This window comes from Parasteatoda tepidariorum, chromosome 6 (assembly GCF_982258835.1).
Source record: "Parasteatoda tepidariorum strain Cologne lab strain chromosome 6, Ptep-v5.0, whole genome shotgun sequence".
Classification (NCBI taxonomy): Eukaryota; Metazoa; Arthropoda; class Arachnida; order Araneae; family Theridiidae; genus Parasteatoda; species Parasteatoda tepidariorum.
In genome coordinates this window covers 104797313-105055924 of record NC_141760.1, presented here as the reverse complement: position 1 = coordinate 105055924, position 258612 = coordinate 104797313, and the positions used below count along the sequence as shown (strand labels likewise).

Here is a 258612-nt window from a genome sequence, read left to right as displayed (position 1 = left end):
CTCACAAAATACAAAAAAAAAACGAAATAAAATGAACAACATACACGATAATATTTGTATTTGAATAAATATTTTCTTGGATGCAAAACCTGAAAAATACATTTTCTTGCACCGTTGGTATGTTAAATTTCACAGAAACGAAGAAATTGGGTTTTTTTTAACGAGAAAAGTAATTTAAACACATAGATTTTTTACAAAAATTGTCCGCAAAAAATGATAGATTTAGTTCGTGGGCCTCAAAGAAAGGCTTCGCGGGCCGCTTCCGGCCCGTGGGCAGCCAGTTGGTAACCACTGCTCTATATTATAAGTTACTAGCTGTTTTAATTACAGCTGTTAAGTCAGCTGTTTACTAATTCACAACAGAATTTTTTGTTTTCCATATTTAAAAAAAATAGTCCAATTCTCAGAACACTTCTGTTTCTATATTATAAATTACTAACTGTTTTAAATACAGCTGTTAAGCCAGCTGATTTAAAATAATTTTGTGTTTTCTATATTTTAGAAGAAAAACCAGCTGCAATCCACAGAACATTTCTGTTTCTATATTATAAATTACTAGCTATTTTAAATACAACTTTTAAGTCAGCTGATTGAAAATGTATAAAATATTTTTTTTGCTTCCTATATTTTAGCAGAAAAACTAGCTACAATCCACAGAACATTTCTGTTTCTATATTATAAATTACTAGCTGTTTTAATTACAGCTCTTAAGTCAGCTGATTGAAATTGTATAAAACAATTTTCCGTTTCCTATATTTTGGAAGAAAAACTAGCAACCATCCACAGAACATTTCTGTTTCTATATTATAAATTACTAAGTCAGCGGAATGAAAATGTGCAAAATAATTTTGCCTTTCCTATCTTATATAAGAAAAACTATAAGAAAAGCTACAATCCTCAGAATATTAATCCTCAGAACATCAGAACTTTTTAAAGAGATGTCAACATCTGTATTGTCTGTTCTTTTTTTATATTTAAATTATTTGATTGATGTTCTGACATTTTAGAACTGTTAAAGTTTTCTGTTAGGGGTTACAGATGACATGTACAAAGGTGTTGTATGCCCGAGAGAAGCTCCTTGATTAAATGAACCTAAAAAGAAAATTTGCATCAGTGGAGAGAAAAAAAACAAATTTATTTCAATGGAAACAAAATGAGGAAAAAACATTAAAAAATTGTGATCTACCCATTGGCAAAATGGTTGTCGTCTAATTTTATTTTTACCCTCTTTATTTGCGATATTCACCTGAATTGGTACTCAAAACAATCCAGTTTGAACTGGATCGTTTCCATTAGAATTTCTGATTGTTAATTCAAGCAATAAAACAAAAATATCGTTCAAATGATGAAATTCTCTTTTATTCATAACTCAAGAAGTATTTATGGGATCGCTCTAGTCTCATATCTAAAAAATAAACTCACAAACTTAATGCATAAAAAAATTAAAAGTGAAAAAAAAAAGAATTCTAAAAAAATTCTTAAACTGCAGCTGTTGCTATAGCAACGCATGCAAAGACGACGCATGCGCCAAATATTTATCTAAATTAATTTTCGTATAAAAATGAGCAGAAATTACTCTGGAGTAAAAATTCATTAATAAAGTAAAAGAACATTAAAATTTTATTTGAATTTTATTATTAGATTTGTTCGAAAATCACACATTACTCTTCAAAATCTAAGGTATTAATGTTAGAAAATTTAATTTCCTAATAAAAATTAAAGTAATAGATCAACAAATGGATTTAGGGGCCTATTTCCCTGTACGTCACGAACTTAGATACGCTTTACAACTGCTTTGCATTTTGAAATTCGTCATACGCTTTGCATTTTGAAATTCGAAGTTCGGGTAAAGATTTGAATGCACAAAATATCAGAACAAATTACGCGGGATTTCTTTGTAATCCTGCAATTTGTTTGTATTTTGATATATTTTTTCAGAATTTGAAACTTTATGGTTTACTTTGAGGTTAACCTAAACACACTTTTTGGATAATTTAAAGTCTGAATTATTTATGAGGGAGGAAAGAGAATTTGACATGTCTTCTGAGGTATAACGCCCTCATAAGAAACATGGACTTAATAAATAAAACCACTTTTTAAATTCGATTATATTAAAATAATGTTTTTTAATAAAAGTCTGATGTTGTTTTTGTAGTTTTTCCGATTATCTTGATACTTTTAATATGCTTTTTAATCGTTTAAAAAGCACGAAAAGTTTTTTTTACTGTCATTTCAAATAATTTTATCTTATTTTACTTATTTTTTCTTTTTGTGCCATAGACCATTGTGCATCGACGTATTTACTTAGCGTGCTTATTTTGTGAATAAATAAATAAATGAAAAGCGAGATATATTGTCATATATGCCAAAGGAAGAGCCGGGATGGCTCAGGGGAGAGAGCGTTCGCCTTCCAGTGAGGTATACCGGGTTCGATCCCAGCGATGACTGGTCAATATGAATTCCGCATCTGGCTTGCACCGACCACAGTGCTGACGTGAAAGATCCTCAGTGGTAGACGGATCGTGGGTATAAATATATATATATATATATATATATATATATATATATATATATATATATATATATATATATATATATATATTCGATCAAATATATATATTTTTTTAATTCTATTTTATTCGATTCAAGCTATAAGCACAACTTCCAATATTTTACATCTTCGCGATTTTTGTTAACTGTTTTATTATTGTACTTTTAAACCTAAACCGCGCTTTAATTCCAGCCGGTAAGTTCGATTTCTTTTTACATTTTTCTTTTATTTCATGATTTTTTACAACATAAGGTTTTTTGCGATATCGACACATATAAAGAATAATTTTTATCTTAGGATAATTATTCTTTATTCAGAAATATCGCATTTATAGCAATTAGATGTGTCTTGATAACGACTATTTGCTTTTACCATTCTTGTTTCTCTACCATTTAGTTTTTTATTTTATTCATGCTTTTCATGTTAACTTGTGTTTATATATATATATATATATATATATATATATATATATATATATATATATATATATATATATATATATATATATATATATATATATATATATATACAGTATCCTATATAATATATAGAATAATATAAGAAATCCGAATCCATCGAAATAAAGGATTGTTTATTAAGTGACAGTACGTTTTTATGTCTGATTTAGTATCTTAAAATATCATCCGCGCTAATTAATTAGCATATTTGATGTCTCCCCCTCAAACCAATAATATTGAATCCTTGAACGTGAAGATCCGATTATAAGATTAAAAGTTATTAAGAGTCGCTCTTATTTGGCGCAGTGACCATTTCGCAAAATAAAAAACGAACCACCCTGAATAACTTTTGATCTAATTATCGGATCTTTACGTTCTAGGACTTATTCTTAATGGTTCGCTAGGGTAAGTTCAAATATGTTAATTAATTAGCGCAGACGATATTTTTAGTTAGGAAATCAGACACAAAATCGTACTTTCTCAGGACAAAACCCAACGAAAAGTTTTTATTCACAATTATAAAATTCGTCTATCCAAGGATAACTCTCTGCAAAAAAGAACTTTTAATAAATATTTATTATTTATAATTATTTTATTTAATGTTAGCCGAAACAATTATGAATTCTTAAGCATACGATTTTTGTACATCATTTCAAAAAATATAATTTTACGTGGCAAAATTCAAAATTTTGAAAAAACTTTGAGAATATATTTAATGAACTCTTATCGCTTCAGAAATATTCCAGATGGCAATATATTTCTTTTTCAGTTTTTAACGGATATCTTCTCAAAATTTTGATTCCTTGATCTTTGAAAAGTTGATAAATAATTTCAACTTTATCATTCACTTATCAACTACGTTTAAATGGATCATCTTTTAATTGAAGGTCACTCTAAACTTAAGTTCGTTCAACAGCTGGAACAGTTGTTAAACAAGCATTAAATTAATTTAACGAAATACTAAATTTATTGCAAATGATGAATAAGTGTTAGATTTTAGAATTCTACAAAAAGTTTGGAATAAAAAATGAAAAGGGTAAAAGGCCCTATAATTTTCGTGAGTTGTTATTAAAATTCTATGAGATCAGTTTGCTCTGGTTAAACTGGTTAAACAACTGTGGTTTTTCTGAGTTGGAAATATTTTTTAATATATATTGCCAAAATACTAAATTTTTGAAGGAGCAATTCAATTTTAGGAGAAAATTGTTTTGTTGTGATGTAAGCGAATTGTTGTTTGAAGGAATTATGAAATAAAATAAATTAATAAACTAAATAAATAAATAAAATAAATTAACTAAATAAATAAAATAAATAAAAAAAAAAGTGAAATGAAATAAAATTCTGACTGCTAAACCATGGCTTAGCATATATACATTCAGTAGAGCGCCGATTACCCGGACCAGATGAGACTGAAAGCACTCTTTTTAATGAAAAATCCGAAATTGTTGGGCAACTTTAGTAATATTTTTTAGATAAATTATGTCTCTTCATATCCTTTTCAAATCTGGGACTGGCAATGATGGTAGTCCTTATTTTCCTATATTTCACTTCATTTTACCCTATTTTCCATTTTCACATTTTTTCAAAAATTTTAATATTCCCAAATTTGCTCACTGATAGCATAGTTTTTTTTTCTCTTTCCATATATATTTTAAAAAACCTCCAATACCTACAGCGTGCGTGTGTACTCAAAAACAACGATTAACATTCTCAATTTTTTAGGTTCACTGATAACATAAGTTTTTTTAAGCATTCCGTACATATTTTAAGAATCCTCCAATACCTACAACGTGCGTGTGTACTCAAAAACAACGGTTAACATTCTCAATTTTTTAGGTTCATTCATAACATAAGTTTTTTTAAGCATTCCGTACATATTTTAAAAATTCTCCAATGATACCACGTGCGTGTGTACTCGAAAACAACGATTAACATTCTCAATCTCTTAGGTTCACTGATAACATAAGTTTTTTTTTAAGCATTCCGTACATATTTTAAAAATCCTCCAATACCTACAACGTGCGTGTGTACTCGAAAACAACGATTAACATTCTCAATCTCTTAGGTTCACTGATAACATAAGTTTTTTTTTAAGCATTCCGTACATATTTTAAGAATCCTCCAATACCTACAACGTGCGTGTGTACTCGAAAACAACGATTAACATTCTCAATCTCTTAGGTTCACTGATAACATAAGTTTTTTTTTAAGCATTCCGTACATATTTTAAAAATCCTCCAATACCTACAACGTGCGTGTGTACTCAAAAACAACGGTTAACATTCTCAATTTCTTATGTACACTAATAACATAAGTTTTTTACGCTTTTCATACATATTTTAAAAATCCATGTGTGTATACTTTGGAACAACGGTTCCAAATTAGTTTCGGTTATAGAACCCTAAAGACTTGGCTTCCCTATTTTGGCGAAACCCATACTTCTAATTATCAAATAATTCAGACAAAAAAAATTCGCAAGTCATCGTCATACAATATAGTTTAACATAGTTTAACACAGCAAAATTATGCAATATGATTTAATGTAATATAATTTAACATAATTCTAAAAATTCGTTGTTCCATGAAGAAACGACTTTCTTCTCTAAATTGACAAGAAACTATTTCTGACATACGTAGTTTAGTTAGATTTTGTGAGTGATTTGTCCAGATTGATCATCAATGCGACTGATTGATGTTTTTCTTGCGTTTTCATCGTGAGTTTTTGCATATGTGTGCATTCCACATTGCATATCGCGAACAAGTCCTTGCACTCTAGTCCCCCGTGTCCCTTCCACGCACACTTAGGACTCCGCAGAACACATTGCGAAAGCATTGCGCTAGGACAGTGGCTTCTAACTTTTTTTTTTCTTTCACTGTAAGTTTTTTTTTTTTTTGACAGAACTCTAACTTAAACGAAGTTCATTAAAAATTGTGAATGTATGTAAAAAAAGATTATTATTTTGAACTATTATTCAATTATTTTGAAATAATTTGATGGGGAGAACGAAATTCTCCACTCTATTTATCGATAATTGTCTTAAAATTCGGTTTTATGATTAACAGTTTCGAAGGGCTATCTAGTCTAATTCTGAACCCTTTTTTTTTTAGTCTATGATTAGCAGAAAAAGAATAATATAGGCTGAAAGTTTCGCTGAAATGGAAAAAAAATAGAGAAAACATGGAAATAAAAACTGGTGAAAGGAGATAAAAAATCATGAAAATAAATTTTTTTAAAAAATATTTAAGAAATTTGCTTTTTAAAAAAATTATTGAAAAGCAGGAAAACAAAATAATGAAAAGATATACTAATCTCGTCATGAGCCCACACGATTATATCCGCAAAAAGGAGAGCGGATATGTTCGTGTGAGCTGATGATTAGATTATATCTTTTCATTATTTTGTTTTCCTGCTTTTCAATAAAAGTTTTCCTGAATATTTTTTACAAATATTTTATTTTAATAATTTTTCTCCTTTTTTCATTAATATATTATTTTACATGTTTTCTCCATATTTTTAACTATGTGTTCTATATGCTAGCAGCGTATGTGCAGTAAATAAAACATTTCAATTTTCCTAAAAGTTTGGAATAAAAAATGAAAAGAGTAAAAGGCCCTATAATTTTCGTGAGTTGTTATTAAAATTCTATGAGATCAGTTTGCTCTGGTTAAACTAGTTAAACAACTGTGGTTTTTCTGAGTTGGAAATATTTTTTAATATATATTGCCAAAATACTAAATTTTTGAAGGAGCAATTCAATTTTAGGAGAAAATTGTTTTGTTGTGATGTAAGCGAATTGTTGTTTGAAGGAATTATGAAATAAAATAAATTAATAAACTAAATAAATAAATAAAATAAATGAACTAAATAAATAAAATAAATAAATAAATAAGCGAAATGAAATAAAATTCTGACTGCTAAACCATGGCTTAGCATATATACATTCAGTAGAGCGCCGATTACCCGGACCAGATGAGACTGAAAGCACTCTTTTTAATGAAAAATCCGAAATTGTTGGGCAACTTTAGTAATATTTTTTAGATAAATTATGTCTCATCATATCCTTTTCAAATCTGGGACTGGCAATGATGGTAGTCCTTATTTTCCTATATTTCACTTCATTTTACCCTATTTTCCATTTTCACATTTTTTCAAAAATTTTAATATTTCCAAATTTGCTCACTGATAGCATAGTTTTTTTTTTCTCTTTCCATATATATTTTAAAAACCCTCCAATACCTACAGCGTGCGTGTGTACTCAAAAACAACGATTAACATTCTCAATTTTTTAGGTTCACTGATAACATAAGTTTTTTTAAGCATTCCGTACATATTTTAAGAATCCTCCAATACCTACAACGTGCGTGTGTACTCAAAAACAACGGTTAACATTCTCAATTTTTTAGGTTCATTCATAACATAAGTTTTTTTAAGCATTCCGTACATATTTTAAAAATTCTCCAATACCTACCACGTGCATGTGTACTCAAGAACAACGGATAACATTCTCAATTTTTTATGTACACTAATAGCATAAGTTTTTTACGCTTTTCATACATATTTTAAAAATCCATGTGTGTATACTTTGGAACAACGGTTCCTAATTAGTTTCGGTTATAGAACCCTAAAGACTTGGCTTCCCTATTTTGGCGAAACCCATACTTCTAATTATCAAATAATTCAGACAAAAAAAATTCGCAAGTCATCGTCATACAATATAGTTTAACATAGTTAAACACAGCAAAATTATGCAATATGATTTAATGTAATATAATTTAACATAATTCTAAAAATTCGTTGTTCCATGAAGAAACGACTTTCTTCTCTAAATTGACAAGAAACTATTTCTGACATACGTAGTTTAGTTAGATTTTGTGAGTGATTTGTCCAGATTGATCATCAATGCGACTGAATGATGTTTTTCTTGCGTTTTCATCGTGAGTTTTTGCATATGTGTGCATTCCACATTACATATCGCGAACAAGTCCTTGCACTCTTTTCCCCCGTGTCCCTTCCACGCACACTTAGGACTCCGTAGAACGCATTGCGAAAGCGTTGCGCTAGGACAGTGGCTTCTAACTTTTTTTTTTCTTTCACTGTAAGTTTTTTTTTTTTTTTTTTTGACAGAACTCCAACTTAAACGAAGTTCATTAAAAATTGTGAATGTATGTAAAAAAAGATTATTATTTTGAACTATTATTCAATTTTTTTGAAATAATTTGATGGGGAGAACGAAATTCTCCACTCTATTTATCAATAATTGTCTTAAAATTCGGTTTTATGATTAGCAGTTTCGAAGGGCTATCTAGTCTAATTCTGAACCCTTTTTTTTTAGTCTATGATTAGCAGAAAAAGAATAATATAGGCTGAAAGTTTCGCTGAAATGGAGAAAAAAAATGGAGAAAACATGGAAATAAAAACTGGTGAAAGGAGATGAAAAATCATGAAAATAATTTTTTTTAAAAACTATTTAAGAAATTTGTTTCTTAAAAAAATTATTGAAAAGCAGGAAAACAAAATAATGAAAAGATATACTAATCTCGTCATGAGCCCACACGATTATATCTGCAAAATGGAGAGCGGATATGTTCGTGTGAGCTGATGATTAGATTATATCTTTTCATTATTTTGTTTTCCTGCTTTTCAATAAAAGTTTTCCTGAATATTTTTTACAAATATTTTATTTTAATAATTTTTCTCCTTTTTTCATTAATATATTATTTTACATGTTTTCTCCATATTTTTAACTATGTGTTCTATATGCTAGCAGCGTATGTGCAGTAAATAAAACATTTCAATTTTCCTAAAAGTTTGGAATAAAAAATGAAAAGAGTAAAAGGCCCTATAATTTTCGTGAGTTGTTATTAAAATTCTATGAGATCAGTTTGCTCTGGTTAAACTAGTTAAACAACTGTGGTTTTTCTGAGTTGGAAATATTTTTTAATATATATTGCCAAAATACTAAATTTTTGAAGGAGCAATTCAATTTTAGGAGAAAATTGTTTTGTTGTGATGTAAGCGAATTGTTGTTTGAAGGAATTATGAAATAAAATAAATTAATAAACTAAATAAATAAATAAAATAAATGAACTAAATAAATAAAATAAATAAATAAATAAGCGAAATGAAATAAAATTCTGACTGCTAAACCATGGCTTAGCATATATACATTCAGTAGAGCGCCGATTACCCGGACCAGATGAGACTGAAAGCACTCTTTTTAATGAAAAATCCGAAATTGTTGGGCAACTTTAGTAATATTTTTTAGATAAATTATGTCTCATCATATCCTTTTCAAATCTGGGACTGGCAATGATGGTAGTCCTTATTTTCCTATATTTCACTTCATTTTACCCTATTTTCCATTTTCACATTTTTTCAAAAATTTTAATATTTCCAAATTTGCTCACTGATAGCATAGTTTTTTTTTTCTCTTTCCATATATATTTTAAAAACCCTCCAATACCTACAGCGTGCGTGTGTACTCAAAAACAACGATTAACATTCTCAATTTTTTAGGTTCACTGATAACATAAGTTTTTTTAAGCATTCCGTACATATTTTAAGAATCCTCCAATACCTACAACGTGCGTGTGTACTCAAAAACAACGGTTAACATTCTCAATTTTTTAGGTTCATTCATAACATAAGTTTTTTTAAGCATTCCGTACATATTTTAAAAATTCTCCAATACCTACCACGTGCATGTGTACTCAAGAACAACGGATAACATTCTCAATTTTTTATGTACACTAATAGCATAAGTTTTTTACGCTTTTCATACATATTTTAAAAATCCATGTGTGTATACTTTGGAACAACGGTTCCTAATTAGTTTCGGTTATAGAACCCTAAAGACTTGGCTTCCCTATTTTGGCGAAACCCATACTTCTAATTATCAAATAATTCAGACAAAAAAAATTCGCAAGTCATCGTCATACAATATAGTTTAACATAGTTAAACACAGCAAAATTATGCAATATGATTTAATGTAATATAATTTAACATAATTCTAAAAATTCGTTGTTCCATGAAGAAACGACTTTCTTCTCTAAATTGACAAGAAACTATTTCTGACATACGTAGTTTAGTTAGATTTTGTGAGTGATTTGTCCAGATTGATCATCAATGCGACTGAATGATGTTTTTCTTGCGTTTTCATCGTGAGTTTTTGCATATGTGTGCATTCCACATTACATATCGCGAACAAGTCCTTGCACTCTTTTCCCCCGTGTCCCTTCCACGCACACTTAGGACTCCGTAGAACGCATTGCGAAAGCGTTGCGCTAGGACAGTGGCTTCTAACTTTTTTTTTTCTTTCACTGTAAGTTTTTTTTTTTTTTTTTTTGACAGAACTCCAACTTAAACGAAGTTCATTAAAAATTGTGAATGTATGTAAAAAAAGATTATTATTTTGAACTATTATTCAATTTTTTTGAAATAATTTGATGGGGAGAACGAAATTCTCCACTCTATTTATCAATAATTGTCTTAAAATTCGGTTTTATGATTAGCAGTTTCGAAGGGCTATCTAGTCTAATTCTGAACCCTTTTTTTTTAGTCTATGATTAGCAGAAAAAGAATAATATAGGCTGAAAGTTTCGCTGAAATGGAGAAAAAAAATGGAGAAAACATGGAAATAAAAACTGGTGAAAGGAGATGAAAAATCATGAAAATAATTTTTTTTAAAAACTATTTAAGAAATTTGTTTCTTAAAAAAATTATTGAAAAGCAGGAAAACAAAATAATGAAAAGATATACTAATCTCGTCATGAGCCCACACGATTATATCTGCAAAATGGAGAGCGGATATGTTCGTGTGAGCTGATGATTAGATTATATCTTTTCATTATTTTGTTTTCCTGCTTTTCAATAAAAGTTTTCCTGAATATTTTTTACAAATATTTTATTTTAATAATTTTTCTCCTTTTTTCATTAATATATTATTTTACATGTTTTCTCCATATTTTTAACTATGTGTTCTATATGCTAGCAGCGTATGTGCAGTAAATAAAACATTTCAATTTTCCTAAAAGTTTGGAATAAAAAATGAAAAGAGTAAAAGGCCCTATAATTTTCGTGAGTTGTTATTAAAATTCTATGAGATCAGTTTGCTCTGGTTAAACTAGTTAAACAACTGTGGTTTTTCTGAGTTGGAAATATTTTTTAATATATATTGCCAAAATACTAAATTTTTGAAGGAGCAATTCAATTTTAGGAGAAAATTGTTTTGTTGTGATGTAAGCGAATTGTTGTTTGAAGGAATTATGAAATAAAATAAATTAATAAACTAAATAAATAAATAAAATAAATGAACTAAATAAATAAAATAAATAAATAAATAAGCGAAATGAAATAAAATTCTGACTGCTAAACCATGGCTTAGCATATATACATTCAGTAGAGCGCCGATTACCCGGACCAGATGAGACTGAAAGCACTCTTTTTAATGAAAAATCCGAAATTGTTGGGCAACTTTAGTAATATTTTTTAGATAAATTATGTCTCATCATATCCTTTTCAAATCTGGGACTGGCAATGATGGTAGTCCTTATTTTCCTATATTTCACTTCATTTTACCCTATTTTCCATTTTCACATTTTTTCAAAAATTTTAATATTCCCAAATTTGCTCACTGATAGCATAGTTTTTTTTTTCTCTTTCCATATATATTTTAAAAACCCTCCAATACCTACAGCGTGCGTGTGTACTCAAAAACAACGATTAACATTCTCAATTTTTTAGGTTCACTGATAACATAAGTTTTTTTAAGCATTCCGTACATATTTTAAGAATCCTCCAATACCTACAACGTGCGTGTGTACTCAAAAACAACGGTTAACATTCTCAATTTTTTAGGTTCATTCATAACATAAGTTTTTTTAAGCATTCCGTACATATTTTAAAAATTCTCCAATACCTACCACGTGCATGTGTACTCAAGAACAACGGATAACATTCTCAATTTTTTATGTACACTAATAGCATAAGTTTTTTACGCTTTTCATACATATTTTAAAAATCCATGTGTGTATACTTTGGAACAACGGTTCCTAATTAGTTTCGGTTATAGAACCCTAAAGACTTGGCTTCCCTATTTTGGCGAAACCCATACTTCTAATTATCAAATAATTCAGACAAAAAAAATTCGCAAGTCATCGTCATACAATATAGTTTAACATAGTTAAACACAGCAAAATTATGCAATATGATTTAATGTAATATAATTTAACATAATTCTAAAAATTCGTTGTTCCATGAAGAAACGACTTTCTTCTCTAAATTGACAAGAAACTATTTCTGACATACGTAGTTTAGTTAGATTTTGTGAGTGATTTGTCCAGATTGATCATCAATGCGACTGAATGATGTTTTTCTTGCGTTTTCATCGTGAGTTTTTGCATATGTGTGCATTCCACATTACATATCGCGAACAAGTCCTTGCACTCTTTTCCCCCGTGTCCCTTCCACGCACACTTAGGACTCCGTAGAACGCATTGCGAAAGCGTTGCGCTAGGACAGTGGCTTCTAACTTTTTTTTTTCTTTCACTGTAAGTTTTTTTTTTTTTTTTTTGACAGAACTCCAACTTAAACGAAGTTCATTAAAAATTGTGAATGTATGTAAAAAAAGATTATTATTTTGAACTATTATTCAATTTTTTTGAAATAATTTGATGGGGAGAACGAAATTCTCCACTCTATTTATCAATAATTGTCTTAAAATTCGGTTTTATGATTAGCAGTTTCGAAGGGCTATCTAGTCTAATTCTGAACCCTTTTTTTTTAGTCTATGATTAGCAGAAAAAGAATAATATAGGCTGAAAGTTTCGCTGAAATGGAGAAAAAAAATGGAGAAAACATGGAAATAAAAACTGGTGAAAGGAGATGAAAAATCATGAAAATAATTTTTTTTAAAAACTATTTAAGAAATTTGTTTCTTAAAAAAATTATTGAAAAGCAGGAAAACAAAATAATGAAAAGATATACTAATCTCGTCATGAGCCCACACGATTATATCTGCAAAATGGAGAGCGGATATGTTCGTGTGAGCTGATGATTAGATTATATCTTTTCATTATTTTGTTTTCCAGCTTTTTAATAAAAATTTTCTTGAATATTTTTTACAAATATTTTATTTTAATAATTTTTCTCCTTTTTTCATTAATATTTATTATATTATTTTACATGTTTTCTCCATATTTTTAACTATGCGTTCTGTATGCTAGCAGCGTATGTGCAGTAAATAAAACATTTCAATTTTCCTAATTTTCTTCCCTTTTCTTTTTATCTTTTTCGTCTTTATTGTGCTCTCACTCTCTCTCTCTCTCTCTCTCTCTCTCTCTCTCTATATATATATATATATATATATATATATATATATATATATGTAGTGCCAGTTCCTATCTGTAGTGCCAGTTCCAATCTATAGTACCAGTTCCTGTGCTGTAAGCTGATCTAGCTAGAGATCTAACCAGATTATGACAGATTATGTAAGCTGCAAGTTAGACCCCGTGCGAATTTCCCAAAGACACGAGAGACACGGGAGCGCGTAATGGAACTAACAAAAAAAGGAGACGCTGATGAATTCCAAAAGAGGATGAGCGATCATGATTTTCTTTTAACTTCACGATGACGAACTCATTTATTTTGTGTTGTTCCTGTGTTTGTTTATCGTCCATCTTTATGTAAATTTAGCGTTTAATATATGTTTTGTTAAAGTACAGTGCCTCTTATTTTCAAAGACGACCACTCATGCCGTCCCCACATATATATATATATATATATATATATATATATATATATATATATATATATATATATATATATATATATATATATATATATATATATATATATATATATATATATATATATATATATATATACAATGCATATGTCACGGCGAAAGACCGAAATCGGTGGTTGTTGACTTTCACCGGTGAATGTCGACAAACACAGATTTGGTGAATGTCTGAAATATTTATTACATTCGATTTGATATATATTTATTCGTGGATATAATTACATTTATTCGATATTTTAATCCTACACTGATGTTTTTTTAAGGTTAAGTGCCACTGCCCGGTATACATTTGCCCGCTATACCCTACACTGATGTATTTTTAAGGTTAAGTGCCACTGCCCGGTATACCCTACACTGATGTTTCTTCTAATCTATCGTCAGTAAGTATTAAAATATAGAATAAATATAAATATATCAAATAAATATAATAATATTAATGAATAAATTAATATAAAATTTGATATAACAAATATTTCGGACATTCACCAAAGCGACTATGTGATTGTTGACATTCACCGGTGAGAGTCAGAAATAAGGGTATTTAGCAAATATTTCAGATATACACCAAGCGACTACGTGAATGTCGACATTCTCCAGATTTCGGTGTTTCACCGTAATATATATATATTAAAATTCAACGCAAAAAAAATTATGTTTATTCAGAGAAGCTACGTTTTTGTTAATGATTTGATAACTGTGGCCCTGTCTAGATCTTGAAGGTTTAATTAAAGAGAATCTTAGTGCCAAATACTTTTAGTAATAACAAATAGCAACGTGTCGAAAGATGTTCATCGTTTGTAAATGTACAGTGCGAAAAAAAAAACTCTGAATAACTTTTGATCTACGGCTTTCACGAGCTACTATTCAATCTTAATTAGGGTGACCAGACGTCCCCGATTTCCGGGGATTGTCCCCGGCGAGGACCTCGTGTCCCCGGTCGGTTTGCGTCCCCGGTTTTGTCCCCGGTTATAAAATTAAGAAATTTTGTGTAAAATATTTGATAAAAATATATTATATGCAATTTTTATTTTCTCAAAAATTTTCATACAAATTAATGTAAGCATTGAAAATTAAATGTAAACTAGTTTTTGAGAACGCACTATAACTTATACTACAGAAATTTTGGAACACATAACTTTAATATCTAGTTATGTTTACATTTTTACTAGGCTGTAAGCCAGACAAGTTTATATAAGAAAAGAAGTTTAAAACAAGACGTAACATGAATATTAGTTGCTGCTTTTAAAACAATTAATATCTTGGGTTATTTAAACTGCCAATATTAGCTAATTTCCACTAAAAACAACAACAATTACTACATTTCCGCTTTATTTTAGAAAAATAACTAAAACATTTTAAAATCAGGTAAACATTTTATAAATATCTAACCAATAAAGTATAAAACCATTTTTTTATGAAATTGTTATTATTATCACTTACGACTAATTAAATTTCATAAATTCTAATTATTCTACATTTTGAAAACCTCATAATTTGTTATCGTAATAGATATTTAGAAAAATATTTTTATTTCTTTAAAATAGATGTCAATATGGCAACATAAACAAAAAAAAGAAACTGTCATTATTTGGATGATTGGAAAAACGAGTTTCCATTTATTGAACCGAATCCTAATAATTCTTCCAAAGTAAAATGTACAATGTGTAGAGCAACGTTTTCAGTTGGAAGTGGAGGACGAAAAGCTATAGCAGATCACATTCTTACAATTAAACACAAAGAAGCTTTGGCAGCAAAAACAAAAACGAAATCCGTCAAACAGTTTTTTCGTAAGCTGGAACCATCCAAAGAAGAGTTTGACTTAGCAACATATGAAGGAACGCTTGCATTTCACACCATTCGTCACAACCAATCGTTTCGCAGCATGGACTGTACTTCAAATTTACAAAAGAAATTTGTAGACAAGAAATTTTCTTGTGCCCGAACAAAATGCGAAGCTATCGCTGTCAATGTTTTTTCTCCGTGGGCATTTCTTGAATTGAAGAAAGATTTACGATACTTCCAATCACAATCATGTAAAATTACTTCCTATTTTAGTGCGGTATTTTCAGTGGGACAGTGCTAAAGATCCAATTAATAATAAACTTGTATCACTAAACGAAATTAAAGGAGAAACTGTAAAGATTTTATCTTCAGAAATATTAAACGCACTATTCGAGTTCCAATTGAAGGATAAAATGGCTGGTTTGTCTGCGGATAATACTAACACTAATTTTGGAGGATTGTTAAGAAGGGGAACAGAAAATGTTCATGCTAAACTTCAAACTGAGTTAGGAAGAGATATTTTTGGTTTTGGGTGTAATGCGTATATTATACATAATGGCGCTAAAACTGCTTTTGATTGTTTGCCTGTAGATATTGAAGTTATGGTATCTAAACTTTTTAGTTATTTTAAAATTTACACAGTCCGAATTGAAAGACTGAAAGAATTTTGTGAGTATGCTGACCAAGAATATCATAAAATTTTAGGACACATTCATGTTAGGTGGTTGACATTACTTCCTGCTGCAGAAAGAATTCTTAAAATTTATTTATCTCTTAAAGAATTTATGTTGTCTGAAAAAAAGTGCCCAAAAATCTTGAAGAATTATTTTGAGAGTGAAACAACCGAGTTATGGTTGTTTTTTGTGCATTCGCATGCTGCAATTTTTAATCAAAGCATCTTGAAAATTGAAAGCGATGACAAATGTGTTATTGAATCTGGAGCGGTTGTCAAGGATTTGATATTTAAATTGAAAGCACGAAAGAATGCCAAATTTGTTCCACTTGTTATAAAACCTGAATTGACTAAATTGATTGCTGAGAATATCATTACTGAAGATTCTTATTCAGAAACGTCGAAAGAATTCTATGAAGCTGCGATTTCATATTTAGAAGCTTGGAACGATAACAACGATGATATGTCTGATTTGAAGTGCCTTCTTTTAGATTGTAACCCTTCACGGTCTGAATTCGACGAGGCAGTTCTGTCTCTCTCTTCAAAATGTGCAATTTTGAATGTTAATTCCGACGATTTATTTGACGAGTTTACTTATCTTGAAGGTTATTTGGATTCAAAAGACGATAAATGGTACCAATCCGTACACATAACAGACAAATGGCGCGAAATAAACAATTATTTTCAAAAAAACAATATACCATTTACAAATATCAAAAGAATTGTTGAGCTTGCAATGTGCTGGCCAAGCATCAATGCGCCTGTAGAACGGGTATTTTCGCGCATAAATAACTATTGAACTAATGAAAAATCGCGAATGGATGTGAATACAGTGAAAACAGTTTTATCTGTACTGATTAATTTTGATTTTTCATATGACATATTTTCTCAATTACTCGAAAAAAATCCTGAAATTTTAAAGAAGATTCATGCTTCAGAAAAATACGGTGTTTAGAAATAGTATAATTTTAAAAGCAATACAATTGTTTTGTTAACAGATTTTAAACTTGTGTAAAAATGTTATGATCACGATTTTAACGATATAATTTATATACTAAATTATAAAAAAATTGTAAACGGAAAAAAAAAAAAAATTTTTTTAAGATAAATGATCAAATTTTTTTTTAAATTTTTTTCTGTCGTTTAAATTGGGGGGGGGGTAGAGATGAGTGTCCCCGGAATTGCCCGAAAAAATCTGGTCACCCTAATCTTAATGGTCCGAGGAGATGACGTCAAATATGCTGATTAATTAGTACAGACGATATTTGAAGTTTAGAGTTAGACACACAAACGTTCTTTTTCGGAATAAATATTATTTTTCCCTACGGATCCAGATTTCTGTCCTCCGAAAATGTCGTAGCCGCAGTCTGAGAAACAGGGATCCAAACTATGAACTCCTTAATATTAATTTCACTTTTTGCGTATTTTCTCGGGAAATTTTTAAGCGAATTGAAAAAAATTTTCTACTTAAATGTAACCGTCGTTTATCCAGAAATAATTCCATGCAAAAAAAATAATTTTAATAATTTTTGATTATTTATTATAATTTTATGTATTTATGGTTGAATTTATTTTGAATAATAATGTATATTTTTACATCACTGTAAAAAAATGTAATTTTATATGGCAAAACATAAAATTTGAACAAAATCCATTGAATAGTTTTAGAAGGTGAGAAATCTAATCCAATCTTAATCCTAATCTAATCTTAACCAATCGAAATCTAATTTATTTCACTTTTTTTTAAATTCTAATTCTCAGGTATTATTCGACCGATTTCTTGTAAAGTTTGGTCTTTTTCCGTTTAAAATTACATTCTTCAAAATGATGCAAAAATTTATATAACTTATAATTTAAAGTTTATTCTTCAAAATTCATTATTATTTATATCATTATTTAATTTATTCTTCAAACCTTATTATTATTTTTATTACTTTAAATTAAATTAAGTAATTTTTAATAATTAGGTAATTAAAAGCAAAATGCTTTCCTTCTACGAGTATTATCTCTCATATTTTCGAAAGACTTAATGAACTATCAGTAATTGGAAGGCAAAGTCTTGAAGATTACGGGACAAGAATTGTTTTTATTTATTAATAAGAGACGTATGAACCAAATTAAATTGTAGAAACTTCGAGGTTTCGAAAAAAAGAACATTTATTTTGGTTTTTTGTGTCTTTGCCATGGTTCGTCACACCAGTACATTTTGTTGATTCGTTTGACGTCACTTGCACTTAGTCCTGGCTTGTCGTAAGTTTCGTACAGTCTTACTCCAGTCTTGGCCACCATTGTGTTCGACTTGTTGTCCTTGGAGAAGGCCGTATTCCCGTACAACATCACGGAATTGTAGTCAAAAGTATCATAAAGTGTATTCTGGGTAAACTTCAGTTTCGTAAACTGATCTTCCAATCCTGAAAATGATTAATAATAAAAAAATTAAAAAAATGATTTAAAAAAATTTCATTTTTCATTAATAAAATGTACAGAAAAAAAGTCACCAATGTGGGAATAGTAATTATCGACAATGTCAACTATGAAAAGGTACTATGAAAGGTACTTCATCTATGAAAAGGTACCTCAACATAGAATCGAGTTAACATGTCTTATAAACTAGTGAATTGGAATTGTATTTTTGTGTAGTGGTAGATATACACTACAGTATACTACTATAGTTAAGTAGTGACTTACCTGTTTTGATGTTGTCCCAGTAAATGATAAGATAGTCATCTCTGTCCGATCTATTCTGTTCATGGTAGAATCCCAGAGCATGTCCCAACTCATGAACAATCGTCCCTTTGAAGATGCACCCAGGAATGGAGAGAGAAACAGGTTGAGCACCACCCACCATACCAACATGCGAATAACACCTACAGGGCGAATTTGTAATGTAGAGATTTAATATTTCAACAGCTAGAAGGCTTTGCTGACCAATCGTTATGGTAGCCGCTCAATCTCCAAGACAAAATTTCTGATGGTTTTTCCGTGATGGACCAACATGAGTAAGATGATAACCATCATGAGCATCAAAAACCATCTTACTTTTATGATGGTACCATCAAGACTAACCATCATCTCATATTAGGAATTGGAACAAATTTATGTTGGACCAACGTGAACAAAATCACCATGATTTGATGGTATTTTTCGATGGTCCAACAAAAAAAATCCATCAAGAACCAACATGGTTTCATGGTATATTTTGATGGTCCAACAAAAAATTAATCAGGAACCAACATATTTTGTTGGTTTCCAACTTATATTCCATCAAAAACCATCTTTATTCCTGATGGTACCATAAAGTCTGGCCATCAACTCATGTTAGGAATTGGAACAAATTTATATTGGGCCAACATAAACAAAACCAACATAGTTAGATGACATTTTTTAAAAAAAACAATAGTGATCGCCATTGCTTTTTTTCCCCTAAAAGTTGATATTTAAACAAAACAAAATGAACGATTAAATTGGTTTGGAAATAATTAATCGTAGTAAAAAAATATTAACTTAAACTTAAACTTAAGAATAAAGAATAAGTGAGACTATAGAGCAAAATAAATGAGAAGTAATTTTACTCGGTAGCAATGTGGAACGATAACTTTATTTCGTTTAATTGTTCAAATTGGAGAAAGTTTTTTGATCTTTCTTGAGCCTTTTATATTTTCTTTAAAAAAAGACTCTTGATGTATAAGTTAATTTATAACCGATATCATCTTATTTCTCTCACTTTTTTTTGTTTTATTTATTAATGTTTTGTCACTTGATGTCAAATCAAGTGAGTAAAAGCTTATAAAATGAAGATTTTGGATGAAATAATTTAATTTTTCTACAGCGATGGACAAATAGTCATCATTTAAAAGGAAGAAAATCACGAAAAAGCAATTAAAATTGCTATAACTTTAAAAAACATTTGAACTTCATAAAAAAAAATTTTTTGCTAAGTTTTTAAACGAAAAAATCTTTTTCAGCATGTCAAATTTCAACCCCATAGTTGCATTACACTGTTTCGCGTGCAGCGATCCGCATGGAATTTTTCTTTACAATTTTAACAACAGTTTCGATAATAGTTCTGGGATTAATTATCGATTTACTTAATCGTAATCCCTGAGCCGCGATGGTGCAGGGGATAGACCGTTCAAATTCCAATTAGATGAACCAATTTCGGATCCCAGTCAATACGAATTTCGCATCCCACTTGCACCGACAGTGATGACGTGAAATATCCTCAGTGGTAAACAGATCATGGGTTAGAGTCCCCTAGCAGTCAGGCTAACTGTGGGAGGTTCCCGTGGTCTTCCTCTCCATGTAACGCAAATGCGGGTTAGTTCCATCAAAAATTCCTCCACGAAGGCAAATTTCTCCCAATACTTGATCCTGGAGTTCCCTAATTCTTAAGTCCCCTTACGAGGCTACGTAGTTTAACATTAAAAGTCGTGGAACCAAAAATTGGGTCGGCTGTTCAACGACGGTTATAAAGTCGTAATCACTGCATATTTTTCCAAACATTCTTCAAAGTATTACCCAGGTCTAATAGTTTTTGCACAGCGAAACAGAATATAACTTAAATTTGAAAGTCCAAAACTTGCGAAGCTTGTGGTTTTTTAATGTAGAGAATTGTTTCGATTATTATTTCATGTATTATTCAAGTAACTGCTGAATTTTATGACATCTTTCGATGGGCAAGCGTTGTAGACTGCATTTTGATTTGCATGATATCCTGCACAAAATAGTTTTTCGCAGTGTTAGTAAATGCTGTGTTGGGGAAAAATACATTTGTAATTTTTTTCAATGGGAAAATTTTCGAGTGACCCTAACATTCTTTCTATTAAGTTGAAAATATCAAAATTTTCTCTTTGATTATAAAATTCCTTATAAAAAAGGACCTTATAGGCATACAAAAAAAGCCTTATAAAAAGGGTCTTATAATAAAGGAGCAAGTGTCTCTATCGATCATTCCCTTTTAAAAGGACACCATACCACGGGGAAAAATTTTTCTTCTCAGATTCTCTTTCACATCAATAAGCAATTTAAAGTACAGAAAAAGTGAGCTAAGACAAACCTAAATTCCCTTAGTAAAATAATTCTTTACATATACTGTAAAGAGTTTTTCAAAATATCAAAATGAAAACAAGTTATGAGAAGATAACTTAGAATAACGCAAATGAGAAGTTCTTTTCCAATAATTTGTTTGCATTTTGGCATTTTAGGGAAAAAAAATTTTAAGCAATTAAAACTTTACGGTTCACTCTAGGGTTTGTCTGAACTCTCTATACTTATTGAGGTGAAAGAGAATTTGCAAAGAAAACTTTTTCCCGTGGTATGGCGTCCTTTTAACAGAGTATTATTTGATAAATAGTAAATAACGTCATCATTTTGTTTTATTGAAATACAAGCAAAAGAACATAAATAAAGTATGATAACGATGCAATTGGGTTGAAATTTATCTTGATGTGTATTGATTACGAAGCTCCAACAGATGGTGGAATGTCATGGTTATAATTCTCGATTCAATTATAGGCAGATGTCTACTATCTATATCTCATCTTATAGGCGTCACAGGAGACTAGTTTTTGTTGGGAAAGATATTAAATGACGCATTCACAATCGTTCCTAAATTTCATGCACAGGAAAAAAATGTTCTTAAATACGTTAAAAGTCGTCAAAAAAGAGTAATAATTTTGTTCACTTTCTTATTTTAATTTTAATTTCTTTTTCTTGTTCTTATTTTCAATTTTTTCTCTACATTAGTCTGAAATATTGCAGGGGATTTTTAAAATTTTCGAATTATTGATGTTGTTGTTGTTAATTTACGTCGCACTAGAGCTGCACAATGGGCTATTGGCGACGGTCTGGGAGACATCGCGGAGGATGATCCGAAGACATGCCATTACAATTTTGATCCTCTGCGGAGGGGATGGCACCCCCGCTTCGGTAGCCCGACGACCTGCGCGCGAAGTCGAGCACTTTACGGTAGCACAGTTCAACGAGGACCAATACCGCACACCCTCGGTCCCTACGCAGACTGATCCAAGTGGTCACCCACCCGCACACTGACCGTAGCCAGTGATGCTTGACTTCGGTGATCTGCTGGGAACCGTGTCTTAACGATCAGTCCACTGTGGGACTCAAATTATTGAAGGTGACGTATATCCGTAATCCCCCCCCCCTGCAACTGCGCTCATACCTGGTGGTAACTACTTATTTGCATTTTAAAAATATGATGCGCATAAAAAATGGCTGCTCTGAAACTAGTTACTTATATTCTTTATACACATATTATGTGAAAACTTTTTTCACCAATGAATAACAATGGAATGAAAATGCAGTATCTTTTATTAACTTATGCCTATAAGAAAAACGTTCTTAATCTAGCGGACCAAGTGGAAACAAGTAGTATATATTTTTTAAAGACACCATGGTGTTCTTCTCTAAATTATTATATCAAAATGAAAGCCTTACCCTTGTCCTGTAAACAAGCGGATGTAATTTCTTTCCAAAGTTCTTTTTATGAATCTGACACATGATTTGGTTTCATAATCTTTCATGGCTTCCAAGATTAAAGCTGTGTGCTTCTCTATTCAAATGAAAAAATATAGACCAGCATTTAAGTAAAGAAACTAGTTTAAATAAAAATAAAACAAAAAAGAAATTTTTAATGATTAATTTTTATTAATTGATTTAATACTGTTTGAGTTTTTTAGAGATCTTGAGTTTTTTTGAGTTTTTTAGAGAGTTTGAGTTTATTAGATCAAACTTTATGCAAGGTTGCTCCTTAATAATATGTACTAACATTTATCATAATAATGTACATCATAAATATGCACTAAAATTTATCTTTTATATGGAAAAACATTCTTTTACATGGACCTTTGGAAAAACGAATTTTATAATTGTGTGCAAAAATCTCTCAACTCATTTAAAAACATCTCGAGCTATGGCAAAATACGCAAAAAGTAAAATTAACGTTCTACGGATCAAACTATGGGGACCATATTTCCTAGATTGTGACTATTTCCTATATTTCAGGGATCCAAATTCAGTATCTTTCGGTAAAAAAGAGTGTGATTTCGTTACTTAAAATATCGTCTGCACTAACGAATTAGCATAATTGAGGTCACCCCCTCGAACTTTATGATTAGTTCGAACCCTTAAGATTAAGTGCTAGAACGTGAAGATCCGATCATTAGATCAAAAGTTATTCAGGATGGTTCGTTTTTGGCGCACTCTACATTTTAACTTTCTACTGAAAAGTATTGCCTGGGAGAAATGAATTTGCTGTAAATATAGTAGCGGAGAGGGGAAAAGTGTGGGAAATGTGTAACCGTGTGACGCCTATTTTAGTTACAAATAGTATAAGTGTCACATGGTTACGCGTAGCATTGCCCATCAACTGTTACAGCATCTTCATAGAAATTCACTAAATTTTTTCGTGGATTTTTTAAAAAAAATTCTTTTTTTTAGCACAAACACGTTTAGTACCTGTCAACTATTGCTTAAGTAACTAAAAATGCTTTAAATTTTCTAGCAAGATAGCAGTAACCTCACTTTTTCTACTTTAGTTAAGCCAAAACAAATCGCGATATTGCCCAGTTTATACAATTCAATGCATCTTGTATGTGTACAGTTTTAGTCAAATGAGAACCTTGAAAATTAATCAAGCTGTATAATTTTAATTTATTTTATAATAGTTGATGAACAGCCGACCCAATTTAGGGTTTACAACTACTAATGTTCAAATCAGTAGCCTTGTAATTTACCTAACCTAATGCCCAACCTAATTACCTTGAACCTAATCCAGAAGATGTGGGAACTCCTGGATCAAGTATTGGGAGAAATTTTGCCCTCGTGGAGCACTTTTTGATGGAACTAATCCGCATTTGCGTTACATGAAGAGGAAAACAACGAAAACCTCCCACGGCTAGCCTGACGCAAGGGGACTCTAATCCATGATCCGGCAACCACTGAGGATATTTTACGTCATCACTGTGGTCGCTGCAAGCCGGATGCAGAATTCGTATCAACCAGCCATCGCTGGGATGAGAACCCGGTTCACCTCATTGGAAAGCTAACGCTCCACCCTCTGAGCCATTGTGGCTCAAATTACATAATTAAATACAGACTAGATACTATACTCTGTTGCAAGTTAAGAAAAAACCATTATCCCAATTTAGAGAGCCAGCTTGCATTTAAGTGCACGCCAAATGGATGCTAAGCTCCCAGCGCCAACATATATCAACATCGCCAATTCTCGAAGCGACGTTGAGCAGCCTTCTTTTCGCTTGCTTTCTTAAATCGTGCGAAATGAGGAAAACAAAATTTATTAAACTAAAAAAACTTTTTACTTTATTTACATGAATTAATGAAAATTATATCTTAAAATCGTAACGAATATATGTCTTTCTCTTCACATTTAAAGAAACTGATGAAGGAATAATAAATATTGTTTCTTGCAGACAATTTTCTTCTACGACGAAATAAAATAAAATAAAAAATTCCCATATTAGATTGGTTAGGGTCATGTCAGTAAAAGACGCGCCATTTTTAGTGGTCCAATCAAATCCAATGGTCCTGTAACGTCATACAGTTGTTTATTTTTCAAGAGCGAACGTTCTCGAAATATGTCACCCAGTCCAGGATTCCAGTGAAACTATAATCCTTTTGCAATAATTCTATAATATATCTAGTAAAAGATATCGCGAATTAAAATTCTGTCTAAAGAGTTTAACTTTTAAAAGCTTTTGTATTGTTTTTGAAAGCGTATTTGTATAATTTGATAACTAAATAAAACGGAACGATACGTAGTCGCCGATGATTACTTAAATCCTATACCGCAAATGGTCTATTCTTATCTTGCAACAGAATATAGTAGTCTTTTCAAAAACTGAAGGGAAAAAAAATCACCTAGTGCAGGATCAATTACATAAGCAACGTCTCCTGCAGGCCATCTCAATTGAAATCCTGGAATCGCATTTTTATCCTGTAAAATAAAATAATCCCGATATCACTCTATTGTTTTCAAGAATTGATTATGCAAAAGTCTATACACGATGTTCTGTAATCACCACCCTTAAGACGACGCTATATCTCATGAGAACGTAAATTCTCTTTCACCTCCATAACTTATTTAAAGAATGGAGAAAGTGAGTTTATACATACTTAGAGTAAGTCATGGAGTTTCAAATACTGAAAAAAACAGCAAAATGAAAATAAATTATGAGTAGATAACTTATGATTGCGCAATGGAGAAGCTCTCTTTTAATAATTTGTTTGCATTTTGATATTTAAATTTTTTATTTCAACAATTGAAACAACATGGCTTACTCTAGGTTTGCCCGAATTCACTTTTTCTTTCTTTTAAATTTTAAATTATTTATGGAATTAAAAGAGAATTTGCGAAGAAAAGTTTCTCCCGTGGGATACAATATTTTCTAAGTTAAAATTTTTGATGGTAATCATTGATGGACCATCAATAATTCCATCATGAACCATTATATTTTTGATGGCAATCAACATAAACAATCATCACCCCATTGGAGGAATTCGGACTGATTTATGATGGTCCGACATAAGAATAACAAATTGTTTTGATGGTTTGTCCATGTTGAACCATCAGAAATTTCCATCATAGTTTCTTAGAAATCAAATGTTAGAACGATTATGAACCCCCATCATTCTAATGTAGGAATCTGGACTGATTTATGACGGTCCAACTTAAAATTTGTTTTGTTTAATTGTTTTAATGGTATATTCCTGCGAATCAACAAGAATTCCAATTAAACCATCACAGAAATGTACAGTTGGAACCATCATGGACCGTCACGGATCTTCAAGGATTATTGGTAAATGAGAATCAAACTTCTCTTGATGGTTAACCATCATTATTTTAAAGTAGCACTTTCCATCATGGAATGATGGAAGCATGAAATGTGATGGAATCAGTTCGAATAACTACATTGGGATAATGGTTGTTCATAATCGTTCCATTAGATTTCTACGATACTATGAGAACTCCATTAGATTTCTAAGATACTATGATGGAAATTCATAATGGTACAACAATGCATTTTCATGATTTTTAATAAAAATTGTTGGTTCAGCAGGAATATACGAACAAAACAATTCTTTTTATGTTGGTCCATCAAAAGTCAGTCCGAATTCCTACATTGAGGGGATGGTAAATGATCATTCCAACATTTTACTTCCAAAAAACTATGATGGAAATTTCTGATGGTTCAACATGGACAAACCATCAAAACAAGTTGCTATTCTTATGTTGGACCATCATGAATCAGTCTGAATTCTTACACTGGCTCTCATGTTGGTTATCAATAAAAATATAATGGCTTGCGATAGAATTATTGATGGTTCCATCAAGATTTTGCTGGTCCATCAATGGAAAACCATAAAAAATTTGACTTTGTTATGCATTGAGGGTGGTCACTGTGTAACACCCCATTATATAAAACTTACATTCGGATCGACCCCCACCATATCTCCTCCAAACAAATCTGGATTTTCCATGGGATCTGTAAATAAAATAAGAATACATTATTTGGAGCATACAAAATCGCTCTCATTCGTTTTCTATTGAAAAAGGCTCATTTGGCGACATTAAAAATTAAAATAGTATTACTGAAATAAATCAAATAAGGAGTAAATAAAACCATCATGTTTAGAACACTTTAAAATTTTACTCTTAATTAATTCATTAAAATTAGATGTGTGAAATATTTTAATACTTAACTGAGAAAAAAAGTATAGGTAAAACCATCGGTGCTTCTGGCTCTATGGGACAGTCGAAAAACTCAGCAATTTTAACCGATGAGCTTTGGTAATGAGTTAGGTAAAATTCGAAATAAAATATGGACTTACAATCTGCGATTAAATTTAGTAAACGTGGTAAAATTTGGTTATTTAATTATGATACATTAGAGCATTGCATAAAAACCATATATTCGGTAAAATTTACTTTTCAGATTTGTATTTTTTTCTAAATACAGTTTTGAAAATAAAATTATAATAATTTTTAACTGTATTTTTACAACAAATTTTAAAACCAGAATTGCCGCTAAACTGTAATCCTATCAACGGAAAAATTACCAAATAAACTCGTTAAACGCTTGCATTTTGGCTGTAATAAGCTAAAATATTTTGGTTAGTAACCAGAATTACATTCATAATTCTGGTTAATTACCAGAATTATAATTTTTTTACCTGAAATGTCATGAGTTATTACCGTACAGTACGATAATTTTATCAGAATGTTTTTCTCATTCTGTAACTAAATCAATATAATATTAGCTAATAATGTTGCTAAATATTAAGTTGAAATAAAATTTATGTATAAATTTTTTTTAAGATAAAAATTTAAATATAATATAAAACTGTCTTACATTTTCTCCAACCTTGCCTCCATTTTTACTTGATTTATGCATTAAAAAGTCCAAAGCATGTTTCAAATAATTACTTGGATCATTATTATGCCAGCATTATATTTGAAAATTATTTTTCCTTAAATTTTAGAGCCACTTCATCTGAGTAAATATTTAAGAAATAAAATATGTAATCTTTCTCCATTGATTAAATAAAGAAATAAATAAAAAATAATTTTAATTGCACGAAACAAATTTTTAAGTTATTCTTAAATTAATTGAATTTATTTAAAATACTCTCCACACACTATTAAAAAATAGCTCTTGAAATAGACGTAGGACAACAACAACAAAAATTCCTTAAACATTTTGTCTAAATTTATCTGATTTATTGAGAAAAATTAAAAAAATACATAAATTCATGAGTTTTATAATTACAGCTAATATTGCTATTTAAACGGCATTATTTTGAAATGTTATTTAAAACAAAAATAATATTTTAAGGAAAAACTACATTATTTTCATAGTTTACTATATTTACAACTATTTTTACAAATGTAGTTAACCACCACTACTTTTTTTTAATGAAGTGACTACGAACTACTTTGGAATTGTAATGACTACTTCGCTATTTTAAGGAATCGAACTTTGCTTTAGAAATTAATTCACACCTGCATAATTTACACTGTTGGGGAAATTAATTTACACAGCAGGGGAAACAAATTTACACCTGTATACTTTATACTGCTGGAGAAATTAATTTGCACCTATATAATTTATACTGCTGAGAAAATTAATTTACATCTGTATAATTTACACTGCTGGAAATTAATTCACACCTGTATAATATACACTGTTGGAGAAATTAATTTTTACCTGCATAATTTACACTGCAGGGGAAATAAATTAATTTACGCAGCAGGGGAAACAAATTTACACCTGTATACTTTATACTGCTGGAGAAATTAATTTGCACCTATATAATTTATACTGCTGAGAAAATTAATTTACATCTGTATAATTTACACTGCTGGAAATTAATTCACACCTGTATAATTTACACTGTTGGAGAAATTAATTTTTACTTGCATAATTTACACTGCAGGGGAAATAAATTAATTTACGCAGCAGGGGAAAGAAATTTACACCTGTATACTTTATACTGCTGGAGAAATAAATTTGCACCTATATAATTTATACTGCTCAGGAAATTAATTTACATCTGTATAATTTACACAGCTGGAAATTAATTCACACCTGTATAATTTACACTGTGGGAGAAATTAATTTTCATCCGCATAATTTACACTGCAGAGGAAATAAATTAATTTACGCAGCAGGGGAAACAAATTTACACCTGTATACTTTATACTGCTGGAGAAATTAATTTGCACCTATATAATTTATACTGCTGAGAAAATTAATTTACATCTGTATAATTTACACAGCTGGAAATTAATTCACACCTGTATAATTTACACTGTTGGAGAAATTAATTTTTACCTGCATAATTTACACTGCAGAGGAAATAAATTTACACTGCTGAAGAAATTAATTCACACCTATATAAATTATAGTGCTCAGAAAATTGATTTACATCCGTATAATTTACACTGCTGAAGAAATTAATTTACGCCTGCATAATTTACACAACCCATAATCCGTCTACCACTGAGGATATTTCACGTCAGCACTGTGATCGATGCAAGCCGGATGCGGAATTTGGTATCGACCAGCCATCGCTGGGATTCGATTCCGGGGTCACCTCATTGGAAGGGACATTTGGAATTACTTTTAACACATTCCTTTTTTTAATAATAGCACACTACACTACAAACTGCGAGAAAAAGTAACGACTACAGTTGTTTCATTACTTCTGACCACTGTATTTAAGTGTATATATCGGAAAATGTTACTTTTTATATATATATATATATATATATATATATATATATATATATATATATATATATATATATATATATATATATATATATATATATATATATATATATATATATATATATATATATATATATATATATATATATAAAGTAACATTTTCCGATCTAAATATAAAATAATTTAAAATTACCATGACTGAGTAGAGGCACCGCAGTGGCCGTTCCCACAAGCAGCAGAAGGAGCAGCATGTTTTTCTCTCTCTCTTACTTATCAAAGAAAAGCCCCAGTTTAATAAAATTTATTGATTTCTTATTAGAATTTGAAAATAAAAGAAACTGATTAGCTACTAAATCACTCTGGGAACAAAACCACATGATGCAAATTCTGGAAAAACAAATAGATATAAGTTACATGCCAGTGTTTCAGATTGGAAAATCATACTTTTATACCGAATGGTGAAAACGAATAATTAGATTACAAAATTATTTTCAAATTTTTCTCATTTATTCCTAACTGAGAGAGAATTCAAAAATTTCGCGAAGATATTAGAAACAAAAAATTTCCAAAACAGCATTTTTTTTCTTGTTTTTCATTTAGAAATGTATTTTCCGAAAAACATTTTCTCTTTAGTATTTTTAAAGATTTCAACGAAATTAAACGAATAATTACAGTACAAAATATTTTCAAATTTTTCTTATTTCTAAAACTGAGAGAGATTTTAAAACTTTCTGAAAAATATTAAAAAAATAAAAATAAAAAATTTTTCTTCCAATTTTTACAATTCGAAATGTATTTCCCGAAATATATTTTCTCTTTAGTATTTAAAGATTACGACAAAAGAAAACGAATAATTAGATTACTGAGCATTTTCAATAAAATAAATTTGAAAAAAAAGTTATTTTTATTTTTATTTTTACAAAAGTATTTCTTAAAATATATTTTCCCTTTAGTATTTTAAAGATTTGGACGAAAGGAAAAGCATAATTAGATTACAAAGTATTTTCAAACTTTTCTATTTTTTTTCTATAAATGAGAGGGAATTTAAAAATTTCTGTAAATAAATTCGAAAAATAAATATAAAAGAAACGTTTTTTTTTTTAAATTTTTGCTTTCAGAAATGTATTTCCCAAAATAAATTTTCTCTTTAGTATTTGTATATTTTCAATTTAGTATTTTAGTATATGACGAAGAACAGAAATTCGCTTAAATACAATGTTATAGCTATTTCTAAAAAGTTTAAAAACCTAAAAGTTTCTTAAAAGTTTTAATTAAGTTCATATTTTATAACTAAAATTATTTTTTAAATCTCAAAAAAAATTTTTTTTATTAAACTTGATATAAATTGATTGTTATACTCATATTCTGGCCAAGACGCATGTAACGAATTAAACAAATTTACTAGTATAAACAAATTTCGTAATAAAAATACATACATTTTGGTAGAGTTTTATTAACAGGTTTTTAGGTCACAAATTTTTTTAAAAATTTCGCGGTTTTTTAGTGTTTAAAAAATGATGTTATTAATTGTTTTTCAAATGGTGAAAAAGCTATGATTTTTTTTTATAAATTTAATTGCGATTCGATTAATTTTTTTCCTAACTTTATATTTTTTTTTTTGTCTACTTAAAAACTATGCATCTCACTGATGCATCGTTGTAACTTTGTTGACGAGTCTGAGATTTGAATTGAGCCACGCACCGCTGATTTATAGCGTCAATTCTATACTTGCATTTAGAATTATGGAAATGAAATAAAATAAATATTTAAATGTCAAAAATTTACTTGAAACTTGTTTATAATGCATAATATTACATTTTACAAATGTCACATTATAAAGTATATTTAGCAAATAATTAGTTACAATAATTAACTTATTAATTATTTATAAAAATTAACACCCTACTGTTTACCCCTCGTAATTTTTATCTTTAATTTTTCATTAGTAACGGTTTTATTTCGTGTTTCTTATTTATTTACAGGCTTTCATTTCATCATTCTTGTTTCCGGACAAAGAGCACCATAATTTAAGAGCTCGAAACATGTCGACTTTGCTCTTTGAATAAGCCATTGTATTAACTAAATATTCATGTAGATAGTTATTATTATTTATGTTACATGTCGACCTGAACATGCCGAACAAAACATGTCGACCTTACTTCCATTACAAAGCAAGAGAATATTTTCATTTTTAGGTAAAGGAAAGTACAACAGTTAAAAGAGTTTTTTTTGAATAAGCCATTGAATTAACTCAATATTCAGATAGATAGTTATGATTATTTATGCTGTTATAGTTTATAAAATTAGTTGTTCATCAAATACTTATAGTTAAGGATTTTGATCATGTAATAGGTCGAATTGTTTAATGCTTCTAGATGAAATAGTGTTAGACAAATATATTTTTCATAATGCTTAAATATTTAATTTATGTAATAAAATTTGCACTCGTAAAATAGATTTTTAATTATCAATTTAAGAATTACTGAGAGTACAGGGTAAAAACTGTAGCTTACGAATTTGTGCGACAGAGCACTTTTTTTTTCAAATTTGCCACCAAATTGAGCTATCGTATACAGTTTACAGAGTGTATAAGACTCTGAAACATTTATGAGGGAAATTATTTACACCACGTCACACGCATTCACACCATACGTTAAGTATTTTCACTTTCAATAACAACTACGTTGGCGCACTTTTTATATCATTTTATTTTATTTTATAGCCGTCGTTGAACAGCCGACAAAATTGTTTGGGTCTGCGACTATTAATGATCATCTCCATAGCCTTGCAATTTCGAACCCAATCCAGAAGACAAGGTAACTCCTGGATCAAATGTTCGGTGAAATATGCGTTCGTGGAAAACTTTTTGATGGAACTAACCCGCATTTGCGTTACATGGAGAGGAAAATCACAAAAACCTCCCACGGTAAGCCTGATAGCAGGGGGACTCCAACCCAAGATCTGAATAAAACTGAGAATATTTTTCTTCATCACTGGGGTCTGTGCTAGCCGGGTACGGTATTCATAGCGACCAGTCATAACTGGAATTCGAAAACCAACTCACTATATTGTAGGGCAAATGCTCTGTTCCCTGATCCCCTACGGCTCTTTCTATATCGCTTGTGGAATGTTTACCAGCGATCACGAGTTAGCATAAAATAATCGATTGTTTTTCAGGCTGCTATAACATCAATGGAAACAAAAATTTACCCTATTAAAGTGTTTTTGGCTATGTCCTATGAATTAGTATATTTTTATCTAAGTCAACTAGATTTAATATTTTTATAATGTACCTATAATTTCTATCCGCTGCTAAGCCTAGTTCGAATTCGTTTTGCTTAGCCTAGTTCAAGTTTTTTCTCTATGCTATCTTCACAAACTGATTTTATTTTAAGAATTAGCGTATATACTCGTAAGAATCCTATGTTAACTTACTTGTTATTGTTTCGGAAAAATATCTTTATAGACCATTATGTGTATTTTATCTATGAATATTGTGTTACTCTCGGTTGCAGAACGGCAGCCAACAATGCAGGTATCTCATAACAGCAAATGCAGATTATTTATTCATCAAAGTTTTATTTTCATTTTTAAAAAGCAAACAAACAAATGGGCAAAAAAATTTTTGAGACTTATTTTTAATCATATCTGGACTTAATAAGAATTAATTGGTTATTTGCACTTCAAGAAGAAGAAGACCTCTCATACCCACACATCTGCCCTATGACGTCAGTGCCAGTTATTCTTTATCAACACAATGACGTTTTAAAGTTGAGCTAAGTTTCTCTTCTTAAGTGTTAACTAACGTAACTCTTGACTAAAGGTTGCCGTAAGGTTATATGCTTTCTGGGCATATCACATATTGCAATACATACTTTATTTTTTTTAAAAATTAGTGGTCAAATTAAGTTTATAAATGCAAGGAATATATAGAAAGCATACATTTTACAGTCACTTTAAATAAAAAAATTTAAGCAAAATTCGTAAAAGTTGACAGATATGGTTTTACATAAAATTTACAATAAAAGTACATTTACTGCAAAATAATTATTGTGAAATGGAGACTAAATCTATTGTTTTTTAATCATATAATCTGTCTTTCTCCACCCACCTCCTCTCAGTTTTTCATGATTGTAAGCTCCTTTTGTAATGTAGCTAAGTATAATTAATACATTTTAAAAAACAAAATGAGTTAAATATGAACAGTATAACCTTTTCACTCTGAATTTTTATTAAACTTATTTTTCACACTTTTTTCATTATTTTGTGTTAATTTAGGTAAAATAAGTTTAAGATATAATATTTAGCATTTTATTAATTTGTGGTTATGAAATACAGCATAAACACCTGTATCTTTTTCAGCGCTAAAGGTAAAATTTTCAAAGCACGGCTCACTTAAAAGCGATCATTTTTCTCAAATTTGTACTTATTTGCAGTTATTTAGACTATTAATTACAGAAACAATTATTTATAAATGAAGCTTCTTTTATTCACAAAATCAATCATTGATAAACGTTTGAACAAGAAAGAAAAAACCTTTTTTGGATTTTATTCTTTAGTATATATATATAATTCCGATAATCCTACAAGTTTTTTTAGTAACTAGTTGACTTCTTTTTGTAATTAAAAAATACCGGAGTACATTTTTACTTGTAATTAGAAAGTCTAAATAAAATATCTATATATTTATAAAAGGAACGCCAATGTTCCATTTTCACCAATTTGCAATTTGAAAGTTAAAAAATCATGGAAGATAATTCAAATGTGTATTAAATGTCTCTATAATCAAAATAAAATAGAATAAAAAATACAGCTAAGTATGATGTAAGGAAAGAAATTTACAGGTAAATAAAATTTTTAAAAATTCGATAATTTGATTGCACTTCAAGAAGAAGATCTCCCACACCCACACACGTGACCTATGACGTCGGAGCTATCTTATCTTTATCAGCAAAGTGACGTATTAAAGTTGAACTAAGTTTTTCTACATAAGTTAGAATGTTAATTAACTATAAGTTAGTTAAATACAGAGCCGTATCGCACATCGAATTAGTTGAAATATAATTCTTTCTTGTCTACTTCTTTTTACTCAACAAAGATTTATTATTTGTTTATGTATTTTATTGTAGCTGTCATATATTTTTGTTTTGTGTATCTGTCAACTTCGATGCATAATTAAGATGTTTATGTTCCATATGGTTTCCTGACTGTCTTGCAAATACATAGTGAAAGAATTGAATTCTTTTAGAAAGAATCTTTGGGAAATAATATAGAATGAGTCACCTAAGAGAATTGTTACTTAGCCGGCTTGGCTTACTCGAAATAGAATGGAAAGAGCAGATGCTAAAGTAAATAAATGGCATGTTTCAACAACCAATTAGGATCAAGATACCCAAACTACGTCATTTGCGGGTATCTCATTAAGAAAGCACTGCGAAGAATGATAATTAAAAAAAAAATTCTATTAGTTGATTGCAGGCTTAACTGTATAGGGATTTATTCCATTTTTAGTATTATTGTATAAAATTCAATTAAATTTAAACAACATGAAGTTTTAAAGAATAATTTTAAAGGAACTTATTTTTTAAATAGTGCAAATTTTGCTATATGTATATGCATTTGCTATTGCAAAGCGCAATAATTTCTGTCTGAGATAGCAGACTAATTTGATTTTAATAAAGATAATGTTGCAAATTGACCCCTTTGTTGCCGGGATGATGGCAAACTATAGTGGCTGTTGTTGCTTTAGTTCATTTACGTCGCACTAGACTTGCACAATGCACAGTGGGCCAGCATCCAAGGTTTCTTGGCCATAATTAGTATTTCGATAAAATTTGCTTCAAAATTTGTATTTAGGGATTTTTATGTGCAGGTAAATTGAATTCATGGTTGAAATTTTGAAATACACTAAAAATATTCACACAAAAGATGACGGCTGAAATATGGCGAGCAAAACTAAAAATATAATATAGTGCATTTAAATAATTAAATATAGCATGGAGAACATAATAATTTTCGTAATTTTATATTAAAAATGAAAAACAAATTATATTTCCGAAGTAATATCTATAATAACAATCGTTTAAAACGTTTTATATTAATTTTTTATTAATATATAAAAATATGACTTAAAATTAGTAAAACAATGTTCGGTCATAAAAATTAAACAACATAATCAATAAATTATTTTTTCGTTGATTATATAATATAAAAAATGAAATATTTCACTGTTTTTGTTATCAAAAATAAAAAAGTTTTGAGATTATAGTTTGATGTTTAAGTTATCGACATTCAATCTTCGTCTTGTTCGTCTTCAGAAGCTGTTGACTCTATATTATCTGAATATTCCGTTGAGAGAGTTGATTCCACCCAATTTTCTACTCCATCAGATGGTAAGATGCAATTTTCACGACAAATAAACTTCATTTAGAACAATAATAATAGATTATATGAATATCTGTACAAAATAACATGAAAACATGAACAAAAACATAATTTTTGTTTTTCGGTATACTTAGTCCACCTTTGCAATACGGGCAAAATGGGGCAGGTTTTTTCGAAAGAAGAAACATCAAGGAAGACAACAAAAAAGAGTTTTGCTAAATACCTCTTGGAACTTTTAGGAACTAATTTTTGAGAGTCATTCAAACATTGTAAAATGTCAAATGATAAGATATAAACTATAAGTTTGTCAAGAGTATCAACTGATCCAACAAATCGAAAAATTTTATTATTATTTAACGCTAATTACTCTGATAAAAATGTAACAGTAAGGTGAAATTCCTACATATATATATATATATATATATATATATATATATATATATATATATATATATATATATATATATATATATATATATATATATATATATATATATATATATATATATATATATATATATATATATATATATATATATATATATATATATATATATATATATATATATATATATATATATCTGAAATAAAAATTTAAAAGTTACGTTTAAAACAATTTCTTAACATATTTTTCATTAAATTGTACTCTCGTCTGTCCAAAAAGTAAATTATAATGTTTGGAATGATTATGAATACTTAATTTGGGATATTAAAACTGTCTACACACATTTTAGTTGAAAAATTAATTTTTTACTTTTGGCCAAAGATCATAGACTTCTGGCCCACAGCGCAATGGGCTATTGTCGACGATCTGGGAACCATCACTGAGGACATACCATCACAATTTTGATCCTCTGTGGAGGAGATTGCACCCGCGCTTTGGTAGCCCGACGTTCAACACACGAAATCGAGCTCTTTATGGTAGAACGGTTTAACGAGGATCAGTAGGGGAGAGTGGGGTCAATTGTAACAGGGTACGATTGTAACAGAGCAAAAATTTCGAGTGTCGGGTTCTAGATTTGGTTCCTAGGCGGCGCACAAGGTGTATTTAATAAATCTACATGTACACCCCTGATGGCAACCATTTTTATGTACTTTTGAAAGAGTTACATCACAAAATATATTTTCACGCCACGCAAGTACTTTTTTTGGTATGAGAATATTATATTGTAACAAAGTAATTTTGTTTAAACAAATAAAAATTAGTAACCGAATATGTAAGTGAACACTTTAATTAACATTTCAATAAAAAAAAAGATTAGTTTTGCTAATTAACTAGCATTGTTTTTAACAAATGAAGCTCAAATGGCGTCTTGGGGACAATTGTAACAATAAGTAAAGGGACGATTGTAACAGCTGAAAATAAATAATTTTATGCTTACAAACCATTACTTAACTCTTTAAGAACCACCAATAGTTTCCTATATCATTTATATTATGTTGCATGTGCATTATTTTATTTGTCACCTTTCACAGCATAAATTAAAATTTTTAACCCCTTAAAGTTAAAAGTTTAACCCTTTAGGTTTCTGCTCATTATTATTTTTACTCCTGAAATATCACTACTATTTTGATCAATAAAAAAATATATCACAACTATGATAATATGTATAATTAACTATGTTTTAGTTGAATTTATGAACTGTTACAATTGACCCCGTATGTGGGGACAATTGTAACAACTGTACGACTGTCAAAAATTGTTAATAACTAATATAACAATATTTAAAATCAGGTATTTATTTTTTTTCTAGTAGAGGATAGTCTACTTTACTCGTCTGTCAATTAATACTAATAATATATTGGATTTTTTGTTAGTTAAAAATAGTTAAGTAAAAAATTTTACAATTGACCCCACTTTCCCCTACCGCACACCCTCGGTCCCTACGTAGACTTACGACCGCAGCCAGTGATACTTGACTTCAGTGATCTCCTGAGAACCGTGTCTTAACGATCAGTCCACTGCGGGACCAAAATATAGTGGCAGCGCAAGGTATAGAAACATTAATGGTGTCTCCTAACACCATTTTTCATCTAAACCAATTTTAGCGTTAAGATACACGAATGTTACAGTGAATCAAGAGAATTTCGACTTTCACCGGTTGACAATCACATTGTCGCTTTGGTGAATGTCCGAAATATTTGTTATATCCGATTTGATATTAATTTATTCGTTGATATTATTATATTTATACGATATTTTAATATCTGCTGAAGATAGATTGGGAGAAACATCAGTGTTCGGAGTACCTGTTAAATGCATACTGGGCAGTGGCACTTGACTTTTAAAAAATCATTGATATAGGGAATACCGGGCAAATGTATACCGGGCAGTAGCACTTAACTAGACTTAAAGTATATTTCGGACAATTACCAAGGTGACTATAAGAATATCTACTTTCTCCAGTAGAAGTCAACAACCACCGATTTCGGTAATTCACAGTAACATAGATATCAATGAAAGATGCATAATAACCTTCAAAAATAGGTTTTTTCATAAAACTCACTCATTTCACTAATTAAATGATCAAAATTAACCTCATAGGTAGATTATAGATAAATAAAAATTGCTATTTTAGTAACAATAAAAATAATATTTTGATTGTTTATTTATTTTATATGTTTACTTATTTTAAATTTTTTTTTCATCTAGGAAAATTTTTGTTTCAGAATAAAAGTTCCTGCTGATAAATGTTTATCTGCCTTTACAAATGATTATATTCGATTACTTTGCATAAGTAAACACTTTAAAATTTAGCACCTGTTGCTTTCATAATTATCAATGTTCTGGTATCGTATAAAATATCGAATTAAGATTTTTCAATCAACGCTGTGAAATAACAAAATGGCAATCGTTAAAATATTGGAGGTTTTTACTCTTATTTCCATGAGAGTCAGTCTGTAATAGACCTTTTGGTAAGTGAATAAATATTTTACACTGGCTCTAAAGATGCGTGATGATTCAGAGGACCTTCCAATGAGATAACCCGGGAACGATTTCCAGCGATGGCTGGTTGATACGAATTCGGCACCCAGCTCGCACCGACCATAGTGCTGACCTAAAATATTCTCAGTGCTGATCATGGCTTAGAATCCCCTTGCTGTAGAGCTAACCAGGGATGCGTTTGAGCCCTGTAGGGCAAATGCGGGTTAGTTCCATCAAAATGCCCTCCACAAAGACAAATTTCTCCCAATGCTTAATACAGGAAATCCCTTGTCTTGTAATTACCGTTCAAAATTACAAGGATACGAGGTTGAACATTAGCAAACGTAAATCCAGAAATTGGGTAGACTGTTCAATTTCAGTTATGAAAAAATAAAATGAATTAAACTGAGTTAGTGTACAAATTATTCTTAGAGACAATGTCGAAAAATGATTTCGAAACTTCTAAAATCATGAAAAATCACTAATGGAAGTATAATTAATTTTGAAATAGCCCTAATATGACAAAGAGTTCTTTTATCTAGGCAAGTGAAACATTGTTTCATGAGCATTTTTCCAGCTGAATCGAAAGAGACAAGATAAGCGTCAATAGAACAAACAATTCAAAAGTTGCAACAGTTGCATAAATATTTCAACTAAAATTTGTGGAGTGTTTTATTTCCTGTAATAAAAACTATGTTAAAGTTTGGGCAAAATTATGAGCATTTAACGTAATAATTTTAAACTGTACTTCTACGGAAAAATCAGAAACGAAATCTTTTCACTTCCTAATTTGGTAAAAAATAATTGTTTATATTACCGCAGTTCTTAGTATTAAATAAATTATTTTTCATATTTTCTCAAGAAGTCTGGTGTAACGATGTAGCTTTCCTTGAAAATTATCATTTGCCATTTTAAAACGCTCATAAATGCACTAAATATGGGTAAAAAAATCTTATCTAGATTTCCACCATTTGTATAATCTTAAACATGCTTCGACTATGTACCCTTTGCCTTAAAAATAATTTTTTATGCATGTTTATCTGTTTTAAGTTAGAATTCTATTCCTACTTTTTTTGAATAAATAAGACAATTGGAAATGTAACACATGTTACTTTATTGTTATCAATGCTTTATCCTGGTATAAAATACTAGATTTAAGGTTCTCAATCACTGCTAAACTCACCAGCAAAATGGCAGCTTTTCAATTATTGGGAATTTTTTTCTTGTGCCTTGGCATCGGCCTCAGTCATCCATTAGGTAAGAGAACAAAAATTATTTAAGTATACTATTGATGTTTTTAAAGACGATACTAAAGAAATTAAACAAAATAATATTACTTCCATACAGTTTAATTCAATTGCTAGACAGTGCTTTAAGGTTTACATCATTTAAAGAATTATTAGTCTGGAATATGTTTAACGGTGGAAAAAAATTTGCGAACGCATTTTTAAATTTTACGACATTTCCATTTAAAGAATTCCTACAACTGCTAATTGTTATAATACAACAGCTGAAATTTGCAATATTTAACATCCATAACATTCAACGATTAAAATTTATAATATTTAACACATAGTTTACAATATTTAAAGACTAATTAGTCTCGAATATGCTTGGCAATAAAAAAATTTATGAGCTTGTTTTTAAACTTGACAATTTGCTTTATATTTTACAACCGTCGTTGAACCCCCGACCCATTTTTGAGGTTTACGACAACTAATTGTTCAACTCCGTAGCCTTGTAATTTTGAACCAATCCAGAAGGTAAGGACACTCCTAGATCAGTACCCGCAGAGGTATGATTTGTTATGGGAACATGGAGGACTCGACAGATTTAACGTGCATCAGTCACCATTTACTACACGGGGAGTCTTCGGCCGGAGAGGATCGTATTCACAACCTCTTGAACATGGGCCCAGTGCCCTACCAATCAGGCTATCCCGCAAGGCTATTTGCAAGAAATAAAAATTTGACTTATATGACATAGAGGCAAGTGTTTCATCTTGGGAAAATTTCTAGGAACATAATAATCATAGTAAAACTTTGCATTTGAAGCATCGATTGAATATCTGGATTAGAAAAAGAAAATTTGACCACTTAAAAGTTAATTTTTTTCATTTTCTGAAAATAAAATTGTAAAAGTATTTAACTCAATTTTATTTGTTGATAGAAGGGGAAGATTTTTAAACATACTAGTTGCTTAAAGATGACAATTTACCAAGAGTAACAACAACTTTGATTTTATTCAAAACTTGTAGCAAACGGTTAAACAAGTTGCTCATTAGGAACGTGTCACAAATTACAACAGGCTTATTTTTCAATAATTTCGTTATCTATTAATAATAGAGATGTGTTTTAATTTGTCTAATTTGTAGTAATCTTTTAAGCATTATAATAAATATTAAAATATTATACTTTCTAAGTAAATTTTTTTACTTTATTATAATATTCTAATTATGCATTTTCAATACATGATATGAATTTAGAATGATGAACTTGGTATATGGCATGCACCTTCTATGTATGCATTCTATGTATGTTTACCCTTTTGTCTTTACTTTCAGATGACCTAGACAACATTGGCGATGACGAATACATTCCGATGGAAAATCCAGATCTTCTTGGAGGGGATATGTCCGGGTTTGAAAACACGGTATTCGAATTCAAATTTCTTTTCTGAAATTAACGAATAATTTTTTTATTTAAAAAAAAAGGTTATGAAGCTGATCTAAACTTAAAATTTAAAAATATGAATATTCTTCGAAATTATTTTTTTATTTGCATGAAATTTAAGTTCAAAATCTGAAAATTCTTATTAACGTTTTGGTTGCTATAAAATCGTGTTGGTCGTTTTTCGCCAAAAATTGAATTTAACAATAACGCAAAAAATTTATTTGCAGTTTTAAGTTCTTGATTTTGGAATAATTAATTTCAATTAAGTATGTTGACAAGACACAGTTTCACATACCTGCCAACTTTTCGAAGATGATTTTTCCGAGTGGTAGTAAAATGGAAATTGAATTACGATTTCAGGCAGAAACATACATGTTGTTCTGAAAAAGCTTAAAGAGACTACCATCCCAGATCCAGTCTGCAAAAAACTTTTAATGCAAACCTAAAAAGGTTTGTTTTGCTGTTTATGTGTAAACCTTTTAATCTCAAAACGAGATTTGTGACAATCTGCTCTATTCTACGCGCATTACCCTAATCCAAAACCTTGGAAAACAACCTTCTTTATAAGAAACAATCGAGGTTAACTTAGGGTATAATAATACATTGAAAAAAATATATGGCCTTCTCGGTCACCCGATCTATCATGTCTTACATTGTAGCCGGTGGCAGAAACTTCGAACACTTGCTTTGGCCCATGTACCATATAATTTTTTCAATGTATTATTATAGCGATTTTTCACTTACGGTCTCTTTTCTTTATGGTGCTTCTGTGTACGTCACCGCTTCAGGAAAGCATTTCCGATCCCACATTGCTATATGATTTCGAGTCGTCAGGATGCCCCCTACCCCTCTTAGAAGTTCTGAAACGCTTAACTGAGACACCCTGTATAGAAAGCATACATTTTACAACCACTTTAAATATAAAATTTTACGCAAAATTCGTAAAAGTTGACGGGTATGGTTTTGCATAAAATTTACAATAAAAGTAAATTTAGCTAATTTACTGCAAAATAATTATTGTGAAATGGAGACTAAATCTATTGTTTTTTAATCATATAATATATTTTTCTCCACCCACCTCCTCTCAGTTTTTCATGATTGTAACTTCATTTTGTAATGTAACTAAGTATAACTAATATGTTTCAAAAAACACAATGAGTTAAAATTTAATATAACCTTTTGACGATGAATTTTTATTTAACATATTTTTCATACTTTTTTCATTTATTTGTGCTAATTTCGGTAAAATAAGTTTAAAATATTATAATTAGCATTTAAATAAATTATAGTTATGAAATACAGCATAAGCACCTGTGTCTTTTTTAGCGGTAAAGGTAAAAATTTTAAAACACTGCTCACTTAAGAGCTATCATTTTTTTCAAATTTGTACTCATTTGTAGTTACTTAGACTGTTAATTGCAGAAGCATCATTGAAGCTTCTTTTATTCATAAAATAAATTATTGATAAATGGTTGAATATGAATGGAAAAAAACAATTTTTCAATCTACGTTTTTTTGGATTTTATTCTTTAGTATATATATATAATTCCGATAATCCAACAGGTTTTTTTTAGCAACTAGTTGACTTCTTTTTGTAATTAAAGAATACCGGAGTACATTTTTACTTGTAGTTAGAATGTCAAAATAAAATATCTATATACTTATAAAAGGAACGCCAATGTTCCATTTTCACCAATTTGCAATTTGAAAGTTAAAAAATCATGAAAGATAATTCAAATGTGTATTAAATGTCTCCATAATCAGAATACAATAGAATAAAAATACAGCTATGCATGATGTAAGGAACGAAATTTACAGGTAAATACAATTTTTAAAAATTCGATTATTCGATTGCACTTCAAGAAGAAGACCTCCCATACCCACACATGTGACCTATGATGTCGGAGCTATCTTATCTTTATCAGCAAAGTGACGTATTAAAGTTGAACTAAGTTTTTCTACGTAAGTTAGAATGTTAATTAACTATAAGTTAATTAAATACAAAGCAGTATCGCACATCGAATGAGTTGAAATATAATTCTTTCCTGTCTACTCTTCTTACTTAACTAAGATTCATTATTTGTTTATGTATTTTATTGTAACTATGGTATATTTTTGTTTTGTGTAGCTGGCATCTTCGATGCATAATTAGTCTCTGTGTAAATATATAATGAAATAATTAAAATGTTTGAGAAAGAATCTTTGTGAAAGAATTTTGAAAGTTTCACTTAAGAGAATTCATACTTGACTGCCTTGGCTTACTCAAAATAGAATGGAAGGAACAGTTGCTAACGTAAGGATATGCCGTGTTTCAACTACCAATCAGGATCGAGTTACACACTTTACTGAACTTCGTATCATTTTTCTGGCTAATAAGAATGCACCGAAAAAAGTGGTTTTAAACAAGTATCTCTTCATGTCAACCCTATCTTGTTATATTATCTTGTTGTATCATTATCTTGTTGTATCATTATCCTGTTATATCATTATCCTGTTACATCATTATCCTGTTACATCATTATCCTGTTATATTTTATGTTGTATAGAAAAATGATAAAATAAATAAAAAGTTTTTAAGAGCCACGTTTTTTAAAGGAACTAAGAAGGAAAAAAAATTATATATTTTTTATTTTTAAACGAAAAGCATGGAGGTCATTTTAGTGAACATAAAGGTTTATTTTGCTAGTGATTCGCCTGATATATATATATATATATATATATATATATATATATATATATATATATATATATATATATATATATATATTGTAGTTGTGATAAAAAATATGTGTTCTAAATATTAAATATTCACTGAGTCCTACTTTCAGGCATTTCATATTTTGTTTAAAATTTTAATCTTAGAATTTTAATTAAATTAATTTTAGGACCGAAATGCTGTTCCAACCGACTCAATGTTGTGGTCGGGTGGTGTTATACCTTACGTTACAGATCCTGGACTGAATGCCACTGTTAGTAAGTAACGTTATTTAGATGTTTCGATCTACTAATCGACTTAAAAAAGTTTTAAACCATTTAAAATAACATGAAAAACATTTAAAAATTAGACAGTCAATATTTCTATTAAAACATTTGAATTCATGTAGATAGTTTTCATGTTTATAAGTTTCATGAAGAAAAAAAAGAATTTGGTGATTCTTTTAAGATATTTTAAATAAAATTGTTTAATGCTTTTAGTAAATTCGAATTATCGGCATCGGATGAATATAAATAGGTTAAACTTACAATATATTTATAGCTTTTATAAATTTAATAAATATTGTATTAGCTTATAATTTTATATTTAATAATCGTCGTTGAACAGCCGACCCAATTTTTAGTTTACGGCTCCTACTGTTCAACGCCGCAGCCTTTTTAATTTTGACCCAAACCAGAAGACAAGGAAACTCCTGGATCAAGTATTGGGAGAAATTTGGCGACGTGGAGGATTTTTTGATGGAACCAACTCCTCATTTGAGTTACATGGAGAGGAAAACCTCGTAAACCTCCGAGCCGAAACCTCTTAAGCCGAATGGCAACATCATTCAACATAAATATCATAAAAGTGGGCTATCTTAAAAATTCATGAGATTTCCCTAAACACTTAAATTCTCCAACTCAGTTAGGAAGCAGAGCAGTGAAAGAACTTAAGAATGTCATTTAAAAAAGCCCGAATAATTAACTTTTTCTACAGTATTTCTGACCGATCTCCGCTCTCTTCTTCTGCAGATTCCTTAAAAAGTTTCAGTGAAATATTAAATATTATAAAAACTAACTAAAAATAACTAAAAAAAGTTTACGTAGCCCTAACAATAATCAAAACAAAATTAGAGCACACTTTAGTTGATTATGTGAACAGCTCTTCGCTGCCAACGTGTGAAGAGAAATTTCATAAGTTTTGGGACCACGATGGGAGTTGTTCTTGTTTTCGCTTAACAACTTCACGAGATATAGAAAAATACGCAAAAAAAAATGAATTAAGCATTAAGGGGTCCAAGTTTTCAATCGCTCTCGTGCCTAAACTATTAGAATCTCATTTTTCAAATTGCAGTTCCCCATATGTTTTCCGGGTCAAGAATTCAAATTCTTGAAGAATTCTGTTTATTCAGATAAAATTCAGATGAAAAGGATTATGTTTATTCAGATAAAATACATTTCTGTGTCTGATTTCCTAACTTAAAATATAGTCTGTTGTAAATAATTTGCATATTTAAGAAGAGGCTTTCTAGCCATTAAATCCTAATACGCAATATTCCATCATTAGATCAAAAATTATCTAGGGTGTACACTTTTTCCAAGCACTACTTCATTTAAATTAAGGAATTATAATCGATTAATAATTACCATTTTATTAATACATTTATAAATACAATTATAATACTTTGATTCTTATAATTATTATAACTAAAAATATTTATTACTATTAATAGTAATTTTAAAAAAATTCGTATAATTATTATATAATATAATATTTAATATAATTATTTATTTATTATCTCTTTTTAGTTCCTTGGGTCTTACAAAAGGCTTTCGATGCTTACACAAAGAATACCTGCATTCGATTTGTGCCGAGAACCAATGAGAAAGATTATATTCGAATATTCCCAGGTCAAGGGTGAGTTGGTTGATCAGCAAATACAGTATAAATTTAATCGACCGGCAGTGGTCGAATGCCAGGCAGATGTCCTAGTGGCTGCTTTCAGGCTGTGTCTGACTGTGGTTCACGGGTTCGAATCCGCTAAGGGCTCTCTCTATATTTGTATTGCGCTATGTGAATGTGGCTCCTTTTTATGATCGGGTATGTGTGGCGTTTCTAATGCTGATTTCGTGACTCATATTAGCAGAAGCATACCGGATAACGTTAAATGAGTAACTCTGAGCCGTAATGGCTCAGGGGATAGAGCGTTCACCTTCCAATGAGGTGAACCAGGTTCGTATCCCAGCGATGGCTGGTAGATACGAACTCCGCATCCGGCTCGCACCGACCACTGTCTTGACGTAAAATATCCTCAGTGGTAGACGGATCATGGGTTAGAGTCTCCTTGCCATTAAGGTAACCGTGGGAAGTTTTCGTGGTTTTCCTCGCCATGTAACACGAATGCGAGTTTCATCAAAAAGTCAGGAGTTCCCTAGTCTTCTGGGCTGGGTTCAAAATTACAAGGCTAGGGAGTTCAACATTGGTAGTCGTAAACCCAAATAATTGGGTCAGCTGTTCAACGACGGTTATAAAATTAAAATAAAATTAATAACACTTCCGGTATCTTTCGTGGCGAAGTGCCGCTGGTAAGATTAAAAAAAAGGTTGGAGTACACACATTTGAAGAAATTATTTTAATTTGCAAGAGTTTTTTAGTCATTCGTAATTAAAGTAAGCTGATTTTTCTAACAACTGAAAGAGAAAAAATTCGGACGAAACTAAATACCGAAAAATATTAATAAATCTGCTAAATCAATGATTCGTGTAGATGTATATGATTCTCGGTTTATTTTACCCCACGGTGCTGAAATATTCATTAAAAGTTTGTGAACTTCATATTTCTTTTTTTTCAGTATTTCAGAAATCTCATAAAGTAATGATAAGAAATAGGTTTGCAAATATTCTCCTTACATAAATAATGTAAATTAATTGCTTAATTTTGTTTCCTTAATTTGATGGCTTGTTTTTTTTTCTTCTTTTTTTTCTAATTTATTCTATTTAAATTTATTTTTAAGCAAGATTTCATTCTCAATTAAGCGAAAATGCAAATTTTATCTTGCGTTACTACCTTAAATTTATAAATTTTTACTTCCAATCTGAATTTGCAAAGCTATGAAAGTTAAATATTTTTCACTTTACACAAAGAAAAAGTGAAATTTATAACACTCGAAGTTTTATCTAGTTTCTTACATAGTTACAAGTTACGTAATTTTTTCAAGCGATATTTTAATAAATTGTTTTTTAATTATTCAGTATTAGATTGATTTTTATTATTGCAAGCAATTAAAAATATTTGCTTGCATGAAAAGTAAAGGCGGAAGATACGCGATGTGCTTACCTTAATGTCACCATCTTGCCGGTGATCCCAAAATTATGGAACCTTAGCCTGCATGATCTTTTGAACCTATGTTTAAGTAATTCACTTTAAATAAAAAACATGGAGTTCAAAATATTGAACTAAAAGAAACTTAAAAATCTTATTTTATCTAAAATAGCCACTTCCATCTAATTTAGTGAATATTTATTAACTATTTTTTCCAGATTTTTGTTTCCTTTCAGTTCTTTAAAGAGCAATTATCAGTAATTATTTTTTATTCCATTCAATGGGTACTATTTTGGACTGCGGTTTAAGAATTGCAAATTGAATGTATTTAATTACTAGAGAGATTAGACATCTTAACATACCCTCCAAAGTTTGAAAAGCCCTCTTACAGTGAATTCTTCATAATTTGCTCGCTCTCCTAATTTAACAACGTACGTGCGCAAACATGTGGTATGCTAAATCTCTCAAATTAACTGATTTAACACTTTCACGCAGCACCCAATATGTTTACTTACGTATGTTGCAGCGAAGTTACTACAGTACAATCTTGGACCTCTTAACATAAATTGATAAATTTCATCTCTCAAATTACTCCGACACAATTTTTATGTTTTTTGACATAAATTTAACAGAAATAATTTTAAAGTATGCATATATCTTTTTTTAAATTTTACGAATATCAGTATGCACTTGCAAACAGCAGCAAATAATAAAATCTTTTTCGTTTATCTGGTCGGGCACAGTAATATATTTGTCCAAAAGAAAAAAATTATTTTGTTTAAATATTCAATCATCAATTAACATGGATTCATTAGATGTATTAATGAAATACTAGGAGGCAGGCTTCGCCCCCTTCTCGCTGGCGCTCGCCAACCCCCGGAACTGCTTTCGCAGTTTTGTTTCGGATTGCTTCGCAATCCGATGCTCGCTTTGCTCGCTCATTGGATACGTTCTTAACGTCTAGCTTTTGTATACTTTTTTGAACACTGAAGTTTCGAAAACTTTTCACTTTAGAAAATTCTAAACCTGTACATTTCAATATTAATTCGAAATTGCAAACAGTTCACATATATTTCTTAATCACACTATTCTAAATTTCAGTTGTTGAGAAATGTGTGTATATGTGTATGAGAAATGAAATAATTTTGTGAGAACTTTTTTGATAATTCGGTGAGAATTCACCCGATTAGACATATGATGCTCACTACGTGCTCTTGCGCACCGAAGCCTATCAATTAAAACGTATTAGCATTTTATATAATATAGATTAGCCATATGATGCTCACTTGCTCTTGCGCGCCGAAGACTATCAATTAAAAATGAAAACTGTTGCCAACGCGATAAAAGAAATATCATCGGTTTTATTGATACATACGTATTAGCGTTTTATATAATATAGATAACTGTTACCGTGAATGATCGAAATCAAGAGACTGTCGACTTTCACCGGTGAATGTCAACAATCGAATAGTCGCTTTGGTGAATGTCCGAAATATTTGTTATATCCGATTTGATATCAATTTATTCGTTGATATTATTATATTTATTCGATATTTTAATATCTGATGAGAATAGATTGGGAGAAACATCAGTGCCGAGTGCCGGTTAAATGGATACTAGGCAGTGGCACCTGACCTTAAAAAAACATTGATATAGGGTTTACCGGGCAGTGACACTAAACTAGACCGGGTACACTAATCTAGACCTAGTATATATTTCGAACATTTACCAAAGCGACTATGTGAATGTCAACATTCACCGGTGGATGACAGCATCCACCCATTTTGGTCAATCACCGCAACATATCTAATAGGTAACAAAATGTAGAATGGTTTACTCATTGAAAATTCATTATTTTGTCTTAAAGATGCTACTCAAATGTTGGAAAAACAGGCGGTGCTCAACCTCTATCCTTAGGACTCTTCTGTGGATGGGAAGGAGTAATTGTCCACGAGCTCGGACATGCCGTAGGATTCTACCACGAACAGAACAGATCTGACAGAGATAAATACATCAGGATCCTGTGGGATAATATTAAACCAGGTAATTTATTTCAATCGCTGAATCAAAAGTAATGGTAATTTTTATTTCAAATTACTCGTACAAAGAAACAGTACGTAAGTACCTGAAAAGGTTTATTGCAAAGGATTCAGCAATATTTCAGACACTACTCAAAATAAAAAAAATGTCTAAAATTGCAATACTTATCGTACCTTAGGACAAGTATCTGTTGTCCAGTATCGTAGTCAAAAGGAGTGAAAGAAGCGTTACACTTGGTAATTAGAACCAGCAAGTCCAAGCTGACTGCAAGTCTTTGTCTGTAAGATGCCAGAACAGGTGAAAGTCACCGTAGCAAAATCGGTATTGTAAGGTGGGAGTTCGAAAGGGATGGTAGATCATGTAAATCTAAACACAGGTGGCGCTAGGTGTTAATATTCGTCTTGAGACTTCGAAGTTAATAATTTCAATTTATTTTTACGCCAAAGTTTGAAAAAGTGCACCAGCCAATATTGATACATTTGTAGTATATACAATATAATACGTTCTTTTATTATAGCTTAATCCGTTTCATTTTAGCATAAAACAAATGTGAAAAAATCTTTAAGCATGGTGTGATGCTACTAGAAAAATAACAGATAGCGATATTTTACACAAACAGAGCTAAATAAGGTATAACGCACAAAACATGGCAAACTTTACGTTTTATTTATGTACTGATATTAATTTTTCTAATTTTATTTAAGATTTATGACCTTTTAGAACTAATAAATCGCAGAAAGCTTCTTGTAAACAGAAAAATTTTACGCGTAAACTTAAACACAAATCGAAATACTGACTTCCTGGAATTTTAAGCCTGTTCAAAGATAGCCTCGTGAGCGTGTCATAAAAAGAGGGATACACCGCAAGTTTTCTAATTTTTTTCGGGTTCTAGGAAACTTGTTATTGTTTACGTTCCGTCACCTATCCACACTGCAGCAGATTGTTTGCACAATTTGCAGTAAGTGAACTTTGCAGAGAAACAGACCTGCTCTTCATTCAGAAGTTGCACCTTCCATTTCTGTTTTTGCTCCAGAAAAATTCTTGTCCGAATAATATATTCTCACAGACGAAGCATCTCTAACTCCTTTTGACTATAATAATGAACACCAAACACCTATCCCATTCTATTACAATTATAACTAATGAGTTGAGAAATAGCTGCTATATTACTGTATTATTGGCAAATAAAATCATCGCCAAGCCAACATAAAAAAAATGCAACCCTACAGCAGAACGACCCGAAGAGCAGAACATCTTTTATAATAGTGTAGCGGTGAACATGTAAAGAAAAGGTAATTAAGTTTTGTTTTCAAGTTGAGAAATAGCTGATATATTACCGTATCATTGGCGAATAATATCATTGCCAAGCCGACATAAAACAAAACAGCAGAACATCTTTTACAGCGTGCAGGCGTGCAACTAAAGTAAAGGTTTTGTTTTCAAGCAAGAATGTGATGATTTCTTTTAAGTGCAAAATGCTCATTTGATTAAATCTCTGGACGATCTGATGTGGATAATCAAATAATTATTTCATGTAACTTTTGCGGTTGATCTTTCCTATGCATTCAAAAGTTTTCTGTATTGATTTTATATTCCCAAAACCACATTACGGATGAAAAGTATTATTTTTGGGAGTGTAAACGTGCAATAAGTTGATTTCACAATTTTAGCTTTAACCCTTTGATGTAGATGGGACACCGGTGCCCCCATTATGTATTTATTTCTGACACTCTAGTAACATGCAAAAGTATATTTTAGTATTTTTTAATTAAAGAAACAGTCTAAAAGTTACTTCAAAAAATTTTCTATAATTGATTTTGATAATTAAAGAACTTTTCACGATGTTTAACTATTTCTGATAGATTTAAATAACAGAAAATAAGTGCAAATTTGAAAAATTACTGTTTGGAAATGAGCCGTGTTTACAAGATTTTACCTTTAACACAAAAAAATGGTGTTTTATGATGCGTTTCATATCACAATAAATTATTTAAATGCTAAATATAATATTTTCACTTATTTAGTCTAAATTAATACAAAATAATACAAAAATATTGTGTGGAGTCCCTCCGCGCTGAAGAAGTTCAATCAGCAGTCGTAGAAGGATCACTAGTTCTATTCAACGACTCTTTTTCCTGCTCCGCTCGCTTCCGTGCTCTGTAATCATGGTAATATTGAGCATTTTTCCCTCGTGGACCTCTTGAACCAGTGGAAGTGCTTGCAGTTGCCTCATCGTCTCGCCCTGGAGAATGTATTTGTATTAATAATGTATGTGAATGCGTCATAATGTAATTTTAAAAGAGAAAACCTAACAATCAATTCGCGATCGCAACGAACTATAGGGGGCGTTGTTGTATGAGACTAATACCTGCGATTTCTATATGAACAGTCATTCAGTTACTCTAGAGACGTTGTTAATGTAGCACGTAGCATTGCAACATTCCTTCTTTATTGTGGCTAATTAAATTTAAAAAAGAAAAATGCTTGATATTCTTTCTTATGCAAACGAAAACAAAATGGTATCTCTTTTTATTAAAGAAGGAATATCCAAAACACATCGGAAAAATATTTGTACATTAACAGAAAAAAATGTGTATATTCTTATAAGATATAAAGCCTAATGCCCGAGAAATAGTTTTACTAAATTTAATGATATAACATGAAAGGCCCATTTAAACTTCACATTCTATAGTTTTAAGAATCATATTACTTCAAAAATTAAAATGAACAAAAAGTATACATAAGCCTCATAATTTTATGAAATTTAATTTTGTAAACAAAGTTTTTTGACAACAATTTTTATCAAAAAATTTCAAGTTTCAATAAAAATCATTATTTAGAAACTAAGAAACGTAAAATAAAGAATGCTGACGAAACAAAAACAAAAAAAAAACAATTCTTTTTTGTCGCCATTTTTAGTGCTACAAAAATTCGTCTTTGGGATTTGCCAAAAACAAAACAAGATGCAATTTTATTTTTTCAGGAGGGAAATATTTTACCGAAAAAACGAAAATGTACCAATTCCCACAACATAAAACTTTATCTTGGTAAACGTACGTTTTGGAAATGTTATTTCATTTGGAATCTTATTTATCAGAGTTCATATAGCGATATGATTGTGTTGAATCTATGCTAAACTCTATATCGGCTCATTTTCCACCGAAATCCTATTGACTATTTTGATTTTAAATAAAGTGTTTTATTTTATGAATTGTCGCAAAAATTTTAAGTGTAGATTAGCGGCACTTAAAAACCGCCAAATCTGTAGCGGTTGTGGGCATTAATACGTAAGTACCGAATTTTTATTCCATACTTTTCTGAATCATATTACTTCAAACATTGAATATACAAGAAGTATACATAAACACATAATGTTATACCATTTAATTTTTCAAAAAAAATATTTTGAGAACAATTTTTATCAAAAAATTATAAACTAAAAAACGTAAAATAAAGAATTCTTAGGATAAAAAAACGATTTTAAGAATTCTTTACATTGAAATAAAAACTTTCATATTGTTTCTTTTTTTAATATTCTTATAGTTCTTAATCAGACGTAAAATACCATTCTGTAGAGAACCATCATCAAATGAAAAAAAAATATTTACAAGCAAATTTTTTATTGTAAAAATCATTGCACTTACCTGATTTATAATTCCCGGAGAATTCCAAAATGATAAGTTCCTTGTTTGAAAACTTTATTCTCAAATAATAGATACATAGTTTATCCCTTCATTACTTTTAGATAACATACTACACAGCAGAATTTTATAATTGATATGAATTTGAATATGTAGCTAAAAACAGAATAGCTAAATTCTAGTTGAACTTATTCTTTCAAAACTAAAAAATACTTACCAAGAAAACGATTAAAATTAATTAAGAATCAGCACAAATGGCACTATTTCAAACTTGGATAATTTTTTATTGTTGTTTTCCGAATTATATGGATACAGAAATATATACTATTCTATAACGAAGAAGAATATGCTATAACTATTACAATTCTGTATGTTCTGAATTCATATTTATTCACTGGAATGACGAAAGCAATGTTGACTTCACTTTAATTCGTAATGAAATGAAGACAGAAGAAATGCATTTTACCTTAATACACACATCTGTAACAGTATCCGAAATCGGAAGTCATCAGTTGCAAGTTTGTTGATAATAGAAATTAAAAATTATTGAGGAATTTTTCTTCAAATGTTTGGCGTGTTCTGTTCCTGAAAGATTTACTAATATTCTGGAGATTTTTTTCAAGTTCTTCGACCTTTTCCTTAGGGAAATTTTGTTTCTTATTTTCAGCTAAAAAATGGCGTCTGATTCTGTCAATGATTTCGATGGAACTAAATGAAAACGTGATAAATTAATGTCTGATATTTACAGGCTCCCGCTAGACGGCGTACTCGAGCGTTGCGATCGCGAATTGATATTCACAAGAGACGCCACGTGATTTCCCGGCCAATAAAAATGTAGCGTTAAACGTTTAACGCAACCTTGTTGAAAGTCGCATAAGAAGTATAACTTCAAAAATACTATCCTATTAAATTATATGTGTATCAAATCAAACTAAAAAAATATTTATAGAAAAACAATACATTTCTGACTTTTATTATTTTTATGCTTGTGAGAACTAAAACAATATGGAAATGAATGAGGGAAAACTGGATCCTACCACGTGATTTCCCGGCCAATAAAAATGTAGCGTTAAACGTTTACGCAACCTTGTTGGAAGTCGCATAAGAAGTATAACTTCTATAAATAAATCTAAAGTAATTTCCGCTTATTTGCAATTATTTAGATCTAAAAGAAACAATTAATTATTGAAATTTCCTTAATTTTCAAAATTAATTTTTTAAAAAACATTTCGGCGATCACAGGTTACCTATTGGCAAAATGGTTGTTGTCTTCTTACCCTCTTTATTCGTAATATTCACCTGAATTAGTACTAAAAACGATCCAGTTTGAACTGTAGGCTAGAATTTCTGATTCTTAATTAAAACAATCGAAACAAAAATATCCTTCAAATGATGAAACTCTCTTTTATTCACAACTCAAGAAGCATTTATGAGATGTCTCCAGTCCCATATCTCAAAATTAAACTCACCAACTTAATGTATAACAAAATTAAAAGTGAAAAAAAGAATTCCAAAAAAATTATTACACAACAGCGGTCGCCATAGCAACGCAAGCAATGACGAAGCATGCGCACTGTTTGCCATTACTCTGGAACACAGTTGAAAAATGTGATGACGTCCAAATAAGGTGAGCACGCCATCAAACCCAAAACAACACCCACTTTGCCAATGGATATATAAAAAAAAACTAAATAATTTCATCTATGCCAAACGATGTATATTTTCAGGCGCAGAGGACCAATTTTTCTTGCTGAAACCTCACCAGAATAGATTGGTGACTTCCTTTGACTATGATTCCATCATGCTCTACGGATCTTTGACTTTCTCCAAAGACAGGAAAGCTGGTCTGCGGTCCATGGAAGCCTTAGATGGATCCTATTTGAAAGATCCAGCTGTAAAGCGTCACCTGAGCCAAAGTGACATCACCACGATTAAGAAATTGTACAACTGCCCATAATTTATTTTCTAAACTAAAATAAAAATAAATAATTCTAGTACTCATTTTTGTTTCTATTCTACTTTATAAATAAAAAATATAATAAAAAAATTTTTATACATAAAAAATATTATAAAATTCTTTTACTTATAAAAATGTTAAAGCGTTAGTTCTTATAAAGAATACTTAAATATGAAGAAAACATAAATTGCTTTCCTTTCTTTTGAGGTAGGCATTTTATTTACGTCGTACTAGAGCTGTACAATGGGCTATTGGCGGTCTGGAAAACATCCCGGAGGATGATTCGAAGACATGCCATCACAATTTTGATTCTCCTGCAGAGGGGTGTCTCCTCCGCTTTGGTACCTCGGCGACCTAAGCCTGAAGTCAAGCACTTTACTGTAGAACAGTTCAACGAGAACCGATACCACACACCCTCGGTCCCTTCGTAAGCTGATCAAGTGGTCCCCCACCCGCTTACTGACCGCAGCCAGTGATGCTTGACGTCGGTGTTATACTGGGAACCGTGTCTTTATGATCAGTCCACTGCGGGACTCTTTTCTTTTGAATGCAGGAGATTAAGAAACTGTCCATAAATGATAACATACTTTTTCATTATTTGTAACCTTCATCCCTCTCTTTGTCACAAAATGTCATATTTCACCATGTCCCTCACCTGTCCTTGAGCTCCCTCCCAGTCCCATATGCCACGCTATCCAATTCTATATGTCACGCTATATTACATAAACAATATAATTGCAAGAAATATATCATATATCAATATACTTGCCAGAAATAAAACGTTTTTAAACAATTTTTGTTATTGATGACTAAAATTGCTCTTTGTGGTCGTTGTCCAAGTTTTTGGACCCTATCCACAAATGGATCTGGGTCTCAAGTTCTAAGAGATTCAGCATAGCGTTCCGACACAGCGGACAAACAAAAATGCTAAATAAGCACAAATAAAAGTTGAAAGTCTGTTTTCATACCAAGATAATTCTATGCAAAAATATTTTTTAATGAATATTTATTATTTTATATAACAATAGTAAAAAATTTTTAATTGTACGGTGTACAAATTTTTACGTTATTTTAGAGAATGTAATTTCAAATGACTAAGTGCGAAATATGAATGAAATCTAGAGAATAGTTCCTGAGAATTTTAGACATTTGAAATTTTTTAAATGAGGATGAAAATAAACAGATAAAATATATTCAGTTTAAATGTATTTTTCTATTACGATGAAGATTTTATATGCCTTTCAGAATAAATTACGTCCAGACACCAAGTACTTTCTCTAAATAAATATTTAATTTATATCATTTCACAAAGAAAAAATTTCAACTTCTTTGAAAGAGAAAAATGCATTGTTTAAACTATTACTTGTGGAAGGAATTTTCACAAAACTAGTATTCTATTTAACACTAGATAGACTGAAACTATATGATATACCTATATTGCTCAAAGGCAGTCAAAATGACTGCATTGTGAAAAAATAACTTATGTGTAAAGACATTTGTTTAATTAATTTTTTTATATTTTTTATATTATTTACAGTTATATAACAAGTTATTAGCAACAATAAAAAATTTACTTTACTTGGAAAGAAAATATTAATTTATGCATTATTATTTGTACATTTTTTGCACATGAAAAAGCAGTTAAAGAGCAGCCAAAATTACTTCCTTTAGGCAACCTAATGTTAATTATATGTTTAGTGTATCTACCACTACAAAAATACATTTCCAATTCACTGGTATATAGGACGTGTTAACTCGATTCTATTTTCATACATGAAGGTTGACATTGACGATAACCACTATCATTATATTGGTGACCTTCGGACGTAATGTGAACACGCCTACCTTGACAGAAACTCCCACTTCAATTTGAGCACGCCTACTTGCGACTTTATTCAACTCGTCGCACTGTCGCTACTCAGTCTCCAGCAAACACACTGTCGACTTGTATACATGCGACTGCTAATGGCAGCACAAGAGCTGCCACGATCGTAAACTTAATACAGCTCTCACGATCAGCATTTACGGTGATCTTAACACAGCTCACCCGGCTTCTCACAGAAACAGCAATGAACCAATGAGTGGTATCCGTTCATCGAATATATCAGAGATATAATTCTGGTGGGGGAGTACTGCAGTGTATCTACCACTACAATATGCATGTTGTTAAAAGTTGAATACCAAAGTTATAAATTATGGTTTTCTAACGATGCAGAGGTAAAAGGAATCGATCCTGCAAGTCTTTCGTAATTGAATATTTGAACTAAATCATTTGAGAGCCACACTTGAACAAATTATTTTTTTTTCAAATTATTTTGATGAAAATGATTCTACGAAGAGCATAACATTAAAAAGTAAAGCGATTTAAATTTAAATCTTTTCAAGAACTATTATTGCTCATATCCTTTAACTGCTAAGTTACTATTACAAAGCTTATTTCACCTACACCATACATAGCTAACCTTTTTTAGCTCACTGCAGAAAATGTTTATCTCATTTTACAAGTAAAAAATTTTTCATATCTCTTAATATTAGAGTTTTTTTAAACAAAAATTTATTAAATAATCTATTATATATAATTCTCTTACGTGGCTCCCAAATTTTGGCTGTATTTCTTTTCCGCCGGTGGCAACGTTTGCCTTGTTTTGAAAGCACCAAAGCAATCTGCCTTTTAATGATGTGTTTCTGATCTAATATTGTTGTGATAAAATCAAAAGAGTAATCTTAATCGTTTTAAAGGTTTATGGTTCTCTTGTTGGCAACACCAACCAACTAAGTGCTGTTATACATTCTTCTCTCTGCTGTGTGCAGTTGTTATATGTTCATGTCCTTTTAATTAAATAATAACTAAGTATGTTTCTTTAGCTGTGTGATATATTATTTTATACTTAGTAGTACACTTAATTTTAACAGGTTATGGGCCCCAGCGATTAATCTGTTAGTATAGTATAAGCTTTCTTAGTGAACTGATATCGGTCTTAGGCCTAACTTAGTGATAAGCGTTGACTGTATTTTGTTGAGTTTTGATTATGGAGTTTAAAACTCATATAGAAAAATTAAAAGGTTCAGTGAACTGGTCTAAGTGGAAACGACAAATTGAATTGTTGTTACGTCATAATGAAGTGTTGGACATCGTAAATGGAAGTAGGAAATTAACTGAAAATCTAAGTGAAAGTGCCACAAGTGAGGAAAGAACTGCATATGAAAAGCAAGTAAGAAGTTTTTCCAAAGATGATGCTTTGGCGCAGTTAATTTTAGTTGGTAATATGGACAATAGCAATGTAGAATTAACTTCTACATGTGACAGTTCTAATGCTACGTGGGAGAAACTGCTATCTGTTTATGAACAGAGTTCAGGTCAAAGACTTGATAGGTTGATGGAAAGCTTTTTTGCAGTATGTGAAAAAGATATGGATGAGGACATCGCAACCCACATTGCTAAACTGCAAAGAAATTTTTCGGAGTTTAATGATGAGCTAAATCGAGTCGCCAAAACTATTTTGCCTGACCTATTGTTAATGAGCAGAATTCTATCAACACTTCCGCAGGAATACTTCGAGTTTAAGAGTGTTTGGGAGTCAGTTCCCATTGAAGAACGGAATGTCAATAAACTAACTGAAAGGTTACGCTTAATAGAGATGAGGTTACCCGCCAAACAGACAAGTTCTTCGACAGCCTTAGTGGTTTCAAAAAAGAAATCTGTAAAGAAATTTGAAAGAAAATGCTATGTTTGTAGAAAAGTTGGACATTTTGCAAAAGATTGCTACAGAAATAAAAATAAAAATAAAGTTGATGGTGATGCCTTCATGTGCTTTGGTGAAAGTAATACAAACAATGAAGTTTGGTTGGCAGATAGTGGAGCTACTGCTCATATGACAAAATATAAAGATTATTTTGTGGACTTTAAACAGTTTGATGTACCAAAGAAAGTGTACATTGGAAACAATGATGCCATATTCGCCTATGGTGAAGGTACTATCAACGTTGAAATGAAAATCTGTGGTAATTGGGAACGAAATCATTTAGCTTCTGTGTGGTATGTTCCTGATATTTGTAAAAATCTTTTTTCTATTGGACAAACTATAGCCAAGGGTTTTGAGTTTAAAGCAACAAAAATTGAATGCGTTTTTATTCGAAATGGAAATGTGCGGTTAAAGGGCGTCTGCACAGCTAATGGCCTATATGCTTTGAAACTGAGAGTCCGAGCACCTGCTGTCTCTGCAAATGTATGCATTGCCACAAGAAATGACTTGCAATTGTGGCACGAAAGGTTGTGTCATCAGAATAAAGCGCATGTTAAAGAGATTCTTAATAGACATGATATTAACGTTGCATGTAAAAATGAACTGTGTGAAGGATGTTGCTTTGGAAAACAATGCAGGAAGCCATTTGGAACTAGAGAACGCCCAACAAAAGCAGGAGAGTTGATACATGCTGATGTAGTTGGACCCATGCATGAGAAATCTCTTGGTAATTCAAAATATTTTGCATGTTTTAAAGATGACTTTTCAAAATATCGCAGAGTGTACTTCTTACAAGCTAAAAATGAAGTAACCAAGAGCTTTCAAAATTTCATGAATGAAGCCAAAAATGCAGGGCATAAAATCCAAGAATTCTTAAGTGATGGAGGAACAGAGTTTCAGAATTCTGAAGTAAAGAACATTCTTGAAAGTGAAGGAGTGACCTCTCGTATATCTATGCCTTATACACCGGAGCAGAATGGTGCAGCCGAACGGGAGAATCGTACACTTGTGGAAAGTGCGCGTAGTATGCTACATTCAAAGAATCTTCCCTTAAAGCTGTGGGCTGAGGCTGTAAACACAGCTGTATATGTTTTAAATAGGACTGGATCTTCATCAGTAAAGTCGAAAAGTCCCTATGAACTATGGCTTGACAAGAAAGTTCCTAGCATCAATCATCTAAAAGTTTTCGGTACAGAATGTTTTGTTCACGTACCCAAGCCAAACAGAAAGAAATGGGATAGTAAGAGTCTCAAAGGTATATTTGTTGGTTATTGTGGTGAAAAAGATGGTTATAGAATATATATTAAAGAACAAGACAAAATTATACTAAGTAGAAATGTTATTTTTCGAAATGAAGAGGTAGTCTCAGTGGGTACTAAATATTCTTCTGTTGAGGATACTCAACAATTTGTAGAGGTAAGCAAACTTAAAGAAGATCTTGCTCCTGAAAATATTGAAGGAGTTAGTAACATTATAGATAATGAAAGCATCGCTGGAGGAACTGTTAATAATTCCATTAGTGAAGGCAACATTGAAATCAATATTGATGAAGTTACAGATGAAAGCAATGACTCTACTTATCTGAGAGATAGAAATAAATTGAAAAAGCCTTCTAAGTTGAAAGATTTTGTTCTTTTAGCTGAACTAGCAGAGCCAGAAACTTATAAAGAAGCCATGTCTTCTGAGAATTCTGAAAAATGGCGATGTGCTGTGGAAGAAGAAATGAATTCGCTTCTTAAGAACAAGACATGGGAACTTGTTGATCTGCCACATGAAAGAAAAGCCATTGGTAGTAGGTGGGTTTTTAAAGTAAAGATGAATGCAGATGGGTCTGTACAACGTTTCAAGGCTCGTTTAGTAGCTAAAGGATTCAGCCAAAAATATGGTGTTGATTTTTCAGAAACGTTTAGTCCTGTTGTTCGATGGGAAACAATAAGAACAGTTTTAGGAGTTGCTTCAAGTAAGAGACTGAAACTTTCACAGTTTGATGTAAAGACGGCATTTCTTTATGGAGAATTAGCGGAAGAAATCTATATGAGTCAACCAGATGGATTTAATGATGGAACTAATAAAGTTTGCAAGTTGCTCAAAAGTATTTATGGGCTTAAACAAGCCTCAAGGTGTTGGAATGAGCGTTTCAAAATATTTGCTGAAAGCTGTGGTTTGCAACAATCTTCTGCAGATCCTTGTTTGTTTTATAATGAAAGTAAAACACTTATTTTAATTGTCTATGTTGATGATGGTATCATAGCCACCAAAGAAGAAGAGATAGCTAATGAGTTTCTTAAAAAACTTAAAGCAGAATTTTGCGTAACTGTTGAAGCTGCTACTCATTATTTGGGTATGCAAATTGAATATCTTCATGATGGTAACGTTTTCATACACCAGGAAACTTATTGTAAAAAAATTCTGAATCCAGTTAGTGTACCAATAGAAAAAGGCTTCATTACAAATGAAGATTCACCATGTCTTCCTGATAATGTGCCTTACCGTGAAGCTATAGGAAGCTTAATGTTTTTGGCTATGGTCACAAGACCTGATATCGCCTATGTGGTAGGAGTCCTGTCACAAGTACTGGAAAAACCAAAACAACAACATTGGAATTTGGTGAAAAGAACCTTTAAATACCTTAATGGTTCTACAAAGTGTGGAATAATGTTTAAAGCTGATTTAAAATGTAATATCCAGTGCTTTAGCGACTCAGACTATGCAGGTGATCCCCTTAGTAGAAAGTCTACTTCAGGAATGGTTTTCATTGTTGCTGGTGGTGCTATTGGGTGGAAGAGCCAGCGTCAAAAGTGTATAGCCTTATCTACAACAGAGGCAGAGTTTGTGGCTTCCAGTCAAGCAGGAAAAGAAGCTGTGTGGATTTCAAATTTGATGAATGAATTGTGCTCCGTTGATGAAATGCCTATACTTAATGTAGATAACCAAAGTGCGATTAAATTAATTAAGAATAATGTTCTCCATAACCGAACAAAGCATATTGATGTGCGATACAAGTTCATAAGAGAACTTTATGAGAACAATAAACTAGGTGTGTCTCACTGCAGTAGTGATTCACAAGCTGCTGACTTATTTACTAAGGCTCTGCCTAAAATTAAATTTGAATATCTTAAGAAATTGATAGGAATGTTAGACTTGTGTACCTAATTTTTCCTTATTTTTTATACAGAGAACTTATTCATTTTTTGATTTAGGGGAAGTATTGTGATAAAATCAAAAGAGTAATCTTAATCGTTTTAAAGGTTTATGGTTCTCTTGTTGGCAACACCAACCAACTAAGTGCTGTTATACATTCTTCTCTCTGCTGTGTGCAGTTGTTATATGTTCATGTCCTTTTAATTAAATAATAACTAAGTATGTTTCTTTAGCTGTGTGATATTTTATTTTATACTTAGTAGTACACTTAATTTTAACAAATATATATAATTCTCTTACGTGGCTCCCAAATTTTGGCTGAAGTACTTTGTACAACTAAATAAGATTCTTTTCACAACAGCTAAATATTTACTTAATTTTCTTCATTTATAGAGAAAACAGTCGGCAAAGAATTCTGTTAGGTTAAAAAACATTTCGCTAAAAAAATTACGAATTCCAAAATAAATAAAAATAAACAACTTAAAAAATAAAAATGCTGTTGCCAGCCATAGAATTTTTTGAAAGTTAACTTAGCAACATAAATCAAAAAGACATAGAGGCGCAACTTGATCAAAATTATGATACCTGAGCGCTTGACGTAACAAATCCTTCAATTCTAAAAGTGTTGTATCGCCAAATGCCCAAATTAACAATTGTGTTCTTAAAGAAATTCTATAGAAAGTTTTAAATAAACAACCTACTTCTACAACTGCTTCTTGAAGAACTTGGCTCATTGATTAAAAATATTGTTTTAATTTTACAGCACTAACTTTACTTCTACTTTCATTATTGCTATGACCCTCTTTCATTACATTTTACAACTTCATGCTAAATTTGAGAGCTTTAAGTTGTTTTGTGGTTGAATACTGACATTTAGAAATGTGTGCATAAAAAAATAATATTTAGAGTTTAAGAGTTGCCTCAGAAAAACTTGAATTGTTGACATTGAACTTAACAATGGAAACAATCGTTATTGTGAAAAATTGAATTGTATTGCTGACATCAAAACTAAAAATATTGTGTTTCAACTTAACAATACTACCTTAATTTATACTTTAGAATTGCCTTGGAGAAATTTGAATTGTTAGCAATGACTTAAACAAAAAATTTTATTTTAACTGACAAATACTATATTATAATTTTAACTTTTTCTATGACTATACTCATTTTCTTACTCTTTTCTTCGTTTTTTATACATTTTATTTTTTTGTGATAAAATAAAAAACTTATAGTTGTTCTGCTTCTGAACACTGATGAAAACACAAAATGGGCTTCATCAGCAATCAAAAATATATACATTTATTTTACAAATTTCATATTATTAAGGTGGCGCCCTTCAGAGAATTAAAAATACAAAATTATCTTCATCAAAGCCGATGCTTTACATCCGGCGTTCAGTGGCAGACTACTATTTCATATTGTTTTACAACACATGGCTTTAGCTCTCTGGTGGAAAGACTTTAAAACAAAACTTACAACAGTTACTTTTCTCAACAATTGAAATTTAGAATAGTGTGATTAAGAAAAATATGTGAACTGTTTGCAATTTCAAATTAATATTGAAATGTACAGGTTTAGAATTTTCTACAGTGAAAAGTTTTCGGAACTTCAGTATTCAAGAAAGTATACAAAAACTAGACGTTAAGAACGTATCCAATGAGCGAGCATTGGATTGCGAAGCAATCCGAAATGAACTGTGAAAGCAGTTCCGGGGGTTGGTGAGCGCTAGCGAGCAGGGGGCGAAGCCTCCTAGTTAAAAATAATTTTTTCCCCAACATTTTTGAATTAGTATACTTTTGAATTAGTATAATATTAAACACATCGTTATTTTAGTGAAAATTCCTACCGACCAATGAATTTTATTTTAACTTTTATTTAGAAGTTTTTTTAATTATATCAGTTCTCATGTAAAAATTTGACTTGTGTGGCATACCAACAAAAAAGTTTTCTCTGAAATTTGACGTCTATAAAACAAGGAGATATAGGCAGTGGCATGGTGAGTAACGTGTTTAAAAAGTGCTCAAAGGTGCTTATTTTCGATTTTCGCTTTTTAAAAGCCTTAAAAGTTCCTTTTTTTTCATTGGGTGTTTTTAAAAAGTGCTAAATTTTCCCTTTTCGAAATTGAGATTGTTTTCTTTACCATGTCAATTTTCGCCACGTATTATGCAAAAGCGTGCTCTTCTCATTGTTCTATTCATCGTTTTCACAATTCATTCAACCACCATCTATTTTGGCGTACCGTCGGTCCATAGCGTATGAAAGTGCCAATCATTTCACAGGTTTGATGAAATACTTGCGAGACCGCATGTGCGTTTAGTGAGATGGGTTCGGTGAGATTATTGCACTCTCGTGTGCAATTCTGCTGCATTTTGCAAGATATTCTGAATTTCAAGCTTCATTTTCCACCCTCTGAAATCGAATTGAAGAATATCTTGATCATTTTGTAATGACTAATATAATCAAGAAAAGAGTTATTTGTCAAAAACTAGTTATTTTATCATGATCATGCAAAGTCTTTGAAAATTATTTTGCATTTTGTTAATGTTTATAGCGCTTAAAAATATTTTTTGAGTGCTTAAAAAGTACTTAAAAGGTGATTATTTTTTGCTGAAAGATATGGCTACGCACCCTAGGCAGTGGGCATTATCATTTGAAACTATTAATCAGTCATAATTATTTCAAAATACATCTTAATCTTAAAAAAATCTTATTTATGCAGTGCTGTCGCAAACGCTTTTTCCAATGATAAAGATAACTATCAAGACAAATTAATGCCTAATAATGTAAGCGTAATACGATACTTTACAAAGGGAAATAATTATTTGCTGTGATCTTCTAAGGAAAAATGATTTTTATTCAGGTTGTTTTAAAAGTCCAAAACCATTGTAATACAATGAATAAAAAAAAAACATAATTTATTGAAAATTTGCAACAAAAAAACTGTTTATATTTTTAGAAGAAAGAAAATCATTGATTTTTTTGTTAAAATTTTTCTGTGAAAAGTTTGTTTTCTTCACTACAAATGGTTAGTAATCCTCTTCTCTATGAATTTACAAATTAATAATTAATTTAATAGCATTAAATGTATGCAGAGTTAAATATGAATTTGTTTTTCAAAACAAAGCAAACGAAGTAAATAGTCTTAATATGCATTCGATGTTAAAAATATTTTTTTCTTCTGTAAGTTGTACTCACTAACTTGTCTAGAAAGAAGTCCTTTGGTTTCTTGACCTGGTGCAGGCATTTGCTTGTATAAATAAGAACTTTTATTTGAAATCATTATTTCAATCACTTAATTATCACATTCCGAAAAAAGATCATGAAACTTAAACAATAAATTCTTAATGAATATGTTTCGTGCAATTGTTTGAAAAATTGTACACCAAATGTTCAAATATTTCTCGCTGTCATACCGACAAACTTCTATCGTGGAGTGATAGAAGTTTGTTGGCATATCAAAACCTTTCTTGACTTCATTTTTGACAGGAATTCTAAGACCTACCCAAGTCAAAATTCTTGATGGTCTCATCAAATCATTTTGATGGTTTCAGTGCGATTCATGATGGTCCAATATCATTTGATGATCACCATCATCCAACACTTTTTATTACGCGTTTATTATTTTTGATATGGCAACAAACTTCTATAATTCCAAGATGGAAAATGCTTCTTTATTACTATTGATACACCTTTGATTTCACTTTAGTATGTATCATGTTAATTTGAGTTAAAATTAGAAAACACATAGTTAAAGCTAAATTTAATTATTAAAATATTCTTGATTACAATTTGACATAACATTAAGTAATACAAAGGGGGAAAGAATCTAGGATTCACTCACCAGGGCACCTTCCAACACTCAGGTACAGCTTCAACTGATTCCTAAATGGGTGCAACCCCTACAGCAAGAGGGAACTTTGCCAAACTCACCCTTTGGCTCACTTTATCGATGTTTTTGGCGCACTTACTATTTTGGGACTCCTTGCTCTGCATCACTATGATGGTTAACCATCAAGAGAAGTTTGATTATCATGGACCAACAATCCCTGATGATCTGTGATTGTCCGTGATGGTTCAATTCTTGCTGGTTCTCAGGAATAAATCATCGAAGCAATTTGGAATATACCATCAAACTTTTTATTGTTGGTCTATCATAAATCATTCGGAATTACTACATTGGGATGATGGTTGTTCATGATCGTTCCATTAGATTTCTAAGATACTATGAGAACTATATTAGATTTTTAAGATACTATGATGGAAATTCGCGATGGTTCATAATGATACAACAATACATTTCCATGATAGTTTAATAATAATTGTTGGTTCAGCAGGAATATGCCATCAAAAAAAAAAAATTTTATTTTGGCCCACTGAAAATCAGTCCGAATTCCTTCATTGAAATGATGGTGAATGATCGATCCAGCAATTGATTTCTAAGAAACTAAGATGGAAATTTTTGATGGTTTAACAGGAGTAAACTACCAAAACGAGTTGTTAATTGTTATGTTGGACCATCATAAATCAGTCCGAATTCCTATATTGGTGCTTCTGTTGGTTGCTAATGTTTATTACCATTAAAAATATTATGATTTACAATGAAATTATTGATGGTTCCATCAAGATTATGTGGGTCCATCAATGGAAAACTATCAAAAATTTGACTTGGGTACATTGAGGGTGGTCACTTTGGAACACCCCATTATATTAATAACTTATATTCGGGTCGACCCTCAGCATATCTCCTCCAAACAAATCTGGATTTTCCATGGGATCTGTAAATAAAATAAGAATACATTTTTTGAAGCATACAAAATCGTTCTCGTTCGTTTTCTATTGAATAAAGACTTATTTGGAGACATTAAGAGTTAAAAATAGCGTTTCTAAAATGCATCAAATAAGGAATAAATAAAATCAATCATGTTTGAAACATTTTGAAAGTTTACTCTTAATTAATTCATTTAATTTAGCTGTGTGAAATATTTTAATACTTAACTGAGAAAAAAAGTATAGTTAAAACCATCAGTGTTTTCTGGTTCTATGGGACAGTCGAAAAACTCAGCAATTTTAACCGATGGGCTTTGGTAATGAGTTGGGTAAAATTAGAAGAGATGAGTGATGAGTTGGGTAAAATTAGAATTATTTTACTTTTCGGCTTTGTATTTTTTTCTAAAAACAATTTTGAAAATAGAATTACTATAAATTTCTACTATATTTTTATTACAAATTTTAAAAAGCAGAATTGCCACTAAACCGTAATCCTATCAACGGAAAAAATTATCAAATAAATTGTTTAAACGCCGTACATTTTGGTTTTGATAAACTAAATATTTTGGTTAGTAATTAAAACCATAATTCTGGTTAATAACCAGAATTATATTATTTTACCCGTCATAAGTTATTGCCGTACAGTACGGTAATTTTTCCAGAATGTTTTTTTCCCCCTGTACTAAATAAATAGAAAATTACCTAATAATATCGATAAATATGTAGTTGAAAAAAAATTATATATTTTTTTCTTAAGATAAAATTTTAAAATTAAAAATTTAAATTAAATATTAAACTCTCTTACATTTTCTCCAACCATGCCACCAATTTTACTTGATTAATGCATTAAAAAGTAATAAACATGTTTTAAATAATTACTTGCATTATTATTTTACTTGCATTTGAAAATTATTTTTACCTTAAATTTTAGAACCATTTCATCAAAGACAAAATTTAAGAAAAAAATATATAATCCCCTTTTCTGCATTGATTAAATGAAGAAATGAAAAAAAAAACATTTTTAATTGCACGAAAGAAATTTTTAAGTTATTCTTAAAATAATTGAATTTATTGAAAGTGCTCATTAAAAAATATCTCTTGAAAATAGATGTTAGACAGCAACAAAAAATATCCCAAACATAATGTCCGTGGCAGAATCGCGGCGACACGGCGACATTGTCTCAGAACGTTACAGAGTTTTTGCAGAAAGATTTTTTTTCTTTTTGAAAAGTAAAAAATTTTAGTTTTCTTTTCTGCAGAAATCTGCAAGTAATATTTAAATCATGCATCATGCACTTTTTGACGCGCTTAATTTAAGCCGGTAGTATGACAAATCGATGTAATGTTTCGATTGTATTTTCGTCAGTTATTGATATTGATTTTCACGTGGTTTTTAAATATATCGATATATTTCAAACAATATGGAAAATTCGAATCGCGCATTTGAGTATTTACTTTTTAAGGTAATGATTCAATTGAATTTTTGGCAGTTATTGCTATTGATTTCTCAATAGTTTTTAAATCCGACATTTTTTATTCGATATTACAATTATTTACTATGAATTTGAGTAGCCCCTTTTTGAAGAGTCCAATTCGCGTGATTTTGTCGTCGATCTTTTTTTTTTTTTTCACGATAATGGATTGCATGATTTTAGTTATTTTTTCATTGTAATGATTGTTTACTAAATGCGAGAATATCACCCATAATATTAGAGTAAAAAATTATTAAATATGAAAAAAATATTATTGTTTTTTTATAAACACAGCGTTTTTAATAATTATATATTAAATTAAATTAGTAATAGGTAAATAGTAGTTATTAATTAAATTACTAACATATATGTCAGTTATTATTAAACGCATCTAGCAGAAAGATATTAGTACTCAGAGAGTTTTGTCGCAGATTGCTAGAAAAAATTCTGCCACAGGGATAATTTCTAAATTTATATGATTTATTGAGCAAAATTAAGAAAAATCCATAAATTTATGAGAGAGTTTTATAACTACAACTCATATTGCTATATAACGTTATTTTTAAATGCTATTTCAAACAAAAAAATATTTAAGCAGTGTTCAGAAAAACTACATTATTTTTCAGTTTACTACATTTACATCTACTTTGTTACAAATTTAGTTAACATCACCTACTTTTTTTTTTAATGTAGTGACTTCAAACTACTTTGGAAGTGAGAAAACTTTGCTACTATAAAAAAACGAACTTTGCAGGAGAAATTAATTTACACCTGTATAATGTACACTGCTGGGGAAATTAATTGACACCTGCATAATTTACACTGCTGGAAAAATTAATTTATATCTGTATAATGTACACTGCTGGGGAAATTAATTTACACCTGTATAAATTACATTGCAGTAGAAATTAATTTACACCTGTATAATTTACACTGCTGGGAAAATCAATTTATACTGCTGGCGAAATTAATTTACTCCTGTATAATTCACACTATTGGAGAAATTAATTTACACCTATATAATTTACATTGCTGGCGAAATTAATTTACTCCTGTATAATTCACTCTATTGGAGAAATTAATTTACATCTGTATAATTTACACTGCTGGAAAAACTAATTTACACCAGCATTATTTACACTGCTGGGAAAATCAATTTACACTGCTGGAGAAATTAATTTATGCATTGTGTTCAAAATGATCTTCAATAGAAAATTGGCTCATATTAAACAAGAAGAATTATTTAGAAATATTTTTCTCATGTTTACATGAACCATTATGCTATTCTAACACACTTTTTTCGAATTTTCTTACTTAGACTTCAACTTTTTATGCCCTTTTTGACAGCGAATATTTAATTATAAGAGATGATAGGAAATTATCAAATACTTGCAATTTCGTTAAGCGTTTAATGCTTAGTTATTTCCTCTAAGAAATTAAGTTCATCGAAAATATGCTTCCTTCCTTTGAAATAACATAACTGCTTCAAGAATATACATTCGCATGTGAAATTGTGACCAAAGTCATAAATTATGTATTATTCATAACGGCTATGTTAAATATTAGTTATACGTGACTCTAGACACGGAATTTTGGTTAACTGACAGTCATTTGACGGACCTGCGGAGATTTGTACCCATCAAATTCTTTTTTCAACTGGTTTTTTTAAATTTTTTGAATAACCGTCGGTGAACGGCCGACTTAATGTTTTGGGTTTAAGACTACTACTGTTCAACTCCGTAGCCTTGTAATTTTGAACCCAATCCAGAAGACAAAAGTACTTCTGGATCAAGTATTACTAGAAATTAGCCTGCGTAGAGGACTTTTTTGATGGAACTAACCCCTCATTTGCGTTGCATGGAGAGGAAAATCGCGAAAACCTCCTGCGGTAAGTCTGACGACAAGTGGACTCTAACCCTTGATCCCTCTATCACTGAGGATATTTTACACCAGCACTGTGGTCGGCGGGAGCTGAGGGAATTCGTATCGACAAGCACTCGCTGGGATTCGAACCCGGCTCACCTCATTGGATGACGAGCGCTCTATCCCCTGAGCCATCACGGCTTCTTACTCTCCTTTGTATGCTCCCCCCTTTTTATTTTTTATTTGTGGAGAACATCTCTTCTAGCTATGAATGTTAGGCAATTTTTCTGATGCCTTTTTTGACTCTGAATTGAATGTGATTAATCTCAAGAACCTATAAGAGGCTATAGGCTATAAGCGTCTTAATTGTTATGCACAAAAAGTACAATTTTACGTACAATTGTTGTAAGTAAAGTTGTTTGTACGTAAAATCGTTGTAAAAAGTATAATTTCATGTACAAAAAGTACAATTTTGTACACGTACTTCTTTACGTTTTTTGCCAATTCTATCTAGACAAGAATTAAATTTAAGCGACTCAGGCCCAGGAGGCTAATACGAAAATTAGTTATGTTAGAATCCTGTTCACATAGTACTAAACGAACATGAAAAGTAGTTGCCTAAAATCGCGACAAACTACTATTTTTTTGCATCGCACTATTCACTATATTACTTTTGAGAAAAAAGTGGATCACAACACTACAAACTACGAAAAAAATAGCGACTACAGTTGTTTTACTACTTATAGTGCATTACTTATGACAACTGTATTAAGTGTATAAGTGCGTCAGAAATTTATAAATCAGTAAATGTTAATTTATATATATATATATATATATATATAAATATATAAATTAAGTAATTTAAAATTACCATGATCGAGAAGTGGCACCACAGTGGCCGTTCCCCCAAGGAGCAGAAAGAGTAACATGTTTTTTTCTCTCTCTCTCTCTCTTGCTTATCAAAGAAAAGCCCGACGTTTAATAAAATTCATTGATTTCTTATTAGAATTTAAAAATAAAGCAAACTGATTAGCTCCTAAATCACTCTGGGAACAAAAACACATGATGCGAGTTCTAGAAAGACAAATAGATATAAGTTACATGCCAGTCAATGTTTCAGGTTGGAAAATCATGCTTTTATACCGATTGGTGAAAACGAATACTTAGATAACAAAATTATTTTCAAATTCATATTACAAAATTCATTTTACCAATCAAGCGATCAAAACTAAGCTCATAAATAGACTATAGATAAAAAAAATTGCTATTTCAGTAGCAATAAAAATAATATTTTATTTGTTTATTTATTTTATTTGTTTACTTATTTTAATTTTTTATTTATTTATTATCTGCATCTGGGAAAATGTTTATTTCAAAATAAAGGGGCCTACTGATAAATGTTTATCTTTCTTTACAAATGATTATATTCTATTACTTTGCATAAGTAAACACTTTAAAAATTTAACACCTGTTGCTTTTATAACTATCAATGTTTTGGGATCGTATAAAATATCGAATTAAGATTTGCAATCATCGCTGTGAAAAAACAAAATGGCAGCCGTTAAAATATTGGAGGCTTTTACTCTTATTTTCTTGAGCGTCAGTCTATAATAGCCTCTTTAGGTAAGTGAATTTTAAACTGGCTTTAAAGAGCCTTAGTGATTCAGGGGATAAAGCGTTTGCCTTCCAATGAGATAACCCTGGTTCGATTCCTAGTGATGGCTGGTTGATACGAATTCAGAATCCAGCTCGCATCGACCACAGTGCTGACGTAAGATGTTCTCTGCAGTAGACAGATCATGGGTTAGAATCCCCTTGCAGTCGAGCTAACCAGGGAGGTTTTCGTGGTTTTTCACGCCCTGTAAGGCAAATGCGGGTTACTTCTATCAAAAAGTCCTCCACGAAAAGAAATTTCTCCCAATACTTAATCCAGGAGTTCCCTTGTCTTTTAGTTTGGGTTCAAAATTACAAGGCGACGAAGTTGAACATTAGCGAACGTAAATCCAAAAATTGGGTCGGCTATTCAACGACGGTTACAAGAAAATAATAAGGAAAACTAAGTAAGTATAAGAATTATTCATAGAGTCAATGTAGAAAAATGATTTTTAAACTTCCAAAATCATGAAAAATCACTAACAATAATGAAAATATAATAATTTTGAAGTAGCCTCAATATAATTGTATAACATTTTCTCTGAATAATCTATAATATTGTTTTAATGATTCATTTTAAATTATTTTTCATATTTTCTTTTCACTAAAAGACATCAATGGACAGTAATCATGAGCGATTTAATTTCTTTGTGTGTGTTTTTGCGATTTTTTCCGACTTTCGATCACTGTATAGCTCGTTGTATATTCACAAATATGAAGAAGAGGAAGGAAAAAGTTACTTAAAGGAAAGAAAAAACTGGTTTATAATTATTCGAAGTCAAGTAAAATTAGACTTTTTCAGCCGCAAAATTAATACCAAAGATTTTTTCTCGTGGAAAACTTTTTTACGCTATTATAAATGATACCTGAAAACCTCCCTACTCTCCATTTTATATATTTTTTAAAACCGTCGTTGAACAGTCGACTCAATTTTTGGGTTTACGACTACTAATGTTCAACTCTATAGCCTTGTAATTTTGAACCCAATCCAGAAGACAAGGGAACTCCTGGATCAAGTATTGCGGAAAATTTGCCTTCGCGGAGGACTTTGTGATGGAACTAACCCGTATTTGTGTTAAATGGAGAGGAAGACCACGAGAACCTACCACGGCTAGCCTGACGGCAAAGGGACTCTAACCCATGATCCGTCTATTACTGATGATATTTCACGTCACCACTGTGGTCGGTGCAAGCAGGAAGCAGATTCTTATCGACCAGCCATCGGTGGGATTCGAACCCGGTTCATCTCATTAGAAGGCGAAAGCTCTATCCCCTGATCCATCACGGCTCCCTACTCTTCTTTGTATGTTTTGTATTTATTTTTTTTTTGAAGAGAACATCTCTTCTAGATATGAAATATCTCTTCTGATGCGTTTTTTGAAGCTGAATTGAATGTGATTAATCTCAAGAACCTATAAGAGACTAGAAGCTATAAGCGTCTTAATTTTTATGTACAAAAAGTACAATTTCATGTACAAACAATTTCCCGTACAATTGCTGTACGTGAAGTTGCTTGAACGTAAAATTGTTTGTACGAAAAATTGTTGCAAAAAGTAGAATTTTACGCACAACTTTACGTACAAGAAGTACAATTTTGTACTTGTACTTTTTTACGCTTTTTAACGATGCTATCTAGACAAGAATTAAATTTAAGCGACTGAGGCCCATGAGGCCTATAATCGAGAAACTTGATGACCTTTGATTGACGAAGCGACAGAGACCCCGAACAGCACAAGAGGCCTAGCAGCTCGCAGGACCACGAATCGCGCACAACAAAAAAGCACCACCAAACGTCAAACCAGTAAAAAAAAATAAAGAAAAAGTGAGATGTTGCCAGAGTCCACACAGGAATGCGGCTTTTAATCACCAGAAGGCGGCAGGCCCGACAGCCGTAAGCGTCCGCCACACTGCGACCCACCGAGCCGCCCTCAGACAGGAAAGCCTTTATTTGTAAAACATTACAAAGGAATGCATAAACAATGCTATCTAGGCAAATTAAACATTGTTTCATGCGCATTTTTCTCGATGAATCGAAAGAGACTAGATAACCGTCAATAGAGCAATAATTCAAAAGTTGCACAAGTTGCATAAGTATTTCAACTTAAATTTGTGGAGTGTAATAAAAACTATGTTAAAATTAGGGCAAAATTATGAGTATTTAATGTAATAATTTTAAACTGTACTTCAACAAAAAAATCAAAAATGAAATCTTTTTATTTCCTAATTTGGTAAATAATAATCGGCAATATAGCCGTAGTTTTTAGTATTAAGTAAATTATTATTTTTCATATTTTCCCAAGAAGTCTTGTGTAACGATGTAGCTTTCCTTGAAAATTATAATTGCCTTCTTAAAACTCACATAAATGCACTAAATATGAGTTTATGTGCACTAAATATGAGTAAAAAAATCTTATCGAGATTTCCACCATTTGTATAATTTTGAACATGTTTCGACTATGTACCCTTTCATTTAAAAGTAAAGTTTTTTTATGCATGTTTATCTGTTTTAAGTTAGAATTATATGCCTTTCTTTGAATAAATAAGACAATTGGAAATGTAACACATGTTACTTTATTGCTATCAGTGTTTTATCGTGGTATAAAGTACCAGATTTAAGGTTCTCAATCACTGCTAAACTCACCAGCAAAATGGCAGCTTTTCAATTATTGGGAGTTTTTTTCTTGTGCCTTGGCATCGGCCTCAGTCATCCATTAGGTAAGAGTTATTATTAAGTATAATATTAAATATATCAAAAATATAAAATCAAGAAGTATAATACCAAAAATTATTAAGTATAATATTGATGTTTTAAAGACGACACTGAAAGAAAAGCAAAATAAAATTACTTTCATACAGTTAAATTCAATTGCTAGACAGTGCTTTAAGGTTTATACCATTTAAAGAATCATTAGTCTAAAATATCTTTAACTTATTTTTAAGTTTTACGACAGTTCCATTTAAAGAATTCTTACAACCGCTAATTGTTACAATACGACGGCTGAAATTTGCAATATTTAGCATTCATAACATTCAACGACTTAAATTTATAATATTTAACAAACAGTTTACAATATTTAAAGAATAATTAGTCTCAAATATGCTCGACGAAAAAAAAACTTATGAGCTTGTTTTTAAACTTGACAGTTTATTTCATATTTCATAACCGTCGTTGAACAGTCGGCCCAATTTTGGGGTTTGCGACAACTAATGTTCAACTCCGTAGCCTTGTAATTTTGAACCAATCCAGAAGGCAAGGAAACTCCTAGATCAGTACCCGCAGAGGTGTGATTTGTTATGGGAACACGGAGGACTTTGAGACTCGACAGATTTAACGTGCATCAGTCACCATTTAATACACGGGGAGTCTTCGGCCTGCGAGGATCGTACTCGCAACTTCTTGAACATGGGCCCAGTGCCCTACCAACCAGGCTTTCCCGGGTTTGACAATTTATTTTGTAAGAAATAAAAATTTGACTTGTATGATATAGAGGGGAGTGTTGCATCTTGGGAAAATTTCTAGGAGCATAATGGCCGCAATTGCATTACTTTTATTTCTAAATATGGTCTGAACCAATTGATGACGTCATAGCAAAACTTAGCATTTGAAGCGTCAATTGGATATCTGGATTAGGAAAAGAAAATTTAACCACTTAAAAGTTAATTTTTTCATTTTCTGAAAATAAATTAGTAAAAGTATTTAACTGAATTTTACTTGTTTCTAGAAGGGGAAGATTTTTAAATATATAAGTTGCTTAAAAATGGCAACTTACTTAGAGTAACAACAACTTCGATTTTATTCAAAACTTGTAATGAACGGTAAGACAAGTTACATATTAAGTACGTGTCACAAATTACAACATGCATACTTTTTAATATTTTCGTTATCTATTGATAATAGAGATGTGTTCTAATTTGTCTAATTTGTCATAATCTTTTAAACATAATAATAAATATTAAAATATTATACTTTCTAAGTAAATTTTTTTTATGTTTTATTATCATATTCTAATTATGCATTTAAAATACATAATATGAATTTAGAATGTTATTAACTTGGTCTATGGCATGCACCTTCTATGCATGCATTTTGATTAAATTTTTTTTTCTGAAACAGCTAGCTTTTATGTATAATGTAGAAATAAAATTGCGTAGTTTAAATATTTTTAAGTGGCAAAATATTCTTAATGGCATAAAAACCATTTATTCGATGAAATTTACTTTTAAATTTTATGTTTTTACTATATGTGTAGTAAAGAGAACTATTTCTAAAAATAGAATTTCCGGTAAATGGTTACCATATGAAAGAAAAAATTTCCAAATGAATGGTTTAAATACTCACATTTGATATTTAAACCAGAATCTTGTTTTTACTGAAACAGAAATATCATTAGCACACAGGTAAATGTGTGGTTCTGTTGTTTGCCTTTATTTTATTATTTTCAATTATTTATTTTTTTTTTGCTCCATTGTGTTATTCGTCACAATTTCTGTATTATTTTATTGCTCCCACTTTTCCTTTCCAGTAAATTCTGTTATTTTCTTACAATGCCGATAAAACTGATGTTACACTGACAAATAAATTTACTAAAGCAATTCATGTGAAACTTTATTTTCTATTCACCATTTTGTCTTTACTTGCAGATGACCTAGACAACATTGGCGATGACGAATACATTCCGATGGAAAATCCAGATCTTCTTGGCGGGGATATGTCCGGATTTGAAGACACGGTATCTGAATTCAAATTTCTTTTCTGAAATTCACGAATAAACTTTTCATTTCAAAAAAAAAAGTTAAGAAACTGATCTGCACTGATAGCAAAATAAGGTTCATTTTCCCTAAGCAAAGCATTTTAATGTAAACCTAAGAAGGTTTTTTATGCGGTTTATGTGTAAACCTTCAAATCTTAAAACGAGATTTGCGACAATCTGCTCTATTCTACGCACATTACCCTAATTCAAAACCTTGGAAAACAACCTTCTGCATAAGAACCTGAAAATCGAGATTGTCTAAAGGTTTTCAAGAGTAAAATCTTTAAATAAAGCTAGTCTCAAGGTGAAAATAATCTTAAATCTAGGTAACTATAAGGTTTCTTTTCGCAACGTCTTGTATGCTCAGCTAGAATCCACCTTGTCATGAAATTTTAATGGACAATTGGGTATAATATAGCCTACGTCACAGGTTGTGTTGTTCCTACTAAATTTAACCCATGAACGGCATTTTCTGCGAGCCTAACTTCAAGCCACAAATAAACAAACGAAGTGTTCGATCGTTTAAATAGCTGCTTGCCAGATTTTATTGCATTATAAAGAAAAGTTATTGAAACTAAATACAACTAAATAAACAACAACAACTAAAACAAATAACAACAACTACTAATAACAATAACTAAATAAACAACAACTAAATTCCATTCGTTTAGCATTGCGTCATATGTTGTTCCTACTAAATCGAAGTAGTTGTGTTTTTTTTCATATTATATTCATATTATATTTTTTTTCATATTATATGTGTTTTTTTTCATATTTTTTTCATATTCATCATTGGGTATAATATGAAAAAAACACAACTACTTCGATTTAGTAGAAACAACATATGACGCAATGCTAAACGAATGGAATTTAGTTGTTGTTTATTTAGTTATTGTTATTAGTAGTTGTTGTTATTTGTTTTAGTTGTTGTTGTTTATTTAGTTGTATTTAGTTTCAATAACTTTTCTTTATAATGCAATAAAATCTGGCAAGCAGCTATTTAAACGATCGAACACTTCGTTTGTTTATTTGTGGCTTGAAGTTAGGCTCGCAGAAAATGCCGTTCATGGGTTAAATTTAGTAGGAATAACACAACCTGTGACGTAGGCTGTAGTATACCCAATTGAAATTGATCCTATCTCTAGTGTGACGTCATCTAAAACGTCATTATTGACTTAAATGATCATTCTACCTAAGTGACGATACTTCTTAAAAAAGCTTTGAAACTAATTCAGAACAGAATGAAATAAAGCTTTAAAGTTGAGGATGAAAGGTTTGAAACTGCAATATTTTTGCATTATTGAAAAAAAGCTTTCAATACGAACATTTTCGTGACAGAAAGAAGAAAATTGCGACACAAAGTTGGCGTCGTAAGGTTACATGCTTTCTGCGTTGCACTTAAAATATGAAAATTAGGAATATTCTTCAAAATTATTTCCTTTTGCATGAAATTTAAGTTCAAAATTTGAAAATTCTTATTAAAGTTTTGGTTGCCATAAAAACGTGTTGGTCGCTTTTAGCCAAAAATAGTAATATAATGCAAAAAATTTATTTGCCATTTTAAATTCTTATTTTGGAATAATTAATTTCAATTAAGTATGCTGACAGGACGCAGTCTCACATTACCTGCCAACTTTTAATCCTTTCGAAAATGATTCTTTCGAGTGGCAGGAAGATGGAAATTGAATTACAATTTTAGGCAGAAACATACGTAATGTTTTGAAAAAGATAAACCATAATGGTATCATATATTTTATTTCATTTTATATTTTATAACCTCCGTTGAACATCTCCCCCCATTTTTGGGTTAACGACTACAAATGTTCAAAGCAGTAACCTTGTCATATTGAACCCAATGCAGAAGACAAGGGAACTCCTGATTCAAGTATTGGGCAAAATTTACCTTCGCGGAGGACCTTAATTTTGTGTACCTGGCAACTTTGATGCATAATTAGTTTGTTTATATTTCACATGGCTTCATGTCTGTCTTTGTGTTGAGTCTCTGTGTAAATAAATAGTGAAAAAATTAAAATGTTTGAGGAAGAATCTTTGTCAGAGAATTTAGAATGTGTCACTTAAGAGTATTGATACTTGACGGGCTTGGCTTACTCGAAATAGAATGGAAGGAACAGTTGCTAACGTAAAGAAAAGCCGTGTTTCAACTACCAATCAGGATTGAGTTACACACTTTACTGAACTTCATATCATTTTTCTAACTAATAAGAATGTACCGAAAAAAATGTTTTTAGACAATTATCTCTTCATGTCAACCCAATCTTGTTATATTATCTTGTGTATCATTATCTTGTTGTATCATTATCTTGCTATATCAACACATATATGATGTTAAAGAGAGGAAAGATAAAATAATTAAAAAGTTTTTAAGAGCCACATTTTTCAAAAGAACTAAGAAGAAAAAATAATTTAATTTTTTTATTTTCAAACGAAAAACATGGAGGTATTTTAAAGAGCATAAAGGTTTATTTTGCAAGCGATGCTCCTCATATTTTTTTGTTGCTATAGTTGTGATAAAAAATATGTTTTAAATATTAAATATTCACTGAATACATTTGTTAAATGAAATTTAGGACCGAAATGCTGTTCCAACCGACACAATGCTGTGGCCAGGCGGTGTTATCCCTTACGTTACAGATCCTGGACTAAATGCTACAGTATGTAAGTAACGTACTGTTATTCAGATTTTTTGATCTACTGATCGACTTAAAGTCTTAAAACATTTAAAATAACATGATAAAACCTTTTAAAATCAGGCAGTTAATATTTCTATTAAGGCATTTGAATTTATGTAGATTATTTTTATGTTTATAAGCTTTGCGAAAAAAAAGAATTTGGTGATTTCACGTATTCTTTTAAGATATTTTTAAATAAAATTGTTTAATGTTTTTAGCAAATTCGAATTATCGGCATCGGATGAATATAAATAGGTTAAGCACATAATATATTTACTGTTTGTATAAATTTTATAAATATTGTAAATGATTAAAAAAAATGCGTATGTACGAAAGAATAAATCGTCATAAAAATACAAGGGAACCTCATTGCCTGCTTGCTGTTTTCGCCAAACCTTGAAATTGCGTTTGTTGTCCCTTATGATTTTATTCACATCACTTGCTGGTTTTCTTTCGTCTAGTTTTGAATGAATTGTAGTATTCTTTTATAATAGAGTTTTAATATTATGCATCCCATGATTTACAATTTTAAATTTCAGAGATTGGAGACACAGCAAATTTAAATCTTTTATTTAAACCTGAACTCGTTAAATAAATAAAAAAGAGAGAAAAGGGTTAGAAAATGTTAAAAAAAAGAACTTTTTAAATTTATAGTATTTTTATTTTATTTTATAAATGTCGTTAAAAAGCCGACCCAATTTTATGGGTTTACGACTACTAATGTTCAACTCCTTACCGTTGTAATTTCGACCCCAACCCTTAAAACAAGGAAACTCCTGGATCGAGTATTGGTAGAAATTTGCCTTCGTGGAGGACTTTTTGATGGAACTAATCCCCATTTTCGTTACATGGAGAGGAAGACCACGAGAACCTCCCACAGTTAGCCTCACGGCAAGGCGACTCTAATTCATGATTCATCTGCCACTGAGGATATGTCACTGTGGTCGATGCCAGCCGGATGCTGAATTCGTATCAACTGGGATTCGAACCCGTTTTGAATCATTGGAAGGTGACCGCTCTATCCCCTGAGCCATCACTACTCACAAACTTAAAGTATTGTCATAACACTTAATATTCTTATGCTTATTTTAGCATGACATATACACCCACTCAGCACAAAATAATATGAAGTACTTTTTTATACGCTGTTATGAGGGGAGTGGGTGTATAAGTTGTACTTAGTTTAGCATTTCAATAATAAAGTAGACAAAATTAGAAGTAGTGATCCAAGACTAAAGCCAAAATTTATGTTGAACAGAATGGCTACATCATTCAACATTAATATCATTAAAGTGGGCTATCTTAAAAATTTATGAGATTTCCCAGCACTCTTAAATTCTCCGACACAGTTAGGAAACACAGTAGTGTAAGAAGTAAAGAATGTCATTTAAAAAATTAAATAATTAACTTTTTCCATAGTATTTCTGGACGATCCTCGTTCTGTTCTTCTGCAGTTTCCTAAAAAATCTTCAGTAAAATTATAAATATCATAAAAACTAACAAAAATAACTAAAAAAAAAGTTTATGTAACTCGCGTAACTTAATGAGCATAATTAAAACAAAATTAGAACACAGTTTAGTTGATTATGTGAACAGCTCTTCGTTGCCAACGTGTGAAGAGAAATTTCATAAGTTTTGTGACCACGATGGAAGTTGTTATTGTCCTCACGTAATAACTTCACGAGATGTAGCAAAATACCCAAAAAAGTAAATTAAACATTAAGAGGTCCACATTTTCGATCGCTCTAGTGCCTAAACTACTAGAACCCTATTTTTCAAATTGCGGTAACCCCTATGTTTTGTGAGTTGAGAATTCAAATTCTTGAAAAAATGATGTGTTTATTCATATAAAATACATTTTTGTGTCTGATTTTTCCTAATCTTCTGTAATTAATTTGCATATTTAAGGAGAGGCTTTCGAGCCAGTACGTCCTTAATACGTTATATTCCGTCATTGGATAAAAAATTTCCTTGGGTGTACACTTTTTCGAGCACTGCTTCGTTTAAATTAATGAATTAGAATCCCTTGATATTTTATTAATTTACATTTATACACTGATACTATTTTATTAATATACATTTATAATTACATTTTTATAAATACATTTATTAATACAATTATAATACTTTGATTCTTATAATTATTATAACTAAATTATTTATTACTATTAATACTAATTTTTTTAAAAAAATTATATAATTATTGTATAATGCAATATTTAATATAATTATTATATTATATAATGTTTAATATAATTATTTATTTATTATCACTTTTTAGTTCCCTGGGTCTTACAAAAGGCTTTCGATGCTTACGCAAAGAGTACCTGCATTCGATTTGTGCCGAGAACCAATGAGAAAGACTATGTTCGAATTTTCTCAGGTCAAGGGTAAGTTGGTAGATCAGCAAATACAGTATAAATTAAATCAACCGGCAGTAAATACAGTATAATTTAAATCGAACGTGTCCGACTGGCTGTGTTCAGGCTGTGTCTGACTGTGGTGGCTGGTTTGAATTCCGCTATAGGCATGAAAGCCTGTCTCTCCGTATTTGTACTTAAATAAATTTAAAGTATGCATAAAATTTTTTGAAAAATTTTACAAATATCAGTATGCACTTGTAAACAGTAGCAAATAATAAAGTCCTTTTTGTTCATCAGATCGAGCACAGTAATAGATTTGTCCGAAAGTAAAACATTATTTTGTTTAAATATTGAATCATCAATAAACATAGATTTATTAGATGTTAACATAGAAATATATATGTTACCATGAATGACCAAAATCAAGAGAATGTCGACTTTCACAGGTGAATGTCAACAATCGAATAGTCGCTTTGGTGAATGTCCGAAATATTTGTTATATCCGAATTGATATTAATTTATTCATTGATATTATTATACTTATTCGTTATTTTAATACCTGTTGAAGATAGATTGGGACAAACATCAGTGTTCGGAATACCAGTTAAATGTATACCAGGCAGTGGCATTGAATCTTAAAAAACATTAATGTAGGGTTTAGTGGGCAAATGTATACCGGGCAGTGGCACTTAAACTAGACCTACTATATATATCGGACATTTACCAAAGAGACTATGTGATTGTCAACATTCACCGGTGGAAGTCAACATCAACCCATTTCGGTCAATCACCGCAACATATCTAATAGGTAACAAAATGTAGAATGGTTTACTCATTGAAAATTCTATTATTTTGTCTTAAAGATGCTACTCAAATGTTGGAAAAACAGGCGGTGCTCAACCTCTATCCTTGGGACTCTTCTGTGGATGGGAAGCAGTAATTGTTCACGAGCTCGGACATGCCGTAGGGTTCTACCACGAACAGAACAGATCTGACAGAGATAAATACATCAGGATCTTGTGGGATAATATTAAACCAGGTAATTTATTTCAATAACTGAATCAAAAGTAATGGTAATTTCTATTATTCATAAAAAGAAACAATGCGTAAGTACCTGGAAAGATTCATTGTAAATGATTCGGCAATATTTCAGCTACTACTCAACATAAAAAACGACTGAAATTGCAATACTTTTCGTACCTTAGGATAAGTTTCTGCTGTCCAGTATCATACTCACAAGGAGTTAGGAATTAAAACCAGATAGTCCAAGCTGTCTGCATGTCTTTGACGAATGTCCGGACAAGAATTTCTTCAAATGCCAGAACAGGTGTAAATCACCGTAGCAAATTCGGTATTGTAAGGTGGGTGGTCATACAACTCCAAGTCAAAATGTATGGTAGTTCATGAAAAGCTAAACACAGGTGGCGCTAGGCGTTAATATTCATTTTAAGACTTCTAGGTTACTATTTTCGATTTATTTTTACGCCTAAGTTTGAAAAAGCGCACCAGCCAATCCTTACTGCAGCAGATTTTTTGTACAATTTGCAGTAAGCGAACTTTGCTGCAGAGCAACAGACCTGCTCTTCATTCAGAAGTTGCACCTTCCATTTCTCTTTTTGCTGCAGAAATATTATTGTCCGAATAATATATTCTCACAGACGAAGCATCTCTAACTCCTTTTGACTATAATAATTAGCACCAAACACCTATCCCATTCTATAACAATTATAATTATTGAGTTGAGAAACAGCTGATATATTACTATATCATTGACGAATAAAATCATCGCCAAGCCGAAATATAAAAATAATGCAACCCAGGGTGCGTAGCCAAATTTTGTAACAAAAATAAGCACCTTTTTAAGTATTTTTTAAGCACTCAAAAAATATTTTTAAGCACTTTAAAAAATATTATATATAGGATATGTACACTAATAATTTTTTTCCCTTCATATTGTTGAAAGTTCTTCAGTTACATATATGTTAAGAAAATGCAAAATAGTTTTTAAAGTTACGTGATCATAATAAAACAACTAGTTTCTGGCAAAGAATTTTTTTCGTGATTATATTAGCCACCATAAATACAATTTATGCACAATTTTAAATGCATTCAATATTGAGTGAATCATTCAATTTTTTAAATTTATAATTACTTTACACAGTTATGTAAAAAACATTTTATTCCAAATTAAAAATAATTAATTTAACTACTATTTAAAGAGATTCCCTCTCTTGCAAAAGGCAGCAGAGCTGTTCGTGAGAATGCACGAATCCTTCCACCGAATCCAGCTCAGCATTCAAACCCGCAAGTACGTATTTCATAAAATGATTGGCGCTTTCAGAAGCTACGGACTGATAGTATGTCGAAATAGATTGTGGTTGAATGAATTATAAAAGCGTTAAATAGAACAATGTGAAAATCACGCTTTTTGCGTAATTCGAGGCAAAAATTGATATCGTAAAGAAAGAAAAAAATATCATTTTGGAAGACGGAAAATTAAGCACTTTTTAAAAACATCCAATGAAAAAAGCACCTTCAAGTGCTTTTTAAAAACGAAAGTCGAAAATAAGTACCTTTAAGCACTTTTTAAAAACGCTACGCATCCTGCAACCCTACAGCAGAACATCTTTTACAGTGTGGTGGCGTACACGCAATGAAAAGTAAATTAAGTTGGGATGTTTTCTTTTTAATTGTAAAATGTGCTCATTTGATAAAATCTCTGGACGATCTGATATGGGTAATCAAATAATTATTTCATATAACTTTTGCGGTTGATCTTTCGCTTTTACACATCGGGAAAAACTTATTTTATGGATGCATTCAAAAGTTTTCTTTATTGCTTTTATATTTCCGAAACCACATTACGCTTGAAAATTATTATTTTTGGAAGTGTAAACGTGTAATAAGTAGATTTCACAATTTTATCTCATTATGTATTTATTTCTGACATAGGCAAAAATATATTTTGGTATTTTTTAATTGTAAAAAAAAATAGTCTAATAGTTACTGAAAAACTCTGTTAAATGAATGTAATTATATTGCTTTCAAAATATAAAATCCAAAAACCGTAGTTTCAAAACTTTTTTTTTCATTCATATTCAAAAATTTAACAATAATTGATTTTGAAAATTAAAGAAATTTTAATAATGAATAACTGTTTCTGATAGATTTAAATAGCAGCAAATAAGTTCAAATTTGAAAAACTGTTGCTTGGAAGCGTTTTATTACAATAAATTATTTAAATGCTAAATATAATATTTTCACTTATTTTAGCCTAAATTAATACAAAATAATGAAAAAGTTTCAAAAAAATATGTTTTTTAAAATACTGCATCAATACTTAAAGAAGATTAAGTTGTTGATTTTTTCGTTTTTTTAAGTTTGAATTCTGATCGCAGGCAAAATGGTTGTTGTCTAATTTTTTTTCCCGTCTACGATCTTCGGCTTTAGCTTTTTCAGCCTCGGTAAGTTTAGGCCTTGGCATCGTTTTTCTTTTTTTTTTTTTTTTTCCTTGCTTCAACTTTAACCTTTGGGACCGTGTCAATCAGTTTGGAACCCTATTTATTTGTGATTTTCACTTGAATTACTATTGAAAAAGATCCAGTTTGAAATTTAAGTTGGAATTTAATTAAACAATTAAGTTAGAATTCTTAATTAAAGCTATAAAAACAAAAATATCGTTCAAATGATGAAATTCTCTCTTATTCGCAAGCGGTCGCTATAGCAATGCATGCAATGACGACGCATGCGTACTGTTTACCATTACTCTCCTCGATCACAGTTAAAAAAGCATGACGACGTCCAAATAAGGTGCGCACGCCATCAAACCCAAAACAACACCCATTCTGCCAATGAGTAATTAAAAAAAACTAAGAAATTTCATCTATGCCAAACACTGTATATTTTCAGGTGCAGCGGATCAATTCTTCTTGCTGAAACCTCACCAGAATAGATTGTTGACTCCCTTTGACTATAATTCCATCATGCTCTACGGATCTTTGACTTTCTCCAAAGACCATAAAGCTGGTCTGAGAACCATGGAGGCTTTAGATGGCTCCTTCTTGAAAGATCCGTTTGCAAAGAATCACATGAGCGAAAGTGACATCACCAGAATCAAGAAATTGTACAACTGCCCATAATTCATTTTCTAAACTAAAATAAAGGAAAGAATTATTCTAGTACTCATTTTTGCTTCTATTCTACTTTATACACAAAAAATAAAATTAAAAAAATAACTTTATGCCTAAAAAATATTATTAAAAAATTTTATTTTTTAAATAAATGTTGAAGTATAGGTTTTTTATAAGGAATACTTAAATATAATGAACACTTAAATTGTTTTCCCTTCTTTTGAGGTAGGTATTTTATTTACGTTCGCACTAGATCTGTACAATGGGCTATTGGCGACGGTCTGGGAAAAATCCCAGAGGAAGACATGCCATCACAATTTTGATCCTCTGCAGAGGGGGTGGCTCTTCCGCTGTGGTAACCCGACGACCTGAGCGCGAAGTCGAGCACTTTACGGTAGCACAGTTTAACAAGGATCCATACCGCACACCCTCGGTCCCTACGTAGGCTGATCAAAATGGTCACCTACCCGCTTACTGACTGCAGCCAGTGATGCTTGACGTCGGTGTTCTACTGGGAACCGTGTCTTTATGATCAGTCCACTGCGGGACTCCTTTCCTTTGAAAGCAGAAGATTAAGAAACCGTCCATAAATTATATTATACTTTTTCAATATTTTTAACCCTCATCTTTTCCGATGTCTTAAAATGTCATATAATAATAATGCCACATAATGTCATATAACAATAATGTCATATAATGTCACATAAACAATATACTCTCGCAAGAAATATATCAAATATCAATATACTTGCAAGAAACAATATACGTGTTTCAGGTTGCATTTAATTTTTTTTAAGGTTAAGCTATATGTTTCGTTAGCGTACGTGAACGCAACAACAATAATATTGGATGTTTTAACGTTTTTAAATTATTTTTGCAATTGAAGACTAAAATTACTCTTTGTTGTCGATGTCCAAGTTTTTGTATCCTATCCACAAATGGATCTGGGTCTCTAGTTCTAAGAGACTCAGCGTAGCATTCCGACACAGCGGACAAACAAAAATAATAATTGAAAGTCTGTTTTTATGCCAAGATAATTCTACACAAAAATATTTTTAATGATATTTTTTTATTGTTTTATGTAACAATAGTCAAAAATCTTGACTTGTAAGGTGGACAAAATTCTTACATTATTTTGAAGAATGACTAAAATACGAAATATGAATGAAATCTGGTGAATAGCTCCTGAGAAATCGAATTTTAAACATCTGACTTATTTTTTTTTAAATGTGAATTAAAAAAGCAATTAAAATATATTCCGCTTAAATGTATTTTTCTATTACAATAAAGATTTTTTATGCGTTTAAGAATAAATTGCATTGAGGCACCAAGTTCTTTCTATAAATAAATATTTAATTTATATAATTTCACAAAAAAAAAGAAGTTGAACTTCCTTATAAGAGAAAAATCTATTGTTTGAACTATTACTTATGAAAGGAATTTTCACAAAACTAGAACTCTATTTAATTATATGTGTAATGTATCTACCACTACGAAAATACATTTCCAATTCACTGGTATAAAAGACATGTTAACTCGTTTCTATGTTGGGGTACATTTTCCGAGATGAAGATTGACGATAACTACTATCTCTATATTGGTGACCTTCGGACGCGATGTGAACACGCTCTACCTTGACAGAAACTCCCACTTCGATTTGAACACTCCTACTTCGATAGATGGTTCACATTGAACAGTTGACTTGTGACTGCGACATTATCCAACACCTCGCACTGTTGCTACTCAGTGTCAATCCCACACAACGTCGGCGTGTATGCACACGACTGCTAGTGGCAACACAAGAGCGACCACGATCTTGAACTTAATACAGCTCTCACGATCGACATTTAAAAGTACGGTGATCTTAATACAGCTACCCGGCTTCTCACAGAAACAGCAATGAACCAACGAGTGGTATCCGTTCATCGATAAATCACAGACGTAATTCTGGTGGGGGAGTACTGTAGTGCATCTACCACTACAATATGCTTATTGCATTAAAAGTTAAATACCAAAGTTATAAATTGTGCTTTTCTAACGATGCTAAGGTAAAAGGAATAGATCCTGAAAATCTTTCGTAATTGAATATTTGAACTAAATCATTTGAGAGCCATACTTAAACAAACTATTATTTCTTTTTCCAAATTTTTTTGATGAAAATGATTCTACGAAGAGCATAACATAAAAAAGTAAAGCGAATTAAATTTTAATTTTTTCAAGAACTATTATTGCTCATATCCTTTTACTGCTAAGTTACTATTACAAAGCTTATTTCACCTACATCATACATTCCTAACCATTTTTAGCTCACCGCAAAAATTTTTTATCTCATTTTACAAGTAAATAATTTTTCATACCTCTTAATATTAAAGTTTTTTTAAACAAAAATTTATTAAATAATTAAAAAAAAAAATTTTTTTAACATTTTTGAATTAATATACTTTTAAAAATATCGTTATTTTAATGAAAATTCCTACTGACCAAGGAATTTTATTTTAACTTTCATTTAGTTTTTTTTTTTTATTATAGCAGCTCTCACAAAAGAAAAAAATATGACCAACCACAAAAAACATTTTCACTAAAATTTGTAAAATTGTAAAACTAATGTGGAGATATAAGCAGTACGCATTAGCATTCATAACTATTAATAAGTCATAATTTTTTTTAAATACATCTTTAAAAAAATCTGTTTTATACAGTGCTATCGCAAACGCTTTTTCCAATGATATAGATAAAGATGTTAAGAGGATCAAGACAAATTAATGCCTAATAATTTAAAGGTAATACGAAACTTAACAAAAGCAAACAGTTATTTGCCGTGAACTTCTAAGAAAAAATGACTTTTAAACAGGTTGTTTTCAAAGTCCAAAACCATTGTAACATTATATTCATGATGAATGAATAAAATATCAGCATAATTTAATAAAAAATTTTAAAAAAAATAGTTTATATTTTTAGGAGAGAAAAACTTATTTAACTTTTTTCGTTAAAATTTTTCTATGAAAAATTGTGTTTTCTTCACTACAAATGATTAGTACTCCTCTTCTCTATGAATTTGGAAATTAATAATCAATTTAATAACATTAAATGTATGCAGAGTATTTGTTTTTCAACACAAAACAGATGAAATAACTAGTTTTAATTTGCATCGATGTTAAAAATAATTTTTTTTCTGTAAGTTGTACACACTAACTTGTCTAGAAAGGAATCCTTTGGTTTCTTGACCTGGTGCATGCATTTGTTTTCATAAATAAGAAAAAAATAAGAACTTTTATTTGAAATCATTATTTCAATCATTTAATTATCACATTCTGAAAAAGGGTCATGAACCTTAAACAATAAATTCTTTATGAATATGTTTTGTGCAATTGATTGACAAATTATACACCAAATGTTCAAAGAATTTTTTTAATATTAAAATGTAGGCCAAATGTATCAAAATTTCTAAAATTTCACAAAATATATCATCATTTATTTATTTTTTTTTTTACTTATGAAAATTTTTTAACCACCTGCCGTAGAATTATGTTTTGAATTCAAATATTAATCAGCTGCTAACAGGACTCCAACAGTATCGCATAGAATGATTTACGTCAATACTGTGAATAACAGTAAAAAAATATATCTCAATCAACCAATCATAGTCAGACTTCGGACACTATCAATGCACCAGGTTTGAATCTAGGCCATTCCGGTTTATTTAAAGTAAACATCAGCCACATTAAACATCCCACAACGAACCGATACAATGTAACATCTTCTTTCAGGAAAAGTAAACATTCCCACTTCCGAAAAAGATACTGTTATGATAAAATATGGGTCACATATTTTCTAATAATTAAAAACTAAATTATTACCTTATTTATTCTTTTTTCGATAATAAAAAAAAAACATTCATATAATCGGTAATTTTTTAATACCACAACCTTGAATTGAGTACTGAATAAAATCTATTTATAGAAATTCCTTTTACATCTTCTTAACGAATTTGCATAGAATTCGAAAACCGTTATATGGTTGCTAATGTTTTGATTTCATTAAAATTCTCTATTATTTTTCGCACTCTATTTTCCGCCAACACATTTGAATGTGTAAGGCTAAGAAAAAGAACCTTGGCAGTAAATTCAATCAATTAATAGCCAACGCATAGATTCCTTAACTTTCCTTGGCGAAAACTAGTCTGATGTATACATGACACTCGTATTTTTGATTGATGCATAGTCGGAGATGTCCTGCAGGAGCCCTGTAGCCATTTTTAAAATTCAGTATATTTAATAATTATTATGTACATTAATAATGAAGAATCCTCTTTACTTTGGATCTCCAAAATAAAATGACTGTTATTATTAATCAATTATTATTTATTTATCATTATTATTTAACATAAATTATCATTCATTAATTATGTTATTATTTATTTATCAAGTCATTTAAATAGTTCATGATGTTTAATATATAATTGTATCACTCTGGCATGAAATAATGAATAATTGAAAATGCATCAATAAACATCTTCTTCATAATAATTTCTTCAATCACCAAAATTTTTTCCATCACATATACTGACGTTTCTAAGCACAGATTTTTGCCCTGTATAGACTATGACCGGACATACTCAGTCCGTAACGCATTCGGTCTAGTTTATGGATAGAGAAATCTTCGGTCGTGACACTTTTGCATTAAATTACATATTCTATTCGTAGCACTATCGGATAAGTTGTTAAGCACTCTATCGATTACAACTCCTAAATTAGCAATTTCTGCCGATAATCTAATATATATAATTCTCTTACGAGGCTCCCAAATTTTGGCTGTATTTCTTTTCCGCCGGTGGCAACGTTTGCTTTGTTTTCTTTACGTTACTATTTCTCTTACACGGCGACAAAAAAAAGCCTCATTACAACTCCTCGAATGACAACGCTAGAAAATCGACCAATGATTGCCGCTAAAAATGTCACATGACAAATCTACTGAGGTGGCTCAACATATAGCGCTTTTAAAAACGGAAACTGAAATAACCAGAGAGCATCAGCTGCGGCAATCTCATACTATTAAGCTAGGCAGAAGTGAGAAGTCTTAGTCGATAGATCTCTATTTTAGTATTTTGTCAAAAGCGCTTTTTTTCACGAATTTATATATTACGAATTTACTTGACGATTTTTGATTTATGTCACGAATTATACCATAGCACATTTCTAATAGGTTTAACGAATTACATGTCATTTATTTGAATTCAAATTTATTTTAATGACTTTGTATTTACTAAAAAGATGTAATTTTTTTTTTAAAAAAAAAGTTTTTATATGGATTTGAATGATTGTTTTGAATTTTTAGAATTTTTGCATTTGCAATGTACCTAAGTTAGTAGAGAGCAAAGAGAGCTTGGTTTGCGAAGCAAACCATATAAGATTGCGTAGCAGTTTTCGGGGGTTGACGAGCATTAGCGAGCAGGGGGCGCAGCCCACTAGCTCGTTAGAATACTTCAAGATTATTCCCTGTTTGATTGTATTAAACAACTCTTCCGAATTTGCAATTTATGTTGTACGTGTAAAATTAAATTTATCATCTCATCAAATTTATACAACGATTTAAAGGGCATATTCATTTTAATTGAGAAAGACTAGCGAGCTGAGAAAAATATCATGAGACATAATTTCAAGTGGACAAATATTGTGGGACAAAATTTTATGTAAGCAAAGTAATGTTGGACAAAATGTCATGTTGATTAAGTATTGTGGTACGAAATGTCCCTCGGGCAAAATATCATGGGACAAGTTTTCTAATAGACAACATATTGTGGGATAGAATTTCAGGTGAACAAAAATGTGAGACAGAACCTCACACGAACAAAATTGTGAGCGAAAGAATCACACGTGGACAAAATATTGTCGAAATGTGTCTCATGCTGACAAAATATCACAGAACAGAATCACTTAAAAGCTAAATACCGAGAATCTGATTATGATTCGGTGAAAATATCTTGGAAACCAATCTTTTTGTATAAAAAAAAATCACGAGAGATCTTGGATTTACATAATGCTAATTTTTTTAAAGTGCATTGTTCTTAAAAATTGTCTTACAGAAAGGTTTTAGCTTAAAGATTTCTGGTTTTGGTTATTAAATTTACGACAATGAAAATTCAAACCTATATTTAATCGAAATCTTTTAATGAATGAAAATTACACAATAATATTTTCGAAATATACACCATCACCGCAATCACGTGTTGCAATAAGTTATGACGTGTCTTCTGCTCATTCCCTTTTGTTTTATAATATTAATTTCACCCACACCATCTAAACAAAATTAATTTAACTACAATCAGAAAATCATATTGGAAAAATGCATGCCTTGCTACTTAATTTAATCTTAAGCCTAATTTAATCTGTTATTAACCTTAACTGTTTTCCCATATGCATATCTGAAAGCAGTCTGTCTAATTTAGGATGCCCTATAAATCCAAAAGAAAGGAAAGAACTTAAACAAAGATATTTTTAAACAAAATAAAGATAGTGTGAATTAAGCATAAAATTAAATATGCAATCTGTGGTGCTTGTATTGAAAACATGTGATAATTTTCTCACACAAATAAAATTTCGTATTAAAGAGATAAAAGGTGAGAAATCCAAGCCTAACATGCTTTTATACTCTTTCAGTTGTAAAGCCAATTTCAACTTACGATGTTGTTTTTCATTGCCATTCTAACCTTGGCTTCGGCCTCAGAAAATCTCAGTGGTCAGTATAAATCAATTATTTTAAATATAATTCCTCGTACAAGTTTAAATAATGTAAAATTAAATAAAAGTGTTTTTGTTTATTTTTTTAACAATAAATTTGTTTTAAAATGCTAAATGTTTGAATTTTAAATGTTTGTTTTAAAATATTCATGCAAAAAAAGTGCTTTTATAAAAAGTTCGGTTTTTAAAGAGTTTTGATCTTTTCCCCAACTTCAACTTGACAACAAAAACGTTTTTGTCTATTATCCATTATTTACTAAAACTACATTAGTTACTAAAACTTGATATCAATACATTGTATTAATATCAAGTTTTAGTAAATAATGCATACACAAATCAAAAATAAAAAGTTAAACTAAATCTTTCGAAATTTGTTTTCCAAAGGCTATTGCAAACTTATTCTAGAAAAAACTGCTGTTTGTTATCATACGTTTTAATAAAAAATTACATTGTATTAGTAATGCATTTCTGCTACTTTCTCAATTCAATTTTCACAATTTAAGAGATTAGTAAAAGAATATTTTAATTAACGTTAATATGAATTTTATATCATTAACTTTGAATTGTATAGAATTATCTAGAAACTCTTAAGCCTTTTTTTTTCATTTTCTTCTTAACATTTTATCATTATCAAGACATTTTCTACTAAGTTTTTCCATTTCCTTTTCTAACATGCTCTTCTACTTATTTTTTTCTTCTCTTTTACTTCAATTTTTATTTCGAACATGTTTCTCTACTGAGCTCTTCAATTTTTATTTTTAGCATGTTTTTCTACTGAGCTCTCAAATTTTAATTTTTGATATTTTCAAATATTTAAGTTTCAATTTTTATTAATAATATGTTTTTCTATTAAGCTCTTTTTTTTAACAATTTCCTTAACTCCGATATTCGAATTGAAATTTTTGACAATTTCTGATATTAGATCTTCAATTTTCTTTCTAACAATTTTAATTTTTTCCATTTTTATTCTTAGTAAATCTTGGTGACTTACCTCTGCAAAATCCAGATCTATTTGGAGGGGACATGCTTGGAGTCGATGTGACGGTAATGATATTTTTTATTAATGAAATTAATTGTCAAAAAGAAATGAATTGCTCCCTTACACATCGAAAGTTTCTTAATATTGTGTAAAATTCCTTGTAAATATTTTTTAGAAAAATGATAATAATTTTAAAACTACGTTTTCGAAATAAACTACGCGAGAAGAAAATATTTATATTTTTATTACACCAAAACGGAAATTGTAGGGCGCATGGGTATTAGGAGAATGTCCAGTTGCTATAGCAGTCCTAATTGGATACTTGCAATACAACGTCACGTGTATGTCAGCCAATAAGGTTGAGACGCGTGACGTCGCTTGCAGGGATCCAATTGAATCTGATCCGAAATCTAATTCAACGTGATAATAAATCCAATTCTTAAATCTGCAACGTTATCACGCCATGCGCAACCACGTGAATAGACACCATGTGATTTGTAGCTAGTAGCTAATCATGAGGGTCCTGTGATTAGGTTTTCAGATTAAGTGTGAAAAAAATAAAATTATTATTTCCTTTTACTGGAAATTGATTTTAAAGTAGATTAAAAGAAAATGTTAATTTTTAAAAAGTTTTTTAAAGAAATGATCTTATTTTAATTTTTTTTAGTTTTGTGTCTAAAATGGAAATGTGCTTAATTTATTAGCATATTTGTGGTGACCCCTTCGTACCATTAAGATTGACTCTAGTTCGCAAAAATTCAACTACTAGAAGAAAAGTTATTTGGAATGTTTTTCTTTTCTTTTTTATGTACTGCACAATCTGTACATTTTGATGAGACTAAATTATATAATATTTTATGCTATGGTCTAGTAAATTACATTTAAGCATTTAATTCAATAATCAAATACGTTTCTTTGAGAAAGGGACGAATTGTGTTCATCACATTTGTATTTTGGAATATGTTTCTTAATTACTTCATCCATTTAACTTATGTTTTGATGTATTCCTTTCAAAACGAAATTATTTTTGACTCCGCCTGTACTTTTTTGTAAATAGAATTGGAGTTTCAAGTCTACGCAATTTTCCAGTCCCGCAGCGGACTGATCGTTAAGACACGGTTCCCAGCAGATCACCGAAGTCAAGCATCACTGGCTACGGTCAGTGTGCTGGTGGGTGACCACTTGGATCGGTCAGCGTAGGGACCGAGGGTGTGCGGTATTGGTCCTCGTTAAACTGTGCTACCGTAAAGTGCTCGACTTCGCGCGCAGGTCGTCGGGCTACCGAAGCGGGGGTGCCATCCCTTCCGCAGAGGATCAAAATTGTGATGGCATGTCTTCGGATCATCCTCCGGGATGTTTCCCAGACCGTCGCCAATAGCCCATTGTGCAGCTCTAGTGCGACGTAAAGTAACAACAACAACAATTTTCCAATTCCTCACACTTTCCCCATTCCTTCCCCGTAGTGCCATCAAATCTTGCTTTTTCTCCCACGCCAGCCTCGTCCAACTTTTTACTGAAACATACTGGTTAGGTGAATGGTTGTTGTTGTTGTTCATTTACGTCGCACTAGAGCTGCACAATGGGCTATTGGCGACGGTCTGGGAAACATCCCTGAGGATGATCCGAAGACATGCCATCACAATTTTGATCCTCTGCAGAGGGGATGCCCCCCCCCCGCTTCGGTAGCCCGACGACCTGCACGCGAAGTCGAGCACCTTACGGTAGAACAGTTTAACGAGGACCCATACCGCACACCCTCGGTCCCTACCCAGACTGATCCAAGTGGTCACCCATCCGCACACTGACGGCAGCCAGTGATGCTTGACTTCGGTGATCTGCTGGGAACCGTGTCTTAACGATCAGGCCACTGCGGGACGTTAGGTGAATGGTGAGATTTGCCGAAACCCATAGTAACAAGCAGGGGAAAGTGTGAAGAGTGGGAAAATCACTTAACCGTGAAACATTTATTTACAAATAGTATAATATTTTGCAGGATCGAAATGCCATCCCTCAACCCCATCTAAAATGGCCCGGAGCAAAGGTCCCTTACTTCATTGATGATGCTATCTGTAAGTTACATCAGATTATTTTAAATTAGTTGAAATTTAAGCGATATTAATAAGCTTTCTATTCTTAGGAACTACTCTTATGATTTTCATTATTTATTCTCTCTTCATTCTTTAAACTCATATTATTATGAAGATTTAATGTATAGTAAAAAAATCAACTTCTGCTATTTTTATCTCTTTTGCTTTGAATCAGGGTTGGGTTTTTGACATGACAGTGGTAAAAACCGTGTTTTTACCGGTAAAAACTGTCAAAAACCTACTGTTTTCTTTAATTTATAGTATGTAGCAAACAAATATTATTTTCACATAATTGCCTTTATAAATGAATGTTGTAAATGATTGCTATTGATTTTGCAACTATATACATGTATTCTTATAGATGAATATACATTCATATAGATATATTTTAATATACTTACTGAAAATAGTGACACTTACTTTATCATTATAGCTTGATTTACAAAGGATTCAAAATTTTGCACTTCTTAATTGCTAGAAATAAACAAAGAAACAAAAAAGCTTTGAACTATTAATAAATTTAAGAACTGAAAAGAGGAATTTAAAATTTGGCATTTCTTAAATATTAGAAATAAGCTAAACAAAACTTTCAAAACTTGCAACTACTAACAAACTCTAAGTTAAGAATGACTTGACATTCTTCAGTAATGTAATATGCCAAACAAAATAATGTTTGGAAATGTTGAAAATTTTGTTTAGTATCATAATATTTTACTTCAAATAGTATGTTTTGATATAATCATGTTGGGAAAATGCAAAAATCTGTTCTTAAATATCTTTTAACAACTTTTTTTCTAATTTTATTGCCAAAAATGAATTAATTTTAAATTATAAACAGTTGACTCAAATAAAAATATACATATAAAAAAAATACAGTTTTACCAAAACTATGGGTTTTTGGCAGTTTTTGACGTTTTTGACATGACGGTAAAAACCATGGTATAAACCGGTAAAAACTGTCATGTGGCAAAAACTTGCCAACCCTGCTTTGAATTGAAATTTTAAAAAATATCTTAAGCAACACCTTAATTTCTTTAAGATTTTTTTTTTATTTAATAGTTTTTGAAAACTACAAAAATAATGTAGTTTTTCCGACCAATCTTAACTATCATCCTCTCTCTTATGATATATTTTTATTACTAATTAATATCAAAGAATATGCTTAACATCAATGCTGTGTTGTCCGAAAAGGCTAAAATGTTTTGTTTGACTCCTAGCTCGTTATACGAAGCAAATTCAGAAAGCCATGGAAAATTATCACGATAACACGTGTGTTCGATTTGTACCACGAACTACTGAGGCAAACTACATCAGAATCTTTGCTGGGCAAGGGTAAGTAAAACATTATATTAAAATTTATGAGAAAACGGCCTACATCGTATCACATTTGAATTCTTATTGGCCATAAGTACCTGACCATTGCATTCAAAATATTTTTATAATAAATTAGTTATTATAATAATAAAATACATTTATATGTTACATGCTATTAACGACTTTTTTAAGTACTGTTTATTAATTTATAACCGCCGTTGAAGAGCCGACACAATTTTTGGGTTTACGACTACTAATGTTCAACTCCGTAGCCTTGTAGTTTTGAACCCAATCCTGAAGACAAGGGAACTCCTGGATCAGGTATGGGGAGAAGTTTGCTTTCTTGGAGAACTTTTTGGTGGAACTAACTTGCATTTGCGTTACATCGAGAGGAAGACCACGAGAACCTCCCACAGTTAGCCTGATGGCAAGGGGACTCTAACCCATGATCCATCTACCACTGAGGATGTTTTACATCAGCACTGTGGTCTGTGTAAGCCGGATGCGGAATTCGTATCGACCAGCCATCGCTGGGATTAGAACCCGGTTCACTTCATTGGAAGACGAACGCTCTATCCCCTGAGCCATCCCGGCTCTTTAAGTACTGTTTGTTGGGATTGCATCTTTTTGGGATCTATAACCAACTTTCTTCTGCTAAGATTATTCTAGAAATGGAAAAATTGATTCAAAGGATGCCTTCACCATAGAAGGAAGTGGGGCAGATTTGTCAAAGACAAATCAAAATCTTTGCGGGAACATGAATAATTTTTTATGCTTAAATTAATGTACTCTCATTTATTTATTTTTCTGTATCTAAAGAATCAGGTCAATGCAATTAGCAAATTAGTTGATAGAACGAGAGGAACAAACTTTAGCCATACAGATACCGTTATTGCTCACGTTGTGGAAAACTCTTGATTCCGCACTTTAACGGATCACCCTAGCTAAATCTGCACATTAGCTGAGCAACATGTATATTAGCGTCTTTCAAACTTAAGCGGTAACATGAGCATCTCTTTTGGGCAGGTGTTATTCCAACGTAGGTATGATTGGAGGTCAGCAGCAAGTCTCTCTGGGACAAGGGTGCATGTTCAAGGGAACTATCGTCCATGAATTGGGTCACACTCTCGGGTTCTTTCATGAACAGAACAGATCTGACAGAGATGAATACTTGATAATCTATTGGAAGAATATCATGACAGGTAACAATCTCTAAATATTCATTTTCACTTTTATGTGACTCTTCCACATTTGTCTTCTAACAGCAGTAAACCTTTATCTATATTGGCAAAATACTATAATTAATCATGACAGGTAACACTCTCTAAATATCATTTGTACCTTCAGATGACTCTTTAACATATGTCTCCTTACTGTAGTTAAACCTTAAAAATAGATATCTTTAAATAAAGTATCTATATTGGCAGAATATCATGACCCTCTGAATATCATTTGTACCTTCATATAACTGCATTCAGAAGATAAATGTTAAATAACATTTATCTTCTGAATGCAGTTAAAACTTAAAAATAGATATCTTTAAATAAATTATCTATATTGGCAGAATATCGTGACCCTCTGAATATCATTTGTACCTTCATATGAATATTTAACATTTATCTTCTAAATGCAGTTAAAACTTAAAAATAGATATCTTTAAATAAAGTTTTTATATTGGCAGAATATCATGATAAGTAAGACCCTCTAAATATCTTTTGCACCTTCAGATGACTCTTCCACTTTTGTCTTCGAACAGCAGTTCACTTTAAGTAAATTACCTATATTGGCTGTATATAAAGACATGTAACAACTCGGCTGTGTGTTTTCTAGCATTGTCACGTAACCGGATGACTCAACGATTAATTCTAATTTGTTTGAGTTTTTTCTGATTTGATTTGATTTTTTTCTGATTTGATTTTCCCTGATTTGATTCGAATTTTTTCTGAGCTTTCTGAACATCTCCAAACACACCTTGTCTCCAGCTCTATATCAAAAAGAAATTGGCACCTACTGTATTTGAATTTTTTCTGAGCTTTGTGAACATTTCCAAACACATGTCTCTAGCTCTATATCAAAAAGAAATTGGCATCTACTATATTGATTACGTTTTGCTTATAGAAAAAGTGAGAATGAACCTGGAAATGTTCAGTTATTAACATCGCTTGTAGGATAAGTATTGCCACCGAGAGTGAAAAAAAATGCACGCGAATTCTTTTTGTTATTTACAGGCAAGTTTTTTTTTTCTAACTAATACATTTTTGGTTTAATAATATTGACAGCGTCTATTTTAAAACAAATTTTGAATGTTACTAACATTGAAATTCCAGTATGGTATGATGAGGAACTTTAATTATCCACCAACATTTATACAAGCTACTTTATCCATGTTTGACCGCGGTATATACTCTTTGTAAATAAAATATGCACCATTAGGTTACGGATTTATCTACTCCACTTTCCATTGCCATGATTGTGGCAAGCTTTTTTACCCATGGCTGTACATTCCGATTTCCAACTGAAATGTACAGCTTTGGGAAAAAAAATCAAAATTTGCCGTACCCATAACAAGTCCAATAGCTTAGGTGACGTATATGAGGAAATACATCAAAAATTTGAAAACTGGTATTAAGGTAATGTTTATTTGTTGGTTTGATTACAGTGTTTTTTAACTACTTTCAGGTAAGGACACGCAGTTTCACCTGATGAAGCCACACGAAAACTTGATTCTTGATACATTTGATTACAACTCCATCATGTTGTACGGCAATACAGCTTTCTCCAAAGACGGTCGCTCTAAGACTATGGTCGCTAAAACGGGGGTTCGACTCTACGACACATTTGACAAGCCAGGTCTGAGCAATAGCGACATCATTCGAGTGAAGAAACTCTACTGTTAAACTAATAAAATGAATTGAAACTCCTAAATTTTGGCCCATTTTTCTCTCAACTCTTCAGCGAATCATTTTACTACCTTACATTTTGTAATGTGCGGTTTGCAGCGCTCTTACTTAAAAAACTAATTATTTGTTATCAACGAAATTTAAGGTAGCTCCGATGCCAGCAATAAAAACTATAAAACTGCATTTTCAAAATAGCTACCTTTTACAACCATAACTTGGCACAGTCGGAGAACAACCTTAGCATGAGATTGGAATGGTGTCACGTGTAAAAAAATTTCGTGACATTGTTTATAGTTTTTGAACTGATGCTGTTTATAGCACTACCATCCGTTGAAAACCTATACTTTTGGAGCACCTTAAGAAATAAGAATCTAGTTTTCTTAGCAGAACTTAGCGAGCTGTGCATCTTTAGTTTCTTCTTCTTATCTTTATTTGATTTTTCATAATACTGGTTCTTTTTTAAACACCCGGTATTAACTTCACACTATAGCGTTATTGCCCAACAGAAATCTATTAATATATAGATCTATTTATTATATTATAATATATCATTAATGTATTATGTATCTACCTATAATTATTTAATATTTTTTTATTCAAAAAAGGTAGTAAGTCACATCTGATGGTAGACATGACGTGTAGAAAATCCATTATAAATAAATGTGTCAAGAACACAGATTTCAACGAATTAAGGAGAAAAATAATCAGATATTTTATTGAATAACAGTTTAAACAGTACACACATCATTTACAGTTATACAGTTTATTAATTCTTTCTATGTCTCTTTCGCTGAGTTTTCCTTTAGTGAGTGGATCCAAAAGAAGTGATCCGTCGATTCCCTCCATTGTTCGGAGACCTTCCTTTCTGTTTTTTGATCCAGTGTATGATCCGTACAGCATTATAGAATTATAATCAAATGGCGTTAAGAGGAGATTTTGACGCGGCTTCAGCTTGAAAAACTGACCTTCCTCTCCTGAAAATTCAAAAAAGGAAATAATAACATATGGTAAATTTGCTCCAGTGGTTCCCAAAAAGTGTTAAGCGGAATCCTACGGTTCCGTGAAAGGGCAAAGAAGTTCCATGAGTTAGGACTTGTTTGCTCTAAATATTAAAAAAAAAAGTAAATAATACTCCCTGTGACACCCGTTCTTTGTGGGACGATTTTATTTATGGTTCGTCTTTTAGAACACTCAAAATGATGACGAGGACTGTATATATACATATTTATTTTAAATTTTGGATTATTGATGATCGAAACTTACAAATATTTAAATAAAATAGAAATAAAACTGTGGTTACCGGAAGGCGATCACAGGTTACCCATTAGCAAAATGGTTGTTGACTAATTTTTTTTTCGTCTACGTTCTTTGGTTTTAGCTTTTGCCGCCTAGGTAAGTTTAAGCCTTGGAATCGTTTTTTTTTCTTCCTTTAACTCCAACCCTTGGGACTGTGTCAATCAGTTTGTTTGAGACCCTCTTTATTTGTGATATTCACCTGAATTAGTATTGAAAACGATCCAGTTTGAACTGTGGGTTAGAATTTCTGATTCGTAATTAAAACAATAAAAACAAAAATATCGTTCAAATGATGAAATTCTCTTTTATTCACAACTCAAGAAGTATTTATGGGATCTCTCTGATCCCATATCTCAACAATAAATTCCCCAACTTAATGCATAACATAATTAAAAGTGAAAAAAAGAATTCTGAAGAAAATTATCAAACAGCAGCGGTCGCCATAGCAACGCATGCAATGACGAAGCATGCGCACTGCTTACTGTTATTCTTGAACACAGTTGAAAAGTGAAAAGTGTGATGACGTCCAAATTAGATGTGCACGCCATCAAACCCAAAACAACAACCATTTTGCCAATGGTTAACAAAGTACAGCTTTTATTTCTAGAGCCCCATTGCTCCCTTGTTCTTCATTCTACACTCTATGAGCATCATGTTCATAATTAATCTCATTTCTCTCAAGAAAGACCTTCTCTATTAACTCTTTCCTCTCCCGCGATTAGGGGAACCACTCTTCCCGCACCCACTGACCCTCAGCTAAGGGGTCATTCAGATGCGTGGGAGAGGAATCAGAGTCCTGACACTCCCTTCATCTTAAATTATTTGTTACATTTCGGTCGAAAATTTTGTCCCAAATTAATTGCTACGTTTCAAGTAGGTGGAATCATAAATAACTTCCGATGCAGCTTAGTATATCAACATGAATAAAATTATACTGATAATGATTTCACGATTCATTAGTTAGAAGATAGTGTAATTCGATTACTGGTAGACTCCTCATAAAATGGGAGCGTGACTCAAGAGCGGGGATTTTTTTAAACTGATTTGGTAATGATTTAAGGAGGGAACGCTTGATAATAAAATACAGTTGATTGATAGCATAGCACTCTTAAAAACGTTCAAACGAAATTATAAAATCATCAGTGTCAAACATCAGTTCAAAAGCAACCAGTTTGGGATAGTAGCAGAAATAATGATTAATGCAATAATGAAAACGTAAACAAGAATATCATTCTTACAAGATTCGTCTAGCTGAAAAACCACACATAATTGTAGAAAAGCTTATTAAGCTAAGTAAGACAGAAAAAGTTGTCTGCCTTAGGAAGTTACCTCACTCGCCGAAGATGCAATAAAGAGAGTTGTTTCTATGTTGTTAAAAAAAAACAATTTCTAGATCCATGAATCAGGTTTTAACTCCGTTCACTAACAAAAGCTTTCGAAATTGACTTTTTTAGCCATTATATGCGATATTTTGGCTATTGTAAACACAAGTCAAAGTTCCCCAAGGAAATCGACTATTTAGAGTTTCATAAAAAAAATTGAAAAATGGAAACTTCTTTCTACATTAACATTCTACGTTATAGTAGTCAGCCTATTTAGTCATGAACCTTTTAATATAATTACAGTTTCTGTTAGACTTGGACTGTAATTACAGGCAAAGTGCCTCAGCCAAAGCGTGTGATTTACCGACTTTGTTAATATCCTTAGGGAGCTTAGTTTAGTACTTCAGTTCTCGGTACTTTTAATGGCATCTCTATTAAAAAGATGGCTGACCGTGGAATCGGCCTCTGACCACTGAGTCTCAGCCAGAGGCTAAAATTGCTATTACCTTCCCACCTCACTAAATGGATAAACAGCTCAGTGAACCACTGACCAAATGAATTGCACGAGTCTGAATTGATAATTATCTTTCCAAGTAAAGTTGATGTGTAATTTATCTAAACCATATAACATATACTCAAATGACTTATATGCTTAATTGGTTCACCTAACACTCGGTCCTTCATTCAATTGACTATCCTTGTGTTGAACTTCCTGTTATATTATTTTAAGCGCTTCTCAACTAATACCAAGCTTCTTCAGAAGACAATCTAAACACTGGTATATTATTGGCCAGAATCGCGCAATGTCACGAATTACCCTGACACGTAGAGACATTATGTATGACATCGTGAAAAAAATAATTTTTTTAAATATAGATTAGAAAACACGCTTTCCTGTACTACCTGTTTTAATGTTTTCCCAGTTAATCTTTATATAATCATCTCGATCGGACCTGTTCTGTTCGTGATAAAATCCGATAGCGTGTCCCAGTTCGTGTATGACTATGCCTTCGTGGCCACAGTTCCTTCCTAGAGACACTTCTTGGCCGCCTCCTTTTCTTCCCACATAAGAATAACATCTGAAATAAAATGCTGCTATTCAAATGACAATAATTCTTAATAATTATCTTAACCCATTGTGCAGCTCTAGTGCGACGCAAATTAACAACAACAACAACTTAATAATTATCTAAAAGCTGTGAACTCATTTCCTGAAATAAATACAATAATTTGTTTCTACATAAAAAAATCTATACATTCATTATGGTTTATAGCTTGATATTTTAGCAAGGATAAAAAATAACAAAGACACAGTTCCCAGTAGAACACCGTAGTCAAGCATTACTGGCTACGGTCAGTAAGCGGGTGATCACTTTGATCAGCCTGCGTAGGGACGAGGGTGTGCGGTATCAGTCCTCGTTAAACTGTTCTACCGTTAAGTGCTCGATTTCTCGAAGGTCGTCGGACACCAAAACAGGGGACATATCCCCTCTGCAGAGGATCAAAATTGCAATGGCATATCTTCGGATCATCCTCAGGGATGTTTCCCAGACAGTCACCAATAACCCATAGTGCAGTTCTAGTGCGAAGTAAATAAAGTACCTACCATTAAAAATAAAAATTATCGAAATCTCATGAATTACTACTGAATAAGGAGGATCAGTTTATTTACGAGAGGAAACAGTTCAAGTATTAAAAATTGATTTTAACAAAACTTTTAAGTTCCTTCCGCAATTATATATATTTTCATTCCGTCCTTCTCAATAGTGTTTCCTCAAATCTCAGTAATTTTTCTTCTTTTTTTCATTCGTTAGATTAGCAACCTTTATTGTGCATATTTTTAACACTTAATAATTAACACTTAACAAATGTAATGACTCTTTATAATACGAGAATTTTAAGGGGAAATATAAAGCGTTAAATGACTGGTACAAATAAAGATATCCGGTCTTTTCGGAAAAACCAACTTTTACGTAAACTGTAAAACACTTTCATATATCTGAACACCAAAAATGGTAGTAATGGTACTTTACAGCAAAGGTACTTTAATGGTACTTTAAAAATATTACTTTACAGTAAAGTAGTACTTTACTACCGAGTACACCACAACCAAGGATAGTTCCTTGAGTAGTAAAGCACCTAAAATATTCTTTTACACTACTTGGTGTGAAGTAGCCGCCACCATGCAGCACCTCCTAGGAGAGAGAAGGCCTCAGCATGGATCAATTTAGTAATCAGAGGTAACGAACATAAACTGCGCAGTGGATGAAAAATAAGAAAGATGTCACTACGTTCGGGATACTAAGTTGCGCAGTGGTGATAAATACGAAGGATGGACTACTAAAGGATCAAATTTCTTGTTGATGGTAGCCCGTGATGAGGCCTTCTCTTCCATGTTTGTTATTCGGTAACACTTAAATTTATCAGTTATATCGGTCGCTGAACAGCCTACACAGTTTTGGAGTTTACGACTACTGCTGTTCAACTCCGTAGCCTTGTAATTTTGAATCAATCCAGACGACAAGGAAACTCCTGTATCAGTAACCCCAGAGTTATGATATGTTATGGGAACATGGAGGACTTTGCGACACGACAGATTTAACGTACATCAGTCACCATTTACTACCAGGTAGTCTTCGGTCGGCGGGATCGAACCCACGACCTCTTGGACATGAGACCAATGTCCTTAAATTTATAATTAGAGTAAAATATGATACACATAAGGAATCAGTAAAGTTACTATTACCGTACAGTACAATTCAAGAATAATTGATTTAGGATGCATGCCCTAGTCAAAATGTTTGACAGTTTACCATTGATGGAGCAACATAATCTTGATGGTAACCATCAATAATTCCATCATGAACCATTATATTTTTTGAAGTAACCAACATAAATAACCATCATCCCAATATAAGAATTCAGACAGATTTATGATGGTTCGTCATAAGAATAGCAACTTGTTTTGTTTTTGTTGAACCAACCAACAGAAATCTCCTTCATAGTTTCTTAGAAATCAAATCTTGGGACGGTCATGAACAACCATCACCTTAATGTATGAACCCGGTCTGATTTATGATGGGCAGACATTAAAAAAACCCAAATGTTTTTGATGGTATATTCCTGCTAAATCAACAAAAATTCCCAGTAAGCCATCACGGAAATGTATAATTCGAACCATCGCGGATCATCACGAATTGTTGGTTCATAAGAATCAATCTTCTCTTGATGGTTAATCATCATAGTATTAAGGTAACATTTTCCATCATAGAATGATGGAAGTTTGCTGGCATATCGAAAACCATGAACACATAATAGAAAATGTTGAATGATGGGAACCATCAAATGATGTTGGACCATCATGAATCGTACTAACACCTACCTAAACCATCAAAATGTTTTGATGGGACCATCAAAACTTTTGACATGGGTGTATACGATATTTCTTAAAATAAAATTAGTTTGTTACACTAACGTACACACGACGCAGACAGAATATTAATGATGATTCGAACTGAACCGTAGTGAATAGAAGTTAAATATTATACAATTATTTTATGCAATTCATGAAAATATCTTTATTATACAATTAAAAACATGCATACACTTTAAAATAGTTTATAGGAGCAGTCCGTCACATTAGTCAGACAAGAAGATTTAAATTACTCGGCAAATAATCAATCGACCACAATTAATATTCTTAATCAATTAGGAAAGAGGATTGAAACTAAACTTGGTGTGACCACTTTGTCAATTCAATCCGACAAGAAGACATTCACCAGTACATTTCATATAAAGAAAGCGCTATCTTGTCTGCCATATTGGTCAACAGCTTGAAATTGCACAACCTTTAAGCTTGTAATAATGGTCCAAACGCATTAGTTTTACATTTAAAATAAGCTCTAACATCATTACATACAAGAATTTATTTGAATAGTTTAAACATACAATAATTTTTCGCCAAGTTTACGGAGCTTCAAAACATCCAACCTGTTTCTCCAAGGAGCTGCAGATTGGTGTAAGTTTTACCGTTTATAAGTGTAACTGCACCCATTGAAGTGAATAAGAATACTCGATTCGGTATTTACTTGAAATAAATTGATCATTCGCACTATTTTTAGAGTTTTTCCAAAACCGAATTCGGTAGGCTGGTACTTTATTTTCGTTGCACTAGAGCTGCACAATGGGCAATTGGCGACGCCCTGGGAAACATCCCTGATGCTGATACGAAGACAAGTCATTGCAATTTTGATCCTCTGCAGAGAGGATGACTCCTCTGCTTTCGTAGCCCGAGTACCTGCGTGCAAAGTCGAGCACTTCACAGTAGAATAGTTTAACAAGAACCGATGCCGCATACCCTCGGATCCTACGCAGGCTGATCAAAGTGGTCACCCACCCACTTACTGATCTCAGCCAGTAATGCTTGACTTCTACTTCACGATCCTCTGCTGGACACACCGAATCCGGATAGGTATTACAGCACGGTTTTTACAGTTCATTGCGACGCGATATCTCGCAAGGGTTTTTTGACCACAAATAAATTTATGTTTAAACATTCTACATTCTTATCGGCACGTGACACAGAAAGACAAGATGCCCGAAGAATCTCCCGCGAGGGGTGATTATAATGTATAGTTTGTCCAAAGTAAGAACTCCTCTAGCTATTCGTCTGGACCCGTGGCGGTGACTATGGTAACGAGGTATAACTATTTCAAGTAGGGGTATAGGGTCACGGTTTAGGACATATTTTGGCTCAGGTCGGCGGGAGAAAGAGAATCTCCCTCTTCGGTCTATTGTGTCAGCCATTGAGTTTAGAGAAGCTACCCCTCTCTGAAATGCGCTATTCTTGTTTCCATAGCAGCAGACGGCCTCAGATTTTGTGGCGAGGGGAGTTCTTACCGTATACAAACTATAGCAAGACAAAACTGCTATTTGTTTTTAGCCAAAAAAACACGTGTGAAAAATAGGTAGTAGATAGCTCGGCCGGATGGAAAAGTTGGTCGTGGGAATCCTTAGTCCGCTCGTTCAAAGTGATCACCTTGCCTCAAAAGTCACTGCAATAAATGCGAATTTTCTCTATTATAAGATAGGCAATACTAACCCTTGCCCTGAAAAGAGGCGAATGTAGTCCTTCTCCCATCTTCTTTGTCTGAATTGAATGCAAGTGACATTCTTGTAGTGATCAAAAGCTCTTTGAAGAACCACGTCAGCTAAAGAAAATAAATAAATAATAGAATTAACATTGGAATAAGGTGGCTCCTCATTATTAATCAATTTTAAAAACATTGTACTCCGATTCCCGGATGATTTACAGATTTAGTTCGAGGAATCATCAAAACCCCAGAAACATAAAAGAAAGAAAAATGAAAATCTACTACTCAGTCTGAAACTGTTAAGTACCCATCAGCTAATAATAATTTTGCATGTCAGATTTTTTTTTCAAAGAAAAGGAACAATGTTTGCTATTTTATCATAAAAAGAATTGCAGCTCGCAAACAGTTCCCTTTTGAATAGTACTGGAGCAATTTAAAGCTTTTTAGTATTATTTTAACGAAAAATTCATATCAATATAGAAATGAAAAATGCGTATACGCGCATAGCACTAATATTACATATTTTATCACTTGCATAAAAATAATACTGTACTTACGTACAGTTTCATTCAGTCCAGGCTCTTTGAAATAATAAACAATTCCTTTAGGCCATAAGAGTTCTGTTCTTGGGACAGCACTTCTATCATCCTGTTAAATAAAAAGCAATAAGGTATCATTCATATAGTACGTAAGGAACCAAGGGTGACATGCACCCAAGCTTGATTTGCTTCATTTTAGGAGGACTGGGAGAAATACTTTCTAAGTTTATTTTATTCGAAAAAAACCTCGTAAATTGCAAAAAGTCAAGGAAAAATGTAAAGTAAGAAAGATTCGTAATAATGAATACAGGAGAAAAGTTTTTAAAAAAAGTCTTGAGTAAGTTTAAAGAGTTTGCAATTTGCTATCAACTTTTACATATATTTTTAGGATCATTTACAAAAATTAAGTAAAAGACAGTATGTACATGAAAAATTGCAAATTAATATTTAAACAAAAGAATGCCAAAACTCCATCAAAAGCTAACAAAACGCTGTTGATTGCTGATCAAAATCTGTTTGATTGCCTGATAAAAAATCGGACATGTTTTTTTATTTGCCTTGAAACACAAACATGTATTTTTAAACTCCATATTGAAAAAATGATTATTAAGCAAATTTTAAAGTTGAAAAAAAATGAATAATAATACCTCTGGATTGAAACCTAACATGTCGCCTCCGACTAAATCAGGATTCTCCATGGCACCATGGTCAAAGTCACCTACAGAGTAAGAGGAAAATTCAAGGGCAACCGGCACAGAAAATAATTTTTTTTTCTTTATATGTTGTTTATAAAGTGAACAAATCAGTGATTCTAACAGTTAATGTGTTAATCTAGTTAATGTTTCAAAAAATTTGCTTCAGTTCTCAAATGACCTGCCAACTACCTAGAAAATCTGCAAATTACCTTTTGGAGCTCATTAAAGTGAGAGAAAAATTCTTTGCTGAACAACAGCAACGTTTCTGTTTGCTTAAATCAACATTATTTATTTTTCGTTATGAAGCAAGTAATTACAATAAACACAGAAATTGAGAAAATCAATCACTTTAAGAGCTATAATACAAAAATCAAACGATAAATTAACATAATACCATCGATTTTTTAATAACTGAAGAATCAAGTCAATGAATACAAATTAGTTGATAGAATGACAGAAACAAACTTAAGAACGTAAACGATACTAAAACTATTAATGTGTATGTTACTGTGAATGACAGAAATGGGTAGTTGTTGACTTCCAACGGTGAGTGCTGACAATCACATAGTCGCTTTGGAAAATGTACGAAATATATACTAGATCTAGTTAAGTGCCACTGCCCAGTATATCCTACATCAATATAATTTTAAGGTTCAATGCCACTGCCCGGTATGCCCTACATGAATGTTCTTCGTTAAGGTCAAATGTCACTGCTCAGTGTACATTTAATCGGTAATCCGAACACTGGTGTTTCTCCTAGTCTATCTTCAGCAGATATTAAAATATCGACTAAATATAAAAACATCAACGAATAAATTAATTATCAAATCGGGTAAAACAAATATGTCGGACATTCACCAAAGCGACTATGGAATTGTTGACATTCACCGGTGAAAGTCGACATTCTCTTGATTTCTGTCAACCACGGTAACAGCTGTATTTCATTAATACATCAAATGAATCCATGTTAATTGACGATTAAATACTTAACACTAGATTGCCTAAGGAAGCCATTTTGACTGATTTTAATTTCAATTAGAAAAACAATGATGTATATAATGACACAATTTCTTAGAATTTTGTACAACATATAATTTTTTTATTGTTAATATTTTCTACTAACTTGTTATCTGACTGTAAATAATATAAAAAATATTAAAAACTAATTGTAAACAAATTTCTTTACACGTTATTTATTCTTTTACAATCCTATCATTTTAACTGCTTTTAGGCAATATAGGTATATACTAAGTTTCAGTCTTTCTAGTGTTAAGCAAAATAATGTTTTTCTCTTGGACAAATCTATTACTGTGCCAGACCTGATAAACAAAAAGGACTTTATTATTTGCTGCCATTTGCAAATGCATCCGGATATTTGTAAAATTTAAAAAATAAATTATATGCATACTTTAAATTTATTTCTATTAAATTTATGTCAAAAAACATGAAAATTGTGTCAAAGAAATTTAATAGATAACATTTATCTAGGTCTAGTTAAGTGCCACTGCCCGGTGTGGCATACATCACTGTTTTTCTAAGGTTCAGTGCCACTGCCGGGTATGACCTACATCAATGTTTTCTTTAAAAGTGCCCTTGCTTCGTATGCATTTAACCGGTACTCCAGACACTGCTGTTTCCCTAATCTACCCTCAATAGATATTACAATATCGAATAAACATAATATCAGCGAATAAATTAATATTGGATATAACAAATATTTCTTACATTCACCAAAACGACTATGTGATTGTTGACATTCACCGGTGAAAGTAGACATTCGGTTCATTCACGGTAACATGTACAATACATAAGTGCCAAAAATGCTTTTTTCCTCACTTTAACGGATTACCCTAGTTAACCTGCTGTTTGACAAGCGAATGTGCAGGGCAGATTAACCTAGTTAACCTGCAGGTTAGCAAGAGAATGTGCATATTAAAGGTTTGAGAGCCTTAGCGGTAATATATAGATAAATTCGTAATGAAGATACTTAGAAAGTTAAGGCTGCGAGCACACAAGTTTTTCGTTTCTTAAACAGGCGGATATCCCACAAAAACAAATTGAAAGAAATGTCATATTCCACAAATACAAATTGAAAGAAATGCTATATTCCACAAACACAAATTGAAAGATAAGGCTTTCAGTATTCTAATTCTTCATAAATCAATCTATCCTTATCTGCCTCTCTGCTGACCCTAAGTATGATCCTCACAATGACCGATCCCCAATCCTGTAGCGTCCCCCATGTAAAAAAGGGGAAACCTCAAACGATTTGTAGTTGCAAATTTCATGGGGGGTCAAATTTCATTGGTAGAATCCAAACTTGTGTGTGGGCAGCCTAGGCATATTAATTGTCATAACTTACCAAGAGTCCTTCCGTTGCAAAAGCTTAAAAATGTAATTAAAATTGCTCCTCCTATCATGATGAAACACTGAAGGGTTATAGATATAGTTACTAGATGAAACTCGTTGAGAGGTATAATTGACAAGTAAGAGAAGAAAACAGAAGTTCTGTTATAAAATGGAGGAGGAAAAAAAATCAAAGCAAAAATCAATCATTCAATTTCTTTCATCCTATTCCTAATCTCTGGAAACAGGTGGTGGCATTCTCTTTTCAAATTATCGCAATGGAAACTGATTTAATTTATTCTTATCTGTTCGCTACATAATTTTGCATAGAAATTTCTCCTGTAACAGGGTCTAATGTCTGACTTAAAACGCTGTAAAAGTACGGGTACGTAGTAGTATTTTCCATCCGTTTTGTAACATAAACAGGTTTAAGTCGTTGCATTTTTATTTTTAGAGGAATTTCTTTTTTGCATAGTACATCTCCCAACCAATAAGATTAACTCTATTTAGAAAAACACAAGTCCCGTAACACCAGGATGCACCTTTTTTTGTTTATAACAACCAACATAAGCCAACATAATAAGCTAGGCCAACATAATTTGTAGCTAAAACGTGAAAATAGAATATTAGATAAAGGAATATTGTAGTACGAAAACCCGACATAAACATAAGAAATAAATGATTCTGTGATTGAATCACTTTTTCTAAACATTTTCAATTTTTTCTTAGAATTGACAGTTTGAAAATTGACACTTTTAGTAAAATATTTTTTCAAGAAAAAATCTTTATAAGAATTTTTTTTCTTCTTATTTTTAGCTAATTTACATATAAATTTATATTTTTTTCTTATTCCACGTAAGTTGATCTTGAATATTAAGATTTTAAAGTAAAAAGAAAAAAAACTTTAAGTAGTTTTATAATCTATAATATTACTTTCTGAAATGTTTCAAAAGGTTGCATTAAAATAATACGGCCATTGTGCCATAGCACTCTAAACACAAATTTTATTTGAATGCGTGTAAGCTTTTTAGTCTTGAATAATCAAATGTTGCCAGTACTACTAGGACAAAAAGTACTGAACACAAAAGTATTCCAATTCTTCTTATAAAATTATACTTCTATAAATTCTTTTCATAATATCCCTATTCTTCTAGTAAATAGATATTATTCAGTTTTTTAGGTTGTCTTAAGTAATACTTTAAGTAGTATTCAATAGTTAATTTTACACTCATTAATTATTTACGATAATTTTGCATTTTTATCGAAATAAAAATTTAGTTACGAAGTAATTATATATTTAGATTTATTTTTGATCCTTTCTTAAATGGCTATAGAAATTTTAAATAAAAACGATGCTATAGTACAGCATGTTGTCAAACTCATTATTTGTAACGGAGCCTACATTTTTCAAGCAATAGCATGCATATTTTATATTCAAGTAATTATATCAAGTTATTTAAATTTTGTACATTTGCTGTACATTTGAATTGGTTAACATTGCCATTGGTAAAGCTTATATGTTGTAAAAGATAATTTGGGAAGGTGACCAAGCTGAGCGGTCAATCAACTGCGAAGTTTTCTTTCGCTTCTTTCGATCGATACTTGACGACCAAATTATAGTTCTGGAAAATTCGAGTTTTGAAGCGATAGGACTAATTTTTACGGTTGTCTTTCTTGTTGTAGTTCATTTACGTCGCACTAGGGCTGCACAATGGGCTATTGGCGACGGTCTGGGAAACATCCCGGGGGATGATCCGAAGACATGCCATCATAATTTTGATCCTCTGCAGAGGGGATGGCACCCCAGCTTCGGTAGCCCGACGACCTTCAAGCGAAGTCGAGCACTTTACAGTAGAACAGTTTAACGAGGACCAATACCGCACACCCTCGGTCCCTTCGCAGACTGATCCGAGTTGTGACCCACCCGCACACTGACCGCAGCCAGTGATGCTTGACTTCGGTGATCTGCTGTCTTAACGATCAGTCCACTGCGGGACAAATTTGAAAAGCAGCTGGCCATTTATAAACCAGTTTGGTGCTCAAAAAGTGGCGCTAATTACTTGAGAATGGCGAAAAAAAGGGCATTCCACAAATTTTCTGTATTAATTAAATTTTTTTTCAAACATTTTGTTTAAAATTAAAAGTTTAGAAATGCCAAAAGTATGTTTCTCAACAGGATGCAGTACCGGATATTCAAAGAAACACTAAAATATGGAAAAAATGAAATTGTCTCAATTTCAAGGGCGCAGTTGTTTCTCTTCTTACTCCCGCGTTGAAATGAACCCTGCGTCCGAGGAGGTGGAGCAAAGTGCCTTTTCCTGTCATTCATGTACAATGTACAACATTTCCTGTATAATGTACTTCTGTCTTTACTATCCAGTGTCAAACCCAGTGGAATGCTAACCGGGGGGGGGATGCAGAACACCTCTAAAATTTAAGTGATAGGGCAAATAACGTGTTTCGCCCCTCCAGGAATTTAGACACTCTCAAAAATAAAGTCTAGTAAAATCGGTAATTTTTAAAAGAAATTCAATTTTGAAGCTAGTTAGGAATATTGTTCATAGAAAAAAAAATGAAAAATATAAATTTGTAGCAGTAAATTAACATAATTGTTTTAAATTTTCTGTATAATTTTAAGATTTCATTTGACACAATATTAGCTGATATGAACGTTAATTAAAAGATATGAAACAATCTAATACGATTAATTTTCATTCTAGAATGTGCACTAGATTCCTATAGACTATTGGAGCACTTAATTACACTAGGATGGACATTTAGGATTCGACTACACCCTTTGGATTGTCATGGACATGGGTTTAACAAAACTGTCAATTCAGGTGATGGAAGATAAAGGTAAAGTCTTTGCCATATTAATCATACATTATGATGTATAATAAAACAAATCACTTTATCCCGAATCTAAAAGTATATTCGCTTACTCTTAAAAATTTGATATATATCAAATATTTCAGTTTACTAAGCTATTTTAGGGGCTCTCAAAGACATCGTAATTTCAGATTTTCCTTAAAAATATCACTAAATTCAGTATTTTTCTAACTCAACTATTTATTTCATTAATTTTATTTTATTTTATAACCGTCATTGAACAGTCGACCCAATTTTGGATTTACCAACTCCATGACCTTGTAGTTTTGAACCTAATCCAGAAGACAAGGGAACTCCAGGATCAAGTATTAGTAGAAACTTGCCTTCGTGTAGGACTTTTGATGGAACTAACGCGCATTTGCGTTGTATGGAGAGAAAGGTCAGGAAAACCTACCACGGTTAGTCTGACGACAAGGGGACTCCAACCCTTGATCCATCTACCACTGAGGATATTTTACGCCAGCACTGTGGTCGGCGCGAGCTGGGTGCGGAATCCGAGCCACCTCATTGGAAGGCGAACACTCAATTCCCTGATCCACCACGATCCATTTCATTATATATCCGTCGTTGAAGAGCCGACCCAAATTTGGGTTTACGACTACTAGTGTTCAACACCGTAGCCTAGTAATTTTGAACCAATCCAGAAGATAAGGAAACACCTGGACCAGTGGTGTGATTTGTTATGGGAACATGGAGGACTTTAAAACTCAATAGATTTAACGTGAATCAGTCACCATTTACTACACGGAGAGTCTTCGGTATTTCATTAATTTGTAACATTCAGTGACCAAAAAAAACATGCGTATCAAAAAAAATTTCTCCTGGATCATTTACATCAAATAAAGTCATCGCCAAAGGTAACACTGACATGGGTCTGCAATTTAAACTTATACACAACTAAATGTTTTCTTTCTGCTTTAACTTAGGAGTTTCATTTTAAACTGATTTCTAATATTAATTGAATATTTTAGTCTAGTTCATTATTGGTCATTTTTCAACTACAATTCCTGGTTGGTGAATAGTCAGCAACTTTGCCATATACACCCTTGTGCAAATTAATTGAAACAAACTTTTTTTTTCGTGTTTTTTACACCCGAAAAAGAAGATGTTTTGGGGTTGTTTCGGTTACAATGGGGTTGGACCTTTGCAGCCTATTGACGGTATGATGCGTTCTGAGCAATACATTACTATTCTGGGTAAAAAAGTTGTTCCAGAGTTGAAAAAACGATACCCTGGTGGAACAAGGATTTTTCAACAGGATTTAGCTCCTTGCCATACGTCCAAAATTGTCAAGAAATTCATGTCTGAGAATCAAATTGAGACATTGGAATGGTCAGGGAACTCTCCGGATATCAACCCAATTGAGAATCTCTGGGCCATATGCAAGAATCGCCTATTAAATATGGACTGTACAACTATGGAGAAGCTAATCACGGCGTTAATTCATGTGTGGTACAAGGACACAAATATTATAAATGACTGTAAAAAATTAGTGGAATCCATGCCGAATCGTGTCCAAATGTTAATAAAGTGTCGTGGAGATCATATTATGTACTAAAAATTTTTGAGTTTGTATAAATTTAAATAAAATAGCCTTTTCTCTTAGTTTTCTGAATTTATTGAGTTTGTTTCAATTAATTTGCACAAGGGTGTATGATCCTTGAAATGACCTGTAATATCTTTGCTCCCATAAAATACTACCTTAACCCTCCCATTATATCTCAGAATTGAATTTGTGATTTTGTAAAATTACTACTGGTATCTGATAGAAGAGATGATATCGATCGCTTTTTCGACTAGCTAAGTTTCACCAAAATAAAAATAAAAACTTTAAAAACCAACTTAAGACATATATTGGATTTTGGAAAATCCGAATTCTCACAGAAAATACACTTGCTACTGATTTATACGGAGCAAATTCTTCGTTTTTATTTTATTTCGATAAACTTGACTCAAAAACTTACCTGAAAATGTTTCAGAGTGGACAAATTCCGAATTCAACATATGTAAAGTTGTAGTATTAAATTATGTCAATGCCAAAGCGAAACAAGAAGTCAAGCTAAGCAATGATTACATAGAATCGATAAATGCACAAAAACATAAACAAAATGTTCTGCGAGTTGTCGAGCAAGATAGACCGAATCAGAGAGATCTCCAAACATCGTTAAAATGCACTTTAATTTAAATTTCCATATTTCTTCAGATAATATGTAATTTTATTTTGATTCATTGTACCCTTCTTTTTAAAATTTCCATACTTCTTGGATTGGTGAACCACCTAAATATCATTTAAATGTTTTGTATCTTATTTTTTTAACATGTAACAAGGAAAAATTCAAAATTCAAATAACAAGGAAAAATTTTTTGCAAAAATTCTGAGAAACATTGGATGCCGGATGCACATGGACATACATGTATAAAATGTTTCAAAAACTGCCAGCTCAGTTCTATAAAGTTTTAAATTTCTAATTTTTATCAATACATTAGAATATGCAATCACGTGCAACTTCCCCAATGCTATGTATGACAGTTAAGTAACTGTTTATAGCTATTATTCCTAGATTTGAACTATTAAAACAATTTATTCATTGACCAACGAAGCACATGTTTCAAAAATGTGGAATGCTAAGATGCAAAACCTTTCTCAAGTATTATGCTTTAAGAAAATTGAGGCGTACTTTTATAAGATATTTATTCTTTAAGTTAGATTCAGGGTTGCCACTCAAATCTGGAAATAAAATTCCCTGTGTTTTCCCTGTACATATTATACACAATATATTAGGAGGAAACAACAATTACTGTGCTCTTGTGTGAGCTACATTGGACAAGCTATATTTATTATTTTTAATTGCTGGAAAAACAACTGAACATACTTAAATAATGCTATAGTAAATGAAATAGTTTAGTAAAGCTGAAATATCATGGTTAAATAACCCATAGATTACGCTTTGAGTGGTCACCATTTTTTAAAAGACAAAAATAAGAAACAAAACTCCCTGTATTTTCCCAGTTTGTAAAGAAAAAAAATCAAAATTCCCCGCATTTTCGGTTATTTTAGGTGATTTTAATATTCCTTGTATTTTCCAGGTTTTGCCTGTGGAATGGCAACCCTGTAAGATCACTCCATGATATGGTCATGTATTCCATATAAGTATCTTCATCGATGACATACCTTAGAACATTTTGCCATGCTCCTTATTGTGCTATAACTTTTTAATGAGCCATTTATTTCTAGTAAGAGTAAATTAAAATATTTCTTCGGTGTACTGTGTAAGCCCTAGATTGAAGAGAAGCTACTCTCCCTGAAATCGCTATTCTTGTTTCCATAGCAGCAGAGACGGCCTCAGACTTTGTGGCAGGGGGACTTCTTTCCGTAGACAAACTATCCTACCTGCCAACATTGGAAAAATAAGATAACGTAGAATTGGCCAGCGGCATTTTTTAGGCTGCTGGTTAAGTTTTGATACATCTTGTACAATTAAGTAAGTCAAAAAGAGAAATTCAAAATTGGAAATAATATAAGCACTTACATTTAGCGAAATTAAAAAATATGTATATGAACCTTAATCTGAAGATTTTATTAAAACTATTATTTATAATTACTTAAAATATTTTATTTTATAACTGTCGATGAACAGCCAAAACAATTTTGAGTTTACGAATACAGATGTTCAACTTTGTAGCCTTGTAATTTCGAACCCAATCCAGAAGACAAGGGAACTCCTGGATCAAGTTTTGGGAGAAATTTGCCTTCATGGAGGAATTAACCCGCATTTGAGTTACATGGAGAGAAAAACCGCCCGCGGTTAGCATGATGGACAGGAGACTCTAACCTCTAATCCGTCTGCCACTGAGGATATTTTACGTCAGCACTGTGGTCGGTGCAATCTGGATGCGGAATTTGCATCGATCAGTCATCGCCGAGACTCGAACATGGTTCACCTCATTGGAAGGTGAACGCTCTATAACCTGAGCCATCACGGCTCGACTTAGACTTAGAGGTTCGGCAGCTCTGATGAGCAGGGCACATCGACCAGAGGTCTATTGTACCCAAACCGTAGTCGTGATTAGCAAGAAAGCCCTATAGCTGAAATAAAGTTCAGCAAGCACCTTACAGGAACATCTTGCAGTTCCCAGGCATTGTTGCAATGCTGCCCTAAATGCTCAAATCTTTGAGCAGAATAGACGTCACAACCACAAAGTATGTGTCGTGATGTCTCTTCTTCTAGATGACAACCCCGACAAAGAGAATTGGATTCTATTCCCATAATGTGTAGGTGTCTCCTGAGGATACAGTGACCAGTAAGAAGACCTATGATCGTCCTTATACTGTTTCTATTAAGCTTTAAAAGCTCCTTTTGACGTACACTAAGACAGTCTCTCGATTCAGCTCCTTAGCTTGTCTCTGACCGTCAGCAGCGCGCCATTGTTCATGGGCAATCTTGCCGTAGAGCTTGAAAATGGTTGCCCTAAATGAGGGAGAAATTCCCAGGGCAGGTCCAGGGCCCCAGAAAATTGCATTAGAGCCAGCCTGTGCTGCTTCATCAGCTAGCTCATTTCCACCAATACCCTTATGTCCAGGTACCCAATGCAGGGATACCTTGTTATGAGCGGACAGGTCACAGAGGACCGAGAAGCATTCCCACACCAACAAAGAGGTGAATTTACACCTTGACAGTGATAGGAGAGCAGCCTGACTGTCAGAACAGATGCGGATAGTCGTATTTTGATATCCCTTGTCTAAGCATAACTTGCGCAAGATAATGGCATAGACCTCAGCCTGAAAAACGGTGGCATAGTTTCCCAGGGGAAAGTGAAGTTTGGTACCGTTATTGGAGCGATAAATTCCTGCTCCTGATTTGGCACCAATCTTTGAACCATCAGTGTACCATATTAGGCATTTGCCTTTAAGCCACCGAGGAGAATTAAACCATTCATCTCTAGTAGGAAAATGGATCTTGAAGGGCTTGTGAAAAGCGTATCTTAGTGACATATAGTCACTAGGCATAATAAAAGAGGGTAAATCCATCACTTGTGAAACAAGATGTCCCCATGACAAGGCCAAGGTACATAAGACGCTTTACGCCTGTCTGAGCTTCAACTTCAACGCGTAAGTTCAATGGAAGAAACCCAAGTAAGCTCTCTAGAGCAGCTGTAGGAGTGGTCCTGAGACAGCCTGACAGGGCTACACAGACCATTCCTTGTAGTCTGTTAAGATTAGACCTTGCGGAGCTCAATCTAGTCCTTGACCACCAGACGAATGCGCCATAAGTGATGATAGGACTAATAATCATTGAGTATATCCAGTAAACTATTTTGGGGGACAGTCCCCAGGTTCTACCAATAGCATTTCTTCAAGACCAGAAAATCTTTCTAGCCTTGTTGGAACAGTGTTCAAGTTGATGACCGCATTTTAGTTTGGAGTCAAAATAAACCCCGAGAAACTTGTACTCCGCGAGTTCCAATTTATGGTCCAGGTAGTATACATTACCTAGATCAAGTTGCCTTTTTCGTGCGAAGGCTACATAGCTTATCTTGGATGGATTGACAGATAAGCCTGATTCAGAGCACCATCTAGCTACTTCTAGAAGTGCATTATTCAAGATATCAGAGACTGTTCTTCCATGTTTGCCTCTGACAACAATAACACCGTCATCAGCGTACCCGATACAGGGAATGCCAAGAGCAGTTAACCGAACTAACAAGGAGTCCATTACACCATAGGATAGGGGACAGAACCCCTCCCTGTCTGTCCCTGAAGCCAGGTGGATAGCAAATTTGCTATCCACCTGGTAATTATTGAGTTTATCCCTCTGTTCCTAAGTGCATTGATGATAGTCTCAAGAGGGACTTTATCAAACGCACCTTCAATATCAATAAATACCGCAAGAGCCATCTCCTTATCTGTGATAGATTTCTCAAGCAACAGCTTGACTTAAACTATTAACACTCAACATAGAATAACTGTATAAAGCACCATCAACAGCAATAGTACCATCTGTTGAGGAATAAGAGAAGTATTTTTGTCATCAGTAGATACTTGAACACCAATTTTTTTATTTTTTTTTTAATTTCTTCAACAAATACGGAGAAATTTAAGAATATGTAGGTAGATAGGAGATAGTTGTAAATAAAGGAATCTTTGTTAAAATACAGGAGACTTGGCAGGTTAGGTATGAACTATAAATTTTTTTATTTATCCAGCAAAACAAAACTACTAGATTTGATAATAAAAAATTAATTTTATTACTATACAGTGAGACATTTTACATTATATACAGTAAAAAAAAAAAAATTAGCAACAATTTGTTCAATAAAATGAAAACATTTTTTTATAAAATTCCATGAATAGGTGGGTGGGTGCACACTAAGTCCATAGCATGCTTCACTCTTGCTTCCTCTACATGCTTCTCACATAAGTTAACCAAAACATACATAAAGTCTAAAGCATAGGCATTCTGAAATAAGAGAAACAACATTATTTCTAAAGCTTTTATAATGAAATTTTTACAATCAAGGTTTGTATTTCACTTGATTCTTGCTAAAAAAAAAATAAAAAAAAATCATTGATTTATGTGGGGAAAAATTTTTTCTTTCCTATGATTTATAAATCTCCTATGGGGGTGTTTTTTAAAAAAAAAAAATCTGATTTTATTGTTATTGAAAGCTTTATTTTGAGAACTAATAAGAGAGGAATATATGTAAATTATTATAAATAAAAAGAAACTAAATACAGAAAAGTGTGTGAAACAATCACACATCTTTAGTTTTATGTTTAGTTAAATACAAGTACTCTTAAAACTAATTAAATATGTAGTTCGCAAATATAACTAGTGAAAAAAGACTTATTTTACCAAGAATGATTTAGAATATTTTATTCTTTTTTCATGTTTTCCGATCGCGTTTGATTTTTTTTCTTCTTCATTTGATGTCTAACAGATAAACTGGGTACTTGTCTTACAAAATTTATGAGGGTGTTGATCTTGTACAAAAGTAACAATAATTTTATTTATTCAGTAAATAGTTTGTAATAATTATAAGATAATTTTAAAAATTTTAATAGGAAATATTATGTAGAGTTTTTAAATAATATTAGGCACTATCAGTATATTTTCACAAAGCCTTGATAAAGGTAAAAAAGTTTATAAAAAAATTAATTTAAATAAATAAAAAAAATTGTTCTTGCCAACCCTGCTAACAAAGATATACAGCAGAATTCAACTAATCTGAATTCCAAAACTCAGAATAACTTTAATACGTAAAATATGGAAGAATCAATATTTAACACGGTGCATAACCAAATCTTTCAATAAAAAATAAGCACCTTTTAAGTACTATTATACATTAACAAAATACAAAATAATCTTCAAAGACTTTGCATGATCATGATAAAATAACAAGTTTCTGATGAAGAACTCGTTTCTTGATTATATTAGCCATTTTAAAATGATCAAGAGATTTTTTGTTCAATATCCGAAGGTGAAAAATGAAAACTAAAATTGAGAATATCTGGCAAAATGCAGTAGAATTGCACATGACAGTGCAATATTCTCACCGAACCCAGCTTAGCACCATCAAACATGTAAAATGGTTGGTGATTTCATATGCTAACGACCCACGGTACACCAAAATAGATTGTAGTTGAATTGTGAAAATGTTGAAAAGAAAAATTTGAAAACCACGCTTTTACATAATACACGGTGAAAATCGACATTCCCTTTTCGAAAATGAGATTTTCGAAAAGGGAAAAATAAGCACATTTTAAAAACACTCCATGAAAAAAACATTTTTAAGGGCTTTTAAAAAACGGGGGAAAAAGCACACTTAAGCACTTTTTAAAAACGCTATGCACCATGTGTAACGCAACCAAATAAATGAGTGAATGGAAAAATTTTTACCTTTGACAGTTGAAAGCATTCTTCATTGAAATATTTTCGAACATCATCATAACATTTGAAGTTAGTCAGCTTATAATGCTTGTCCATTGTGTCAGCTTCTTCGTTTCTGTTATGGAATACTTCGGTCAAAATATCAGATACCTTCTGGGATAAATATATCCTATTCTGAAACAAGACAAGGTTTTAAAATTTTAATATCTGAAATTAAAAATAAATAATAAAAAAAGCAAAAACAAAACAAAACAAAAATATTTAATTTCACATAATTAGTGAATAGCCTCTTTTAAACTGTAACTTGGTTCAGTATTTCTCTAATGAAACGATTAAAAATGTTTTAAATAATTTTGAAATCTAAATACAATGAGCATTGAAGCTAAACATTTTTGTCAGAAGTATGAGATTATTAAATTTTTATTTTCAACTGTTTTTATTAAAATTGTTTTTAAATCAATACATTCGGGTTTTTTTTTTCAATTATTTTAATAGTGAATTAAGAAATGAATTGAACTTATTTTGGAATGGTAAATCTGAATAAAATATGATTTTTTTACTGCATTTACCAAACAATAATCAGTGAAAAACAATTTACTAAACAATAAACAGTGAAAAGCCCTTCACTTCATACTTTTTTTAAGATCTTGCCATGAGATACTATTGAGTTCTTTCAGAAAATAACTCAAGAGCACAAAAATTTTAAAATAATAATACAATAGTAAAAGTAATAAAATAATAAATGACAGTAAAAAGTTGAAACATTTTTATGCAATTAGTGGATGGTGCCTCAAGTAAAAAATCTTACGATTAAAATATCGCAATTTATTCTTATCTTTATTAAATTAAACAAATAAAAAGGATTTGAAAAGTTTGAGATGATGATTGTTGAGTGCTCTGGACCCACGTGAAAATATGCAATTAGTGAATGATCCCCAATCCAAGTTTAAGGATCATGCAGTGTTTTCACTACAGCGTGAGAACGCGAGAATCTCGCATATTTTTTTCTTTTCTCGCATTAAAAAATCATTACCGCAAGAAATTCGCGCATTCTATAAATCAATTTCAAAATTCTCCAATTTCTCGCATTTTGGAAAAAGCTTCGAATTACGCCATTTAGAATAAAATCCGTTTCACTTTTCTTCCTGGATCTTTCACTATTTTCAACATCTGCCCCATTATCTAGTCTCCCTATTTACCAGTATTGTTCAGAAACTTTTCGAACAACAGAACACAACCACGGAACCCCTTTCAGAACACATTTCTCTGCAACCACGTGTTTACCGTAGGTAAGGTTTCTTCATGTAAGACATTCACATTTTTTATGCACTTATGTAAGATGGACGAATACCTTGTAAATGCAAAATCTTCTATGATGATGCACCAAAAATATTCAATGCTTTAAAAAGTAGAAGACGTTAAAAATGTATTATAATTAAAGAAATGATTTTTTTTCAAGAGTTTTTGTGTTTTTTTAGTTTTTAGAAATCTCTCTAAACTTTTTGAAATCTCACCCTGTTTTTGAGAAAGGGTGAGAAATTCTCACCCATTTTTTTTCTATGATGAAAACACTGGGATCATGGTACATATCTATAAATAGAACAGCGCGAGAATTTCATTACCTTGTGAGTAATGAAAACAATGGTACTTCCCTAGCGATAAAATTAACAGGGAAAATAAAATTTTCCTTTGCTATTAGAAAGAAATTTGGCAATGTTTAGTCGGTTATCATGAACAGCTAGAATGTGGGAGATTTTTTGGTTTGATTACAGAGGGTGGAAAATTAAGCCAGAAATCATGCATCTCTTACAAAATACAGCAAAATTGAACATGTGAATACTAGATTCCTTCCCATAGAATCCATTTCATTGTAATCACATGTGTAAAATGACTTTTATACGCAATGGACTAATGGTACACCAAAATGTATTCACGCTAAATGAATTGTAAAAACGTTGTATGGAATAATGTGAATACCATGCTTTTTGCGTAACTCGTGTCCAATGTCGACATGGTAAAGGAAAAAAATCTTATTTTGGAAAAATCCCAATGACAAAAACACCTTCAAGGGCTTTTAAAAAATTAAAATCGAAAATAAGCACCTTTAAAAAATGCTGCACATCCTGATAATTCAAAAGTAATGTTATCCATGCTTTTCGTTATAATTGGGGGAAGAAATAAAAACTTTTTTTCTTCTAATTTAGTTTGTGAAAATTATTATCATTTTACTCATGTGCACTTTTGTTTGTCTGATAGGCAGAATTTTGATTAACAAGTATAGAGCAGCTTTCAGGAGAACTCCAGACACTTGCCTCGTGTCGTGGTAAGTACAATGATTATGAGGAAAAGTTACTTTAAATAGGGGGCGTGACATAGGTCGGTATGCAGATAGCCCCAAACTTTCCGTCTGGAGGAGTCTTCCTCAAAGCCACACTATAATTATAGTAGTATTGGTTGTCAGTCAAGCTTACTGTTTTACTCTCATATAAAAAAATTTCACATTAAAAATTATAGATATAAATATATATACAAAAAAAAGCATGTCCAAATCAGTATGTAAATCCTAAAACAATGTACTATATGTTTAAAAAAAATGGTTATTACACACTTACTCTAAGCATCTTGTTAAGTTTCTTTAAATATTCAGCTTTTTGGTCATCAGAGTTAGATTTCAAGTACTTTCTTTTCAATATTTCAACGGGTACATCTCGACTTCGGACAAGATCTAAATTCTACAAAAAGAAAAATTACTCTCAACTTGTTCTATAAATAAACATTACAAAAAGTAAAACATTTGGTTTCTTTATATTCTCAAGACACATTTTACATAATACTTAGTAGTGACCATAAGAAATTCTAACATAAACTGGATTACTAGTTGGAAATGAAACTTTAAAGTAAAGTTGGAAAAAATCATGATTTCTTAAAGAAAAAAAAAAAGAAAAAAAGATTTTTTTTTTTTTATACTTAAAATTGATTTTCTTTATTTAAATTAGATTTTTTCAATGTTTAGCAATCAAGGCTTAGATAAAATATCTTAATGTTTAATATTTTTTAAATACAATATAACTAAAATATTTAATATTTCTTACAAAAATGATTCAAATTACATACTATAGTTAAAAACTTATTAAAAAAAAAAGTTACGAAGGTGGATCAAATATAAATCACTGTCTTATACAGCATCAGACATTTTTTATTCTTGCTGTCATGGCAACAATACAAATTTATCCACAGTGTTTAGTTCTTTTTTTTTTTTTTTTGTAACTTGAAACTGGAGTGAGCTTAGCATTTTTTTTAATGCAGTTGCATAATGCATAATATTTAAAATTTTTAACAACAGAAAATGTCAAACCTATTGAAATTTTATACAAATTACAGGCACAGTTTGGTAATTGTGCACTGTTAAAGTATGCAAATGACACAAGTTATTTAAACTTAGTTGTGAAGAAGTTGATAACTTGTCTCACGCTCTTCGACCAGAAACAAGACTTACAACACATAAATGTTTTGACCGAATTAGTGACCTTATTCATAATAACTCATGAAGCAAAGTTCGAGAAATTAGCACTATAATAGAGATTAGTTATGGAAGTGTGCAAAGTATAGGTCATGACGATTTAAAAGAATGAAGTTTTCTGGGAATGTTCAAGAGTTTTCTGGGAATCACGAGGTGTTACGTGTGCTTACTTCAATAACAGTGAACAATTAAAGCAAATTATTATTGTGACATTTTAGAGAAAGTCAAAGTAGCTTATTATCATGCAAGGCATGCCAATACGCAAAGTGTTCTTGCAACAGGGCAATGCGACACTTTATAAAGCCGCAGTAACATAACAAAAGTTACAGGCATCACACTGGGAAACAGTGAAACATCCTCAATATAGCTGGACTTGCACCTTCGGATAAAGATTTGTTTGCACCCCTTAAGGAAGCCTTGGAGGGAAAGAGATTTTTATTTAATGAAGAGGTAGAAAATTTTGTGCGCAATTGGTTCACTCCTCCCTTTTGGGCAGCCAGGATTAAAAAAACTTACAAAACATTGAAAAAGTGTGCAAAAGTTAACAGATATTATGTAGAAAAATAACAATTTTGTATTTTTTGAAAGTAATATTTCAATATTTAGTCATAATAAAAGTCTTATTTATGTTTAATTCATGCTCATATAAGTTTGTAATTAAGCATGTCTGAGAAGAAAAAAAATTAATACCTTTACCTTTATTCAATCTCAACAACCCTCATGAATTTGTAAAACCAAATTGTGAATTTCATTTTGAAAATAAATTCGTTTGTGAAACTGAATTTGGAAAGTCAGTTCGATTTCAAATGAAGAATAATTTAATTTAAATCACGAAACATAAAATATAAACTTTCAAATTACTCTCCACCGAACAAGACGGTCTTTGTAATTCATATATATGTTTTAAAAAAAATTATGTTTATAAATTTTAAAGCTACTAATGTTTAACATAATAAACATGAAACTAAATGGGCTTAATTGAAATATGTATATTAAACAGACAATTATTTTGCATGCAAATAATAAGAAATTATAATTTAAATGCTTCGTTGCATTTTTATCTTCATTGGTTTTTCTGTATGTTGTATTAATTAGTCTATTTAAAACATTTAATAACAATTTTGACATTATTTCTCTGTATAAAAATTCCAATACCAATGAAATACAGAATGGATATTTTCGACTAAAACTCATGATTTTTTTAAATCAAGTAATAAATTTAAATCAAAAGATTTAATTTTAAAAAAAGTTTATTTAAATTATGAATGATTTAAATAAAAACTAGTCTTTCATTAAGAAAGACTAGTTTTCTCCACAGAAAAATAAAAAAAAAATTATTTGGCTCACACACTTGTTTAAAATCACACTTGTTTTTGAGTTAAATAGAACTTTATTAGATCAATAACACGAAAGATATTATTTAATTGCATCTCCTGCAAAAAATTAACTGCAAAACTAAAATAAGGATTCAGCAATGCATTTATTAATTAAAAATTTTTAAGCATATTTTGCAAAAGTATTATGACAAAAGTAATAAATGTAATTAAAAAATCACTCAAAAAAAAGCTAGTATTATAACACTATAATTGATTCTGAAAAAAAAAAATTAATAAAATTATCTTTTTTTAAAAGCAGAAATTTTTTTTGAGGGGGAGGGCAGGAAATAATAGATAATTAAAATAAAAATCGATAGTAATTTTATTTTTACCTCAGGTCTGGGTAGTGTGATGGGTTTAGAGGATTTTCTACCTTGGAACTCACTCACTGTCATTTTAGCAATACTCTGAAATAAAAGAGACACAACAGAAAATTATATACAAAGTTTATAAATAATAGGGAGCAGCATAATCAAAATACATGGTTCATACTTAAAAAGAAGACACTTTTTCCACCGACTATTCCAGGTAGAATTACATAAGATTCTCAATTACAATTTAAATAAAAAATCTGACAAAATTTATATTTTATAAAAATGGAAATTAGAATTATAAATAAAATCGCAACACTGGGAAAGCATTTATAAATCATTTTTATTTATAAGAAAATGCCAACTCTGATTAGAAACAATAAATTGTCAGAGTGATAAAAGTGACACAAAAGACTAGGAAAATTTAGTATTTAATATTTTTTAAAGCAATTTTTTTGTAAATACGAAATTGCTGCAATAAAAGTAGTAAAAACATTAATAATCTGTATATAATTGAAGTTAAACAAAATAAACAATTAAAACCTGATACATTAGCATGGATTAAAATATTAATTATGGGAAAGATAAGCACCAAAGAAATTGCAAAACTAAACTGAGCGCTACTTATTTAAAAAGAACGCAATTAAACAAAAAAATATTTAACACAAAATATGAAACTATCCTAAAAAGAAACTAATAAATATATAAACAATCTACAACTTATTAAAGACAATTCATATTTATTAAGTTAAATCAAATAAAATACATAACTAAAAACTAATGCTTGTAATCAGCAGAGAAGCAAAAAATGAATAAACAAAAAAATTTAATATTTAAGTCTCAGCTATAAAATAAATACATAAATTATCATAAAATAAAAACTGCTAGAAAACAAAAAAATTAAAGGGAGAACTTATTAATCAACAAAATAAAAAATCAACTTTTCAACATCATTCAAAAAAACAATTTAAAAAAAACTGAATTAATAAAAATATACAATAATCAGTATTTAATTGACATTAAATCATATTTAATAAACCAGGAGCATAAATCATATTTAATAAACCAAAACATTTTTAAAAACACAAGAAAAAAAAACTATAAAAATGCGATATGTTAAGATTTTCCATTTTTTTTAAAAGAAAAAGAATCACAATTAAGATGGACAAGTAGATAAAAAAATAAAAATTTTGATGGTAAAACTTCAAAATTAATAAAAAAAAAGAAAAGAAAACTTATTGTAAATACCAAACCAACTTAAAAAGAAACTAAGAAATATGTAATTTTATTGAAGTTAACTTAAGATTATAATAAACTTAAGATTATAATAAAGATTATAATAAAGATGATAATAAACTTAAGATTAATTAAAATCACCAAATTAACTAATATAAAACAAAATTAATGATTAAAAAATGCAATAAATATCATAGCTGACAATAAGTAAAAGAAGAAAACGAAGAAATGCAAGAAAAATTCATTAATCAATTTAAATAAAAATAGTACTTTAAAATTACAAAACGGAAACGATCATAAAAGAAAAATGAGCATAAATATTAAAACCCAGGATACTATGAAATCAACTGAATTAAAAAAAAAATTTAACTTCAAATTCATGATTATTTATAACTAATTTATTGAGCACGAAACTTACTCATACGTGTGATTTCTGGAAGAAGAAATTATCTGAATGTATTTCCTCAATGCCATTTTTGTTTAATATTTAGTTTTTTTCAACTTTTTGTACAAAGAAGATAAATAAAAGAATGTAATTTTCAGTCAAACATAACAGAATATATATAATTAAAAAAATACATATTTCTTCTTTTTTGCAATTTGCAAATCATGATTGAAAATATTAATGCTTAATTATGTCATAAGTTAAAAAAGAAACAAGAATAAATTAGAGATTTTTCACTGTATATGTCACTAAAAGAGCCTTATAATATACTCATAACTCAATTAACACCTTATAAATCACTAAAAAAAACTTACAAGATTTTTGAGCATATTTAGAATACTAAAAATTACAATATTACCATGTCTCCATATTCTTGAACATGGCTTTCAGTTGTTTCCTTCTTAACAATTCGAAATTGCTGATAAAGAGTTTCATTGGTCAATACTTCCTAAAAGGAAAAAAAAAAGTATTGTGAAAAAAACTCATCTCTAATAGTGATCAAGACAAGCTGAAGGTTTCAAGATGAGTATCACAAAATACAAAAGAGGTCATCCCATCAGCTCATCTTGATATACTGGAATCTTGTTTTGTTTCTATAAATGCTGATTCCTTTGTTAACAGCATTAATTCCCCACCACGTCTCCATAGCGTGTTAAAAGCATTTTACCCTGACTTACCCCTCTCGGCAACTGTGGTTTTCTTTTCTATTATAAATTTAACATGCGTTAAAAACCATAATATTAAACATTAAAAAAAATAATTAAATACTCAAGTGTCAAAAATCGTGTTAATAAGACATTCACATATTTTTGCTTTCACTGTAATCTTAACATAAGTTTTCAGTATGCTTACATGATTTTTATTTCTAGTTAGGCAGCATTAAATATAATAAGGCAAATAATTATTTATCGAGCCTTTTAATAAATTGGTTATAAAATAGTTCAAATACAATTTTTTTTCATACCCTCTCTAGAAAATGTCACTTACCTGGTTCTTCCACTAAATTTTTTATTTAAAAGAGCTAAAATAATTTCAGTTTTTTTAATATTTATAATGTGTTGCCCTTTCTGGTGATTCACGTTATGGAATTAAGCCAAACTCATTTCTTGTCCTTGGAATAAATATTCACTGTATTTAGCATTACGACTGCATTTAGCATTATTACTGTATTCAGCATTACTACTGCTATTGCATAGATGCTATTGCTCGTGGTTCATGAACAAAACACAGTCTTCAATTCTAAATTACTTTATTTTATATAAAACTAACTGATTAATCTGGAATAAAGTAGTAGGCGAATAATAAACAAATTATTGTTTTTGTAGAGATATTTATTCTATTTCAAATTTTTACTCACTTTTAATATTAAAAAATGCAGTAAAATATTTATAAGTTCTTATTTAGGAGTTTGAATCTGGTGAGAATTTAAAATAGCCCATTTATTCGAGGTATTGTTTATTTATCAGTTTATAATATATATAGACATAAAATTGATTCCAAATTTTCTTTATTTACCTATTTTGTTAATTATTTGCTATTACATATTATTAGGCGTGAGATGAATAATGCATGGCAAGTTGTGAAGTCAAACAATAAATTGATCTATAAACGATAAGTTGAAATATAACTAAATTTGCTAGTCAAATTTGTTTAAGACTAGAAAATGCTTAGTGAAAAAAAATTTAAATTTTATCAATTTTGTAGAAAGTTAATAAAATAAAAGATGATAAGAGAAGAAGAGGAAGACAGAATCGTAAAATGTGGCATAACAAATTATTTAATTTGATTAACTTAATGACACTTTATACTTAATTCCTTTCATGCTATGCACTTTTGCTTGGATAAGTTTTACAATGCAGTTTCAAAAAGCCATTGAATGATATTATTTATTAAAATATAATTTTCTTTCAATAAGAAAATTATATATTTAAGTTTTTTTATTATTTATTAAAGTGAACTTGACAACCAATTAAAATTTCAAACCGAGTATCGAATTAAAGCTATTATAATTTAAGTTTTTTTCTTCCTTTTTTAAATATTTATGCCTCAAAAAATAAGGCACAAATGATTTATAAGCGGATGCAATAGTATCTTTTTCGAATCTTCTTTTTTTCCTTTGTAATCCATTTTCTCAACAATTACAATTAAAAAAATTTTAAGGTATAGCAGTTGTGGATAAAAATATTGAATTGTTTTTTAATTAATCAATCAGAGAAAAAAATCATAAAGTGGTTTCATCAATATAGACATGTTTAATATAACAGAATTGTTTTTGCTTTAATAAAATGCAAAATAAAAATAATGCTAAATAAAAATTCTGCCATCTATCCAGCAAATTGTACGTAAAAAGTTTTCACAAAACACTCTTAAGCAAAGATTTCTGCTTTTAAAGTTTTTTTTTTTTTTTTTTTTTTTGTAAACAGTGTGAAATGGTGAAGTTTTTAGTACCTTATCAGAATCTTCCATCCAGTTGACACTGTAGGAATCTCCCAAGTAAGTTTCTCTTTTTTCATCAAAATAACAAGCATAAGAAGATTCTTCACCGTTTGCTGCAGTTGTAGCATAAACTAGAAAAAAATATTATACTAAATTAATAAACTAACCAACTAGAATCTGAATGCTAAAAAATCAAGGAGAATCCGAATTCAAAATTGAAACTGAGAAAAAAGGTTGATATGTCGAGGACTCAGACACAATGCTTATTTTTTATACTTATATAATGTTTACATTTTCCGACACTCATTAACTAAACCAAACGTATTTCTATATGATGAAAATAACGGGTTGTTTGAATGCTATGCAAGCATTTACAGGAAGAAGTGGAAAAGCAATTTATAACTTAGGTTACTATGGCTTAAGTTATACACTAAAATTGCTTTGTTTGCATTTGTTCTTTCGAAAGAAAAAAATTACACATAGAATATATACATATATATATATTTGATATTATAAAACCAAATACTTTATTTAATTTCAATTAAATAAAGTATAATTTATTTCAATTTAATATTATATGAAAGTAAAAGATGATATTAAAGAAAAAATTTTAATTTACCATTGATGTTATCTGGCAGGATATTTTCAAACATTGATCCAGATTCACAAGCTTCAATATAAAAAACCAACTGAAATAAAAATGGATTGTTTTTGGTTAATTGAAGAGATTATAGAATTATATAAGTATTTTATGTACAAGAATCATGCATAAAGAATAATAATACATTAATTAGACATAATATTTTACTAGAAACAGTAACTTTTAAGTTCTAAAATATGATATTTTCATAAATCACATAAGAAAAACGAAAGTATTTTTTCACACAAATTAATTCCGCCAATAAATAAAAAAATTTGGCTACTTATACTGGTAACTTGCGTATTTTTATCATAGACTTTTTCATACCATTTAAAAAAATCTTCGTCATTATACATAAAAATGCTTAATTTCTGTAATCATTTAATAATTTACAGCTACTTAAGAGGATACAAAGTGAAGCATCGTATTTTAAATTACTTTATTTATATTCTTGTTCTAAGATTTTACTTTTTGTTATTACTTCTAAAAATCATTTTCTTTAAAAACAATAATTTAATCCCCATTAAAAAAAAATACTAATATCGATCAGTAACAAGTATCTTAAATCGAGTAGAGTAGAAGATCTATACAACACAATTCTATAAACTACAATCCTATAAACAGGGTGGCCACTCAAATCAGATTTCAAATTTCCCTGATTTTTCCAGGTTTTCCAGATAAAAATCTTAAAATTTCCAGGTTTTTGTTTCTTTTTTCTAATAAAGTGTAGGATGTGTGCAAGAAAAGTGTCTATATTATAAAATATTTTATTCAAAATGTTATTTTTGTTAACATATCATCTTGAAAAAATAATTTATTTTGACAATTTGGCAAGATTTTTTATTTATTTTTCAAATGTTTTGGTACAAAATTTTGAATCAAAAATCATATATTGACCAACAAAAGAGTAAAATTAAATATTAATATATAGTTGGTTCTTAAAAATAAAAAAATAAAAAAAAAACATTTTTTAAAAATATGTTATAAAAGGTTAAAATGAAATAGAAAAAATTAGCATTAAGGTAACAATTCTAACGATTTATCGACAAACATTGCTCTTAGCAATTGTAAAAAATTGTGTGATTGGTTGGTTTGCTGAGAAAAAGTAATTCACAGATTTCTTTGAATGGGAGTAGAAAAGCTTTCAGAAAAAAAAATGCAATATAAAATCTATTATTATTAAACTATAACCAACTAATTTTTGGAGAATTTTATAAAGTTAAAAATGCAAAAACATTTTGTCAAAACAGAAAGAAAAAAAATTACCACCAAAGCATCGGAACAAACTTGAGCCATAAATGGATTCAGCCCAAGGACAGAATTTAAAAACAGAAGCTAATATCCTAATCCCTTTTTCTACCTCCACCAGAATCTTTCCTAAATTGCACAGTCCCATAGCGGTCAAAGGTTTCTGCATTCGCTTAGCAACCGTGGGAGAATTTTATGTGGCATTCTAGGTTAACAGAGCTGTAATGAAGCAAATTTTGATGCAAGCAAAGTATCGCTAAGTTGATGATATTCCAACTGTTTGGCGATACATTTCCGTTTAAAAAAAGTGGGTATAATGGATAAAATAATTTAAATTAAGAAAATTGGAAAATAATTAAAATTAGTGAAATTAAAAAAAATTTCAAAGAAAAAATTTCCAGCTTTTCTCGGCAATTCCCTGATTTTTCCAGGTTCTTATCCAAATTTCCCTGATATTTCCAGGTTTTTTCCAGTATAAAAAAAATTCCCTGATAATTCCAGGTTTTCCAGGTGGGTGGCTACCCTGATAAAGAATAATACTCCACAAACAACATTGAATTGGTGAGCAAAAACACTGAAAATTGCATTGAAGAAATTTTTTAAACGGAGCGTGAATTAATGAATGTTCACAGGTTGCAAGGCTTACATTATAAAGATCTTCTACCATAATTTAAACTGATTTGAATCATCTGTGACAAATTGTTGATACCCTGTTTTAAATTGATGCACCATGGGGCTGGGATAGCCTGGTTGGTAGGGCACTGGGTTCATGTCCAAGAGTTTGTGGGTTCCATCCCTGCCGGCCATAGACTTCCTGTGTAGTAAATGGTGACTGATGTACGTTAAATCTGTCGAGTTGCAAAGTCCTCCATGTTTGCATAACAAATCAATACCTCTGGGGGTACTGATTCATAAGTTTCCTTGTCTTCTGGATTAGTTCAAAATTACGAGGCTACGGAGTTGATCATTAGTAGTCGTAAACTCAAAAATCTGGTCGGCTGCTCAATGAATAAAAAAAAGCATACACCATGGCTCAAATTCCAATGATGGCTGGTCGATACGAATTCCTCATCCGGTTTACACTGACTACAGTGCTGATGTAAAATATCTTCAGTGGCGGACGGATCATGGGTTAGAGTTCCCTTGCCATCAGGCTAAGGAGGTTTTCGTGGTTTTCTTCTCCATGTAAAGCAAATGCAGTTTAGTTCTATCAAAAAGTCTTCCACAAAGGCAAATTTCTTGCAATACTTGATCCACTTGGCGTCTGGATTGGGTTCAAAATTACAAGGATACGGCGTTGAACATTAGTAGTAGTAAACCCAAAAATTGGGTAAGCCATTCAATGACAGTTATAAAATAAAAAAAGGTACACACCATACTACATATTAATTTTAAAAAAAGTTTAAATAACAAATTATAATAAATATAGGATTCACATTAATTTACCTAATATAATAACTAAGTAAGTGAAGGGTAAATCATATGGAATACATAACTTTCACCTACCTTAGCATACATTTTGTGCTTAAACATGTAATTGATTGTTTTATTGAGGTCAGAGGAAGTGAGTTCCTAGGGAGACAAAAATCAGTTTATATATACTGTAGAAAGTATTGCATCAAACTAGTAACTACATTAAATAAAAAATTTTAAAAAAACTTACTGAATCTGGGAAAGCAATCAAACCTGGAGCGCCGTGATCAGCGAAATAAACAAAAACATGGTCATTGGGTCCACTGAAATCAATAACACTGAATGAATACTGACTTTATAACACAAATATTTTAAATTGACAAATGGCATGTTTTGAAAACTAATAGATTTTTGTAAATAATGAAGCATATAATTTTTAATTACTTTGAAACTTTAATAAATAAATCTACAAAATAGTGAAAGAAGAATGAGTGGTACTTATGCCAGCCATATTGCACGAAATAGAGGTAATTCAGAAAAATTAAATACATTTATTCATATGCATTTAACAATATAATCAAGCACCAATTTTAAACCTCATTCTTTTTTATAACTTAAATAGCTATTTTTTGAATATTTTAAATAAATCTTCTATTATCTCATATTCTCAATTCATTTGATTTGAGAAAAAAGAATGTAGATAAAATTGTACTTTTTCACTATAACTTAAAATCCTATTGAAATTATACACAAAATAGATTGTCATTTCATAAAAATAGGCATTAAAATAAAAATTCTAGATTCCTCACTATACTTATTTACTAGGATTTGTGAAATAAATATCTTTCATTATGCATACATTAGGAAATATTATATTAGGAAAGATAAGTAATGGTAGCATAAAAAGACACAAAAAGTGCCTAATGTAAAAAATACTGCACAGTTATAAAATTAAAAGCTTACTACTAAAATGTCAAGGCATTTCTAACAAATGAAAAAAAAATCATTACAAGCTTACAATGATATTTATATTATTGAAATAATCTCCTCTTCTAGGGGAAAAAAAACATTTCCTACTTAATAAAAATATTTCTAAATATTTGTGAAGACACAGACTTATGTTAAAACATACCTTTTTAACACTTTTCCACTACCAGCTCCATTTAAAGCCTTCTTATCGCCTCTTAAAACAGCCATGAAATTTTCAGGAGTTACTGCCTATAATAATTATATACATTTTAATAGTGTCAATCTTGTAATCAATTAGAGTCACAAATGTGAACATAACATGGAGCAGAATTCTCCTTTGGAATAAAAAAAGAGCAGGGTGCTTCCTCTAAGAAAAGGGCACTTAGAGTTTTGAAAGTGCACTTACTTACCATCGTTAAAATTTATCAAAATTGTAATTTTATGTAATAACTCTATTAGATCTTCAATTTGTATATTACCCTCTTATATTATTTTATGTGTACATTTACCACTGCCTCAGTATCAACATAGCAAAAAAATTTGAAGCTTTTGAAAAATAATTAAAGGCAAGCTCTGTGTATAAATTATCTTCAAAAAAGTAAACTAAAAAAAAAAAGAATTATAAATAAAAGATGTGAATATCTCTGGGCCCAAATATCATGCAAATTTCAACTACATAACTAGGTAACATAAGAAAAATCTAAATCAAAACTAAAATGAAGGAATGAAAGTAAAAAGTTAAAGTTAAATAATTCTCAATAACAACTAAATAGATCTGAAATGGACTTTAAAAGAGGTGGTCAAAATACAACTTTTTCACGAAAAAATAAAATTAAAAGGCAGTGTTCTTAGAAGATGGGGGTTTATTTTTACAAAAAGGGCAAGGAGGGCTAATTTATAGGGATCAAAGGACAGGCGAGATGGGCCAGCCTTCTAAAACCATAGGTCTGTCCAGGGCAAATTTACCACCATTTAGCGGTACCTTCACAAATTCAACTTCAGGAAAAAAGGTAGTTTCACAAAATGCTTTCCAAAAGAAAAGTTCTAAGATTCTTCTCCCTGTCTCTTAAAATTTTGTTTTGTGTTTCCAGTAAGAAACTATAAATCCCGGGTTAATTAAGCATATACGAATAGGTAGCATGTGCTTGGTCAGATAGTGTGGTGTGGCCGGTCACTTACGCCATAATTACAGCAAAAAAAATTTTGAAAAATTAAACGGCGAGGCGCTAACTTGGTAAACTTTACAAGAAGTTGAAAATCAAACATTGTTCTAAATTTACTCTAACAGACCTTTATTTTTTTATGAAACATTTTTTTTTCTGTGCAACTTTTTTCTCCGCGCAACTTTTTTCTATATGACTCTGTGGAAAATGTTTTTATAATGAAAATAACTTTTAGTGAAAGTACTGTTAAATGCATGTTTTTTTTTAAAAAAAATTCAAGTTGAAATTTAACAATGGACAATGATTTTTAAATTAAGATACAATTTTGAGTCCAAAATTTTACAATAGCAAAATTATTTTTCATGTATGGGGAACAACCCATAAGCAGAATATTTTCAAATGTTCTGCGACAGGACTTATTAATTTACACAAATGTTCTGCAAGCATTTCACAGCGAAAAAAAGTCAACTTTACATTAAAATACTATACGAGGGTTGCTATTTATATTTCTGGCCTAAAAATGAAAAAACAAATATGTAGGATCAAAATTGGTTTTATTGTTTTTCAAAATATTCTCCATGATGATCAATACACTTTTGCATGCGTTTGAACCAATTTTCAAAGCACTTTTTTCAGTCCGATTGAGGTAACTCCAAAACATGCGTTTTGAATGCATCAACCGCTTCTTCGGGGGTCGAATATCGTTGTCCACGTAATTTATTTTTGATGAGTGGGAATAAGAAGAAGTCATTGGGTGCCAAATCAGGGCTGTACGGCGGATGATCCACCAGTTCGATCTTTCGCTCCGTCAGAAATGCCTTTGTTTGAGTCGATGTGTGAGAGCTCGCATTGTCATGATGAAGAATGATTCGCCTGTTCTTCTGCTTTTTTCGAATTTCTCCGATGACTTCTGGCAAACAAATGGTCGTGTACCATTCAGAATTGACCGTCCTGCGCTGCTCTAACGCCACTGTTGCCACATGACCGTTAATGCCGAAGAAACAGGCAATCATTTGTTTCAATGTGCTTCTTCCTTGATCAACTTTTGTTGGTTTTGCCTCGTCTTGGAAGACCCATACAGTTGATTGCTGTTTCGTTTCCGGCTCATATGCATAGATCCATGATTCGTCACCTGTGTAGATGTTATACACAGCCTTTGATGTACCTTGAACATATTTTCCCAACATTTCCTTGCACCAATCGACACGAGCCTTTTTTTGAGCGTTTGTCAGATTATGCGGGATCCAACGCGAACAATTTTTTTTTACGCTCAAATGTTCATGCAATATTTTATTGATGCTAGTCATACTAATGTCCAAAGACGCCTCTATCTCACGGTATGTCACATGACGATCTTGCTTTATCAGTTCACGCACAGCATCGATCTTTTCTGGCACAACAACGGATTTTGGACGACCTGCACGGGATTCGTCCTGGATCGAACATCGACCACGATTAAATTCGTTATACCAATTTCTTACAGTGCTGTAGGATGGCGCTTTATCGCTGAATAAAGAATTAAGTTCATCGAAGCACTCTTGTCTTGACAATATACGTCGAAAGTTATGAAAAATAATGGCACGAAAATGTTCACGATTCAATTCCATTTTTTGAAAGAGAAGAACTTTTCAATTTACTGTCAACAACACAAATGAAGCTATAATGGTAAATCGTCTGCTGAATTTATGTTTAAAAATATCAAACTTTCGATTAAAATCGTCTGCGGTCGCCTAGCAACACTTACTGTTGCCAAGGCCAGAAATATAAATAGCAACCCTCGTATTTTCACTTATTAAAATACAGGATCATACTCAGATACACTACATTCTTTTTTAAACCAAGGTAAACATTCTTGATTTGTTACTTTTTCAATTCCTTTTGAAGTAAAAAATTTTGTTAATGACGATGATGATTAAAAAAAATGCCTATGATATGAAGATCCGGACATTAAAACTATTTCGAAGGGACAAGTGGTGCACCATTTGCAAACATTCGCTGGTCTGTTGTTCCAACAACTTCATCTCCATCAAAAGTATTTGGTCTTTTAGAAATCATGGATTCCCACGATTCACAAATTGCTTCTGGAAAATATGAAAGTAAAACTTTATGAAATCTCTGAATTTAATTTTTTTACTGCTTGCTTTAGAAGCTCTCTTGACAAGAATGGTGATCGATTTCTCCTGCTGTCTGCTAAAAACTGATACACCCATTTTATACAAATTTTATAGCCGAAAGCTAATTCATTAATTTCCTCCTTAGACTGGCAAAGATAGATTATTGATAAATGTTCCTCTTCTAAAGCCACATTATTCCTGGGAAACAGCAAGTGGTCAAAGCTAAAGAGAATTTTCATTCGTTTAATGACAATATCAATGTTTTCCGCTTTTTCAAAATATATTTTATACTGCTCCAACATGGAATTAATGCAGATTATCATTTGCATGGCATCTGAGGGAAATATAGAAGGCTCAGAATTATTTAAGACGGAACGTAGTCTTTTGGAGCTGGCAGGCAAATCTGGCGGCAGAGGAACTCCTTGAAACATACTTTCTGACTGAGGTGGGCGGAAATGTTCTGCAAAATTATGAGGGGAAGCTTTTGAACCTTCAGGTCATTATGGTCTGCAGAAGAATGCTTGAGATTAGAGTTGGGGATTGTTCTGCAAGGCTACCGGAGGCGGGGGGGGGGTGTCGCAGGAAAATGGTGTCAGTTATTCAAGATACAAATTGTTCTACAGGACTTTGCTTGTTCTGCGACGTACGTCACAGTTTTAGGCACTTTCTGCTTCTGGGGGGAACAATATATAAAAATTTACTAGTAGTGACAATTGTTGAAAATATCTTCTTACATTACAATATTTTCATGTTGATTTTTTAATATAATTTTCAATTTTCACAAATTATGTCTAAATTTTTACAAAATAGGTACCTTTCATAAAAAGCTGGACAGACCTCTGAAAACTGCTTAGAGAGAACACTGCATGAAGTGTTGTAGTTAATTTTTTAAAAAAAATTCACAAATAGTGAGGGAGCTGCTTTATGCATTGCTGCATCAGCGCATTACTCCAATTGGAGCATAGAAAAAAAACTTCAGGGTTATTAAATTAGTTATTGTTGTCGTGGGTGTCCCCATATTTATAGCCTATTTTTTCTGCCCCATACTGATAGCTTATCATAACCTTACATTTGTCCCGCCAGTTCTTACTCACAGCTTTTTATATTTCAAACAGTTAAAGAAGCAGTGAGTAAAGAACTTATCTGGACCGAACATTGACCTTTCTCTAAGAAAAGACACAAAGCACGTGGTATTCAAAAGTGCCGATCCTGCTTGCTCGTCACCAAGCTCGGCACAGATTAATACTTTAGGCGCAACTATGAAAGAAAAACGCAGCTACCGAGGAAAAAAGAAAAGTTGAAAGAGGAAAATGGTAAAAATTAACAGGCTAAAAAACAGTGACCCGATGTCACACACGCTACACTAAAAACTACGAAAAAAAGTAATGACTACATTAGTTTCACTACTTGTAGTGCCCAACTTCTGACTATAAAGACATTGAAATAAAAATATCATACATATCTACATAAAAAGGTTTTTACAGAAATTCTAAATTATTTCAGTTATGATCTTTCAAAACATGCTAACAACCGTCAACAATAGCTTAACCGCTTCCCTGATTATCCCAAGTTTACTCGGTTTATATTGCAAATATTTATTATTCCGAGTAAACTCGGGCATAGCAGAATTCGTCAATACATTTTGTTCTATCACACTTTTATTCGGTCGGAAGCAAAACAAAAAATAATAATAATCTGCTGTGATTGGAAGTTTGTCAATACTTGTTTGGGAATTTTGCTATTTGTGGGACTGCAGACGTGTTTTGCACAATTGTATATACGATGGTTAAAGAATTTACATAGAAAAAAGAGGAAGAAAATGGTGTTCATGAGCAAAAGTGAAAGTAATGCAAATGATTTTTCATATCATGTGAACAAATGCAAAGACTAATATTTACTTTTTTTCATTTGCCCAAGATAATTTGGGATAGTTAACTGATGTTAAAATAAATATTTTTTACACACACAAAAAAAAAAATTAAAATTTCAACTTAGAACTTGTGTATTAGGTTTTGTTTTAGTTTCCTGTATTTATTAAGGAAATAAAAAAACATATTGATTTTTTTTCCCAATAAAATTGTTAAGGGAAGCGGTTAAAACTAATGCTGACTCATGCGCGAGTTTCTCAAAGTATTACAAAATACGCCTGATTTTTTTCATAACACAGTAGACACTTGTCATTGTAGATTTAAATCGTACGATATGAAATGTACAGATCTTAAATATACTGCATTACATATTAAAATAAAAGAAAAACTTATTAAAAAACTTCAGGGATCAACTTACATCTCCAGTATAATCATGAGGCACACCTTTATAAACATCGTGTCCATTGGGATGATTTATGACAATGCCAGGAGTGGGATTTCTGTAATTTAAGCATATAAATTAACATTATAATTTATTCATTTTAATATTATTATCTTTCTGACATGCACAATCGAACATTGAATATCTGAATTGTTTTCATCTAAATACTTCAATTGAATGGAGTCAAATAAAATAAATTATCACCTTCTATTTATTAAACTCATGAATTCATTATTTATTCATTTATTTTATGCATGTGAAGTCTTTTATTTCGTTTTTAAACATTATGGCATGCTATAAAACATTTTTGTGTGCGGGGCTCCTGCATGCCATTAAGACAGACCTGAATACATGGTGAAAACCGACATTCCCTTTTTGAAAATCTCATTTTCGAAAAGGGGAAATTAAGACTTTTTTAAAAACACTAAATGAAAAAAGCACCTTTAAGGGCTTTTAAAAAACAAAAATGGAAAATAAGCACCTTTAAGCACTTTTTAAAAATGCTATGCACCATGTTATTAGTTTTTAATTTAGTTAAGTAATTAGAATTTCATCTTAAAATAAATTTTCTGCGATGTTAATTTTTTTCTTTTTCTTATGCTTATTTTTATTACTTTCTTTAATCTGGCAGGATGTTTAGTTGGACGTCATTGCATTGTACAAATGTATTTGGATTTAACCTTGTTGATGTCAAGATTGTTATTTTTTTGTGTTGATTTGAGTAATTGATGTTGATGAGTATGAAAAGTTAAATTTTGAGAATTGCAAGTTCAGTTCTATGATGAAAGAAACTAATGGATAGAATCATGAATGGAATATTTGTTCAGGAGAGTTTTTATGTATTAATATTTTGGAAGGATTTTCTTATTTTGTTAAGCAATTTTATGCAGAGCAATAACAGATATCTTGCCTAGGGGTATTAATTTTATTTATACCTACATACTATTTTTCTTTCATTAATACTTGTAAATTAACTTATATTGACAATTTTTTAGGGTTAAATGCTACAACCCGGTATACTATTAACAAGAAGTATACTGGTAACAAAACTATTGCCTAGGTTCTAAGATTCAGTATCAGTCTACGCAATTTTTCTGCAAAAATAAGCGCACACTGATGTGGAAATGTTACTTAGGGGCTAAGCTTCAATGTAGATCTGAGCCAGTTTACACACATAAAATGTAGTTTTGAATTTAAAAAAAACTATGTAATGTAGATAAAGTTATACATTTCAGGAATGCAATATTTGATTCCGTTTTGGGATATTGCAAACCCTGTGGCAGAATTTTTTCAGGCTTTCTGTGACTAACTTCCCTAGCCCTAATATTTTGATTTAAGGTAATTTAAATTACAACAATTACTAATTTAAAGTAACATAAACCTTGAGTTTACAGAACAAAGTATAGAATAAAAATGTATAAAAAAAATTTTATTGCAAAAGTAATATTTTTTAATTTTAATATTATAGGTGATATTCTCGCATTTTGTTGGCAGAAAATTGCACTGATTATTTTCTCTTTCAAATTTTGTAATTCATTACTCAAATTAAAATTTGTAAATAAATTAAACGATAATAGATTAGAATTTGTACCTAAATTAAAAATCGTAAAATCTGTGCAGAAACTCCTAAAATAGCGATCACAAATCAGGCAAATAAGACTTAAAAAGGTTATAGATACTCAAATAAGTGTATGTAAAATATAGTGTTCTTTAAAGGAAAAAAAAAATGAAAGAAAAAACATCGTTTCTAGAGCGAACCATCTTTTAAACTTTTGCGATTTCTGAATTTTTTATTTTATATTATAAATTTGAAATTCTAGCTGAAGAAAGTCATTTTTTTCAAAATGTCAAATGAGAATAGAAAAATCATGATTATTTTTTCCCTCTCTGATGCGCAAGAAAGACATATTAAAAAAAAATTCTGCAGAAAAGAAAAGAAAAAAACACATTTTGAAAAATTAATGCAGAAAGGAAAATTAAAATTTTTTCCTTCCCAAATGAAAAATCTTTCTACAAAAATTCTTTAACTTTCTGCGACTGCGACAATGTCGCCGTCTCACTGCAATTCTGCCAATGGGGCCAAATTTGACTGGATATGGAGAAAAAAAATCATTCAAAAAAAAAAAATGGGTGCATAGTAGTAACAAATTAGATCATATAATTTTAAGAAATATAAGAATCAATTTATAAAGAGATTAGATACTTATAAGCTTAACTCAAACAAAAGTACTTACTCAGAATTCTGTGCTAAATCATCATACATCAAAACAATTATTCTTTCATCAGGGATGCCGTGTGTGTGCAAAATCTGATATGAATGACAAACATCAGCCTAAAACATTAATAAAACATTTAGAGACATGATTTTTCATTCAATCGATAATTATTAGGGGAAATAATAAATATTGATCAGATTTCAAAATCTGATATGAATGACAAACATCAGCCTAAAACATTAACAAAAAATTTAGAGACATGATTTTTCATTCAATTGATAATTATTGGGGGAAATTATAAATATTGATCAGATTTCAAAATCTGATATGAATGACAAACATCAGCCTAAAACATTAATAAAACATTTAGAGACATGATTTTTCATTCAATTGATAATTATTGGGAGAAAATTATAAATATTGATTAGACTTCAAAAGGTGTTGAGAAATAGATAAAATACTGCTACATTTTAGATTTTCAAATTCATGACTTTTCATGACTAATTCCAAGAACTTTTCATGACTTAAAGAAGTTACTACTTTCTCCCAACAAAAACAGAACAATAAATTTAAAACAGCATTATAATAACATTAATTGAAATGATAGATATTAACAAAACAGCTATACTCTGCATCTTCATATTTATAGAGTTTAAATTTTTAAAAAAAATGGAGTTAAGAAAGAGTTGAAGTAATAAAAATAGCTGAAAAAAATACAAAAGCAAACTTTTTTTTTTCCACAGAATTATATTTTAAAGATACTTTACTTGATCATCAGAAGGGAAAGAAATACTCCTGGTTCTTCTGTTCTCATTTCGGAATAAAAAAATTTCGCCAATGACTGGCTTGCTTCAGATAGAATTTTAAATTGAGAAAATAAATATAATAAATAATAATAAAAATTCTGAAACCACAGAAGTTTAAAAGATAATTCGCTCTAGAAACGATATTTTTTCTTTCATTTTTTGAAATAACACCATAATTTTTTAAGATCATGATAAAAACATTTTATATTTTAATAAATTATGTGGGTGAGTGGGGATTTCGTTATTCAGATATTCATAACACCGTGAAATTGGGGGGGGGGGGTGTAGCAAATTCCATTTTAAAAATTAGATTTTCTTAAACAAATAGTTAAAATCACGACAAATTTCGTTCAATACCGAAATTCATGATTTTCCAGGTGCGCAGATATCCTGTATTTATTAGGAAAAAATTAAATCTTTAATTATAAATATTAATCAGATTTCAAAAGGCGTTGAGAAATAGATTAAATAATAGTAATAATATATTAAATTATAGATATATCTCTATAATATCACTATTCAATAATTGTAACATATTTAACTGCACGAGAGTGGATAATTTTAATTTTACTTGAAATTAAATAACAAATATAAACTTTACTTGATGACGATAATTGTCCCATGTATTAGATCCGGCAATTAAAACAGCCCATAGTCTTCCATTTTTAGGTTTTTCAAGATACTCAGGAATCGAGCGGAATGACAATACAACGCTGACACTTAAAACAATTAGTAATGCAGAAAAAATACGCATTTCCATAGTACTGTCAACGGAAAAATAATATTCTTTTAGTGCAGAATAAAACGATAAATGATATGATTCAAAACACTTTTAAACTTTTATAGATAATTTTATCATAAAAGAAGCCTGTTTAAATATCATATAAGCTATCACAGCAGTATTTGTAAACAAAGAAGATCCTCGTGATGATGATAGTGCAAAGTGCAGTTAAACGGACAGAGATAATTTGATTATTTTTATGTTTTATCTGTAAAGTTTATATGTTATCTGTAAATTATGTTTTATCTGTATCTCAGGAAGTAATGTCCAAAATATGCATTAAATAGAACAATGTATACATACTTTGAATAAAAATTACTTTTAGCTTATTAGTATTTTTTTCACTGTAACTGTTAATAAGTTATTAATTTCAGGAATTTTTCTATCTGTGGCCTCGCCTCAAGTGTCAAAATATAAAACAAAAGGGTTTTAAAAACGTATTAGTCTGAAATTTTAAGTGAAGTAGGGATTTTAATCTATCTTTCTTTAATTTATCCCTTAATTTATTTACTTGATAAAAGCTTATAATCTTGTATGGCTTATGTAATTAAGTACACAAGCTTGCATTGTATGCGTATCAATAAATAAATCAACTTAAAAAGTAGTGAAACAAGATTATTAGGATGAAATTTATTTATTTCCTTTTATAATTTATGCTATTTTCTTTAAAATTTATTCAGTGTTTATGTTTAAAAATAGTTTCATTAATATTTTCTTATCTCAGAGTCTTATACTTATAAAGTTTGCTTTTTTATCTGTAACATCTTAATTATTGTATTTTTTTTTTTTTAATTTTATCAATAACTAAAATGTTTATAAAAACACAAAATAGCTTTACAATATATTATGTAAAATCAAGAGCTTTTCTTTTAAGGTGCTACATACTTTCACTCCTTTACAATACTTATTTTTTTAAATAAAATTTATGCATTAATTATACATTTTACTAGCTTATTTTGTTTGTACACATTTAATTGTGAAATGAAAGAATGATGAATTGCAATATATTTTGTTTTAAAAAAATAATAAAAGATATAATTTACTTGATGACGATAATTGTCCCATGTATTAGATCCAGCAACTAGAACAGCCCACAGTTGTCCATTTTCGGGTTTTTCTAGGTGAAATGACAATGCCGTAGTTGCACATGAAATAATAAATAAAGTTGAAAGAATTTGAAACTTCATTTTACAATTTCTTTGTCATAAAAAAGTTTTCTTTCAATGAAGAGTAAACTAATAAATGTGATGCCAACAAGATGTTCTCAAAAATTTATAGAAAAATTTATCATACTGTTTAGATTTAATAGCTGTACAAATATTATGGTTGCATTGTTTAGCACATGGTTAGATATCATTAATTGTAAAAAAAAGTTCTCACGTGATAGTGCAAAATTCTGTTCAGTACTGATTACATGGTTTTTTATCTTTTCTTATCCTTGTAAAAACGTGATCAATCAATATGCTGTTACTTACTTTACCTGCAATTGATAACACTACTTATTTCAAAACATGCATGCAATGAGTTGATAATTTAATTTTATCATGTTTGTTATTTTTTATGTTTTCTTTTTAGTTTTCTAAATACTTTAAATAAATTTATTTAACATTTGAACAAGTGTTTGTTTTAATATTATTAATAATTAAATCTGCAAAAAAAAAAAAATTTTTTTTTTTGTCTTAATTGAATTGATTCCATTTTTATATTAAAAGTTGTTAATTTTAAAAAAAAAAAGCCCGAAACACAGTCTTACCCACTATCACTTTCTTAATTATTTTTTGTTGGTTAATGTTTATAAATATGTTTGTGCACATATTTTAATGTTATTTATGAGGTAGATTTCTAGAGTTTTGTAGAAAAAAATAAAAAGAAAAGATAGATAAGATTGTACTTTTACCCCTTCTTTCTGAAATGAATATTTAATAAAGTTTTATTGTGGGTTTTTAATTGATATTCATTGTCAAAGTAATTGTAAGAGTTGATTCAATTATACACCATTTGATTATTTTTGACAGGTTAGATTGTAAGCTATTTTTAATTTCTAATATTCTACAAATATACTTCATTTTTGTCTCTGAGATAAAGTTTCTTTTCTTTAATTAAATGGCGAAAACTAAATATAACCGATACTATTATTTAGTGATAAGTATCATAAGAATAATTTACATTTTGGAAAATAAAGTTTAAAATAGTACCAGGAAGTTAAATCTTTGACATCTATTTCTAAAAAAAAATTTTTAGTTCGAATTAGTTATTTTGAATCTAACCAATTCTTAAACTCTTTTTATACAGAAATTTTAAATCTGTAATTGCAATTCTTTTAAATTAATATTAATTTATAGTAGGTTTGAGTATTCCTACTTTGCAGTATTTAATTTTAAAAATTAGTATGTTGTTTGATATTGTGATTATGATTATTATGTGATTTTTTTGTAAAATTTATCTGTGTTTAGAAAGTTTGATAATATACTTAGGCAGTTTTTAATAGGCTGCTATATTCCCATGGTTAGAGCATTTGATTTTGGTCTGCCAGGGTTCAATCCTTCATAAGCCAATAAAACCCACCTAGTATATGGGATGTACATGCTCTTAAAATATGTGGAATCATAAGTCCTGTCACTGAGCAGTACCATGGGTACAGGGATCTATGTCTAAATTTCGTAAGTGGCCTCTTGAATGAGTGGTGCTGCCATCTATATGGAGTGTTCTGATCTAAGCGCACTTTCACCTTAGTGGTGCTCTCTTGTCAAGCAAAAGGTTTTCTATTCTTGCTTAATTTTCTAGGACAATGACTGACCAGCTTGGCTTGTCCAAATGTCATTTAAAACAACACTTTCATTCATTAAAGTGTCATTCTTTACTAACTACTCACCCCGTGGCAGAATCGCAGCATTACTGCTACATTGTCGCAGAACATTACAGAGTTCTCGCAGAAGGATTTTTCTTTTAAAAAAGTTTACAAAAATTACTTTTCTTTGCTACGGAAATTTACATGAAATACTTGAATCCTGAATTTAGATAATCACTTTTTGACACGCTTAATTTACGCCAATAGTATCGTAAATCGATGTAATGTTTTGATAGTATTTTCAGCATTTATGGCTATTGATTTTCAGGTGACTTTTAAATATCCAGATACAGGGTTGGCAAGATTTTGCCGCAGGTGGAAAAAACCATGGTAAAAACCGTCCTGGCAAAAACAGGTTTTTGCCAAGCAAAGTGGCAAAAACCTATATTTTCCAAGATGAGAGGACAAAAACACATTTTTGATACAAAATTATTCCTAAAATTGAAATATATACTATGAATATAAATAATTACAAAAAAATTAACAAAACTATTATTCCATAATTAAATGATAATGTATCATTTTAGTAGTTTAAAACATTATTGATTGGAAAATTTGTGATTATTCTCTTTTTTCCAGTGAAATGAACTTATTTTTAAATTAATACAAATATAATTTAAAGCATAAAATATCTATCAACATGTGTAGTTAATTATTGTACAAATAATAATTTTTTATAATAAATAATAGTATTATACAAATAATAATATTTATTTGTAAAAAAACATTTATTTTAGGATTCTAAAATGAAAAGAGATCAAAAACTTTCAATCTTTTAAAAATTATTACCCTTAGGTATATTAATTATTAATATGTTAAAAATAATTTTTTCATGTAATGTATCAAAATTATTATTCCTTATGACTGATTTAAATTTGTTTCAAGTATTTTGTAATAATAATATTTAATCAGCAATTTAGATAATTTGGTTTTTGCCGGTTTTTACCAGGTTTTTGCCGGCAAAAACTCCAACCCTGTCCAGATATGTTTCAAACAATATGGAAAATTCGAATCATGCATTTGAGTATTTACTTTTTAAGGCAATAATTCTATTGAATTTTTGGCAGTTATTGCTATTGATTTCTCCATAGTTTTTAAATCCTATATTTTTTATGCGATATTATTTATTACATCAGCCTAATCTTGACACGAAGTATGAATTGTAGGAGTCAGATTCACTTGATTTCCTCATTGATAATTTTTTGCCCACGATATTCATGTGACCGTAGTCGAGGACAAAACTGACCTTGTGGCAGAATTTTTTCCAGCATTCTGTGACAATTCTCTCTAGTACTAATACCTTTCTGAGAGACATTTTTTATAGTAGCAAATATATATGTACTGATTTAAAGTAATAGAAGCACTATTTTTTAATAAAAAAAAGCCTTCATATGTAGAACGGGAACAGAATATATTTTTTTACTTATAAATGCAAGAATTTTTTTTTAAAAATCTAAATATAAGCGAATGCATATTCTAATATTATTGGCGATAGTCTCCTGTTCTAAAAAATATTTGTATTGTTAATCTTTTTTAAATTTTTGCTATTTGGAAATTACTTTTTATAATACCAATCTGAAATTCTAGCAAGCCAATCATTGTTAAATTTTTTTTATTTTCAAAAGAAGGTAGAAAAAAGAATCACTCATTTTTTTCCACCTCCAATATGCGAGAAAGGCATTTTTTGAATATAATTCTGCAGAAAGATAGAAAAAGTTCTGTCGGAAAAAAAAATATTAGAAAAACTCTGCAGATAAAAAAAAAACTTCTTTGCTTCTTAAATAAAATATCTTTCTGCAGGATCTCTGTAATGTTCTGTACCAATGTCGCTGTACTGCCACGGGGGGTTCTAACGAATTGAAAAGTAACATACTATGTACATTTTGCTTTTGGCAAAATAATGAACTAATTTATTTAATTTATTTAGTGCTCTGTAAATCAGTGATTTGCTGTTTTGAAGAAATGTGCTTTAAGAAGAGCCTTGCAAACTGTTCAAGCATTAAAGATCTGTACTGCTGCTATGGTATATGCTTATTTTATCATTCTTTTATTTCATGGTGATATTGTTCATTTTTTGAAAGAATTGCAATGTAAGAACTGGATTTTTTAAAACTTTTTTCGATGTTTGATCGAATTTTCGTATGCACGTCTCTTGATTTCTGAGAAAGTTGGCTATCTTGTAAATAAATCTTAAAAGGATAATAGATCATGTTAAAATACTTAAAAAACATAATAAAGCATCATTGTTTTTCACTCAAACAATGATACAGCAAAGTATGTGAGAGAATTAGATCAGCTCAGATTTAATAGAATTTCTATGTTATGTTAATCTAAATAATATTTTAATTCCAAAAATTCTAAATTTGAAATAAATTAGTTGAACCGTTCCTGAGGTATAGCAATTTAACTATATACAACTTTTTATAATAAATGTAACTTTAAAAAACAGAAAGAAATTGCTATTTCTTTTCAAAGAAATTGTAACTTCTTTTCAGATAAATTGCTATTTCTATACAAGGAAATAACAATACATAGAAATAGCTATTTCAATACGTTCAAGAAATCATGTATCTATGCTTAATTAAAATATTTCTATTAATTTATTTATTTTTAATAAATGTAAATTATTGTAAAAGATGTTGAAATAGAGTTCTAGGAATTTATTAAAACAGTATATTTTATGTATGAAATAGGGTGGCTACTAAAATCTGTAACACTTTAAAAAAAGGAGTTAATTTTGATCATTTGGTAAAACAATTGTTCTCTCTATCTCTCTACTCCTATTACAGTGGAAAGTCGCGTATCTGAAATCGTTTGGACTTCCGGAAGTCTGGATATTAGATTTTTCCGTATAATAGACCCAAAGGTAAACAAAGCTTAAAACGATCTGAATCTAAGAAGTAAAAAGTAAATAAACATTATTTTTCGGGCAATAATGCTTTAGTATTAGAATGATATCTAATCAATCAAAAACAAAATATTAGAAAAAATAATTATTGCTTAAAATATAGAAAACGAAAAAAAAATTTGACAGTTATGAAAATATGAATTGCTCTCTCCTCAATTTTGAACTAGAACGATGCAAGCAAGAAGGGGAAATTCCCGTCATTCATTAGGGTGGGTAGGTAGAGGAGAACAATTCCTTTCCTCCTTATTTATCATTCAAGTTGAGGGCAGGGAAGTGACAAATTCTTATTTTCTCTGCCATCATTGGCTATCAATCAAGCATGAAGGCGTGGCATGCTGATTGGGTTTTCTTTATTTTTTCTTGTGTTACTGAAAGTGACTCCTCCTCCACGTTAACGTTTGGTGCGTTTACCCTTTTTCACAGCATTTCTTCTTTCCCTAACACTCTAATAAAAAGGTTCCAAGAAATGCCTCTTTTACTAGCCAGCTGCAAAGGAAAGGGGGAAGGGGACTCGCTTGTGCTCAGTTGAAAACAAATCTCCCTCCTTTCCTGCATTCCAGAGGAGGAGTGTCACTAATGATCACTCCACAGTCTTGATAGATCTTCTCTTCCCCTTTCTGGTTATTTATGGGTTCAATGCATAAATCACTAGAAAAGGAAGAAATGTGTCGAAAAACCTCTTTTTTTTTAAGAGGGGGGAAGATGAAGAGATGTTGGTTTATTTTGATTGTTAAAAAATGACCGGGAAAGGGACGTTGCACTATAGTAGCTTCTTCTAAAAGTGCATATAATTTTTGTTTAAAGCAAAATATTAAAGTTTTATTGTTGGTTTGTGAGACTGCACACATGTTTGTGCGATTATATCAATGGTTGCTGAATTTACATAGAAAAAAAAGTAACAGAAATGGCGTATCTTTTCACTGGAGTTAGGAAAGTATCACTTTGTGTTATCCCCAGTTTTGAAACCTATCAGACAAAGACTAATATTTAACTTTTTTCATTTGCCCATGAGATGAATTGGGATGGTAAATTAAATGTTTTTTTACACGTAAAAAAATTAAAATTTCAACTTAAAACTCGTGTATTATGTTTTGTTGTAGTTTCTTGTATTAGTGAAATAAAAAAATATGTTGATTTTTTGCATTTTTTCCCCAAAAAGTTGGAAAGGGAAGCGGTTAAGAATTACTTTAAAAAATTTTTCATTGAGCAACTATTATAATTATATATTGTTTACTTTTAAATACTTCATTTATCAATTAGGAAAAGTCAAACGATCATGAAAGTTTTAATGAATGCGAACTCAAAAGTATTTTATGTGTCTTTTTTTTTTTTTTTTAAGTTAATGATTTATATTACAGCTGCCAATTCTACTGGAGTTAGCCAATTTTTCCTGGGTTTTACATATTTTTGAAACCTGGGAAAGTTTCTGTAATAAATTCCTATCGAAATTGATTTTTTACTTTATTTTTGTCTTGTGTATTTAAATAAGAACTAATATTTTAAGTAAGTATTACAGCTAAGTATGTCTCATTTACGTGATCTATTTTTTAATTGACTACAGAATATGTTATACTTATCTTAAGGAAATTCAATACCTATTAGTAATCAAAATTGGCAAGAGCAATGACTGACAAGCTTGGCTTGTCCAAGCGTCATTTTAAACAACACTTACTACTGATTCAACAACACATACTATTCATTCAAGTGTCATTCTTTACTAACTACTTACTTAATAAAATAAGTTCTTATAATACTCCTTAATATGAAACATCGGAAAAAAAACTGTGATTGTTTTAATTTCTTCATTAAATTTATATTTCTTTCCAATTTTTTCTTCTTAGTTTTTACTTATTTAAAAATAATTTATTAAGTCATCATCATAGTTGGCCAGACAGCCCAATATGAGCCAATGCCTTCCTCTGAAGATTTCTCCATGACGACTTCTGATTTATCTTTGATCTCCAATTCTTTTCATTAATTGCAAGAAGATCGGACTCCACCGAGTCAGCCCATCTTAACCACACCCTTCCCCGCTTTCTTGTCCCAGTGGGTTTAAAACACAGCATCTTTTTTATTATGTTGTCTTCACTCATTCGAATCCCCTGGCCGATACAATTCATTCTATTTATTTTTATGTATTAAATAATATCAGGTTGTTTATAAATCTTGTACAGTTCAAAGTTAAATCTCCTTCTCCAGTTATTGTTTTCATTTACACCACCAAGTATACTCCTCAAAATCTTCCTCTCAAATATTACGATACAATTTTCCTCCAGCTTTGTCACTGTCCAAGCTTCAGAATTGTTTGTCAAGACTGGCCGGACAAGAGTTTTGTAGATTAAGAATTTCATTTTGGTTACTATTCAAAATATAAGTGTTTCTTCAAAATTTTAAATTTATTTTTTCTAGAACATATTTAGAAACACTATCCTTTAAAAAATATATAAATTTTATGTATTAATTAAATTTCACTTATGAATATAGGTTTTTGACATTTTCGACATTTTTGACAGTGAGGTTTTTGACGTGACGGTTTAAACCATGGTTTAAACTGTCAAAAACTGTCACATATCAAAAACCTGCCAACCCTGACTCAAGTGCAATCTTTAAAAGAAGACAGGAGAGAGAACCTGTGAATGTAACAAGATTTTCTGACAGAGACCCCAGAAACTTAATCTTACACTTTGTATCTTACAATGTAAGTCTCGTTAATTTAATGAGTTTTGAAGATATTTTAAAAGTATTTATTATTTCAAAAAGATAATTTCTATTGATACTATCAAAAGCAGCCTTGAAATCAATAAAAAAAATTATGTGTTTCAATGTTAAATTCCATTGATTTTTCTAAAATCTGACGGAGACAAAATATCTGATCTTTAGTTGATTTTCCAACACGGAATCCACATTGATATTTTCCTATTTGTGAGTCAATAAATGGTAACAGTTTAAGATATGAAATTTTAGATAGAATTTTATAAGTTACTCAAAAAAGACTAATGCCACGATAGTTGGCACAGATCATAGGATCTCCTTTCTTGTGAATTGGGCACAAAATGCTAATATTCCAATCCGTTGGCATGATCTCAGAGTGCCGATGTCAGTAATAAGTTCAAATAAATTTCTCAATAAGGTAGGTTCACAATTTTTTAGTAGTTCTGCTGAAATAAGATCATGTCCCGAAGCCTTCTTATTCTTTAAGTTTTTAATTGCAGCCCTGATCTCCTCAATAGTTGGAGTCTTAACTTCGATGTCATTTATGAATTCAGGTGCAATTATTTCAACATCCTCAAAATTTTCATTAAGAAGTTCATTAAAATGTTCATGCCATCATTTTAGCATGTCTTGTTTATCACTAATAATTTCAAATTTGTTATTGCATAGACTAGAGGTCTGTTTAAAGTCCAATCGACTGCAGTTGATTTTCCGATAGATAGATGTTCAACATCTTTAAACAATTCTTCATCAAGGAGCCTTTTCTTTTGCCTAAAGATTTTCTTCACCTTTTTTCTGCGTCTATGGTACTCAATTTAATAAGTAATATATCATTAACTCAAAAGACTGTAAGAGAAAAAACTATTGTAAGTGTGTTATTTTTTAAAAAAAATAAAAATGGACTTCAGTTACCATCAATATTCAAATATTCATGTTCTACCTAGTTTCTTTTTTAAAAAATTATATACAGATCATCAGTTTTACTCATTAAACATGTGTAGTTTTTTTTTAATGTTAAGGTGACATCTATATTTTTTTACAGATAAAAATGATGGCAGGTACTTCTAATAATCGAATGAGTGACGAGGAGCTTCTTCATTTGCCACCTCAGGAGCTACTTCGAAGATTTAGAAGAGCTGAATCTGAAAATGTGAAGCTTATGATGAGTAATGGGGCCTTAGTGAAAGATATTAATCAACGAATCCAGGTACATTCTCTTTAATTGGTTAGATTGGGATATTTACTTTTATTAACTTTCAGATCAGTTTGGACATTGATTGGTGTGTTTCATCAGCTGGTAAAGATGATTGAATCATGCATAATCTCTATTGCAACCTAAAAGGGTTGTTAATAAGTTAGTTTCTTCATGACTGAAGAATCTGTCGTTATATGTTTTAATAAATGGTTTTGTGGGAAATTTATTTATTTTTAACAGGGGGGATTGCATTCGGGGTGTAACATTTTCGTAACATTCTTCCGAGTGTAAAAACTGGAAATAAGACGTGGTTTTCCACAAAAATCACTAGTATCTCAAGACCATATGTTTTCTGACTCTCGCGAATCAAAAAATCCGGCGAAATTTTGAAACTTTTGCTATATTCTGTTAACGAAAAATTTCCATACATGTGATTCTTCCGCCAGTTAGATTTATTTAGTTTGGCAAATTTTTGCCATTTTGAAAATTTGGAACTGCTTAAAATCAAATGTCGTGATTCGTATTTACGCAATTGTAATATTCAACATCGATTCTTGTATTTACGCGTGAATTAAAAACTGCGCATTGCTATTATTATTCACTCAGTCTAAAAACTTGAACTTTTGATTTGCATTCACGTGATTTAAAATTCAATGATGGAATTTTTATTTTCATGTTTTTTAAGTCCAATATCATAATTCATATTTACACGATTTTAAAATCAAATATCGCTTTTCCACCCTCTGATATCGAACCGAAAAATCTCTTAATCATTTTATCATGATCATGTAAAGTCTTTGAAGATTACTTTGCATTTTGTTAATAAATATAGTGTGTAAAAATATTTTTTGAGTGCTTAAAAAGTACTTAAAAGGTGCTTATTTTTTGTTGAAAGATTTAACTATGCACCCTGTTCCAGGGATTTTAAAAGCCAATGCCCCGATTAATATTCACATGATTTTAAAATCCAATATCAATTCTTGTAATATTCTTCATTAGTAGGTAATTTAATTATAAATGTTAATTCAAAAAATTATATTAAATATGACACACCATCCTATGTAAATTTTTATCTTAATATCAATTTTTTGCACATAAAATTTTCAGTTTTTTTTCACTTTGTGTTACAATCACCCCTGTTATAAGATTGTAATACATTCTGACAGTCAGAACTAGTATATATTGAAACTTCAGTGGTTACTACTTTATTTCTATATTTGTAGTGTAAAACATTACTTTTTTAAAATATTAGTGGTGAGTAGTGCAATAAAAAAAATAGTGAATATCGCTTTTTTGCAATTGCTTTTAACTATTAATAGTAAGGAAACAAGATTCAAATACAACTAATTTTCAAATCTGGTTGTTGCAAATCTTGCAGAAGTGTTGATACAAATCTTAAATGAGAATGTCTCGGGTTTACTCGATTCTCTTTTCTGTTAATTTATCTTATGCTTTAAACTCTGAGTAAAATCGTAAATATTTGATAGTTTTCTAGAATTTCTTGAAAGAAAAATTTACTGTCAGGAAAGGCACAAAAAATTGAAGGTTGAAAGAAGAAAATTAGCAACATGTAAATTTTTCATTTTAAATTAAAGCAATTATTATTATTTTTTTTTTTTTTTTTTTTTTTTTTTTTTTTTTTTTACAATTGTCTACTTTTTACTTTTGTAAATTTTGAACAACTGTGAAAGTTGTTCCTCCAGAAGAACTTGTCCCTTAAAAGTAGTTAAGTAATTTGTAATCACTAGCTACATTTTAAGAAATTAGTTGTAGCTATTGTTAACTACAATACAAAAGCAGTTTTTCTATTCACTGGGAATGGGTAATGAAAGGAAAATCTTAAAATACTTATCTATCATCTTATACAAATCTTCTTTTATTTAATTTTCACAAGCAACCTAATAATGATTATTTATGCTACTCTATAGTATGTAAAAACTTTTAAATATAAAATACCTATAACAGAAAGTGCCGGAATAGCCTGATTGGAAGGGCGCCGGACTCGTGTTGGTGAGAACGTGAGTCAAGCTGTGGATAATATACGGACTTAATATTTTTGTGGATATAATTATTTGTCGACTTTTTTACGGTATCCAGCACTTTTTTTTAATAGTACCTAACTTTCAATAAACCAAGGTCAAAGAAATTTTTGCAATTCCAATTCTACAGCCCTGATTTAGAACCAATCTTAATCATCCTTTGTTTGTGTGCATTTTCATTAACTGTTATTGACATAATCAATGTTATGCAACTGATTCAAGAACGGACGTGTTTGATTTTAATAGCAAACTTGATCTTATACACTTTCATGTTATCATTTATATTTTTACTCTTAACTTTCCCTTTTTTTAATCCCTTTTTTTTTCTTATTACTCAACAGGTTTGAGTTAATATGAAGCTACTGTGTTTTGAAATCTAATTATTATATATTTGTTATTATTATACTAATAATTATTATATATTATAGGATTATTTCTATATATTATTATTATATTTGTTTTAAAACCCATTTTAGGCCCATATGCAAGAAGTAAGGAATCTCAATGAAATAAATCAAAGGTATCAAGATGACAATCAAGAGTTGAGGGATTTATGTTGCTTTCTTGATGATGACCGCCAGAAAGGGCGAAAACTTGCCAGAGAATGGCAAAGATTCGGGAGGTATACAGCTAGTGTGATGCGTCAAGAAGTTGCATCTTATCAAAATAAGCTGCAGGAGTTAGAAAATAAGCAACAAGAGCTTATTCGAGATAATCTCGAACTGAAGGTAGAAAGAAATCTCTTAAAAAAACCGGTTTGAAAAATCTTTTTTGTCCCATAAGGTTTAGTGTTATTTTTTGAGAAATCAAAATAATTGATTTTCGCTTAAATTGCAATATATTTTATACTAATTTTATGTTAATTTATTAGAAATTGCAATAATTTAAATTATTAACTGAATAAATGTATTATTGTTAAAAGAGTTCTGCTTCATTAGTATTTGTAAAAATATATTTAAGAATTTATTCAAGTTTCTTTCATGAGAATAAAATGTCATATGGTAAATATAATTTTAAGTTTTTGTTTAAAAAAAAAAAAAAACAGATTAGAGGTTAACTCAATTTATAGCCTAAATAAGCTCAAAGCATAATTAATTTTTTTTAAATAATTATAAAGTATAAAAAATTAATTGAAACATAATTTTTTTGTTTCCGAATTGAATCTGTAAATGTTTTTTGTTTTAAATAAACAGGGTGCATAGCGTGTTTAAAAAGTGCTTGTTATTTAGCTACATTCTTAACCCCTTAACGATCGGTTAATTTTCAAGAAAACGGTCATAAAAGTGCCTATTTTTTTACAGGTAGTTTAAAATAAACTGACATCTAGTTTAAAATAAACTAACTGCAATTACCTTAAAAATATCCTGGTACTGCCATTTGGTGTGTAAAATGAGAAATAAAATGTTTTCCATGCAAAGGAAATGAATTAGTTTTATTCTTATTGGCGCGTAACTAATAAACACTTCAGGCCGAAAATTTCACAGGAGCGAGAAAGAACGGGTTATAACCCCTTATATGTGCTTTTTTTATTCAGGGTTTGTAGAAAATGCTTAATTTTCTATCTTTCAAAAGAGATTTTTTCTTTGCCGTGTCCATTACCATTTTAAATTACAAAAGATGCATGATTTTCGTAATTTTCTCTGCAATATTTATCAGAAACTAGTTATTTTATCATGATTATGTAAAGTTTGTGAAAATGTTTTTGAATGTTATTGATTTATGTTCATAAATTAAGAACTTTTAAACAATAGAAAAAAATAATTTTATAACTGCACAGATCCTAATTATGTTTTTTTTGGGGGGGGGAAAGTGATTAAAAATATTTTTTGAGTGCTTAAGTGCTTGTTTTTTGTTGAAAAATCTGGTTATGCTCCCTGAATAAAGATTTCATTTTTTTAAATAAATACAATACTGAATCATTGTTTTTATTGTTAGTTATTTTACTTGAAAGATATGCAGTTATGTAATTATTTTGTGCTGTTTTTGATTACGAAATTAAAAAATGTGTTTACTGGGAGTGTCCTTGAGATATAAATTATGTTTTTTATTAATTTACATGTTCTTTTTTAACTATTTAAGCTTTATTCCCTGTACTGTTAAGTTTAGATCTAAATCTAGTCAAAATTATTCAGAGTGTTTTTTATTTCTTTAACAATTATTTGATCCCTCTTTGAAGTTATTTAGAATTATTTGCTTTCCCAACAGAAATTGTGCCTGTGCTTGGATGAGGAAAGGTCTCGTGCTTCTTGCAGTCATTGTGGTGAGCCCCTGAGCTCTCGAAGAGATGATGGTGATGGCAGCAGTAGCTCAACAAATAATGAAGAGCTGGGATTGCTCACAACTGTTCATTCTCCTTTTTCACCTCACAGAATGGCACAAAATGTTGAGGACTCCATTCAGAGTCATCGCTCTGTCATTAATGGTTAGTTTTTCTCCTTCTTGAATTTTTTATTTTAGTTTAATGTTTTGTTTGTTATCACTGGTTTGACAATTGAATATTGTGAGCTGTGGTAGCTCAAGGGATTGAGTGTTCACCTTCCAATAAGGTGAACCGTGTTCAAACTCCAGCAATAGCTAGTCGATACAAATTCTGTATCCGGCTTGCACCGACCACAGTGCTGACGTGAAATATCCTCAGGGGTAGACAGATCATGGGTTAAAGTCTCCTTGCTGTCAGGCTAACCATGGAAGATTTTCCTCTCCTTGTAACGCAAATGCAGGTTAGTTCCTTTGTCTTCTGGATTGTGTTTCCAAATTGCATTGCTACGGAGTTGAACATTAGTGTCCTAAACTCAATAATTGGGTCGGCTGCTCAACGACGGTTATGAAATAAAATAGATTTAAGGTGGACCTCATTGCATGTACGCGCCAGCCATTTAGACTGCCTCCAGTAAACCATAAAAAAATGTTTACTTTGTGATTGAAGTAAATTCCTTACCTCTGATTATCATTTAATAATGCACTAAACATTTTGCTTTTGCCATCAGGCTGACCATCCTGATTCCCGCAAAAAGTCCTCCACAAAGGCAAATTTCTACCAGTACTTGATCAAGGAGTTCCCTTGACTTGTGGGCTGGGTTCAAAATTACAAGGCTACGGAGTTGAACATTACTAGTCGTAAACACAAAAATTAAGTTAGCTGTTCCACAGCAGCTATAAAATATAATAGTGTGGGTCAGCACAAAATTTTAAGAAAAATGAATGAAACATAGGCTCATTTTCTATGATGGTGAAACAGTTCTTTACAATTTAAGGAATTTCATTACCTCCCTTTGACAGTGGAAATTTAAAATAATGCCAATAGTGATTTTGGATTGATAATTTAATACTATGCATTTCTCTGTGTTTAGATTTTTAAAAAATTTACTTTTTTTTAGTTATTTAAACTGGCGAAAAACTACTGATTTAGCTAAAACTAAAAATTAATTTTAATTTAAATTACACAGGAGCAAAAATATTTTTCAAAAATCTACAAACAGGCAAGCGTTATATACTGAATTATCTTTCTAAAAATGCTGATTTCAAAATTACGTTCATATACTGTAATCAGAAAAAATCTGTGGAAAATCTAAAATGCTACTCTCTGTATTTCTTTAGTTTTGATTGATGCTGTAAAAAGTACTGCAGAGAGAATTAAAATTAAGCATTAATTTTTTTTTTTTTTGCGAAGATAATTGAAAGCATATATAGAATTTCTCTTCCGTCTACCACCCTTTGATAGTGGAGTTCTGAAGTAAGGGAGGGAAAGGGCCTGTGGAATGATAGTTTATCTATAAATTATAGTAATTTGATATGTATCTATAGATGTTTGACATAATAGGTATTAGAGACTTATAGGCATTATTAGTCTACAAGTTTTATTTAATACATGTAATCAAAAGACAAAATTGCAACGCCTTTAGTACTCTACCTAATAATTAAATTTTAAGTTTGTTTTATGTGTACAATATTTTTAACACGTTGACTACCGTGTGACCCATATTCGGGTGACAGCAAAGTTTCTGATCGGCTACTTGGGAAGGATATCCATATGTATATGAAAATATATTTCACAGGAAGTAACGAAACTTATAATAGAAATAATACAAAAAGGATTTATTAAGAAAATTATTGTGAGCATCATAAAAGCTTTCTTGTTCACTGCTGTTTGATTCACTGAGAAATAAGTTTTTCATTTTTCTTTTTAATATTTCAACAATTTAGGGTAAAGGTTTTAAGTTATACTCCTCTTTACTCGGCAAATATTCAAACTGATCATGTAAAGTGGTGAGATAAGAAACAGATGCAAAGCAACAGACACAAATAAATAGACATGATGCCAGAAAAACTAACGTAGCAAGATATTATTCTTGTGATCACCAGGCACTCGCATTGTTAAAATATTGGTGGGAGAACTTAGCCGAATACCATTCGTACAGCGGTACTTCGGGCCTGAAGGAGATTTCACTGTAAACGTGTGCGGCAGTCAACGTGTTAAAGTATAGTTGTGTAAGAAAAATATTGTTGCTAAAAATATCAATATAGTAGCGAAGACATGAAAAAGGCATGTTTTCTTGTAATTTCAATCTTATAAAATATTTGAAACATGCTTTTTCTGATTTTTTTCTTTTAATCAGAAACAATTATTGTTTGGTATTGCTTTTTTATTAAAATAGATACAATTCAAAATTATAGCTAATTGCTGTTTAATTTTATAATTTATATTAATTGTTATAATTTTTAAAATCTCTTACAGTGCAGGTTCTTCAATATATAAAAAATTTAGAAAGAAAAGTGCAAGAACTTGAAGAAAACAAGCTGAGAGAAATGGTACTTTTATTTTATTTTTAATCAAAAAATAAGGTACATTACAACGATATGTTTTTCAAATAAAAGTTTGTCATAATTTATTTGCGAATTGTTTTATTTTCACCAGAGCAAACTTCATACATAAGGAATTTTAAATATCATTAATTTTAAATGTTCTTATGTATATATTATTGGAAAAAGTTTTAGATTACTTAATATTACTTATTTAAATTTAAGGATTACAATGACCGATTCCAGATTTAATATTATATATATATATGTTAGGATTATATGAAAGTTTAATCTCAATTGAAATGCACTCAATTTTAAAGATATAAGTGATACACAAAGTTGATAGCTTTTTAATAGTGTTACGTCCCAGTGTATGTCTTATTCACTGAAATAATTTACAAATCTTATACGTGTTAGGCATCTTATGATGAATAGTTATTCATTTATGAATTTTACCTCTGAATAATATTTTTTTGTTGATGCAATATCATTCCTGAATCAATCAAACCAAGATTTTTGGCACTCAACTATCTAGAATTAGCAGCTTTCCTTGTGTTCATATTTGTCTAGCTTTAGCTCATTTAAATTAATGTCTGTTTATTTACATACCATGATTATGATTAATTTTAAGCTCTTAGAATTATTTGTAAATGGAGTTATTACTCTAATGATAATATAGCATTGCACACAAACTGTCAGTTTGTATAAAATTATTCTAGAATTTATTTTTTGAACTGCTCATGAATTATGTCACACTTTTTTTCAGTTTATTTTACCATATTTAGCTTTTTGCCTAAAACATGTCTAATAAGTCTCTAGCTAACTTGAGTGTGTGCTTTAATTGAAGTTGATTAAAGTTATCTTAATACATTCAAAAGGCACAGCAATGGGCTAAAATATTTCATTAAGTTTGCAATTTTTGCAGCAGATACCAAAAAGAAAAACATTGGATTGTCTTTAATTTCTTTCTATTGCCAAGGTCTTTTAATTATTAACCCTTTGTACCTAGTTACTATTACTTAGTTACCTAGTTACTGTACCTAGTTACTTTGTCCCTAGTTACCATTAAACATCAAAATTTAAAAAAAAAAAAAAAAAAAAAAAAAAACACGAAAAGTTTATGTAAATATTATAACTTAATTATTCTAAACTAGGAAATAATATATTTTTATTTTAAAGAAAATTTTGTTATCACTAATTCCGATTGATTTATTAAAGTTTAAAAAATCAGTTCTTCCAAAGTTCCACATTTTTTTTTAAAAACGTTAATAATTATTAAATTTAATTTTGCTTTCAAAATATTCTTATAAAAGAAATTTTCCTATTTGAAAAATATTGATATTAGTTTGCAATTTGTATATTGTTAAAGCTTTGATGTTATTTTTTTAGTGACTTTTTTTTATTATTTTAGAAAAACAAAATTGGACATAAATACTACAACAAGAGTAATTGGAATGATGGAAATAGTAGGGACCTGAAGGTATATATTTGTTTGGTTATATAAATATGCTTTGTTAGATAATATCAATTTGGTTATTATTTAATCTTCTTCTACAAGTTGGTAATATTCACTCAAAAGGTTTGAACAAAAAACATTTCAAGTCTGCAAACAAAACATTTTTGTTTTAAAGTGCAATGTTATTTATATTCTTAAAAATTAAAAAATATCCAATCATATGATTCTTCTACTAGTTCGAAGAAGACAGTTGATTTCAAACTTCTACAAATTAATAATTTGTATTCTGACAAAACTTTCTCGCAGTTTCGCTAATCTAAAATTTAAATTTTGTTACTTATGCAAAATCTTATTAACAATGCATTTCTTCTAGTAGATGTATTTGGTATAATTAATTTATAGAAAGGCCTATATTTTTCTACTGAAAACAACTAAAGCACTTTTAATAGAATTTCATAATTGAATTTAATTTTTTTAAAGTACCTGTGTAACTTGAAACCTGCTTATTTTAAATTTTTCGCCTTTCCCATGAGATTCGAGGTACACAGGTCAGACTGTATAAATTTGTGCATGTAGTACAATAAGTATAAAAGGTTTAAATAAAAGAAGGAAAAAAAAGATCAGTGCACGTCTTTATTTCCAATTAAATTTTTTGTATAACAAGGGGGCAAATCTTTGCTTGTTTAATTCATAGTCCCCACAATTTCTACTTGATAATTTTCATTTCACGAGAAATAGATTGTTACATCTAAATTACAAATTGTTCATTAAAAGATTTCAATTCCCTTGTATTAGACAAATTTTGTTCCCCAATCCATTGGAATAATATTCTAACCTAAACTCTTAACTTGATTATCATTGCAACTTAACCTGCAATTTTGTTTTTTCAATTCCTATTTAATGTATGTTTTTATTAAAAAAAATTGCAAAATGTATTTCACCAAAGAGATTAATTTGTAGTGATAAAAATTCATTTCTAATTATGTTTTACAAATTTGTGTTCATTATTTTAATTGTATGTCTTTAATAGACATCAGTTCGCATAGAGCTTATCGCATAGAGCAAATAACTAATACACTAAATATAAAATTTAAAAAATACACTAAATAAATTATATCAGGGGAGAATAACACCAAGAAGAGAATGATAAATAAATATTTTTAGAAAAATAACTTACAGGTAAAAAAATAGTTTATTTTTAAGTTGTTTTTTCCCCTCTCTTTATCTTACTGAAGAAAAAGTTGGATTTATGCTAACTTATTTCTTGTACTTTTCCAATTTTTAAAAGCATATTTTTGATTGTATGTAGGCATAAGTAATTATTCATCTTTAGTGCAATTTGAAAATGGTTTATATTTTTTGAATAAATTATATTGCTTTATTGTGGTCTTCCAAATTATTCTATTTTACTTTCATATTTATGTGTGCCAAAAAAATTATGTACTTTCTAAAGATATACATTGTTTTGTATAAAATTAATGTTTGAATGAAAAAATTAATGTCTGAATAAAATTAATATAGAAATGACATTTTATAGCCAAATGAAAGTTTGTCTCTTTCAAAACCAGAAGCTGTTGTTCATGCCATGAAAGTAAGCAATTAGAACTTATATTAAACTTTTTGAAAAACTGTAATTTATTCAGATTCTAAAAGTAGACAGTAAAAAAAAATCATCTAAACAAAAACAGTAAATAGTTTACTAATTCATTACATGGTTTCAGAGTTGGCACGGTTTATAATCATTTGCAATCCAATGCAATGTCTCTAATAATGGTTTCAGAGCCTGATACTTCTACGTGTGGTTGAGGAGAGTCAGTGGTTACACGAGGGATTAAATTTCAAAGTGGCCAGATCTTTATAATCTTTTTTTAAACTTTATAATCTTTTTTTTAAACTAAGTGGAAATCTTTCTTAAAACTAATGTTGTTCATTAATATTTTATGAAACTCAAATTAGTTTTAAAATCATGAATTTAATTGGAATGATTTTTCAATTCAAATATTTTTAATGTAGAAAATTGCAAATGTAAATATATCTCAATAAATTAAAACTTGTACTTATTAGTGTAAAACAGTAGGTATTTTATTTTCCTTAAAATTTCCAATATATTTTTTTTTTTGAAAACTTTCAGATTTGCAAAAATGTATGCTTTATATATTGATAAATTATTATAATACAACATTCTATAGAAAAATATTAATTCTTATGTAACTCTTGGTGAAAGTTATAAATATTGTAGCCCATTACATTTTAAAAAGAGGATGTTTCTATGATTTTTTAATTCATGTATATAAACTTTCAGACTTTAAAACGTCGATATTTTGTTAGTTAATATTTAGAAGATCATACAAACAATAACATTTGGTTTTCTCATATATTTTTTAAAGGTATTAGAAATTCATGAGCAGATGGAGAAAAATCTTGAAAGTGATTTAGAATCTGAGGAACTGGCAGAAGGCGAAAAAGCATTGGTTCGAGAAATGTGTAATGTAAGACAATTTTTATTATTTTTGCCTTTTAATAGTAATTAGTGGTTTAGTTTCAATAATCCGAAGTAATATGGCAGAATCCAAAGTAACAAAAGGTGTCTTTGTGCTGAATTATTAATTGAAGAACAACACGATAAATAATATAATTTTAAGAGCACAAAAAATTGTATTAATAGAGTCAGGCTATCATAAAAATTTCTCTCCAATCATGATGGTTGAGCTGCGATGGCTCAGGGGATTTAATGTTCACCTTCCAATCAGGTGAACAGTGTTTGAATCCCAGCCATGGCTGGTTGATACGAATTCTGCATCCGGTTTGCGCCGACCACAGTGCTAACATGAAATGTCCTCAGTGGTAGACAGGTCATAGGTTAGAGTTCCCTTGCTGTCAGCTAACCGTGGGAGGTTCTCGTGATTGGGTTCTTCTTGATTGGAATTATTCTTTAAACAAATCTGGATACCTGAACATCAGACTATCAATCATAGATGCTTGACTATTTTAACATATAAGATCCTTTTTTTCTTTCTGTATCAGCATATGAAAACTATATTAACTGTCTTAAACTGCTTAATTCCATGTGCAAATCCAAACAGTTGAAGGAAAAATTTGGAAACTTGAATTTTGTAAACTAATTATCGGACAATTTTTTGTGCTAGACTTCGCACACAGGTACTCTAGCTACCAAGGCAGGAGAACCATCCCCTCTGCAGAGGATCAAAATTGTGATGGCATGTCTTTGGATCATCCTCAGGGATGTTTCCCAGACCGTTGCCAATACTCCATTTTGCAGCTCTAGTGCGATGCAAATAAAGTACCTACCTCAGACAACTATTTGTCATTTATAGGGTATCTGCGCTACTGGAAAGTCATGGATTTCGGCATTAAACAAAATTTGTCATGAAATGTCATGATTTTAATTTTTTTTTTAAAAAAATCATGGAAAGTCATAGATTTAGGTTGCCAAAAAATCTAATTTTTAAAATGGAATTCCCCCACTCCCAATTTCACAGAGTTCCGAATATCTAAATTTCTAACAAAATCCCCACTCATAGCCATATTTTATTAAAATATAAAATGTTTCTATCCTGTTCTTTAAAAATCATAGTGTTCTTTCAAAAAATGAAAGAAAGAACATCATTTCTAGAGCGAATTATCTTTTAAACTTTCGTGATTTTAGAATTTTTTTATCTATTTATTATTAATTTTTTTTATCGATTTAAAATTCCAGTTTAGGCTTTTTATATTATACTTACTTTTAAGAAGAAATAAAACAGGTTTAAATAACTACATATATCTGACTGTATTTAGTTATTTGCTTTTGTATTTTTTTTAGCTATTTTATTGCTTCAACTCTTTCTTTACTCAGTTTTTTAAGTTTAAAATCAATAAATATGAAGATGCAGAGTATAACAGTTTTGGTTATAACTATCATTTCAATTAATGTTATAATTCTTTTTTAAATTTAGTGTTGTGTTTTTTTGTCAGAGAAAATAGTGAATTCGGTTAAGTCAAGAAAAATTCTTGGAATTATTCATTCATGGAAAGTCATGGATTTGAAAATCTTAACTGTAGCAGATACCCTGCATTTAAAATTTTGCTTCTTAGCGTTCTTGCTTTAACTAAGAGCCTAATATACATATTTTGGTGTGTATATTTTATAAAGTTAGAGCATTTATTTACTTAATTGTTAGCATTTATTTATTAGCTTATCCAAAGCTGGCCTTTTCAAACCATGAAGTAGCACCTTGAGAGTGTATTCAATGTGTTTTGTTTTCTGTTTGTTTATTACATATTGCAATGCTGGGCGGGGGGCACGACTATTTTATTCTTTCTGTCAAAACAAACATCATTTTAATCCACGCAAAAGATAACTTTACCATTTCATCAAAATTATATTGATTTGATATAAAATGTTCTCTTTTTTTAATGCTAAGATTTCATAATAGATTTTGAAAATATGTGAGAGGATAAATGACAGCTTGCATTGCACAATAAAGTAATGTACGATTACAGTAACAATAATAAAAAATTTAGTAATTTTATTTACAGGTCGCATGGCGGAAGTTGGAAGATGGGCCTACTTAAAGAAGCAATCTGAGAAAAGACCACACCCGTGTATAGTTATAATTTTTTTTAACGCTTTTAGATCAATTGTAAGGAAATACAGTCAAACCCCGCTATAGTGAACCTTCAAGGGACCGAAATTTCCTTTCACTATAGCCGAAACTTCACTATATCTGTTTCGTAAACAATTTTAACTAATAGTTCCTAACTCCCCCCCCCCTTTATTACCTATTATTTAAATCAATGACCAATAAAATGAAATGCAAAAAGGCCTGAAAGATAATACGTAGTAACAAAAAATGTGTTAACTTTTATTTTTTATTAATCTTCGTCTTGCGTACAAAAATAAATAGTAATAATTTAGTAGTAAATAATTTAGCTGATAAGCAATCCTCAATATCAGATATGGAAACGCTTCCCGATACGATAGTTTTTCCTCAATTTATGTCATTCCGCTTTTTATACCTGTTTAATCAGCCATTCGAGCACATAAAAGTTATCTCACCAAATCGCTTAGCAATTTCATCGGTTTTGACTTGAAGCATTTATCCAGATACTGGAAAATTCCTGCTTTTATGAATGCTCAACCAACTCAATAATGCTATTAAATAATGAAGCAAGCACGAAAAAATGCTTGTTGCTACATTCCATGCTGTAGATGGTTTTAAAAATCGTTTATGTATTTATTTTGAAGTATAAATTTCAAAATTATTACAAAAAAATGAAAATAATCCAGTCGAAGAATGTCTAACTTCCTCTCTTTTGTTAGTTCACTATATCCAAAAAATTAACATTATACGTGTGTCGCAAGGTACGGGAGCAAACATCTCGTTCCGATATCAGGGAGTTCACTATAAACCGTGTTCACTATAGCGGGGTTTGACTGTAGTTTGTAAACAGGAAATTGTAAGGTAAATGATATGGGTCTCAATGACTAACCAAGCCACTTTTCCTTTTCTGAGCATCACCATTTTGTATAGAATTACATTCCTTAAAAAACAATGACATTGATCATAAAGAAAGAGCCAAAATAGAATCTTTCTAAAGTATTAAAACAATTTAATAAAGTTGTATTAAGATAAGTGATAAAAACAAACCAATAACAAATATTGAGTGCCTTTCTTGCATCTTGACTTAGCAATTGCATTTGAATAAAATATTGTTTTTCTTTTTTGGATATATATATATCTATGCATTTATTAAGCATGGTATATTCTACTTCTTTTTCAAGGTGGGGAAAATAGATTTACTGTGCTTACTGCTTTAATTTGGCATTTTTATGTTATTAAATATTTTCACAAATTGCTAAATGCATTTTTTTTTACAATTATCTGTAAGAAGAAAATTAAGTTTTGAAGAATAAATCGTAACTATTTTTTGCAGAATAGTCGTGATTGATCCAGAAGTAAAGTTTATCAAATGAAAATAAAGATAAAATTCAAAATAAATGTTTATAAATTTTAAAAAATTTAATATTTCCACAAATTTTTAATAATATTAAACCAGCTAAATTAATATTTTTTACAGTTCATAAGAAATAAGATTAAATTTTAAAGAATATATAGTGACTATTTTTTTTAATTACTTTTTTTTCATAATTTATCAATAAATGGAAATATAATCTATCAAAGAAAATAAATTACATTTTTTAAAAATTATAGATTAAATTTAAACAGATAAAAGAAAGATTAAATTTTAAGAATAGTCATGATTAATCAAAAACAGAAATATAATTTATCAAATGAAAATAGATGTAAGAAAGAAATTAAACTATTAAAATCTAGCGAATCAGGATGATGATACTAAAAACAGTTAAGTTATAGTATGAATCTTGAATATGTTTCAAATACACACAGCTCAACTCTTCCTTGTTTTCCTTAGCAATCAAACAGGCTTTGGTGTTTTCAGTCTCTTCTTCTCTGTAGTGATTCATAAGCTTTGGATTATGTTGATATATTATCCTAGTTTATATATTAGATTGTGTTCATATATTATCCTAGTTTATTTATTAGTGTGAGGCCTTGAATATGTATATGTACTTCTTTTTTAACAGCAATTCAATATACACATATTAAAGGTGTTTGATACAGAATGCTGAATTTATTTGGTTATGGAAAAATTTCCAAATTTTTATCACAATTAATCCTTTTCTAGAATTATTCGTCATATTGAATAGAAAACAAAACATGCAAACAGTGTTTATATATTCCGTCCTCCCCCCTATTAATGGTGAACTGCATACTGGGGGGAATTCAGCACTGTGACACTGTGTACAAGTCAAAATAAGCATTATTAAATTTTATTTCTGTTTGGATCCTGATTTTTTTCCTTCAAAAAAAGTTATAGCAGAAAATTGATATTATCATAGGCCTTACTCCTTTACTTATATCAATACCAGCCCCAAATCACCTTTGTAAATATTGTATATATATATATATTTCTTTTAATTGTGTATGTTAAAATGCATCATGTAATACTTCAAGATGTTGTTATTTTTTATACTTTAATAAAAAAATTAAATTGAATATTTTGGTTCTATGTATTAAATTTTACATTTTTTTAATGAAGGGATTTTACAAATGTTGGTGTTTTTGTTAATAAAATTAATTCTTATTGATGTAACACTTGTCTGTTTTTTTTTGTGTGTCTTATTTTTTAAAACTTGACATCTCTGAAAAATTCTTCACTGTGTACAATAAACTCCTTTTCTTGGAATTGAGTTGCTCGACAACCACATAAAAACAAATCTTTAATTAATCAGAAAAATATCTCTTCTATAAACTGTGTATAATGCTTTTAATTTTTCCTTTACTCTGATCAACATTAATTATAATAAATTTCTTTTTTTTTTAACTTTATTCTTTAGAAAAATTCCTAAAGTAAATAAAGATCTTTTTGTACAACACAAACTGCATAGAATTTTATCATTTAAAAAAAAAATTACTAAATCAAAATATTCTGAAAATGGAACACTAAAAACTTGCTTGAATAGTTTTTTAAACATTTTAATTTTATCAGGGTTAGGGTTTTGGACAGGACACGTGGGTTTCACTGTCTTAAATGTCCAAAACCTTGAACTTTGATTAAAGGTAAAAATTATACCAGTGTAACCATTGCACACATATATAAATATATTTTTTGCTTTAACTCATTAAAAGAAAATAATATGATAGGAAAAGATTCATAACTTTTGAATCTCCACAAATAATTAAACAAAAGTCAATACCTTATCCTTTAAATATGTTTTTTAAACTGATAAATTATATTTGTGCATAAGGATAAATAATGCAATATTAAAAAAACAAAAACTTGTCTTCATTCTATTTCTTGTTCAAAAATTAACCTTTTATTTTTCACAATATTTTTTTAAATTATGACATAATTAGAATAAAAGGGTTTTGGACAGGACGGTTTAAACCCTGGTTAATCCATTCTGTCCTATACCTTGCAAACTCTAAATTTTATTGCTTTAATCAGTCCAAAGCAATATGCAAATAGTTGCTGAAATAAAAATTTCCGTGTTAGATTTCAGTTTGAGTTTAGCCATTAGGGAACAGAGTCATTTTTTTCTTCCCTAGCAAATGTGATTAAAGTTTAAAATATACTAAATTACACAGATTTTCAAATAATAATAAATATTTAATATATATGTGCAGGATATACATAACAAAAAGTGAATAACAAATAATAATTCTTTTCACCAGCCTCTCTCATTTGTGTAGAGGTCATTTAAGGTATCACAAGATGGAGTTTTAATAGCTTTTGCTTTTTCTTCCAATACTCTGTCTCTGAAGTTGCGAGCTTTCCATATCATGCTCTCTCCTACAAAGAATATTAACACATTTTAACCCTTACATTTTAAGGATTATTAATTTTGTACTCTCAAAGTTGAAGGGACACTAAAAAAAATTCGAGATAATAAGTTCAGACCCAAATATGTTCTAAAAACTATATATTAAAAAAGTAGAGTTATGAAACATAAGTATAGTTCGTTCACCAAGAGTTGGCACTTGGCTCCATCTCCTCGGACGCAGAAGTCATTTCAGAGCTGGAGTAAGAAGAGAAACATCTTCGCACTTGAAATTGAGACAACCCTTAATGCGCGCCAAACACAAAGGGTGACTTTTTCTTTCCAGTCACTTACTTCGCTCTATTATATGCTATTATACCTTTCGTTTCTCTAGCCAATTAAATATATTTTAAATTTAATGACTGCTGTTTTCTCAGCAAAATGTCTCAAAAAGGACAAACTAATCACTCAAAAGAGAGAAATATCATCAAATTTATGAAATATTTAATGTTTTAAAAAATGCAGATAAAGTTCGCGAAATAAATATTTTTGCCGTACGATTGCCAAATAGCAACTTTTTTCAGGATTGCTCACAACCTTCTCCCAAAAATAGCGAAACAGAATCGTCGCATACCACATGATGAAGCCGGAGTCAAGTGCCAACTCCTGGTGAACGAGCTATACAATGGTGGTTGACAATACGTCTAAATAGAGCAATGATAATTTTATTTTTAATAGTAACACAAAAATAATTATGCATTAAATAGAAAAGATTGGTTTACAATAAGCTGACATAGATAGAGTTTATTAAAAAAAAAACTCCACCATTGTGGCCTGCCAACTTAGTTTTCAAAATTGCTCGTCAAAAAAATTTTTTTAATTCAAAAAATATCTGCCAAATCATCACTTCCCATGAAACTTTGTAATACGTGGGTAAGCATCTTTTGCTTGGGATGCAGTGATTTTTCTGAAAAACTTTTTTACTTCAAAAAATATTTAACGTAACTGTTTGATAAATATTTAAAGGGGCTTTTCTCTGATTGATTATAATGAAATTTAGATCTTCTGTTTTCTGAAACCGTTTTGGGTGACATAACGCTCTCATGCATTGAACTTACATCGGTGATGTCATGGACTACGAGTTTTAGCAGTCTTTTTTTATTTCCATTTGCTCCTGGTTGATCACGCATAGCCCATGACGCCATCCCTTATCAGTAGTATGAGAGTATAGTTTGTCTAAAGTAAGAACTCTCTCAGCCATTCATCAGGACCAGTGGTGGTGACTATGGCAACGAGGAATAACTACTTTAAGTGGGGTCATTGTTTAGGACAGGTTTTAGCTTGGGTCAGAGAAAGAAAAGGCATATTTTTCTTTGGTCTACTGTGTTAGCCCTAGAGTGAAAAGAAGCTACCCTCCCTGAAATGAACTATTCTTGTTTCCATAGCAGCAGATAACCTCAGACTTTGCAGAGGTGAGAGTTCTTACCATAGGGTACTGTTAAGATATATTATCACATCTAATCTGCTTTAAAAGCTGAAAGAAAAAATTATTTAAAAGAGACTGTAATTGAAGTTACCAATAAAATTTAATTTTTCATTAATTTCAAAATCTTTATTTTCTTTAAATTGATTTTAACCTTGTACTATTTTACTTTATTTTAATTATTCTACTTCAGTCATGTATTAATAAAATTTGCCTTATAAAAAATAAAAATCACAAAAAAAAGTTGTTGTTCTTCTTTGAACATGCAATTTTATAATCAAATAAATTGGCAGAGTCCTAAGTCTGTGAAGAAGAAAGTTTTAAAAATAATAAAATTCTCACAGTGTTTTCTTTCACTGAGACGAAAAACACATTACTAATAAAAGAAGTAAAATAATTTGCCTCCATTCCTATTGAAATATTAATTATAAAAAAATGTGAGAAGATGGCAAAGATAGCAGAATGATTTAAAATATTACTATAATTCTTCTCTTTGAAACAAGAACCACGTAAATTAGAAATGTATTCTTCTTCCACTTGAGCTTCAAGCCTTCTGATACTTCCTTGGAAATCGGTATTAAAATTTACTTTCACAAAGTACGGCACTTGCAAGTTGCTTGTTTGTCTCTCTTGCGAATATTTCCTGTTTAAAAGAAAAGAAATCTCTAAGCATTCAATAATAAGTTGTTTGTTTTTTTAGTAGTATATTCCAGTACCTTTTTTTAAAACAATGGGAAACTCAGCTACTTTTTTTTCACGAAAAATAAAAAAATTTCAGAATGAGATTATGCTTTTGAAAATATTCATAAATTATTTTTGAGGAAATAAAATTCTAAAGAGTACAGAAACCCTTGTTAAAGAAATGGCTAATATTAAAAAAAAGATAAGACACTTTTTTTTTGGTTTTATTAAGAAGCATTCACAAACTAAACTTTTTTTAGTTTAACAGTAAATGAAAGCAAAATGTTTAGTGCACTATTAAATGATAATCAAAGGTGAGGAATTTACTCTATTCACGAAGTAAAAAAAAATTTATGGTATACAGGAGGTTTGCTAAACAGCAGGCGTGTACATGCAATGAGGTCCACTTTAAATCTATTTTATTTTATAACCGTCATTGAGCAGTCAACCCAATTATTGAGTTTACGACTAATGTTTAACTCCGCAGCAATGTAATTTTGAATCCAATCCAGAAGACAAGGGAACTCCTGGAGGAAGTATTGAGAGAAATTTTATTTTGTGGAGTGCTTTATGATGGAAATATCCTGCATTTGCGTTACATGGAGGAAAACCTCCCAAGATTAGCCTGACAGCATGGAGACTCTTACCCATTGTCTACCACTGAGAATATTTCATGTCAGCTCTGTGGTCGGTGCAAGCCAGATGCGGAATGTGTTTCAACCAGCCAGCGCTAGAATTTAAACCTCATATGAAGGTGAGCCCTCTACCTCCTGAGCCACCACCGCTCACTTTAAATCAAGTGGGGCTGAAAATTCACTCAATGATGCAGAGTAGAAGTTAAAAAAGTTGTATTAGTGATGTTAAAAGATAATAGTAGATGTAGCTGTTAAAAGATCATGGCCCTGACATGCTTTTACTTAACATGCTTCTTACTTAACAATAATTTTAACTTAACATGCAATTAACTTTAAGCATTAAAAAAAATTTTGTTCTTTTAAAAAAAACTATTTTTAACAAAAAAAAAATTTTTCTACAAACAGGGTGCGTAGCCAGATTTCTCAACAAAGAATAGGCACCTTTTAATCACTTTACAAAAAAAAAATATCAGTGCATTAATAAAAATTATTTTTTTCTATCATTTAAAGTTCTTAATAAACATAAAATCAATAACATTCAAAAACATTTTGAAAAACTTTACATAATGATGATAAAATAACTAGCTTATGATAAATATTGCAGAGAAAAATTGTGAAAAATCATGCATTTTTTGTAATTTTGAATGACAATTGACACGGCAAAGAAAAATCTCTTTTTAGCAGATAGAAAATTAAGCACCTTTTACAAACCCCAAATAAAAAAAAGTGCCTTTAAGGGCTTTTAAAAAACGTAAATCAAAAATAAACATCTTTAAGCACTTTTTAAAAGCACTACGCACCCTATACACACCTTTCAAATGTTTTTATATATAAATATTAAGGTAAAAACAAAACTTTAGTTGAGAGAAAAATTTTAGGAATTAAGAAGTAGTAAAAGTACTCACAAAGATTTAGAAAGGCTATATGGTGAATCAGAGATGAAAACACTGGTGAAGATAGATATCAATACAACCATCAGTATTGGAACTAGTTGAACAAACAAGGAAAAGTTTGCCTAGTAATATAGAGTGTCTCAGTGAACGGTACAAAAAGAATAAATCTAAGCCCTGTGGCAGAATTATGGTAGAACAATTTTTATTTTGAAAAGTTAAAAGAAATTTACACATAATATTTGAATCATGCATTTAGATAATAACTTTTTTGGCATGCTCAATTTACGCCGATAGTATCGTAAATCGATGTAATGTTTTGATTGCATTTTTCGGCAGTTATCGATATTGATTTTCACACGGTTTTTAAATATCCCAATATATTTCAAACAATAAGGAAAATTCAAATCGTGCATTTGAGTATTTACTTTTTAAGGTAATAATTCTACCAAATTTTTGGCAGTTATTGCTATTGATTTCTCCATAGGATTTAAATCCGATCTTTTTTTATGATATTATTTATTACCACAACCTAATGTCAAAACGATACACGCATTTGAGGCGTCCAATTCATGTGATTTTGCCAGCGATTATTTTATCATCAATTACTACTAATAATTTCATGATTCATAATTGTTTTTTTTATTATGATGATTATTTACAAAAGGCGAAGAAGGAAATAATTTGAGCGTTTCTCCCCCCAACAAAATGCGAGAATATCACCTATAATATTAGAATATTAAAATTATTACATGTTCAATTAAAAATACATATATAGCTTTTTCTTTTGGAAACAGCACTTTTATTATTTTTAATTAGTAACTTATATGTTTGTTATTATTAAAAATATCTTGCAGAAAGATATCAGTGTAGAGAGTTTTGTCGCAGATAGCTCGAAAAAATTCTGCCACAGGGAATTTAAGTAACTTTGGATGTAACAATCAAACCATTCTAATTACATCTATGTCGTCCAATTTTTGCGAAAAATGAAATTAAAATAACAATAGTTCTCAAAATTTTACATTTGAAAGAAAAATTTCTCCTATCTGTTAAATAACTACAAAATTATAACATTTTTTATTTTCTTACCTTTTTTTTTTAACTTAACTATATTTAAATCAATGATGATTAATAATATTTTCTTCCTAATTGTCTAAAAGATAAGGGAGAAATTTTTGAGTTTTACTGCTTTTGAGAAGGACCTTATATCTAACAACATAGTTCTCACCAACCCCATATCTAACAACTTAGTTCTCACTAACCCTATATCTAACAACATAGTTCTCACAAACCCTATATCTAACAACATAGTTCTCACCAACCCTATATCTAACAACTTAGTTCTCACTAACCCTATATCTAACAACATAGTTCTCACCAACCCTATATCTAATTACATAGTTCTGTAATATTTGTTTCATATAAAGTTGTAAGTTTTTTTTTTTAAATCTTTAATAGATTCACGAATTATTTTAAGAATTGAATAATTAGCAACGAAATTAAGCATTAATTAATGTCTTAATATAGGGGTGCTCAACCTGCGGCCCGCGGGCCAAATGCGGCCCGCCAACCCTCGATGTGCGGCCCGCGGCCGCAATCTGAACAAAATGAAAAAAAAAATTTAAATATTTGTTTTTGAAAAATAATTAAAAAAATTCGGTAATTTAAATTTACAGTTTTAAGTTTTTGACTCACCCAATCTCAATCAATGTAGTTTTTCGATGGTTAACGCTACAGATTTCAGCATAGTTTTAAAAATCCCAATATTTTTAATACATCATTATTACGATTTACGAATTTTAATTACCACTTTTGACGCTTTTCGTATGTGCCGATTCCAATGACTTTTCGGTAGTTATTGCTACCCATTTTCAAGTAGTTTCTGAAATAGCGATTTTTGAAAGTTATGAAACGCTTTATTTGTGCAAACTTCATGGAAAATCTAAATGACTTTAGATCCTTTCTTCAACAGTTATTGCTGCAATTTCCGCCCGGTTTTTAAAACTTCGATATTTTAGCATGATATTATTACGAATCGCGAGTAAAGAATCGCTCATTTAGATAACCATTTTTTGACATGGCTTATTTGTAACGATTTTATCGCGAATCAAATTATTTTACAATCGTTATTTTAGAAATTATTGCTACACATTTCTACAAGGTTTTGAAAGTACCGATATTTTTTATACGCTATTGCGACATTTTAATTTCAAATCTCGCATTTAAATTACATAAAATTTTGATGGACTTTATTTACTCCAATTTCATCTGAAATATTAAAGTATTTTGGTTATTGTTTTAGTAGTTATTACGTTTCCCCCGTGATTTAAAAAGATTATGATATTTTTAATACTTTGACAGCAAACGAGTTTTGAATTGCGCATTAAAATAATTATTTTTTACGTGCTTTGTTTGTGCCGATTTTATAATTTGCATTGTACCGATTTTAACACGAATTTTTTAAGAGGTTTTTCGAAAGTGTTTTTTCTTCTTTCCCATTATTGCTGCATTTTTATTTGTGATTTAGAATATACCTGATATTTTCACACAATATTACAACTAGTGAAATTCGATTCAGCTTTAACTTTTTTTCGTAACTTAAAAAGTAATTACGTATCTTAGCCAAATCAACACCTTCCCAGGAAAAAAAAACCAAGATGTGTTTAAACGCGGTCCGTTTTGCAAAAAAAAAAAATAAATAAATAAATAATTCAAAAAACGGCATAATTCTTAAGTCCCATGAACACGTGCAAGTTTAACAACACACATCGAACCTATTCTTTTTGTTGTCACATGTAATTTAAAAGTCATACATCGTAATTTGTATTTACGCTATCTGAAAAGTTGCGCATCGCATTTCATATTAACATTAACGAGATTTAAAAATAATCCATCGCGTTTCGTATTTACGGGATTTAAAATCACACATCGCGATTCGTGTTCTGGCGTTTAAAATATCATCCGTTGCTACTTTTCTCGCACGCGTTTTAAAAGCCATATATCGCGATTCATATTCATGCATTTTAAAAATCAAGTGTTGTGAGTAGTCCTTTCGCAATTTAAAAGCCACACGATTCGTATTCACGCGATTTGAAAAACAAGCATCGAGTTTATTATTTACGCAATTTAAAAATCACAATTCGCATTCAAGCAATTAAAAAATAACACATAGCAGTTCGTATTCAAGCAATTAAAAAATAACACATCGCTATTTGTATTTCTGCGATTTAAAAACCCAGAAAGGAAGAACACCATCTAGGACAAATTCCAAAACTGATTATGTTATTTGCTCTAAGTTTAATACTACCCACAACAACAGCTTTTATCGAAAGACTGTTTTCCAGAATGAATTTGGCCTGTTCAAAATTACAGAATAGTCTTTAAATACAATCATTACATTTTCATTTAATGGCTCAAAAAATATCACATGATCAAGCACATAAAATTATCACAATATTCAAAAATTTTGCAAATTACAGTGTAACCATTAAGAAATTTTTTAAACCATTTTCTATTTTCTTGGAGCATTTTATATCATTTATGATTATATGCTGGGAAATGATTTGTATATCATTAAATTTTAACTGTATAAAAAATTTAATCAAGGTAAGTTTCGAAAAGTAATGTAAATTTTATTGATTGTTAATTGATTGTGTATTAATTGTAAATAGTAAGTGTCATGTTAAAAATATATTCGTCATAAAAAGTTGTAAACAAGTATCTTAATAGTTTTTTATTATTAAGGAATATAGTTCCTTAAAATTTAATGCGTTTTCTTCTTTCTTTTTCTTCCCTCTCTTAGCCTCTTATTATTAATTTAAAATAAAAATGTCTGAAAGATAAAGTACATTCCCTAATAAATGCTAAGTCTTATTTTCCACTTAAGGGGTTTAGTTTTAGTTTTAATCATTTTTAACCCTATAAACTTTCTTTAAATCAAAGTATTTAACTTGAATTTATATTAATGACTAGAATATTTATTTATTTGAACTTTAATTCTATGAAGAAAAAAAATTAACGTTAAAATTTATGTTTAAATGGACTTTTGTATTTTGTAATGTGATAAAAAAAATTTCAATTTTTCCATAGTTTTTTAATTATTTCAATTTATCTAAATTTTTTCCGATAAATTGATTCTGATTTTCGAATTCTGTTTTCCTTCTTAAGTAATCAGTTTTGCATTTTCTAATTTTAAACGTTTTAAAAGTATTGTATTTTCTGCAAAAAGATTACAAGGTTAACCGACAAAAAGAATTTAGTGTTATATAAACAATGATGTTTATATAACAATCACCACCAACAATTGCTTTCAATATGTCGGTCTAAACACTTTGGCATGCGGCCCTTCATTGGTCAATCTGCTGTGCATGTGGCCCTTCACTGAAAAAGGTTGTGCACCCCTATCTTAATATTTCAGAAATTATCTTAGATTTTATTATGTGGAAGAAATATTGCACTTCTGAGGACATGCACCTCTTTTCTGAAATAAAAAAGTCAATTACACCAAAAACATGACGGTGTAAACTCAACATGTTTAAACAATTCTATGACACTAATAAAATAATCAAGGATAAGTTTCTTAAAATCATCATTTCAACTGATAACAGTTTTGATAATTTATGCAGTAGTAAGATTAACAGTCTGATCTCCATTACAATGACCTACATTGAAAAAAAAATTATTGGATTATAAAATTAGTTGCTTTTAAAAATTAAATGACTTGAGAATAAAAAGTATGTCAGTAATACTTTTACACTTAATACTTAAGAATAGTACAGTAAGACTTAAGAATAAATGTAAGCATCATGTAAAGCTTCAAAATCAAAATAATCAATCCACATTGGGCTATCTGACCAACTATGAATCATGATGCTGTTTATACTATTTGCTTTCTCTACTGCTCATTGTTTCAGAGATTTATACAGGGAACAAAGATTTTTGTTGTATGTTTAAAATGTATGGATGCATTTTAAAATTATTTTTTGCGTTTCATTATAAAACTTTTTGCATTATCTGTGGTGTCCTTGCCCCCCAATTCTGTGGATAATTGGGGCTATACTGCATTATCATTTTTAAAAAAAATCAAAATTGTATACATATTAAAAACAATTATCTTTTAACAAATATGTTAACAATTTACTTCTGATTGCACATTGCGATTGTCGGTGGATGCATATCTTCTCTGTGGTCTTCTCTGGTAAGAATTGGCTGAAATGAATAATGACATACATCAACTTTAAATGTCAACAACACTTTTATGATAGTTTTTCACAAGGGTCAAAGACCAAAAATTTCAGTATAAGGATAATTATTAACTATTACAAATAAGACGTAATATAAATAAACATACACATAAAATTATAAGTGCTCAATCAATTATATTTTTGAATTATTTTGATATTAAACTCACAATACAAATTGTAACAATTACTGTCAAAAACCCACATTTTGGTGTAGAAAATATTAAATAATTATAGATAATAATGTCTAAACTTAAATTTATCCAATCTGTTTAAATTATTGAAAATAAAAATATAAAAACAATCATCTTATTCATTATATGTAAAATCAATTTTCATTATTTCCATTTTAACTTCTCCTTTCTCTGAGGCATGCGATTACAAAATTTAGAAAAGATAAAAGTATTTGTGCTAACCTAAGTATAAATATGTGTTTAAACTCAAGAACGGTTTCTGAGTATAGGCCTGAGTTGAGTTTCTCAAAATACCCTCAAAGCAGCGGAACAAACTTGAATGACAAATGGAGTTTTTTCTTCCTAGCCCACAGACAAGGAAGGGGAAAAAACTACTTTTATAAACCTAAGCAAATATTATTCTTCCATCTCCACCACAATCTTTTCTAAGCTGCATAGTTTCCAAAGAGGTCAAAGGTGACTCCATTCATTTAGCAACCAAAGAAGAGTTTCATGTGGCATTCTAGTTTAACAGGGTTATAAGAGAGCAAATTTTAAAGAAAACAAAAAATATTGCTAAGTTGATGCTATTTCAACTGTTTGGTAATAAATTTCCATTTAAAAAAAGGGTGATATAACACATGGTAAAATAATTTAAATTAAGAAAAAAGTCCCAGTTTTTCCTTAAAATTCCCTGATTTTTCCAGGTACTTGAAAAGAAGAGATATTTGCTTTAGCAAATTTCTCTTCTTTTCAAGTAAAAAAATAGGCGTTTTTTCCAGCAAAATAATATTCAATGATAATTCTAGGTTTTCCAGATGGGTGGCTATCCTGTTAAGGTACTAACCAAGATTAAACATTTTGCTCACCACTATTTTCATGAAAAATGTAAACAATTTTTAAATTTCAAGCGATGTAGTTTGAAGTACTTTTTAGTGGCCCAAACCATAAAAGCATTTAGAAACTGATAACTGTAAAATAACACAATATGATAATTCTGGAGCGAATTTGAGAAACTATTACTCTTCACTGTTAATTTTTAATAGGGTAAACTTGAATTCAACCCACTCTGATAACACAACATTCGTTAAAAAGATTTGAAACAAATTTTTTGTGCATCTGCATCCATTTTTCAAGATTTTAGTATTTAAACATTATTGTTGATATCTTAAAATTGCAGGGGTCTGTCTAGGTTTTTTTTAGGAGGTACCTATTTTGTGAAAATTTAGACATAATTTGTGAAAATTAAAAATTATATTAAAAAATCAACACAAAAATATGAAAATATTTTCAAAAATGTTCACTACAAATAAAAATTATTTATGACTTGTAAATTTCTGCATATATTTTTCCCATATGTTCGAAAACAATTTTGCTATCGTAAAAGTTTGGGCTTAAAATTGTATCCAAATTTTAATATCCATAAAATTCATTGTCTATTATTAAATTTCGACTTGAATTTATTAAAAACATATATTTAACAGCACTAAAAGTTATCTTCATTATGAGAACAGTTTTGACTGAGTCGTACAGAAAAAAAAAAGTTTCACAGAGAAAAAATTTTTCATAAAAAAATAAAGGTCTATTAGAATAAATTTAGAAAAATGTTTAAAAGAATAGTTTGATCTTCGACTTCCCGTAAACTTTAAGGAGGAACTGCCTCGTCATTTCATTCATGGGGATACAACAACAAAATTTTACGGGGGGCAGAATCTTAGATCCCTGTATAGCATATAATATTAACCTTAATAACAATATTTTCCTCATTTTTGTTTCTGGAGCTGAGTTACCATTACCATTGTTTTAACCGTTGTATTATTATTTTGTTAACATATTTTCTTCATTTATTTATATATTGTGTCTAAGTATTTTGGAGATTTTGGAGTACACCTCCATTAATTTAAAAATTTACGCCAGTCATGCACTCAGTAAGCCTACCAATTTATCAAACAATAGTTAGTTTTATAATTATAACAGAAACAAATCAAAAGTTGAAGTTTTTAGAAATGTCTCTGTCCCCCGTAAAATAAACATTTACTTGTAATTAGTTTATAATTTTACAGTAAAACTATAGTTTATAATAAATAATAATAAAATAAATTATAAATATAAATAAAAATGATTGAAAGGAGGTTATTAATAAGCATGATTAACTGATTCTTTTACAGGGTGGCCATAACTCAGAAAGAAAAAAAATTTCGATTTTTCTCTGATTTTATATCTGGTGGCATACATTTTTTCAAATTAATATTTCAATTATACCTTATTCTTAAACATAAAATATGTTACAAAACTCTTATAAGTGTGGAAAATTTTTTTAAAAATTTAGAAGACTAAATTTTTTTCGATAAAAAAATATTTTTAGGTATCTAAAACATAAATGTATTCCCTAATTTTTTTGGTATGTTAGTTAAATTCAATGATTTTTGCACCTTGAAAAAATTCTTTGACTTTTCTCTGTTTTGTTTCAGAACAAAAGTAACTTCCAAGCATAAAAATAAAGCTCTTACCAGCCATCCCAGCAGGAAAACTTCCACCAAAAAACATATTGAACAGTTCCTCTGCAGACACTTCACCTGAAATGATAGCATTTTAATGGGTGAAAACTTATAAAACAAATATAAATTACAATAAAAAACCTGATGTTATCACATGGTTAAATAATGTTTAGATTTAACAAGCTAAAGCAATTATTCACTAAATAAAATTAATTCATGACAACTTGACTCTAATGAAACTGAGAAAATTCTATTAAAAGCTCAATTTACTGTTCATTTCAGTTTTCGACTTTTAAGTTATTGTTATACTTTTAAGTTATTATTATACTTTTCAATATTTTAATTAAATTAAATTGAAGAACTTCTAAACAAACATTGTTTAAAAAGACTGGTAATGAAAACAACATAAATTAGAAAAAGTCATTAATCTCAAACTTTTTTTGGAGGGAAGGGTTATTAATAGATTCCATACTGTTTTAGGGCATTAATTATTCCTTATATTGCTATAAGAGCATTCAGTGAAAATTTATCTTCAATGCTATATGCACTAAATAAATAAAGCTGGTATGTTATTTTATTTTATATTACATTATATTTTTATTACATATTTTTACATATTTTTATTACATATTACATTACTTTATATTACATATATTATATTTTATATATACATAATTTTATTTTACTTTCACATCATAAACAACAACAAAAATTTTACTTAAAAAAAGTAATGATGTAAAAGAAGACATGGTTATATTCAACTGAAGAATCATTTCAAAGTCAATATTTAAGAAGTTTATGCGTTAAAATGCTAGCAATCTACATGAAGGAAGCACACACAACTTCTTTAATTCACACATCTCTAATTCAAAACTGTTGTTAATTTAAAGAATTCCGTCGGTTCCTTGAATTTTGTCCTTCTAAATGTAAAAATTTCATATGTAATTAAAATTTTTAACAGGTAGAATATATTGATAGCTAGGAATAATTTAGTGTAAAATGCCTGTTTTTGATTATATCTAGGATATATTGAAAGCTAAGAACAGTCTTGTATAAAATGCCTGTTTTGGAGTACAGCTATGATATAATAAAATTGGATAAGAACACCGAACACATCTATGTAAAAACTGAAACCTAGGGTTTAGATGAATTAGTGGATGAGCTTTAATTATAGAAGGCAGGCGTGATTGTGGGTGAAACTCAAAAATCCTGAAAATTTCTTGAGTAAAATCATTCAAAAAATTAATATCTTTATAAATTTAAATCATTGAAATTTTCAAAACATGATATTCTAAATTAATTATATGCAGCATAATTTAATTGAATAATTATGTGTAAGTTTACTTTTATCTCTAATCACATTTATTATTCTACCAGAAAAAATATTTACAAATGAAAGAGATGCCAAGTATAAATTCTAGCTCTAATATTTTGAAACAAAATATACGAGAATTTTTATGTATAAATGTGATTGATGCTTTCTTGAAACTTCTGGACTTTGAATTTCCGGAAACTTTCAGATCGCGGTTAGTGAAAAATCCGGAAATCCGGATTTTTTCCGGAGCACAATGACCCCTGAGAAGGTAAAGAAAAATCATGCCTCAAAGAAGAAATCGTACCTCAACAAAACCTTTAATAATGAAGATAATTACATTCAAAAGTAGCTTTTGTATTGAGCCTTAAATGTTGAAATAAAATTACTAAAATTTTCACTTTGTTCTTTTTTTTTTAAAAGAGCAACTAACTATCCATACTTTCAAATCCTCGTGAGAATTCATAATATCCTGCATTGCGAGGACAGGAAGAACGTTTATAGCTGCGACTGTCAGATGATCCAAATGCATCATATTGCTTTCTTTTCTCGGGATCACTCAAAACAGCAAATGCGTTTCCAATAGCTGCAAAATAAAAATTTATCAATATTTTGTTTTTTGTTGTTCAGTACAAATAACACAAAAACGCCTATAAAAAAACATCAAAAGGCATGAGTGGTTTGAAAATCATGCTGTGATAAAGAAGCAGAATTCAATCATTAACAAAAGATAAAATGAAAATGACATTTAGTGATATAAAGCCGAAAAAACTTAAAACACGTCTTTATATCAGTCTTGAAATAATCCTTCTTTAAGCATTATTAGTTTATGCAACACAGTCATGAAACATGCTACATGTGAATATAAGATGTTAAAGGTTCTTCCAACATTGCTGTAGCTTTACTCACTCTGTTTATCACTGCTGTGTGTTCTGTTAACTACATTACCATATGGTTGCTTTATTTTTAATTGAAGGCATATTGTTCGTAATTTTCAAATTAAGTAATAGAAAAAAAACTAATGAAATAAAGTTTTTGAAGCCAGAATTCATGACATATGGCCAAGTGGTGTATTTATCAATTATAATTATTTACTTATAAATTAACCTCAGAGAAATAGTTAACCCATTTCTCTACTCGTATTACTATTAAACCAAGTATCAGTCACCAATGTTTGTTTCCCAGTAGGATTTAATTCCTTCGCATCATTATAACATAAAAGAAATTGTTTTGCTTAAATATTAAAACTAAAATGTATGCTTTCAATTATCCAGATCTTAGATTGTTTAAAAACACATATGTAATCTTGTTTTGCCTTTGCATAAATTAATGAATTGATTTAAACGAAACTTATACCATACTTATAAGAAAAAGAGGATGAAACATAACAATTTCAGCACAACATAAATTTAAATAAAGAAGTTAATTAAAATGACATTTTTAATGTAATAATTCTTTGAAGTAAATGCTACTAAACCTTTAAAATGCAATAACAGTTGTTATTTGAATAAAATGTTAAACTATCTCAATGCCCAGAGATTTTAAATATCATAAAATATTTAGTGTATCCCATCAATTTTGACGGTAGTAACAAAATCTATAGCTTAAAATGTAAGAACAACACTAGTCTTGCAAAATACAAATAGTCAAAACAGTCTTTTTCCTTCTTTTTTTTTTTTTTTTACTTGGATAAGCAGTCAAAACACCAAATAGTACATAGTTACTTCTTCAAATAAATAAAATATACAACAAAAATACTTATTTATCAGTTACTATTCTCATAAAATTAACAAAAGAATGTTTGAACTAATTTATCATGAATACTAAAAAAAAAATAACCTTTGAAAGCTTCAGTTGCTCCAGGTGCTTTGTTTTTATCTGGGTGAAATTGTAAAGCTAACTTTCGATATTGCTTCTTAATGTCAGATTCGCCAGCATCCTTAGAGACACCCAAAATTTCATAAAAATCTTTGCACTTTTTTATTCTAAAAAGATCAACAATAAAGAGCATTACTAGTTTTATTTACTTAAATATATAATAATTCTTTATCATTTTTTATAAAGGCTAACTGATACAATAATTTGAGTAAAAGAAGTAAAATTTACCTATTTGAGTAAAATTTACCTATAATTTATTAACTGAGGTAATTGCAAAAAGAGTAACTCTTTTTGGATAAATTGATTAGCAGTGGGGCTTCAGAGCAGAGTGATCTCTTGCAGATCAAATATTTTGTAACTGAAATATTTCAGAAAAATTTTAAGAGCAAAATATTAATGTAGAGTGCAAAATAAAAAAAAGAACACTCTAAATAATTATTGATTTAATGATCGGATATTCTTATAAACTAGGATTTGTATCTCAACGATGAGCACTTAACTTTAAATATTGCCGTTAATTAGTACAGACGATATTTTAAGTTAAGAAATAGATTGCAAAAATATACTTTCTTTAAATAAACATACCTTTTTTTGATGAATTCGGATTCTACACCTTCAAAATAGGTTGAGGGTAACAGCAATTTAGAAAGTATGGTCCAAATAATGTAAGCTGGAGAGCAGTTGAATATTGGACCCCTTTTTGTTAATTTCAGTTTTTCATACCATCATTTCATACCACTTTTTCATACCATCTGGTGAACTTTTTAAGCAAATTGAAATATTTTTCAGAAACAATTATGAAATTTGTTTATCCAAAGATGATTCCATGCAAGAAAAAATAATCTTAATTTAAATTTTTTTTATTTCTTTAAGGTCAAAAAAATTGTGAATTGTAATGCATACAAATTTTTACATCACTTTAAAGTTTGTAATTTTAAATTAGAAAATACAAAATTTGAATGAAATAAGTTGAATAGTTCTTGTGAAATAAAAATTTAAATATATAACTCTTTTAAAATTGGATAACTTAAAAACTATTTAGCTGATTTTGCACTAATTTTATATTTTGACGTTTAAAATTACCAACTTTACAATGGTGTAAAAATTTGGGTGCCTTACAATTGCTTAAAAAAATCTCAAGAAAATGCAAATAGAGAAATTAACATTAATGTATTTAAACTAACCATTAAAATTAAGTCTCAGTACTTGAAAATCGGATCATTAGATCATAAGTTATTCAAGATGTTCTTTTTTTTTTCTTTTTTTGCACACTATACACTGCATTACTTACTTCAACTAGGGCTTAACCTCCAACCAAAACAAAACAAAAAATCTTTTAACCTTTAAAATTACATTTCTCATTCAATTAGCAGACAATAGTTCTTTTTCTAAGCTGGAATTAAAAAAATGAACTGTTTTAGAGCATCAATGACAATAGAGAATAGTACACTATATAAACTTTATTACCTGCATAAAGAAAGTCAAAACTAAAATTCCTTGTGGCAAAATTGCGGCGACATTGTTGCAGAACATTACAGAGTTGTTGCAGAAAGATTTTTCAATTCGGAAGGGGAAATTTTCTGTTTTCCTTTATGCATATTTTTCAAACAAAAAAATTTTTTTTTTTTTGCAGATTTTTTTTTTTTTAAAGATGTCTTTCTCGCGCATCAGAGAGGAAAGAAATAATCATGATTTTTTTTCTATTCTCATTTGAGATTTTTTTAAAAATCGGTAATGACTGGCTTCAGCCAGAATTTCAAATTACTAATATAAAATAAAAAATTCATAAATCGTGAAAGTTTAAAAGATAATTTGATCTAGAAATGATGTTCTTTCTTTCATTTTTTTTTTCTTTAAAGAACACCATATTTTACATACACTTATTTGAGTATCTCTTTTTTAAAGCGTGATTCGTAATTTTGGGAGTTACTGCACGGATTTTAAAATTTTTTTACCGTATATTTCAGCGCATAAAGCGCCCCGGCGTTTAACGCGCACCCGTACTTTTTAATACTTTTTTTTAAATTTTAAGATATACTCTTCCCAAATGTAATTTTCCAAAAAGTATTTTTGTTCATGTCCTCGAAAAAGGCTGGATGGACAAAAATGGTGTTAAATTGTGGGTAAAAAAATTTCTGGCAAATCCGTCCTGGCTGCGTAAGAAAACCAAAAAGCCCTTTAGTGTGGGACATGTTTAGGTCCCACCTTACAGATAATACAAAAAAAATTGTTGAAAGAATGTAACACCGATATGGCAGTTATTCCGGGCGGATTGACACCATTAGTTCAGCCATTGGACGTCTGCTTAAACAAACCATTTAAAGCCAATTTTAAAAAACAGTGGAACACTTGGATGTTGGAGGGCTAGAAAACCTTTACGAAAGGAGGACATATGCGTCATGCAAGTTTGGAAACAGTGTGCGAATGGATATTAAAAGCATGGGATGAAATTAAGCCTGAGATGGTTAGAAAATCATTCAAAAAATGCAGCATTTCAAATAATCTGGACGGATCAGAAGATGACTTTTTATTTATGGATGAGGGTAACAAAGATGATGAAGACGAAACAGATTGTGATGACGTGCCTGAAGAAATTGACACCATTGATGGATTGACACCATTAGTTCAGCCATTGGACGTCTGCTTAAACAAACCATTTAAAGCCAATTTTAAAAAACAGAGGAACACTTGGATGTTGGAGGGCTAGAAAACCTTTACGAAAGGAGGACATATGCGTCATGCAAGTTTGGAAACAGTGTGCGAATGGATATTAAAAGCATGGGATGAAATTAAGCCTGAGATGGTTAGAAAATCATTCAAAAAAAGCAGCATTTCAAATAATCTGGACGGATCAGAAGATGACTTTTTATTTATGGATGAGGGTAACAAAGATGATGAAGACGAAACAGATTGTGATGACGTGCCTGAAGAAATTGACACCATTGAAGGATTGACACCATTAGTTCAGCCATTGGACGTCTGCTTAAACAAACCATTTAAAGCCAATTTTAAAAAACAGTGGAACACTTGGATGTTGGAGGGCTAGAAAACCTTTACGAAAGGAGGACATATGCGTCATGCAAGTTTGGAAACAGTGTGCGAATGGATATTAAAAGCATGGGATGAAATTAAGCCTGAGATGGTTAGAAAATCATTCAAAAAATGCAGCATTTCAAATAATCTGGACGGATCAGAAGATGACTTTTTATTTATGGATGAGGGTAACAAAGATGATGAAGACGAAACAGATTGTGATGACGTGCCTGAAGAAATAATGGAATATGATGAACTATTTATGTAATAATGAAAATCAATAAAGTATATAGGTAAAGGTATGTTATTTCTTTAAAATAAAAGTATTTTTCTATATATAAATACTATTTTTAATCTATAATATTTCACATTCGGCATATACAGCGCACCCGTAAATTCCAATGTTATTTTTTGTATTAAAAGTGCGCATTAAAGGCCGGAATATACGGTATCTATGTACAAATTTTAATTTATTTAAGAATTCTAATTTGTGTAATGATTTACAAAAAATCGAAAGAGGAAATAGTTTAGTTAATGCATTTTTTCCGCCTACAAAATGCGAGAATATCGCCTATAATATTAGAATTAAAAAAATATCATTTACAATAAAAAAATTTCATACTATACTTTCTTCTGTAAACACAACATTTCTGTTACTTTAAATTAGTAATTGTTATAATTAAAAGTATCTTAAAGCCAAGTTTGTCGTAAAGGGAAGTTTCTCGCAGAAAGCCTGAAAAAATTCTGCAACAGGGCTAAATACATACAGAAACGATGTTTTCCTGCAGCACTGATAGCAAAACATGAGTAAAACTAAACAAGTCTATTTTTAAAAAATAAAGAGTTTCAGGAACAATTAATTTTTATTGAAATAAAAAAAATTTAAAAGGGAGATGAAATGAGAATAAAAAATATATCTTTCAATTACTTTTGAACTGCTTCCAGCTGATCTTCAGTGTAATCATGTTTTATATCACCTAGAGTTGATCTCCTTCTAGCTGAAGAGCTTCTTGCTCTCTCATCTTTTGCTTCAAAGTCAGGTCTTCTTGCCCTAGAGTAATGGTTTCTATCACCGGTTGAATCACTCAATTTTTCAAGCAGCTCTATCAGATCTATAATGAACAAACAAAAATATTTTGACGCATAAAACTTCCTGAAAAGTAGAATGAAAATAATACAAATTCATCCAACAAAGGATGACCCATACTTTGTGATATGGGGACTGCGGCAGAAAATAATGTGAATAAAATGATAATGTGAACAATGTGATAAATGGACATACAATAGTTTCAATTCTATAAACATGAACCTTCCTCAGTGTCTATACACCAAATAATGGAAGAGAAAGTTAAGAGAAAAACAAGTGATGTAGGTTAACTATTGGGGATGGTGGGACATTTTGAACGAGAAATTAAAAAGAGGGATGAGAAACAGGGTGTTTCTCATCTCTCTTTTGTGTGTGTGGGTTTGGCGGGAACTAAAATAGACTTTCAAATATTGGGATACTATAAAAGGTCATTAACTATTCTACACTTTGAAACATTAATAGAATGTTTTAAAATATAGAATGATTCCCAAAAATCAAATTCGGATGATGAGCAGTGTTAAATGATTTTAGCAGAAGAAAACTCAAACCTGTAACTTGAATTCCAACTACATAGAATAAAAGAAGATCGGTTAATGTTCTGATTTTGGACACATCTTTCATGTTCTCTAAGTCGAAATTTAAGGGTATGTTTAGTTTATCTAATACAGATAACATTAACATGAAATTTGATAAAAACTATCGCTAATAATATCAAAAATAAGGTCTTTAAGGTTGGTGAAAGTTAGTTTATTAAATAAATTTACAGGCGGAATTTATTTACAGATGGAAGAAACGACTTAAAACTCAACTTAAATTCAAAATCTTAGCAATTTGGAAATTGATTTTCAGATAATAGGCCAGGTAAAACTATAAAACAGTTATAAAGTTCGAAATTAGAGTAAGGTGGAGTAATATTTCGCAGGTTCTTTTTTCAGATTTTCTCTCTCTCTCTCTGAAGTTTGAGCAGCATTGTCTCTAAGGTGACGAATGTTCTTCCTTTGGGGGGACTTGTAAGAATCGTTGCCAATAGATGGCACTGCGAGATACAAACAAAACTTGAGAAAAAAATAAAGAAAAAGAAGGAAGCTAGGGTTTTGTTTTTAGCTTGGTGTGAGAAGACTAGAATGTTTTATGATGGAGCGCGAAGTTTTATTTGATTATGTGATTCTATTATTTTCTATATACAGTCAATCGCTGTAACTCGAAGTACGATAACTCGAATATTACTATAACTCGATTTTTTTTATGAGGTCCCGACCCTTTTATCTTCAATTTCATGTTAATTATTCTCGATTACTCGAATTTTACTCCCTTTAACTGGATTTTTTTTGGATCTTTTAAAGCAAGAAAAAAAGCCTAGGAGCTGATATCTTGCCCCTTCCTTTGCAACACACACACAATGTCTTTCGCACTCTTCATGGAGAAGCTAAAGCTGTCCCTCTTGTATGTAAACAGTGGTTAAATGAAACGTTACCAAATTTACTTCAAGGATACAGTGAAAATGATGTTTCCAATATTGATGAAATGGGTTTATTTTTTAAATGTCTTCCAAATAAGACTATGATGTTTAAGGATGAGAACTGCTCAGGGGGTAAAATGAGCAAGGAACGTTTGACTGTCCTAGTTGGAGGAAATGCGTCTGGGACAGAGAAATTGCCCTTACTTGTTATCGGAAAATACCGAAATCCCCGATGTTTCAAGAATGTAAAAACGTATCCTTTGGATTACAAGTCTAACAAAAAGTTTTGGATGACATCAGTTTTATTTGAAGACTATGTAAGAAAATTGGATCGGAAATTCTTCGCTAAAAAAAGAAAAGTGATACTCTTTATGGATAAATGCACAGAGCAGAGTGATCTACCTAATTTGAAAGCAGTAAACTTGCAGTTTCTCCTGCCGAACACAACAGCAAAGTTGCAGCCGATGGACCAGGGTATCATAAAGTGCTTAAACAGTCTTATCGTAAATGGCTTGTCAGAAAAATGATCTTAAATATTGTAAGCATTTAGAAGATTTGTAATTAATAAGCATTAATTAAATAATTCGACAATATTTTGAAAGTCCAAAACCTAAACTAACGGTAAGTCGAACTTCCGATATGTCGAAGTTTTTCGTCAGTCCTATCAGATTCGAGTTATCGCGAATTCACTGTATTTCATGTTTGTGCCGTGGCATAAGTATGTATCTAAATAAAATCGTTTATGCCAAGAAAGGTTTATGGTTAAATCATTTCACATTGAAAAATCTGAAAAAAGAACCTGCGAAATATTACTGGTGGATTACGGGATTAATATTCCCTGGGGGGAATCAATAATATTAGAAAAAAAAGCATGGTCTACAGCAATATTTTTAAGGTAAAGAAGCATTTCACTTAGGAGATAACTATTTGAACTAATTTTAGAACCAAGGTAAATAAAGTCCATGTTTGGCAGCTATCTTTTAGTTGGGGGAGAATCCGGGGAGAGATTATGAGGGGAGAGTGAAACTGCATATTGTTTTTGAAAAACAGTACAAAACATCTGTACCCAGTTGCAACTATAGAAAGGCACTAAATTCATGAAAACTGAATCCCAGATAAAAGTTCTTTTCTTTTTTAAATATCCCCAATTTCATTTGATAACAGCAGGCCCCATAACTTCTTCACATTTTTATTTGATTTACCTAAAAATTTAACAGAGTGTCTATTAATAATGTAATTAGCTTTGCACATAGGTTTATTTATTTTTTAAATTATTTTAAACAAACTGTTAGTATAAATAATATTTTCTATCAGCTATGAAGAAATATTCAGTAACTATAGACTACTGTGAATTATCATTGATCAATATAAAATACATTTTTCAAAAAAAAAAATAAAACAACTTGAATATCATTTGTTCTATAATGAATGCAATTTTTAGCAAACAGTTGTAATCTTCATAACTTGAAGGGTTAACATTCACTTAACAATTATTATTAATTAAATTAGGAAAACTGAGCACAAAAACAATCTTTTTCAATGATGGGAGTTCAGATGGAAGATTAATTATTTACATAATATATGACAATTTTAATGCTAATTATACAAAAGTAAAAGCTTGCAAAACTCATTGTTCACTTATATTATACCTAATTTCATTCAAAAGAAACTTTTAATAACTATGCATAATTTTTTTCAATTTCAATTTACCTATCGATTATGTTTTTAAATCACATCATACAATTTTGTAAAACAATACAATTTTAATACATTAAATGAAATGGATCGCTGGTATGTTATAAATCATGTTGGTCTATTTAAAAAACGAATTTTCTAGGGTAAAATTCTATTTCTTTTTTTTTAAAGGGTTAAATTGTTTAATAAATTTACTAGTTTTCTTAAAAGAAATTTATATGATTTAGTAAGAAAAAATTTTCATCAGGTATTATAATAAATTCGACACTCATTCTTAAAATTGTTCACTAATTTATCAATAGTAGCTTTAAAATATCACAAATTTGTAATTAATAATCTACTAATTAATGTCAATATATGTACTACATATAGTACGTAGTCTAAAAAGATTAAAATTAGAAAATGAACATGAATTTAAAAACATTTTGAAGTGAATGAAAAAAAAAATGAATATTGTTACAAAGGTTGCTGTGTTTACTTTGCTTAATATATATTTTTAGAAACCTTGTTATGTATATGAAATAAAAATTATAAACTTACATAAGTTAATAAAAAAAGTTTTTTAAAAATATACAAATCACTATTAAGATGGGCTAGATTGAAAGCATTAAAATAAATTTGATTTGATGGATAAAAGTTCCATGTGTTTCTTATCATCTCCAACAATAAAACAGGTTTTGATGTTTTTAACTCACTTAACTCAATATTTATACATTAGTTTAAATAGCGTTTTTATTTTTCCTTACTTAAGTATATATCTGCATGCACAAAAAATAAAATAATTATATTTCATAAATAAAAATATTAATATAATTTTAACTCAATTTTTATTTTAATTATTTATAATATTCTAAAGATAGGCGAAATTTCTTAAATTTGTAACAATATTATAAACATAAATTAGATTCAATTCTATTTCAGTGTTCCATTCCCCATTCCTACATCTGTTAAAAAACACTGCTTTTGAGAAATTTGGGGTTTAGGACTACTTATGTTCAACTCTGTAGCCTTGTAATTTTGAACCCAATCTAGAAGACAAGGGAACTTATAGATCAAGTATTGGAAGAAATTTGCCTTCGTGGAGGACTTTTTGACGGAACTAACCCGCATTTGAGTTATAAGGAAAGGAAAACCACTTAAACCTAATTTTAATCAGAACATTAATTAAATAATGAATAGAGACTCGATTATGCGAAAAATTATTTCAATAAAAGTCTCCGCATGAAAAGAAATATTAAGTGTTAGAACAAATCATTAAAATCTAGAACGAGTATCATAAATCTGCAAACTCACCTTTCGCTCGTTGAGAAGGGTATAATTTTTCAGCTTTGTATAAAAATTTCAGAGCTTTAGTCCGATCACCTTCATTTATATATTTTTGAGCAATGGATATGCAGTGCTCACTTTCATCTTTGTTTCCATCCATTAAAGAAAAAAAAGGCAAGTAAATATATTAATTAATGACACAAATACATACTTAATATTTTTATTTTCATTAAAAACAAGACTACAGTCACTATTACTGAAGCTTTCTCTTGCAGTTGAACTAGCTTTAAGCTCAGTAGGAAAAAGATATATTTCGATCGAAATGCTTTTGACAGAAACTGGTAGACGGAAACATACGCTCCCGCCGTTTATCAAAATAAACATCAACAAAAAATGCAAACTTTGAACTGTTAATGTAAAAACATTGTTGTAAATGTGATTAATTGCAACCCGTTGCATTTGTTGGGGAGAAAAATATTTTTTCGTAAGCTTAATCATTTCAATTGAAGGGTTTTATTACCATAATTATGGTAGTGTATCTGGACTACAATGCTACTACTCCAATTGATTCAGATGTTTGTGAGACGATAACATCTGCTTTATCCAAAGTTTGGGGAAATCCTAGCAGTTCTTACGCATTTGGAAAAGAGGCTCATAATATTATTCAGGAATCACGAATTAAAGTTGCCAGCATGATAGGATGCAATAGTGATGAAATAATATTTACATCTGGCGGTACTGAGAGTAATAATATGACTATTCATACTGCAGTTAAACATTTTTATTCTAATGCAAGAAATGGGACAAAACCCCACATTATAACCTCAAATATCGAACATGATTCTGTCATCCTGTATCTAGAGACTCTTTTCTCTTCTAAAGAAATTGATTTAACAATCATACCGGTCTCCAGAACCACTGGCTCTTTTCATGTGGACGATGTAATGAATGCAATTCGACCTAATACTTGCCTCATCACTATAATGCTGGCAAATAACGAAACCGGTGTGATTCAACCCGTTAAAGCTTTAGGCGAGTGTCTGAAGAATTCTGGTCATAAAATTCTTTTTCATACAGATGCTGCGCAGGCAGTGGGAAAAATTTCTGTTGAAGTTCAGGATTTAGGGGTTGATTACCTGACCATTGTTGGACACAAGTTTTACGGACCACGCATTGGAGCTCTTTATTTCCGTCAGGGTAAACCACTTTACCCACTATTTTATGGTGGAGGACAAGAAAGAAAGTATAGACCAGGAACTGAAAATACCTGCATGATAGCTGGATTAGGAAAAGCTTGTGAATTAATTGTAAAAAATCTGGAGCTTTACAATGAGCATATGACAAAAGTGTGTAATTATTTAAAAAAATCTTTAATCGAAGCGTTTTCTGACAGGATTATCTTTAATGTGAAACCTAATGTAGATAGGCTTCCAAATACATTAAGTGTTGCATTTGATTTTGATGGTATGACAGGGCATGAAATCTTAGCTGAAACCAAAGAAATTTGTGCGAGTACTGGTGCTGCTTGTCATAGTGGTAATTCAGGCTCATTTGTTCTTGTGAGCTCAGGTGTACCTGAGCATTTATCTGCAAAATCTCTTCGTTTAAGTGTTGGAAGAGAAACAGGTATGTCTGATATTGATAAAGCTGTGCATAGTCTTAAAAAAGCTGTTGAAAGATTAAATAAATTATAAATTAATTTTATGTTTCCTCTAAATCTATATTTGTTCGTGTAATTTCTCCAGATAGCAGACTCTCCTGCTGGTGGATAAATTATTTCTGATAGAGTATTGAGGTCATGTTGTTTACCTTTGAAAGAAAGGTCTTGAGAAGTATTTTTGGAAGAATTCAAAAAATTGATGTGTGACTTATAAGAACAAATTTAGAGCTTAATCACTCATATAATGAACCTGACATTATTAACTTCATTAAACGGCAAAGAATGAAATTGGCAGGCCATGTTATCATATTAGATGAAGACCATACCACAAAAAGAGTTTTCAATGCCAGACCAGCTGGCATGCAAAAAAAGGCACGCTTAATTTGAGATGGATAGATGGCTTCGAAAAAAATCATTTTGGTCTTAAGAACTGTAAAATGCTAGCAGGAAGAAGATTAGCCCAGAAAAGACTTGCAGAAGGCCCACCCTGGGCTGGCTGTTAAGCCATTGATGATGAATAGAAGATAGGGTAACTATTCATAGTTCAAACTCAAAGAAAAGAAAATTTTTTCCTGACTGTTCAAGGTTAATTTACATAAAATTACAGGTACTGTATTTTTTGGCGAAAGCACTGCGGCGCTATTAAAGAAATTGGGGGTTTTTTTTCCTAGGTGCCGCGTTTCCGTCACAATAATTTTTTATTGCAAAAACATTTATCAAAGAAAATTATTTAAGATTAAATAATTACTGAGAGAAAGACTTTATGAAAAAAATTTATTACAATGTCGAAGAAATATTTGCCCGTATTGTTGTCTGCTGCAGAGCAGTCAGCAATTTTCGGCAACTACCAGCAAGAAAATAAATAAACCAATAATAAAATTTAAAAAACATCGCATAAGGAAACCAATTTAAAAGGTATGTATCTTGTATCCACCCCCAGCTTAAAGAAAGATCGCAAGCTAGAAATCCACTTAGCGCCTTGGCAATTGTAATTAGAGCAAACAGATAAGGAAGTATACCCTTTTCTTTTCCCCCAAGTCCTTTAAAAAAAAACTTATTGATTCCTCCTAAACAGCTCCAGTAAAAATGACAACCGGAGAAGGTGGGGTACATCGCTCATTTAAACAGTTTTTTCTCCTGTCTTTCTAAGCTGAGTCATATTGTGTTATTTCCATTGGACAGAGCATTCTACCCACTAAAATTCCGCCCCCGAAGATTGTGAAAGTGAAACTCCTTTCTCCTTTGCTCATTCCTTCTTGAGATTTTTTTTTGTGTGCGCTTAGTTATTTCTTATTCCTGTAATTAGTTATTTTGTTATTAGTTGTTTTGTTATTATTTTCCCTTATGTTATCCCTGTTAACATTTACCTTCTTCATCAATGTAACGGCTTCAAGAAAGAATAGGAACTACACTGTCAGCTTAAAGCTGTCTGTGATTAAATGGGCTGAAGAAATCGGCAATCGAGCAGCAGGCCGAGAATTTGAGTAAGACGAACGCTGCATCCGTCGATGGAGAAAAGAAAAGTCAATAATATAAAAAATGCCTAGAAATAAAAGAGCGAGGAGAAGCGGAATAACTAAGTATCCAGAACTAGAACAAAATCTGGAGGAATAGGTGCTATGTGAAAGAGAAAAGAGGCTTGCGGTTTCGACCTTTAGGATGAGGCTGCATGCAAAATTAATTGCTCAAAATATGGGTATTTCCACATTTTCTGCCTGCCCTTCATTGTGTTTTCGATTCATGAAGCCCCAAAATTTATCAATAAGAGCTAGAACAACGGTAGGGCAATCTTTGCCCATTGACTGGGAACTAAAAATGAACAATGTTGTGGATTTTGTGCAAAATATTGTAAGGGGGTCTAACGTCACTAATAATCAATTGATAAATATGGATGAAGTGCCCCACACATTTGATTGTCCCCCTTCACGCACCGTGAGTAAAACAGGTGAGAAAACTGTTTCCATTGAAGAGACAGGCCACAAAAAATCTAGCTTCACCTGTGTGTTGGCCTGCTCAGCCACTGGGGAGAAACTGAAACCCCTCGTTATCTTCAAAAGAAAAACGATTCCAAAGGGCAATTTCCCTAAGGAAATTGCTTTTTTTGCAAATGAAAAGGGGTGGATGATTAACGTATGATGTTGGAGTGGTTGGACGATGTCTGTAGATGCCGGCTCCTTTTTTTCACCCAAGTCTCTCTTTATCATGGACTCCCTGATTGCACATAGAGTAGAAACAATTAAAAAAAATTTCACACAATGTCAACTCAAATAGCCATCATCCCAAGGGGCATGACAAAAAAATTGCAATATAACAGTCCACAGAGTGTTAAAAATGAAGTTCGGAAAAAGTGGGAAAAGTGGATGTGGGAGAAAGATGGGCTTCATACGTATACAGCTAGCGGAAAGATGAAGCGAGCGAGTTACAAAATAATCACCAACAAGTGGGTAGTAGACTCTTGGACTGCAGTACCCAGAAAAGCAATCACTCGGGCATTTGCAAACGCCATCATCTTTGCGCTCAGCGGGGATGACTCTGACAGCAATGACTGTGATGAGGATTCTTCTAGTGCTGATTTTCATGGCAAATGATAAAATATTGAACTTATTTATCTCTGGTAGCGATGAAAGTGACTTTGAAGGATTTTTAATGCTCAATTTTTACATTGTTTTATATTTTTTACTGAAATTGTTAACTCTAATCAATTTTTAAATCTTTTTTTTTTTTCGTAAATATTTTGCTTAAAATTTTTCATTTTATTTTTCTTATTACATTGTTTTACAGATATATGTGATCAGTCGCAGGGTTAATTCTTCCGCTAAATATGGTTGAATTATTTTTTTATAATAGAAGAATAATTTACTTTTCTAAAATCTGAGATTTTCCATCCTTTTTCTCCTTAACTCCCATCCTCCCTACCCAAGGTTTTTAGCGGCGCTGCTGAGCATTAAATATTTTTTGCTGTTAATTATTTGCTCTTCTGAAGTAAAACATGACAGCTTTATTTTCTTGGTGCGGTGCTAACTTGTATGAACAACTTTATTTTATGCCGTTTTGATGCTTTTTTTTTTTAGCTGAAAAATATAACTTTTTTCATGTGAACTCTTTGTTAATGCATTTTGGGCTTCCCCCCCCCCCCAAATAATTTAGAAATTACGTAATTTTATGTATTTAAAAATATTTTGTTGTACTTAATATTATTTTCAGACCATTTAAAAGAATTATTTATTATGCACGCTTATTCCACATTAACCTGTATCAAGAATGATCTAGTTAGTTCAGCTTTTGCCTGAACAGTCTACGGCCGTAAGTGAGCTGACCTGTTAATGGATTTTATATTTTTTATAATTTAGAAATTAAAACATTACTTTATGAAATGTATTAAAAAAAATTTTTTTTACAGATATTTTAAATGGTAATTTAAATGTCTCTTCTAGAAGGATGCTGATATGGACGGCGGCGCGTCTCTGTCGCGCTTATGATCACTTCTTTTTTCTTTTTCTTTTTTTTTGCAACAAGAACAAATAGTAATAAACAAAGGGAAAGAGACCAGATCAGGACTGCCAAAAAAGCGAGTTATTTAAAATCTAGCAACCATGTCACCTTTTTTAACGATATATCTATAAATAACTAAAACAAATTTTCACTTAAAACTCACCAGAATTACTTAATAGCATTAATATCTTATGAAATACGGCGGATTTGAGCTCAGAAATCATCTAATTTACTTCTTTTATTAAAAACAAAATTATCCGTTTGAAATATCGCCTTGCAGAACTTGTTACTATGTATGCTTGAAGCATTCGATAAGTACGGGGCCCCTATGTCTATAAGGTGGGAGATGCAAACAGCAATTACGTGTCAACTGTCTGTATATCTGTAATTCATTGAATTCTACCACTGCTTTTAAAAAATTATTTTTGGAATGTGGATGGCTGAAGAGTTTTTGAATAATCTTGTCCCTCATTTCCAAAAATGTTATCATAAAAGAAGAATCTCAAGCGACCGTCTGTTCAGCAATTGATTTTATTATTTTTAATAATGATTAGCGCAACCGCAAAGAAATAAGCGTGAAATACTGCGTATTTTGCAAGATTTAATGGGGTTAAAATTTCTCTGACAGTTCCAAATTTGTGATAAAATTACATTTTTCTGTGACATTTACCTCACTTTTCAATCCAAATATCATTTTCCTTGATATTTCTGGATATTCCCAGTGCATGTGAACCCTGTGTATGGCAGTGACTTAACTTGAAATAATATTTTTCCAATTCAAAATTGTTTTTGTTTTACTCTTGTTTAAATGGTAGCATACTTCCGGAAAAAAGAAGTTTTTGTGCTGGTCAGTTGCTGAAACTTATATTATTTTAGATGATCTAGTGTGCGATGATATTTAGAAGCAAAGTCTTGCACTGTTTAGTAGAACCTCATTTATCCCTACCTCTTTCAGCTAGAAACATTAGTTGACAAAAGTTAATTGCAAACAGGGTTGGAAAAAATACATACTATTTTAAAAATTGTTTCCTTGTTCTGAGTATGGAAAAAACTTTTTTCAAAACACATTTATTTTTTAAGGAAACTATTCTTTATTTCTTAAATATATTTTAGAGATTTCTTATCAACGTTTATATTTTAGAGATTTATCAACAATTATTTCTATGAGCCATCTATAGGATATTTCGACCTGGAGTTGCATAGAAGGTCAAACGATTTTCTTTTGACACCACATTAATATTCAGAATGTGACATGCAAAAAAGGTTTTTTTCTCTAAAAACATGTTATTTATTCAATGTTTTAAACAAGAATTTTGATCAAATTCTTGTTTAAAGCAAACGTAATGTTTTACACGTACTCGACGTAATGTTTTACACGTTTAATTTTGGTTAACCATATTTTATAACCGTCGTTGAACAGCCGATCAAATTTTGGGTTTACGACTGCTAATGTTCAATTCCGTGTCCTTGTAATTTTGAACCCAATCCAGAAGATCTGGTGATCGTTAAGACACGGTTCCCAGCAGATCACCGAAGTCAAGCATCACTGACTACGGTCAGTGTACGGGTGGGTGACCACTTGGATCAGCCTGCGTACGGACCGAGGGTGTGCGGTATGGGTCCTCGTTAAACTGTTCTACCGTAATGTGCTCGACTTCGCTTACAGGTCGTCGGGCTACCGAAGCGGGGGTGCCATCGCCTCTGCAGAGGATCAAAATTGCGATGGCATGTCTTCGGATCATCCTCAGGGATGTTTTCCAGACCGTCGCCAATAGCCCATTGTTCAGCTCTACTGACTACGTAAATGAACAATAACAGAAGATCTGGATCCCCAGAGGTATTGATTTGTTATGGGAACATGGAGGACTTTACGACTCGACAGATTTAAAGTGCATCAGTCACCATTTACTACACGGGGATTCTACGGCCTCTTGGACATGGGCCCAGTGCTCTACCAACCAGCCTATCCCGGCCCTGGTTCACCATATTGTAAATAATTTCTATCCTATTTTTCGTGTATTAATAAGCTATGGGTGCACAGCCTGCAACCCGCTAATCCTTGATGTGCGGCCCACAGGTGCAATCTGAACAAAATTTTAAAAAGTAATTACTTTAAAAAAGAAAAAAAAATCGGAAATTTTAAATTTACGCATATAATTTTTTGTCGCACCCAATCTCATTCAATATAGTTTTTCGATCGCTATTTTTCGTTAACGTTACGGATCCAATGACTTTTCGGTGGTTATTGCTACCTATTTTCACGTAGTTTCGGAAAGTTATGAAACGCTCTATTTGCGCAAACTTCATAGCAAATCTAAATGACTTTTAATCCTTTTTTTCGGCAGTTATTGCTATGCATTTTCACGTGGTTTGTAAAATTTCGATATTTTAGCACGATATTATTACGAATCGCGAGTAAAGAATCACTCATTTAGATAACCATAATTTTTGACGTGGTTTATTTGGGCCGATTTTATCGTAAATCAAATTATTCTCGTTATTTTGGTAATTATTGCTACACATTCCTACAATCTTGTGAAAGTCCCGATATTTTTTATAAGCTATTACGACACTTTGATTTCGAATCTCGCATTTAAATACATCACTTATTGACGCGCTATATTTACACCGATTTCATCGCAAATAAATATAGAGGAATTTTTATAGTTTTTTTTTTTTTTTTTTTGGTAGTTATTACTACGCATTTTCCCATGATTTAAGAGAAACTTCTGATGTTTTTAATACTATAGTTTTGAATCACACATTAAAATAATTACTTTTTACGTGCTCTATTTGTGCCGATTTTAACATAAATATAAGAGGTTTTTCGAATTTTTTTTTTTTTTTTTTTCCCTTTCCCGTTATTGCTGCATTGTTACTTGTGATTTTGAATGAAAATCCTGATATTTTAACGCAATATTACAACTCGTGAAACTCGATTCTGTTTTAAAATTTTTTGTAACTTAAGAAGTAATTACGTATCTTAGCAAAATCAACAAATTCCCGGAGAGAATTTTAAAAAAAATGAACGAGATGGCTAGATTTATATTAAAGGCGGTCCCTTTTGCAAAAAAAATAATTCAAAATACGTGCCTATTACTCTAGTTCCATGAACACGTGCAAATTTAACAACACACTTCCAACCTATTCTTTTTGTTGTCACATGATTTAAAAATAACATATCGCGATTCGTATTTACGCGTTTTAAAAATCATATGTTTTTATTCTTATCGCAATTTAAATGTCACACATTGTAATTCGTATTTGCACTATCTTAAAATTGCCCATCGCATTAACATTAACGAAATTTAAAAATTATCTATCGCGATTCGTATTCACGAGATTTAAAATCACATATCGCGATGCGTGTTTAAAATATCATACATTTTTACTCTCCCCGCAATTCAAAAATCATACTCCGTAATTCATATTCACGCGATTTAAAAGTCACATATCGCTATTCATATTCATGCGTTTTAAAAATCATAAGTTGTGAGTCTTCTTGCAATTTAAAAGCTACTGTTTGTCTAAGATAGGTACTCTGCCGGACATGCGTCTGGAGCTGTCGCAGTGACTATGGTAACGAGGTATGATGATTTCAAGTAGGGGTGCGAGATCCCTCTTTAGGACTGGTTTCGGCCAGAGAAGAGACCTCTTTCATCGAAGCTACCCTCCCTAAAATGCCCTCTTCTTGTTTCCATAACACCAGACTGGTGGTCAGCAGTGGCGTACGCAGAATTTTTTCAAGGGGGGTGTTCTGAAACTACTAAAAGAAATTCGAGTATGTAATAAAGCACTATTTTTTCCTTAATTTAGACAGCTAAACAATTTTGACTTTTTATTTAGACAACATTGTTTAGTTAAATTTTGATTTGATTTTTTAAGTTTAAGATCATAATGTAATATCTTCTTGCATGTAATATCTTCTGAAAAAGTCCAATGTCATATGGGTGGGAAGTAACACTTTGAGAGCCACTTATACATTTATCAGATTTTGTTATACTAGAAACATTTTCTTCAACGGGAGTATCACATTTCTGTACAATAGAAAAACATATATTGGTATTAGATGCTGTCACCTCACTAATTTCAGGTCGTGATTTTTTCTCAAAATGATTAAAAATTGTTAAATTCTTGCGTTTTGACATCCTAAAGATCAAGATCTGTGCCAAGATATGTATATATATATATATATATATTGGCACAGAAATATCCGCTATGCTACAATCTCAAAGTATCGAGCAGGAATGAATAACTTCAACGAGCACAGTATTTCTTGAGGTATTGTTACTGATTTCTTCGCTAGTCGAAATAGTGGCGACGACTGGTTCGGCGATTGAATGAACTTTTTGTTAAGACAAAAAAAAAAAACAGATTTAGCGACAAGCGGCAGAGATAATCTTAGTCTGACAAACTAACTCCACTAGCTAACTATTCAAGTTTTATCGGAGTACCTATCCAGTGTTGAATATCTACTCTTTCATTGCAATAAAAAAAACAAATTGGAGGATGGGAAGGGGGTGCTGCGTTAACAGTTAGCTAAATCTCATAATGCACAACAGTTGAAAATCAAAATTCAAGTCTGGGTTATACATAACAATAAAATCGCAATTTGATACATAGTAATAGAAACAATTGAAGATAAAGGAAAATTATTTACACTATATACAAGTACTAACTCCACTGTGCTCCGTTCCCCCTTTTATATAATTTTTCACCGCATGTCCAAAATTCTCGAATTGTCTGAAAGACGACAGAACGTCTAGGATTCCAGAATCATCGAGCAAAGACCTCGCGAATGACAGCCAGTCTCGAAAACTATCGCGAATGGCAGGACAGAAAGGAAACAGTCCGTAACAGTATCACGTGAATTTGGTTTCAAAAGTACAACCCTATTACAGTAAATGTTTTCGCAGTATTCTGAGAAATACCGTGAGGAAAAATAAAGTAGGTATAAGGCAAATAACAATATATAGTCTTAAAAAATAGCCCACATAATTTCTACTTAAATTTTTATTTTTTCCATTTTGTCTGAGCTCAAGAGGGATGTTTAGACCCCTAAACCCCTCCCTTGCGTACGCCACTGGGTCAGAGTATCTATCTTAGGCAAACATACACATCTCGATTCATATTCACGTAGATAGATTCACGTTTAATTAATTTAATAAACATTTTAGAACAAAAAGAAAGGTTTTAAACTGATTTCTATAAATAAGGCTCACTTCATTATATATTAGTAATACTTTCTTATAGACTAACAGAGTTTCCTCAAGAGCAAAAGGATGTAAAGTTCAAAATTTAAACTTAAATGATAATTTGTAAAATGAACCAAATTATAAAATCAATTCAATTTACTTAGTCAATTTTGATACATAGGAGGTAAATAAACACATTGAAACATTAAATAATTAAATCAAATTTGTTTTACGTAAAATAGACATTAAAATCTTTATAATTAAAATAAAAATGAAAATATTCCCATAGGAAGTCCCCTGAGGAAGTACTGTTCTGCAAGCACACATTTTAATTATAAAGATTTTAATGTCTCATTTCTATTTTGTAAAATGAACTTAATCTCTCTTCTTCAACAATAAGGTGAGACTAACGTATGGTGATTCCGACTTGCAATAAAAACAGTAATAAGCAAGAAAAAAGAGGTCAAAGTAAGACTGCCAAAAAGTGAGTTCTTTCTCAAATAAGTAAAACAAATTTTCTCATTAAACTCACCAGCGCATACAGCAGTTTTGAGCTCAGAAATTATATAAATTATTTCCTTTGTTAAAAACAAAATTATCTGTTTGAAAATATTGCATCGCAGAATAATCTGTAGTAAGAATTTGAGCTTGTTGTCTACAATTGTTATTGTGACACCTTTATACGTGATTTCTTAGCGGATGAAAAAAATTATTATTTCCTAATGCAAAATATATCTAAGAGCAGACACGGTTCCCAGCAGATCACTGAAGTCAAGCATCACTGGCTACGGTCAGTGTACTGGTGGATGATCCCTAGGATTAGTCTGCATAGGGACCGAGGGTGTGCGGTATTGGTCTTCGTTAAACTGTTCTACAGTAACGTGCTCGACTTCGAGTGCAGGTCATCGGGCTACCGAGGCGGGGGTGAAATCCCCTCTGTAGAGGATTGAAATTGTGATGGCATGTCTTCGGATCATCCTCAGGGATGTTTCCCACACCGTCGCAAATAGCCCATTATGCAGCTCTAGTGCGATGTAAATGAACTAGACCTGCAACAACAAGCTTCTTAACAATTCAGTCTGCAATTTTATCTCTCTTAATTTATGAAGTCCCGCAGTGGACTGATCGTTAAGACACGGTTCCCAGCAGATCACCGAAGTCAAGCATCACTGGCTACGGTCAGTGTGCGGGTGGGTGACCACTTGGATCAGCTTGCGTAGGGACCGAGGGTGCGCGGTATTGGTCCTCGTTAAACTGTTATACCGTAAAGTGCTCGACTTCGCGTGCAGGTCGTCGGGCTTCCGAAGCGGGGTTGCCATCCCTTCTGCAGATGATCGAAATTGTGATGGCATGTCTTCGGATCATCCTCAGGGATGTTTCCCAGACCGTCGCCAATAGCCCATTGTGCAGCTCCAGTGCGACGTAAATGAACAACAACAACTTAACTCATGAAAGCTTAATCCATTTATTTTATTTTATTGAAATTACATACATTTGCTGACTTGTGTGCTCAATATAGGCTTATAAGTCATTGTCAAGTAGAAAGTACAAATAGAACAATTCAGAGAAAGACATCACAAAGAATACATCCAGGGTTACGGTGGGATTCGAACCTGCTACCTCCACGCTTAACAGAGCGTTTGGACCGGCGATACCGCTCGGCCAGGGAGGCCCCAGCTTAATCCAAAACGCAGAGCTATAGGCGATGAGCAGAGAGCTCGCCGCACTTTACTATACTCAATACTCAATTCATGAAAGCTACAAGCGCATTCTTGAAGCACATAGCTTCAAAACAAATCGTCAGATTACTTCTACTACTACTTATATTTTCATTTCCATTTTATTAGAATGTTTTGATTCCGATGCTTCTTTCCAAAATTTTTAGATTCACCTTTAAAAATACAAGTAACCATTGGTAACTTATTGGCTAGTAGAAAATATTTAGTAAATAGTTTCTCTGATGATTTGTAAAGTTGTCTTACAAATTTGAGTTTATGGAAATAAAATCTTTTCCTCTGATCAGTAAGTATTTGGTTTTGTAACCTTTATGGTAACTCCGATTCTTTATCGTTTTTTATGAAAAAGTTATTAGAATGCAAAATTTAATTTTCTTATGCTTCTGTGCTTATGACCTGGGTAAATTATCATTTTTATGTGTCCTATCATCCTGATTAGAATCTGTTAGCTATCTTTTTTTTCGTTTTTTAATAGTCCTGAAGTCTGTTTAAGCAGCTAAAACCTATTTTATTTTATAACCGTCGTTGAAAAGCCGACTCAATTTTTGGGTATACGTCTACTAGTGTTCAACTCCGTAGCCTTGTAATTTTGAACCAATCCAGAAGACAAGGAAACTCCTGGATCCCCAGAGGCATGAGTTGTTATGGGAACAGGGTGGACTTATTTAGTAATATTACATCATGAAATATTACATTATCATAACATATATTTGAAATAAGGTGCTTACATTGATTCAAAAAATATTTTAAATTACTCTGAGTGCAAAGGGTTATATTATAATTTTAACAATATTGTCTACATTTTGAAATTGTGCATTTTTTTTTGTTAATTTTTCTTTTAAAAAAAATTTTGAGTTTAAGAAAAGAAAAGAATGGAAATTGTAATTGTATAGGAGATTAAAAAAGAATAAAACTTCTTCCCAAGTAAAAAGCTAACTAAACTTTTAATGTGCTGTTATGATGAAAAGTCTTATTGGTTGCATGCACAAGATAAAAATTATATTAGTTATTAAGGATTAAAATTATATTTAAAAATGGAAAACATGCAGTATCTGTTATGTTTTTTTAATTGTTATTGGGCATATGATGTAGTTAAGAAGAAGAAAAAATATCTTGAAATTTTAAGAAAGAAAACTGGTGTTTTTGTTTATGGTAATAATTGTCCCAGTTTTTAAAAAAGGCTTTGTAAAATGAGAAATAAGGGTTTTTGTTTTAAATCATTATAGTTGGGTTACAAAATAAAGTCTTACTTAAGGTAATATAAATAATACGAAGTTGTTTTTACAATGAAAAAGTAAAAATTGTTAAGGAAATTCATAATGTTTTTTCAAAATTAGTTATTCGGAGCTATGAAATTAAATTCTGGGATTAGTTAAAAAGAACATAATGTTAGGAATAATATTAATAAATAAGCTCTCTCAATTATATCTGTGAATATAACTGAAAGCATTCACTTTCTTTTAAATTCAAGTTCTTGATTTGTTACTGGTGTAACAACAAAAAAATGCTATATCCATAACAAAATAATTTTTACATTTGCAACACCAGTTTTTTTTTTTTTATTATTATTATTATTATTATTTTTTTTTTTTTTAAGGAATTGTAAGTATAAGGTCCAGAAAAGATTTTTAAAAAAATATTGCCTCTAAGCAATATTAACTTTTAAAAATTTATGTTACAAAAACAAAAATTAAGTTTTGTAACAAAAAAATTAAATAATTGAAATTTTTTCATCAAAATTATATTTTTAAAAAAAATTTTATTTCTCCAAAAAATTATTTTCTCTTTACATAATTGTAATATTATGCTACTAGAAATAATTAAAATAAATAAAAGGTGTTCAATATATTACGGAATATTAAATGAAGTGTAAAGCCTTAATTTCACATACTTTTTGAAAACATCAAACCATAAATTTCCAGATGAAAATGGAAACAATAATTGATTGCTGAAAGTAATCAAGTAGCTGAATTGTAAACCAAAGTTATTGATTAGAAACTATAAATTTTATTAATTAGAATGACTTCAGTGTTTTCATTATAGAAAAAAAATGGGAGAGAATTTCTCACCCTTTCTCAAAAACAGGGTGAGATTTCAAAAAGTTAAGTGAGATTTCTAAAAATTAAAAAAACACGAATAGACTTGGAAAAAAAATATTTCGTTAATTATAATAAATTTTTAACATCTTCTGACTTCTAAACTATTGAACATTGAATATTTTTGCTGCATTATCATATGGAAAATGTTCTGTATCTACTTTTTCATTAGTTATTCTCATTAGGTTTGCTCAAATGCTTACCAATCGATCTGTTACGATATTTTGTTTTAATTCGGTTTGGGGGCTAAATAATTTTGCAACAGATGCTGAACTATTCGGAATCCCTAATTAAATTTGTAGCATTGTGCACACACTTTCCTATCATCTACATCTGCCAGCATAGGTTCTTCAATTATTTCTGTTATGGAATAGAATAGTGAAGTTCGTTGAAGTTATTTCCATGTTCATACTCTTTGTCAGGTCTTCCAGATTAGTTTTCACAGACTTAAACTTTTACAAATTGCTCTAAATTGTCGATGAGGGAGTTTGGTAATTCATTAACAGCGGAAACTAGAGATAACTTTAAACAACTTATTATAAAGAACTCCCTTTTTTTCTCAACACTTGTCGTAGCTGTTTTCATGTCTTTTTCAAAATGGCGGAAGACTAAATTTTTTCCAAAATTCGAGAGATTCGTGCATTTTAAAATTGATAAATTCAGTGCGCGAACTTCTCACGTTAATCATTTTTTAATACGAGAAAAGAAAAAAATATGAGAGGTTCTCGCGCTGTAGTGAAAACACTGGACTTGCTTTTTGTTTCAATTCATTAATCTCTTTTAATTTAGACATTTTTTCCAAAGTTGCTCATATTGAGTTTCATTCGTGCTAAAAGTCATTATACCACTGCTTCAAATAGCTAGAATTTTAATATTTTTCTCTACATCTTCTATAAAACAGATCAGGCATTTCTATATTAATGCAACTACACCAGTTTAATCAGAATTAATAATTTAAAATCAAGAAGTCTTTGTCTTGATTGACGTAATGTAAAACCTGGAAGTTTTGTAAAAGAACGTTTATTTACCTCAAAGCTAAAATTTATAGAACTAAATGGACTGTACATCATTTGTTATCTATTAAATTATTTGATAGATGAAAATTATTACCCCTATTGACTCCAAAGTCTAAAGCTCTTGTTGTAAAAGCACAGTTTGCAGTTTTTGGAGAGAAAGAAAGTTGTTGTTTTTTTATTTATTTATAATGACTTTTTTCACCCTGGCTGAAATTTATCTCATATTTCATTTATTTATTGGAATCTGTGATTGAAAAATTAGTTTTTGTAATAAACAGTGACATAATTTAGTTCATGGATTTTACACTTAACTTCGTCTTTAATAAAAAAGAAATTACACCATTGAAAGCAGGGTTTGTTGATTTAAATCAGCTTGATTTAAATCACGATTTAAATCATGATTAAAATCAAATGATTTTTTTAAAAAAATCATTGATTTAAATCAACTGATTTTTATTATTATATTGATTTTAAAAGTTAAAAAACAGTGCTTTAAATTATTGATACTTTTATTATTTTCTTTTCTTAGTTTTAAAATTTATTTTAAATAAATTGCTGCATTAATTAATTTTAGTTAACAAAATTACTTTCTTTCTTGGAGTGTGTTAAACACATTTAAAATTACATGTTTAAAAATCTTTTGATTCTTAACATTGAAAGTACAGATTAAAGTAAATATTTAATGCTGTCTTAATATAGACTTGCATAGCTGTAGAAAGTAAATAAACATGCTTTTTTCTCAAAAAGCAAATGTTAATTAAAATTCTACCTTTTGATTAAAAAAGCATGAAATTCAAATCTACATTGTAGTTTATTGATGGGAATTTCTATATTTCTAAAGCTTGAGGTTATATTAAAAAGAAATTACCTTAATATGCCAAAAATAGAAAGAAAAAAAAAGCTGAGTTCAGATATTTTTTTCCTGATATAGTGTCATTCTTCCCTATCAAAGTCTATTTGAAGCAGTTGGGTTATTTACTGGTTTTTATTTTTCTTCTCATAATATGTTTACGGTATCTTTGAAATTATCAGATTTTCTTTTGTGAAAAAAAATTCCAATGAGTACATAGATTTTTTTAAAAATGTTTTTTAGCTTAACTTATGTATTTTGATAAAGGATTAAAAATGAATATTTTAACATAAAAATATATAGATTGAATATTTTTTGATGAATAACAACATTTATAAACACAATCTGTCGCATTTATTTTGCCATTATATAAATCATGAGGAAAAAAAGAGATCACAATTTTAAATTAAAATTATGCTGTGCTAATTGAAACTTTGTGTTATTAGTTAAAGTAGTGTTCTTTAAATTATCTATTTTATCTTGTCTTTTAATTTCAATCATGCCTTTGTATCAAAATGGTCGCTATGCATTATAATGAAAAATTATTTTAATAAGTTAGAGCTTCTAAAATATTGTTATAATATAGTTTTAATATTAATTTAATTTTGATTAAACATTTATAAAGTTTTTTTGATCATAAATTAAAACTCTTATAGTGTATTTAAATAAAAATCAAAAAAATCTGATTTAAATCCAAAAAATCTGATTTAAATCAAAGTAATCCGATTTTTTTGATTTTTTTTTAAAAAATCAAAACAATCATGAACCCTGATTGAAAGTGTGTCACAGTTCAAATATTGTAGAATTAACACCACAATAATTTTATTGTTTAAGTAATACCAGACTCTCCATGACAAATAAATGTTGTCATGATCTCAGAGATCAATTTAAATTCCTATATAATGGTCTAAATTAATTTAAAAGTCCAAGAAAGAAACCTACCTATTTTAAAAATCTATTAACTATCTTATGATCTATTTTGCTAAATGACTGTAAATAATGGGCTATAACCAAATCACATGGTAATAAACCCTAGCCTTGAATACTGTAAACGAAAAATCTAACGATAGATGCACAATGATTGTATATTTTGTGATCAAAATATTCTTTATTTTTGTGGAAAAGTTGAACGTTTTGGAAAAAATAATAATAAAATACAATGATAAATGCGAAGAAAATTGTGGGGGTTGGTGAACAAAATAAGCAGAGACAGGAGGCTAGTCGTTTATATTGTTATAAGAATTCAGGAAATGGCAAAAAATTGCAGAATATTAGTAAATGGTATGCAGAAAATAGTAACCAAAAGGGTGATAAAAGAAAATTTTATTTAAAAAAATTCTCTTTCTAAATATTAATCTACAACCCCATCAAATTTAGTACACACTTTCTTTTGCAATCGAGAATGGTCCTAGAAATTAGACTCCAGAAAGGATGGAACAGACAGCAATTAGAGAAGCAATTTACAGGACATTGGGGAGGAATTATTTATGTTGATTTTCAAATATTGACCAATGCCGAAAGCAAAGAAAATGGATATTTTGATTTTCAAAGGCCCTTGCACCTTCAAGCAAACGAAGGTAAAAAAATAGTTATTTTTGAGGGGACCCTACAATTCTCGGCACACTAATCTGTATCCTATCGAGCTTATAAGTAAATTGGGCCTTAATATGAAGGCCAACAGTATGGTGACTTGAGTCTGTTGAAGCTCATACGTCAGACAATTTGGCGAGCTTTGCTGTTTGCAAAAGAAAAAAAATTCCTCAACCCTGTGGTAAAAATAATTTTAAACTTAAAAAAGAAGAAAAAATCAATTTGCATGCAAAATATAAATTAATTTCCTTATGCCTATTCTGATTCTATATTTATTGGAAAGATTCTTGATTTTATTGTTGCTTTTCTTGTGGCTTTAGTACAAATAATTTTAATTTGTTTTTATTTTATATATTCTAACAAATATATGTATTTTTTTATTAAGCATTTAGATTATTATTAAAGAGTTTACAAAAAGAAGAAAGCTGAGACCTTTTGGTGAAGACAGGAGGAGGTCTGGTCCTCTTCGTGTTGGTGATAGAATGAGTGAAATCTGGATCCAATGTTTCTCATGCTGTGTGACTGATGAACCACCTCCAGTAATTCTATCCTTTTTTCACTACTCTTCATGAATTATAAATGACACACCATGTTTTCCGTATTCATTAATCAGGCATCTTGATTTTTAATATAATTAACTAGAATAGGGCTGCCCAACTTTTTTGAGTAAAGGGCCACTTGCACAGCACGTAGATTAGCGAAGGGCCGCACGCATATTTAGTCATGTTAGCGGCAAATATGAAGATTTTTATCTAAACATTAGTGTTCTAAGTATCAGATATTTTTGTCAGTAAACTTAATAACATATATTTGCAGAATATTAAATACTCTTAATGCCCGTATACTCGTTTGCCCGTATATTCCCAAATTTCTCCATATTTGTTGAAGAAATTAAGAAAAAAAATTTTGACTATAAAATATCAGCTAATGGCAAAAATACTTCTGTTATTCCACAATAATAATGCTATTGCCATTACTGCAGTATGTTGTGTGCATATAGTGTAAGTAATTATAAATAATGGTTTTAAAAAAGTCTTCTTCAGATTAGGATTTGTGTACATATTTTTTACTTCGCTAAATGTAAGTGCTTATATTACTTCCAATTTTGAATTCCTCTTTTTGATTCACATAATTATGACTTATATATCAAAACTTTACTCGTAGCCTAAAAAAATGTCGCTAGTAAAATCTCAGTTTTTTTTATTTCTTTAATATTGACAGGTATATAAATTGCTTAAAAGGTTTGCTAAAATGAAAAAAAATTTAAATAGTAAGTGCATTAATTAATTAATTAGTGAATTAATATGAGCAAATACTTTATTTGTATTAAACATGTTTTTCTTTTCTTTTTAAAGAATAATAAATCATAAATATTTCAGAAAAGACGACACAGAATTGATAGATCTATGATTGGGAGCCCTACTAATTTCAGACATACAGCTCATGTTGGATCTGGAGACATGAATGTTCATGTAAGCAAAAATATATTTCATGTTTATTTCTCTAAAGAACTCAGATTTGGTCCAAGGTAACATTTAAAGGCATTGTAGAAATCATTAAGCTCATCACTACTGAAGGAATATTGCAAAAAAATATTTTACAGTTTCAAATTTCTATTTTACACTCATAAGTCGTAATAAAATAGACATAATATGAATTATCCTGCCAGGGGGCTAACATTTTTAGGTCTACATACGTGGACCTCAGGTTTTAATGACGATAGTTAGGAGTATAAATATTTGCACCTAAATTTTGAACAAGCATGCATAATGTTCTGTTATGGTCGATTTAAATGTAGTGACGAGTAGGTTTAATAATTATTTAGAAAACACTTTTTTTTTCTTCAAATATTAAGTTTTCTTACAATGAGATGCAATACCAGTACATTACTGCATGGAATCTCATTTTCAGAACTATTTTAATTATCTAAATGAATCTAATATTAATTATAGAATATAATATTAACTATAAAAAATATTTAATCATTAATTAAAGTGCAAGATTTAAAATAAACAATGAATCAAAAGATTTTGATTTTCACTCTAGCATTTTTTGTTTTTTTGTTTTTTGTATTTCAATACAATTTTCATATGCATGGTTCTAGCTTATACCCTTTTCTGCAGGATTTATTGTTTCAAACTATTTGAGAATTCAGTCACTTTGTGAAAAAGACATTACATTGACAATTTTGCATTATGAAATTTTTATGGTAGTATAATCAGGGATCATATGCTTAGTTATCAACCACATGCGATGACTATTCTTGTTAGGTGGGGTTTTGTAGTTCTACATTTATTGATTCCAATCAATAGTGTCATACAATTTTTAAATTGTGAATCATTATCATTATACCTTATATTATTACCTTATATGTATATATGATATACCTTACATGATATGCCTTATATGATAATTCATTATGATTATACCTTATCATTATGATCATTATCATCAGTCAACACTTTTATGGATGGGTGATCGTGTAAAGCTAAGGGTGGTGGCGCTAGTGGTAAAATTGCTCTTTCAAGACTTCCAGGTTACTGCTTCCAATGTATTTTTACGCCGCAGATTGAAGAAGCGCGCCATCATATTATTGCATCATATCTTTTGCAGTATTTCACAAGTACCGAGTTCTTTCTTTCAGTCTTTAAACTTCAGCATTATCATATTAATATTATAATCATTAGAATATTTTCTAATTAGGCTATCTTAAAAAGATATTTTTAACGATATTTTTGGCGACATTTTATTCAAATGTAGCCAAATAAGGGATAAAATACAAAACATGGCAAACCTTAAGAATTATTCACAATGAGATATTTACTTTCCAAAATTTTTTTTGGCCTTACGACCTCTGAGAATCAATACATTTCTGAAAGCTCTTATGAATGGTACAATTATGTTTAGATTTGAACCCAAATTACAATAACAAAACTGCATAAAATATTAGGTTTGTTCACACATCACCTCGTAATCATAACATAAGCGGAGGGATACACTGGAAATTTTCTAAATTTCTTCCGGTTTAAGGACATTTGTTATTGTTTACATTAGACCACCCATCCATACTTAAATGTTAAGCAATAATTCATGGTGTTTTCATTTCAAGATATTTTTTAAATTAATCTAATATATACTGTTAAAAAAATTTTTATTATTTTTTAAAAAAATCATTTTCAATTAATTTTTTCATTGGTGTACTACCAGCAATGTTCTAATAAAAGAATTTTCTTTCCTAGCTTAATTCATTGCAACATCAAATGGCTTCTAAAGGAGGTTATGAATATGCTATTCCTGTAAATGTTCAAATACCTGTTGTTGATGTCAAAAATTGAGGTAAAATTTGTGTTACTAATTTAATAATCAGTGGTATGATTGTAAATTTGCATATAAATTAATAAATATATTGTTAAAATTTTTTAAAATTAATTTTGAGCTATTTCTTTCTTCTATTTAAATTTGATATTACTATTTATTTCAAGTAAAAGATATCCCATTATATAAACTTAAAAAGTCACTTAGTTTGTTTAAAAGCACCATTTTAATGTGTTTTATATTTTCAAAGAAATGATTTCTAGTTGATGAGATGCAGGTTTGCCACAGGCTACTAAAATGCGACTATTTGCTACTATTTTCGGCCTTAGGCAACTATAGAGACTTTTTTTGCCTGAAAAGGCTAAAAAAAGCAACTATTTTCAGGAATAGGCGACTATTGGGAGACTTTTTTACTCTTAGCAAAGTTATTTTTATACTTATACTTATTTTTCGTAGTTACTTTGCGATTGCTACACAATCGCTGTTATCTTAAACTTCCGTTCTGAACTCAATAGATCAATGAAAAGAAAATATAAATTGAAAAAGTTTATTCATTTGTTTTTTTCAGTTATTATTTTTCATTTTAAGCGATTCAATTTAATAGGGGTATTTTGTACTTAATTTTGTTTTGTTTTTTTTTTTTAAATTTATTTAATGTAGGTAAATATAATAATTTGATTATTTTTGAACCAATAAATGTTCAGTTGTTTTTATTTATAAAAAAATTAAAATAGAGCTTACCTTTATTTAATTTGCTTTTATTTTTGAGAAACTGAAACAAAATTTTTTTTCCAACAAATAATTTTAAAAATTTTTTTTTTTTTTTTTCTGAAGTGAACATTTTTTTGGTTTTTTTCTACTTTCGTTTTTTTTTCTTTCAATTATAATGCACGTATGTAAAATATTTTGTTACTGTATTATTATTTTTAAACCAATAAATCTTAAATCATTTTTAATTTAAGAAAAATAAAATAAATCTTGGGTTTGCTTTTACTTTGACTTCTTTATTATTTTAATCGAAAAAATTAAGCAATGATATTGATATTATAGTAGAATATGTTTAGAATTAATTTTTTCTTTTGTAATAGATTTATTCCTTTTCATTTATTTTTGATTGATTTCCCATAGGTAATTTCTGAACATATGCTAAATCGCGATGTCTAACGGACGATGTATCACGATTTAAAATTTCTGACATCAACCAGTCCTTATCATAGTATTTGACAAATAAGCTACTATTTTCGATACATTTTTGCTCCTGTTCAGGCAACTATTTTTAAAGTTTTAGGCAAATATTTTCATGCTTGAGGCTACTAAAAGCAACTATTTTTGTTCATTTTTTACTGTGACGACCCTGGAGATGTGATATTTATAGAGACATTTATTATTAATTTATTTTTACCTGTAACTTCCTTGTGGGGTACTCTGTTAGAACTTTATTATAGAATATTGACTGGCAGCCACTTTTTGTCACACTTCTCATTAATGGTAGATACAGATTATTGTTATGATGATTGTTTTGATGTTTAGAATATTTCATTTTTTGGTTATTTTATGATATCTGATGTAATTTATATGCTATGTGAATTAAGTGAATGATTAATTAACGTTTGTGATTTAAGTTTTCATGTCTGATCATGAAATGTAATAAATTCTAAATCTTATTTTTTTTAAAATTTGAGAAATTAAGTAGTATTCCAATACTTTAATTTTTATGCTTTATTTTATCTTTATTGAATTGGATTGTCATAGTTTGTTTAGTACTGATCAATTTTATAGTTTTTTTTCAATGTGATCAATAGATAATAGTTACTGATCAATAGATAATCTAAAATAAATTATCTAAGTATGAAGCTATACTGATAACAAGCTCAATACTTCTGTGACAGAATTTTTCTGGGCTTCCTGCAACAAAACTCTCTAGCTTTAATATCTTTCTGCAATATACTTTCTATAATAACAAAGATGTATGTTACTAATTTAAGGTAACAAAAACGCTGTTTACAAGAACAAGAAAAATAATATGTTTTTTTAATTGAATATGTAATATTTTTTTATATTCTAATATGGGCAATATTCTCGCACTTTGTTGAGGAGAACACACTAATTATTTCCTTTATAGCATTTTGCAAATCATCATCACATTAAAAAAATAATTTAATATCATAAAATTTGTAGCAGCCATTAACAAAAAACAGATCGATGACCAAATCACGCGAATCGGACTCTTCAGAAAGGGATTACTCAAATGCATGTTTCATTTTAATATTTGATTGTTATAATGAATAATATTGTATAAAAAATATCAGGTTTTAAAAACTGTGTGGAAATTAAAAGCGATAACTGCTAAAAGAAATCGATAAAATCATTGCTTTAAAAAAGAAAATGGTTCAAATTCGCAGTTCGAATTTATCGCCTGAAATATATCGAGATATCTAAAAGCCACGTAAAAATCAATTTCAATAACTGCTGAAAATACAATCAAAATGGATTTACAATATCGGCATAAATTGAGCACTTCAAAAAGTTGTTATTTGAATGCGCGATTCAAATTTTGTGTGCAAATTTCTACTGAGAAGCAACCTGAAATTTTTTTCTTCCCAAAGAAAAATCTTTCTACAAGATTTCTGTAATTATCTGCTACAATGTCGCTGCGATTCTCCCACATCGCTCAATACTTTCCATCAGAAGAAACTTTGCTAAGGGTAATTTCAATTACAAATAGTACAATGCTGATGCCTTTTCTTTAAAGCTACTTCAGATGCTAAATGTTAGTAAAGTATGAATGCAGATCTTGTATCTAATGTTTTAAGTATGTACCAGTAATATGCCCTTTAATTATTAAACAAACTGAGAAATACCTAAATTATAATAAAATTGCAGACTTATATGTAGTTGATTTAAATCATATTTTATATTCATGAATTTTTTAATAATTTTTCTATATATATGAAATTGTTTTATGTGCTTAGTAACATATTAGTAACTATTCTTCAGATTTAAAAAAAACACGAATTAAAGTAAATTTAATTAAAACAGACATCAACTATTTAAAAAATATTAACAAGCTAATGAATCATATATATGATTGTAAAATTTGTCAAAAATTTTGTTAATAAAAATATAAAAAAGTACTAACATTTTTTAAACATCTTGACTTTTTTTCAAAGTAAAATTTTATTTTTATTAATTGATTATTTGCTTCAATTTAAATTTTAGTTTTTATAGTTAATTTTAATTCTACTGTTAATATGTTTGGAAATTAATTGAAGATTTAGAATTGAAAATTTGTTCTTTTTTTTTCTTTGAAAAGACATTTTTTTTCTAAAATAGATAAAGGAATATGTTTCCTCATTGGTTGGATATTCTGCCATTGTTCCTACCAATATCTATCAATATTACACATTGGTACGAATGAAAGAATTAAGGGAAAAAATCATGGTCTTTAAATGTTACAGTATTTAATGAAAACATGTTCTATCCTTTTCTTTAAAATGCTAACTTTTATTTTCTAAATTTTTCTTTATATATACAGTCTTTTCTCATTCACTTATTTTTAAAATGAAATATGTCTGGATTCCCAGCTTTAGTATTAAATAAAAGGTAAATTTCTGATTGCCCATTAAGGCTTAATATGAAATTTTTTTTCAGTGTATTTTCAGTTATTTTGATAATAGTTAGAGAAATAAATTTAAAAGAATAAGTATGCAAATATGTATGCGTTTTTCCTTAATCGCAGAATTTGCAGAGTGAATCTGTAGCACTATCTTCATAAATCCAAATTTGTCTGCAAACTCATTGCATACCTGCCAAGTCTCCTGTTTTTTTAACAAAGACTCCCATATTCTATGACTATCTCCCGTTTACCTTCATTTTCTCAAATTTCTCCATATTTTTTTAAGAAATTTAAAAAAGATAATTTGATAGTGATAAATATCATCTAATGGCAAAAGTACTTCTCTTATTCCTCAAGCAGATGGCGCTGCTGTGAGTTGTTTATTTAGTAAATTGTTTTTTCTCCGATTACATACTTCGTTCTTTACCTTTGAGAATCTGGCAATAATAACTTCCTTTATTTGCATTCTGTTTTTACTGATAGTCAAAACGTAAATGCATTTCTGTTATCAAAATCATTTATTGTGCGTGTCAATTGGGCTTCGAGAAAATGAACTGTAATTAAAAAAACAGTGCAAAAATATAGCACTTGTTATGTTAGGTATCCTATGCATTCCATATAGCAATGCAGAGTGCAAAAGAATTTTCTCTAAAGTTAAGAAAAAATTTGCTCCGAATTTTCCTCATCACTTTCTGATGAAAAGCTTAAAAGCTTGCTTTTGATGAAAAGTAATTTTTCTGGTAACTGTTATGCAAAGAACTTAGATAAAAATTTTGGGGATATTTTCCTATTGTGATACAATATGAAACTACACTCCTACTACAATCGCCAAGGCACACAAATTGATTTTAAACAGTAAAAATTAAAAAAAAAAAAAACATGTAGATATTTGCTAAGGGCTGACTACAAGTTATACCTTTCGAGTTAGTCCCTTTCTGTGGTGTTTTTTTAGATTCTGGCAGGGTGCTGCCCTGAAGTTTCCAAAACTTGCCAATTATTCTGTCATAGATCATGATACAAAAATCACCCCAAAATTTACTATGCATGGCCAAATCAGCTACTCAAGTTCGAAATATGAGTATGAATTTATTATTTTGATGTTGAGTGTCTATTGTAATTCGGAATAATGGTTTAAAAAAAACTTTTTTAGAATAAGATTTATTTACATATTTTTTACTTCGCCAATTGTAAGTGCAGACGTGCCAACTCTCCCGCATTTTGCGGGAGTCTCCCGAATTTTGAGTTATTCTCCCGCCCTCCGGAATTGATTTGAAAAACTCCCGAATTTTACTGCGATTGACGGCCAAACTCAAAATTACCTAATTTTTTCGCGAGTGCGAAGGTAAGATTTTCTTTCAGCTTGAATTCCATCCCCTCTTATCAAACTACCATCTGCCTGAAGCGTAGCTGAACATGCTTTATTTTCCCCCCTCTTCAACGTTACCTCTAAAAACACTCCTATTTCACCCGCCCCCTTACACTGGGGGCGGGTGAAATCTTCCTCTTCTTTCGTGTGGAGTTGAATGCAATGACGTCACATGTCGTTATCGAGTGACGTCCGTTCAGGAGTGGGGAAACTCGTACTCTCGATAGTTGGAATTGATATTGTATCTTGCTGTTTTTATAGTTTTTAATGCGTATTTTTCCACGGTTGGCAACAAGCTCGTAAACTAGCAACGTGATATCAATTATTCGTTTAGTCTTCGTATATTTAAAAAAAAAAAAAATTCAAGGATGTCTTAAATCGAAACGGAAGTATGGATCAATTTCAACAAATCATGTACCAATGACTTTAGCAAGACTTAATTGCGGAGAGCTAAGTCTGCAACTCTTTTTTTCATGCATACAGTAGAGAACCATTTATCTGGTATCCAGATAATCCGGAAAAAAAATTTGCTCGGTTCTCCCGCCATTTTGAACTAAAACGATATGGAAAAAAAAAAAGCGGAAACTGGACTAATCCTTGAAGTTGAGTAGAGGAAAATGTAAGGAAGGGAAGAATTTTTTTCCCCGTTTACCCAGAGAAACGTCATTTCTTCCGCGACCTTGAAGATTTTAGATCTTTATTCTCCTTTAGGTCGTTAAACTCAAAGGAGTGGCATGATGATTTCGTTTGCTAGTTTGATTTACGAGGGGGTGGGGAAAATGCATTGCACATGCATATCAGTGAACAAAAGATGAAAGAGAAAAATATATTTATCTATTTGACATCGATTAATAAAAATAAAATGTTTTTCTTTTGAATAAATTCTGATTCTTTGGAAGTGCGGTATCATTCGCAAGTTTTTCTTGATGTGGAATCACACCTGCTTTAATTAAAAATCGCGTTTTTATAAAAAATAAAAAAAAAAGGAGAATTGTTTATTAATTTAAGCATACAATTATTTTATGAAGCAGATTGCAGTTTCGTTTTTCTGATTCCACTACGTTTTTTTTTTCTTTTTCATGATAAATTTTGCACTCAATAAAATTATTTGTATTACCAAATTTTTTCATTAGTTTTTTTTTTTTTTTTAAAGTCCGTTGATCTTGCCTTGTTCTAGGTTTTAATATTTATGCTAGTGCCGTTTTTTAACTATCGTTTCGGTTCGATAATTTTCAAGTGTTGTTTTTATTTAGATTAATAGGTTTTCCTTTTATTTTCGCCCCCCCCCCCATGAAATATATTGCGTTATTTAATCATTGGTTTTGTTTATTAGTTGATTTAGGAATCGTAATTATTTTTTAAACTTGTTTTTCTTGTCTAAACTTGCAAATTTTTTTATTCTTTTAAATTTTATTTTTCTACAATTTTTTTCCTTTTTAGATTTAGGAGTGCTTTTCTTTTTTCTCTTACTTTAAAATGTGTTTACATTTTTTCCTTGTAATTTGGGTTTGATAAAACATCGATTAACGACACTTTTTTGTCGATCCAGGAAACCGGGAAATTAAGACATCCGGGATAGCGATGGTCCCGAGCATCCCGGATAATTGGTTCTTTATTGTACAGACATTAGTATTGAATTGGTTTTTTAAAATAAAATACTTATTCAATTTGTTTATTTTTTAAAATTTTTTGTGTATTTTTATTACAGTGTCGGGTTTTTGAATAATGTTTTATTAAGGAAATGGTATTTATTTAAAGAGTATCTACCTAATATAGTTTTGTGTTGCTAAATCTGTGTTTAATTATTTTATTTCCATTTAATATTTTTAAACAATTATTGCTCTATTAGTGTGTAAAATTTCTTGCATTCTTATATTTAATAAATTTTTTACTTAAAATTCCTTAGAAGTGCCAAATGTTGCATACCATGCACCTTTTTTTACCCCTCCTGAAATCTCCTGAATTCTTGTTAGGGAAACTCCTGAATGTTAATTTTGCTAGGTTGGCACGTCTGTAAGTGCTATTATTATGTCCAATTTTGAATTTATCTCTTTGACTCACATGATTATGCGTGAAGTATAAAAACTGTACGCGTAGCCCAAAAAATGTTGCTAGCAAAATCTCCGTTATTTTATTTCTCTACTTTGGGTATTTGTTACAAAATTTGCAGCTGAAGGTTCCAAATTATGCATGTTTTTTTATTCCTAAAGCAGATTTTAAAAATAATCAAATAACCAACTTTAACCAACCCCACACATAATATTTATTAATATTTCTTATGTAATTTAATAATTGCTTTTTTTTTCTCTTTATATTTTAGATTAGAGAAAACTAAGGGGGAAAAAAAAGAAAAGAAAGATGTTGGACCACATAGTGTGTTAATTTCACAAATTGTTTCTTTTTTTTTTTTAAGTTAGTTTCAAAGCCCTTTCCAAGCGTATATTGGATTGTATGCTGGTCTTCTATTTTATGGACAAATTGCACCTTGAAAATTTGTATAGAAAAAAAAAATAATGCACTGCGTTGATCTGTTTCTTCTCTTCAGCAATAATGTCTTTCTTAGTCAAAGTTTGAAGCTTTTTTTTCTCCACATGAGTTGATGATTGTATTGTTTAAAAATGATTTAGTGAGAAATTATGTGTGAGTCTCTAATTGTGTGTTGTGCATTTTTTTAAAAGTAAGTTACTTAACTTTATGGTTTATTTTGTATGAATCTTCATCTTTTTACAAGGCACTACAGCCTGTTGCAGGTCTAGGCCGTCCCGAATAGTTTATTTTGTATGAATAGTACTTAAAAATTTTAACATCTCGAGATTCAATGTTAAGCATTTTAACATGTTAGATAGCTCTAAAATTACTTTTGTCGTCATAAAATATATGTCATCTCATAAGTATGCTATGAAAAAAGAATAGCGATACACTTTTTAAACTAAAATCAGGAGGTGTAAAATGATCGTGCTTTTTTTTTTTTAACAAATTACCAGAATAGAAATTTTTTTTAAATAAAATCAGTAAAAAAAAATATGTGAATTGGAATATTTTTTTTAAAAATTTAATTATTGAATATACCTATTTTTAATGTTACTAAACCTTAAATGAATTTATCTTTAAGAAGTGTGAATTATAGCAAGTTATATAAATATGTATGGACTCACTTACAATGTGTGTCATTCAGCAGGTCAAATCCAAAACATAAAATATGCAAGAACTGATTTTTCTGTTTTTTCAATCACTACTTTCTTGATTTATTAGAAGCATCCTCTCACTTCTTCATAGTTAATAAAAAAAAACATAAATCTTGTGTTTAAGTTATTAGTGCGAACACAATAACAAGAAAGATCATGAGCAACATATGGTAAATATTAAAAAAAAAAAAAAAAAAGAGATTGATTTTGCAGCAAAAGATGATTTTCAAATGCTCAGAAAGCATGCTTTTGATCGAATATGCGATGCTTTCTTGTATTCAGTTCATGAAAAAAAAATTTTAAAACTAAAATTTGGAACTGAATGGCGAATTCACCTTTTGCGAACCCATTGTCTATTCCTTTAGTTAATTACACAAATCTCTCACTATAGCTAATAATTAGTTTTATAATAAACTAACACGAGCAAGACAAATGGGTACTATTCGGCTGCTCTTGTTTTTTGTTGTTCTGTAATTCAAAAAATAACTTACTGAAATTATTGAGTATATTTGACTTTTCATAATTTAATCCAATGTTAGTGTTTATTTAATCATTATGTTATCCTTATAGAAATGTATACATAGAACTTCATATCTAGAACGATGAAAGGGGTAATTATAAAGTATCCCAACTTCATTTTTTTTTAAAAATGTCAGCGCTCATTTTAATCAGATATTTTTGTTAATTAAATTTAAAAAAATTACTGTGAAATTTTAATGAACGAGTCTCTAATATATTTTTATTAAAGGAATTTTGATTATATTGTAAGATTTTGGATACCTAATTTATCTCTACTCAAACAATCTGGGATGGGCTTCTTGAAAGTCTGACAGCTTATGAGACTTTCAGGAGGATCTAGGATTCTAGATTTCATCTAGATATTCAGTCTTTCTAGTGTTAAAACAGGGAAAACTTGGAATTTTCAGGGAATTTTATTTTTACTCCAAAAATCAGGGAATAGTCAGGGAAAGTTGCAATTTTTTTTACAAGAACTTGGAATATTCCTATGTCATACCTGGAAAATAATGAGTCTTAAAATTGTGATTTACAGTAATCAGTTATTAAGATTCAAGTTAAATATTCTAACATTTGTTACAATTATTTGTTGTAAAAATTTAACATTTTAGTCAAACTGACATGCTCTTATCCTCATTTAATAATATTTTTGACCCAAATCTAATATTTCACATTGCAAATAAAAGAATTAAAGTTTTTCTGATGAAAATATGGTCTCATTTTTCATTGAAATTTGCCTGTTATACCTGGAAAAATCATGGAATTTTTTTTTCTGAAATTGAGTGGGAAATAATTAGTAAATTCATAACATTAGAAACTTTTAAGTTCTAATGACATTTGACATTTTCCTGTGTCGCAATTCACAAGAGTAATATAAATTCAAAATTTTTTTGCTGTAGTGGAAAACAATATTTCTATTAATATTGCATGACCTGGTCATTTAATTAAGTCTCAATAATAATTGTAAAAAACAGGCTTTGACTCAACAAATAAGAGCACCTAAAGTACTTCATTTAGATCACTTTGAAAGTTGTAAAATAAAATGTCTCCATATGACAGGAAACTTTTATTAAATGTTTGTAATATTGCTATAATTTAATTCTTTTTTCACAGCTTAGGGATGAGAATCGTTTATTACTTATTAAATAAATGTTATAATACATTTATAATATGGTAGTAAAAATTGTGTGACATGTATTTAATGTAGGAAATGCAAACAAATGTATTAAAATGGTATTATTATATAGCAATTTTTCTAATATATAAAACTGTCTTTTTCATTATATTGCTTAGAACAGGAGTCTGTCTAAATTTTTTTAAGAGGTACCTATTTTGTGAAAATTTAGGCATAATTTGTGAAAATTAAAATCAACAAAATTGTGGTAAAGTACGAAAATATTTTCAAAAATTGTCACAACAAATAAAAATTATTTATGACTGGTAAATTTCTATATATTTTCCCCCTTATATTCAAAAATAAGTTTGCTATTGTAAAATCATAGGCTTAAAATTGTACTCAAATTTTAAAATCCATAAAAATCACTGTCCATAGTTAAATTTCAACTTAAATTTAATGAAAACATGCATTTAATAGTACAAGCACTAAAAGTTTTTTTCATTATGAGAACATTTTCAACTAGGTCATACAAAAAAAGTTTCACAGAGAAAAAAATGTTTCTGTTCGAATAAATTTACCATAGTGTTTAAGATAATGTTCAAATGTTTAGAATAATGTTCGAATTTTGACTTCCTGTAAAGTTTATAGAGGGCTTGTCATTTCATTTTAAAAAATTGAGCGAAAAAAAAGCTTGCTTTGATATGGAGTAAGCGACTAGTTAGGCGTGCCACATTGCACTATCTGATCAAACACGTGTTATCTTTTCGTAAAAGTCCACTGGCAGAAAAGCTCTTTTCCATAGATTGCAACGAGAACGGGGTTCGCATGAGAAGAAAGAAGTATTTTGTGAAACTACCGTTAGAATTTAGACCGTTAGTTTAAAAGTATTTTGTGAAACTACCATTTTTTCCTGAAGTTGAATTTGTGAAGGTACCACGAAACAGTAATAAATTTACCCTGGGCAGACCCCTCTAAGAAAGAATGCTAAAAGATTCTCTCCTGGACACCAAAATTGGCTAAAACTCTACGCACCTGGAATTTACTTAAAAATTTATGAATTCTCATTTAGCCAATTATAAAGTCCATTGTTCTCTTTTGAAGAAAAAACTCCATCTCCTAAAAACTTTTAACTTTGTGTTCTTCCAGAAAAATAAAAGGAAACAAAGTTAAAATTAGATATAATTTTTTTTTTTGAATAAAAGAAAATGTAAGCATGCATCATTGTGCATTGTACTGCTAATAAGAAATGAAATATTTGTAGATGTGTTTAACTAATATGAATCATGAAGTAGTTATTAAAATCAGTGATATTTAATGACCCATGTTAAAAAGGAAAAAAATTGCTTTTTGTTTGATTTTTAAAAATAATGTGATTTAACTGGTATGTGAAATCTGTTTTTGTGCAACTTTTAAAAAACTCTTTATTTGCGCTTTCATATTTCAGTGAGAGTTGTTGCAAATTAATCATATTGGAAAATATTTTATTGTTGGAAGGTTCGTTTTCATGTTGGCATTTTTTGTCTTTAAAGTTATAAATGTGAGAAAAAAAATCCTATTAATAATTACTTTATTTACAGATTTTATGATGCACTGTATATCCCAGTGTATAAATCGATCGATTGTATAATTCAAGTCCCCGTTATTTAATAAAGAGAAAGTAAAGCATGTTAGGTATATAAGTCGACTGCTGAAAAAATATATGAAGATTTCCAAAATTAAAAAAAGAGATACTAAGTCTGCAAATTTTTCCCAAATTAAAAATATTTCACTCTAGATATAACATAAATTTACCCCTAAGTAAAGATGCTATGAGACAATTGGTTAAATTAGTAGCATTATGTAACTTTAAAAGTTTTTATTATGTTTTATTTTTTTGAAAAAATAACCTTTACATGTTAAGAAAATATGATAAGATAAAATTAAAATGTATATAAAACATTAAAAATAGTTTCTGAAAGGCGTAAATTGATATAGAGTTATTATCTATCTCATTGTTTATAATACATCAATATTTCAAGATCAACGGATGTCCAACTTTATTACTGGTGTATAAGTCAATCTCCTGGTTTTTGTTAAAGCTTGGGGATTTGGAAAGCCGATTTATACACCAGGATATACCCTTAGTGTTAGTTACGATTTTTTATTTCTTTTTAGTATATGTAAAAAGTACCTATTATATCAACCTAACTTTTTTCAACGTACTTTATTTTTCAATTATTAATTCAGCGTTGGATTATTTTAATCTTTATTTATCAGTAATTATAAATTATGATAGTTTAAAAAATTTGTATCCATATGAATTGACAAATGTATGTTAGCGACATAAGTTGTTTATTCTTTAATAAGAACACATTTTTTATTTCATAAACTATTTTTTATTTCAAAAATTTTGCATGCTGTTCTTTCTATCTCAACTACAGAAGTGTTTTATGTGTGAAATGTTTAGTTTGAATGTTGTCTTTCTTGAGTGACTCTTACTTAATTGTAATTATTAATAACTTCATTTATTATATAATTTCTTACTAATGTGTGATATGATTTTCAGTGCTTTGTATTTATTAAAAATTTATATATTTTCTTTTGCTTTGTAATATTTGAAAGATTTCTTGTCTTTATTTTTGTTTTATTATCATTGCTTTATAGTTAACTATTTCTTTCCAATTTGTTGCATAAACTTTATTGTACATTATCTTTTATTCTTTGATTGATGATGTATATAAGATTTTTTCTCGTTTACTTTGCTTGTAAATATCTGTGTGAGACGATCTTTTATTATTAGATTATTTAAAAATGTGTATTTGTGACTCTCTGTATCAAATTTAAATTCACTTCACAAATTTTTTAAACTTTATACTGAAACCTTTCATAAGTATTTGATGTAAAAGTTTATGTACAGGAATGCCAACTACTGCAGACTTTTCTTTGGATTTTTATAGATTTCAATTCCAACCGCAGAATATTAAAGAACTTTTCTATAGTTTTTCCAAATTCTTAAAAAGTTCTCAATTCATAAAACTGTTTTTACGACTACAAATTACTTGTTTTATCCTATTTAGTTTGTGATTTTTTTCTTATCAGGGGTGATTGTGAGTCCAACTCAAAAATCCGGAAAATTTCTTGAGTAAAATCATTAAAGATGCATAATGTCTTTATAAATTTAAATCATTGATATTTTCAAAACATTGAATTCTAAATAAATTATATACAGCATAACTTAAATGAATAATTATGTATAAGCTTATTTTTATCTCTAATCACATTTATTATTCTACCAGAAAAAATATTTACAAATGAAGGATACCAAGTATAAATTCTAGTTCTTCTACTTGGGCACTACAGCCTATGACAGGTCAAGGCCGTCCCAAAAAGTTTTTGCCATCTTGATCTATTCTGTGCCATGGCCTAGTCCTAATATTTCTAAATAAAATATGCAAGAATTTTTATACATAAATGTAATCGATGATTTCTTGAAACTTCGGGACCTAAGATTTCCGGAGTGCAATTTGGGAAAAATCCAGATTTTTTCCGGAGCACAATCACCCCTGTCTTATAAACTTTAAAGCTCTTACAGGTTCTCAAAATTCATATAGTATATTCGTGACATTTTAAAGAATATTTTGAAGGCTTTTGTAATTCATATTTCTTGACAAACTTACAGGATCTTAAAATGCTCTAATTTTTGGCATCTTGAAAAGTAATTCTTATCTGCTATTATAAAATTTTTTTCTTTCGCTGGGTATGAATTTTGCTTTCTTAAACTAAGGTAAAAATTAAAATTTTAGAATTTTCAAGGAAAATTTTTAGTTTGTGACGGTATTTCCAAAAATCAAGAATTGAAATCAAGTTTTGTTTTTTACTCATGGAGGCATATCTTATTTTTTTAGTGCAAGAATGAACTTACATGTTCAACATTTTTTATTTGCTTTTACAGACTCTGGTTGTTAGTTTTTTTTGCTATATATTATATTAAGTCTAAAAAGTAACTTACAAATCAGAAGAGTAATGGAATTAAAAAAAATAAAACATAAATTCAATCTTAAAATGTTAGATAGGAGCGATGCTGAATACTTTAGAAACTTTATTTAACTAGTATTGTAAACAAACTTTTTTTTTTTCAAAATAAATTTTTCCTTAAAAAAAAAAGATAAACATGCTTTTATTTTATTTAGGCTGTAGATGTATGCCTGTATAATTTCAAAAGTTTTCTTTCTGCAGGAAAAGGAGTTACAAAGAGTCACTCTTAATTCATCCTCATAATTATTTTGAAACTTTTTTTATGGTTTGGAAAAAGTGTAATCCAAGGAACAGAAAAGATATGTTGGCATCCTTGATTTATATTCAACTTTACTTGATTGTTTTTAAACGCATTTGTAAACTTTCTACGTGGAATCTCAGTAAAAATATAAATAATAAAAGTACTTATGTTAATTTTTCATCTGATTTCAGTTCTCTTCAACCTACCCTTCCAATATTTAAATACCAAATACATCAGGGTGCAAAAAGAGTTTCGAAATCTACGTCAAATCAGTCCCGCAGAGGACTGATCGTAAAGAGGCGGTTTCGAGTAGAACATCGAAGTCAAGCATCACTGGCTGTGGTCAGTGTGTGGGTGGGTGACCACTTCCAGTGCCGGATTACCCATTAGGCCATGGCCTGGGTCCCCCTTAAAATGAATTTTAAAAAAATTAAGAAAAACAGCCGGCTGTTCAACAAAGGTTATAAAATTCGTCGCAGTGACAATTCCTCGTGAGCACAGCTCTATGCTAAGACAAATTGTCACGAACACAGTTCGTAGAGGACGCAATTCTTGGTGAGCACAACTCGTCCGAGGCTCAATTCACTATAGCGATAATTCAGAGTGAGCACAAAAGCCATGAAATAAAAGGATTTATAAAGTTAAGTTTTCTGCCACACAATAAAAGGGTTTTTGTTGTGTGGCAGAAAACTTAATGTTATTGTAAATGATACCTGAAAACTGTCCTTTGTACGTTTCTTTTTTGAGGAAAATGGGGGTAATTTATTTGTAGGAAAACAGGCAAGTAATGGATTGTTTCCGATAATTGAATGATTTCAACTACAAGATGATCAGACTAATAATTTAGAACTTATATACAAAAAGTACAAATTTGTACCTATCAAAGTATTTCATATTGTTATCTAAACAAGTGAATCATTGTTTCATATGCAGCTTTTTAAGTTGTATCAAATAAAAATTATACAAGAATCAATAGAATGAATAGTTATAAAGCACTTAATTTATAAAAAGTATTTCTATTGACTTGCACACTTTTTACATTGAACATGTAAGGTACGCTTTCAGATGTAATTTTTCATGCTGAATCGAATGAGAAAAAATTCAGGATTAATAGCTTTGAAATTATAAGGAACATTATAAGTACAATACTAAAAATGAAACTTTTTATTTAAAAACATTGCAGTTTTTGAAATATTAGCTCTTCTGATTTGTGTTTTCTTTCATTTGTTTATTCTTAACTATTAATCAATTTCTGTTTTTATCTCAAACAATTACATGCTCCTCCATTGCTATGTAGGAGCATAGATAGCTCCTACATAGCAATGTAAAAAAGTGTACGCAACAAAAGAAATACTTTTTCTGTGCAAAAACTCTTTTAAATTTTGAACTATTTGTTCGTTGCGTATAGTCTCATTCGTGAAAAAATACATAAGAAACACAGCTTCATTTGTTTAGATAGCAATGTCAGTTACATAAATATGTACAAGTATAAATTTGCACATTTTCTAAATTAAACGCTTATACCTTCTAAACTATTGGTCAGATAAGTCTTAAAATTGATTTCATTCAATTATTGTAATACTTGAAAAAAAAACAATGCCTCTAGTAAAATGGAAGGATTAGAAAGAACATGTTTGGAGATTTTGCAAGAATTATAAATGAAAATGCAATTCAAAAAAAATCTTAGTAATTTAATTCAGTATGATAATTTTAAAGCAATGATGGACACACAAATCTACATCACAGTTTTCGTTTTCTTCTTAGCAATTTATAAACAGAATGGCTTTTAAATATACAAAATATGCTTGTAGTGGTATCGATCCATTCTAGGTCAGTAGAATATTAGCAGTTTGGTCTGGTAATCAAAAACCGTATTAAGTCAGCTAATTATGCCGCACTTAAAAGTCGTATTTTTCTGGAAAAATTTTGTTTTTTACTGTATTTGTCAGGTTTTACATAAAATAAAATTTAATTTATTATTACATATTATTTAAGATTATTGATTACAAATATATGTGAGTTTTAATCCGTAATAGCATCAAATTTCAAACATCTTAGGCACAAGAATCTTTGAAATAAATGTATTCTTTACAATAATTTCTTGGTATGAAATTATTGTAAAAGAGTACTAAGATTTCTTCTAGTGAATGATTTGCAAAAAAAAAGCAATTTTCAATTGTAATGACCAGGGGTGATTGTGAACCCAAGTCAAAATTCCGGAAAATTTCTTGAGTAAAAAAAAAAAACAGTTTGAATTGAAAAAAAATTAAACAAGGTTTTTTTTCTCTCCCTTTTTCTCAATCTTTCTTAGTTTACTTAAAATATATTTAAAATTTTACACAAACTTATACCATTTACACATAGGATAACCTGGAGAAGTAATTGAAATTTACAAAATATATGTCTTTTTTCTTGAGTTCATGATTATATTAACTATTTACTGATAAAAAATTAATATTAATCTTGAATATAAAGTATCTGGCTCTTCCTTACAAACAAATAAAATAAACTGTGTTTTTAAGTTTCACCTTTGAAAATTTGATTTCCGGAAACTTTTGTGATCAATGATTTTTTGAAACGCCTGGACCTTCGATCTCCGGAAACTTCCGGATCACGGTTAGCGAAAAATCCGGATTTTTTCCGGAGCACAAACAGCTCTGAATGACATTAGATTTAGTTTAAAGCTCTTCAACAGTAGTAGTATTTCACATTTCTTTATTTTACTTCCGATATGAAAGAGAGAAAAACTTTTAAACATTTATGTACATAGCATTCTATTTATATATACGGTAAGCTAAATACAATTAAAAAAAAAAGAGATTAGAAATGTAATTTGAACCTAAAATACAGATACAATGAACGAGGTTTTATTTGGGCTGGGTGGCTAGCATAACAAAGCCTATTTTTAGGTGGACTTCTTAAAATTTGAATCCTACCATTGCTTGAAAAACTTTTTTCAAAATAAATAATTCTTATAACTTGCACATGATATATCTACAATCCATACAGACAATAAGATTTATGACTACTTATATTTTTATTATTCTCATATTACAATATCATTATATATAGTTCAGACACAGTAGAAATTACATACAGTAGAGACATTTATGAGTTAGGTTTTGGATAAATAGCTCCGTAAACAAATTCTACACTCATGGCAACACAAACAAGGGTTCCCAGGCAGACCATACCGAAAATCAATTTGTCAGAACTACCTTTTCGTAGATAAACGGGTGTCATCTCATCAAGCTGCAATGAAAAAAATCACATTGAGTATGAATACACTGCACATAGGAGTGTCCATTACAATTTATGCTCCTCTTTATTACTATAATTAATTATTATTGGTGTCAATAATGTCTAATTGGTGTCAATAATGTAAAGTTTCTCCTAAGTGATTTACTATTCTCTTAATTTTGCTGACATATGAATTTATCTGACAGCGAACAAAAAAAAAATACTAAAGTATGCGCTGTAAATTTTTTTCTTGATCAAATACATCTATAAGCTAGCAAATATCACTAGCGTTATCTTTAAAATATTTGGAAAAATATAATCGCCCTCATTAAAATTTAAAACAATGGCTAATGCTTAACCAATCAGAAAATTCCTTATCTTTTTTTTGTGCTTGTTTGTTTAACGGTTTAATGGTTTTTTGATAAGATATTGTTAGGATAGGTTTACTGTTAAATGTAGTTGATAAAAGTAAATCTGTAATTAATTTGACTACAGGGTAATGAATGTTTAAAAAATTTTATATTTGGAAACTTGAGAATGTGTCAGGGGGAGTTCTTACCATAGACAAACTATAAACACATTCTCATAAACAAATGTGGCTGACCACATTAGATTACTTACAGCCATTTGCCTTTGCAATTCTTTAAATTCTTCAAATGTTCTCCTCTTAGGAGCTGAGGTGTTTAAAGCTCGCTGGAAAAAACGAGCTCTGGAACATACCTGAAAGAAAGAAATTATTAATTTTCACATATTATAAAAATAAATCGATTTTCCAGACTTCATAATTTTCCATAAAAAATATTTTGCAGGGTGACCATTCTACAGATAAAAACAAATAATTCTAGAGTAAAAAATAATTTACCAGATTTTTGTGATTTAAATTAGACAGATATTTATGCAGAAAATTTAACTTACATATATTACATTTAGCAGAAAGCTTTTCCTTATAGAAATTTATCACTATTTCACATTTTGAAAGTTTTATATCTATTTTATCACTACTCACTTAGCATCACTTTTATCAACTTTCACTTATAATCATACCCTTGTGGCAGAACTGTTTTGGGTTTTCCGCAATAAAACTCTCTAGCTTTAAATTAGTAATATAAATGTTACTAATTTAAAGTAACAGAGGTGCTGTGATTTTAAAAAAAATTTTTATTTAATCGAATATGTAATTTTTTAAAAATTTTAATGTGAGTGATATTCTTGCATTCTGTTGGGAGAAGAACACACTATTTATTTCTTTTTTCGCATTTTGTGAAACATCACCACAATAAAGAAAAAGAATCGCGAAATCCATAGCAGTGACTACCGAAATAAAGATCAACGACGGGGTTACGCAAATGCTTAAAAAAAACGATATAATCATTGCGTTAAAAAGGAAATACTCAAATGCGCAATTCAAATTTTTTATATTGCCAGAAATATATCGTCATTTTCTCTTATTAGTTATTCCATTTCATACAGTCTTTGAAGTGCCAGTATTTTTAATAACAAAGTATTAAGACAAGGGAATTTCAAATGGAGCAATTGAATTATAAATATTTCACAAAATATAAGTATTTGCATTTTTATAAAATAATTCACTTTATAGTTAATTTGGTTTTTGATTTTGAAAATTTCTATAGAAAAAGATAAATTATAAAAAATCATTAAAATCTACCTTTGACTTAGAGAATAAGTTTTATTATTATTAAAAATGCTACAACACAGTTTTTGACTAGGGGGGCCAGCGCTAACTGTTGTAGTCAAAATGTCAAAATTTAATAAGAGAGATAAGAAATCAAGATAAGTTAACTTGATATAAAATTCAAAATGCATTTAACTTGTTTTGAGAACATACTAATGTGCCTGTAATAAGGATGGAAAAGGGAAGCGTTTATAAAGAACACATAGGGGATCAGGGTTTCTAAAAACCACACAAATATTTTTACTGTTGTTTGGAAATCAGGAAATTATATTTATGTACACAAAATTAACCACACCATCAAATGTAAACATGCACTCTAGAAACATTCATGTTATTTCAATGGAAAGGAACATATTATGTACTGAATTTTTAGGTGTACTTTATTTCGCAGAGGAAATAAATGAGCATTAAACTATTAACAGAATTGCAAATATTTGACGATTTCGAAGAAATTTCTTAAATTAAACACTTGTTTTTGAGAAAGGCATAAAAAGTTGTAAGAGCAACATTGTAAAAAGTGGTTTAGAATAACTAACAAGCTCAAGTAAATAATAAATATTTTTTAATAATTGCTTACATTTAAATAAGCCAATTTTCTTCATTTAAAACCATTTACAGCAAGGTGTAAATTAAGCTCTACAGCAAAGTTTGTCTCTTAAAAGTACTAACTACATTTTGGAAGCTTGTAGTCACTACACTAAAAAGTAGTTGAAGTTAATAAGTAACTGTAGTCAACTACAAAAATAATATTTTCCCGATAACTGAACGTCTTACTTACAAGAGGTTCCTTCAATGAAACTGATCTTTAACGAATTAATCTGAGTCCGGGTAATTTTTTATGAAAAATCTAGCAACTTAAATCAACGAAACCTAGTTTTATCTCAGCACTAAGTGAAAACAGATAATTTCAAAATTACTTTTCCCTTTAATACAGAATTATAAAAACAGATCTAAACGATTCATATGTATCTTTTAACATTTTTTTGCAAGTACGAATCACTTTAATTATTTTCAAAATTAAGTTGGTAGTTAAAAAGCACAAAATTTACAAGAAAGATATTTTCATTTTAAATTAAAATAAAACTACGTGTACATCTCATACATAATCTGAAATTGGTATAAGAGAAAGATGAAATTCTAGTAAAGCTTATAGAGGTGGAAACTTACTTTCAAAATCTGTGAACTCATGTTTCGATCTTCTCAGCTTAATTCTGAACAACTTTGCTTATACTTGACTTTCACCTTTAGTCAGTATAAAACCCTGAATCCCACAGTAAATCCGAATGTGATTGGATTATTCCACTTCTTTCGTAGGTGGAGAAGGTAATAAGCAATGCACATGCTCCAAAACTTGAGCACACTGCACTGTTTATCTGAAAATGATAGTAAATAAATATTTCTGCAAGTTGTTAAATGCTCTTTTTTACAATTATTTATTATAGATAGATTAAATTTAAAAAAATAAACTATTTTTGGTGGGCATGAGCACGCGCAATAAATTCTACCTCACTTGCAAAGAAATGGAATGATGCAATCTCATTCAGATTTACTGTGGGATTTAGGAGCCAAAACTAGACAGTCAATATCCGTGGCGGTAACATGGAAGTTACTGTTGATGATCCACATTACCAATCTAACAATGAAACAGTGGGTTTTTAATCAGTTGTAGACGATATCTTTCATTTCAATTACAAAATTATTATTTCATGTATTTCCAAACAACTATTATAACGTATAGCTGATGCTATTGAAGCAATTCATTTGAAAAATACTTCATAGTTGTGGATATGAATTGTTTCAATATTAATTAATTTAATTTTATATGGAATTATAAAAGCTGTAGATACTCAAACGAACTTAGAGTTAAATATCTGAGAGTTTGTTTGAGTACTCCACAGTTTGGATAATTAATAAAATAAGTTCTCTTGGGGATGTGATTACATGTTTTCCTAATTAAATTTTCAAAATAGATAGAATTTTCAAAACTTTATTGTGGTATTCTAATTCTTGCTGTACTTCTTTACATAAAACATTGAAAATAAAAGTCAAGTTTTATTTCCTTGATAAATATATAGCATTTTTTTTCTACTTTATTATTGCTTTTTAATTTCCCATATTAAAAAATATCAACACTAGAAATTACACTAGTTATCAGAGATATTTCCATATCAGTACCTGCAAATTACGTTTTTTCATGACCTCCTTAGTGAGCATTATATTAATTAAATGTGTATTTATATTGTTGCAAAGGATAGAAAAATTGAATCTGCTGATTTGAATAACTTATTCCTTCTCTCTACAGTAGTGGATAGTGCTCTTTTATGCTGAAAAATTTTTTCTTTTAAATCTTTATTTCTAATAGTAAAAATAGTTTTATCCACCCTGATGGGATTCCCTCTAAACTTTACCATAAAATTATTTAGTCTGTAATTCTATCATTTAAAGTTGAAAAATATCTATATAAAAAAGACTATTTTTATTTCTCAAATGTACCTTTCTATGTAAAAAAAAAAAAGAATTCTCTATTAAAATAGGATAATTGTTTAATCAGGGTTGTCAAGTTTTTGACACATGACGGTTTTTACCGGTTTAAACCATGGTTTTTACCGTCATGTCAAAAACCCATAGTTTTGATAAAACTGTATTTTAATTTGAGTTTAACTGCTTATGATTTAAAATTAATTCATTTTTGGACAATAAAATTAGAAAAAAAGTTGTTAAAAAATATTTAAGAACATATTTTTGCATTTTCCCAACATGATTATATCAAAACATACTATTTGAAGTAAAATATTAGGATATTATACAAAATTTTCAACATTTCCAAGCATCATTTTGTTAGGCATATTACATTACTGAAGAATGTCAAGTCATTCCTGACTAAGAGTTTGTTAGTAGTTGCAAGTTTTGAAAGTTTTGTTTAGCTTATTTCCAATATTTAAGAAATGCCAAATTTTAAAATCTTTTTAGTTCTTGAATTTATTAATAGTTCCAAGTTTTTTAGTTTGTTTGTTTATTTCTAACAATTACGAAGTGCAAAATTTTGAATCCTTTGCAAATCAAGCTATAATGATAAAAGTTAAGTATCACTATTTTCAATAAGTATATTACAATATTTCAGTATGAATGTATATCCTTCTATAAGAATACATGTATATAGTTGCAAAATCAATAGCAATCATTTACAACATTCATTTATAAAGGCAATTAAGTGAAAATAATATATTGTCCGCTATATGCTATAAATTAAAGAAACTAAAGATAAATTAAAGAAAGTAAAAACACGGTTTTTACCACTGTCATGTCAAAAACCAGTTTTTGACGGCAAAAAACCCAACCCTGTGTTTAATGTTATTCTTATATTGTTTCATTTGTATTTTATTCAATATATTTTTTGTAAATTGTAGGATGGCTCTTTAGAAGTACACAATACTGCAATAAACCCAATACCACCTGTTCAATCCATTCCATCTTCAACCGAATCTGGAATCATACCAAAGATTCAGTTTGTATTTTTTTTCGTTTTTTTTATTAGTTGATTATGAATTATATTTTACCATTGAATTTGAAGATCATATTTTTTATATTCTTGTTTAATCTTTTTGGCAATTTCTTATTTATTTACCAATATAGTAGAACTCCAACTTCAGACTTTCCATCGAACTAGCGTTAAAAAACACACAAAACAGGAAAATTTAAAGTTAGGGTAAATGTTTTCTTAAATTGACCTGAGACTGTTGGAAAAATGTGTTATCTTTAATTGTTTTTTATTTTTAGATACAATTTAAACAATATCCCTATCAATATTTACTATTGTCATGTTACTGTTATCAATATTTACTATTATCAATACTTACATGGCGTTTTTCAAAAGTGCTTAAGGGTGCTGATTTTCGTTTTTTAAAAACCCTTAAAGGTGCTTTTTTCATGTGGTGTTTTAAAAAGTGCTTAATTTTTCCTTTTCAAAAATGAGATTTTTTTTTCTTTACCATGTCGAATTTCGGTGTTTATCATGCAAAAGCGTGGTTTTCGCAATTCATTCAACCACAATCTATTTTAGCTTACCGTGTCTATAAAGTACGATAGCATCAATCATTTTATATATTTCTTGAAATACTTTTAGTTTTTTTTAGATTTTCCACCAAATAAACAATACCTGCTGGATTATGGATTTTTTTAATTTTTAAAGTCAAAAAGCCTTAATTAAATGAAATCTCACTTAAGAAAATGGGTAATATTTTAAAAATATATTTTTTTAAAAATATTTCCTCATTTTTTTCAATAAAGAAATTCTAAATTAGTATTATGATGAATTTCTAGATTAGTATTTATGATGAATTTCTAGATTAGTATTAATGTCAATTCGAGATGAATCTTAGTATTTTCTGAAAATAAGGACATTGAATTCCAATTATATTATTCTTATATTGATTGCATAAGCATAGAAATTGAAAATCTTTTGTTCATTTAAATAACTAATAATCTTTAACAAAACTTAAGAGTCTGACTCTATTCTTTTTATTACATTTACTCACTGACTTTTTTTTTTCTACAAAGATTTAAAATTGTAATTTTATTTTGTCTTAATGGCAGGGCTCGAAATTAACGGTGGTCCGTTGGTCTGTGACCACTAAAATCGGAGTCGGACCAGCATAAAATAATAAACAGTGGTCCATTAATACTACATACCATTACATCATACCATTAAGTTAATGGTATGCAATCAAATTAAAGATTTTTTTCTAGCACAAATGTTAAATTATATTTAATGCTAGGGGATTCCTTCTCCTGCTTGTTGTCGTTCTCCAGTTTCTAAAAGGATTATTTATTGATTTTAATAATTTTCATCAGATGAGAAAGATTTGCCGAATTGGTAATTTCGGAAATCACAATTTTCTTCATTAAAATTTTTTGCCAGTTTAATTCAAATAAATAAATATTTTAATAAATATTGAATAATATAATGTAATTATTAATGATATAATATAATTATTAATATAATATATATACTATAGTGAATCTACCACTACAAAAATACAATTCCAATTCTCAAGTATATAAGACATGTTAACTCGATTCTATGTTTGGGTACCTTTTCATAGACGATTTTTGATATTGTTGATAACACTCCTGTCCCCACATTTGTGACCTTTGGACGTGATGTGAACATGCCTACCTTGACAAAAACTCCCACTTTGATATGAACACGTCTATCTTAACTGTTATGACCACTTGACTTGATACAGTAGGGAACCGATTATCCGTAACGATCGGGACCATCGCTATTCCGGATAACTGATTTTTCCGGTTTTCTGAATCACTACAAAAAGCCGTTTTTTTAATTGTTAAAACCAACTAAAAAAAATTATTTGGAAATAATCTTAAAAAGAAGAAAAAACGATGAAGTAATACAGTAATGATTATTTCTAAAATGATGGCATGGTAAACATATTTCAAAAAAGAAAGAAAAATCCTAAAATCTTATGAGGAAAAATATATATATATTTTTTTAAAATGACGGGATAATTTATTGAATTTCGTTCCGGTTTTTTGGTTTTCCGGTTTTCTGATTTCCGGATAATGGGTTCTGTACTGTACTTGTGACTGCGACATTATCCACCTCCTCTCCCTGTTGCTACTCAGTCTCTATCACATACAACATTTACACTCGACTGCTAAAAACAACACAGGAGCGACCACGACTGTGAACTTAATACAGCTCTCATGCAGGGTTGCCACTCCACAGGGAGAATAGGGAAAACCTGGAAAATACTGGGAATTTGAAAATCACCTGAAATAACAGGGAAAATGCAGGATTTTTGATTTTTTTCTTTACAAACTGGGAAAATACAGGGAATTTTGTTTCTTATTTTTGTCTTTTAAAAAAGGGTGACTGCTCAAAGAGTATTCTATGGGATATTTAACCATGATATTTCAGCTATACTAATAAATATAGTTGGTGCAATATAGCTCACACAAGAGCACAGTAATTGTTGTTTCCTCTTAATATATTGTGTATAATATGTACAGGGAATTTTTTTTCTCCAGATTTGAGTGGTAACCCTGTCATGATCAGTACTCAAAAGTATGGTGATCTTAATATAGTTCTCCCGACTTGTCACAAAACAGCAATGAATCAAGTAGTGGTATCCATTCATTGAATTTTATCACAGCTGTAATTCTGGTGGGAGAGTACTGTAGTGTGTCTACCACTACAAAAATACGATTCGAATTCACTAGTACAGGGGTGATTGTGTTCCGAAAAAAATCCGGATTTCCGGATTTTTCCCAAATTGCACTTCGGAAGATTCCGGAAATCTTAGGTCCTGAAGTTTCAAGAAATCATCGATCACATTTATGTATAAAAATTCTTGTATATTTTATTCAAAAATACTAGAACTTGGCCATGGCACGGAATAAATCAAAATGGCAAAAACTTTTTGGGACGGCCTTGGCCTGTCATAGGCTGTAGTGCCCAAGAAGAAGAACTGGAATTTATACTTGGTATCTTTCATTTGTAAATATTTTTTCTGGTAGAATAATAAGTGTGATTAGAGATAAAAATAAACTTATACATAATTATTCTTTTAAGTTATGCTGTATATAATTTATTTAGAATTCAATGTTTTGAAAGTATCAATGATTTAAATTTATAAAGACATTATGCGTCTTTAATGATTTTACTCAAGAAATTTTCCGGATTTTTGAGTTGGACTCACAATCAGCCCTGCTAGTATATAAGACATGTTAACTCGATTCTATGTTGGGGTACCTTTTCATAGATGAAGGTTGATAACTGCTAGAGCCCCAGATATACACTAATAAATATTTTGTTTTGAAAAATTGCTTTTAAAAAGAAAGCAATAAATAATTTGTAACCAGTTATAAATTAGTTTAACACGTGCTTTTTTTCTATTTTAGCAATGTTGTATGTTGCGTTGACTTAGGGTGTTATCTAGATCTTTGCAAAATAGCTTTTAGACTGAGAAATGCCGAGTACAATCCAAGAAGATTCCATGCAGTTATCATGAGGATATTAGATCCAAAAACGGCTGCTCTTATATTTCGAACAGGAAAAATTGTTGTGACTGGAGCTAAAAGGTTAGTTTTCCTCTCTCTCTCTCTCATGTTTTTAATTTGTCACAACCTTTGACACTCCAGTATCTTGAGTCTTCACCAATGGATGGTGGGTCAGAGGTCTATTCATCTTAATCCATTGGATGTTAGCCCTAATCCTTTATATCTCACTACATGACCTTTTGGCATTGCAGTCATTGTTCTACAACTTACAAAATGACGAGAACACGATATTATATACAAGTCAGTTTAATAGCCCAAAAATATGAAAATAAGTGAAAGTAGTTTACTAAAAACTATGGAAAATTAAACCAATTTCGATATTAGATAGTCTTAAATAGTTTTAAATAATTCAGGTTTGCCACTCCAGAGGGAAAACCTGGAAAATACAGGGAATTTAAAAATCATCTAAAATAACAGAAAATGGAGGGAAATTTGAATTTTTGCTTACAAACTGGGGGAAAAAAGGAATTTTTGTATTTTTAAAAATGCAGACCTCTTAAAGTGTAAACTTTCAGCAAATGCAGCAACAAATCATGTAAGGTGGAGTTTTGTAGTGTCACAATTATTGATTAATTTTTTCTTATTTGAAAGATTCCAATTAACTAAATAGTAATCATAAAATTTTCATATGGTGAATTGTGGTATCATTCATTAAATTAATTTTGTAAATTAATGTTCAGCTGCCAATTCACTTTATTGTTTCAAGGTTAGTGAAACCCTACTTTAAATTATATAATTAAAGAAGACTTGTACTCTGTTAAATATTTATATAATGTATTGGTACGAAGGAATATTTTTTTTAATTGATTTTGGTTATATCCTTTAATATAACAGTACTACAAAAATGTACTATATATTGATTTAAAAACTATTTTGAATTGTTTTGTTAAGAAAATGATACTGGTAAATATTAAAACTTTCTGTTAAAAACAAAGTAATTCTGAAATTTAGGAAGGCATATTATGTTATTCTTTTGCAATAAAAGTTACCTTTATTGTTATTAAGTAGATCAATCGTCCTTTTTTAAAGTACTCAGGTACATGTCTACTGTTAAAAAAAAATTTCTGATTTTTTTAAAGTATGGATCATTTTAGAGAATGTTTTGAAAACAAAAGAACTTTTCTTTATTGCTAAATAATTTTTTTTATTACCTTTTTTTGTATTTTTTTATGAACTTTCTTTATATATAGATTTTCAGAAACCTTGTTGGAAATTAAATGTGAAAAATTACAATTATTGAGAGTAACAAGCTAGTATTTCATTGAAAATTGACCAAAAAGGTTTTCAAGCTCTATTCAATTATTATTGTGTAAGAAAAAAGTAATTAAAATCATTAAAAATCAGAGTATTTGTCAAGTTTGACTGGAGAATATTCGCTCTTTAATCGGCAAATTTATTTCAAAGCATGTGTTTAAGCTTCATCTTCATAGGGAGGATTTTAATCCTTTGCTCTTTTCGATTTCAATTGGAAAAAGTTTGAAAACAGTTTTTTTTTCTTTTTTTCTTTCTCACTTCGAAAAGAAGTATGATTCATGTTGAAATGAAAAATTTGAGAACAAAAAATGGGAAAGTTTTGATTTGTTTGTTTTTATATTAAATTTAACATGAAATATTTATATGATTTGTTTTTACAAAGGAAAATATTTTTATGCACTTAATTTAAAATATTCTTTCATATACTGAGCCCCCCCCCCCCAAAAAAAAGGACCACCCTGAATAACATAATCATATCACTACATTGTGGGACTCAATCTCAATTGTTCGAGGAGGCTTTAAATATGCTAATTAATTTGTGCGGACAAGAAAAGTTACGAAATCAGACACAAAAACGTTCTTTCTCTGACTAAACATAATTTTTTCCACGGATTCGAATTTCTGCCCCTCCAAAATATATGGGGATAGTCCTAGTTTGGAAAATGTGGTCCCCATACTTTGGTCAGGATTGCAGCCCCAAGTTATGACTCCTTAATGTTGATTTTACTTGTATTTAGAGAAAGTACATTTTCGTGACTTAAGATGTCGATTGCAGTAATTAATTAGCATAGTTGAGGTCACACCCTCGAGCCATTAAGATTGAGTCTTAGGACCTAAAGATCTGATCATTTGATCAAAAGTTAACCAGGACAGTCTGTCTTCCATCTGCAGAGGATCAAAATTGTGATGGCATGTCTTCGGATCTTTCTCGTGGGTGTTTTTTAGACTATTGTCAATAGCCCATAGTGCAGCTCTAGTGCAACGTAAATAAAATACCTATCTACCAATTGCATAGTTTTATTTTATTATTATTTAGGTAAATGAATTACATGGTTTACTCTGATAGAAGGAAATTGCATTTTTCTTTTTCAATTTTCAGTGAAACTGCTGCTCACTTGGCTGCAAGGAAATATGCAAGGTTGATTCAAAAGCTTGGTTTCGATGTAAGTGAATTTTATTTATTTTTTACATTATTCTCCAGGTTTCTTGGCTGAGGTTGATCTTAATGAAAGAGCTTTAAGGATTGATTTTGTTGATTAAAGCATCCTTTTTTTTATGAGTAATAATTTCTTGCAAGTTAATGCTCTTCTGGTGAATTCGGCAATTTATGCGCAGCATGTAAAATGAAAAATTGAACACATTAATAAATTTTGTCATCTAATTTTTACTTATTAAAATGATTAGGTAAATAATTTAGAAAATTAGAAATGCAAATCAAGCCAAAAAAAAAAAAAAAAAAAAGAATTTTTAAAGATATGTATGTTAGCAAAAACAGCACTTCATCAGGGGACACACTGTCTGCTAACACACTGGAGCCTTTCTGTTATCAGTGGTCATACCAAAAGCTGACTGTGCCCGGAGGGGATAAACTAAATAAGAAATATATAGTGGATAAACTAAATAAGAAAAATATAATAAATTATTAAGTATAATAAATTAAGATATAATAATAAATTATCTTTTTTTGTTTTGTTTAATCATTGGTTTGAAAAAAAAATTTTTTTTTTTAAAGCTAATGGATAAATTTACTTTTTTTACTATTGCTTCAAAAGTTTTACCTTTCCCTGTGTATTAGGAATTTCCGCAAAATTGTCCTCTTTTTTTCTAAAATCCGCAAGTTTCTCAATATGTTTTGATTTGCGCGAAAATTGCTTAAAATGGAATTTTTTTTTTCATTTTTAATTTATTATTTTTATTTAACAGAATTTTTTACTTTTCTGAAGCTTTAAATTGAACATGTAAAATTGATTAGATATTTAGGGGAGTGAATCAATAGCAAAATGACAAGAAAATAGTTCTGAGATAAGAAATAATTTCAATCTTGTCAAGTAAGGTGGTCTTTTTTTTTACACTTAGGGAGAGTAATAGACTGATAGGATTACCTTCGTGAAGTCAGTAAGAGTACAAAAAGATATTGGAAACACGAAAGAAGGAAAATGTTATAAATGAAATCTTTGACAGTAAAATTGTAACACATGCTATTGCACTGGGCAATGAAATTTTCACTGTCTTTCTACATATCCAGACAATTTTTCCTGGGCGGCTTCTTGTGATTTCTTAAATAGGGATCAATTTCTTAGATGAGAGGGAGATAGGCTTTTGTAACTAGTAGTTTGAATGTAGAATGTTTGAGTTTTCACAGCAATTACTTCTTACAAAGCAACGGTCAAGGAATTGCGCGTTGATGAAGGAAAATGAATTGAGTTTTGGAAATCAAAGACCGAACGCTATTCAAAAGTGGCAGTTTGATGTTTGTCGGCCAGTGTGGACTCAGAAAGATGGTTTTCTAAGTATAAAAATGTATTAAATGAAAGACGAAGCATAAATGAGAATAAACTGACAATGTACAATACATTGTACCAAAATTCTGTTCATTTAAATTAAACTATTAATATTGCTTGAAATTAAAAGAAATACTTTTGTTGTGTATTTTTTAACCTTTTTTTATTATTAAAGCAATTTCTGTCATTTGCATTATTTATATAGTAAATTTTTTTATGATTAGAATCTGCGTAATTTTCAAAATTTTCCGTGAATTTCAGGTCTTCCCCGCGACAAACTTGCAGCCTTAACCATAAGATATGGTGTATCAAATGATTGAACTGAAAAGAATTGATCTAGTGTAATTTCTTTCTTTTGCCGCACAAGTTGACTAAATTTTAAATATAACATCCCAATAAAATTTTTTATTGTAGATCCCTCCTCTTCAATTTATGTATAATAATTGTAATCCTTAAAAGCTAAGGCAACTCTCCAGTTGGTTTTAGAAGAGTGCTATTATTCACCAGTTTTTCTAAACAACTTTTTTGAAGATGGAGTCTCTAGAAACCAAATAATTTTTATTTTAAAGACACATAGAGAAATTTTATTATAACTAAATTATTCTGTTACAAATTATTCCCCCCCCCCTTTTTTAAGTAAAAAGGCATAGTTTACGTAAATGCACAATTTTGAAAATGTAAGACAAATGTATCATTATTAAGTACTGAAAAACGGACTAAAATAAAAAATAAAATCACAAAATTAATTTCGTTAAACTTTCTTTCATTCCGAAAATTGGAGGACAATCTCTGAATGGAGAGGTGTCTGAGAAAAGGGTTCACCCAGGGTTGTTATGTAGCTGAGGAAGAACTTTCTTATAAACAAAATTTTAAAGTGACAAAACTAATTGTGTTACATTGTTTACTGACTGTAGTTTGGCAAGTATTTCAATATAGAGCAATTCACCTATTTAAAAAAAGAAGAAAGGAAAAAAAAGAGTCTAAGAAATAGCAATCTGAACTTATCTTTAAAGAGCTTTTAAATGCCATATGAATTCCTTTTTGAAATTGTATATTCTTTATGATACTGAAATAGATTAAACATTGTAATAGATTAAACATTCTAACATTAAAACAAAATTTTGTTTGGAAGATTGCGTTTTAAAACTAATTTGTAGGATTTTCATTACAGTCGTGTTTTTAGTGAATATATATATATATATATATACGATGACTAATTTTTATAGGTGTGTGTGTGTGTTTATATAAACTATTAAATAATTAATAAGTTAATTTATTATGCACCAACTATTAATGTAATTTTGCTGATTCAAATTTATCAACACAAAAATCTTTACAAGAAATTTTAAAATAAAAAATTTAAATAAAAATTCAAGTAATTTATCCTTTATTCATTGACAATCATTTTGTTTTAAAAAATCATTTGATTTTTATCTGACTTAAATCAAACTGATTTAAATTAAATAACCTTGCAGGAAAAAAAAAACCCTGCAACTTCTGATTTGTTAGCATTCAAGAATGAAAACAAAATTTTAAGAAATTTTTTTAAGGCTCCAAATCTATTTATTACTTTTTTAAAGCACATGCAATATCTTAAGATTGCAAATATATATTTTTAAAATTATATCATTACTTAAAAAGCACTCTTGGTATTCCATTATAGAAAATTTGTCTGCTTTGTTTAAGTTTTTTTTTTGCATGAATTTTTCAAGATGGTATATTAATTGAAATACTATCTTAGGTACGTTTTAAAGACTACAAAATCCAGAATTTGGTTGCAACATGTGATGTCAAATTTCCAATCAAAATTGAAGATATGTTTACATGCTATTACCAGTTTTCCAGGTATTTTTCTTTTTAGTTTTTCTTCATTGGCATATACAGGGGGCTTATTCGAATTTTAAAACTAAATGCTTTTATCTACCTCCAAAATTTATTTAAGAAAATTTTTTTCTAATTCAGTACACATTCAAACATGTGTATGAAAGTTGGTTCTGCTATCCATTATTCTTTATCAGCACACTGAACTAAAATTACTCAGGAAAATTTCAAGGCTTTTTTTCCTAACCTTTAATGCACAGAATCAGGGTTTGCCAAAACCCAGGTTTTTAAGATAAAACCTAGCTTATGAGGGTTTTTTTTTTCTCCATGTTTTTTCATGAAAAGACCCAATTTCGTCTGGAGATGATTGGGATTTTTCAAATATATTCTACATGTATACTTATATATACTAAATATAAGAATAATAGTATATACTGAATAGTATATACTGAAAAAATATATAATTTGATTATTAGGGATAAATAAAAGAGATGGCAATGAGAATAACATTTTTCGTATTTTTCTAAATGTATAATAAATTGCATAATGATGAAGTTACTGAAATGATTCTTTGTAAATGTAAAACAAATGCAAATTCGCGTTGTGATTAACTTTATAAATAAACACATTATTTGCTTTAAAGTTTGTGAATAGTTTCTAGAAGCTTTGTTCATGAAATTGAAAGCACATATTATGTTCATTTGTATTTTTCATTTTATAATTTCTTTATATGTCTTACAATGTACAAAAAAATTATTAACTTTTTGTTTTTGAAATGAATGAAAAATAATAAATTTGTTTTCTAAGCATTCCAAATATACAATTTAAGATTTTAATGAACATGTAGAATCGCTCATTAAATTTAATTAATAATTTTTCGCAAATGGACTTATCATAAACAACCAATATCTGCAATATGCATTCCCATTCAATTGATAAATAATTGCATTATATGTTCGCTGTATAATTTTATCTTTCTTTTGTAATTAATATTTTTACTTTTTCTTTTCGTAAGTCTGAGCTGTAGATGTAAATTACCTTGATTTTTATAACTTGAAGTAAATACGCATAAATACCTGGGTACTTATGAATTTTATTGTAACTTCAATGATCATGTTTTTCTTTTGAGTTTTATAAAATTATGCATATTTAAGACACAATTAAAATTTGCTAATATTGTCAATAGTTAATTAGTTATTTACTGAGAAGAAAACTTCCTTCAATTGAACAGTTAAATTATTGGAATCATTGCATTTTAATTTTTATTTGAAAATGGCTATGATTTAATCATCCTGAAGTTCACATTTTGATACATTATCCCCAATATAAGTGACCAACTTCTAAACTAGGAAAGTTTTGCTATTTAGTTGTGATGAACAAAAATACTTAATGTATTAATTTAAATTGGCTGTAAATTTTTGTGTTCTTTATAAATATTAGCAATTGATTCAAATATAGAGCTTAATAAGATTTTCAAAGGGATACAAAATCTATGAAAATGCTAGTTTGCATGTTTAGTTTCTTACGTGGAGGTTGTTACTCTTCTTCTCTTATAAAAAACTGTTATGTTGGAGGAAAAACTACTATTTTTTTCTACTTTTAAAATTAAATGTTTCACTTATTGAATAACTCTAAGCAAAGATTTACTTACATTTATTACATAAAATATGCTAAAGAAATAAAATATATAAAGTTTTACTGTTACCTAATGTTTTAAAGAACTGAAATTTAATTATACTTACAGGAAGGGAAAAAAAGTATTTATTTAATTTTTTTTTTGTTATTTAAATACATAGAATTGATTTGAAAAAAATGTTTTTAATAAATTAAATGCTGTACATGTAAGTCTGACTAGGATATAGCAAATGAGATTGATAACAAAAGCACACAAATATATAATAATTTATCTCAACCAAATTTTATTTGCAAATATCTTTTATTCCTAACTGATATATCTTTAAAATAATACTTGATAGATTAAAAATTCATAAAGTTTATCTTCCTTACCTAATTATAATTAAACATTAAAGAAAAACTTGTCTTTAAAAACTCATGAAATTTCTCATTTTATCCATTACAAGGTGTATTTTTATTACAAATCACAAGATAGTTTAATTAAAATAAATATTTCATTAAAATTTATAGTTGTTCAATTAAAAACTTGGAACAATATGAGAAGGAAACAATATTAGTAATCAATAATTGCATTTTTTCATTATTTGTTTTAGTGAAATTTTAAAATTTCACTAAAATTTCATTGACTTAAAAAAAAAAAAAACATTTTTATTGTTTCTAATAAGATGCAGAAAAAAAGGTATGTTAAAGCAAAATATCAAATGATTTTAAACTTACATTTAAAAAAAAAATTTCATTTTAAATACAATAGTTTCGTTTTTTTTTTTTTTTTTTAAATTAGATGTGAAATTTTTAGTTAGTTTTTTCACTTAAATTAAATTTGTAGAATAAACAAATTTAAGATATTTTAAAATCATTCCCATGCTCTTATTATATTATTTCCAGAATGATAAAGAGACAAATGATGGTTATATGCTTTAAAGGAAACAATAAGTTCAAAAAAACCTGATTTTCCTGATTTTGCATATTTACCCTGAGGGTAAATCTATTTATAAATACCCTACTCACTGCATATTTATCTGACCCACATCTATAGTTTCAGCATGCCTTGTGTATCAGTTTTAGATGGCCCTTTTTCAGAAAAAATAGGCAGTACTCGTCTACCAAAGTTTTTGGTAATGAATCTGGCCAATAAAAAGGCAGGGAGAGAAAGTAGAAGAAGAAGGATTTTTTTTTTTTTTTTTTTCTTTTAAAGGAATGAAGTGAGATGATTATGAGAGATAAGGCTCAAAATTTTTATTCCCTTTCTTATAACTTTTTTTTCTTCTCCTGAATAAGCAGTGCAGCTCTAAATTATTACAAATGTAAATTTTAGTGATCACTTTAATTCATCTAAATTAATATTTTCTTTGCTTAACTTGATATTATTGTTATATTGCCACATAGTCAAATTCATGCAACAATAATGTGTTAAAGTAAAAAAATAAATTAATATTAAAATTATATAAAATAAATTAACTTCTTGATAACTATTCTAAAACATAGTTTTAGTCAATTTAATATTGCTACCCTGCTTTTGAAAATTCACAAACCATTTCTTAGTCATTATGTTCCACTAAACATTACTGCACCAATTATATCACTGCACTGAACACACTCAACAAATTTAATAATTCAATAATTCTCCTGAACTGAAGATTACCAACAGAATTTTCTGTTCAAAACAAAAACATATGTCTGGTGAAATATTTTTTTTTTTTTTTTTTTGTAAAAATTGTTTTCAAAAAGTAGTAGGTTGAAAAATTTTGTTTTATTTTAAGAAATTTAAGTTTTATTTTAAGTATTGCAATGCCGGAGTACATTTCTGGTAAATCGAAAAAAAAAAAGCTCAAAATAGTTTTTATTTAGATGTGTTTGATATATTTAAAAAAATTAAGTTTAATTGTTTTAACCTAAACATTTGTTATTCAATAAATTGTTTCTATAGAAAATGGCAATAAACTGTTAAAAATAAAGCTTATTTTAGGGGGGGGGGGATTTTTACTCTTTTTAAAAATGTATTGCACCCTTATTGTTTGCTGATAAGATAGTGTTCCTAATAATATGATGAACTATATAAATATACAGATTTTTCATTAAATACATATAAGGACTCTTGTTAAAAAGATTTTATTGATATTTAAGGTATGAACCAGAACTTTTCCCTGGACTAATCTATAGAATGGTACAGCCTAGGGTGGTATTACTTGTGTTTGTATCTGGAAAAATTGTGATAACAGGTGAGTTATTGCTATTTTATTTGATGCCAGTTTTATTTATACAAGTATTTCAGCACTGCTATGTGATGTTTTTTTTTTAACTCTACTACTCTACCTTCTAAAACTTATTCTTTAAGAAAACATGGTGCATAGCGTTTTTAGGAAGTACTTATTTTCAATTTTGCATTTATTAAAAGCCCTTAAAGGTGCTTTTTTCTTTGGGTGTTTTTAAAAAGTGCTTAATTTTCCTTTTTCGAAAATGAGAATTTTTTCTTTACCATGTCGATTTCCGCCAGGTATGACTTAAAAGCGTGCTTTTCACATTATTCAACATTTTCACAATTCATTCAATCACAATCTATTTCGGTGTACCGTTGGTCCATAGCGTATGAAAGCCCCAATCATTTTACATGTTTTATTAAATACTTGCGAGTTTGTATATGCATCTACTGAGCTGGTAGATTATTGCACTCTCATGTGCAACTCTGCTGCATTTTGCAAGTTATTCTCAATTTCAGGTTTTATATTCTACCCTCAGATATCAAACCGAAAAATCTCTTCACTTTATAATGGTCAATATAATCAAGAAAAGAGTTCTTTGTCAGAAACTAGTTATTTTATCCTGATTATGTATAGTCTGAAAATTATTTTGCATTTTGTAAAAGTATATAAGTGCTTAGAAATATTTTTTGAGTGCTTAAAAAGCATTTAAAAGGTGCTTATTTTTTGTTGAAAGATTTAGCTACGCACCCTGGAAAAGAACAATAAATTGCAATTACTTTACAAGATTAGATCTTTAATTTAATAATTACTTGAAGTCATTTATTTGATAAGGAGAAAAAATTATTGTGAAACTTAGATCATGGGGTAGGTTGGACCATCAAAATAAGTCAGAAATTTATTATAAGTATTACAGTCGAACTCGTTTATAACGAGCTCGGATTTAACGAGAACTCGGATTTACCGAGAGAAACGAGAATATTTGGTTGGATCAATGTTAAGTCTATGGAACAGAAGTCGCTTTTAACGAGCAAGACCCGGTTTTAGCGAGCAATATTTTTCTGTCTTGCAATCTTTTTTTCAAAATGATAAGAAATACGCGCGAAATAAAAAAAAACCGCGAACTAAAACTTCAAAGTAAACTAACAAACTACTATTTTAAATATGTAGATTAATGAAAAAAATAAATGTTTGGGTAGGAATCTTTTCCTTTATTTTTCTTTCCGTATATTGCTTCTTTCCTTTAAGACTGTAGCGCAACTGGAAATTTTTTGCTGGTTGGGGTGGGGATAGTTTGCATTAAATTAAGAAGAGTATTTAATTAAATTATTTAAAGTAAGTAAGTATCAATTAAATTTTATGTAAACTCAATAATTTGACCTCCCAACCCCCCCCCCTGTTCTGGTTGCACGCCTGCCTTAAGGACCCGTTTATTACGAGCACTCGGATTTAACGACTAAATGTTACGGTCCCTTTGTGCTCGTTATAAACGAGTTCGACTGTATTCTAAAGTTATACAGTTCAAAATTTCTCTTACAGATATAACTCTTCATAAAAATTATTTATATTTTTTAGCAGTAAAAAACTCTTTCAAAAATATTTTTTAAAAACTCAAGTTATACAAGTTTGAAAAAAGGAATAACATAATTAAAACCAACAAATATTTCATTAAAATTACTTAGAGTATTTAAAAAAAAATTTGTTTACAAATATGCGTTTTATTAATTTTATTTTCAAAAAATACACTAAACTAGTTTTATTTAAATTAAATGAAGTTTGGTAGAAATATTGTTTTTCACCTTTTGTTAGATTAGAACAAAATTTAGAAATTATTTCTGGATTAAAGAAGACATTCTAAATAGAATATTTTGACAAGAAATTATTATTTGACAAGAAATTTGCTGTGTATTTTAATTTTTTAAAAAACAAACATTAAATTCTTTTTAAAGAAATATGACTAAAAATGAAATTTTTACAGGCATAAGATTTTGAGTTAGTGTCTGTGTTTTTAAATGTCTTAAGGTCAACTAACTTTGCTTACAATGGTGACAAAAATATTTTTTATCCAATAAATATTATAAATAATAATGCATGAACATGATATAATTCTTATTTTTCATGAGTCCTATTCAAGAAGTGTCATGAATTTCATTGCACAACTATTGTTCAATGACTTTTCATTGCTTTAATTTTTGATAAATTATTTTTAGCAGATATGTCATATTTTATTAAGCAAAATCAATTTGTATGAGTATCAAAAAAAAAATTATTATTAAAATTTAATAAATTATTGTGTACAGTAAGAATAATCTTTTATATTTTTACATTTACAGACATACATATTTATTAATATTTTAATCTTTAAAAATATAGTTTTAATATTAGATGTTAAAAAACAGAATATAGTTACTGTATTGAATAACATTTATCCTTCAATATTGTTTCTGAATAGATCTTTTTTACGTGTCCTATGGGGGGAATCAAGATATTCTGTCTTTGGAAAATGTCGGTACACTCTGCAAGCCTTTTTTTTTTTATTCATTAAAAATTTACCAAGTGGGCATTTAGAAAACAATCACAAATAAACTCATGTGATTTATTATTTTTAGGAGCAAAGAGTACGTCTGAGTTAAAAGAAGCATTTGAAAACCTTTATCCAGTTCTTAAGATGTACAGAAAGTTATAAATTGTTACTTTAATGTTATGTAAATAGAAAAAAAAGACTGTACATAGTGAACAGGTTATCTATTTTTGTAAAAAGCAATAAAGTTATTAAAATAATTTTGTTTATTGAATTTCACAAGTTAATTACTGATTGTGTTAAAACTGACTGATTTTAAACTGCAGGTTATCTACATACCTGGAAAGTCATACATTTCGGTATTGAACAAAATTTGTCATGAAGTGTCCTGATTTTAACTATTTTAAAAAAAAAAAAAAAATCATGGAAAGTCATAGAGTTAGGTCGCCAAAAAATTTAATTTTTAAAATGGAATTTACCACTACCCATAATTTCATTGTGTTCCGAATGTCTGAATTTATAACAAAATACCCACTCACAGTCATATTTTATTAAAATATAAAATGTTTTATCACGTTTTTTAAAAATTATGGTGTTCTTTAAAAAAACGAAGGAAGAAACATCATTTCTAGAGCGAACTATCTTTTAAACTTCTGCGATTTCAGAATTTTTGTTATTATTTATTTATTTTATTTTATAAACTTCAAAGTCTAGCTGAAGCAAGTCAGTCATTGGTGGATTTTTTTTAATTCCGAAATGAGAACAGAAAAATCATGAATATTTCTTTCTTTCAGCTGAACAAGAAAAGTATCTTTAGAATATAATTCTGCAGAAATTTTTTTTTTTTTTGCTCTTGTATTTTTTTCCAGCTTTTTTATTGCATCAACTTTTTCTTTACTCCGTTTTTTTTAAATTTAAAATCTATAAATATGAAGATGCAGTGTATAACAGTTTTGGTTATACCTATCATTTCAATTGATGTTATTATAATGCTTTTTTTAAAAATTTATTGTTGCGTTATTGTCGGGGAAAATAGTGACTTGAAAAATTCTTGGAATTAGTAATGGATTTGAGTATCCAAAATGTCGCCGATACCCTGAAACTGACGATTTTAAAATTGTATGAAATTCTTTATTGTAATCTAACACTTCACTTTTTTGTCTCTTTAACTGAAAGTAATGATTTTAAGAACAAGACGATAGCAGTTTCACAAGAATTTTATTCATGAGAAGAACATTGATTTAAAAAATAAAATAAATAAATTGAAAATCTCTCGTGGTTGTTGCGATTCTAAAAGTGTTGCACAATATGAGAGTATTTTTGCACATAATCAACAGTATAATAGCTTCCAATAAAAATTCAAATGGAACTCTAAATATGTTTTAAGGGGGAAAAACTTATAAATCTTTTCTTCAAGATGGAAGTTTTATAAGTTAATGTCAAGCAGAATCAAAACTACTTTTGACTTACTTGTACAGAAGTTGCAATAGTTTGTTGCATTTCAATGTCTTTAATTGGGGTGGGGGAAATCAATACGTTTTTATATGTCATTAGAATAATAAAAGTATACCAAACAAGTTTTAGAAGTATTGTACATTTGGAATATAATCAAGTTCAAATTTAACATAAATAATTTTTAAAATAAAAATACTGTAATACCAATCGCACCTTTAAAAAATATGCCAAGTACATGGTATAGTATTACACGAACAAAACATTTCATTAACAAGCCAGGTAAAAAGGACACTATAAAATATTTGTAAAAATCAACACACAGTCTTGAGACAACAAAAATAAATACATATTTTTATCATAAACATTCATTCATTTTTACATTCCATGTTCACAAACATTTAAATGATAGAGTGACTATTTAGCTAGACGTTATAAAAGTCAGTGCCCACTTTGTTAAAGTGTTTTGTACACACATGAACAAAACACCATAAGTAAAGAAGAAAACGTAAGCGCGTATTTAAAGCTAGTCTTTGATTAGAGAGGATCTAATTTCATGGCATAAAAATTTTGATTTCCAAAGGAATTGAGCTTTTTTATGCTGTTCTGTTTCATTTTTACAAACAATTTAATTTTTTTTTTCCAGTATGTGATTAAAGACTGAAATGCATGCATGTTATTTACAATTATAACTTCTTAATAATTGTACTAAATAATTTGTAAATTTAATTGAACTTGTTTACTAAATTAAGAAAAAATAATTATATGTTGTAAAAAATTATTTTATAGCAAAATAAGTGATTTCGGAGAATAAGCTTAATAAACAGCCTCTTAAAAAAATTTCTTCTACTCCAAAAAATGAATTCATATCAATCTTCGGAAAAATTATTATCTGTAGATTGCCTGACGATTTGCTGCCGATGTTGCGTTAAAAAAAAATTCAAATTAGGACTTTTTTTTGTTACTTTTTAAAAAAGGAATAAAAGCAAAGAAATCGTAAATTTTTTATATGTAATTTTATTTTATTAAAAATGAACATTACCTAAACACATTGGTAATATTCTATGTTTTTGGGATTGCTATCTATGTTTTAGAATTACAGTACTAATAGTCAAATAGTTAAAATACAACATACTTAATTTATTTTAACAGAAACGAAAATTAATGTTTTGGGATATAAATAACAATGCATAATTTACCGTCAACAACAAGTCTAAAACCACGGTGACTCCGGGAATAGCGCGTATGCCTCTCCAATGAGGTGACCCGAGTTCGAACCTCAGCGGGGACGATTTCTGCTCCCGACTCGCACTGACCACAGTATTGTTTTGTTCAAAATGTTTTATGTGGATCTAGGGGTTAAACCCTCTTGCCGTGAGAGGTTTTCTTGGTTTTCCCTTTCATGTAACACAAATGCGGGTTAGTTCTATTCATAAAGTCCTTCACAAAGGATAGTTTGTCCGAATGCTTACTCTTGTCTTCTGGGTTAAGTTCAAAACTACAAGGCAACGAAATTGAACATTCATAGTCATTAACTCAGAATTGAGTCGACTGTTAAACGTTGATTATAAAATTAAAATAAAACAACTGGTTTAATCGCGGGAGCTCATCTCGTGATAATAGCTGGCAGTTTGCTGTTGACTGTATTATAGCAACATCGAGTTTTTAAATGACAGTGAGACGGTTGTATATCTATATATATAATGGTCACTAAAATTCATCTTATGAATAGTTTTTTATTTATTTATTTGTCTTTGCCAATTCAACACAAGGCCGTTTTTGTTTAACAAACCGTGGATCTAGCTGTGTTTTCAATTAATGAGTAAAATTATTTAACCAAAGAAGGATGACTTTTTGTCAAAAGAAATAAGGAAGACACTTGACGTGAATACAAATTGATCTCTCTGTTTTTATATACATCTATATAAGCATTTCTTCTTTCAATAGTTATTAAGTGTGGAAGGACCTTCTACGGAGGCACCGTTTTTGGCACAACTATTCGTCATCATCATCATACGTATATAATATGAAATGGAACACAATATCACAATAATATATTTTATGCAATACAAGAAGGATAAGTTTTCTACAACTACGCAATGACTCCTTTAAAATAATGTTGTTATACAGCAGGAATCATAATAACACCAGGGTATTGAAACCTGAAATTGTCAATGGCTAAAATCTTTGTGTTTGTAGGGCTTTTTCAAAAAGCTAATTTAAAGTTTGCTAAACAAGTATTTTTTTGAAAATTTAGGATTCCGGATTGGCTACACATTTAAACAATCAATGCATGTTTACTCTTTATCATCATTACAATTATATAGGCACCTGGAATATATCAACCTATTAATGCCCTAGTCGCAATTTTTCATCATATTTATTCATTTTTGGGACATATTCCGTAACATGGAACTAGTAGAACGCACTCCAAAGCAGTTAACAGTTACCGTGCTTGAATAGTTAAAAGAATTTAATCTTCAACACTCATTCTCTCTCTATTTCGTAAACAAACTGTTTTGTGCTAAGCAAAATGTTCTAATTTGCGATAATTTGTAATGTAAATGTCTAATTTGTAATGGAAAATAATTTCCATCTCGTCGCCAACTGTAGTTATTATTATTTTAACTTTTTCTTCGAAATGAAAATTCGTGTAAAATTTATGCATTTGGAAATGGAGAATCTAATTCGAACAATTTAGACAAAATGGTTGAATCTAACACACTTCCAAAAATCTTGAAAAACCATGAACAGAATTTATTATTTGTTAAGATTTTAATAATTTTTTTTTTTTTTGTTATCGTTTGTTTTTCCTACACAAAAACTTGAAATATTGATAAAAGAATGATTATTTAATGAAGAATTGAGATGTCACGTTGAAATTATGAACTGGATGGTACGAAAAGTCTGCTCAAATTGACATATACAGACTAGTGTCCTCATTACGAAGTACAGCTTCCGCTATCAAACAATTGTTAAAAAATTGAGCGCACTCCACTAGTTCTGCGTTATGGAATTTGTACATTATCCACGGAATGCTTGACACATGTTGCCATTGATAAAATTTCATAGAGAAGAATATTTAAAAATGGTTTATGAGGAGAAAATTATTCCTCTGACGTCTCTAAAAAGGGACGTTGGGCACTAATGGGTTAAAGTCGATATTGCTAAGATTATTTTAGGCATAGCAGAAACCTGCAATGGCGTCAACCTTTGAAGTAAAAAAGAAATGCTTTTTATAGCGAGTTTTGGATGAAAATAACAAATCGGAATACAAATATCTGTTTCATTTATTATTAAGTAATAAATTATGTGTACAAGTGGGGGAAAACAAACTGACCATCCTGAATAACTTTTGATCTAATTGATCTAATAATCGGATCTTCACACTCTAGTACTCAATCTTAATGGTTTGAGAGAGAGAGACCACAATGATTTGTACAGACGATATTTTAAGTTACGAAATCAGACACAAAAACTTACTTTTTCTGAATAAACATTTTTTTCTCTCGATGAATTCGGATTTCTGACATCCAAAATATAGGGGCTAGCAGCAATCTGGAAAATTTTGACCCCTTAATGTTAATTTTATTTTTACGTATTCCGCTATGTCTCGAAAACTTTTCAATCGAATTGAAAAATTTTTACTCAAAATTATAAAGCTCGTTTATCCAAGCAAAAAGTATTATTTTATTTAATAATTGTCGAAAAAATTTTGAATTGTAAGGTATACAATTTTTTGCATCATTTTAAAAAATGTAAT

At 29.9% G+C, this 258612-nt stretch overlaps 12 protein-coding genes and 1 long non-coding RNA gene across 17 annotated transcripts; 7 read left to right on the top strand and 6 right to left on the bottom strand.

Moving 5' to 3' along the window:
* Positions 1 to 18406: 18406 nt before the first annotated feature.
* LOC107441057 (astacin-like metalloprotease toxin 5) lies at positions 18407 to 29871 on the bottom strand. The gene is made up of 6 exons (XM_071178309.2): positions 29732 to 29871; positions 26735 to 26790; positions 25166 to 25241; positions 22724 to 22838; positions 18956 to 19134; positions 18407 to 18678 (listed from the first exon to the last, which is right to left on the bottom strand). The coding sequence occupies exons 1-6, from the start codon at positions 29787 to 29789 to the stop codon at positions 18425 to 18427; spliced, it is 738 nt and encodes a 245-aa protein (XP_071034410.2). The 5' UTR covers positions 29790 to 29871; the 3' UTR covers positions 18407 to 18424.
* A 10101-nt stretch (positions 29872 to 39972) lies between these two features.
* Positions 39973 to 55218, top strand: LOC139424819 (astacin-like metalloprotease toxin 5). Its single transcript, XM_087166331.1, has 6 exons — positions 39973 to 40105; positions 41412 to 41500; positions 44406 to 44493; positions 46024 to 46132; positions 49404 to 49579; positions 54945 to 55218. Exons 1-6 carry the CDS (start codon positions 40039 to 40041, stop codon positions 55172 to 55174), a joined length of 759 nt encoding a protein of 252 aa, XP_087022457.1. The 5' UTR covers positions 39973 to 40038; the 3' UTR covers positions 55175 to 55218.
* On the bottom strand, positions 55052 to 71203 carry LOC147808259 (uncharacterized). Its single transcript, XR_015434807.1, has 4 exons — positions 71032 to 71203; positions 65900 to 66833; positions 64199 to 64467; positions 55052 to 55187 (listed from the first exon to the last, which is right to left on the bottom strand). It is a non-coding gene; the product is annotated as an uncharacterized LOC147808259 (long non-coding RNA).
* Positions 71204 to 74453: 3250 nt separating this feature from the next.
* On the top strand, positions 74454 to 85798 carry LOC107441058 (astacin-like metalloprotease toxin 5). The gene is made up of 6 exons (XM_043052743.3): positions 74454 to 74528; positions 76455 to 76543; positions 79153 to 79240; positions 81536 to 81644; positions 82481 to 82656; positions 85527 to 85798. The coding sequence occupies exons 1-6, from the start codon at positions 74462 to 74464 to the stop codon at positions 85754 to 85756; spliced, it is 759 nt and encodes a 252-aa protein (XP_042908677.1). The 5' UTR covers positions 74454 to 74461; the 3' UTR covers positions 85757 to 85798.
* Positions 85799 to 92374: 6576 nt separating this feature from the next.
* On the top strand, positions 92375 to 99789 carry LOC107448501 (astacin-like metalloprotease toxin 5). Its single transcript, XM_016063726.4, has 6 exons — positions 92375 to 92482; positions 93458 to 93528; positions 95457 to 95532; positions 96768 to 96882; positions 97891 to 98066; positions 99544 to 99789. The coding sequence occupies exons 1-6, from the start codon at positions 92428 to 92430 to the stop codon at positions 99759 to 99761; spliced, it is 711 nt and encodes a 236-aa protein (XP_015919212.2). The 5' UTR covers positions 92375 to 92427; the 3' UTR covers positions 99762 to 99789.
* Positions 99790 to 100452: 663 nt separating this feature from the next.
* LOC107448503 (astacin-like metalloprotease toxin 5) lies at positions 100453 to 111294 on the bottom strand. The gene is made up of 6 exons (XM_016063729.5): positions 111072 to 111294; positions 108662 to 108732; positions 108033 to 108123; positions 107484 to 107592; positions 103286 to 103461; positions 100453 to 100738 (listed from the first exon to the last, which is right to left on the bottom strand). The coding sequence occupies exons 1-6, from the start codon at positions 111127 to 111129 to the stop codon at positions 100509 to 100511; spliced, it is 735 nt and encodes a 244-aa protein (XP_015919215.3). The 5' UTR covers positions 111130 to 111294; the 3' UTR covers positions 100453 to 100508.
* An 8872-nt stretch (positions 111295 to 120166) lies between these two features.
* LOC107448500 (legumain) lies at positions 120167 to 146054 on the bottom strand. Of its 2 annotated transcripts, none has more exons than XM_043052746.3 (13): positions 145861 to 146054; positions 143249 to 143346; positions 140991 to 141072; positions 135591 to 135676; positions 134709 to 134781; positions 134552 to 134617; positions 131777 to 131846; positions 131170 to 131288; positions 129080 to 129169; positions 127062 to 127136; positions 124446 to 124565; positions 121843 to 122007; positions 120167 to 120402 (listed from the first exon to the last, which is right to left on the bottom strand). In XM_043052746.3, the coding sequence occupies exons 1-13, from the start codon at positions 146002 to 146004 to the stop codon at positions 120277 to 120279; spliced, it is 1314 nt and encodes a 437-aa protein (XP_042908680.2). In that variant the 5' UTR covers positions 146005 to 146054; the 3' UTR covers positions 120167 to 120276. The 2 variants fall into 2 exon arrangements, with proteins under 2 accessions (XP_042908680.2, XP_042908679.2); XM_043052745.3 differs by lacking the exon at positions 145861 to 146054 and adding an exon at positions 144638 to 145127.
* Positions 144949 to 169951, top strand: Ccdc85 (coiled-coil domain-containing protein 85). Of its 4 annotated transcripts, none has more exons than XM_071178310.2 (10): positions 144949 to 145110; positions 149593 to 149688; positions 154328 to 154492; positions 156996 to 157247; positions 158725 to 158941; positions 161255 to 161328; positions 162731 to 162799; positions 164313 to 164366; positions 165163 to 165264; positions 167315 to 169951. In XM_071178310.2, the coding sequence occupies exons 2-10, from the start codon at positions 149686 to 149688 to the stop codon at positions 167348 to 167350; spliced, it is 972 nt and encodes a 323-aa protein (XP_071034411.1). In that variant the 5' UTR covers positions 144949 to 145110; positions 149593 to 149685; the 3' UTR covers positions 167351 to 169951. The 4 variants fall into 4 exon arrangements, with proteins under 4 accessions (XP_071034411.1, XP_015919218.1, XP_015919222.1 ...); XM_016063732.4 differs by having other exon boundaries at positions 144972 to 145279; XM_016063736.4 differs by lacking the exon at positions 144949 to 145110 and adding an exon at positions 145255 to 145691.
* Positions 169952 to 170947: 996 nt separating this feature from the next.
* Positions 170948 to 194724, bottom strand: LOC107448512 (dnaJ homolog subfamily B member 14). Its single transcript, XM_016063744.4, has 9 exons — positions 194477 to 194724; positions 189871 to 190054; positions 185871 to 186016; positions 184474 to 184617; positions 182732 to 182797; positions 179949 to 180016; positions 174824 to 174933; positions 173082 to 173245; positions 170948 to 171151 (listed from the first exon to the last, which is right to left on the bottom strand). The coding sequence occupies exons 1-9, from the start codon at positions 194607 to 194609 to the stop codon at positions 171027 to 171029; spliced, it is 1140 nt and encodes a 379-aa protein (XP_015919230.3). The 5' UTR covers positions 194610 to 194724; the 3' UTR covers positions 170948 to 171026.
* Positions 194725 to 194798: 74 nt separating this feature from the next.
* Positions 194799 to 196153, top strand: LOC107448510 (selenocysteine lyase). Its single transcript, XM_016063743.3, has one exon. It carries the CDS (start codon positions 194977 to 194979, stop codon positions 196141 to 196143), a length of 1167 nt encoding a protein of 388 aa, XP_015919229.3. The 5' UTR covers positions 194799 to 194976; the 3' UTR covers positions 196144 to 196153.
* Positions 196154 to 206549: 10396 nt separating this feature from the next.
* On the top strand, positions 206550 to 226391 carry Spec2 (CDC42 small effector protein Spec2). The gene is made up of 5 exons (XM_016063757.4): positions 206550 to 206818; positions 212470 to 212623; positions 213464 to 213556; positions 215324 to 215420; positions 222702 to 226391. Exons 2-4 carry the CDS (start codon positions 212567 to 212569, stop codon positions 215417 to 215419), a joined length of 246 nt encoding a protein of 81 aa, XP_015919243.1. The 5' UTR covers positions 206550 to 206818; positions 212470 to 212566; the 3' UTR covers position 215420; positions 222702 to 226391.
* A 6081-nt stretch (positions 226392 to 232472) lies between these two features.
* Positions 232473 to 235739, bottom strand: LOC139425116 (uncharacterized). Its single transcript, XM_071178311.2, has 3 exons — positions 235555 to 235739; positions 233316 to 233414; positions 232473 to 232706 (listed from the first exon to the last, which is right to left on the bottom strand). The coding sequence occupies exons 1-3, from the start codon at positions 235573 to 235575 to the stop codon at positions 232563 to 232565; spliced, it is 264 nt and encodes an 87-aa protein (XP_071034412.1). The 5' UTR covers positions 235576 to 235739; the 3' UTR covers positions 232473 to 232562.
* A 155-nt stretch (positions 235740 to 235894) lies between these two features.
* Positions 235895 to 253657, top strand: LOC107448513 (uncharacterized). Its single transcript, XM_016063745.4, has 7 exons — positions 235895 to 236034; positions 237795 to 237892; positions 241309 to 241488; positions 243821 to 243884; positions 246964 to 247067; positions 250803 to 250897; positions 253486 to 253657. Exons 1-7 carry the CDS (start codon positions 235987 to 235989, stop codon positions 253560 to 253562), a joined length of 666 nt encoding a protein of 221 aa, XP_015919231.1. The 5' UTR covers positions 235895 to 235986; the 3' UTR covers positions 253563 to 253657.
* Positions 253658 to 258612: the final 4955 nt, after the last annotated feature.

Coding starts and splice junctions, on each gene's coding strand:
- LOC107441057 (XM_071178309.2), bottom strand. CDS start 29,789: ATGCTGCTCCTTCTGCTGCTTGTGGGAACGGCCACTGCGGTGCCTCTA. Junction 19,135..22,723: donor CGCTTGTTTACAGGACAAGG/GTAAGGCTTTCA, acceptor TTCGCCCTGTAG/GTGTTATTCGCATGTTGGTA. Junction 18,679..18,955: donor CTGGGACAACATCAAAACAG/GTAAGTCACTAC, acceptor AATCATTTTCAG/GATTGGAAGATCAGTTTACG.
- LOC139424819 (XM_087166331.1), top strand. CDS start 40,039: ATGGCAGCTTTTCAATTATTGGGAATTTTTTTCTTGTGCCTTGGCATC. Junction 41,501..44,405: donor TGTCCGGGTTTGAAAACACG/GTATTCGAATTC, acceptor AATTAATTTTAG/GACCGAAATGCTGTTCCAAC. Junction 44,494..46,023: donor TGGACTGAATGCCACTGTTA/GTAAGTAACGTT, acceptor ATCTCTTTTTAG/TTCCTTGGGTCTTACAAAAG.
- LOC107441058 (XM_043052743.3), top strand. CDS start 74,462: ATGGCAGCTTTTCAATTATTGGGAGTTTTTTTCTTGTGCCTTGGCATC. Junction 74,529..76,454: donor CGGCCTCAGTCATCCATTAG/GTAAGAGTTATT, acceptor CTTTACTTGCAG/ATGACCTAGACAACATTGGC. Junction 81,645..82,480: donor CGAATTTTCTCAGGTCAAGG/GTAAGTTGGTAG, acceptor TTTGTCTTAAAG/ATGCTACTCAAATGTTGGAA.
- LOC107448501 (XM_016063726.4), top strand. CDS start 92,428: ATGTTGTTTTTCATTGCCATTCTAACCTTGGCTTCGGCCTCAGAAAAT. Junction 92,483..93,457: donor GGCCTCAGAAAATCTCAGTG/GTCAGTATAAAT, acceptor TTTTATTCTTAG/TAAATCTTGGTGACTTACCT. Junction 98,067..99,543: donor TTGGAAGAATATCATGACAG/GTAACAATCTCT, acceptor AACTACTTTCAG/GTAAGGACACGCAGTTTCAC.
- LOC107448503 (XM_016063729.5), bottom strand. CDS start 111,129: ATGATAGGAGGAGCAATTTTAATTACATTTTTAAGCTTTTGCAACGGA. Junction 108,733..111,071: donor TTGCAACGGAAGGACTCTTG/GTAAGTTATGAC, acceptor CTTACTCTGTAG/GTGACTTTGACCATGGTGCC. Junction 107,593..108,032: donor TGGACTGAATGAAACTGTAC/GTAAGTACAGTA, acceptor TATTTTCTTTAG/CTGACGTGGTTCTTCAAAGA.
- LOC107448500 (XM_043052745.3), bottom strand. CDS start 144,796: ATGGAAATGCGTATTTTTTCTGCATTACTAATTGTTTTAAGTGTCAGC. Junction 129,170..131,169: donor GGATGGAAGATTCTGATAAG/GTACTAAAAACT, acceptor TTTTCCTTTTAG/GAAGTATTGACCAATGAAAC. Junction 122,008..124,445: donor AACTTAACAAGATGCTTAGA/GTAAGTGTGTAA, acceptor GTCTTGTTTCAG/AATAGGATATATTTATCCCA.
- Ccdc85 (XM_071178310.2), top strand. Junction 154,493..156,995: donor ATATTAATCAACGAATCCAG/GTACATTCTCTT, acceptor AACCCATTTTAG/GCCCATATGCAAGAAGTAAG. Junction 157,248..158,724: donor GAGATAATCTCGAACTGAAG/GTAGAAAGAAAT, acceptor CTTTCCCAACAG/AAATTGTGCCTGTGCTTGGA.
- LOC107448512 (XM_016063744.4), bottom strand. CDS start 194,609: ATGGATGGAAACAAAGATGAAAGTGAGCACTGCATATCCATTGCTCAA. Junction 190,055..194,476: donor CCCTTCTCAACGAGCGAAAG/GTGAGTTTGCAG, acceptor TGTTCATTATAG/ATCTGATAGAGCTGCTTGAA. Junction 180,017..182,731: donor TTTTCCTGCTGGGATGGCTG/GTAAGAGCTTTA, acceptor TATTCATTTCAG/CCAATTCTTACCAGAGAAGA.
- LOC107448510 (XM_016063743.3), top strand. CDS start 194,977: ATGGTAGTGTATCTGGACTACAATGCTACTACTCCAATTGATTCAGAT.
- Spec2 (XM_016063757.4), top strand. CDS start 212,567: ATGAGTGAAATCTGGATCCAATGTTTCTCATGCTGTGTGACTGATGAA. Junction 212,624..213,463: donor TGACTGATGAACCACCTCCA/GTAATTCTATCC, acceptor TAAATATTTCAG/AAAAGACGACACAGAATTGA. Junction 213,557..215,323: donor CTGGAGACATGAATGTTCAT/GTAAGCAAAAAT, acceptor TTTCTTTCCTAG/CTTAATTCATTGCAACATCA.
- LOC139425116 (XM_071178311.2), bottom strand. CDS start 235,575: ATGAGTTCACAGATTTTGAAA. Junction 233,415..235,554: donor TGAGTTCACAGATTTTGAAA/GTAAGTTTCCAC, acceptor TCTTTCTTTCAG/GTATGTTCCAGAGCTCGTTT. Junction 232,707..233,315: donor AATTGCAAAGGCAAATGGCT/GTAAGTAATCTA, acceptor TTTTCATTGCAG/CTTGATGAGATGACACCCGT.
- LOC107448513 (XM_016063745.4), top strand. CDS start 235,987: ATGGAAGTTACTGTTGATGATCCACATTACCAATCTAACAATGAAACA. Junction 247,068..250,802: donor TGCTATTACCAGTTTTCCAG/GTATTTTTCTTT, acceptor TTGATATTTAAG/GTATGAACCAGAACTTTTCC. Junction 250,898..253,485: donor TGGAAAAATTGTGATAACAG/GTGAGTTATTGC, acceptor TATTATTTTTAG/GAGCAAAGAGTACGTCTGAG.